Source organism: Kogia breviceps, chromosome 9 (genome assembly GCF_026419965.1).
Source record: "Kogia breviceps isolate mKogBre1 chromosome 9, mKogBre1 haplotype 1, whole genome shotgun sequence".
Taxonomy (NCBI): Eukaryota; Metazoa; Chordata; class Mammalia; order Artiodactyla; family Physeteridae; genus Kogia; species Kogia breviceps.
In genome coordinates, this window is record NC_081318.1 from 54,348,003 (window position 1) to 54,636,360 (window position 288,358).

Here is a 288,358-nt window from a genome sequence, read left to right on the forward strand (position 1 = left end):
ATTTCATTTCACTAGCATTTATTAAGTATCTTTTGTTTTAATTTATTTATTTAATTTTGGCTGTGTTGGGTCTTCATTGCTGTGTGTGGGCTTTCTCTGGTTGTTGCGAGCGGGGGCTACCTTTTGTTGCAGTGCGCAGTCTTCTCATTGTGGTGGCTTCTCTTGTTGTGGAGCACGGGCTCTAGGCACTCAGGCTTTAGTAGTGTGGCACATGGGCTCAGTAGTTGTGGCTCGCAGGCTCTAAAGCGCAGGCTCAGTAGTTGTGGTGCCGGGCTTTGTTGCTCCGCAGCATGTGGGATCTTCCCGGACCAGGGCTTGAACCCGTGTCCCCTGCACTGGCAGGTGGATTCTTAACCACTGTGCCACCAGGGAAGCCCTATTAAGTATCTTTAAACCAGGACTGAACACAATATTCAAGCTATATTCTGTTAGTTCCTGATAGGAACCCTATCTGTCTTACGACTATATTCCTAGTGTCTCGTGCAACATGGTTCTACAGGCACTAACGAGATAGTTTAATGAATGTTGCCTCATTTTTACAGCAAATTATGTTATTTATCATCCCACATCCATGCAGCCATGCCTGCATCCTCCTGCACATGCCCCTCCCCATCACTGTCTCAACTTCTTGCTTTTCCTCCTGGCCAGTGGCCTGGAGCTGCCCTGTGGTCCCAGAGCGGAGCCACTGCTGTTGCTACCACTGCCGCCGCCACTGCCGCCACCATCACCCCTGCCACATTGCTGTACTGAGGAAAAGAAACTGACCTTTGTGCCTGACTGAGCACAAGATCTGTGGAGGCTATGGCTCCCCCTGCAGCTGCCTGGAAGTGCATGGGTGTTAATGTCCTGAGAGTAGGGTTCAGGTAAAATACAGGATACTCAATCAAATTTGAATTGCAGAGAAACAGCAAATAACTTTTATAGTATAATTCTGTTACAAATATTGCATGGGACTTTTTTTTCCCCCTCTAAATCTGGCAACCCTACTTGGAGGGTGAATTTTGACCAAAGAGATGCAGCACAAGAGGGAGCTGGTAGATAAATTCTTCTCCCTTCATCTCCCCGAGATAGACTGTTCCAAAGGGCAGTCATCCATGAAAATATCCTAAAAGACTGAGCAATTAACCACTCTTGTTGAAAAGCTTATGGCAGCTCAGTAACACCTATATTTGTACACCCTCCTCCACTGCCTGCCTCACTTCCATCTTTTCCTCCCTTCTGCTTCCCAGAGATAGTGCCCCCCAATGAACTGGCAGCAGGTGAATGTTTCTTGTTGTTTGTGGCAGGCTCTAGGAAACCTAGGCTAGCATAGTAATTTTGGTAGTGGATTCTTCAACTGGAAAATAAAACATGAAATAAATGATGGTTTGCACAAAGTCAGGCACAGGGTCCTGCAGACTCAAAATCTAGACTGGCTGAGAGTGTTGGGAAAGGGCCTTTAAAGAGGTAATTAAGGTAAAATGGGGTCATAGAGGTGGGCCCTAATCCAACATGACTGGTATCCTTATAAGAAGAGGAGATTAAGACACAGAGGGAAGACCATGTGATGACAAAGGGAGAAGCCAAGGAGAGAGGTCTCAGAATGAAACCAATCTTGGACACCTTGATCTTGGACTTCTAGCTTCCAGACTGTGAGGAAATAACATTTCTGTTACATAAGCCACCCAGTTTGTGGTATTTGTTCCCACAGCCTTCAAAAACTAAAACACGGTTCATGGAATCAAAACAAGTCAAGTTAATTATAGAACTTCACTAATTAATGTCACTGGAATAAGCTTGTCTGATTAGTCCTGCTCCACAATAAAGACACTTCTCTCCTGGGGGTACTTCCCACCATGTAAACACAATAAATAGTTTTTAGTTCTAAAAGCTCAAGAGCATTTTCAGTTCATGGAACTATGAACTGGAAATATGTTATGAAACTGAAGCTTTGATCAGATAAACGTCACTCTTTTTAAATTAATCTTATTTATTACCATTTATTTAGTTGCTCCACTAAACATGAATAGCTCCTGCAGCTACCTATTTCAAAATCACTTGCAGAAAGTGACAGAGTGGCATGGACATATATACACTACCAAACGTAAAATAGATAGCTAGTGGGAAGTAGCCGCATAGCACAGGGAGATCAGCTCAGTGGTTTGTGACCACCTAGAGGGGTGGGGTAGGGAGGGTGGGAGGGAGGGAGATGCAAGAGATATAGGGACATGTATATGTATAACTGATAAACTTTGCTATAAAGCAGAAACTAACACACCATTGTAAAGCAATTATACTCCAATAAAGATGTTAAAAAATAACTTGCAATTTGGATTATTAAAACATTTTTTATATTAGAATGGTTGACTTCAGGTGTGGCTGTTCTTTTGTTTTCTGTTCCAGGTACTTATTATCAAATTTACATTAATTCTGTTAGTAAGAGGTAATTACTTTTGTTTCTTTTTTATGCATTGTTTCTGCAACAATCAACCTCAAAGATTTTTTTTTGCGGTATGCGAGCCTCTCACTGTTGTGGCCTCTGCCGTAGCGGAGCACAGGCTCTGGACGCGCAGGCTCAGCGGCCATGGCTCACGGGCCCAGCCGCTCCATGGCATGTGGGATCTTCCCGGACCGGGGCACGAACCCGTGTCCCCTGCATCGGCAGGCGGATTCTCAACCACTGTGCCACCGGAAAAGCCCCTCAAAGATTTTTTAAAACAGTAAAGTAGATTAAATTCCAGCTTTTATGTATTTCTTCTGTTACATAATTTCCCTACATCCAACCTAGTAAGACTATACTCTAATTACATTTCACATGTGCTATAAAATTTTTCTGTTTAAAACAAATTACTCTGACTCAGAAAGGAATAACATTTGCTTGAACATTAAGGACACCTGGCATTACGTTAGCAACTACCAAATTCATATATAATCTAAAATAGTAATTAGAAACATTTTCAATTCATGCTAATGAATAATTATAATTTTACTAAATATTGCTAATTAGGCAGGGTGCAAACAAGTATCAGGAAAAAAATCAGAAGAAGAATATTATTTCTTAAGATTATATTTATATTAAAATATATTTAGTTTTCTTTGTTACTTTTAGAAGTAAAGTGGTGCACAGGTCAATAAATTACTAAAACTTGTAGTTAATCTTTAAGTCTACAGAAGCTTTTAAGAAATTGTAATTTGTAACTTAACAGAAATGTTAAATTCTGCTGAACTGTTACCAGATTGAAGCATTTCTATTCTCTGTGTATAATTCATCTCTCATACATTTCTCTACTATTAATTTATATTTTTGCTGAAATAATTTACCAATTCAACAGTTAGCCATTTCACCCCTACCTCTTTCTGTGTTCTGGTGTCATCATGTCTCTTGTGCTCGTAACTTATAACCTTCAAAAATCGATATCAAAGAAGGATCAATGAATAATGATTAAACCTAAATCTAATAGCTAATTTAAACAGGTAAAGCTTTTAAAAAGCTTAAGCTTGGTGCATTTAACAAGAAGAAAAACAAATAAATACACTCAACATTATCATCAGTAAGAAAACAAAGGACATGGAAAATTCACAAATGGAATATTTAATAAAAGCCAGTTTTACAGCGACTGCCAAAACAATACTAATGAAAATATACAACACACACCAGAGCAGTGCTTCTCAACTTTTAATGTGTGTACTAATTACCTGGGAATCTTGTTAAAATGGAGATTCTGATTTAGTAGGTCCAGCACAGGGCCAGAACTTCCGTGTTCCTAACAAGTTCCTATGTAATAGCTGTGTAGGTAGTTCAAGGACCTCACTCTGAGTAGCAAGGACTTAGTGTGTACCTTACTCTGGGTAAACTTATGAAATGCTTTAATTTGGTTTCAAATCAAATAAAAATGTAATCCTTGAAATATTTAATGAACATTTATTGAGTACCTAGTATGATCTAGACCAGGAGTTCCCAAAATATGGTTGCCAGAACAGAAGCACCAACATCACTCAGGAACTCATTATACAGCTGACCCATGAACAACGTGGGGGTGGGGTGTCGACCCTGGCTCAGTCAAAAATCCAGGTGTAACATTACAGTTGGCCCTCTGTATCCAAGGTTCCATATCCATGGATTAAACCCACCAGATTGTGTGGGACTGTAGTCTGTATTTATTGAAAAAAATCTATGTATAAGTGGACCCCTGCAGTTCAAACCTGTACTCTTACAGGGTCAACTGTAAATGCAGACCCATGAACCCCACCCGGACTTACTGAAGCAGACTCTGAAGGTGGGACTCAGGAGTCTTTTAATTAGCTTTCCAAATGATTCTGGTGCATGCTAAGTTTTGAGAAACACTACTCTAGACACTACGCTGAGGGCTTGGGATGTAAACCTGGGTATGTGACTCTTCTTGCTTTAAAAATATCTCAGTCTAGTAGGAAGTCTGCTGAGCCAGTAAATACCGGTCAAATATGCGGTCAGTAGAAAACCAGAATGACAGACAAAGTGGCACCTAACATAGCAGAGCATGTAAAGAAGGTTTCCTAGAAAATGTCACAGGAGCTGAGGCTTATAAGGAGTTAGACATCAGAAGACAGTCACATGTACAACATATGCAAAGGTAATACAGGAGGAAGTTTGGCACCTGTGAAAAACTGCAAGTAATTCAGTCAAGATGGCTTGAGTGTGGGGTGTTTGAGGACTTCCATTCTGGTTGCTTTTCACCTGTCAAAAGATAAAACAAAAACCATTAGAGCTGATCAAAATTACAAAGTTAGATCTATTAACTTCCTGGTAAGGGAACCCATTCTATGAAGAATTTCACTGATGGGGAAAAGTCAAAAGTTTTTAAGTGCTAGAAAGGGGGACTTCATGGGAGTAGTGCTAATTAAGGATGGGAAACTCGTGCTCTGGATATGGAACAGAATGAATGTATAGGTGGGTACACAGTTGGTTAAAATAAAACAAAAAGCCTGTTGTTCATTCGTTAGGGGAATGTCTTCAGTCAAGTCCAGTGAGGAGAGTCTGACTTCTCAGGGCCATTGAGATTTATGGACCCTTATCAGCTTCAGTCTACTGTGCTGAATCACAAAAGTCAGTTGATATCTCCTAGGCAAGCTCCACTTTAAGTGGGAAATTTTCCTTGGCAATCCCTCCTCTTTGTCCTTCCTCATCTTGAGATGCCAGATGAGCACACAAAGGATATCAAATAATCAGATTATCAGCTTTTCCACCACCATTTTAGGCTTGGGTACCGTTCTCACAGGATTCCACTGTGTTTATCCAAGTGGTTTCGGTCTCCTCTTGATGTAGTATACTTGGAATGTACAACAGCAATTAAGGTTATGTTAATAATACACTTGACACACTCTTTGCACTTTCTCGGGTTAACAGCAACCTTAGACCTACTGAACCACTTCTAGGTGTAAGGCCTGAGAGGAGCTCTAAAAGTACAAATGAGTAGCTGTAAAGATAAAAAAACAGAAACCAAAAGAATGCTGAAGTCCGAGCTAGGGAGTTTCAAAAAGGGGTGAGTGGTCAACAGTGTAAAATATTACAGACAAGTACACCAAAATGAGGACAAGAAAGTGTCCACAAAATTTTACCACAAGTGTTGGTGACCTCAGCGCAGTTGAGGAAAGCCGAAGAATGAATTGAATTGAGTAAATAGGGATTGGAAATGCTCAGTACTCTTTCAAAGAAACTTGGTTTCTTTGGCTGTGATTCACATCAAGTGCTGCCAAGCCAAATCTAGGTTTTCCATTTCTTTTTATTTGCAGGGCCAGAAATGTCATTCAGATCATCTTGCTTACTATGTGCCGAGTACCACTTTACAAAACTATCATTTCATTCTGTCTTCTCACAGCAATCCTATTGATGAGAAAAGTGAAAAAATTATGAGAAAAATGGGGCTTCCAGGGGTTTACTTGCTCTAGATTCAATAATTTGATTTGAAAGCCTTCTAACATTGTGTACAATGCCTTGGTGGTTATTTAAGTTGTCTGGGAGAGCCACTAAAGTACAGAAGAGGTAAAAGGCTGGGGAATGTAGGTGATACTAGTCACTTCTCTGGGGTGAAATAAACTGCTTCAGCGTCCAACATTATCAGTTCATCATCCATCATTCCTGCATCCCACATCCACCCCTCATCCCTCCACCCGCCCATGCTTGTTTCAAGAAGGCCCAGCGCAAACTACAAAGACTAAGACGCACGTGTCGCCAAGGTAACACTCCACTGTTACAAACCGAGGTCCTCCCCCGCTTTCCTCTGGTACGCAAGCAAACCCAGCCCCTCCAGATTTAGAGGTTCAGATAAGATTCTGGGGTAGTTTGGATCCTCGGGCTTCCGTAGGTGCTGGCGCTTCAGCAGCCTCTGGCCCCGCTCCTAGCAACGCATTGGCTTGTTAACAACCCGCCAGCAAGCAGGCTGCTAGGTGCACTGGTGGGCTGCCTCCACGGGATGCGGATGGCGTCGCGGTGGCCGAGTCCACGGCCGGACCCCCGGGACCTTTCGCGACTCTAGTGGCTCTCAGGCGGCTTTCACTTCTCGGTGGCGGGGCCTCTTGCAGTCTCGCGGCTGCGGGCACAGTGTAGGACAGGAGGACACCCCCCATCCCTCACTCCGCCGCCACAGCCATGTCTACAGAGGAGGCTGCGGCGACGGCCCAGGCCCGTGCACCCGGCAGCGGGATCAAGTCCAGCAGCCCTCGCCAAATCCCGGTAGTCGGGGTGGTGACGGAGGACGAGGAAGCGCAGGTATGGCCAGGTGTCTGTGCTTTGGAGGCCGTGGGGGGCGGGGTTTGAGATCTGGGGGCGGAGATGATGCGTGGGGGCAGCAAGGGAGGAAATGGGCGCCCGATGGGAAACCAGGGGAGCCCGGGGGGAAACCAGGGGAGGCCGGGGAACTGTGGTTCCAAGCTCAAAGGTGATCCCTTTGAGAACTGCGCCGCCTGCGAGGGGAGGTGGCTGTCGTCGACCAACCTGTCTGGGGACTCGTGTCTCGAGGTCCTCCCGGAGCGTCCCAGTAAACTGAATAGGCAAGGTTTGGCGGCTTTTCTTCGAAAAGTGTGACCCCACGAAAGGCCTGAGAGGGAGGGAAACATTCTTAGCGAAAACTTGGATTTGATGACCCCTTTGTTTGTACTGGGCTTTTATATGCAGTTCGCTGTTATCGTGTGATGTTCTTGATATAGGGGTAAATCCTCCTGTGTTTAAATTTGCTGCTACCAAAACCTGCACCTGGAGGGGAGGAAAGTACTATTAAAATTAGAAATTTAGCAACATTTTTAAATGAAATTGGAAGCTGGTTAGGAGTGCGTTGGAGAGAATTGGGATCGAATAGAATTGATTTATTGTGCTTGTGTTTGGTTTTTAGTTTACTCTTTGTCATACAAAACTAGTTCTTTCGAATTTCTGTTGAGAAATTTCACTTCAGAACCCTGGCTTGGATCTCCATTGGTAGCGAGGGTGTTTAGAAACTCCAAGGCGTTTGTTTCATACTAGGGTTCCATTGCTCTTCCCCAGAGATCCATGATCAAGCCCTAAATTAACGTGAATTCTATGGAGGGAATTTGCCCTACCTCCTCACGCTGATGGCGTGGGACTACTATGGGAATTCCTGCTGAGGCTTCACAAGTCTGCGTCAGGAACCTTGTCTCCTGCGTCCACATCCTGGAGGCTTGGAGAGTTCCTTATGAGAGGCTAGTTGACTGGGGACCTCTTCTATGGTGGGAGTAGGGTTGCGCTCTCTGAAGATGGCCAGACATTCAACCCACGGAGAAACACCACTTCTGCATGAGGAGGAGCAGGTGTTAGGGGAATTTACCTAATCGGGTTTGTGGAAGTATTCCAATCCAGGTGCAGATAATTTTGAGGAACAACAGCTGTCCCTTCACTCCCAAGGCTGCAAGGGGGCTCAACAACTACTGCTGTTCTCCCAGGCATGGGGCAAAACTGACAAGTAGGTGAATTTGTTATCTGATGGCTGTCATACTTCCTTTACTTGGTATTAAAAAAGGGGGGGGATGGGGTCTCAAGGATATAGGAGGCAGGCAAGAGTGGGTTAAAAAGAAGAAGAAAAAAGGGGAAATACTTTTAATAGGCTGTTGCCAAAATAGTCCACAATGTATCAAATAATGCAGAACAAGTATACCTGTGTATATGTGTGTTTATTTTCTCCCTTCCCTTTCCCTTTCTTTTCCTCTTTCATTACTGCCTCTTCTTACAGGGCCTAGGTTTCTCCTCCAGGAAGAAATCAGTTTGTATTAATTAAAGTTCCTACCCTGTTAATAACTGCTTCTAGGGATATTAACATTTTTATAGTATTGAAGAAAAGGGCAGTTTCTACCAAAAGAAATGAAATCGAATAAAGACATCTTAGAGCTGGGAGAAATGGTCTCTAAGCCTTCCTGGGTTTTGTTTGTGGTTGTTTTTACAAATGAGGACCCTAAGGCCATGAGAAGTTAACTGAGAGTCACTCAGTTTCTTTACTGGGAGTGGAGTCTAGTGCTCTTTGCCACTTAAAATGATAACCTTTATAGACCTCTGCCTTGGAACTCTAAATGTTTCCAATCTTTTCAAACCTTTCCATATTTACAGCCTCCTCCTCCTCCTACAGTGGCAGTACAGTATATCATAGTAGCTAAAGGTGAGAATGTGGAGTCTACCTCAATCCATTAAGACAGCTTCATCATATGCTTGAGAAATCACAAATTGTTCACCCTTTATCTACTTCCTATTTATTTTAATGTTGTTCCTCTTATTATAAAGAATCAGAAGCCCTTTAGAGCAGTGATTATTCAAAATTTAATGTGCATTTGGAGCACCTGGGGAACTTATTAAACTATATAGATTCTAATTCTGTAGGTCTGGGTGGAGCCCTGGATTCTGCTTCTCTAACAGGTTTTCAGGTGATGTCATTGCTACTGGTTGAAGGACTCCATTTTCCACTCAGAGTAGCAACACTTAGTGTATCCTAGCTGCAGTATGGCATGTACAGTGTGACAGTTTCACAGCAGCTAACTCCTGGAAAGCCATAGGAGATGGTTTTACATGGACTCAGATTATAAAACAAAGTAAACAATAACAACAACAATAAAAATTCCAACCCTCCCCCTGCCAGGTCAGATGATATGGTACCAAATGGGGCTTTAAAAGAACTACTTGCTCTCCTTTCCTGTCACCACAATGCCTCAGTCAATCCTGGATTAATGTCACATCCTTTGGGTCGCACCTCTTCCTCTCTTCCCACTCCGTTCTCCGTAAACACCACTTTACCATCCTCCTTGCTACCTCTGAGTCCCACCTGTTCTTTCAGGCTTCTGCAGTAGCTCCTTATTGCTTCCCTCACTTAATATTGACCAGATCACTCAACTCTCTAAACCTGTTTCCTTTTCTGTAAAACAAGCCTGTACTAGATGAGTGTTCCCCAAACTTGGGTGACTATCACAGTCATCTGGGGAGCTTTTTTTAAAAAAAAAACTGTACATAGCTGGGTCCTTCCCTAGAATTACTTAATCATAATCCTTTAAGTGATTTTTTAGCCTCAGAACCACTGAACTAGGTGGTATCTAAGGTGTCTGCCATCCTCAAAGTGCCTCAGGTCTACTTCTTGTCCTGTTTGCAAGGTTTCTCAATGTATAATCTATACATTATCTGTACCATGTACTCTGCTTAGTGCCACCTCCATGAGGGCAGAAACCTTCTCTGTTGTTTTTTTCTGTAGTGTCCCCTATTATCCCCCAGTAGCACCCAGCACAATACCTGGTACACAGGAGGTTCTGGATTTAAATCTTACCCTACCTTCAGATCCTACCTCTCCACCATAAAGTAACCCCCAATAGGACATACTTCCCATTCATTTTCACTCTCACAGAACTTCTTCTCATAAATGGGTATAGTCCTTGGTCTGAGTCTCATAGTTTCTCACCTAATTATCAGTAGTTTTATGTTTGTTACTATTTCATTTGTCTTGTTTTGTCTCTCCCTCTCCTTAAGTGTAGAACATATACCTTAATACTCGCGTGTCCCTCCCCTCTCAACTCTTGAGTTCAGACTAGAAATTTAAGTCCTCCTTAGTAGCTGATAAAGCCTTCTGTGTTCCAGCCACACTGGCCTCCTAGCATCTCCTCAACCATGCCAGGTGTACCCTGCCTAAGGGCCTCTGCACTTGCTATGCCCACTGCCTGGAAGTTTTCCCCTTCTTATCCATGACTTGTTCCCTTACCTCCTTCAAGACTTTGCTGAAATTTTACCCACTCTGTGAGTCTTTTGCCGACCACTGCTTAAGCATCCTAGCACTTTCTACTCCCGTTTCTCCAGAGCATTGTCTTGCAATACACTATATAACTTATTGTCTCACCCAAAGCATATCAATTCTTTATAAAAGCAGGAGATTTTGTGTGTTTATTCAATACCATATCTTCAGCACTTAGAACAATGACACAGTGGAGGCACACAGTAATATTTGTAGAATAAATATGATTGCAATTAGTTTTTTGTTTTTGTTTTTCACTTGTGTAGTATCATGGCTGAGCTTCCTTGCCCAAATTTGCTTTCCCTCTGAGAACCTGCACAATCTGCTAGTTGATGTCATATCCTGCCACTATCTCTAATACTGCCATGGACTATGTCCTTAAATTGCCTATCCCTGCTTTGGAGTAATTGCTAGAAGTAGCCTCTGTGGTCAGCTGAGAAGTCAGGCAGAGAATGAAGGTGCAAAGAACCAGTGTTTCTGCATCAGACAGCCCTGCTAGCCCATATACTAGCTATGTGACCTTAACAAGTTAGATATCAGGGCCTCAGTTTCAACAACAGGGATAATAATGCTATCTTCATATGGTATATTTGAGGATTAATTAAGATATAAAGTACCAGATACATAAATGGACCACAATAAATGTTAGATCCTTTCCCTATAACTAAGTATCAAAGGAGCAGTATTTTCCCCCTTTGAAATGTTCCTTGGTAAAGTGGGAAAATAAGTTCATTCTATAACTTGATGTAAGTGGAGGTCTAGTTTTCTTCAAAGCAGTTTATTAAGCTTTTGATCTTAAAAGGTTTTGTTAAATGTTTTTACAATTCTCCATAAACATCTTATGATGATAATAACAGCAATTATTTTTGTTTTTACATCTATATGTTCTCTCTTGCTTCTACACCCTGCCTGTGTGATCTCATTTACCCAGACTGTTCCAAGTATTACTTTAAGCCTGTGACTTAGAAATCTCTGCCCCAAATTTAACTCATCTCCAGCCTCAACACAAGCTTCTTCCTCCAGCGTCCCTGTCTCAGCAAATGGTGCCAGCCACTTATGTCATTCCTCAAGCCTGTCCATCCTCCTTACCTTTTCCTTCTCTTTCCCACCAAATCAAATCACTCATTAGGTCCTGCTGATTCTGCCTCCTTGATGCTTTTCATTCCATTCATTGTTGTGTATCCTTATTGCCACTGCCTTAGTCAAGGCTTGAGGTCACAGACTGGCCTCCCACCTCCAGTCTAGATCTTTCCAGTTCAGTCTCTACTCAGCAGACAGAATTATCTTTTTTGTTACATTCCTCTGGTTAAAACCTGTGGGAATCAATGAAGACCACCCAAGTGAGAACGAACAGGGGCTTGCTGTTCAGAGCTTGCTATAGAAAGACAATCTGCCAGCATTGTTCAGAGCTTGCTATAGAAAGACAATCTGCCAGCATTGCTTACATTTAGCAGAGACTCCCAAGCCAGGCAGGGGAGCTTTACAGTGAATAAAAGGGAGGCTTCTGATTTGCTCTGGCTGGAGGTTGTTGCCTTGGGGAAGCTGGAAGTGAGCTAGCTAGAAGCAAGGCAACCTGTGTGATTGATTTGGGAAGCATACTTGTCTTTTTCTGGTTGGCCCTGAGGGACAAATTGGGGTAAAAAAAAAATAGGGAATCTGACAATCATTGACCAGATACTGACTTTTCTGAGCCAATTGCTGCAGAAGTTATGACTTGACTCCCCAGGTTGGTTGCTACAGAGGTTGTAGGACAGAGTTCTGTTGCTAGATGTAGTCTGGCCTTTGTCTGGTTTTATATCCAGTCTCTCAAACCATTCAATAGCTTCTGATTATCATTAGCGTAGTATACAAGGCCCTCTGTAAAATGGGGTTAATAATAGTATCTACCTCATAGAATTCAGTTAGTAAATTCATTTAGTGCTTACAGCTGTACCTAGAAATAGACTTTGTCTAATAAGTTTTAGCTATCACCATTATTGTTATTATTATCATTATTATTATTCATGATTTGACCTCTACTTACCTTATCAGCACCATCTGTAGCTACTGTCCTGTGCACTATCTTCTCCAACCTACTGAATGTCTCACCAGTCCTGTAAATGCCATGTTTTCTCTTGTCTCCGGGCCTTCACATGTGCTACTTCCTTTGCTCCATCTCTCAAATCTTCAGTTCATCTCACAAATCCTACTCAGTCTCACCTCTGCTTGAAGATTACTTCTTTCAGAAGCTGTCCCAGATTCCCATCCCTCCTCCCCATACCATTCTGTCCCCCTCTATATAGTTCCAGAGCACACCTCTCAGCATTCATGAAGCATTTTGTAGCATGTTATCTGTATTACTCGCATCTCACGCCAGATTGACAGGTACCTGAAGTCAGGGCAATGCATTCCCCACATCTAGCACAGTTTCTGAAATGTCGAAGCTGCTTATAACTATTAATAGAAGGAGGAAAAGGCTAAGGGAGGGAGGGAGAGAGGGAGAAATCTTAAAAATATAATATGTGCCATGCAAGTAAAACACAGGGTGACATGAAGTAGTAATGTAAGATAAATTTAGAGATAATACAAGAGAAATCTATGCTTTAATCTTTATACACTCTTTCTTGGAAAAGTTATACCTGGTCATTTGTGGGAAAAAATTCTGAAAATACATACAAGTATTAAAAAAAAAATGTTTGCTCCGACATTTCATTTCAATATCTTTCCCAACCCTCAAAGCCAATATTGCAGAAAATCGGAAAATAAAAACTCACTATATATATTTATTTCTCTGAGAACACAGGAAGAAAAAGGACAACTGAGGTAGTGGCAGATGACACTGTTAAATCCCAAAACCTTAAAAGGCAAAATTCTATTTATCAAAAAATTTTGTAACAGTAAATTTAATAAATTAAACAATTTAATAGTAAGATGTAACAATTTTAATGGTAATCATAATACCAAGGATAAAAAAGTATATAGTAAATCCTTTTTTTTTCTTTTTTTTATACAGCAGGTTCTTTTCAGTCATCAATTTTATACACATCAGAGTATACATGTCAATCCCAATCGCCCAATTCAGCACACCACCATCCCTACCCACCCACAGTTTTCCCCCCTTGGTGTCCATATGTTTGTTCTCTACATCTGTGTCTCAACTTCTGCCCTGCAAACCGGTTTATCTGTACCATTTCTAGGTTCCATATACATGTGTTAATATACAATATTTGTTTTTCTCTTTATGACTTACTTCACTCTGTATGACAGTCTCTAGATCCATCCACGTCTCAACAAATGACTCAACTTCGTTCCTTTTTATGGCTGAGTAATATTCCATTATATATATGTACTACATCATCTTTATCCATTCATCTGTCAATGGGCATTTAGGTTGCTTCCATGACCTGGCTATTGTAAACAGTGACGCAATGAACATTGGGGTGCATGTGTCTTTTTGAATTATGGTTTTCTCTGGGTATATGCCCAGTAGTGGGATTGCTGGATCATATGGTAATTCTATTTTTAGTTTTTTAAGGAATCTCCATACTGTTCTCCATAGTGGCTATATCAATTTACATTCCCACCAACAGTGCAAGAGGGTTCCCTTTTCTCCACACCCTCTCCAGCATTTATTGTTTGTAGATTTTCTGAGGATGCCCATTCTCACTGGTGTGAGGTGATACCTCATTGTAGTTTTGATTTGCATTTCTCTAATAATTAGTGACATTGAGCAGCTTTTCATGTGCTTCTTGGGTATCTGTATGTCTTCTTTGGAGAAATGTCCATTTAGGTCTTCTGCCCATTTTTGGATTGGCTTGTTGTTTTTTTAATATTGAGCTGCATGAGCTGGTTATATATTTTGGAGATTAATCCTTTGTCCGTTGATTTGTTTGAAAATATTTTCTCCCATTCTGAGGGTTGTCTTTTTGTCTTGTTTATGGTTTCCTTTGCTATGCAAAAGCTTTGAAGTTTCATTAGGTCCCATTTGTTTATTTCTGTTTTTATTTCCATTTCTCTACGAGGTGGATCAAAAAAGATCTTGCTATGGTTTATGTCAAAGAGTGTTCTGCCTATGTTTTCCTCTAAGAGTTTTATAGTGTCTGGTCTTACATTTAGGTCTCTAATCCATTTTGAGTTTATTTTTGTGTATGGTGTTAGAGTGTGTTCTAATTTCATTCTTTTACATGTAGCTTTCCAGTTTTCCCAGCACCACTTATTGAAGAGACTGTCTTTTCTCCATTGTATATCTTTGTCTCCTTTGTCATAGATTAGCTGACCATAGGTATATGGGTTTATCTCTGCGCTTTCTATCTTGTTCCATTGATCTATGTTTCTGTTTTTGTGCCACTACCATTTTGTCTTGATTACTGTAGCTTTGTAGTATAGTCTGAAGTCAGGGAGTGTGATTCCTCCAGCTCTGTTTTTTTCCCTCAAGACTGCTTTGGCTATTGGGGTCTTCTGTGTCTCCATACAAATTTTAATATTATTTGTTCTAGTTCCATAAAAAATGCCCTTGGTAATTTGCTAGGGATTGCATTGAATCTGTAGATTGCTTTGGGGAATATAGTCATTTTCACAATATTGATTCTTCCAATCCAAGAGCATGGTATATCTCTCCATCTGTTGGTATCCTCTTTAATTTCTTTCATCAGTGTCTTATAGCTTTCTGCATACAGGTCTTTTGTCTCCCTCTGTAGGTTTATTCTTAGGTATTTTATTCTTTTTGTTGTAATGGTAAATGGGAGTGTTTCCTTAATTTCTCTTTCAGATTTTTCATCATTAGTGTATAGGAATGCAAGAGATTTCTGTGCATTAATTTTGTATCCTGCAACTTTACCAAATACGTTGATTAGCTCCAGTAGTTTTCTGGTGGCATCTTTAGGATTCTCTATGTATAGTATCATGTCATCTGCAAACAGTGACAGTTTTTCTTCTTCTTTTCCAATTTGGTTTCCTTTTATTTTTCTTCTCTGATTGCTGTGGCTAGGACTTCCAAAACTTTGTTGGATAAAAGCGGTGAGAGTGGACATCCTTGTCTCGTTCCTGATCTTAGAGGAAATGCTTTCAGTTTTTCACCATTGAGAATGATGTTTGCTGTGGGTTTGTCATATATGGCCTTTATTATGTTGAGGTACGTTCCCTCTATGCCCACTTTCTGGAGAGTTTTTATCATAAATGGGTGTTGAATTTTGTCCAAAGCTTTATCTGCATCTATTGAGATAATCATATGGTTTTTTTTTCTTCAATTTGTTAATATGGTGTATCACATTGATTGATTTGCCATCCGTGGGCTAAATCCCACTTGATCATGGTGTATGATCCTCTTAATGTGTTGTTGGATTCTGTTTGCTAGTATTTTGTTGAGGATATTTGCATCTATATTCATCAGTGATATTGGTCTGTAATTTTCTGTTTTTGTTGTATCTTTGTCTGGTTTTGGTATCAGGGTGATGGTGGCCTCGTAGAATGAGTTTGGGAGTGTTCCTTCCTCTGCAATTTTTTAGAATTTGAGAAGGAAGGATGTTAGCTCTTCTCCAAATGTTTGACAGAATTCACCTGTGAAGCCATCTGGTCCTGGACTTTTGTTTGTTGGAAGATTTTTAATCACAGTTTCAATTTCATTACTTTTGATTGGTCTGTTCATATTTTCTATTTCTTCCTGGTTCAGTTTTGGAAGGTTTTACCTTTCTAAGAATTTGTCCATTTCTTCCAGGTTGTCCATTTTATTGGCATAGAGTTGCTTGCAGTAGTCTCTTAGGATGCTTTGTATTTCTGCAGTGTCTGTTGTAACTTCTCCTTTTTCATTTCTAATTTTATTGATTTGAGTCCTCTACCTGTTTTTCTTGATGAGTCTGGCTAATGTTTTATCAATTTTGTTTATCTTCTCAAAGAACCAGCTTTTAGTTTTATTGATCTTTGCTATTGTTTTGTTTCTATTTATTTCTGCTCTGATCTTTATGATTCCTTTCCTTCTGCTAACTTTGCGTTTTGTTTGTTCTTCTTTCTCTAGTTCCTTTACGTGTAAGGTTAGATTGTTTAGTTGAGATTTTTCTTGTTTCTTGAGGTAGGCTTGTATAGCTAAAAACATCCCTCTTAGAACTGCTTTTGCTGCATCCCATAGGTATTGGATCGTCGTGTTTTCATTGTCATTTGTCTCTAGGTATTTTTTGATTTCCTCTTTGATTTCTTCAGTGATCTCTTGGTTATTTAGTAACATATTGTTTAGCCTCCATGTGTTTGTGTTTTTTATGTTTTTTCCCTGTAATTCATTTCTAATCTCATAGCGTTGTGGTCAGAAAAGATGCTTGATATGATTTCAATTTTCTTAAATTTATTGAGGCTTGATTTGTGACCCAAGATGTGATCTATCCTCTAGAATGTTCTGTGCGCACTTGAGAAGAAAGTGTAATCTGCTGGTTTTGGATGGAGTGTCCTATAAATATCAATTAAATCTATCTGGTTTATTGTATCATTTAAAGCTTGTGTTTCCTTATTCATTTTCATTTTGGTTATCTGTCCATTGGTGTAAATGAGGTGTTAAAGTCCCCCACTATTACTGTGTTACTGTCGATTTCCTCTTTTATAGCTGTTAGCAGTTGTCTTATGTATTGAGGTGCTCCTATGTTGGGTGCATATATATTTATAATTGTTATATTTTCTTCTCGGATTGATCCCTTGATCATTATGTAGTGTTCTTCCTTGTCTCTTGTAACAATCTTTATTTTGAAGTCCGTTTTATCTGATATGAGTATTGCTACTCCAGCTTTTTAAAAATTTCCATTTGCATGGAATATCTTTTTCCACCCCCTCGCTTTCAGTCTGTGTGTGTCCCTAGGTCTGGAGTGGGTCTATTGTAGATAGCATATATATGGGTCTCGTTTTTTTTTTTTTTGTAGGGTTAATTAATTTTTCACACACACACACACACACACACACACACTGTATTTTATTTTTACAAGAGATAAATAGACTGACACCAAGCACTGTAAATGGATGACCACAACAAAAACAACAGTGACTGCAATTACCAAACACAAAACACACTCATACTATGTCATAATGTTGACATTCAGTCCAGTAATACTCCAGTGTAACAGCTCCTTTACTTTGCAGTGAAAATTGATTTGTATATTTTTTGCCTCTGAGTCCTTGTGGTATTTTTTTTTAATTTATTTAAACAGAAAGTCACAAAAATTATAATCATCATCATCAGTTCATTCAGTCCCATGTAATTAATTTTTTTCATCTTGATCTTTTGTTAGCACTTTTATGAGTTCATCAGTTTTCCATTAGAGTTCTGAAAATACTTATTAATTCAGTTCAGCAGTACAGTCAGTTACCAGAAACCTGTACTTGTCAGTCTTTTCCATGAATTCCTTGAAGATGAAACCCTTTTATAGGAACATATTTGCAAAAGCATCAGAGTACACCCAGAACTGTCTGTAAATGACAAAAGACTTAAAAATGACCACAGTTAAAGATTTGATGAAAGTTCATAATAATTCAATTGACAAGGAAATTTAGTTATTTCTGAGACATACATTTTAAAGTAATAACTAGAATTTTGACTTATAACATTATACTAGAACATATAAGATTTTTAGATATTTCATGTAATGTCTGAAACATTTATATTAACATATTTCCATGCAAATAACCCAATGAAAGTTTAGTATTAGTTGTTTTGTTTGTTTGTTTTTTTATACTGCAGGTTCTTATTAGTCATCAGTTTTATACACATCAGTGTATACATGTCAATCCCAATTGCCCAATTCATCACACCACCATCCCCACCCCACCGCAGTTTTCCCAACTTGGTGTCCATACGTCTGTTCTCTACATCTGTGTCTTAACTTCTGCCCTGCAATGGGTCTTGTTTTTGTATCCATTCAGCAAGCCTGTGTCTTTTGGTTGGAGCATTTAATCCATTCACATTTAAGGTAATTATCGATATGTATGTTCCTATGACCATTTTCTTAATTGTTTTGGGTTTGTTTTTGTAGGTCATTTTCTTCTCTTGTGTTTCCCACTTAGAGAACTTCCTTTAGCATTTGTTGTAGAGCTGGTTTGGTGGTGCTGAATTCTCTTATCTTTTGCTTGTCTGTAAAGCTTTTGATTTCTCCAAGGAATCTGAATGAGATCCTTGCTGGGTAGAGTAATCTTGGTTGTAGGTTCTTCCCTTTCATCACTTTAAGTATATCATGCCACTCCCTTGTGGCTTATAGATTTCCTGCTGAGAAATCAACTGTTAACCTTATGGGAGTTCCCTTGTATGTTATTTGTCGTTTTTCCCTTGCTGCTTTCAATAATTTTTGTGTTTAATTTTTGCCAATTTGATTACTATGTGTCTCAGGCATGTTTCTCCTTGGGTTTATCCTGTGTGGGACTTGCTGAGCTTCCTGGACTTGAGTGGCTATTTCCTTTCCCATGTTAGGGAAATTTTCTACTATAATCTCTTTAAATATTTTCTCGGGTCATTTCTCTCTCTCTTCTCCTTCTGGACCCCAATAATGCGGATGTTGTTGTGTTTAATGTTGTCCCAGAGGTCTCTTAGGCTGTCTTCATTTCTTTTCATTCTTTTTTCTTTATTCTATTCCGCAGCAGTGAATTCCACCATTCTGTCTTCCAGGTCACTTATCCATTCTTCTGCCTCAGTTATTCTGCTATCCTTCTAGTGTAGTTTTCATTTCAGTTATTGTATTGTTTATCTCTGTTTGTTCTTTAATTCTTCTCGGTCTTTGTTAAACATTTCTTGCATCTTCCCATCTTTGCCTCCATTCTTTTTCCAAGGTCCTGGATCATCTTCACTATCATTATTCTGAATTCTTTTTCTGGGATGTTGCCTATCTCCACTTCACTTAGTTGTTTTTCTGGGGTTTTATTTTGTTCCTTCATCTGGTACATAGCTTTCAGCTTTTTCATATTGTCTATCTTTCTGTGAATGTGGTCTTTGTTCCACAGGCTGCAGGATTGTAGTTCTTCTTGCTTCTGCTGTCTGCCCTGTGGTGGATGAGGCTATCTAAGAGGCTTGTGCAAGTTACCTGATGGGGGAGGGACTGGTGGTGGGTACAGCTGACTGTTGCTTTAGTGGGCAGAGCTCAATAAAACTTTAATCCACTTGACTGTTGATGGGTGGGGCTGGGTCCCCTCCCTGTTGGTTGTTTGGCCTGAGGCAACCCAACACTGGAGCCTACCTGGGCTCTCTGGTGGGGCTAATGACAGACTCTGGAGGGCTCACGCCAAGGAGTACTTCCCAGAACTTCTGCTGCCAGTGTCCTTGTCCCCACAGTGAGCCACAGCCACCCCGTGCCTCTGCAGGACACCCTCCAACTCTAGCAGGTAGGTCTGGTTCAGTCTCCCCTGGGATCACTGCTCCTTCTCCTGGGTCCTGACACGCACAAGTGCCCTCCAAGAGTGGAGTCTCTGTTTCCCCCAGTCCTGTTGAAGTCCTGCAGTCAGTTCCCACTAGGCTTCAAAGTCTGATTCTCTAGGAATTCCTCCTCCCATTGCCGGACCCCCAGGTTGGGAAGCCTGACGTGGGGGCTCAGAACCTTCACTCCAGTGGGTGGACTTCTGTGGTATAAGTGTTCTCCAGCCTGTGAGTCATCCACCCAGCAATTATGGGAGTAAATCCTTTTTGATTTTTAATTTTTGAAGTAAATATCATATTGAGTAAATAAACTCACTCAGATACTTATTCTGCAGACTTAATGTTAGAACACTTAACTGAAAATTGTTTTTGAAAGACATTTCTGGAGATCAGACCATGTGAGTTTGTAATTGTGAAAGGAAAGGAAATTCTAGCCCTAAGAGGCAATGGAATAATGACTGTGTAGAAAGGTGACTGTGTAGAAATATGGAACAGTATGTATTATAGATTTAAAAATCAGAATATACAATACTGTTAACACTAAGTGAAATTATGTAAGGTATTTATACATGTAAACAAAATCAGAAAATAAAATAGTAAAATACATATATAAAGCAGAAAATAATAAAAACGTATTTTGATGATAAGACTAAGATTTTTTTCTTTTTGAATATTTTTTATATCATCATTACATCATCTTTTCAAACAGTTATTTTGAAGTAGAAATAAGTGTGAAAGCAGGAGAGATGGGAAGAAGGAAACAAAAGAGACTGGGATAGCTTGACCCATCTAATAGGAGTGAGCAGTATTGATATAGCATTTGAATTAAAGAAAACGCCATGCAGCAAAGCATTAATCCCCAAGATAAATATAGCCAAAACTGCATTTAGAATTTGGACAATTTCTGTACTATCATAAGTACTTAAACTTTGGATAACACCTTCTATTTCCTTCCTCATTTACCTACAAATAATCTATATATGTTACACCCAGTGTTTGGTGCTGGGGATGCCAGAAAACAAAAGTCTTCCCTCAAAGTAAACTTTGGGATAGGGGTTAAGGATGTAAACCATTTTAGAATAAGGTGACAGGAATTGTGATGGATATACATTCAAGGTGCTATGGGATTACTCAGGAGGGATATTCATTGTATCCTTTTTCCTTCCTTGGTGAGGTGACACCTGAACTGTGTCTTGAAGGACCTGCGGAGGTTAACCAAGAAGACGGATAGGATTGTAACAACATAATGAAAACAGAGGAGGGGGTGAAAGGCATTAGTGGAGAGTCATTGAATGATTTAGATGTGTTGTGTTCAGATTTGAGTTTTATTGTTCTGACCAGAGGGTAGAATCGTAAGGGTGCAAGACTAGAGGCGGGGAGAAGAAACAGCAGGAAACCTTCAAAACTGTGTGAGAAATGAGAACTGAATAAATCATTAAGATGGGGTGGGCCGGATACTATAAAACTCTTAGAGGAAAACATAGGCAGAACACTCTTTGACATAAATCACAGCAAGATCTTTCTGAATCCACTGCCTAGAGTAATGAAAATAAAAAGAACACTAAACAATAGGACTTAATTAAACTTAAAAGCTTTTGCACAGCAAAGGAAACGATAAACAAAATGTAAAAACAACCCTTAGAATGGGAGAAAATATTTGCAAACAAAGCAACTGACAAGGGATTAATCTCCAAAATATACAAACAACACATGCAGCTCAATATCAAAAAAACAAACAACCCAATCATAAAGTGGGCAGAAGACCTAAATAGACATTTCTCCAAAGAATACATACAGATGGCCAAAAAACATATGAAAAGATGCTCAACATCACTAATTATTAGAGAAATGCAAATCAAAACTACAATGAGGTATTGCTTCACACCAGTCAGAATGGCCATCATCAAAAAATCTACAAACAATAAATGCTGGAGAGGGTGTGGAGAAAAGGGAACCCTCCTACACTGTTGGTGGGAATGTAAATTGGTACAGCCACTATGGAGGTTCCTTAAAAAATTATAAGTAGAGCTACTATATGATCCAGCAATCCCACTCCTGGGCATATATCTGGAGAAAATCATAATTTGAAAGAATGCATGCAACCTGATGTTCATTGCAGCACTATTTACAATAGCCAGGACATGGAAGCAACCTAAATGTCCATAGACAGAGGAATGGATAAAGAAGATGTGGTACATATATATACAATGGAATATTATTCAGCCATGAAAGGAATGAAATAATGCCATTTGCAGAGACATGGATGGACCTAGAGATGGTCATACAGGGTGAAGTAAGTCAGAAAGAGAAAGACGAATATCATATAATATCACTTATACTGTATGTGGAATCTAGAAAAATGGTGCAGATGAACTTATTTGCAAAGCAGAAATAGAGTCGCAGATGTAGAAAACAAACTTATGGTTACCAAGGGGGGAAGGGGGATGGTAGAATGAATTGGGAGATTGGAATTGACATATATACATGACTATATATAAAATAAATAATTAATGAGAACCTACTGTATAGCACAGGGAACTCTACTCAGTGCTCTGTGGTGACCTAAATGGGAAGGAAATCTAAAAAAGAATGGATATATGTATATGTATAACTGATTCACTTTGTTGTACAGCAGAAACTAACACAACATTGTAAAGCAACTATACTCCAATAAAAATTTTTAAAAAAAGATGGAGTGGGCTCAAGAAATATTTAAGGGGGCTTCCCTGGTGGCGCAGTGGTTGAGAGTCTGCCTGCCGATGCAGGGGACACGGGTTCGTGCCCCGGTCTGGGAGGATCCCACATGCTGCGGAGTGGCTAGGCCCGTGAGCCATGGCCGCTGAGCCTGCGCGTCCGGAGCCTGTGCTCCACAATGGGAGAGGCCACAACAGTGAGAGGCCCGCGTACCACAAAAAAAAAAAAAAAAAAAAAAAAAAAAAAAATATATATATATATATATATATATATATATATATTTAAGATGTAAACTCTGTAGAACTTGGCAGTTCCTGTTTTCTACTACAGGTGATGTAAGCCTGCTGGGAGAGGGGATCCCTGGTTCAGGAAGGCGATTGCCTACCTGTAGTGTAGAAGCTAGTCTTATGTATATCTGCGTAGGCAAACTCAGTGTAATGTGTATGCATGAGATATGTAATATGTATGAATGAGATCGTTTTATTTTCCAAAGCATGGAAGTGCTATTATTCCAGATGCTCTCTTGGGCCTTTCAGGACTAAGAAATTTAAAGACATTAAGATTGTAAGATATGGGGGTGGGAGGTAGATGCAAGAGGGAGGAGATATGGGGATATATGTATATGTATAGCTGGTTCACTTTGTTATAAAGCAGCAACTAACACACCATTGTAAAGCAATTATACTCCAATAAAGATGTTAAAAAATAATAATAATAAAGAAAAATATAATGCAAAAAAAAAAGATTATAAGGTAATACTAGAATTCAAGAGGGTTTGGGGGGGGTTCACTCCAAAATTTATTTACTCCTATAAGTCTCATCTGCTTTTCATTATCCCTTACTATCTTTTTGTCATAAGATATTTTTAAGTTTCTAAGAGATAATGCCATATAAAAATAGTGTGTTTGATGTGATTTGTTTCTCATGACATATGAGTTGTATGTTTTTTAGGGTGTTTTCAAGCCTATGGACCTAAATCGTGTCATCAAACTCCTCGAAGAAACTGGCAAAGTAAGCTTTGAGAGAAAATTTCTCTATTTCACTTAGAAACTGTGATTTCCTTGAAAGGTAACATGTATTCCCCTAAGTATGTCTCATTTCTCTCCTTTTGTTGAAAACATTTCAAATAGTATATGTCTCATCTTGAAGAACTATTTAAATTTAGTTTGAATATATTTAACCTGGTAGGGAGGCTGGAAAAGAATAGATGTGATTACATGGGATGGACAAATCCATGGTGGATATAAACAGAAGAAATCATAAGAGTAAAGAAAGACTGATCTAGCCTCTGTTCATAGCTTATTACCAAGTAGGATATGGGCACAAGGGTAGAAAAAGTGTATCATGATGTAGTACTTAAAAATTTCCTGATAAGAAATCAGGATATGTACATACTCATATCCAGTCATAAGTAATTTATTTGGAGAGAACTCTTATACAGAATGTAATGGAAATAAAGATATAAGACTCAAAATTGAGAGTTTAGGCATTGGGAGAAAGGATAATAAATGCATATGCATACATGTTTATATGACACTCTCCTGATGTTACCTGAGAATTGACTGAATGCCTAAAAAGCCAGTACACACTATAAAATTACTACAGGATGAAGATTGAATACTTTCAGTAAGTGGGAAATGGGCTGACCATGGTATAGCAGATCAAAACAATGTCCTGTGATTAGCAGGTGCAAAAATTTAGTCATTGTTTTAACGTTTTTTAGTCTCTACATTTTTACATAGAAAGAAGAAAAAAACATATTAAGAATAATGAATTTATAAGAATAATTTAGCTTTTGTTGGCTATGATTATTGTGAAAGTTATTTTTAATTGTGAATATATCTGCAGTTTTTAAAAAAGGAAACCCAACTACGTAGAGCTCCTACTAGCTGTTAAATAAGGGTAGGCAAAATATTTATGTATGTGTGTGTGTGTATGTATATATATGTGTGTTCATACATATGTATATATACACAGATATATATATATATATATAATATATATATATGTGCCACAGTTTCTCACAAACAATTTAAGAAGGTTAAAAGAACAGAAGTGATTCAGTCATGAAAATACATCAGTATACAGAGTTTTTCTTTGTTTTGTTTTAATTGGCTGAAGATGTTTAATTTGAGCCATTACATTGGGTATATTTTAAAGGTTAAAAATACAATTTCTGGAGTCAGATTGTCAAATTTGACTTCTTACATCACCATTTATTAGCTGTGTGACTTGGGTAATTACGTAGTGTTTCAGCTTGAGTTTCCTATTCCGAAAAAGAAGGATAATAAAAGTACCTCCTAATAGGGTTATTTTGAAGATTAATGAAATGATATGTATATACCTTGCCTAAATGGTACATGGCATAGAAAAATGCTCAACATACTTCAGTATTGTTAATATTATTTCTGGAAACAATTACTGCTTTTATATTAACCTAGTTTTGATTCACAATTTCTTATTCAAATATAAATGGTAGTTTATTTTTACCTTCACTGTTTTATGAAACATTTTTAATGCTTACATTATAATATAGTAATTTAAGAATTACTTGATAACATGTCTACTTTCTTTTTACACTAAGGAAAATTTTTTAAATCTCAACAGAATTAATAACACAAAAGAACTAAAATAGATAATTTGTTTTAGGATGATTTAGAAGAAAAACAACTTAAGTCTGTCAAGAAAATGGTGCAGTGTTATCAGAATGGACTTGTATCCTTTACTTACATGTGTATGTTTGTTTTGTTTATCCTGAGATGGGAGAAATTTTATTAGAAAACGCATTAGCTTCCTATTGTTGCTGTAACAAATTACCACAAACTTAGTGCCTTAAAACCACATAAATTTTTTGTTTTACAGTTCTGGAGGTCTTACTGGTCTAAAGGCAAGGTGTTGTTGGCAGGGCTGGTTCTTTCTGAAGGCTCTAGAGGAGAATCCATTTCCTTGCCTTTGCCAGCTTCTAGAGGCAGCCTGCATTCCTAGGCTTCCTGGGCCCTTCCTTGAAGTAGCATCACTCTCCCCTCTACTTCTGTCATCATATCTCCTTCTCTGACCCTCTCCTGTCTCTCCTTTCCGTATAAGGACCCTGTGATTACATTGGGCCTACTTGTATAACCTCGGATAACTTTCCCATGTCAAGGCTTTAAACTTAATCACATCTGAAAAGTCCCTTTGCCATGTAAGGATGGTAACAGTCACAAGTTCTAGGGATTAGGACAGGCCATTATTCTGTTTACCACAGAAAATATCTAACATTTTGAGCTTTTTGCAAAAGTATATTTTTATCAGAGAATATAAATTTGAAGAAACAGTATAATGCAATATTAACTGTGCAGATAGTGTCAGTTTCTATAGACTCAGAGAGACAGTTTATGTAGTTAGCAGGGCCAAGTCAAAGTCTTGTTTCTACCAATTTACTTGACTATTTGCATTGTTGATAAACTTCTTAACTTTTCCACCCTTATAAAATAGGGATAACAGCCCCTCATGAGGTCCTAGGAAGACTAGATGAGATAATGTATGAGCAAGTTCTTGATAATCTGTAAAACATTCTATAAATATGTTATCCCCAATGAAGATACCACCCTGATCAGAATATGTAGAAACCAGTGTGTCTCAAAACTATCTGTGATTAAGAACCAGTTTGCTGTTGGGGGTTGTTTCTTTTTTAAAATCCTTTGCATATATATGCTATTGTAAACTGCAATGAAATTGTCACAGGAAACTCACTTTCTGCAGTTATTTTTCCACAGACTGGTAACATACAATTCCAGAACTGGCATGGTCCACAGACCACACTTAACAGTAGTATTGATCTAACTAATCTCTAACAGTTGTCCATTCTGGTCCCAAGAAGACAGCAGTCTCTAATATTAGCTTGTTCCAATATTTCAAAACGTCTTAAGCCTCCGATTCAGGGAAGTGGTGCCTTATAATTTTATCTCTTTTCTCACCTTATTTTAGCCTTGTTTTATATGGATTTGTTCAGTCAGTTACCTGAGGGCTTGTCGATATCAAGCATTGTTTACTGGTAGCCAAGAAAGTCTACTAGCAAGTGATTTCTTATCTTAAACCAATAACTTATCACCTCCATTATTTTTTCTTCTTCAGGCTAGAGAGTTGGTGGCAAATGACTGTTTCTGAATGCCTTTAGTAGGCTAGATTTAGAGGTTATAACCACATAAAGCAAAGATAAGTTAGTGAGGTATCTTGGTCATTTCTCTAGGAAGTTAACAGAGGTTTGTATTTCTAATACATCCAGCTCTCCTATCTTTTTCTAAGAAGCTCCTAGAGACTAGAAGTGATCAAATTCAATCAAGAAGTGCAAGTCACAGCTACCATGTCTCCTTAACTGTATTAAAAAACAAAACAAAAAATGTGAAATTTGTTTATGTACCAACTGGGTTTTTTAAATAGGTAAAATAAAAGATGCTTTCACCTGAAGATCTAGAAAGGGTACATTTTGCTTTCATAAACTAGTCTTAAATAAAATTTTCAACCAATTTAAACCTTAAAAACAAGACCACACATGTGAGTAATGTTAATAAAATAATGCAGAAAAGTAAGGTAGGTTTGGGTTGCTTATTTCCGAGCAATATATGTTTTGTATGTGGGTGGAGATGAAGGATATAATTGAGCCATTAAGTTAGTTTTTTTTTCAAAGTGTTATTACTCATTGCCAATAATAAGTTATTGTTCAACTGAATATGTGGTATAATAGTTGGTAATCAAATTCTAAAGATGTGGTGAGAAGAGAAAAAAGTATTTTGAATAAGAGGTTACTGAGACAAAAATTAAATAATATTCCTTAAAAAAACACGGTTCTGTTTTCCTCTTTAGATTTCAAAATTGGCATAATTAAACCACATTTAACAAAATAGATGGAATTCTATAGACTTTTCTTGACAGAAGTGCCGTAAAGAATATTTTAATAAAAATCTTAATTTTATTTCTTAACTAAAAATATTAAAGCCCCTAAGGGATTTAGCACAGATATTTAAAATTCTGAATCTGTGTGCAGGAAAAATTAAAAAACTGCCCCATTTCATAGAACCTGCATATAATATCCTAAAATTATGTGGGTAAGTTTTTTTAAACTTTGTTTTATATTAGCATGCAGTATTTTCTGTTTTATTTTGTCTTACAAAAATATTATGCATTATGGTATAGCAAAGTGATACAGAACTCAGGACACTTCACTTGATCACTTGATTCCAGCAGCTGGTATCTCAAAGGTAGTACATTTTATTGTAGTCTGAGATTGCTGACCACAAGAGATTAAACTGTAAGTATGTTCAAATGTTTTCTCATAATAAATTGCTCTCAAGTGAATGATAAATGTGAGATAAAACAAAGAAATAATATTTTTAGAGAATCCTTGAGAAAAATTATGGACAATACTTAATAGTTTCTGCCTAGTTTTTTTTCTATCTCTCTAAGAAATTTGACTCTCAAAGACATGAGAGTCAAAATGTTTTATTTGATCTTCCAAATTTGAATAAAGAATGATTTATCACCAAATTATTTTTGGCATATTTTTTTCAAAATGTAAATTAGAGATTAGAATTATAAAATTTATATATTCCATCCTCTGTACTATTTTTTCTTCAACCGTTTGGGGGAACTAGCCACATAGTGGCTAATCAAGATGTATATTAGGGCTTCCCTGGTGCCTCAGTGGTTGAGAGTCCGCCTGCCGATTCAGGGGACACGGGTTCGTGCCCCCGTCCGGGAGGATCCCACATGCCGCGGAGCGGCTGGGCCCGTGAGCCATGGCCGCTGAGCCAGCGCTTCTGGAGCCTGTGCTCTGCGGTGGGGGAGGCCACAGCAGCGAGGGACCTGCGTACCACAGAAAAACAAAAAAAAGAATTGGTTCTCTATGAAAGCTGTGACTGAATGTTTCATTGCATAATATGAGAAATCTTTTGAAATGCACTCCACTCATATTTCATAATTACATCATTTTTTTTTTTTTCCTAATTTCTACTTTCATCGTGCATTTTTCCATACCACACCCTCACTTGATTCTCTTTTCAGGACATTTTTGGGAGAAAACATTGAAAATTAAAAAATAAAATCAAACCCTTCTGTTTTGGCCTCTAAGTAATATGTTTCTCTCAGTGCATCAGAAGTATGATGCTTATTTCTTTTCATAACCTTTTTGGTGGAAAACTCTTCTGATGCTTTATTTTTTAGGTTGTTTCCTTTATTAAAAAAGGAAAAAATTTGAAGACAAGAACAATTCATTTTATAGTTTTTCACTTTAGAGATTCAACAATGAGCTGGATATCAAGTAATTAAGTTATTTATTTCAAATGAAAAATTCTAACAAACACCAGAAATGAACCTCTATGGCATTTATAAAATATTCCTTTTCATAACTTGCCCTTGAAATATCTTTTAATTCCAGTTGACCTATATACATCCACATGTGATAGTTCCAAGTGCTGTTTTTCAACTATTTGGTTAATTTTTCTTGAAAATCATGAATTTAAAGTCCTATATGTAAGATATATTAAATATCTTAAATAGGATACAAAGTTCAAATTTTGAACTTCTGAAATGCTGAAATAGTTTATATTTTTTGTTTAGGAAGTGACTTTTCTCTCTCCTCTGACACTTAGACTAATGACCTAGGTTCGAGTGCCCTATCTTTTATGATTTGTGAATAAATTATTCTCAAATAACTTTGGTTATATTAGCTGTGAAATGTAATTCTAATATAATTAACATTTGTTAAATTCTTTAGTGTCTCAAAAAGTGTACTTGCTATTTCGTGGATGGTTACTGAACCAATTAATAAGGAAAAAGTCACTGACCTTTAAGAACAAATAGACCATTGATCTATTAACTGGAGTTTCAAAAACTTCAGAAAAAGCCCTTGGACAGCCTTTAAGTTATAGGTGAGACTAGATCTGTGATTTGTATCAGATTTTCCAATGTCTTCCTAATTTTAATAGTACAGGTATAATCTAATATTATTTTGCCCTCAGAAAGAAGATTCTTAAGTTTTTTTATTTATGTAGTGTTGCAAGATGGCTTTCTTAACCCTTGCCTTGTATGTCCATCTCTCTTCATTTTTATAAACCTATTTTATTTTGTTTTATTTTATTTTGGTCAACTGGTTATAAACAGAAATATTTTTGGTAGTTGTTAATTCTCCAGGGCTAAGGAAACAGGATATTTATCCTCATTTTAATCTTTAGAAAAGAAATTTTCCTCTACTTTGCAAATGATCCTTCAATTAAGGATTTCATTAAACGTAACTCATATATTCTTCATTCTTATTGAAGCTTGCCATTTTTGAAAATGAAAGTATTGGATGAAATAACATATGCTGAAGATACTGCTAATTCAATTGCACTCCTGGGTGAGTTGAGATGATAGGCCCTACTGACAAGAAGGAAATATCTCTTGCACAAAGTTTCACTAAGGATAATTCTTCTCCAAATCTAGGCTCTTTTCTTGTTGGGAATTAATCACAGTGTGCTTGGTGATGTTTTTTGTATTATTTTCTACTCAGGTGTTTCATGATACCAACAGGATTTTTTGTTCCTTAATTTTAAGGACTAGCAGATACTTCTTTGTACTTATTTGTCTTGATGTTATATATTTAGTTTGATAAAATGTTTGGTAACTTTTTTTTTGTAAATCAGAAGTATGTGTTCCTCTTTTTCAGTAATCACAAAAATATTTTTATCTTTGAACGCTAATCATTGCTTGAGCCTAACTGATTGCTGGAATTGTTAGCAATTCTAACAATTTAGCAAGGGCCAAATTGTTCATTAAATAATTTAAAGTCTTAAATAAAATCATAAAATGGTGGGATATTGGGAGCTTTAGTATAATATACATAATGATGCCTGTGTTTTTGTATATAAAAATATGAAAAATATTATAAGCAGGTTTCATATTTGGGTTATTGCTCAGTTTTCTAGAGAAAGAAAATAATAATTTTTTAGAAATGAGATCAAACACTATAGCTCCTTGAATCAGCCCCTGAGACATAACAGCATGTTCCCAAAACAAATCGCACATTAAATTTATGCTTATTAATTTAGGTCTTTGTACAGGAGAAATAAAAGATACACAAATGGCCTAACAAATTAAAAATAAATATTTACTGAACAGTTTTGTTCCCAGCATTATACTCCATACTAAAGATGATAGAAACTAATACAAGTAAAAGGCATTTAAAAATTTTAACATAGACACTAACACTTTTATGTCTAAATAAATTTCATAATCTTCAACTGTAGATACTTTGGGAGGAATTATTATGGCCTAAAGTGGGTGAAGGTGTCAAGGAAATTAGAATAAACATGGGGAGTTAAGTAAGATGACCTTAAGGAGCAGGAAGACTAGAAACTAATGGGAAACTTTAATTCTGTGAATCTGTCATCAATGGAAATTTGCAGTGAGAAGCCAACCTAGAAGAGGATATGATAGTATTAACAGATAAAAAGTGTAGGTTTGGTTGATAACATTTAAAAAATCTCTGTTGCCCTTATTATTTTAAAATATGCATTTGTATAATAAATACATGGAGCTTTTTTACTGTGTCAGTCTACTCTTTGCTGAATGCCTGCCTACAGAACATATTACTGTCTCATTTGAGGGCAGTATGAATTCTTAGCTTAAAATGAACTACTTTCACTGATTACTTACCATAAGTACTGCTGCTCTGTCCCTCATTTTTTAAATTGCTGGAACCACGTTTAAACTAAAATAATTGTTTGTAGTACAAAGTTTTTTGTTTTTTTTTTTTTTTTTGCGGTACGTGGGCCTCTCACTGTTATGGCCCCTCCCTTCTCGGAGCACAGGCTCTGGACACCCAGGCTCAGCGGCCACGGTTCACGGGCCCAGCCGCTCCGCGGCATGTGGGATCTTCCCGGACCGGGGCACGAACCCGCGTCCCCTGCATCGGCAGGCGGACTCTCAACTACTGCGCCACCAGGGAAGCCCTGTAGTACAAAGTTTTGAACAAAGGCTATTCATTTTTAGTAACTTCCAGTTTCTACTATGTACTAGTAAATTATATTTTTCTTCTAAATGATAGATATTTCCGACTTAAGAGCAGGATTCTGGAAACATATGGAGGAAGTTGGTACTCTGCCTTGAGATTATAAAACAGGAAACTATGAGAGATGATCTAAACCTACAGGAACTAAAAGGGTGGTGAATCAGACGAGAAACCTTAGAATTTCCCATAAACTTGAACGTTTGGATAATTCTGTTGGAAAAGTTTAGTTGTTCCTGTTGCCTAATTTTTTTCAAAACATAGTTTTCAACTTCAAAAGATGGGTCCAAAAAAATTAAGAGAATAATCTTGAACCTATCTTTTTTTTTTAAGTGCTAGCTTTTGCTGATAGATTCTTCTCAAGGTAGGGTGAGCCTTTCCTACGTGCTCCCTCCTCCTGTCTGCTTGTTTCCCCACCCACTGGCTACCCCCAGAGATGAACATTATGCAGAGCCTGATGCAAAACACAGGTCTTCAAGGAACACCTAATTATCTCTTTCCCTCAGATAATCCAAGCAGACCTGCTTCAGTCCTGAAGCTGATATTCCTGACTCCAGTTGTCCTCAGGCTCCCAGAGGACATTCTGGATCATTTCCAGAATCCTACTGATCATTTTCAGATTCTCTTAGGGATCATACTTGCAGGACTTCACCAGAGCACATACAATCCAGTTTGAATTATAGGCTGAAGCCAATTCAGAAGTAGTTTAGATATGACTGAAAAGGAATATTCCCTATCCTCCATCCCCACCCACAATAACCTGAACATAAAACTATTACCTACAGGGCAAAGACTGCCTAGAAACTCACTGTCTTCCAGTCTGTCAATAAACTGAGGGAGCAAAGCTCACTTGGAACTTCTCTAAGCAAAAGATGCATTATTAGAGGCAACAGATTACTGACTAGTTAGGGAGGAAAACTCTCAGCCCTTTTCTCATACTAACGCATTTAATTCTCACAGCAATTTTTAAAGTGGTAACTATTGTTATACCATTTTATAGATGAGAAAACTAAGACACAAGTTTATACAGGTAGTAAGTGGCAGAGCCAGGATTTAATCTTCGACAATCTAGTTCTAGCATTTATGCTGCTAATTACCATTCTTATCTTCCTGGGAAGGAGAGACTGAGTTGATTGAGGGGCCAAGTGTTACAAGGATAGATATTCAGGGTGTTTTGTGCATGCATGCGCACGCACGTGTGTGTGTTTAAAATTACATGATCCAGTTTGAATCTCTGATGATATTTTTAATCATGTTACTAACACTGTATGCTTAAAACTGCAAATAAACTTATGGCACTGTTATTGAATAGCATTCGTTTATCTTTCTGGCAGGTGACTTAATGATAATACCAAGTTCTGAATTGAGGATACAAATTTGTAAGTGTATTATTGACTTTTATCATGCAGAACCACCAAAGAAGCATATTACAGGTAAAGTTTTCAATAGTCTTTCAGTAATAACTTATGTCTTTATAAAACAGAACAGTCTTTCTCATTTCTCTTTGAACTTGGAAAGACAGAGTGGGATCATAAATGCAACACATTGGGCTTCCCTGGTGACGCAGTGGTTAAGAATCCACCTGCCAATACAGGGGACATGGATTCGAGCCCTGATCTGGGAAGATCCCAGATCTAGGCCACAACTACTGAGCCTGCACTCTAGAGCCCGTGAACCACAACTGCTGAAGCCCACACGCCTAAAGCCCATGCTCTGCAACAAGAGAAGCCACCACAATGAGAAGCCCATGCACTGCAACGAAGAGTAACCCCCGCTCGCCACAACTAGAGAAAGCTCGCGTGCAGCAGTGAAGACCCAATGCAGCCAAAAAAAAATTAATTAAATAAATAAATTTTTAAAAATAAATAAATGCAACACATCAAAATAGTTCTTTCGGTAGTCTCAAACTCTTCAGTCATTTTAAACAAAAAAATTTATGTATTTTTTTCAACTTTAGATTTTTACTCTGATGCTAAATATAACAGAATTTTTAAAGTCATACCCAAGTTAGCTTAATTATAATTATTACTATTAATGTTATTTAATACTGTTGATAGTATTATTTATTATTTTCTAACATTTATAATTATTCATAATATCTGTCCCACCCAACTGGATGTCAAATTCCTAATGCTAATAACATTCTCTACCATATTTGGAAAAAGAGTTCTGCATGTTACAGCTAAGAGATCATAATATATAATGATAAAATGAGTCACACTGAAATGGGTGGTATCAAGATAGAGGGCACTTGCAATGTAGAGGATATAATATTACTTAGGACATACTTCCTACCTTCGTAGTTTCTGTAATTCATAATCAATCTAGGAAAGGAGAGAAGATATACATTTTTAAGTTATATGTTCCTTTAGATGGGTGGCAACAAGACTCTGGTAGAAAAGAAAGCTAACTTATGAATAGGGGAAAATGGGAGGACATCTGAAGTAGAGAAATGAGTAAAGAAATTATTAACTGTCAGATTCGAGCTACTGATGAGATAAAGAGGAGGAAGTGTTTGGTAGATAGTAGACATTGGATACTAAAAGCAGAGACCAGAAATACAGGTTTGGAATTCACCCAAATAGAGATGAAAATTGAAACCATCAAGGTGCTTGAGTTTTCCAGGAGATAAAGCATGTAAGCAGCAAGGGACCAAGAACAGCAAAATGGAGAGTGCCCATATTGACATCTGGGGAAAAACAAGACAAAACAAAAAACAATCCAAAGGAACTGGCAATGAAGGAAGATTCAGAGAGGAGGAGGAAAAGCTAAAGACTGCCATGTCTTGTGTGCCAGTGAATGAAATGTTTGATGAAGGAAGTAGTGGTCTCTGTCAAATACTGTAGAGGCTTCTGTAATTGAGGAATGAAAATGCCAACTGATGTGATTTCTGAAAAGTTGTAGTTCATTTTTGGCAGATCTATTTCCATAAAGTGGTCAGGGCAGATACAGGACTAAAGAATGAGAGGATTGTGAGAATAGAGGCAGTGAATGCAGACATATATATTAAAATCAGATGGAGAAGAAAAAGAAGGAAGATGGAGAACAATTCAACTGGTAGCAAAATCAAAGAAGATATTTGGTTTTATTATTTATAATTTTTAGGATAGGGAAAAATGAAGTTTTCCCCTATAGGCAGGGGAATAAGAAGCTAGTACATGGAAAGTTGGAGGGTGAAATTCCCAAAGAAGGCATGAGAGAATGGAATTAAGAGCACAAGCTTAGGGTTAACCTAGGCAATATATACACAGTCTTTTTAAAATAGAAAGAAAGGGAGACAAATGATATATAAGATATGACAGAGGAGTTAAGGTGCAGAGAAGTGAGGTTGATCTTAATTTGACCAGGCTCTAAAAATTGGGAATCTTAGGCAATGCTCTCACTAAGCTGTCACACAGTTGGTTTCAGGTGATGGGGATGGCTGGATAGCTGGGACCACAGCTGAAAAGTCCTCAGTAGACCAGTTTTAAGAGACACAGCCCTGGAAACAGGAATCAGGTCCATGAGCCTTAATATTACTATATCCTTCTGTAGAAATGTAAACTCAATATATAAAGATACAGTAAGTATAAAGTACATTTTGGTTGGTCCATGCATACGACAGGCTATTATGCAAATAAAATCATGATTTGGGAAAATATAGAATGAGAAAAGGCTTACAATAAAATCTTTAGTGGCTGCAGTTGAATGTAAAATTCTGCATATAGTATATTGTTAAAGTTATATGCATACATTAAAAATATCAGTAAGAAATATACCAGATTTACAATAATCTGTAACATAGTAGCTGCTTAACAGATATCTATTGATCAAAAAAAAAAAACCAAAATATACGAGAATGATAAGATTGTTCTCTCTGGATGGTGAAACTATGCAACTTGTGGTTTTCTCTTTATATTTTTTAAATGCCTTAAGTGAGTAGCTAAGGCCTTACCATAGAGAACCCATCACAGGAATGGACAGATCCTGGTCCAGGGCTAAAAATCAAATTCAGAAAGACAAGACAAACTGACAGACATCTCAGAACTATGGCAAAGTTAAAGAATCTAGTTGGTCTCAAAAGTCAAGAAGTCAGGGAGGTAGATAAGTATATCACTAAGAGAGAAAATAGCTGCGTCTCACGTGAGCAGGTACCCTCTGCTGTGTATTTAATCTCTCTAGTTGAGTGTAGTTGGTCAGGTACCTGTGCAGCTGTATCAAAGGAGAGGTGGTGTTTCTCACAGGCACTACAGAAGAAGGAAATTATTATAAGACATGTTGCCAAGAATCAAACTTCCCTAAAATACCATTATATTCACTAGCATTTATCAGAACAGCATTATATTTTCACCTCTTCTTTCATCACCAAATTACGTAATTATGGTCCCTTGAAAGCACTAAAGTAATGTATTGACTTGAATAGTGAAAATATTTAGTATTTGTAATCATGCCATTTTCCTTTATGGAAAGGTATATCTAGAGAAAAGAAATATTGTTCTTTTTTAGAATTTAAGATATGCCTCCAACTCTGCAGTCCTATTTCAAATGCTACACCAGGGATCAGCAAACTATGGACCCCAGGCCAAAATTGGCCCTCTGTAAATAAACTTTTATTAGAACACAGCCATGCCCACTTATTTTTGTATGGTTTATGCCTGTTTTCATGCTATGGTAGCAGAGTTGAGTATTTGAGAGAGAAATCTTATAACCTGCAAAGCCTAAAATACTGATACCTGGCCTTTTATAGAAGTTTGCCAATCCCTGTGCTACACCATTTTAACATACTGTACACCGTTTTAAAGTTTTTGTTGTTGCTGTTGTTTAATGTTTACTCATTCTTTTGTTTAATGTAGATGATTACTATGTGAAATAATTGTACATATTTATTCACTAATTGTTGTTAGGTTACCAGCAGGCTAGTTCATCATATAAGATTAAAATGGCTGAAGTTGGAGGATTGGCAAAAACAATGGTCCAGTCATTGGTGTTGCTTGAAAATCAACTTGTTGAGAAACTTTGGGTACTTAAAACTCTACAACATCTCTCAACTTCTGGTTTGTATATTATTGTACATATTTGAACACTTCATTCTCAAATATTTTTGTTTTTATCTAGTAATGTCAAGACTGTACAGCATAAATAATTTTAAAATTTATTTTCAGAAGTGAATTGTACTTTAATGGTGAAAGCACAAGCAGCCAGTGGAATCTGTGCTCACCTCAATGACCCAGATCCCTCTGGACAGCTTCTATTTCGTTCATCTGAAATACTTTGGAACTTATTGGAAAAATCTTCAAAAGAAGAAATCATACAACAGCTTAGTAACTTGGAATGTTTGCTGTAAGTATATGTGGTTAGATAGGGATTTTTAACCTTAAAACAACAGCCAGTGACATAACTAAAAATTTTTTTTAAATTTATGTTCAGTTAGGCTTTTGATTCATGTAATGGCTATGTTTCAGGACATTTTTTTGTACCATGGTATAAATGCATCTGCACAATAACAAGTCTTTTTTTTTTCTATGTGGAAGGCTTTTAAAGTAGCTTGTTAACAAAACTAAATTATGTCCTTGAGTATGTATAAAGTAAAATTAGATATTTAAAAGAACTATTTCCTTTGTTCATTCAGTAAACCTATTTTTGAGTACTTACTGTCTTCCAGATTCTACAGTAAGCATTAGCAATAAAATGAGTGAGCCTTTAAGTTACTTATTCATATATTCATCAAATAATTATTGTCTGCTCTGTGCCAAGTTCAGTACTAGGCTGTGGAAATACAACTGAAAACAATACAGAAATGGTCTCTGCTTTCATGGCACTTGTATTATATTAAGAGAGAGAGACAACTAAATAGGCAACTAAAAGACAGCATACTAAATGTTATGAAAGAGATTACTGCAAGGTCCTTCATGTTCTCCCGAAGATGGTGGATCAGCACAGTTTTGTTTGCAAGTGACTGAACCCCCAACCCAACTGATTTAAACCGAACAGGAAATTTTATGGGCTCATGTAACTACAAAGTCAAGGATAAAACTGCTTTCATGTGCAGCTGTATTCAAGGCTCAGCAAATATCAGGACTTGGGCCCTCTTCATCCCTCTGCACTATTTTCCACTGTGTTGGCTTTAGTCTCAAGATCCATATGGTAAGACCTACGAAGTCTAGCTTCACATAATCACAACCCCAAACCAAGCAGAAGATAAGACTTGCTATTCCAAAAGCTCAAAGAAAATTCTTCGAATTGGGTCCCTGTTGACCCTTAGTGGTCTGGTGTTGGCCATATGCCCATTTCAGAGTGAGTTACAGTGACAGAAAGAAGGAATGCTCCAACTCGCTTCCTTTTAGTTGAAGGCAGCTTCACAAGACCAAAAGTGGGTAAAGAGCGAATGCCTAAATAAAAATAAGGGTACTGTTATCACAAGAAGGGCAAGCGGCTCCTAGAAGATAAAGCAACAAATGCCCATTGTACAGGGAACCCGACCCAGACTTGGAGAGTTAATCAGCACTTCCTAATAAACCCTAATCTGGTATCTGAATGATAAATGTGACTAAGCAACACAGGAGTTCTGCATGCAGAGAGCATCCTAGACAGGGGAACAGAAGTGAAAGAAGAATTTAGCAAAATCAAAACATTGAAAGAAATTCAATATAGTGAGAGCAAAAAGTACAGGGTAGAATAGTGAGAGATGAAGCTAACAATGTTAGCAGGGACTGTAACATGAAAGGCCTGATAAGCCTTGGTAGGGAGGTAGGACTTTATCCTAAGAACAAAGAAAAGCCTTTAAGTATCAGTAATTTTAAAAAGGAAAATGATGTGATTGAATCTTTATTTTAGAGCAGTCACTTTGACCACCATGTATAGACTGGACCGAGGAATTCTTATCTAGTCCCTCAGTGAACTAGAGGCAGATTTGTAAAGATAGAAAAGATTAGAAATATTTTGAAATGAGTAGTAAAATGTAAAAAGGGAGATTTTGTTGGTAGACACTTAGGTGGTATTTCCATAGAAATATGGCTTTAAAGGTATGGTTTCACTTTTTAGGGCTTTGAAGAAAGTATTTAAAAATCTGTTTACAAGAGGTCTTAGTCATTACGATCGTCAGCTTAGAAATGACATATTAGTGATCACAACAATTATATCTCGAAATCCTGGAGCACCAATGATTGTAAGTATGAATCAAACTGCATTTTAATTCTAGTTGTGGAAGTGGTGGGTGTGTGCAGGGGAGGGAGTCCTGAACTATGTTGTAAGATTTATGCACTTTGTTGTAATGCCAAATTATATTGTAATGTCATTATGGTCACCAGTATACTTGCACTCTGCCAGTTCTTCTTTGCATCCCTTTGGAAGGTTGAGATCCTCCTCATGTATTATAATTTACTCACAAATATAATTTACTCAGCTGGGCATAAGACCTAAATAGACATTTCTCCAAAGAAGACAAACAAATGGCCAATAGGCACATGAAAACATCCTCCTCATTGCTAATTATTAGAGAAATGCAAATCAAAACTACCATGAGGTACCACCTCACACTGGTCAGAATGGCCATCATTAAAAAGTCTACAGAAAAACAGGGATTTCCCTGGTGGTCCAGTGGGTAAGGCTCTGTGCTTCCGATACAGGGGGCCCAGGTTCAATTCCTGGTCAGGGGTTGGGGAACTAGATCCTGCATGCATGCCATGATGAAGAGTTTTCATGCCACAACTAAGAGGTCTGCATGTCACAACTAAAAAGATCCTGCATGCCGCAACTAAAGATCCAGCATGCCCCAGTGAAGACCCCATGTGCTGCAACTAAGACCCAGGGCAGCCAAAATAAATAAATATTTTTTTTTAAAGTCTATAAAAAACAAATGCTGGAGGGGGTGTGGAGAAAAGGGAACCCTCCTACACTGTTGGTGGGAATGTAAACTGGTGCAACCACTATGGAAAACCCTATGGAGGTTCCTCAAAAAACTAAAAATAGAGTTGCCATATGCTCCAGCAATCCCACTTCTGGGCACATATCAGACGAAGCTATAATTTGAAAAGATACATGCACCCCTGTGTTCATAGCAGCACTATTTACAATAGCCAAGACAAAAACAGATGAATGGATAAAGAAGATGTGGTACATACATACAATGGAATACTACTCAGCCATAAAAAAGAATGAAATAATGCCATTTGCAGCAACATGGATGGACCTAGAGATTATCATACTAAGTCACATGGAGAAAGACAAATACCATATGATATCACTTATATGTGGAATCTAAAAATGACACAAGTGAACATATCTATGAAACAGAAACAGACTCACAGATATAGAGAACAGACTTGTGGTTGCCAAGGGGGAGGGGGTGGAGGAGGGAAGGATTGGGAGTTTGGGATTAGCAGATTATTATATTATATATAATTATATATTATATATTATATATAAACTTATATATAGGATGGATAAACAGCAAGGTCCTACTGTACAGCACAGGGAACTATATTCAATATCTTATGATAAACCATAATGGAAAAGAATATGAAAAATAATATATATATGTATAACTGAATCATGTTGCTGTACAGCAGAAATTAACACAACATTGTAAATCAACTAGACTTCAATAAAATTAAAAAAAACAAACCAGTCATGGAATTTATACTGCAAATGGAGAAAACGTCCTACGTAGCTTCCTAGTCAAGGTTGCAATGTGTAGGTGGGCCTATGTTTCTGTAGAAGCCCCTGGTCAGTCAATAAATTCTCATTAGCATCCTTGCAAACATTCAGGTGAATTTCATGAATGTGAGTCAATAGGAATAACATCTTCACATTTTAAAGAAACCATATGGATCTTAAAGTAGTAGGAATATATAGTTGCAAGCTCAAAAGCCCAAGGTTTGTCCCTATAAATTCTCCCTAATGTCCAAGTCCAACTAGGATATCTCTGTCAGGAATGAGTTCCCTCATGCTGAAATGATTTCTGGTCATTCTTCAGGGCTTTTCATGTTAAGTAGGAATTGTTTGTTGTCTCTTGACCAAACCTTTGACATATTTGAGAGTGGTTGGGGTCAGGGTGGGGAGCCAGGGGGTGTTTAAGAAGAAAAGCTGTTGAAAATAACTGTTTTCTTCCCTTCTTTCATCCCTTGAAGGTATAGATAATGAATTACATAAGTTAATTTTAGCAGTACGTTTTGGGTTGTTACCAAATTTTAAACAGTATCTTGTAAAATATTCATAGAATAATATATTTCTTAGAACCTACAGAAGTAAGTTTAATATTAAATAAATTACAAGTTTATCTGGCTATATGCTTTTATTTTCTTGCTTTCATCCCTTATTATTAGTGCTTTATGAACTCAGATGAATGACAAGGAGAGTCTGATTAAAGAACACCTACATAGGGCTTCCCTGGTGGCGCAGCGATTGAGAATCCGCCTGCCGATGCAGGGGACACGGGTTCGTGCCCTGGTCTGGGAAGATCCCACATGCCACGGAGCGGCTGGGCCTGTGAGCCATGGCCGCTGAGCCTGCGCGTCCGGAGCCTGTGCTCCACAACGGGAGAGGCCACAACAGTGAGAGGCCCGCATACCGAAAAAACAAAACAAACACCTACATATTAAGTAAATATGGGCATCTCTAACTCAATTTCCATATAATTAATTCATCCTTCTGTTTATTTTCTGTATTTATATTAGGAGTGCGGCTTTACCAGGGATTTGATATTATTTGCAACCTTTAATGAAGGTAAAAACCATAAAACTTTCAACTGATAATTATCTTAATGAGTCATACATCATTTCAGCTTTTATTTTACTCTTCCTTTTTTTTCCCCCTCACAGTTAAAAGCCAAAATCCTTTGGTAAAAGGTCTTAAGTTTTCTAATTCCTATGAAGATTTTGAGTTGAAGAAATTGCTATTCAATATAATTGTGACCTTTTGTAAAGATTTATCTACTATACAGGTAAAAAGTAATCAATAAAAATTAAAATTGTCTCACTTTGTAGTATAACTTTTTAAAAGCCACAGCTGCAAATCATCATCAGCCCGTATATTTACCATAGAAGGTAACAAACTTGTATTCACTGGAATTTCACTTTTTCAAAATTTCTCTTATCTACTAATGAACAGTGAATTTACCTAAATTTAAACCACAGAAACCAAGGAAAAGCAGGAGAACCATGGAGATTTATTTATATATTTAGAGCTCTTGAATAAGAGAACATAAACTGAAAGAAAATCCATATAGGCCCACCCAGCCTAATAGTCTGTCTTTGACCTTAGTAATGAGGGATGATTTAATGCTGGAGGAAATTGCTCATCTCTATGCTGCCCATCTAAAACTGTATGAACCTGCTTTTTCTCCACACAAATCTAACCTCCTTATGTACATATTTTTATTACCCATGAATTATCTTAATACTTTATATTCTATATAAAGCATGGTGTAATTTGAAGAGCACTGGAAATGAATTTCACTTCTGTCTTATCGCCTACTAGCTGTATGGCCTTGGCAAAGTCACCTAAACTTTCTGAGGCTCAGCTCCTCCTTCTGTTGTGAGACTGAGATAAAGGCTTTGTAAACTATAAAGCAACAGAAAAAAATATACTAATTACTAACAATTCCATTAGTTTAGTTATTACTGCATTAATTGAAATTTCATTTTAGTCTTAAAACTCTTTCAAGTTCCAAGGGAGGATTCATTCTATCAATTTCATTAGTGATAATATAAACGTGGTAATAATATGATGGTTAAGGTTTTAGTCAGGTGGAATCCAGTGCTGTTGCTTTCTAGCAAAATGATCTTGAATACATAGTTTAGCATCTCTAAATTCCAGTTATCTCAACTTCAAAGTGGGGAAAACACCTATCTCGTGGAATTATTATGAGGATTAAAAGAGCTAAAAACAATTTTTTTTGGTAATGCCACTTTGAAGAATATACTAAAAAATGCTCAGAAAAAAACTGTCTTTACAGTTATAACCTTATTATTCATATCAAAAACGTATACTCCATAGAAGTTAAATGTATCTTCCGAAATGTAATATAGAAAATCATTCAATAGAATATGGTTTATTATTATAGTGGAGTATTATATAACTATTAAAGTGACAGATAAAAAGTTAATAAAATTTACACTATAGTTTATAAACCAATTTTATTTGACAACAGAGTCAAATGGCACAAAGACTGATAAGCTTCTTAAAGTACTATGTGAGCAATGGAATCAACTAATTTTTTTTCTGTCAAATGTTTGTTTGCGGCTTAGTAATGGTAGTAATGATAAATATGTGTACTATTATTTGCAGTTCACAGAGTATTTCAAAAAAATTATCCACTTACTACTTACAGCAGTGCTAGAACTAATTGTTATTCTTGTTTTCTCACTTCTAAATCTTGTGTTCTTTCCATGTGGAATAGTAGAAAATTTAGAAAAATTCATAGATATTATTGTGAAAAAATCTTTGTAGAATAATGCCAGATGAAAAGAAAATTGAATAGAATATAGCACATGGTGTGTTACTATCTTGTGAACCATAAATATATATCAATCAGAATCAGCTATAATATTAACTTGATTGTCATATTATAATAGCTTTGCATTTTTGTTTTATTTTTATTGACATCATGGATTCAATACAGTTTTAAAATTCTTGGCATGTAATTAACTATGGCTTGTGATCTGACTGGTATTCACTGGATAGAGTATTTATATAAGTTCTGTTGGCCTATGCTTAAAAATAGCCATAGTATATTATCATAACTTCAGACAAAATTGATTTCTTAAAGTATGTACACAGCTGAGTCTCTGAAATGTTTCCTTTAAGAAACAAAAGTAAGGAAGACAGAAATAGCCACCAGTTTATTTGCTCTAAATTTTCGACTCTTGTGGTTTTATCATAAGCAGGAGGTAAACTACTTATATAAGCAGCATAGATTAAAAAACCTAATAGTTATTTTATATTATTGTCAGCCATAGAGTGCATATTCCAGAAAGGGAGATCAGAGTGAACTGTTGTTATTTGTGAGTTTGGTTTTGGGTTTTTTAATTTTTGGTACTTAACATAGCTTGGAATCTTTAGGAAGAAAGTATTTTGAAATGATCATCAATAACACATCAAATTGGAAATCTTTTATTAAATTTTCTTAGATTAAATAAAATTGTTTTAAATATGTTTCTAACAGTACTTTTTGCCCTTTCTCATAGCTATTAATTGATGGCAAAGTTATTTTGGCTTTGCTTACCTATGTTAAAAAGCCTGAGAAACACAAAATAGTTGAATGGTCTGCAGCACAGTATGAAGAATTACAACTGCATGCAATTGCCACTTTGTCATCAGTGGCTCCTTTTTTAATAGACGAGTACATGTTGTATCAGGGAAATGCTCATGTCCTTGCATTTTTAGAATGGTGTGACAGTGAAGGTAAGTGGCCTTTCAGATTCCTGTCAAAATTCTAATCTACATATTTCAACTGAATGGTGGTGTAGAAAAAGAAATACAGTTAAAAGGAGAACCAACAATGTAGATCTGGCCTTCTGTGATCTTAATGTGTTTAAATGGTGTTTTATAGACCTGGAGTCTATCATACAGAGTGAAGTAAGTCAGAAGGAGAAAAACAAATACCGTATGCTAACACATATATATGTAATCTAAGAAAAAAAAATGTCATGAAGAGATTAGTGGTAGGACTGGAATAAAACACAGACCTACTAGAGAATGGACTTGAGGATATGGGGAGGGGGAAGGGTAAGCTGTGACGAAGTGAGAGAGTGGCATGGACATATATACACTACCAAAAGTAAATTAGATAGCTAATGGGAAGCTGCTGCATAGCACAGGGAGTTCACCTCTGTGCTTTGTGACCACCTAGAGGGGTGGGAGGGAGGGTGACGCAAGAGGGAAGAGATATGGGAACATATGTATATGTATAACTGATTCACTTTGTTGTAAAGGAGAAACTAACACACTATTGTAAAACAGTTATACTCAAATAAAGATGTTAAAAAGAAAAAAGAAAAAAAAGAAAAAAAAATGGTGTTTTAAGGAAAAAAGCCTGAGATTTCATTTATAGTTAGACATTAGTAAATGTTAGCTATAGTTGATGCATACCTTTCAGTAAAATAAATCATTCATATAAACTGATTTAAATTTTTACATTATTAGGCCTATCCAATAATTATACTGTCCTGTAATATTTTAATTAGTCATTCAACAAATATTTATTGAATGCCTACTAGTAACCATATATTGTTTTAGTTACTAACGAAACATTTATGTTCAAAATAAATGAAGTCCATACCTTCATGGAGCTTCAGATCTAGATCTCTAGCCACATGTAGTCTGCCAAGTTAGCAGAGCCCTAATTAGTATGAATATTTCATTTCAATTCTGATAATTCTTAGAAGGGAAATAAAAAATACATTCTTTTTTTAAAAAAATTATAAGTAAGATACTGTATTCTTCTCTGGTAGTAACTTTGCTCTGGAAATAATTTTGTATGGTACATTTTCATTAGATCAAGAATAGCACTCATCCATGAGGAAGAAAAAATTGTAGCTTATTTTTATTCTCTAGTTTTTAATATGCTGAGTTACTAAATTTAGTCATGTTAAATTACTGTGCATTAAGTAAAACAATTTGCCTGTCTCTCCTTTATATTATTTATGTTTACAGAAGTCTATAAGGCAAAAAAAAAAAGGAAATTCTGCCTAACAAGAAGAAGCCTGATAGCTAACAGTTATTGAGTACCTACTATGTGATAGGCCTTAACCCCCTCAGCAGTATTAAACCATTTAGGCCTCACAACAAATCTAGGAGTTATAGGTTCTATTATTAGCCCTGTTGGTCCGTGGGTAGAACTCAGTCAGAGAAGTTAAATAACTTGTTCCTTGCCACATAGTAAGTGATTTAATGCAGGCAGTCTAGTTCCAGAATCCACATTTCTAAACCTATACACACTACTGAGAACAGTATATTGAACTTTTTTTTTTAGCCTTAAACAAAAAGCTACTTCTAAAAGAACCTTTCAAAGAAAACATATTATAACGAAGAAAGAGAGCTTGCCTTGTTATTTATCAAGACTGACCATAAAGCTATAGTAATTAAAATTGTATGGTACTTGACCAGGCATAAACCAGTGGAATGGAATATATGGGAGGTTGGCATCATCAGAGATGATATTGCCAATCAATGAGAGAAGGATGGTGCTCCGGCAGTTGGCCCTCTGTGCGAAAAAATAAAAATTAGATCCTTTCAATTTGTTTAAAAAAGTCAATTGCAAAATGAATTAAAGCCCTAAATGCAAAAAGTTAAACTGTAAAAATCTTAGAAGAAAACATGGGAAATTATCTTTATGATAACAGGGTAGAAGCAGACTTTTTAAATACAGAAGAGCTTAAACTATAAAAAAGATTATTAAAGATTATTAAATGTATTTACTGTAACACAGAAATATCTGTATGACAAAATCTGAATAAGATAACAATCTATAAATTGAGGGAAGACATTGACTCACCACTCTGACTGATAAACGATTAGAATTCAGGTTCATAAAGAATTCCTACATATCGAAAAGAAAATAACTCAGTAGAGAAATAGGCAAACAATAGAGATTGCCAAGAAAATTCTTCAAAATTTTTGGAGAAAATCTCAAATTTTCAAAAAAAATTAAAAGACACTCAACCCCACTGGTAATCAGAGAAATGTAATTGCTCTGCAAATTAAGATAACAATGAACTACCATTTCACATTTAATAGATTGGGAAAAATCTATTTCTTATACATTGTATCCATATAACCACTTTGGGGAACAATTTGGCAACTTTAATAAAATTCTATGTGTGTATATGATTCTGGTGTCACAGGCAAAACACTTCTCAGTGGGAACAAGAGGACATGAACTAGAATGTTCATTGTAGCAATTTGTACTAGTGAATGGATAAACTGTTATTTATAAACTTATGTGGAAAGCAGTTAAAACTGAGTGAGCTAGATCTACTTGTAACAATGTGAATAATTTTAAAAATACAATGTTGAGTAACAGAAACAAGTTACAAAAGATACATACAATAATGATACATTTGAGTAAAATTTAAAAACACATATTTCTGTACTGGAAATAGAAAGAGGAGGGGGATGGAATCATATTTACTTCTCTAAAAAAAAAAACCCTAAATTATGACAAAATTTTAACATCTCTTTAAACTTATATAGATATAAAAGATGTCTAATCTAAATTTCTTGATGTAAAGTAACTATTAATATTTCTCTACAGATTCTTTCTTTAGTCACGGGAACAGTTTTCATGGTACAGGTGGCCGTGGAAACAAGTTTGCCCAGATGCGTTACATTTTAAGACTCTTGAGAGCCATGGTCCACCTTGAGCATGAGACCATAAACAAGGATCTTTGTGAAAAGAGAGCAATTCAGCAACTGATAGGTAAAAACATAACATGTTTGTGTCCTGATGAAAGTAGAATGTTTATAAATTAGAACTTTTGTTTGAAATGTTTTTCTACACATTTATTTTGTCCTATAGCTGACAAACTCCTGAATATTTTCTTGATTTTTGTTTCATACTGTTGCTATAAATTAGTTTGTCTTTACTGAAACATCATGATCACTTATTCTTTAAACATTTATTTACTTAATTCCGATACCGTTTCATTTAGGATTATCTTTATCTTTTTTTTTTTTTTTTTTTTTTAATGGGCTAGTGTTATATTTCACTCTTCTAGGAGTAAGATCACCACTTTTTGGCCAGGCCTTTTGGAGTCATTTTAAAAGAGGATAACATTACATTTTCCAGTGCATTTGACATTACCAGAACACTGGTACGCTGGTGTATACAGAAATGTACATAGGTTTTCTGATGTGAAATATCAGGATATCCTTAATTTTCAACTTAAAGAGTTGACTGTGCTAAGTCACTTTATCTCCAACATACATAACATGCGAGCTCAGTGTAAAATTCAGAACCCCTAAGCAAAAGCTTTCTACCTTTTGTTATTTAAAAAAATAAATAGTTCTCTGGCCCTAATCTTTCCTGACTTTGAGAAGTAAGAGCTATATTTGTCATGTCCATGTTCAGTGACTGCCTCATGAGTAGGTGATATAATTTGCTGGATGTCAATTAATTACAAATGTTTACTCAAAAACTCTTCTACCTGTTCAGTGCCTGCTCTTCCATCATTAGTGGATTGGGGTGTGCCCTCTAATAATAATACTAGTAAGCAAAATGAGGATATTGAAAAGGGGGCTAGGCAAAAACATTCACTTTTTTGATGAGTTTACTGGGGGATGACCAAACCAAAAATGTTTCAAAATTTTATTGTGAATGACATTCCATCAGTGTAAGTGGCTATTTTCAAGTCTTTTAAAAGTTTGATTGGAAGGAGAGCTTTTTTGATTGGAAGGAGAGCAACATGGGAATATTGCTACCTAAGTTGTTGAAGATGCCTTCGAGTGGACATAAGGAGATGATGCAGGAAGAAGTACAGGAATAGAAAACGTACTTAGGGATATCTTCCACCTTTGCTGAAGATTGACCCTGTTAACCACAAGGACAAGAAGAGATGAGGCAAAGCTATGATCAGGCATTTTGGTCATATATTTGCAAAGGCACACATCTTTGCCTCATGAAACTGCATATTTTTAAACAGTTTTGTTTGCTTGGTGAAGTATCAGGTTGTTAAGGGCTTCTTTTAATGACACACCATTAATTATGTACTAGAAATTCTATATATATGGGGCTACTGATTGTTTTGGGAGCCCAAAGAATCCATTTATCACCTTCTGTCTACAGCTTCTAGGAAACCATACAATGAAAATAGCCCTTTTAAAAATAGTTTTTCTAGTTGAAATTTTATAAGAAAGAATTTCAGAACAGTAACTGATCAAAATAAAAACACAATGTTCAATAACTTTACATTCTTTAACTTTTTTCAAATCAGGAATCTTTAAAAATACAATAAGCAAGTATAATGATAAGGAAGAGGCCATTCTTTTGGAAATTCAATCTGATATTTTACTTATTTTATCTGGTCTTTGTGAACATCATATTCCTAGGAAGGTATGTATGCCTGTGAATCAGTTTTGTTCAGATCTCTCAATCACATAACACTATGAAATTTTTCTTAGTAAATGTCCATAAATGTTGGTGTTTTTTAAATCTTATAAAGATTTAATATTCTTTTTTAAGAGTATAATTACAAACAGTAAAGTATATAGATCTTAAGTATTTAGTTTGATAGGTTTTGACAAATGTATATATCCATTTAACCAATATTGTAATTAAAATATAGAATATTTTTTATCTCCCTGTAAAATTCTTTCATGCCGCTTAGCAGCCATGCCCCCACTTGCCTATAGGCAACCACTTTTCTGATTTCTATTCCCATAAATTAGTTCTGCCTATTTTTTAACTTTATATGAATGGAATCACATAATTATTAGTTCTGGTGTCTATCAGCCAGCACCATATTTCTGAAGTATATCCATGTTGTTGCATGTATCAATAATTCATTCCTTTTTATTGCTGAATAGTATTGTATGAATACAACAAAATTTGTTTCTCTATTCCCTTATTGATAAACACTTAGGTTGATTCCATTTGGGACTACTATGTTTAAAGCTTTAATTAACATTCTTGTACTAGTCTTTTTGTGGACATAATGCGTTCATTTCTCTTGGATAAAAACCTAGGAGTGCAACTAATGGATCATAAGATACGTGTATGTTTTGAAGAAACTAGCAAATAGTTTTCCAGAGTGGCTGTACCATTATAAATGATGTTTTGGGTTTGAATTGGGTTCATACCTAAAACTAAAAGTTAGAAAAAGAGCTTAATTCCCTCTGATCTTTTTAATGCCATAGCAAACTCTGAGTCTCAGAGATTAATAACTTAAATAGCAAGACATAGATTTGGAAAGATAAAAATTAAAAATTATGAAGGTTTCAATAGAGTGATTTGAGGGAGAGGCAAAAAGAAAAGTCAACACATACTTAGCTCCAAGCTCTGGTGGAACTTCTTATATTCTATCACCCTGCGCCTGTGTTCTTCTGGAAAATACTCATAGTCTTGCTTACTGGGAACCAGAACTGAATGAGAAGACAATAGGAAAGGTACTTGGTAACAGACAAATATTAATTGGTGATAACATGACATAAATTATTAAAGGTTTTAACTGCTATTTATAAATTTATTTCTCTCTTGGGAACATTGGAAAATCTTCCATGATAGAATTTTAACCCCTTAAATTAGTTGTTGCTATCTAGTACTCATCTGACATGATGTTAGATTACATTCATTACAATGTGGAAGAAAACCATGGGATAAGTCTTATGGTTTATTTTTTTTTTTAAAGAAAGAGAAAGGGAAAAAATATAAAGGGGCATTAAGCTGGCATGTTGATTGATATCCTCTCTAAAATGACTAGCTTTAAAATAATTTGTCTTAAATTCCTGAGAACAAGTGAGTACAAATTTGAAAAAAAAAATTGTATTAAAGTACTATTTTCCTAAAAATGTTGTTGTATTTTTCTGGTAGAAAAAGTTTTAGGGGACAGGATGAAATGGGAAAGGAAAGGATTATTTATTTATTTCAAGATATACTTTTAAATAAATCTCTTAGGAAATTTTTGGAACTGAAGGAGTGGATATAATTCTTCATGTAATGAAAACAGACCCCAAGAAGTTACAGAGTGGATTAGGCTATAATGTACTTCTTTTTAGCACACTGGACAGCATTTGGTGAGTATTACTGTACCCATGTTAGACAGAATTACAGTAAAAGAAAATTACCTCTTTTGGTAGCTACGTATGCCAATTTTCTTCCCTCAAAACTACAGCAGAGAGATAAGCCTTTTTCTTTTCAGTAGTCCAGAAATGACACTATCCTTTGGAAAGTAGTCTTGTCCATCACTCAAATATAAAACCATTCTTGTATCTAAACTTAAATCCTTGTTTTCTGTGATTTGAATGCATTCCATTTTGCCCTGGCCTGGGAAAACACAAGCATCTACTATTACTCATACAATATTCTTATTCTTGAAGACTGCTGAATTCCTCATTCATCTTATCTTAAAAAGTTGAAAACCACTTGATTAGGTATTTCCTAAACAATATTGTTTCCCAAACATTTTAGCATTCCAAAGGGCAAATATATATAAATATATATATATACACATACACATACATATATATATATACACATACATATATATATATATATATATATATATATATATATATATATATATATACTACTTAACATTAATTTATGAAATTTTGTCTTGGGAAAAATTAGTTGAGTTTCCTATATCATTAACACTTAACACATTTCTTCTATTTGGGTGGAATTCATGAGAGCCACACTACAACACATTAGTTTAAAAACAAACTAACAAAAAACTCATGACTGTAGACCAAATGGACCTAAAAGATGTATGTAGAACATTCTACCAATAACAGGAGAAACATTTTTTTCAATCACTGTGATATTGTGATTTATAATTTAAAAATATGTATTTGGTCCATTTCTAGTACAGAGCTCCTAAAACTCTTGTAATTTCTTAATTAATAAGAGCAATGGGAACATCTTTTGTTACAATATTTGGTCTTTTATCCTCAGTTCCTATAATAGTTTCAGAGTAATAAAGATGAAAGTAGTATCTTTTGTTATTCATAACAAGCCGCTTTCAACTACATCTGAGTTTATGTTAATGAGGTGATTTTTGGAAAGCCCCTAGATAACCACAGGATGGGAGCCTGGTTGCCAGGGGAACTAACTATATGGTTAATTAAAGGGTTGTAACTTGCAGCTCCACCCTCAACCTCCAGGGAGGGGAGAGAGGCTGAAAATTGAGTTTAACCATCAATGGCCACTGATTTCATCAATTTCACCTACATAATGAAGCCTCCATAAAAATCCTAAACTATGAGATTGAGAGAGCTTCCAGGTTGGTGAACACTTGGAGGTGCTGAGAGAGGGCATGGAAGCTCCACGCCCCTTCCCCATATACCTTGCCCTGATCATCTCTTCCATCAGGCTGTTCCCAAGTTGGATTTTTTTTTTTTTTTTTTTTTTTTTTTTGGCTGTACGCGGGCCTCTCACTGTTGTGGTCTCTCCCGTTGTGGAGCACAGGCTCTGGACGTGCAGGCTCAGCAGCCAAGGCTCACAGGCCCAGCTGCTCTGCTGCATGTGGGATCTTCCTGGACTGGGGCACGAACCCATGTCCCCCGCATCGGCAGGCGGACTCTCAACCATTGCGCCACCAGGGAAGCCCCCAGATCATTTTATAATAAACTAGTAATCTAGTAAGTAAACTATTTTCCTGAGATCTGTGAGCTACTCTATAGCTGGTTTATCAGAAGCACAGGTGACAACCTGGACTGGAATTTAAGTTTGGGCAAGGAAAGCAGCACAGTCTTGCGGGACTGAACCCTTAACCTGTGAGATCTGATGCTAACTCTAGGTAGATAGTTTCTGAATTGAACTGAATTGTAGGACACCCAGTTAATGTCCACTGAGAATTGAAGAATTGGCTTGTGTAGGAAAAATCTACACATTTGGTGGCCCTAAGTGAAGTATTTAGAGTAGTTTTGAGAGGAGACACAGAGTTTTTTTCTTTTTTTTTTTTTTTGCGGTACGCGGGCCTCTCACCGGTGTGGCCTCCTCTTCCGTTGCGGAGCACAGGCTCTGGAAGCGCAGGCTCAGTGGCCATGGCTCACGGGCCTAGCCGCTCCGCGGCATGTGGGATCTTCCCGGACCGGGGCACGAACCTGCGTCTCCTGCATCGGCAGGTGGATTCTCAACCACTGCGCCACCAGGGAAGCCCTTTTTCTTTTTTTTTACAAACACAAATGGAGCATTCTCTAGGGTAAATCACATGTAAGGGCATAAAACAAGTCTTGACAAATTTAAGACTGAAATCATTCCTTTCTGACCACAACTGAATACAACTAGAAATCAATAACAAAAGGAAACCAGAAAAACTCACAAACGCATGGAAATCAGACAACACACTCTTGAACAACCATTGGGTCAAAGACAAAAATAAAAGGGAAATTAGAAAATTTCTCAAGAAAAACTAAAATGAAAACACAACATACCTAAACTCACGTGATACAGCAAAAGCAGCACTAAGAGGGAAGTTTATAGTGAAAAAACCCTATGTTTAAAAAGAAGAGTCAAACATCCTAACTTTACACCTCAAGGAACTATAAAACAGAACAAACCAAGCCCAAAGTTATCAGAACAAAGGAACTGATAATAATTACAGCAGAAATAAATGAAATAGAGAATAGAAAAACTCAACAAAACCAAGAGTTGCTTCTCTGAAGAGATAACAAAACTTTTTTGAAAATTGACAAAACTTTAGCTAGACTAAGAGAAAAAGAAGACTGAAATAAAAGTATAAATGAAAGAGAAGACATCACAACAGATAACACAGAAATAAAAATCATAAGGGACCATTATAAACAACCATCTGCCAACAAATTGGACAACATAGTAGAAATGGATAAATTCCTAGAAATATACAATGTACTGAGACCGAATCAAGAGGAAATAAAAAGCCTGAACAGGCCAATAACAATAAGGAGATTGAATCAGTAATCAAGAACCTCCCAGCCAAAAAAGCCCACATTGAGAGCTTCACATGTGATTTTTACCAAAAATTTAAAGAAGAATTATTCTGAAAGGTAGGAGAATAGGGAACACTTCCAAACTCATTTTATGAGGCCAGCATCACCATAATACCAAAGCCAGACAAAGACATCATAAAAAAGAATTGGGAGTTCCTTGGTAGTCCAGGGATTAGGACTTGGCACTTTCACTGCCGTAGGCCTGGGTTTGATCCCTGGTCAGGGAACTAAGATCCCGCAAGCCACGCAGTGTGGCCAAAAAAAAGAGACAACTACAGACCAATATCCCTGATGAACATGGAAGCAAAAATCCTCTAGAAAATATTAGTAAACTGAATTCAACAGCACATTAAAAGGATTATACACCATGACCAAGTGGAATTTATCCCTGGAAAGCAAGAATAGTTCAATATATGCATATTAGTCAATGTGATATACCACAAAAGGAGAAAAATCACATGATTATCTTAATGTATACAGAAAAAGCATTTGACAGAATTCAACACCTTTTCATGATAAAAACTCTCAATAAATTAGGTGGAGAAGGAATTTACCTCAACGCAATAAAGGCTGTATATGAAAAGGCCACAGCTAATATCACACTGAATGGTGAAAAGCTGAAAGCTTTTTCTCTAAGATCTGTATAAGGCAAGGATGCCCACTCTCACCATTTCTACTCAATATAGTACTATAAGTCCTACCCAGAGCAGTTAGGCAAGAAAAAATAAATAAATAAAAGGCATCCAAATCAGAAAGAAAAAGGTAAAATTATCTCTGCAGATGACATGATCTTATATGTAAAAAACACTAAAGACTCCACCAAAAAACTGTTAGAACTAATAAATGAATTCAGTAAAGTTGCAGGATACAAAATTAACATATAAAAATCAGTTGCATTTCTATACACCAATAATGAACTACTCCAAAAAAAGGAAATTAGGAAAACAATCACATTTGCAATTTCTAAGAATAAAATATTTAAAAATAAACATAACCAAGGGGTGAAAGACATAGTGGTACAGTCACCGTGGAAAACAGTATGGAGGTTCCTCAGAAAATGAAAGATAGAACTACCATATGATCCAGTAATCTCATTTCTGGGTATATATCCAGAAGAATTGAAATCAGGATCTTGAAGAGATAGCTTCACTTTTATGTTCACTGCAGCATTATTCACAATAGCAAAGATACAGAAACCACCCAAATGTCCATCAACAGATGAATGAATAAAGAAAATGTGGTATATACATACAATGGAGTATTACTCAGCTTTAAAAGAGAAGGAAATCCTACCATTTGCAAGAACATGGATGGACCTAGAAGACATTATGCTAAGTGAAATAAGTCATTCACAGAAGGATATCTTTTATATATAATTTCTCTTATAAAAGGCATCTAAAATAGTCAAAAGTATAGAAGTAGATAACAGTATGTAGACAGTGGAATTATGGAGTGAGGGAGGCATGAGGTGTTATCGTTCACTGGGTATAATGTTATAGTCATACAAGATTAGTAAGTTTCAGAGATCTGCAGTACAACATTGCTCATAGATCTGCTCTATAATATAGCAGCTATAGTTAAGGTAAGGTATTGTGTACTTAAACATTTGTTAAGTGCATGTATCTAGTATGTTCAGTGGTCTTGCTACTAAACAAACAAACAAACAAACAAAAATACCACAAAGGGATACAAGGAAACTTTTAGAGGTGATGAATATTTTTATTACCTGGATTGTGGTGATAGTAACACAAGTATATACATATGTGCAAACTCACCAAAGTATATATAATAATTATATGCAGATTAAAAAATTCCAGTTATACTTCAGTAAACATGGGGTGGGAGGAAACTCTGATGAATATTACTTTCCATAAGATGAAGTAACTAGATTTATCCCCTGCAAATTCTCTGTTTATATAGAGAGCAGGAATACTCAGCTCTCTTCCAGATACACATAGACAATGGGGCTAATCAACTATCTAGTTTCTTTTTCACTGCAGAGAAGAGAGGGATATAATGATAAAATGATAACCTGATCTTAGGTTTCAACAGCAAAGTCTTATTGACCAAAGTGCTGTATTAAGCATAGTAAAAAATTTAGAGATGAATATTAATGAGTACCATCCTTACTGTCTACCAGTACATTGGCATTCAGTGGTTACTGCAGAAAATGACTTGATGTTTTATACCTTTTTTATTTAATACCTCAACAGTTATACTAAGATAAAGATAAATAGTTTTATTTATCTGTCTTTTATTACAGCACAACTCAAATCCCTTTGGCTAAGAGATAAGTAATAAGTCCAATGTTTAATTAGTAACACTGGACATCGTATCTTTTTCCTTAGGAACTTAACTGAGAGGAGTTCTTGTCTATTCATTTGCATCATGAAAGGACTTTAAATTTTATCAAAAACTTTTACTTCTATTGAGATATCATATAGTATTTCTCCTTTATTTTGTTAATGTGGTCCATCACATTGTATTCCTTGAATAAGTCTGACCTGATTACAGTGTATTATTTCTTTTTCTATGTTGTTGGATTCAATTAGCTAATATTTTTAGATTTTTTTTTTGGTACCATGTAATGTGAGTTTAATTTTCCTTTTTATTAATGTTCCATGGATGGTTTTGGTATTTAGTTTGTTTTGACCTCAGGAAACATTTTTTCTAGAAAGAGTTTGTGTAAGATTGTTTTCATATCTTTCTTAAATAATTTGTGGAATTCACTGATTAAGTCATCTGTGCCTGGAGTTCTCTTTGTAGAAAGATTCTGAAGTATAGATTTCATTTCTTTAATATGTGTGTGTCTATTAAGGTTTTCTATTCTTGCATAGGTTCTGATGTCTTTTTCTAGGCACTCATTTATTTAAGTTTTCATATTTACTCTCATAAGGCTGTTTGTAATGTCCTCTTAGGATTTTTAATGTCTGTAGGATACAAAGTGATGCTTTCTTTTCCTTTCTTGGTATTAATCATTTCTGCCTTCTCCCTCTCACTTTTTCCTTGATGGGTTTCACCAGGAGTTGATCAATATTATTAGTCTTTTTAAAGAATCAATTTGTGTGCATTATTATTTCTATTTTATTTTGTTTTATATTTAATTAATTTCTGTGGGTTTTTTTTCTTTCATTCAATTTCACCTTTTCTATTTTGTTTTTCTGGAATTTAATTTTATTTATTTTTTTATACAGCAGTTCTTATTAGTCATCCATTTTATACACATCAGTGTATACATGTCAATTCCAATCTCCCAATTCGTCATACCACCACCCCCACGCCCCTTTCGCTGTCCCCCCTTAATGTTCATATGTTTTTTCTCTACATCTGTGTCTCAATTTCTGTCCTGCAAACTGGTTCATCTGTACCATTTTTCTAGGTTCCACATATATGTGTTAATAAATGATATTTGTTTTTCTTTCTGACTTACTTCACTCTGTATGACAGTCTCTAGATCCATCCACGTCTCTACAAATGACCCAATTTCGTTCCTTTTTATGGCTGAGTAATAGTCCATTGTCTATACGTACAATATCTTCTTTATCCATTCGTCTGTCGACGGGCATTTAGGTTGCTTGCATGACCTGGCTATGGTAAATAGTGCTGCAATGAATATTGGGGTGCATGTGTCTTTATGAATTATGGTTTTCTCTGGGTATATGCCCAGTAGTGGAATTGCTGGGTCATATGGTAATTCTACTTTTAGGTTTTTAAGGAACTTCCATACTGTTCTCCATAGTGGCTGTATCAATTTACATTCCCAGCAACAGTGCAAGAGCGTTCCCTTATCTTCACACCCTCTCCAGCATTTGTTGCATGTAGATTTTCTGATGATGCCCATTCTAACTAGGGTGAGGTGATACCTCATTGTAGTTTTGATTTGCATTTTTCTAATAATTAGTGATGTTGAGCAGCTTTTCATGTGCTTCTTGGGCATCCATATGTCTTCTTTAGAGAAATGTCTATTTAGGTCTTCTGCCCATTTTTGGATTGGGTTGTTTGTTTTTTTAATATTGAGCTGCATGAGCTGTTTATATATTTTGGAGATTAATCCTTTGTCCATTGATTCATTTGGAAATATTTTCTTCCATTTTGAGAGTTGTCTTTTCGTCTTGTTCATGGTTTCCTTTGCTGTGCAAAAGCTTTGAAGTTTCATTAGGTCCCATTTGTTTATTTTTGTTTTTATTTCCATTACTCTAGGAGGTGGATCAAAAAATATCTTGCTGTGATTTCTGTCAAAAAGTGTTCTTCCTATGTTTTCCTCTAAGAGTTTTATAGTGTCCAGTCTTACATTTTAGGTATCAAATCAATTTTGAGTTTATTTTTGTGTATGGTGTTAGGGAGTGTTCTAATTTCATTCTTTTACATGTAGCTTTCCAGTTTTCCCAGCACCACTTATTGAAGAGACTGTCTTTTCTCCATTGTATATCCTTCCCTCCTTCATCATAGATTAGCTGACCATAGGTGTGTGGGTTTATCTCTGGGCTTTGTATCTTGTTCCATTGATCTATGTGTCTGTTTTTGTGCCAGTATCATAGTGTCTTGATTACTATAGCTTTGTAATACAGTCTGAAGTCAGGGAGTCTCATTCCTCCATCTCCGTTGCTTTCCCTCAAGACTGCTTTGGCTATTTAGGGTCTTTTGTGTCTCCATACAAATTTTAAGATTTTTTATTCTAGTTCTCTAAAAACTGCCCTTGGTAATTTGATAGGGATTGCATTGAATCTGTAGATTGCTTTGGGGAGTATAGTCATTTTCACAATATTGATTCTTCCAATCCAAGAACATGGTATATCTCTCCATCTGTTTGTATCCTCTTTAATTTCTTTCATCAGTGTCTTATAGTTTTCTGCATACAGGTCTTTTGTCTCCCGAGGTAGGTTTATTCCTAGGTATTTTATTCTTTTAGTTGCAGTGGTAAATCGGAGTGTTTTCTTAATTTCTCTTTCAGATTTTTCATCATTAGTGTATAGGAATGCAAGACATTTCTCTGCATTAATTTTGTATCCAGCAACTTTACCAAATACATTGACTAGCTCTAGTAGTTTTCTGGTGGCATCTTTAGGAATCTCTATGTATAGTATCTTGTCATCTGCAAACAGTGACAGTTTTACTTCTTCTTTTCCAATTTGGATTCCTTTTCCTTCTCTTTCTTCTCTGATTGCTGTGGTTAGGACTTCCAAAACTATGTTGAATAATAGTGGTGAGAGTGGACATCCTTGTCTCGTTCCTGATCTTAGAGGAAATGCTTTCAGTTTTTCACCATTGAGAATGATGTTTGCTGTGGGTTTGTCATATATGGCCTTTATTGTGTTGAGGTAGGTTCCCTCTATGCCCACTTTCTGGGGAGTTTTTATCATAAATGGGTGTTGAATTTTGTGAAAAAGCTTTTTCTGCATCTATTGAGATGATCATATGGTTTTTATTCTTCAATTTGTTAATATGGTGTATCACATTGATTTGCGTATATTGAAGAATCCTTGCATCCTTGGGATAAATCGCATTTGATCATGGTGTATGATCCTTTTAATGTGTTGTTGGATTCTGTTTGCTAGAATTTTGTTGAGGATTTTTGCATCTATATTCATCAGTGATATTGGTCTGTAATTTTCTTTTTTTGTAGTATCATTGTCTGGTTTTGGTATCAGGGTGATGGTGGCCTCATAGAATGAGTTTGGGAGTGTTCCTTCCTCTGCAATTTTATGGAAGAGTTTGAGAAGGATGGGTGTTAGCTCTTCTCTAAATGTTTGATAGAATTCACCTGTGAAGCCATCTGGTCCTGGACTTTTGTTTGTTGGAAGATTTTTAATCACAGTTTCAATTTCATTACTTTTGATTGGTCTGTTCATATTTTCTATTTCTTCCCGGTTCAGTCTTGGAAGGTTATACCTTTCTAAGAATTTGTCCATTTCTTCCAGGTTGTCCATTTTATTGGCATAGAGTTGCTTGCAGTAGTCTCTTAGGATGCTTTGTATTTCTGCGGTGTCTGTTGTAACTTCTCCTTTTTCATTTCTAATTTTATTGATTTGAGTCCTCTACCTGTTTTTCTTGATGAGTCTGGCTAATGTTTTATCAATTTTGTTTATCTTCTCAAAGAACCAGCTTTTAGTTTTATTGATCTTTGCTATTGTTTTGTTTCTATTTACTTCTGCTCTGATCTTTATGATTCCTTTCCTTCTGCTAACTTTGCGTTTTGTTTGTTCTTCTTTCTGTAGTTCCTTTACGTGTAAGGTTAGATTGTTTAGTTGAGATTTTTCTTGTTTCTTGAGGTAGGCTTGTATAGCTAAAAACATCCCTCTTAGAACTGCTTTTGCTGCATCCCATAGGTTTTGGATCGTCGTGTTTTCATTGTCATTTGTCTCTAGGTATTTTCTGATTTCCTCTTTGATTTCTTCAGTGATCTCTTGGTTATTTAGTAACGTGTTGTTTAGCCTCCATGTGTTTGTGTTTTTTACATTTTTCCCCCTGTAATTGATTTCTAATCATATAGTGTTGTGGTCAGAAAAGATGCCTAATACGATTTCAATTTTCTTAAATTTACTGAGGTGTGATTTGTGACCCAGATGTGATCTCTCCTCTAGAATGTTCTGTGTGCACTTGAGAAGAAAGTGTAATCTGCTGTTTTTGTCTGGAATGTCCTATAAATATCAATTAAATCTATCTGGTCTACTGTGTCATTTAAAGCTTCTGTTCCTTATTTATTTTCATTTTGGATGATCTGTCCATTGGTGTGAGGTGTTAAAATCCCCACTATTATTGTGTTACTGTCGATTTCCTCTTTTATAGCTGTTAGCAGTTGCCTTATGTATTAAGGTGCTCTTGTATTGGGTGCATATATATTTATAATTGTTATATCTTCTTCTTGGATTGATCCCTTGATCATTATCTAGTGTCCTTCCTTGTCTCTTGTAACATTCTTTATTTTAAAGTCCATTTTTTCTGATATGAGTATTGCTACTCCAGCTTTCTTTTGATTTTCGTTTGCATGGAATATCTTTTTCCATCCCCTCACTTTCAGTCTGTATGTGTCCCTAGGTCTGAAGTGGGTCTCTTGTAGACAGCATATATATGGGTCTTGTTTTTGTATCCATTCAGCAAGCTTGTGTCTTTTCATTGGAGCATTTAATCCATTCACGTTTAAGGTAATTATCAATATGTATGTTCCCATTATCATTTTCTTAATCGTTTGGGGTTTTTTTTTGTTTTTTTTTTTTTTTTTCTGTACGCGGGCCTCTCACTGTTGTGGCCTCTCCCGTTGCGGAGCACAGGCTCTGGACGCACAGGCTCAGCAGCCATGGCTCACGGGACCAGCCGCTCCGCGGCATGTGGGATCTTCCTGGAGTGGGGCACGAACCCGTGTCCCCTGCATCAGCAGGACGACTCCCAACCACTGCGCCACCAGGGAAGCCCTCGTTTTGGGTTTTTTTGTTTGTTTGTTTGTTTGTTTTTTGTAGTACGCGGGCCTCTCACTGTCGTGGTCTCTCCCATTGCAGAGCGCCGGCTCTGGACATGCATGCTCAGCGGCCATGGCTCACGGGCCCAGCCGCTCAGTGGCATGTGGGATCTTCCCGGACAGGAGCACGAACCCGTATCCCCTGCATCAGCAGGCTGACTCTCAACCACTGTGCCACCAGGGAAGCCGTGGGTTTGTTTTTGTAGGTCCTTTTCTTCTCTTGTGTTTCCCACTTAGAGAAGTTCCTTTAGCATTTGTTGTAGAGCTGGTTTGGTCATGCTGAATTCTCTTGGCTTTTGCTTGTCTGTAAAGCTTTTGATTTCTCCATCGAATCTGAATGAGAACCTTTCTGGGTAATCATGGTTGTAGGTTTTCCCTTTCATCACTTTAAGTATGTCATGCCACTCCCTTCTGGCTTGTAGAGTGTCTGCTGAGAAATCAGCTGTTAACCTTATGGGAGTTCCCTTGTATGTTATTTGTCATTTTTCCCTTGCTGCTTTCAATAATTTTTTTTTGTCTTTAATATTTGCCAATTTGATTACTATGTGTTTCAACCTGTTTCTCTTTGGGTTTATCCTGTATGGGACTCACTGTGCTTCCTGGACTTGGGTGGCTATTTCCTTTCCCATGTTAGGGAGGTTTTCGACTATAATCTCTTCACATATTTTCTCAGGTCCTTTCTCTCTCTCTCTTCTCCTTATAATGTGAATGTAGTTGCATTTAATGTTGTCCCAGAGGTCTCTTAGGCTGTCTTCATTTCTTTTCATTCTTTTCTCTTTATTTTGTTCTGCAGCAGTGAATTCCACCTTTCTGCCTTCCAGGTCACTTATCTGTTCTTCTGTCTCAGTTATTCTGCTATTGATTCCTTCTAGTGTAGTTTTCATTTCATTTATTGTATTGTTCATCTCTGTTTATTTGTTCTTTAATTCTTCTATGTCTTTGTTAAACATTTCTTGCATCTTCTCGATCTTTGCCTGCATTCTTTTTCCAAGGTCCTGGATCATCTTCACTATCATTATTCTGAATTCTTTTTCTGGAAGATTGCCTATCTCCACTTCATTTAGTTGTTTTTCTGGGGTTTTATCTTGTTCCTTCATCTGGTACATAGCCCTCTGCCTTTTCATCTTGCCTTTCTGTGAATGTGGTTTTTGTTCCACAGGCTGCAGGATTGTAGTTCTTCATGCCTCTACTGTCTGCCCTCTGGTGGATGAGGCTATCTAAGAGGATTGTGCAAGTTTTCTGACGGGAGGGACTGGTGGTGGGTAGAGCTGGCTGTTGCTCTGGTGGGCAGAGCTCAGTAAAACTTTTATCTGCTTGTCTGCTAATGGGTGGGGCTGAGTCCCCTCCCTGTTGGTTGTTTGTCCTGAGGCAGCCCAACACTGGAGCCTACCCAGGCTCTTAGGTGGGGCTAATGGCAGACTCTAGGAGGGCTCACACCAAGGATTACTTCCCAGAACTTCTGCTGCCAGTGTCCTTGTCCTCATGGTGAGACAGAGCCACCCCCGTCTCTGCAGGAGACCCCCCAGCAGTAGCAGGTAGGTCTGGTTCAGTCTCTATGGGGTCACTTCTCCTTCCCCTGGGTTCCGATGTGTACACTACTTTGTGTGTGCCCTCCAAGAATGGAGTCTCTATTTCCCCCAGTTCTGTCAAAGTCCTGCAATCAAATCCTGCTAGCCTTCAAAGTCTGATTCTCTAGGAATTTGTCCTCCCTTTGCCTAATCCCCAGTTTCAGAAGCCTGACGTGAGGCTCAGAACCTTCTATCCTGTGGGTGGACTTCTGTGGTATAAGTGTTCTCCACTTTGTGGGTCACCCACCCAGCAGTTATGGGATTTGATTTTATTGTAAGTGCGCCCCTCCTACCATCTCATTGTGGGTTCTCCTTTGTCTTTGGATGTGGGGTACCTTTTTTGGTGAGCTCTTGTTATTCCAGTGTTCTCGCAAGAGGGAGTGAGAGCACGTCCTTCTACTCTGCCATCTTGAACCAGTCTCAGCCTTTTCTATTTCTTGAGATAGATGCCAGGATCATTGATTTTCAACCCTTCTTCTGTTGTAATATGTCCATCTAAGGCTGTAAATTCTCCTGTAATAATGGTTTTATCTGCAGCTGAGTTTCCATATGTTCTATTTGTATTATCATTATGTTCAAACAATTTTCTAATTTTCAGTGTGATTTTCTTTTCAATCTTTGGGAATTTTAGAAGTATATTATTTAATTTCTGAACAGAGAAGGATGTTCTATTTTTTTCTCTTATTGTAATTGTTATGAATTAAAGAGGCAAAAGGCAGCCCATGATAGGCATCAGAAAGTACTACTTCAAAAGTGGGAACAAAAAAAGTGTATTTCATACCCAGAGGTGGTAAAACCTGGAAGCACCTGAGTGAGAAGGGCCAAGCTGATGGCCTTTTTGCACTGACCCTCACACAACCACCATCACAAAACAGCCAGCAGAAACAGGGTCTCTTTTTTTTTTTGAAGAGGGATCCATGTTAAATAATTATCACATTATTATTGAATGATAGATAGATAGATACCACGTTAAATAGGAAGGGAATACAGTTTGACCCCAGCAGGCTTGCAAGGCTTGGGAGGGCTAGAGAGAGATTAGGCTCTGTTTACCAACACCACCACCAGCACCAGCCTGTTCAGCCCATATCCATCCCCCAACCAGGAAAACAGTGAAAGTAGCCCTGAGATCAACTTCAGTCCCTCACTCCATATGAGCTGCACAGGCCTAAGCAGCAGGCACTTCAGCAGTAATATCATATGCAAAGAAAGGATGTAATTAAAAACAACAAATGTTTCAGGCATGCCAGCACTGTAAAAGATATACAGTAAGTGAATAAAGCTTGAAGAAAAAGTTAATAGAGCAACAGAGGAGACCTTTAAGAATAATTAATATCAGGAAAGCAGGGGAGAATATTGTATCTACAGAAAAGAAATAGGCAGTTATGAAAAATAATTAAACAATATTAGTGTTTAAATAGTTGAAATTAAACTACATTGACAAAGTCTCTTCAAAGTTCAATTTTTTAAGCAAAGAAATTAACTACTTGATTTAAGGAAATGAAAAAATATTCTTTGAAAAGATTTTTTAATAGAAATAAACTCACAAATTGAATTGAACAATAAAGCCTCATTAAATGAATAACTTTCTTTTTACTTAAGGTGCTGCATTTTGGGATGTTACCCCTCAGAGGATTACTTTCTTGAAAAGGAAGGCATTTTTCTCCTTTTGGATTTAATGGCAGTAAGTATGATTATAACAATTGTGAAAAAAAAATTAAGGTCTTTATTAACTCTTTCCAAACTGAGTATCACAGAACACTACTCTGTGATTAAATGTGCCCTCAAATAGTGTTCAAATGTTTGTTTTAAACAAAAATCCCTCCTGGAGTTTCATAGTATGCATTGGCATAGTAGAGTCTGAAAATTCCTCCATTGAAGAAACCAGTTTACTTAGGTCAGTGTTCCCAAACACATGACAGCAGAGAATTTGTTCTGTCTTGTTTTGTTTTTCCCCATAAAACTTTAAAGAAACAGCTAATTTAAAAATCAATAATCATTTATTAATAACTTCTAGCTTCTTGTCTTAGTATTAAAAGGGTCACCTTAGACAAAGGAGTAAAGATCAGCATTTTTAAAAAACTGTGTATAGTTTGTAGGTAATATGAAGAATCTAGTGTGTCATACACTGTTTTACAGAATGAGCAGAAGTGAGCATATTAAGCCTTCAGGAAGGCAGCTGAGAAGAATGGCAAAGATCCTTACAGTAATCCCCTACTAGCCTCAATTCTAAGTGGGTCCATAGTTAAGACAATATGAAAGAAAAAGTATACTCTTGTTTCAGTAAAACTTTGGGAGATATTCTCATGCAGAGTTCTAGCTATGTCACTGCTTATGATTGCCACCATTCTTGATTTTATTAACAGAATAACAAATCTACTTTGACTTAGCAAAGATTGTAAAGTTATCTGTGTCCTTTTAACTCTGAAAGAAAATTAGTTTACACTAGAGATGAGAGTGAACTCATTAGATATAAAACACTACAAACAAAAAACAAGTAAATAATAATGATAATAATAAAAATAACCTACCTTGAATGAGTCTAACCAGAAACCTTTTGAAAGTTCAGAAAATTGAACATAAGACAGAAGGACGTATGTAGTCCTAAATGACATACAGCTCACTGTGTTTCTCTGACTAGCATACAAGTATGCCCAGAGGCACATGGTCAGTGTCAGAGATTCTCAAAGCTACAACATTAATTTGGCCTATCGTCCTGGAATCTAGCTTCTACTTAAGATTTGGAAGTGAGGAATGATATTCTGCATGTACATATTAACTAATTATATTTTATTTTAATATCATATAGAAGACATAAAAGACATTTCTTACTTGTGTCCACTCTCCTTCACCATCAGGGTTTCTTGGATGGAAAGGCATGAAGACTGGTAGGAGAGGCCGTATAACACAGTGGTTGTGAGCACAGGTTGGAATCAGTCTGACTGAGGCCTCTGATAGTTGTTAGCTGTGTAACTTTGAAAAATTATTTAACATCTCTGCCACCAATTTCTTCATCTATAAAACAGAGGTAACATTATCTACCTCATGCATTGGTGGAAGGATTATGTGAGTGAGTATGTGTGTGTGTGTACACATATACATGCATTAGTTAGAATAGTTCCTGACAGATATTTTTGTTGTGTTTTCTATTGTTATGAATGTAATTATTAGATAGCACTTAACATGGATTAAACCAACCAAGTTAACTACAAATTACAAATCTTCTTTAATGAAGTTCCTGTATAAACTTCAACCCTTGACATTTGCCTCTTTCTCCTGAAAGTGAAGTATCGGAGTAAAAAACTCATTTGATTGAGGATTCTGCTTAATACAGTCTGCTAAAATATTTATTCAGTGTGCAACGGTAATTGCTAATAAAGGTTAAATATCATTGAGAGTTTACTATGTGACAGGCAGTTTCATATAACTCATCATAATAACTCTCTAAAGCAGGTAATATTATTACCCTTAATTTAATGAAAGAGGAAAACGATAATGTTTGCAATTCAGACAACAGGTTACATGTTTCCTTTGCTATATTCTATTAGCAGTATACTATAGGAGTTAATTAACCAAAAATATTTCACACAGAAACCATTACTGTGTGGAGGCCATTGCTCTGGTTGGACTTCTCTATACCTAAATTTTGGTTTGCTGAAAACTGTTTGTAGGAAATATGCTTAATAAGATAATTTTTCTTAAGTGCTTAAATACTCTTTTATGGATGCTGAGTTTCAAAATACAAAATTATACCTCATTTTGATTTATTTTCACATGTGACTGCCACTTGGAGTTACCATCAGTTGGTCTCTTAGTAACAATGAGGTTATAGCTAGGATGAGACAACTTTACAAACTTTAATTAAGCTGATAAACTGGAAAGATCCTATAATTACAGAGTCCTATGCATAGCACCATTTACCTTGCTCCACTTAAAATGAACATTTTCACTTATTTTGACAATCTCTCTTTCCTACTAAGCTAAATCAATTACATTTTTGTTCATGACATGTTTATGACTACATCAGGATTATATTGAATCTTTTTCTTTCTATTTTTTAAGAATCCCTAATGTTTGAAAATGGACTCATTACGATGGTATTTATTTTAATAGGAGATGGTCACAAATCATACTTAGAGTCTTAATTTTACAAAGCAGTCATTTAGAAGAAACCTGCTGATTAATACAAATGTTTCTCCTTTCTAAGACAATAATTCAAAATATTAATTGCAACATTTTTATTTTTCTGTTTCCTTGCAAAAGTTGAACCAAAAAAAATTCTGTAACCTGATACTTGGAATAATGGTTGAATTTTGTGATAATCACAAAACTGCGGCTTATGTCAATGCTTGGCGAGGGAAGAAGGATCAGACAGCTGCTAGTCTTTTAATTAAATTGTGGAGAAAGGAAGAAAAAGAACTAGGAGTAAAACGTGATAAACATGGGAAGATCGTTGGTAAGTGTATTTATAATTGTTTATAGAAACAATTAGATCTGTATTTTTAAAAAGCAATCTTAGGAAAGTATGGGGACTTACACCATACTAAGTAAATTAGTAGCAGGTTCATATTTTTATAGAATATTTTCAGGAAATGGTAATTGCTTATATTCTTTAAATTGAAAATATAAAACTTAACAGTACTTCTTAAAGAACTTTCTTTGAGTTACCTGCTTTTGTAAGTATATTCAGTAATATTTCATTTACCAATAAAATTTGGGACATGAGTGCTTGAGAACAATTTTTATTGTATTTTGTACATTTCTGTTGATTCATATTTATACAGTTTACTTTTTATATGAAAGAAGAAACTTTTAAATAAAAATAAATCAAATGTTCATAAATTTAATTACTAGACTCTAAATTAATGAAGTTAATAGTACCAGAATTTATATTTCATTTATCTATTTTATAAGGCTACATTATATTTTCTAAACCTCTTACAATTCTTATTATAGTTTCATCTGTTAGTATTGTTTATTTATTTAATTTAAAAAAATTTTTTAGTATTGTTTATTTTTAAGTGAAAATACTTCCCCTTTAACTTCTGATGATTTCTATCTTCAATCCATTTTTATTGTTTCTAACTTTTGATCTATAACATCATAAAATAGTTTTTATATTTATAGCATAATATATAGAAATCAAAAGCAAATAGGAGATTACATCGTTAAACTGACAGTGTTCAATTTCTGGATCTCAAAATTAGAAAAGATTTTTATGTGAAAGTTTCACTTTTAAAAAAGTAATTTTGTGAAATTTTTATATTTTACATAAATAGTTAAAAATGAAAGCTTTAAGTTTTGCAACAGAATGAGGAAGAAATTATTGATTATTTATGCTTTTAAAGGAGTAACCATGTATCAGGCAGTATTGTACTCTTACAATATTTTTATATATTTTATTATGTCTAGACTAAAATCTTAAAATTAAGTATTAATTTACTACAGTTTTTATCTGTCCTTTCTATATTTTCATGATATCCAATGATTAGATACAAAGAAACCTCTATTTACTAGTTTTCAAGAGGAGCAAAAAATCACACCACTGCCTGCTAACTGCCCAACCATTGCAGTCATGGATGTTGCTGAGAATATCAGAGCAAAAATTTATGCTGTGTTGGGCAAACTAGGTAAGAAGTTACTTGTCATATTCACAAGAGCCTCTCTTTTTTGCTGAGTGTTGTAAATTGATTTCACTTTGGAGTCCATTTTTCATATATGATGAACATAAGTCCCATTATACAGATAAATGCATATTCCATTGTTATCCCAATACGCAGGCTACACCCTTAAGCTCTGGGTTTGGGGCCAGGCATCAGTATTTAAGCTCCCCAGGTAATTCCAGAGTGCAGCCAGGATTAAAGGCAGTTAGTTTTAGATGGTTAGGCTTAAACACTAGAATTCTTAATCACCTGAGGACTTGACCTTGCTTCTCATTAAAGAAAAAGTTCTAACTCTTCAGATTATGAAAGTACAATATCATGGTCTGACCACAGCACAGAAAGTATTCCTCTTCTAATGACTAGATAAAAGGATGACCTGGCAGCTGTTTGTTATAGGAGGGAGCCAGAAGCTCACAGAAGTAACTTTTTCATAAATCAGGATGAAATCAAAAGTAATCATTTGCATTTGTTTTTATGATAAATATATGCCTTTTGGAATCACTTGCTCTGTTAAAGTAAATCTCTCTTTATAAACTTCGTTTAGATTTTGAAAATTTACCTGGCTTATCTGCTGAAGATTTTGTTACCCTCTGTATCATACATAGATACCTTGATTTTAAAGTGAGTACCTTCTTAACCTTGTTATTAAAATCTAATATGGCAAAAAATCAGTTGGGAAAGATCTATTTTTATTTGTGAGCAATCATCCATGTACTGTGCAGTTTTTATTTTTCATTTTACATCTGATACTATTCAAGGAACATACAATTAACTGATTGGGTATTTTCCATGGGATAAGATTTCATCCAACTATTAGTTTATGAAAGAAGATGGAAGTTACTGACATAGAAGCCTAACAGAATCCTTAAAATATAATTTCTTCTCTTTAGAGGGTATTAAGAGCTAGGGTATTAAGAGCTAAAATTGAATGAATTATTACTTATTAAAATAAATGGTTTATACTTTCTTTTTTTTTTTTCGGTACTTGGGCCTCTCACTGTTGTGGCCTCTCCCGTTGCGGAGCACAGGCTCCGGACGTGCAGGCTCAGCGGCCATGGCTCACGGGCCCAGCCGCTCTGTGGCACATGGGATCTTCCCGGACCGGGGCACGAACCCACGTCCCCTGCATCGGCAGGCGGGCTCTCAACCACTGCGCCACCAGGGAAGCCCATTGATTTATACTTATTAAAGGATTATTTTATCATTACATTGTATGATGATCAAATATCAATTAAAGAGTTGCTCACTTTGCTGGTTATATACTTTTTGGTAAATAAATGCCTTTGAAATTTTAGGAAAGTCTTTCCAAGTAAACATTCTCTTCTACTAGTATTAGTACTATGTACTTGAATGCTGTAAATGAATAAACCTCTATAAAAAAGGAAAACAAGGCTGAATTTTATCCGTATTCTGGATGTATGTTTTTTCTCTAAATTTAAACATACTCAAGTGCAGTAATTTCCAGATAACCCAGAATATGAGATGGAGCTACAGCACGATGAAACCAACATGTTAAGAGTTTTAGATTCAAGTATTACCTTAGCTGGAAAGTGAGGGACAAGGCCCTATTTCTCAGGGTGGCTGGGTACTAGAGTCCCAGGAATCCCCGTGTTCACTGTTCTACAAATTCAGCTTGACCTAGCCTTCAAACAGGGCTTTAAGAAGGAAAGCATCTGTACTTCAGGAAGATGAGACTAAAGCAACAACTTGTGCAGCTGTGAAAACAGAGTGTCCGTAAAGGAGAGGGCAGTGATAATAGCAATAAACTACACTTAGGTAGTGGAACCTTACCTGTGAGTACCTATCATTGAAAAACATTAGGTAAATTACTTCTGAATATTCAAATGTAACTGTTGCCCCAAATCATTCTCAATGCACTTAACTTATTCCCAAGGAGTAAGTTAGGAAAAGCTGGTTCAGTTAAGTGTTAACTTTGGTATGATCACCCAAATAAATTTTAGGTTACGTAAAATTATATTATTTATTTTTGGTTAATTTAACTTTTTAAAACTCTTTTAAACTTTGCTATTACAGATTGGAGAAATATGGAATGAAATATATGAAGAAATAAAATTAGAAAAGTTAAGACCAGTCACTACAGACAAAAAAATTTTGGAATCTATTATAACAGCATCAGAAAATATTGGAAAGATGGTTGCTTCTCTGCAAAGTGAGATGATTGAAAGCCAAGCACACCAAGATGTGCAAAACGAACAAAAAGTATATACAAAAGTAAGCCACAGATGCCATTGAGGCACAAGAAAATAATTTCAATGTATAAACTAGTTGAAGTTATCCATAAGTTATATTTGCCTTACTTGTGAATGCTTCAGCACTTAGAGTTACCTTGTAATTTTCTTTTATAGTTACTTTCAGTGTCTTTGTATAGTTTTTAAAGAAAACATGGAGTTAATAGCTTGAAATTCAATTACTATACTCAGTGCTGCTTTATGGCATTATAATTTGATTTCTACAGGCTTACATTTTAAAAGGTAGTCACCTGAGACATTTCCATTTTTTGAAAGGTCAAACAGAATTCCAAAAACGGTGGTCTATTTAAATGTATACACTTAGCAAATTCTGACAAATGGTGTATCTCTGTGACTATATGTATAACCTCATTGAGAAAGTTGGCCCTCGTCCCTCACTATGTGATAGGCCCTTACTAGCATGCCAATCATAGGCACATCGACAAGCTTCTCCTCACCTCAGTGCCAAAACATATACTGTGAGCACTCTACAAATCGGGTCTCTGACTTTAGCTAATCAGAAAAAGCCTGTCAGGAAAATATAAGCCATTTTCCCAAAGCTTTACACAGGTAAGAAACAACACATCAGAAGCTTTTGAGCAAATAGGTTAAGTAACTATTTAAGTGAACTTGTCCACAGATACAAAGATGGTGTAGATTCTCCACTTCTGCTTGGTGATCTTTTATTACTAAAATTAAGTATTTAAAACACTTTAAGGTGATTTCCAAAGTGTTATCTATTGCCTGATCTTTTTACATCTACTATTAAATGTCTACATCTTCAGTCTAGTGGAACTTAGCATCCACCTGTAAATTCTTAGATAACTCCCTGCTAAAAGTTTTGTTTGTGAAGAGTTTTTATTGCAAGGATGCTGCCGTTTAACCCATTCATTTGCTTTTAAGTGGAGTACCCTGTTAGAAGTTCTGCCCCTCATTAGTTCTATTGAATTGGCAGGATTCTGCTGTGTGGACTAGCTATTGCTGATTTGTTGGTTATCGTTGATTTGTTATTATGGCTCTGACCCAGTTTATTTTTTAGCAGTTGTTTAATTAAATACTCTTAGGTTCATAATTTAAACTTTATAGTCTATTACATACCAACCAAGGGCGTGTGTCCTCGGATATTATATATATTTAGTGGAGAGCCTGTTGGGAACCATAGTCTTTGTCCTTTGTCAGTAGTTACCTCCCTAGGCTGCATCACCACAACAAACTCAGCACTCTCACAAAATTGCTGTCTTGCTGAAGGTGTAAATTAGAAGCAGTTTTACCAATATAATCTTGTCTAAACTATTATCAGTGGCAGCAGAAAACTCTTTATTTTCTCCTGTGAATTTGCTCTTGGGTCATTTATGTAGCTTGTTCTGGGTTATACTCTGTCTTCACAAGTGATAATCATGTGAAACAATCAGTCTTGCTGAGAAGGATTATTGTTATTTTCATATTTTGTATTTTTATAGCAACAGTTTTGCATTACGTTTCATGGGAAGCAGTTCAAACCTTGGCCACATAGTGAGGGAAGGAGTTTTTTTTCCATTTTAAGACTTTGGTTTTTTAAGTTGTTAAACTCTAACCCTTTTGCTAGTTGACCTTAAAATTTACGTTGGCAAAAACTAGGTCTTCCTTCAAAATACAAGTATTCAAGCCCTTTGGTATCCTTTCATAGAAACTGGAACTCTTAATTATCTTTCTCATTTCAGGTACAAGCCACACACAAGCAAAGAGAATTGGCTAATAAATCATGGGAAAATTTCTTGGCTAGAACATCAAATGTTAAAACTTTAAAGGTAGGATTTTTAAAATATTACAATATCCACAACCAACAGGCAACTCTGACAGACTTTTTCAGGGATAACTATTCATTCACTTTTTTTCTGTTGATCTTTCTGTGGAATACCAACACTATTGATCCTCATTTGCAATTTAGGGCGTTAACTGAAACTTTGCATTTTTCACAGTTACAGAAGATACCACTCTGAGTTTCATTTGGCTTAGCAGTGGGAGGGAGGGAAGCAAGGATGGTGTTCCTGGTTTGCATAAAAGATATGAGAGTTAGCCAGGAATAAGCAGGAGAAACGTGCTCCTACTTTCCATTCTGAGCCTTCTTATTTACTGATCCTTTCTGTAAGAAGCAGAGTGAAGGACATAAAAAACAACTGTCCATATTACTCTCTCCTTCAAGGATGCTTCCCCTCTGTGACCACCAAAAGAAACATTATATTAAAGCTTAAGTGGGAATTTGGGATAAACACCCCTTTAGGAAAATGTGATAACCTGCTTCAGCAATAAACTAGACACTGATCTAAACAGTTTATAATGCTAATTGTTCACTTGAAATATGTAAGAAGCAGCATAGATTTCCAAAATCTCATTACTTTTTTTTCCAACTTTTCCATTAATACTTGGGATACACTTTTATATAATGTTACAATTCTTCCTCTAGATAAGAAATTGTTAAATGTTATATTAGCCCATGAAAATAGTGGAATCATATTAAAATAGCAAAGCCAAAATTAAGAACAAGCTTATTCAAAGTACCATGTCTCCCCTTTGTCACTAAAAGTTCTTCCCAACTTTAAAATCAGCCCCCTTGGGCTTCCCTGGTGGCGCAGTGGTTGAGAATCCGCCTGCCGATGCAGGGGACACGGGTTCGTGCCCCGGTCCGGGAAGATCCCACATGCCGCGGAGCGGCTGGGCCCATGAGCCATGGCCGCTGAGCCTGCGCGTCCGGAGCCTGTGCCCCGCAACGGGAGAGGCCACAACAGTGAGAGGCCCGCGTATCGCAAAAAAATAAATAAATAAATTTTTTAAAAAATAAATAAAATAAAAATAAAATCAGCCCCCTCCATGCAGATAATTTGTTACCTCAAATTTAGCCTGTTCTAGTGCCTCAACTATTGAGCTTGACTATAACTGCAGCAAATTATATAGTTTGCATTATTCTGAATGCTTGAAACATTTAAGTGTACTGAATTAGTATTTAATTTATGCAAAATAATTTGAAAACATGTATCATCTATTGTAAATTTAGTAGCTTATTCAATTATGCACAAAAAATTGAACCTGATTTCCTTAGGACCTGCTTTATCCCTTGGTTATATCTTACCAGTACCTATGGAAATCTCAGTAACATTTTCAGGTGTTTTCTGCAATGTACAAAGCATATAACTTGTTAATAACGATTTTCTTAGCCTAAATGAGTAAATGCTAGTGCTAACTAATAAAGCATAAAACAGACACAATTAAATATATTTTGTATACTTCATTGTAAGTACCATAGTTAATGCTTTAATAGCAATTAATTTATTTTCTTTCTAATTTAAAAATCTTCAGAAAGCAAAAAGACTTCAAGAGAATGGTATAGAATCCTCTAGATACAGTGAGCGTCCACCAAATGCAATATTTCACCGGACAGATATTAAAGGCCTTAACACAACAGTAAGATTTTTTTTTCTCCATAACTTTTCTTAGTAGATATTAAATTTAATCCCCAAAGAATGTTATTTCTATGGGGTTTTGTCTCATATTTTTTTCTTTTTGCTGTTCAAATATCAAATAGTTAAGGCATATTTATCTCTACCCTTGCCTAGCTCTGGTTTAGACCAGACCCAGCCCTCCAGGATTCCCAAGAAACTGCTATAAACACTAGTCAAAATATATCTCTACATCTCTTTGACAGAAAGTGTGCAGTGCCTCCTTTGCCTGGCAAATAGATCCATGCCATATTCCAGTGTTCCTGGTGTCCTATTCTGGACATAATTTGGCCCTGATTGCAAAGGCTCCAAAGCCCTTATTTTTCCATTAGTCCATGCTGTCTCCTAGTTACTATGTAGATTTTGTGTCTCTTCCAAAGTTAGCTGAAGGATGAATGGGTTCTCTTCTTAGTGAAAAATTTTGTAAATGGACTCGTAAATATTTACTTTTGCTTTTTTTAGGTGCCCTCCGGTGGGGTAGTAACAGTGGAAAGCACTCCTGCCCGATTAGTGGGAGGACCTCTGGCTGATACAGATATTGCTCTTAAAAAACTTCCTATTCGAGGAGGAGCCTTACAGAGAGTAAAAGCAGTGAAAACTGTGAATGAGCCAGAGAAGAGCATTCCCACATAAAATACTCTGGAGACTTTTGGAAATAAATTCTGCTTATAATCTTTTAGTTAAATATCTGTATATATAAATATAAAGCAAATATTTTAGAATAAATATTTTAGTAAAATACTATTAAAATAAAAGCACATATAATATATTTTTATTGAAAATAGCAACACATACTGTGAGAAGAGTTGTCATCAATTTCTTTCTAAAGATTACAGTTCTCTTAACTGAAAATTGTAAAACACGTTGTATCAGTTGACTCTTTCAATTGATGTGAACTACTCCAACTGGTTTAAGCCAAAAAAACAAAACAAAACAAAAACAAAAAACCCAACTTTTACAGGCTCTGGGGCTATCAAATCTAGGACTAATTAAAACTACAGGCATTGTTGGATCTAGGAACTGAAACTCTGTGAGTAGGATCTTCTCCTTCCCTAGCAGCTCCTGAATTATATTCTCCCAGGTTGATATCCAGAAGAAAAGAGTGCATGCCTATCTCTCAACAGTCTCTGCAACTGTCTCTGCATCTTGGGACCTCTGATTGGCCATGTGCCCACTCCTGAACCATTCGTCATGACTTTGGCCAGATATGAGAACTGCCTACACTCAGAGACAGAAGGAAGCCAATCCCATCCAAAGCATATGGATGGAGTAGGGAATCAGGATATTATAAATATATGTTATTATAAGAATATATAAATACTGGGCAGCAAAAACATTTGCAACAAATATGTTGGTCAAAGTAAAATAAGTTCTCTCTCCTATAAAAAGCAAATGTTATTCATAAGCTAAACAATAAAACTAAAATAAACATGTTTTAACTCTTAATATATAAATAAATTCTAATGCTACTTCTCTTCTTTAATGGGGAAGGAAAAGGGGGAATAGGGATAAACTCTTTTGGTGGTGGAGGTATCTTGCCAAATAGGAGGTAGATGCCTTAATGCTAGATGTAGAGCAAAGTGTCTGTGTCCCTGTGTGGCATTATGCGGTTTCCACAGCCTGTCTCCATTTCCGTCAACCCCTTTCTCCACTCAGGAAGCTGCAAAATTGAGTTCATGTCCAGGGCTGGGAGAGACAAGAATCTGTTTTCTCAGAAAGGAAAATATACTGGAGTTTGAGTAGTTTAGACTCTAGGCCCATAGGGTGCACACAGCAGTGTACCGGTTAAATGTGTAACAACCAGCTCTGCAAGGGGAAAAAAGCCCTTATTTGTAGTGTTTGCCCATCCCACTATGACCAATTTCAAGCTACCAACATGGTGCTACTGAATGCAGAGTTGGGAAGACACGCATAGAACCCACTTTCGTTATCAGATAAAAGACGACTCCAGCGCCCCCCTGGGCCTGCCTTCTCTTACTTCCTCTTCCCCCTCCTCCTCCCCCAATTCACATTCCTCCAGGAATTTTTCATTCTTCTGTCTGTGAGGATAGCAGCATCTGCCATGAGAGGAGAAACTGCAATTGTCATTATTGTTCTAATCAGAGTGAGTTACCAGTGGCCTCTCACCCTGGCCCAGCTGCCCATTCTCCTTGTGGCTCACAGGAGTACATAATATGCATCAGCTTATCTGTGAGCTTTGTGCTCTCTTGAATCCCTTTCTCTATTACCACCACCCCCAAGAAGATAGTAGACGGCATAATTTGTTCCTCTTCTTCACAGGCAGCCCTAAGCACAAAGGCTCCATGTAAAGGGGAGTTACTGAGACACAAGAATGGATGGGGGTAGGAACATGCAACAATGAGATGCCCATACAAAAAGCACCAGATACATGTTCAGGTACATCTGAGATACACATAGAATCGAGATGAAGTGTCCATGGCTAAAAGCAATGAATGTTTACTCCATTTTGTAGACTATAAGTTCCTTCCTCAGACTCTAAGCTCCCTAAAGACAAGATAGAAACCATATCTCATTCATTATTTTAACCAACACCTCAGTAAATAAATCATTGAATAAGTGTGATGGTGGCCTTAGCTCCTGGCAACCTTCCCCTCAACTTCTGCAAAGGCAGCAAAGTCCTGAGCTCAAAGGAAAGGTTCAGCCAACAAAATACTATACTGGGAATGCTAAACATGGACATGTTAAAGTAGTTCAAATGTATGTGCTTCACAACAGTGATAGACTTTCTCTAAAATGAGGCATAAATATTATTACATTAATATAACCAGTGGGTAGAAATAGAATTGATATTTCTTGGCTGAACATGATTTTTTGTATGTAGTACAACTTGGTATCTCCAGGTTGTTTAGGACTGACTGCAATCAAAATAATCTGTGAGTTCTGTAGAACTTCTCCCTGCTGTTGTAGACCTTACCCATCAGGAAGAGGAAAGGTAAAATAGGGCAGGTTATTACCTAGCAGCCATTTAACAGAGGAAGAAATGTACACAGATGGAGGGTAGTAAGGTTGCTTAATCCAGACACTTGCACTTGGTAGACAGACAATACCCAAGTTCGCATATTACAATTCCAGCCACCCGGCAGCGAGCCGGTGAAATCAGTCCCTCTGTCTGACAGGGTCACTAATTCTAACATGTCTCCATCTCTTCTCGCATCCTGTGCTCCCACCATACCACTTCTAAGCCCTAGGGGATTGGTGCCTCTCCCATCCAGCCTGGTTGAAAGGTGGACAGTATATTTCCTTCCATGAGTCAACTGATACAAAATTTCAGCTTCCAGACTTCTACTAATAAACTAAATGAAAAGAAAGTCAAGAAAATAAAAACAGAGTTGAGTGAGCACAGATGAAAGTGGCTTCAACACTCTTTGGTAATGAGATTTTTAACACATGAGGGAGGAGTTCATTCCATGATTAGACCCTGTTAGCCAGTGCTTGCTCATATTGGATGAAAACCAGTGAATAATTAGGTGAACAACTTTTGTTCATCTGGTCCTCAGTCTGCCTTCTGGAACACAGGGTACATTTCATATCACAGGAAAAAACTATAGTGTTCACCCTCAGTCTTTCTGGGTCAAATATCCAGTTTATTTAATCATTCCAGACTATGAACCTGGCCAGCCCTTTCTGAAGTGCTACAGTTTGTGATTATTCCTCTACACTGAGACCAAAAGAACCGAACAACAATTTACAGGTGTAACAGGACACATGGAGGGTATAATGAAACTAGTCCCTCTAGTTTTTACACACCTTCTGCCAACATAGCCTGAGCTTACATTAGTTTCATTGGCAACCATGTTTCATAATCGCTTGTATTTATTTTAATTTATGTAGATATTTCCTTTTCAAGGAGATGGAACATAACTCCCCATTCCCTAAAGTGTGGGTAATGCTTAGTGCCTCGCTTCCAAAGAATATAACATAGAAAGAGAAGGGAAAGTAACTTTACAGCCAAGAAACCTGGCAGATACTACCTCAGACAGGGTTAAACGCCATCTGTGTTATGTCATGTTGACAGCATGTACCCTTGATAGGAAGTGCTGAGAACAGTGCTTTACTCCTGTAGTTTTCACCCAAAAAAACCTATAACCCCAGTCTAACCATGAGAAAAACATTAGGCAAACCCAAATTGAGGGACATTCTGCAATACAACTGACCAGCATTGGGAAGTGTCAAGGTCATCAAAAACATCTTCTTAGAGCCTAAGAAGACATGACAACTCATCGTAAGTGGTGTCCTGGATGGGATCCTGGGAAAGAAAAAGGACATTAGGGGAAAAACTAGTGAAATTCAAATAAAATATGAAGTTTAATAAAAAATGTATCAGTATTGGTTCATTAGTTATGACAAACATATGACAAATGTAAGATGTTAACAATAAGAAAAAATGGGTGAGGCATATACCAGAAGTCTTTGCACTAGCCTTGCAACTTTTCTGCAAACTTAAAACTATTCTAAAGTAAAAAGTTTATTTAAAGAAAAAAAAATTATATAGGAAGAGCAGAGGAACTTTAAGCATAGATGCTCATTTTTTATCCATTGTATCACCTCATAAAGAAATATTTGGGGAGCAATATTAGATGTTTTGCTGTCTTTTTTCAGCTTTCAGTGCGCTGGAAAATAACTGGTTATGAGTTAAGCTATATGAGTTCAGCATAAACCCAAAGCTGCGGAACTGACTGAGTCTTTACCATAATACCACTGCAAGAATTGGTGGGTTTGGGGGTTTTTTTTTTTTGGATGATCTGTCTGATCTAGTCTGATGACTCTGAATAGGGCAAAAGAGAAATACATATTGTTCCCCTCTCAACCCTATGTTGGCTACAATTTCTCTTTCTTGGAAAAAAAACATATTTTGACATCATAAAAGTGCTTTTGAATTATATTATTTCCTGCTGCATCTTTGTCCCACAGCAATGACACTCTGGGAGTCAAGGATTGTGTCTGGATTGCTCAGCAGTGTACATCCAAGCTCAATGAATTTTTTTGAATGAATAAGTAAATGATGAAAAAAGAATAAAATTTTCTATATACAAATGACATGATTTGTGCCCCAAACTGGGGGGAGTTAACAGAACATTATATCTAAGTACTATCAAAAAGGTATAAGATGGGGAAAAAAAAAAAAAAAAAAGGTATAAGATGGGGACTTCCCTGGTGGCGCAGTGGTTAAGAATCCACCTGCCAACGCAGGGGACATGGGTTCAAGCCCTGGTCCGGGAAGATCCCACATGCCACGGAGCAACTGAGCCCATGCGCCACAACTACTGAGCCTGCACTCTAGAGCCCTTGTGCCACCACTACTGAAACCCATGCGCCTAGAGCCTGTGCTCTGCAACAAGAGAAGCTACCGCGCTGAGAAGCCCTCGCACTGCAACGAAGAGTAGCTCCGCTTGCTGCAACTAGAGAAAGCACGCATGCGGCAACGAAGACCCAACACAACCAAACATAAATAAATAAATTTATAAAAAAATAAATAAAATAAAAAATAAAATTAACTGCCTTTCTGCTTATTCCTTTTTTAAAATGAGGACTATAAAAATGAGAACATAAAACAAAATTTTAGGCCTTAATGCATAGAAAAATAATATATAGCTTGGTGATGAGATACATATATCAGAAGGCACACAGTACACTATATCAAGATTAAATATTACTTTTTAGGATAATACTGGCATTAGTTTTGGCACAGTTTTAAAGTCAAAATTATGTATAAGATACCTGATAAAACTGGTTACAATTTTACTGCACTGATTTGTTGTATTTAAAAATATGTTGTATTTGCATTTTAAGTGGTTTTTTCTTTTAAAAAAAAAGAGGCTTTACAAAGATGCCTTCTAAATAAAAAATTATTGACAAAATACCCCAAAATATGGAAATGAGAATTCAATAGCCATAAAACAATTACATATCAACAAAAATACAATCTTCATCAATATTAAAGAATTAGAAATAATTTTGATAAATGCTACAGGAAGTATTCGAGCTCATAAATACTGACACAGGGTTAAATTTTCAGGTTGGTGTCATCTTGCTTGAGGTATTTTCTGTGTTCCTTAAATGTAAAACTCATGTTTTGTAAAATCCAGTCCTGTAAGGTTAGAGAGAAAAAATTGTTAACATTTGTTCTAATATGAACTCTTAAGATTCCCTCCCTTTAAACAACCCTATTGAAGAAATTAATTTCAAAAGCCTAAATACATGTTGATGTTTAAAAGTTTTTCAACAAATGTAATATGAATAATTACAGGGCTAAATGGCTTTCTTATGAACTACTCATGGGGAAAAAAAAGATGATAATTTAATGATCTACAAAAATATATCATTCCAAGATCATTTAGAATCTAGTATTTGTACATCAGAGCTCCTGTGGTTTCTAAATAATATAAAATCAGTAAAAATGAAAATCAAAGCTGATCATATTAGGAAAAAATATGGCAAATTTGCTAGCTTGTTAGGTAAACTTTAAAAATCAGAAAGATTAAATATTGAATTTTTAAGAAAACTAAACTGCTATTCTCTTAAGTACACATTTAAATTACCTCCTGTTATCTTCTGTGGAAAATTATACTTGGGGGGCATCACCTCTCTTCTGCCCATTCCATGGGATCTTGAAAGCAAGCAATCTACATACATGTCCCAGAAATCCTGAGCTATGCTTAAGAAGACATTATAATGTCTAGGCCGCTGGGATTTTTGCAGGAACAACATGAAATTCCAGAAAGAATCCACAGTGTGCTCTATCTTGATTTCCTTGAGATCTATCAGTGTCAAAGAGCAAGCATTCCAGCACTGGAGATCAATGTCTTCCATGATCCCTGGGCTGTTGCTGGCAAGCACCCCCTTTTGAAATTCAAAATCTGCATGAATCAGATTTATCAGCATCATGCAGCCCAGCGGCAGGTAGAACCATCTTCTTGTGGCAAAATCCATATTCTATACAGAAAAAAAAAAAAAAAAAAGAAGATATATTTTTAACTTAAAATTATTCAATTACTTGATCTGTTTAAAACTAAAAAATTATAACTACTTATGTATTTGGTTTTGATCAAGCCAAATTTGCCTAGTATGTATTTATTGGTTTTCCTCTAAGTTGCTGACTCTCAGACTTTCCTTCGAAAGGATATAACAACAGCTTTACCAACATTCTGATTCAGGAGCCACTGAAATCCAGCACATGTTTATGAAGTTGTGATAGATTCATTTCATCAAAGACCTTTGGAGCTGAAAGAAACTCTAAAAAGCATGTGTTCCAACCTTCTACTTTTACAGATTAGAAAAATTCTCAGTGATATGATTCAGCAAGTTCTCAGGTCTCCTGTCTCCCTATCCAAGACTCCTACCACAATACATTTCAACCAAGAGGATCAAAATGCAGCCCTTTCTACAGGTAACCATAAAAAAAGGTGTGCGTGGTTTTTTAAAAAGTGACGCTTTCCAATCTATCAAGTGTTGGATGCTCAAGCACCATTTTAGGTTTTAAAGTTACTGATGAAATTTATTCATTGAAAAAATATTTGTTATGCACTGATATCTGGTGGATCCCTGGCTTTTCTCAGGTTGTTCAGGAGCTGGTTAGAGAAGACTAACATACATACACAAAGGAGCACGAAGACAATAAAAGTGATATAAACCAATATGACATGGTGCAGCACCAATAACATTCAGTAAAATCTAGGTGTTTTCTCACGATTCTTTGCACAAGTTTCCCTGAAAACTGATTGTTCAGTATATCAGCCTGAAGCATATAGGTGAAGTCAAGGTCTAAATTCGCTTTGAATGGACCTACCATTCTAGGCTGGCATTGGAAATGTCCCTGACACAACCTTGACAGCCAGGTCGGAGGAGTGGAGCGGCGAGGACAGATCCGGAAGACGGTACTCACCCTCTTCCCCGTAAACTACCGTCCTCCACCCCCCCCCAACACCGCCCCCCCAAAAAGAAGTTAGGTTAAAGAGACAAACCCAACGAAACAAATTTAAACTTAGGTTATTCGGGTCGTTTCACGTTATGGAAAATTGTGCAGGTTTCCCAAACAGAGCTGACAGTGGCCAGTTTATAATACAAAGGACTGAGTGGGACCAGATAATTTTATTCCCCAAGAATTTCAGGTTACCCTCCGGACCAGTGCTCTCCTCCCGGGTCGGGTCACCTGGACGCAGATAGGGAGCCCGTGGGGAATGGTACCTCTCTTAGGCGGCGGAGGCGAACGTCCGGGTGTGATGTCCTGCGTACGCTTCCCTCCCTCGAGGGACGAGGGCGGCTCCTGACTGGAAGGGATAAGAGGTCTCTGAACGGACTCCCACCCCCTGCCCAGCCGAACCCACCCCTGCAGGCTGGTGACAGGCGGAAGCGGTGCTCTGCGACCTGCCGCCAGCGCTCCCCGGGCGCCCTGAACTCGCCCTAGGCAACCGTCTCGGCCGCACCACGCTCGGGAGCCAAGTGGCTCAGGCTCCCGAGCGCTGCGCTGAGGAATCTGCTGCCGCCGCTGGGGGCTCAGAGTCAGCCCTGCAGCCCGAACCAAGCGCCCTTTCTAGAGACTGAGTGAGGGGGCAGAGTGTGTGGCCGCTCTCAAGGCCCCGCCCTCACCTTGCCCACCTCCCCAGTCCCGAGACCCAGGAACAAGGACAGTGTGAAAAAGAGTAAAGTCGCAAGAGTATCTCACTAATGATGATAGATGAAAGATCCTAAACAAATTATTATCAAATCAAATTCAGCAGGATTTAGGAAAATACACATCAGTATCAAGCTGGGATTATCCCAGGGATGCAAAGATCAATTTATGAAAATCAATTAGTGGATTCACCACAAAAACAAATTGAAGAGAGAAACCATTTGATTAAATGCAACACCCATTCAAGATAAAAAGCAATAAAAAACCTCTTAGTAAACTAAGAATAGAAGGGAACTTCCTTAACCTCTTAAATGTTATCCACCAAAACCCTACAGCAAGCATCTTTCTATGGTAAATCTGGTATTCTCTTTTAGAGTCATATACCAAAATGTTCATTGCAGGTCTATTTAGAATAGCCAGAACATGGAAGCAACCTAAGTGTCCATCAACAGATGAATGAATAAAGAAGAAGTGGCACATATATACAATGGAATATTATTACTCAGCCATACAAAGAAACGAAATTGAGTTATTTGTAGTGAGGTGGATGGACCTAGAGTGTCATACACAGTGACGTAAGTCAGAAAGATAAACAATATCTTAGGATATTGAATGACAAGTTACAGCTGACACATTAGGGGAACGGAGATACTTCGTACCAAAGTAAGGTGCCAGACCCAAATTCAGATTTTTAAAGGAAACGTTCATAAAATTCCTGGACCTCTCGGGTCCTCCATCCCCGATGGGCAGGGATAAGAGTGTGCCTGTTCCCTTTCCTCATACTCATTTGGATGTGCCTCCGAGAAGCCTACTGAGAGAATTTACTGTCTTACAGTAAGTGAGTGTGAGTGAGTGAGTGCAGTGGTGAGGCAAAATGACTGTAGTCTTGACTCCTGTCTAGAGAAGTCAAGCAGCCAAGAGATTGGCTCACCAACTGCTTTGATGGTAATGGCAGAGAGTTTCTTTTGTTTGGCCTGCACTCACAAATTTTCCCAGGTGAAGTCTACATAAGGGTTTCCCATGGCCTGGAGGTGGGTAGTATATGAGGAAGAGCTCACCTTGGATTCAGTCCAACAGGGATACAGAAAGGGATCAAGGGGCCTGATCCACAAGGATAAGATCTATGTGGATCCCTGATTTCTGGAGGTAGCAAGGGCAAGGAGAGTCTAAATCTACCACTCAAAATAGAGATCTATCCATTAGGAAAACAGAGGTGAGAGGCTCCAGTGATGGGACTCTTCCAAGTACCCAAAAAAGCACCTATGAGAGAGTCAGCCCTAAATATTTCTCGATCCCAGGACCTCATATCTAGCCCACCAAACAAAGTTCAAGTAAGGATTTTCTTATTATCTTCTTCTTTCTCCCTTTCATGCTCCAACCAAACCTGGAAAGGTCTAAAGCCAAGGTTAGCAAGCTGGCAACTATATCCAGCAATAGCTAAGAGAGGGGAAAAGATGTACCTCTTAAGTTAAATGCAGAGTTTCAATTATTATACAGGAACCTACACTCTAACTTCTGAATCCAGAGTGTTTTGGGCCTTCAAATGTCTTCAAGAATGTTTATTATCTAAGAGTGAGTGGAAATCTTAGAACTCTAATTAAACGGTGGGGGGAAGCTTCCATCATTGAAAAAATTTAAAGAGATAATGGGAAGCAAAAAAACCACACATATATATATGTTTTATTAGGTCTTATGCTTAGGGTTTGTTCGATGTTAAAGTAATTAAAAAAATCATTCACATATAAAGCTTATACCAGCTCTATCCTGTAATGATCCCTAGAGTAAACAACTTATTCTTTACTCTCTCTAGACATAGCCTTATCCTCTCCTTTGTTCAACTACTGCCATGTCTTTCTAACTCATCAGAAACTGTCTTAGCATTCTGTTAGGTCAAGGGATGGCGGGGTGTTGGGGGGCTATGCTTAGTGTAATTGTAAAACATTGTGGGTTCCCCCAGCCTAAGTATTGTCACATACAAGGGTTTGAGCCTAACCTTTCTTACTAAGAAGTATGTAAAAGCATTACACAGAATAAAAAGTTCTATGGATTATATTAGCTTTTGATATCTTCATTTTTTTCTCCTTTGTTAGCATTGAGTTTGGTCAATAAAAATGGGGTATATCCAATATATCTAATATCCTCTCTAATAGATATTTCCAAGTCAAATAAAATACGGTCTGAGAAAAGGACCTAGTGACTGCAATTTTTGTTAAATAGTAAGAACAGAATTAAAGTTCTAGTGAGTTAAAGACTGAATGGGAGATAAGGAAATAGATATAAGAAATTAATACTAAAATATCTGGGAACTCTGCAGTAACCAAATGAAAGATTTAGTGCTGTTGCAAGAACTAGACTGAATGAATAAATAAATTCAAAGGCCAAAAGGAATTATTACCAATTTAATTTTTTAAAAGTATATCTCTTTTAAGTGTCTATGACCCTTAAGAAAGGTTCAAAAACCTGTATATATTTTATACTCTATAAAACTCTTTTTTTAACCTCTTTATTGGAGTATAATTGCTCTACAATGGTGCGTTATCTTCTGCTGTATAACAAAGTGAATCAGCCATACATATACACTTATCCCCATATCCCCTCCCTCTTGTGTCTCCTTCCCACCCTCCCTATCGCATCCCTCTAGGTGGTCACAAAGCACCAAGCTGATCTCCCTGTGCTATGCAGCTACTTCCCACCAACCATCCATTCTATATGTGGTAGTTATACTCTATAAAACTCTTGAACAATATGAGTTCTCAATAAACTTCATTTCCAACCATATCCTCCAATAAGTTATGTGTTCTGCACCATCTCAGAGTATATTCTCTGCCATGAGTCTAAGTAGGCTATATAATGAGTGCAATGTGTACAAATGCTGTTCCATTCCAAAGCTGTAGCTTACCATGTACAGAGTGATAGTCTAACACACATGCCTAGGACAATGATTTACATATTCTTACAATACCTTTATCTAGAAGAGAATATTTTAGCTGATTAATTTATGATGTGGTAGTAATAAAGACAAAATAATACAGGAATAAGCTAATATAAACATTAATTTCCTTATTTTGAATTACTATTCAAATTATCTAAGAATTCTATTTCTCAGTAAGTGGTTACTGCTTTATGAAATATCAGAATAAGTAACAAAGAAAATGGTTTAGGTAAATGAGAACTCAATACACTACCAACTTTCCTGCTGCATGAGTACTCTTGTTTTGGACAAGCAGGAAGCATCATTATCAACGGCCCTTCTGATAATTCCACTGCCATTCTTATACCTGTAGATGATTAAAAGAAAGTATAAAAATAGAGCACTCAGTGACTCATATTATAGCAGAAGCCCCTTAAAACTTTTTTCTTCCTCTAGTACAGATGGTTGACAATGGGGTCTTCAAAACATGATTCAACTATTTCCTAGTATTTCTCTATATATATTTCTAAGAAAATAACCTTTCAGTGATACCCTTCAAATTAAAAACAGGGTGCATTAAAAGCAAAGCAAAATCATGTTCAATAGAAATAAGTTTTTTCCACTCACTATGAATTCAGGTATCAATAATATTAAAATTTGCTTCTTTCATTAACACAACTACTGTGCTTAATTATTCTTACTTAGTTATTCCAGTAACCAAGGCAGTGTTCTAGCACACAGCTGAGTGTGTGGGACAAATTAGGAGCTTGGTCATTGTTACATGAATGAATAAATGAAGAAACTATAAATCCTTAGGAAGAAAGGCAATAAATCCACTTGTTTTTTCTTTACATAGGCCTTGTTTCAAGACAATAATTACATGATCTAAGGCCCTTACTTTGACAATACTACATTTTAACTTAGAGATGAAGAACTTAAGATGGTATATAGCTCTCATTTGTTCAGTCCATTTACTTTTATCATCTAGGAGAACATTTTATCGTAGAGTGTAAGACCCCAATTTATAATGATTCTCAGAGTAACAATATTTTTAACAGTATGAAACTAAAAGAATATTTGACGTTAGTTTTGAGGATTATAAGGCTGTTGAGTGAGAATAACTTTATGCCCCACTTCAGGTAATTCATATGTCATAGGAATTAGCAATCTAGCTATTGTCTTTCCTAAAAAAATAAATTAACTAACAAATATTCAGAGAGTATATATTGAGCCAAAGGACCTGTTAGGAAATATAAAAAAGAGTAAGGTGTAGACATCTCAATAGTTGATGGTAACATATCCCCCTTAAAAATCTTTTCAGGATCAAGGTGGCAATAAGATATAAAGATGGAATGTCCAAGAAAGGAACTTTATAAATGTTCCCATCTGAAACATGGATACAGCAGTCATGCTGAGCCCATGAGGGGATCTTGAATCCAGTGATCTGATTAAATCTGTATGTTTAAAGGGGAAAAAAAAAAATACAACTCCTCTGGAGATCATACGGATAAAGGACTATAGTGAACAAGACCGTTGTGTTGTATTATTTTCTTTGTATATGAAAGCTAGTGAAACCTGCTAAGTTGGGTTATAGAATCAATAAAGTAATTAAAGGTAGACTGAATCTTATAGAAACAATGTCAGCTGCTACCTTCTCTTATACAAAGGATACCAAAAAGCCTCCGCTTCTTTCACATATTCCCCCCATGGAAGGATCTCCCACACTAACGCTTGAATTTTTTTAGTAGAAGCTAGAGCCTTTTATTCATTTCACAATTACAGATAAAAACTAAAAGTAAATGCCCTGAGAATCAACACACTGACTTAAAATCACATCAGCTTGTAAAATGCAGGTATCAAAGCTATGCCTGAGATCCAGTTTTGATAGATACTGTGAGGGGAAAGCAGAAGGGTACTTAGTACCTGTAGTAAGAAGAGGCAATTAAAAGAAAGGGAGTGGGGGATGCAGAAAAGGGAGGTTAAGAACTAAAAAAAACCCAATTATTTCAACGTTCTGTCTTTGGGGTGGCTCCAGAAGAGAAACTGCAGAGAAGAAGCATTTTCTTAGGACGTACTAGTAAATCCAATTTAATGATTACTTCTTGCTAACCTATATCATTATAACAAAAATTACAGATGATGAAGAGTATCAGAAAGTTAATATCACAGCAAATGCTGAGGTAAATTACCTCTTGAGTAACTATATTAATAGAGAGAAGTGGGATGATTATAAAATAGCATTATAAAGTGCTAGATTTCTTAATTATATTTGTTCAATTTATGCTTAAAGTAATAAACTACACTAAAATGTTTATTAGATTAAATGTAATGTGGTATTCAGGATTGAATCCTGGAACAGAAAAAGGTTATTGTTGAAAAACTAGTGAGATCAAATGAAGTCTATAGTTTGGTTAAGAGTATTGTAGCAACATTAATTTCCTAGTTCTGACAAATGGTTATACAAGACGTTAACTTTAGGGCAAGCTGAGTTAAGGGTATATAGGACTCTGGGCTATCTGCAACTTCCTGTAAATTTAAATTATTCCAAAATAAAATGATTATCAGAATGCTTATTATTTTTATTAGAATAATTCTAGTTTACAACTTTTTTTTTTTTTTTTTTTTGCGGTACACAGGCCTCTCACTGTTGTGGCTTCTCTCATTGCGAGGCACAGGCTCTGGACCCACAGGCTCCGCGGCACGTGGGATCCTCCCGGACCGGGGCACGAACCCGTGTCCCCTGCATAGGCAGGCGGACTTTCAATCATTGCGCCACCAGGGAAGCCCTAGTTTATAACATTAAAAAAAATCAAATTGTACATATGCCACTGGCTCATTTGAGACTATCGTGCTTATTATGAAAAATTCTCTAGTGCCTGAGTTTAATGGTTTGCCTATACTTTAATCTTAGCAGCCATGGGGAAGGCATTCTATCCACTCAGTGGCAGAACTAATAATAGTTTCTGTCAGTAATGACTTATGCATCAGGGTCATCTCACCTCCTGTTCATTTTAGCTGAACATTTAAAGGGGACGACTTACATTTCATGTTTCTTTTACTATCTGGTAACCAGAGCTGTAATAAATATTTTAGGCACTGACGGTGTTTTGTTCAAGAAAAATATTACGTTTTCTCATTTGTTTATAGTACCTACTGTTCCTCAGTATTTTGAGATGTTTTTATATCAACTTCCCATTTATTTTTATCTGCTGTTATCATGTTCCCTTGTAAAAGTTTTGACAAGGAAAACAATTTGGGCCTGTGTTCACTAATTTAAAAAATAAACCTTAGAAAATAAATAAACAGATTGGGCTCAACATAATTCTGAGATTGTAAGACCTAGTAAAGATAATAATCCAAATGGCAGCAAATGTTACTAAGATTAAACTAAACACCTACTTAGTAATAACCTTATTTCTTCCTTCCTTCCTTCCTCCCTCTCGGTCTCCCTCCCGCTCCCCGTCTCCCTTTCTTTCTCTTTCTTTCTTTCCCCTGCCTCTTTCTTTCTTTCCCCTGCCGCGTGGCTTGTGGGATCTTAGTTCCCTGACCAGGGGTTGAACCCGGGCCCTCGGCAAAGAAAGCGCCGAGTCCTCGGCAAAGAAAGCGCCGAGTCCTCACCACTGGACCGCCAGGGAATTCCCATCCTAATTTCCTGATTAATTAATCATTACAGGTTAAGTGACAATTATAGTTTTATTGATAGGGGTGGGGTACAGGGATGTTCAGTAGCAGGAAGGGAATCAAGAGTGAAAGGGATAGTTGTTACACCGTGTATTTCCTAACAATCACTGTCATAAGTGAGGGGTAGAAACAGGAGAAGGATTCTCAGTTTCGAGCTCATAAAGATTATCAGGCTGGCAGCGTAGTGCAGGGCCGCCTAGCAGGGCTGTGTACCTCTGCCCACTGCGCGAGGGCAGGGGAAGACGGGGTGGGTGGGGCGGACGGAGACGCAGTCACTCTGCTGGTCCTGCCCAGCTCGAGAAAAGGGAATCTAATTCTCACAAAGGCGCGCTGCAAATGAGAGTTGAATAATGACCCATAGTATCTACCGGACCCCTAGAAGCTACTACCTGACAAACAGTTGCAAGATTCCTTCCCAACAGAACACAGTGAAATTCTTACAGATCTCAGATCCTGACCTTTGGATTCCAAATTTTAAATTCATTGTCTCTTGGAAGATTTTGCTGGATATCACTCAGCTAGTCAACGAATTAACAGCTTTTTTCCCAGTTGAGTTTCTGAGTCTTTTACGAGTTTGCTTTTATTGTCCGTGGGAGGTGTTTTGTTTTGTTTTTCCACTCTGCTTCGCCGAGAGTAAAGATTGAGGTATCTTGTGGTTTCCTTAATTAGCATAAAAACTCCTCCAAGGCAGCAAAGTCTCCAGTGCCATCCTACTCAAAATATTCCTGAGGCACCTACTCCACATCCGACTGCCCCCGGTCACATTGCCTCTCAACATTTTCTCACCGTTTTACCCCGCTTGCTTCTAAACAGACACCGCCTTCCCACTCCCCGTGGGGCACAGCAAAACGCATGCGCACGTTTCCGTGAGCGCGCGCGCCTTACGGCCGCTGAGGCTGTCCTGCGTCAGAGTGAGGATACAAAATAACAGCGGCGGGTGGTGATGACGTTAGAAGAGTGCGCCGCACTTCGGTGCGAACAGCTTCCGCGGGTGTGAATGCTCGCCCATCGCGGGCATGGTGACCTGCAGTCGGGTGTTGCTCAGAAAGGTCCGTGATTGGTGCCCCTCAGCCTGATGTCCGATGCCTGGTGCTTCTAGCCCCACCTGAGGGCTCTGGTTCTCCTTCGCCTCCATCCCTCACCACTGTTTTCTTCCTGGGGGCCTCTTTCCTGCTTCTTTTCTACCATAGTCCTCTCCTTTTCGCCCCTCAAGGAGTCGGGCTTGGCCTGTAAAGGGTGAGGAGGGCGTGTCTAGTCTACCGGGCATGGTTAGGACGGTTGTTTGGAACAGGGTTTGAGATTTTTCAAGGGAATTGTGCGCACGTGGGATGAAGAGCTGGGGTAACTGCCTGCTGTTCATGCAATACGGTGTATGTGAAGTGTAGGTTTGACTTTTTCTTTTGGCTCAAATAGTGTATTTTCCTCCTTTTAAGGAATAATATCCATAACTTGTTTTTACATATTTTTTCACTGAGTGCATTGTTATTAAGAGCTTTCTAAAGGCAACTTTGCATCAGTAAACGAAAATAGGTAACTGACTTGCCTTCTTGCAAGAAACTAGGTCAGCTTTTGTGCAGTGCGGGTTTTAGAATCGTTTCTGTAAAAAATTTACAGTCGCTTTTCAAATTTAAAAACCTCTTTAACATCCTTACTAGAAATGTTTTTTGAAACCTGCTGTCATCAAGTTTGGTCATTACCTTATTACTAAGGACGAGATTGAGATATTACTTTTAAGTTTGAGTTCTAAATCTATGAACCTGATAAATCTAGAGCAGTAAAAAATGTGTCACATATTGAAAGGAACTTTAAAAACAGGAGGTTTCTTTTTGTCGGAGGAAAGGCATGGTTAGTAATACCATGGTTAGTAAAGTTTTACTTTATTCAACCCTCTATTTTCCAGAAAACAGGTGGTCAGAAGAAGAGAGACTTGTGAAAGATAGTACTTGGGCATATAGGATAACTAATCTGTAAGCTAAAAAAGTGAACTACTGCATTTTTTGCTGGATATGTTATTAAATGCTAGTTGTGTAACTTTACTGCCATAACAGTCACTTCCAGTCGATGTTGTTTGCAAGGGGAATCTACCTCTTCACTTAACCTGTGATGCATTTCTGATCTAGCTCTATCCAGCCAAAGCATAAGTTCGTCAGCCTCCAGAGAAAAATACTCTGGTTAGCCCTTAAGTTCACGTTTTGTATATTCCTTCCACTCATACAGTACTCTGTTTCGTGACTATATTTGCCTACTCAAATGAAAAGCTGTGCTTTGAATCTTTGCTGTATAACTATCCACTGCAATCTCAAGTCTAGACAGATTTATCGGAATCAGCAAAGGAGCTTTTGATAAATGTGCTGGCTTACGCTATTCTCATTCCCTCCTCCAGAGTATCAGAATGGTCAGTGGAGTGTATGCATTTTTGAAAAAAGTTCCCAGATGTTTTCGATACTTAAAACTATCCTAAATGATTAAAGATGTGAAGATTATGAATTTAAGAAATTACTTTGTGAGGAATTTTGATAGCCCAGGGGGTTAAGACATAGGATCTTACCTGCACGAAGTTCTTGATTTAGTGAGGGAAACAGAAATAAACCCTAAATACAGTGTATGATTTCTAGAGATCTAATAATAGAGATATAATCCAATTACTGAGAGCCCAGGAAAATCAATGGTAAGTGTTGGTTAAAGGAATTAAGAAAGACATCGGAAAATATGACATTCAGATGGGTTTATGATAGAAAAGAACAAATGACATTGTAAGTAGATGGAGAAGCATGAGCAGAATGCCATGGAGAAGTGACAGTATATTGTGTAGCATAGAGCAAAGAGAGGAAGAGGATATTGGGGGGGGGGGTTGAATGAATGGAAATGAAATGGGAAGGGTAGGTTAAGAGCTTTGAATATAGCACTGAGAATTTTAGACTTTATTTCATAAACGGCAAAAAAACATGAATGGTTTTTGAGTAAGGGAGAAACATGTTGAGAGATCAGATCCATTGTCAGAAAAATCGCTCCGCAGTGAGACAGAGGATGTGTTGAGGAAGGAATGACTAGACATTGAAAGACCAGTTAGGAGCTAATGTAATGATCAAGATACTAGGGTAGTTAATTGTGCCAAAAAAGGAAAGATAGAAGGGCTTGGGGAAGAGAAGCAGGTATAGTCTAAGATCCCCATATGTGGTCTCAGCGAGTAGATAAACTATCGTTTCATTATTTGTGAGAACATTGGAGGAACAGAATTTACCTAGGGAAAAGTTTGGTTTTGTTATATAACATGTATTTAGCTGACTATTATCCTTTCAATACCTAAGAACAAGTTATATATTTGAGGGGTTTCAAATATAAGTTCAATACTGATCTCGTTCTCAGTTGTTTTATACTATTAAGCTCACATCTGGTGGAGATGTCCAACTAACTGGGATAGAGAATATTTCACCTAGGTGATAGTTACTGGTACAAACTGAGATCACCTAGGGGAAAAAGTCTAGATTGAAAAGTGGGCCAGTGTCAGAGACCTTCGGTATTAGAAGGACAACAACTGATAGTGAAAAACAGGGTCTTAAGAGCGTTAATCTAATGGGAAAGTGAGGTCAGACAGGAGGTAAACTAAGAAAAGACAATAAATGTGGTATACGGAAAGCCATTTTTTTTAGGAGTTTTAGTGGCAACAAAGAATTAGAAAGGAGTTCAAAATTGGTAAGCACATGTGGTATACAAATGTCCTCCTTCTCTTTTTAAGTATGGAGACTTCATTGATAACCTGAGACTCTTCACTAGGGGAGGAAGTGGTGGAATGGGCTACCCGCGCTTAGGTGGAGAAGGTGGAAAAGGTGGTGACGTCTGGGTTGTAGCCCATAACAAAATGACTTTAAAACGACTTAAAGATAAATATCCTCAGAAACGGTTTGTGGCTGGAGAAGGAGCAAACAGTCGGTAAGTATTTAACTGAATGGCTTTGTATGAAATTAATTCCCCCCGGAAGAAGAAAAAAAAGTTGAGATAAAAATTTAATTGGTAATTTGAAGTAAATAATATCCTGGATTTGTAACTGAGCAAAAATCTACTATTTTTGTCTCTAGTAAATATAAAAGATAGGTACTATGGAATGTTCTGATGTTTTTAAACTTTTTATCCTTTTCTTCTCCCAGTGTCTGTTTATATTCTTTTATACTTTCTTTGTAGAACCAGAAAATGATCTGAATCCCCACTGTTTTCTTCTAAAATTATCTTTGACAGTCTTTAGGAAACTTTCTAGAATCTTAACTGGCTACTCCACCCCACTGCCACCCATAGTTCTGCCAGCATCTTGTAGGCAGTACTTCAAATTTAGAGCCTGTTTTTTGCTGCATCTCTTGAATGTTTTCCTTTTGCCTCTATTTTGATTTTCTCTCTGTGACAGCAAAATCTTCCCTTTGTTTTTTGTTAATGTTTGCTATTTTCTGTGGAACATATTATGTTGGCCTCAACATATGAGAAGAATTTTTTCTTTCATTGTAAAGAAAACAAAGAAAAAAATTCTTAAAGCTTCCATCAAAATGCAGGCTATGGTTCCTCAGGCCTCTGTCATTCTGTTGTTCCTTATGAGGTGTTGGTATAAAAGTTAAGCTTTCTGTTCCTTTTTTCTTTCCCTTTCCCAAGGAAGTGTTTGGGTATATTTATTTGTCACAATCGTAGAGGATGGAATGTGGCACTTGCTTGGGGGATGAGTGTAAGCAAGGGGTAGAGTCTGGATATAGGCTAAACACCCTGTAACGCAGGGTGAGGAATGACCCCAACAACAACAACAAATTATCCTGCCCCAAATATCCACCAGCATCCTCTGCTGGTAGAGGAATCCTTGGAGAAACCCCTTAAATTTCTTTTGAGCATTTTTGTTTATGAATAGTCTTTACAGGGCAAATTTTGAGAGCCCTATATTAGAATTCAGTAATCAGAGTTGTAAGATCAGAATGTCATTTTATTATTTTGATGTTACAGGTAGAAAATAACTGCAGTTTATATCCTAAAGAAAATTTTTTCATCATTTAATAATTTCTTTTGAAAATTAAGGTTGCTGTAATTCCAACCTTATTTTGTGTTTAGATAAGTGATATGCTAAAGATGGTCTATAACGTTTAAATGTTAAGAAGATTTAAATAGAACAGTTACTGCGATTGTGTGTTGGAATTTTTAGAATGTAGAGGCTTAAATCTAAAGGATTAATAGGAGCCAACTGGATGAAGGGGAGGAGAAAGCATTACAGGAAAGATAACAACATGAACAAAGGCCCAGTGATAGAAGACAAACACCAGTATAAAACACTAAAAGAAGGTCAGTGTGGCTGGAATGCAGAAAACACAGAATGTAGAGGAAGATGAGACTAGAAAGATAGGTACAAGCCAGACCTTCGTCATTTCTGAAATACTGCAGTATTCTCCAAATTGGTCTCCTTCTCCAGTCTCAGTCATCACCTCCAATCCATTCTTTTTCCAATTATGTCTACAGTGCTTTTTCTGTAACACCAATTTATTAATGTCACTTGCATATTTAAAATTCTTCAGTGTTCCCCATCAATCTAAGATAATATTCAAACTCTAACATAGCATATCAGGCTCTTTGTGATCTGGACTGCAGTGTCTTCCACCCCACTTCTGCTATGCTTATGCTAGAAATAACTATTGTTTCACCAAATACCTTGTTCCCTCCTAATCCGGGATGTGTGTGAGTGTTTTTTGTTTTTTGGTTTTTTTTTTTTTTTTTTTTGGTTTGGTTTTCTTTCTCTTTGCCAACACTTTCTTGCCTTGATTATCTGGCAAAATCTTATTCCCCTTCCGAGACTTGTTCTACCCGGAAATAACCACTATTAACCTTTTCATGACTTTTCTAAGACTTTTGTGTGTCTCTACCCAAATGTAATTAAATGTGTCTGTAAAATTGGGGGATACAAAAACAAGAGCACAAAATTTTGCAACTTTCTCTTTTAACTTTTTTTTTTCCATCCCAGAAAATTGTTAAGCATGGCTGCATAGTCTTACAGTATTGGAAATAACGTAAATTATTTTGTCATTCATCTATTTAGGTAATTATTGATTTTTTTTAACTGTTACTGTCACAATGCAGTACACATCTTTGTGTATATAATAGTTTACATGGTTGTTCAATTTCTTTTTTTTTAGGATAAATTCCCAGAAGTGGAATTACTAGTTAGAAGCTTGTACCACTTTATCCTTTCTTGAGCAGTTTAAGAATTACCATATGAGCCTCCTATAATTAAAGTACTCTCATTTCAGGTCATTTTTTAAAAAGCCTTGTTATTCACTGGATTTTCCATTTTTTTTCTAGTTTATTCATGTTGCAATGATCTCTTCCTTTCAAACATACAGTATTTTAGTTCATTATGAGTTAAAATGACTTTTGGTAGTTAGCTTGGTAACTTAAATCATTACTTAATATTATTTTTATTGAGATACAGTAGTCTAAAATGCAAATAAATAAATAGGGATAATTTTATTTTTTCTCCATTATTTGGCCATTTAACATCTGCATTATAAGAATTGGTTGCTAGTCTTCTTTGTATACCATTGTATTTGCTTGAAACATCAACCATGTAATCTAGCAGATTTTCTTTATGTTAATTTAGCTTTATTTTTTTATAGAGTTAGTGCACTGAAAGGCTCCAAAGGAAAAGACTGTGAAATTCCTGTACCCGTGGGTATTTCAATAACTGATGAAAATGGTAAAATTATAGGTAAGTGTATTGTAGATTCTAAGGTTGTGAAAAATGTGCTCATTTTCTAAAATTGAGATCTGTGAGGAATAGCACCTCTTAAGTTTCAGGATTTTTTTTAAACGTTAAGTATTTTAGCTGCTAGTTTATAAAACAGCTTTTAAAAACATAGCAGTTCAGGGCTTCCCTGGTGGCACAGTGGTTGAGAATCCTCCTGCCGATGCAGGGGACATGGGTTCGTGCCCCAGTCCGGGAAGATCCCACATGCCGCGGAGCGGCTAGGCCCGTGAGCCATGGCCACTGAGCCTGTGCGTCTGGAGCCTGTGCTCCGCAACGGGAGAGGCCACAACAGTGAGAGGCCCACGTACCACAAAAAAACAAAAACAAAAACATAGCAGTTCAGAATTAGCTGCTAGATTTAAAATTATTTTAAAGATGTAAGAGTATTTACTCGGTTTTAAAACAAATAACTAGCATTTTTTCAGCCACTTGCAAAAGTGTTTTCTCGGGGTCAGATTTTTAATAGAAACTTGATGCTATTGTTTAGCCCTTTAGATTTCTAAACTGGAATTTCCTGGCATCTGTTTCTGAAAGAAAAATGTCATTAATGATTAGCTCCACTTACTAATCTTTGCTTTAAGTATCTTTATCTCTCTTTTTAAGGAGAACTCAATAAAGAGAAAGACAGAATTTTGGTAGCTGAAGGAGGTCTTGGTGGTAAATTACTTACAAATTTCTTACCATTGAAAGGCCAGAAACGAGTAATTCACCTTGATCTAAAACTTATAGCTGATATAGGCTTAGTGGGGTAAGTATCATTCATATTTTTATTCTTATACTTTCAGAGAGATAGTTCATGAATAGGAAGTAAATATAAATGGTAATTTGGGGCCAGCATTATTTCTAGTTTATGGAATTTTGTGTATTTTTTGTGTACTTTAAGAATATGCTGCTTAGGGACATATATACACTATCAAATGTAAGTTAGATAGCTAGTGGGAAGCTGCTGCATAGCACAGGGAGATCACCTCTGTGCTTTGTGACCACCTAGAGGGGTGGGATAGGGAGGATGGGAGGGAGGGTGACGCAAGAGGGAAGAGATATGGGAACATATGTATATGTATAACTGATTCAGTTTGTTGTAAAGGAAAAACTAACACACTATTGTAAAACAATTATACTCCAATAAAGATGTTAAAAAAATAAAAAATAAATAAAAAAAATAAAAGAATATGCTGCTTAAAAAAAAGAGAATATGCTGCTAATATTGCCAACATAGAGTTTCATAGTCACTATTCATTTGTCAAAGATCATAGCAATTGAACAGGGCAGTGGAAATGTTAGACAATAAATAAACACAGAAAAATCAATCAAATACAAAAGAATGTTACCAAGTATTAAAGAATAAAATTAGAAATCCAAACAAGCCACATTTTAAAAAGTGTATAGAAGGAAATAAAAAGTAGGGGGAAAATGACCAAGATATTCTTACAAGTCTTAATAGAGGTATTGAAGTATCATTAATCAGATGGCTAAAGGCTGGTACAGATGATCTCAACCATCAACTTTACACACTATTGAGCACTAAGCTGGATCTTGCTATGACCATTTCCCTATCCTTCACTCTCTGTTTAGGAGCTGTCCGTTCTCAGTGCTGCAGACCTTCCAGTGTTGTCGTCTTCCACCAGCCTCCATTCTTTCATCAAACAATGCTACTTAGCTGTAGGGTTTGCAGTGCTGGCACATAAATGGAGGGAGATAGATAGCAAGATAGAAAGTAGGTAAAGGAAGGGAAAACTTCAGCTTTGCGTGTGTCCTCTCCCTCTCTGTCTTCCTCTCCTAAGTCCCCCTATAGCATTGCACAATAGTCAGATGGAAGGCCTCAGGAAAAGGGAGGGGAAACTGCTGCTTTACTCCAGCTGCCTGTTCCATGCCTCGCTTTCCCATAGTTTCTTTCTAAGCTCTTTTCATCTTCCTCTTCCTGCATCTCACTTATTCTTTACCACACTCTTCACTCTGAATCCCTCACCTCTTTCCATGCCTGTTTAGGTCTTACCAGCAGTGGCTTGGAGTTCACAGAAGCCTCATTCCTGCTGAAATTGTAACAGAGAAAGATGTGATCCTGGCATTTAAGCTTGCCATTCGCACTTAATATTTTCAATGAAACATAGTTATGAGGGTTATGAGTCATAGGTTCTGTAATACTATATATTTTTAGGAACGTTATGGACTTGATAGGGTTTTGTGGATAAGACTGAGAATCCAGCCATTCACTTTCTCATTTCGTAGGAAAATATGTTTCAGGTTCCATAGAGACACCTTTACAGCCTAAGAAGAACATAGCAAGGCTGAGTAGTGAGTAAAAGTGGGATGGCGACGGGAGACTCAAGTGAGACTGTTTGGGTTAGAATCTCAGATCCTCTGGAGGCTGGCCGGATGGTCTTGGATACTAACATGTATGCTAGTGCTTTTAAATTAGGTAACTATTCTTTAAAAGTTGCTAATGTGAATACCAGTATAAGCAGATGTCCTTTTAGCCGGCTTCAGGAATGAACTGAACATTAGAAGAAAGGTATCATATAACTAATACACTTGTACTGTTTTCAAATCTGGTCTTTGCATAGGTTGGATTTCAGCCTCTAAAATTTTCATTAGGTACTTGTCAATAAAAATCTCAGGTATCTGTCCTTCACCTGGTAGCTTCCTTTTTCTTCTTGTATTTTGATCTCTTTGGAAATAGTTGCTTGCATTTTTCTGTTTAATCATTGTTATGAAAATATGAGGATATTAGAAATAAGCAAGTCCAACTAATGATAATCTGGCAAAAATGATTGCAATTTGCTTTTCAAAAAGTTACAAGAGCCTAAGTGTAACAGGATATAAGAAAATACTGTATTTCCAGGGGAAACGAGTCATTAAGAAATCTCACATAGTTTTTTTCTAAATTTATTATAGAAATATTTTAATGAGAAAAATTGTTAAAAATCTCCATTAAGAACATATACATTTTTATCAAATTCCAAATTAATATTTGTAAAATATTACATCATTATTCCAAATGAAAATTGGGCAGAGTTTTGAAAGATCTTGATTTGAATGAAAACTGTGAAGACAGGGATCATGTCTGTCTTATTGATTGCTTGCTATATTTCTCCTGCCTAGTATATTGCCTGACCCGAGTCAGTGCTGAATAAATATTTATTGGATAATTTTTTTAATTTGAGATATAATTGATATATAACATTATATTAGTTTCAGGTGTACAGTGTAATGATTTGATATTTGTATATGTTGCAGAATGATCACCACCATCAATCTAGTTAACATCTGTCACCATGTATAGTTACAAATGTTTTTCTTGTGATGAGAACTTTTAAGATTTACTCTCCTAGCAACTTTCAAATATGCAATATTGTATTATTAACTGTAATCACCATGCTGTACATTATATCCCCATGACATTTTTTTTACAACTAGATTTTTTTTTGGGGGGGGGTCACACAATGTCACACAATGTGGCTTGTGGGATCTTAGTTCCCCAAACAGGGATTGAACCCAAGCCCTCAGCAGTGGAAGTGCAAAGTCCTAACCACTGTCCTGCCAGGGGATTCCCCACAACTGGATTTTTTTTTTTTTTTTTTTACCTTTTCACTGCCTTTGCCCATTTTGTAACCCCCCCCATTGATACACACACACACACACACACACACACACACACACACATTTTCTGTATGCATTCATCCATTGATGGACACTTAGATTGATTTCACATCTTGGTTATTGTAAATAATGCTGCAGTGAACATGAGGTGCATATATCTTTTTGAGTTTGTGTTTTTGGTTTTTATTTTTTTTGGATAAACATCCAGAAGTGTAATTGCTGGGTCATATGGTAGTTCTATTTTTAATTTTTTGAGGAACCTCATACTGTTTTCCATAGTGGCTGCACCAATTTACATTCCCATTGGTTGAATAAATTTAATGAAAATATCTGAATGAAATTTAGGAAATCATCTCTTAAGTGGCCCCCATTCCTAATACTTTCTTTCATCCATTTTGGACCTTTCTTGAGGGATATTTAGCAATAAAATCAAGGCCTTTAAAATAGGAATATAGTTTAATCTAGTATTTCCTTATCTAGAAATTTACCTCAGGAAAGAAATTAAAGGTATATGTAAAGGTTCACGTCAGCATTTAAAGTTTTTTTTAAAAAAACTTGACAAATAATTAGTGCTCATTTACAGAAAAAAAAAGAGTTGAATGTTAATCGCACCATTTGATGTTAAGGTGACTTAACATTGGTGTATGTCTTTCTAGCTGTATGTGTATTTTTTGCAGAGTTATTTATAACAGTAAAAAATTTGAGACCACTTAAATGCCTAACAATAAGAAATTAGTTAAGTAAATTACACTACACCCTTGAAATGCATTCACCTTATATAATTCAGTTTAAAAGGAGGCCAACCAACTGTGAATAGTCTTTCAGCAAAAAATGGCATCAAAACTGAATCTGATCAAGGCTTCATATCTACCCATTTATAGGAGCATGTTAAATGACATCATGGGCATCAGCAGAAAAATCCAGACTATGGCAAAGAAACTACAGGACAAATGGCCCAGTTTCTTTAAAAATAAAATTGCAAAGGGAAACAACCTGGAGAGGGAACCTGTACCAAAAGAAATTTGAAAGGCACATCAACCAGTTGTAATATGCACACTTTATTTGGGTCTCTATTTAAAGAAACCAACTTTAGAAAAATTATTAAGAATGTATTAATATTTGTTTAAGCTAGGTGATGGCTAAATAGGATTCATTACTTTTCTATTGAAATGTCCATTTAAAATGTTTTTTTTTAAAAATCCACAAAACAATATAAGAAATATTTTGTCAATATTTGGCTAGAGATAGTGAATTGCAGGTATTTTTATTAGTTTCTTTTTGTTTTTCTATGACTTACAACCTGTTTTCTTTTAACATTACTTGATTTACTGTCAATACTGAAACATCTTTAGTGTTCACCATAAATTTATCTTTACCTTTTCTGTAAGTATATTTTGTTCCTCAAGTTTTTCCAGATTATTTTAAATTTATAGTCTACTCTTAATCCCAGCAATATTCAAGAAGTCTGCTTCTTGAAATGTTAGGAATTCAGAGATAAGTATTTATAATGCTGATATTAGTTGTAATGTATAAATTTATTTTCTTGTTTCAGATTCCCAAATGCTGGAAAATCCTCTTTGCTAAGTAAGATTTCTCATGCAAAACCTGCAATTGCAGATTATGCATGTAAGTATAATTTGTTTTGTTTTTTTAACGTATAGAGGTAAATTTTTAAAGACTAATCTTTCTTCGAGTATGAAAAAAATGATAACTGGGGTAGCGTTAGTTTGAAAACTCTTGGCAGACAGAGTACATGTATTTCCCATTAATCTTTGAAACCTTTATAGCTCTCAGCAAAGTTCCTAGTACTGCTTATTAGACACTTTGTTGCATTTATTTGTCTGTTGTATAATCATTATTCAGTTTAGTTAACGATTTTATGAGCACCTACCCTTTATCAAACACTGTGATAAATGCTACGAAGGCAGAGATCAGTTCTTTCATTCATTCAGCAAGTATTTATTTCTAGGAACTATCAATACAATAAGTTCTGGAGTTACAAAGACTGGTAAGAAGAAGTGAATACTTCTTTTGTTTTGATTTTTAATGAACTTACAGACAAGTGGGGGAAGGCACATATCTCACTAATGAATATAAGAGAATATAATATGGTTCTATGAAAGAGTGTGGGTGACTGCTTTAGATTTCTTTGGGGAAGTGTGATGGTGGAGCTGAGATATGAGCAATAAATATGAGTTAATTGGTGACAGACAATGGAGGTGAGAGTCTTTCAGTCAAAGGAAATAGCATATACACAAAGACTTTGTGGTGGCAGGGAGTAGATTTGTTTGTCTAGAGAACATGTAGTAAGGAGAAGAGGGAATCAAGATGAGGCTAGAGATGCAGGTGGAGGCCTGTGATATAGGCCATATAAGCTGTATTTGATCTCTGTGGCTTAAGAGCAGTTGATAGCTTTTTAACAAGGGAAAACAGTGATTAGATTTGCTTTTCAAAAAAGGTCTATTGGTGTATAATGTAGAAAATGGATTGGTGTGGGACATAAATGGATCTGGAAAGAACAGTTAGTAGAACTGGCTATTGCAGTAGCTGGATGAGATATAATGGAAGCTTAGACTAAAAGTAGTGAATAAATATGATAGGATCCTTGCCATCATTAAACAAAATGGCACAAAATGACATTAACATGGAAAATAAAATTAAACCATTCTAAAATTGATAAAGTAGAGTTAATTTTGTACTAACTGCTATAAATCACATGGCCAGTATTTATTGTTACAATACAGGGGATTCTTGAGAAGGAAAGAAGAAAAGCAAAAAGTCCTAGGAAGGAGGCTAAGGCAGGATTGATGAAGCGTGAGGATAACTAAATGAGAAAGGACCATAGAGAGATTTCATCCACAGCCCAAGTGATAGAAACCTAAATTCTGCCCCCACCTTCAGTACCTTTACCATGCTCCTTAAAGTTTGAGACAGGGACTTTGAGGCCCACTAATTAGATTACACCTGTGCTTTCGAAGATTATAAAAATCTATATTTTGTCCTTTTCCAAGTATATTATAAATAGCAAAGATAATTATACCTTTAATTTCAACAAATGAGAACATAATCTGAATTAGGTTGTTCATAGAAACGAAATATTATATATTCTATACATGACGATAAGACAATTTTGAGAGTATAAACCTTTATTCTAGCCTCAATTTATTATTGTTTTTCTTTTAGTTACAACATTAAAGCCTGAACTCGGAAAAATTATGTATAGTGATTTCAAACAGGTGGGTATTTTTAAAATAAGACACTTGGTTAATAATGAAAGTACTTGCCTTAGTGCTTAGATTTTATAATATTTGGCAGTTTCTGTGGTGTTAGGGGGAAAGAGTAGCAGGAGTTTGTTTTTAATAAGTTTTTTTTTAATAAGTGAAACCATGATCAAATCAATTCTGCTGACCACTATCAGAGTAAAAATATTGTATAAGAGCATAATTTCTTGTTCTTCTAAAGTTTGGGTCCAGTTTGTTGTTACAACATTGATTATATCTTAATTGCCTTAATCAGTTTGTCCTCATTGCATATTTTATCAATCCATATTTTACGGCCATATTTGATTATTGATTTTCATTTCCTAAAAACATTTTCTAAAGTTCATGGATGTAATTTTACTCCAACTTACTGTTTAAAAAAATTTTTTTTTAGTTGAATGGGATCCTCGTCTTAACTAGCTATTAAAATTTATTTTCCCTTGCTACGGAAGAACTTTTGAATAATTAGAATAAAAACAAATTAAAAAGGAAAGTAACAAAATTTTAAAGATATGTAATGTATGATCAGCAGGTGCATCCCTTGGTATTTACCCAAATAAACTGAAAACTTACAGTTTTCAGTTTTGAGTCCACTCAAAAGCCCGCACACGGATGTTTGCAGCAGCTTTGTTCATAATTGCCAAAACTTGGAAACAACCAAGATGTCTTTCAGTAGGTGAATGGATAAATAAACTGTGTACATCTCAATAATGGAATGTCATTCAACACTAAAAAGAAATGAGCCATCAAGCCATGAAAGGACACAAAGGAACCTCCAGTGCATATTACTAAGTGAAAGAAGCCAATCTGTAAAAGCTGCATACTGTGTGATTTCAACTATATGTCATTCTGGAAAAAGGGCTTCCCTGGTGGCGCAGTGGTTGAGAATCCGCCTGCCGATGCAGGGGACACGGATTTGTGCCCCGGTCTGGGAAGATCCGACATGCTGCGAAGTGGCTGGGCCCGTGAGCCATGGCCGCCGAGCCTGCGCGTCTGGAGCCTGTGCTCCGCAACGGGAGAGGCCACAACAGTGAGAGGCCCGCGTACAGCAAAAAAAAAAAAAAAAAAAAAAAAGGCAATACTATGGAAATAGCAGAAAGATCAATGGTTGCCGAGGATTAGGAGGAAAGAAAGGTTGAATAGGCAGCACACAGGATTTTTAAGGCAGCGAAACTATTCTGTATGATACTAGATACATGTCATGTAAAGTATGGGCTTAAAGTGATCATGTATCAGTATACTTTCATATAATCCATTGACATAATTCAAAAGACATAGAAGGAGAATATTTATAATAGTGGCATAGCAGTAAAAATTTTTTAAAACTTTGACAATTATATAGAATGTTAAATAAAATTATAAGTGCAGGATAATATGAATTTAGAGAACAATATTTAGAGGAAAAGACAACATTATTGGTAATTTTTAAGGGAAATCAGTAGAAAACCTCTGAAGAGAATTTCAGGACATGAGACCTACATGTACATTGCTTTGTCACATAGCTCCAACTTTTTGTTTGTTTGTTTTGTTTTGTTTTTTGCGGTACGCTGGCCTCTCACTGTTGTGGCTTCTCCCATTGCGGAGCACAGGCTCCAGACACGCAGGCCCAGCGGCCATGGCTCACGGGCCCAGCCGCTCCACGGCATGTGGGATCTTCCCGGACTGGAGCACAAACCCGTGTCCCCTGCATCGGCAGACGGACTCTCAACCACTGCGCCACCAGGGAAGCCCCACATAGCTCCAACTTTAAAACTGAAATTTTTAACCACACAGGCAGGATGTGTAGAGCAGTGTTTCTCATCCCTTACTGTACATCAGAATCATCTGTATAGCTTAAGAACAACAATGATAAATGAAGCATGGGCCCCAGTGATTTGAAACCAAACCGCTTGGGGATAGGGCTTGAGCATCTGTAGTTTAGAAAAGTTTCTTACATAATTATGATGTGCAGTGAGGTTTGAAAACCACAATTGTAGAATAATGGTTAGTAACTCTTATAACCTCCAAAAGGAGTATAGTAACACTATTTCCCTTACTTTTTAAGAGTTGTTAATAGTTCTGGTAGAATATGAACAATAAAGAAACAATGGTACCAAATAACCACTTACGTATAGAATAAAAAACTTAAAACTACGGAGCTATACTAAGTCAATGTCTGCTGAATTAATATCCTTGTATACTTTTAAGAATTTAGAAAATTGAAATTCTTTGAAAAGTTCATACTGAACAATATAATTTATGGAATTCTAAAGAGAATTTATGTGATTAGTAAATGTTAAACTAAGCCATAAAATTCCTAGATTGTTAAAGTAAAAAATGGGACTAATTTCTTATAACAAAGGACTTTGATTATTAATACATTAATTTTGTTTTAAAGGTATATTGGCTTTATAGAGATGCAGTGGTAATCACAAATTAAGAACTGTTTATAATTGAAATATCATGAAAATTGTTGGATGTAATTGTATTTGTGGTTTTCATATTTTTTTAAATTATCATACCATGTAATTTTTTGTTAGATATCAGTAGCTGATATGCTTGTTGTCGGTGTGAAAGATGTGGCTCTTTTACACAGAAACATATATCTATTCTTCTTTGGATCCTTCTCCCGTGTAGCTTATGACACAATGTTGAGTACTCTTCCCTTGGTATTCCGTAGGGTTTTGGTGATTATACCTTTCACCTGTGTTTGTATAGCTCGGTTAAACCCGATTTGCTGATGTATACAACCCTCACACCTTTCCATTGGTGAACCACAAGTCTGTCTATTGAATCTGTGATTGCATTTTTCTGTGGAAATATCTTCAGTGATATCAATTTGTAGGTAACACCTACAAGTGATATCATAGGATATGTGTCTTTTGCTTTCTGACTTACTGCAAGTTCCGTGTTTAACTCTAGCCTCACCTGTGGTGCTGCTAATGCCATTGTTTCATGTTTTTCCTTGGCCAATATTCTATCTGTACATGTCCCAGTTCTTCTTTGTCCAGTCATCTGGTGATGGACTTTTTGGGTGCTTCCGTGTCTTCGCTGTTGTAATACTGCTGCAGTGCAGATTTGCCTGCCCGTGTCTTTCCAATTGTGTCTTCTTAGGTTACAGGTCCAGGAGTGGGCCTGCTGGATCATCTCGTCGCTCAATGTTTACCTTGTAAAGGCACCTCCATTCTGTTCTCATTAGTGGCTCTTACCAGGTTAAGTGCCACTTTAGGTTGAGGGTATGCACTTCTCCACAAGCCCTTCAGCATTTATTGTTTGTAGTTTGTTGCTGATGGTGCCTCTGACTGGTGTGAGCTGATACGTCTTTGTGGTTGGACTTGCATGCCTCTCCTAAACCGTTGAATTTGAGCTTTTAGGGATGTCCTTTTTTTCTTCAAACTGCGTGTACAGCTTACCTCATCAGATTCTTTTCTTGAAATATGTGTCACATTTTGAAATATTTTGGCCAATACCTCTCTCAAGACCTGTTGAGGGCAGGTTTCATTTCGAGCCCCCCACTACTTGTGCATATGAAGTGACCATTAGCACAGGTTTGCAAGCTGCTGTTGCAGGTAACGGTCAGAGGGCGGCAGCATTTCTGCGTCTCCACTCTGGTAACTAGTGAAACAGACCTTCCTGCCAGTGGCGTTCCTCGGTTCTAAATTACAGTGGAATGTGTCGGGAAATCCCCGAAAGCTGATGTCTCCTTACTTACATTTGGTTTTAAAATCGAATTTATATTTTTCAACGGAGTACTATTCCATTGTGTACATGGACCCCTTCTTCTTGGTGCATTGTTCTGTGGATGGACATTTTGGTTTCGTCCAAGCCTTGCCTACGGTACATGTTGCTGCAGTGCAGGATGGCCAGCCTGTGTCTTTTTGATTTTGTGCTACTGAGGGGATAGGCCCATTAGTGGGCCTATCCGATCACATGGTAGCTCAATTTGTACCTTTAAACGCACCTCCATTCGGTTCACACTACTGGCTGTTACCGGGTTACATCCCACGAGCAGCTAGAGGGTACAGATTTCTCTAAAACCCCTTCAGCACTTACTCTTTGTGGACTTTGTTGCTGATGGTCATTCTGACGGCTGTGGGTGAACGTTTCTGTAGACTGGATTGGCATAGCTTTATTCATTCCTGATGTGGAGCATTTTTCCATGCCCTTTTATTTCACACAAGAAAAAGAAAGAAACAGAAGACAAAGTGTGCATAAATTATGCCTCTTGAAATTGTCGTTTTCAAAGGTGCACATCTTTTGAGTTTTTTTCTCGATTTACGACCCAATGATTTGTTTTGAGGGCAGGTGTCCTTTACAGGCCTGCAATTATGTGGAACATCAAGTGACCATCAGCGCCGGGTTAAAAGCTGCTGTTTTGAGAAACGGCCACAAGGCGGCAGCAGTTCTCCTTTACCAATTCAGCTTACTGAGGCAACAGAGCCTCCATGGAAGTCGTGTTCTAGGTTGTAAATTAGAATGGAGTGTGCCAGGAGAAAGCCCCTTAGGTTTGTGTCTCACTACTTCTCGCTGGTTTTTTAATTTAATTTTTCTTTTTTATCACAGCAAGTTTGATTACAATGTTATGCTTGTTGTCGGTGTGAAAGATGTGGCTCTTTTACACAGAAACATATATCTATTCTTCTTTGGATCCTTCTCCCGTGTAGCTTATGACACAATGTTGAGTACTCTTCCCTTGGTATTCCGTAGGTTTTTGGTGATTATACCTTTCACCTGTGTTTTTATAGCTCGGTTAAACCCGATTTGCTGATGTATACAACCCTCACACCTTTCCATTGGTGAACCACAAGTCTGTCTATTGAATCTGTGATTGCGTTTTTCTGTGGAAATATCTTCAGTGATATCAATTTGTAGGTAACACCTACAAGTGATATCATAGCATATGTGTCTTTTGCTTTCTGACTTACTGCAAGTTCTGTGTTTAACTCTAGCCTCACCTGTGGTGCTGCTAATGCCATTGTTTCATGTTTTTCCTTGGCCAATATTCTATCTGTACATGTCCCAATTCTTCTTTGTCCAGTCATCTGGTGATGGACTTTTTGGGTGCTTCCGTGTCTTCGCTGTTGTAATACTGCTGCAGTGCAGATTTGCCTGCCCGTGTCTTTCCAATTGTTTCTTCTTAGGTTACAGGTCCAGGAGTGGGCCTGCTGGATCATCTCGTCGCTCAATGTTTACCTTGTAAAGGCACCTCCATTCTGTTCTCATTAGTGGCTCTTACCAGGTTAAGTGCCACTTTAGGTTGAGGGTATGCACTTCTCCACAAGCCCTTCAGCATTTATTGTTTGTAGTTTTCTTGCTGATGGTTCCTCTGACTGGTGTGAGCTGATACGTCTTTGTGGTTGGACTTGCATGCGTCTCACAAACCCTTGAAGTTGAGCTTTTAGGGATGTCCTTTTTTTCTTCAAACTGCGTGTACAGCTTACCTCATCAGATTCTTTTCTTGAAATATGTGTCACATTTTGAAATATTTTGGCCAATGCCACTCTCAAGACATGTTGAGGGCAGGTTTCATTTCGAGCCCCCCACTACATGTGCATATGAAATGACCATTAGCACAGGTTTGCAAGCTGCTGTTGCAGGTAACGGTCAGAGGGCGGCAGCATTTCTGCGTCTCCACTCTGGTAACTAGTGAAACAGACCTTCCTGCCAGTGGCGTTCCTCGGTTCTAAATTACAGTGGAATGTGTCTGGGGAAATCCCCCAAAGCTGATGTCTCCTTACTTACATTTGGTTTTAAAATCGAATTTATATTTTTCAACGGAGTACTATTCCATTGTGTACATGGACCCCTTCTTCTTGGTGCATTGTTCTGTGGATGGACATTTTGGTTTTGTCCAAGCCTTGCCTACGGTACATGTTGCTGCAGTGCAGGATGGCCAACCTGTGTCTTTTTGATTTTGTGCTACTGAGGGGATAGGCCCATTAGTGGGCCTATCCGATCACATGGTAGCTCAATTTGTACCTTTAAACGCACCTCCATTCGGTTCACACTACTGGCTGTTACCGGGTTACATCCCAAGAGCAGCTGGAGGGTACAGAGTTCTCTAAAACCCCTTCAGCACTTACTCTTTGTAGACTTTGTTGCTGATGGTCATTCTGACGGCTGTGGGTGAACGTTTCTGTAGACTGGATTGGCATGGCTTTATTCATTCCTGATGTGGAGCATTTCTCCATGCCCTTTTATTTCACACAAGAAAAAGAAAGAAAGAAAGAGAAGACAAAGTGTGCATAAAATATGCCTCTTGAAATTGTCGTTTTCAAAGGTGCAACTCTTTTCAGATTTTTCCTCGATTCACGACCCAAGGATTTGTTTTGAGGGCAGGTGCCCTTTACAGGCCTGCAATTATGTGGAACATCAAGTGACCATCAGCGCCCGGTTAAAAGCTGCTGTTTTGAGAAACGGCCACAAGGCGGCAGCAGTTCTCCTTTACCAATTCAGCTTACTGAGGCAACAGAGCCTCCATGGAAGTCGTGTTCTAGGTTGTAAATTAGAAGGAATGTGCCAGGAAAAAGCCCCTTAGGTTTGTGTCTCACTACTTCTTGCTGGTTTTTTAATTTAATTTTTCTTGTTTATCACAGCAAGTTTGATTACAGTGTGTTGCTTGTTGTGGGTGTGAAAGGTGTGTGTCTTTTACACAGAAACATATATCTATTCTTCTTTGGATCCTTCTCCCGTGTAGCTTATGACACAATGTTGAGTACTCTTCCCTTGGTATTCCGTAGGTCTTTGGTGATTATACCTTTCACCTGTGTTTTTATAGCTCGGTTAAACCCGATTTGCTGATGTATACAACCCTCACACCTTTCCATTGGTGAACCACAAGTCTGTCTATTGAATCTGTGATTGCGTTTTTCTGTGGAAATATCTTCAGTGATATCAATTTGTAGGTAACACCTACAAGTGATATCATAGGATATGTGTCTTTTGCTTTCTGACTTACTGCAAGTTCCGTGTTTAACTCTAGCCTCACCTGTGGTGCTGCTAATGCCATTGTTTCATGTTTTTCCTTGGCCAATATTCTATCTGTACATGTCCCAATTCTTCTTTGTCCAGTCATCTGGTGATGGACTTTTTGGGTGCTTCCGTGTCTTCGCTGTTGTAATACTGCTGCAGTGCAGATTTGCCTGCCCGTGTCTTTCCAATTGTGTCTTCTTAGGTTACAGGTCCAGGAGTGGGCCTGCTGGATCATCTCGTCGCTCAATGTTTACCTTGTAAAGGCACCTCCATTCTGTTCTCATTAGTGGCTCTTACCAGGTTTAGTTCCACTTTAGGTTGAGGTTATGCACTTCTCCACAAGCCCTTCAGCATTTATTGTTTGTAGTTTTGTTGCTGATGGTGCCTCTGACTGGTGTGAGCTGATACGTCTTTGTGGTTGGACTTGCATGCGTCTCCTAAACCCTTGAAGTTGAGCTTTTAGGGATGTCCTTTTTTTCTTCAAACTGCGTGTACAGCTTACCTCATCAAATTCTTTTCTTGAAATATGTGTCACATTTTGAAATATTTTGGCCAATGCCACTCTCAAGACATGTTGAGGGCAGGTTTCATTTAGAGCCCTCCACTACTTGTGCATATGAAGTGACCATTAGCACAGGTTTGCAAGCTGCTGTTGCAGGTAACGGTGAGAGGGCGGCAGCATTTCTGCGTCTCCACTCTGGTAACTAGTGAAACAGACCTTCCTGCCAGTGGCGTTCCTCGGTTCTAAATTACAGTGGAATGTGTCTGGGGAAATCCCCCAAAGCTGATGTCTCCTTACTTACATTTGGTTTTAAAATCGAATTTATATTTTTCATCGGAGTACTATTCCATTGTGTACATGGACCCCTTCTTCTTGGTGCATTGTTCTGTGGATGGACATTTTGGTTTCGTCCAAGCCTTGCCTACGGTACATGTTGCTGCCGTGCAGGGTGGCCAGCCTGCGTCTTTTTGATTCTCATCCTCTCAGGTGATAGACCCAGCCGTGGGTATGCTTGATTGAACGGTAGCTCAATGTTTACCCTTTCCAGGCAACTCTATTGTGTTTTCATTAGTGGCTCTTACCGCGTCCCACTTAGAACCGCGGGTACGCATTTCTTTACCAGCCCTTCAGCATTTATTGTTTTCAGAATTTTGCCTGATGGCCATTCTGAGTGGTGTGACCCGATAGGTTTTTGTATCGTGTATTTGCATGTCTTTAATAATTCCTAATGTTCAGCATTTTTCCACGCCTTTTTTTATTCTGTTAAACAAAAACAGAAAAAACTGTAAGTACAATAAACCTCTTGAAATTGTCTTCTTGGAAGGTTGCCCTCTTTTGAATTTTTTGGTTGATTTTCGACCCCAGGATTTTTTTTGCAGAGCAGGTGTCATTGACAAGCCTGCAATGCGTGTGAATATTGAGTGACCATTAGCACTGACTTCAAAGCTGCTGCTGTGGGAAACGGCCACATGGCGTCAGCATTGCTACATTCCCACACCTGGTTTCTAGGGCAGCAGAGCCCTTCTGGAAGTCTTGTTCCCAGGTTGTAAATTAGAATGGAATGTGCCAGGAAAAAACCCCAGAAATTTATGTCACATTACTTCTTGTTCTCTCTTTTAATTCTTTTAATCGGGGTAATGATTAGAATATTGCTTCTCCTAGGTGTACACAATCTGGTTCATTTGTACATTTTATGTATATATATATATATATATATATATATATATATATATATATTCATGTACAGATCCTCTTCCCATGTAAATTATTGCAGAGTGTTCTGGTGACCTCCCTTGCTATATGGTCGGTCTGTTTGATATATGTATTTAATATGTATTTGTAGACATATGGTCAACTTAATCTTAATTTATCCATTCCCCCCACGTTTCATTTTACATAAGCTTAGTTTGTTTTCTATGTCTGTGAGTGTCTTTCTTTGTGAAAATATGTTCATTTGTGTCAATTGTTAAATAACGCCTATAAGTGATGTTATACAATATGTCTTTTGCTTTCCAACTTATCTCATGTTCTGTGATTATCTCTAGGCTCATTATGGTTCCTCAAAGAGCAGTGTTTCATTGTTTTCCATGGCTAATATTCCACTGTGTAGATGGACCAGTTCTTCTTATCCATTCATCTGTTGATGGACATTTTGTTTTCTTCGGTGTCTTGGCTACTGTGAAAATTCGTGTAGTGCAGCTCTTGTGGCCTGTGTCTTTTCGACTCTGGTCTTTTCAAGTGAGAGGCTCAGCTGTGGGCCTGCTGGATGGAATGGTGGCTCAATTTTTATTATAAAGCGCAGCTCCTTTCTGTTCTCATTATTGGCTCTTACCACTTTACATCTTACCAGCAGCTAGAGAGTACAGAGTTCACTACAACCCCTTCAGCATTTATTGTTTGTAGTCTTTTTGCTGTTGGTAGTTGACTTGTGTGAGTTGAAACATTTTTGGAGGTTAGATGAGTCTAATAATTCCTGATGTTGAGCTTCTAACCATTTTCCTTTTTTTTGATAAAGAGTGAGTAAAACTTACCTCTTCATACTATCTCTTTGACACATTTGCGTGCTTTGAATTCTTTTGGACATTGCCTAGCTCAGGACATTTTTTGAGGGTAAGTGTCTTTTACAGCCCTGAGCCCTTGTAGATGTAAGTGACTTTTAGCTGTGGATTTAAAGCCGCTCTTGCGGGATACAGCCACAAGGCGGCAGCATTTCTCCATTTCCAACTCTGGGTTTTGGGGCAACAGAGCCTTCCTGGAAATCGTGTTAGTAGGCTGCAAGTTAGAGTGGAATGTGCCAGGCAAACCCCCAAGAGCTTATATCTCCCTACTTCTTGTGTGTTTTTTAAAATTAAATGGTTATTTATGATCACAGCAAATTTGATAAAAATGTTGTGTGTGTTCTAGGGGTACAGCATCTGGTTCATTATATGTATGTATCGATCTATTCATCTTTGGATCCTTTCCCGTGTAAGTTATTACAGAGTGTTGAGTCGACCTCTCTTGGTATTCCTTAGGTATTTTGTGATTATATATTTCATATGTATCAGTACTTGTCTGTTAACACACATATCCTAATTCATACATTCCTTACAGATGTAAGGAACACCTCATAAAATGAGAATGCTACACATTGTGCTGGCCGTTTCAGGGAGTGGGAAGGGATGGCAAGTGGTAAAATATTATCTTTTCCCTTCATCTTTTGAAATTTCACTTGTTACAAAGAACTTGAATTTTATTTTTTAAAATGTAACAATAGAAATTTAAAAGAGAAAGTATATATATACTGTGTGTTTAATTACATTTCATAGAATTATTATCCCTGAATCATAATTCTGTTAGTACACCAGTATAGAGATTATTTCTTAATATTTAGGTGAGAACCCTTTTCTTCTGTTTCTGAGAAAAATTCTGTAAACTCATTTCCAGTAATGGCACTCTTCCCCCAATCAAAGGTTTAACAAGGGAAATGCAAGCAGAATAATCATGAAAATACAAAGCAATACAACAGTAAGAGAAAATTTCTAACTTCCAATAACAGCTCAATTTAGAAGAGGGTTTTTATCTTCAGAACAAAAGCATGCCTCCTTGACTTGCTAACCAGTCAAAATCTGTGTATTCTACAGAAAATCTGTGATGTTATTCCCATAAAACTACCCTTTACTGATTCTGCCTCCAATAGATTTCCTAAGCACTAGTGTTTTAAAGTACAGGTTACAAACAAAATCCTAATGAGATGTATTTATAATGTGTGTGTTATTTGTCTTATCCTACTGTCTATATTCTTCTCCATTCCTGTAGCTGAAATAATATTACTTTACCTGATAAGTGATATCGGGAGAGTGGGAGAGGTTTAATAAATACCCCAACCCTAAAGCATACCCTAAACCTAACCCTAACCTGTACCCTAAGCCTAACACATACAGTAACTCTAACCCGTAGTCATACCCTAAACTGTACCCTAATCCTAACCCGTGCCCTAACCCTACGCTAATCCTAACCCATATAGTAACACGTATACATACCCCAATCTTTACCCTAATCCTAACCTGTGCCCTAACCCTAACCCAAATCCTTAAACCTAACCCTAAACCGTACCCTAATCCTAACCCATGCCCTAACAGTAACCAGTTCCCTAACCCGTACACTAATCCTAACCCGTAGCCACAGCCTAATCTTTACCCTAATCCTAACCCATGCCCTAACACTAACCCTAACTGACGCTTTCCTAAGTAAGTCCTGACACTGTCCCTAAGTGAGGCCCTGAGGCTGTTCCTAACTAAGGCCCTGAAGTTGTCCCTCACATCAGCCTTGCTGCCATCAATAACTAATGTGCTGACACTATCCTGAGCTAATATCTTGATCCATCTCTTACCATGGTCCTGACACTGTCCCTACTAAAGTCCTGATGCCATCCCAAAGTGTGGCCCCGAGGCTGTCCCTTTGAAGCCCTGTTGCTGTACCTAACTCAGAGCCTGATAATGTCTTTAACTAAGGCCCTGATGCTGATCCTAGCTAAGACCCTGACACTAGGCCTCACTCAGTCCCTGACATTGTCCCTAACTCAGGTCCTGACTCTGTCCCTAACTAAGGCCCTGAAGCTGTCCTTAACTCAGGCCCTGCCACTTTGCTAACTCAGATCCTGGCAATAAATTTAACTAAGACCGTGATGCTGATCCTAACTACAGTCCTGATGCTGGTCCTACATCATGCCCTGACACTCTCCCCAACTCAGGATCTGATGCTGTCTGTAATATCTTTGTGTGTCCCTCCCTAATTCCTTGAGGCTTTCCATAACTATAGACCTGACACTGTTTCTAACTAACTGCCTGACTCTGTACCTAACTGATACTGAATAATCAGCCTCTATGCACCAGTTCTGATTCAAATCTCAAGAACAGTGTTTTGGAAAAATGGAAAAGATTAGTTTTATCACTCTGCCAGCCCATGGAGGACACAGCAGGCTTGTGCCCTCAACAGCTGTGTGTCCCAATGCGGGAGGATATGGTGTTTTATAGCAGTGGTTCAAGGGTGTGGTTGCTCATAAGGATCAGTGTGTATGCAGGGCCTGCACTCCTTTAATCTTGTCTCAGATAGTTTCTGGATGAGCTTCTCTGGAATGAAGAATGCTAACATCTTCCATTTGTTGGGGGTTTTAGTTCTTTAAGGAGCTCAAAGATATTGTTATGTGTATCCCTTGAGGCAGCACCAGGACCCTGTCACAAGGCTGCACTATTGTTTCTTGACTGTTCCTCCCTGTCTCTGCATCTCCTCACTTCCTTGATTAGCAATTGTTCGAATTTGCCCTTTGGAACTCAGGGAAGGTCCTGGAGTCTCTAGTCTATTCCCTACAAAAAAAGTTAGGAGGCACACAGAAAGTCTTCTGTGCCCAGGAGACCACAGAGTCCCTCTCAGTTTCACTCCTCTTCTGGATACTCCTCAATCTTGAGGAGAGCAGATTTTTGACAACAAAAGGAATAATCATTTCAGATGGAGACATTAATCATAAACTTGGCACAGGAACTCGGTTATTAAGGGGACTCGGTTTTAATCCCCACTTCCCTTTTATCTTTCCCCACATCTTTCAGGGAACAGGGTGATGACCACTCTGGCTACTTCCTGCTGAAATGGGGCACAGTCCTGCCTAAATCTAGGGGAATGGATACCAAGTTAGAAATATTTGAGTTCCAAGTCCTGTACCTGAGACTCCCTTGGTCCCCGATTTTGGTGCAACCAATCCAGTTAAAATAGGAGGGGTAACAACTGAACATTTAATAGGAAAAATAGATCTCATCCCCTTAGGAATTCAGCAGAATAAGTCTGAAACCTGGTCTGGAACTGGCACTTCAGAGAGACTTCATAGCCAGTTGTCTAATTCTACCTAAGTAGGTTTTAACTTCTGACGTAGTATTGACATATCCATAACAGGAGCTACTGAACACTACACATATGTCTCATCTTTCTATTAGTATCTGATCTAAAGTCATTGTTTGAAATTTAATAGTTAAGAGAGGAGTCCTTGAAAACATACAGTTGCAGCTACCAGTAGACATTGTTTTCAGAATGGCTAGTGGCATCCTGAGTCTGATGTAGCTCAGAAATTCAATTTCAACAATACAGGAATGTGGGGACTTACCTGGTGGCTCAATGGTTAAGACTTTGCCTTCCAACACAGGGGGTGCCAGTTTGATCCCTGGGCAGGGAGCTAAGATCCCACATGCCTCATGGCCTAAAAACCAAAACATGAAACAAACAATATGGTAACAAATTCAATAGACATAAAAAATGGTCCACATCAAAAAAAAACTTAAAAAGAAAACAGAAAAAGAATACAGGAATGCATCTAAATCACATCGACAAAGGTCACTTAGGTTTATCTTGGATGTCTGAACCATAGTTACTCCTTGACTGTAAAATGCATTCCCCTCCTCAATGCCAAAGCAGATGTACAATTTGTATCCAAAAGGCCACAAAACAGGCCACTTTGGTCAGTAAAATTTAAGTTAAACCATGTACAAGCCAGAGTGACTTCCTCACATCTCAATACATGAAGAGTTTTGTTCCCTTTTGATTCCAAGTCTTTCAATAGAAAGCATTGATGATCAAAATGTCAATTCCTCAGTGCCAGAGTGATTCAGCTGTTTGGCCCAGGTGTAGATCATGTTCCTCATCGCTAGGCCTCCTTTATATCTGCCTAGTTAATCCACTTTGGGGGAATACTGATCAGGTATTGTGAACATGCTCAGAGGTATGTTAATGACAAAATGCTTTATATAAGCCATATATTTTATTATTCATACCCAATTGTCACACAAGCATTGTACATGTGCTTTTAGCAGTAGACCTAAAGCACACAGTGATACATCATGAGTAATTACATTCTGATAACTTCACTAGGTAATTTTCCTTTCCTCTTAAACATCAGGGCAAAATAAAGTCAACCCAGTAACTTTCATAAATATACACTTCGATACAGAGGTGTCATTTATCCAATTGCTCCAAGTCCTAAGTAGCTTGAGGGAAACGACTTCCTTGTGTCTGGAAAACACAGATGAAAGCCAGTAACAAAAAAACAAAAACATTATAACCATATTCACCAGTTCACTCAGTAACCAATCCTTTTAAATTTTTATGAAGCCATCCAATTCTCCATTAAGATTTTTCATTTCTTACCCAGTTTGGATTATGATATGAAATTTATCAGAGACCTGTGCTTGCCAAAACATCCTTCACATAGATCTTCTTGAAGATGGAGCACTTTTGCAAAGTGTTAGAGCACAACAGTAACTATCTATAAATCACATAAAGGCTTAAAAGGTCATGGTTAAACCTTGGATCACACTGTAAATGACAAAAGAAACCATGATTGCTGTTACATAAAACATTTAATAATAACTAGAATTATGACTGATAAAATTTTACCAGGACATACTAGATTTTTAGGAATTCCATGTAATTTAACATACTAATCAAACATTTCTCTCTGAGATGGCTCAAGGGCCTTCTAAAGCATCCCAAAGTTAGCTGGAGATCAAAAGAACTGTTAGGATTGGCCAAACAACGCTTATTCACTGAACCAAAGTAAAGAGATTTCAAACAAAAATACGGATCACAGACACAGGCAAAGGAACTCACCAGCTGTTCACAATCAAAAGCAGCATTCCAGGAAAACTTTGGAGGGAGAAACCAAATGCAGGCTTGCCCTAACCCACTTCCAACAATATCCATCTTAGAAAGTCATGGTCATGCACAACTCTTCCCTCAGTGTTCCCTTTGCACAAATGTTCATCACCTTCTGTATCCATCTTATGTTGTCCCTTATTTTTTTCTGCATTCAGACACAACGAGCTCTAGTACAAAGTGACTTTCTTTTCTCTTTGTACCATCAGCCTGTTACCTAGTTGCTCACCTTCTTTATTACGTAGTTTCATAAATGCTTGAACATATGGAATTTCTTTTGTCTTTCTCCTCCTGTGACAAAATAACTCTAGCTGAAGGATAGTATAGTCATTTAGGCTTCCATTCAAAGACCACCTTTCCTCATTTTTCAAGAATGTATCCATACATTGGCCAGACAAAATTACAATAGAATTTCATTCTTTTCTTACTCTTAGGTTTACAACTATAGGTTGACCAGTCTGCCAGGATTTTGCCCATTGGCTATCAGATGGAACTGAAGAAGAAGCACTTCTTATGTTTGAACCATAGAACACTCACCACACACGGACTAAGAACAAAACAAAACCCTAAACACCAACGGAAGCCTCAAACCAAAGGAACCAGAAACCAAAGAGAAACCAACAACCAAACAGCACAAGACTCAAATCAGCTTCCAATTCTCAACTTAGCCTGTGACCTCTGTCCAAGTGGTTCACCTTCCAAATGAGATTTCCTGGAATGAAAAGTCACCCAAATGGGAACCAAGGTTCCCCCAAATGTACAGGGCTAAAAGGACCTCAGACTGCATGCCAGGGGAGTTACCACATGCTGGCTGAGGTGCTGCAACATCCCAAATGCTATTTTTCTGGTTCCCCAAAATAATCCCTTGGAGTAGGACATTCGGGACAGTCCAGGCAGGAGGAAGAGAGGAACATCCTCAAGGCAAAGACGACCTCGGCAGCTGCTAGGGTGGTCTCTCTTCCACCATTTACTCCTGCCCCAGAGTTCTAACTGCTGGGATGACTGGGGCTCGGCCTTTCCAGGCAAGGGTCCCAGGTGGTTTGGCCTCTAAAGGAATTCTCCAACCCTACACTCTCTCGAAAGAGGCTAGTGTGGAGAAAATCTCAGTGTCCGATCAAGTCAGGGGACCCACAGGGGCCATCCCCAAGTCAGCCCCACATTGGGTACTAAATTTGATGTTGAAAACTCGACCTCTATGCACCAGTGCCAAATCGAATCTCAGAGAGAGGTTTGCAGTAAGTAGGAAAGAATAGCTCTTTACTCCTTTGGCAGCCAAAGGGGGACACAGAAAACTCCTACCCTCAAAAACCGTGTGTCCCAATGCAGGAGGATCTGGTGAGGAGTTTTACAGCAATGGTTTAAGGACACAGGTGATCCTAAGGATTAGTGTGTGTACAAGGCCTTAACTCACTTTAATCTGACCTCAGATGGTCTCTTGAGGAGCTTCTCTGGAATGAAGAAGACTAAAATCTTCTATTTTGTGGGGGTTTAAGTTGCTAAACAGCCCAAAGATACTCTTAACTGTATCCCTTGAGGCAAAACCAGGATCTTGCCCCAAGGCTGCTCTGTTGATTCTAGTCTGTTCCTCCTTGGTCTCTGCATCCCCTCCCTTCCCTGATTAGCAACTGTTCAAATCTGCCCTTTGGAACTCAGGGAAGGTTCTGGAGTCTCTAGCCTAACTAAGGCCCTGACTACACTTAACTCAGACCCTGACATTCTCCCTAACTCAGTCCCTGACACTGTACCTAACAAAGGCTCTGATGCTACTCCTAACTCAGGCCCTGACACTCTCTCTAACTAAGGCCCAGCTGCTGCCAATATCTAAAGTCCTGACATTATCCTGAGCTAATATCCTGACCCACAGAGGCCCTTATGCTGCTCCTAAGTCATGCCCTGACACTTTCCCTAACTCAGGACCTGAAGATAGGCCTCACTTAGGCCCTTTGGCTATACTTTACATAGACGCTGACGCTGTCTGTATATGAAGCGCTAGAAGTGGTCCTGATTTAGGTCCCTGGCACTGGCCCTAAGGCCCTGATGCTCTCAATAATTTCCTGACACTATCCCTGGCATGGAACCTGACTCTGTTCCAAGCTAATGTACTGCATCTTTTCCTACCTGAAGCCCTAATACTCTCCCTAACTAAGGCCCTGACTAATCTTAACTAAGGCTTTGACACTATCTTTCACTAAGGGCCGGAATCTATCCCTAACATTGGACCTGAGGCAATCAATAACTGAAATCCAGACACTATCCTGAGCTAATATCCTGACACATTTCTATCCAAGGTCCTGTCAGTGTCCCAAAGAAAGCCCTGTCGCTGTCCTCAAGTGAAGACCTGAGGCTGTGCCTAACTCAGGCTCTGAAGTTTCCCTAACTGAAGCCTTGATTCTGTGACGTACTCAGGTCCTGCTCATGTCTTTAACTATGACCTGAATGCCGACACAACAAAGGCCCTGATGCTGCTCCTAAGTCATGCCCTGACAGTGTCTGACCATCCACTGGGCCTCACTCAGGCCCTGTCGCTCTCCCTAAGTCAGGCTTGGATGCTGTCCCTACAGGAAGCCCTGACACAGGTGCTAAATAAGGCCCTGATACCCATAGTAACTAAGGTCTTGACAGTATTCCTAGGTAAATTCCTGACGACCCCTAGACTTTACCCTATACTTCCCAGAGCAAAAGTCCTAAATCTTATGCTAACTTAAGCCTTTATGCTGTGTCTAACAAATGTCCATAATTTAATCTGAAGGCCATAACACTGTCCTAAATGGAGACCTAGATGCTCGTCCTAAATGGGGCCCAGACAGTGTCTCTAACTAAGGCCCTGACACTACTCCTAACTCAGTCCCTGACACTGACCCGCAGTAAAGCCTGGATGTTCGTCCTATATCAGGGACTGAGCCTCTCCCTAATTAACGCCCTGATACCGTCAATATTTAAAGTCCTCACACTGTCCTGAGCTAATTTACTAACACATCTCTTAACAAAGTCCTGAAAATGTCCCTAAGTAAGCCGTGACACTGTCCATAAGACAGTGCATAATCATGTCTTTAACGAAGACCATAATGCTGATCCAACAAAGGTACTGCTGCTACTCATGTGTCATGCCCTGACAGTGTCTCCAGATAATGGACTGACACTAGGCTTCACACAGGGCGTGTCACTCGCCCAAAGCCATTTTTACATGAAGCCCTGATATTGCTTCTAAAGGAGGTCCTGATGCTCTCAGTAACTAAGGTCTTGACAACTATCTCTCACTAAGGCCCGGAATCTGTCCCTAACATGGACCCTGCTGCAATCAATAAGTAAAATCCAGACACTATCCTGAGCTCATGTTCTGACGCACTTCTCTCCACGATCCTGACACTGTCCCAGAGAATGCCCTGTTACTGTCCTTAAGTGAATACCGGGGCTCTGCCAAACTCAGGCCCTGAAGCTTTCCCTAACTGAGGCCTGGATTCTGTGACTCACTCAGGCCCTCTTGATGTCTTTCATTATGATGCGAATGCTGACCCAACAAAGGCCCTGCTGCTGCTCCCAGGACACGCCCTGACGGTGCCTCCAGCCAGGGGGCCTGACACTGGGTCTCACTCAGGCCTTGTTGCTGGCCCTCTGTCCGGCCCTGATGCTGGTCCTAAATAAGCCCCTGAGGTTCTCAGTAACTCAGGCCTTGACGCTATCCCTAGGTCATTTGCTGACACGATCCCTAGAGTTTACCCCCACCCTGTACCTAGCTAATATCTTGCCTCTTATGCCAACTGAAGCTCTTATGCTGTGCCGACTTCAGGACCTGAATTGAGTCCCAAGGCCGTGACACTGTCACTAACTAAGGCCTGGATGTTCGTCCTAAGTCAGGGCCTCACACTGTCCCTGACTAGGGCCCTGTTGCCCTCAATATCTAAAGTCCTCACACTCTCCTGAGCTAATTTACCAACCCATCACTTACCAAGGTCCTGAAAATGTCCCTAAGTAAGCCCTGACGCTGTCCCTAAGAGAAGGCCTGATCATGTCTTTAACGAAGACCATAATGCTGATCCAACAAAGGCACTGATGCTGCTCCTGTGTCATGCCCTGAGAGTGGCCCCAGCTAACGGGCAGACGCTGGGCCTCACTCAGGCCGTGTCACTCGCCCCAAGCCAGTCCGTGATGCTGTTTTCATCTGAAGCCCTGACATTGCTTCAAAAAGGAGTCCCTGATGCTCTCAGTAACTAAGGTCTTGACCACTATCTCTCACTAAGGCCCGGAATCTGTCCCTAACATGGGACCTGTTGCAATCCATAACTAAAATCCAGACACTCTCCTGAGCTGATATTCTGACGCACTTCTATCCACAATCCTGACACTGTCCCAAAGAAAGCCCTGTTACTGTCCTTAAGTGAATACCGGAGGCTCTGCCTAACTCAGGCCCTGAAGCTTTCCATAACCGAGGCCTTGATTCTGTGACTCACTCAAGCCCTGCTCATGTCTTTCACTATGACCCGAATGCTGACCCAACAAAGCCTGTGATGCTGCCCCTAAGTCATGCCCTGACAGTGTCTGCAGCTAGGGGGCTGACGCAAGGCCTCACCCAGGCCCTGACGCTCTCCCTATGTCAGGCTCTGACGCTGTCCCTAACAGAAACCTTGACAAAGGTCATAAATTAGGCCCTGATTCTCTATGTAACTGAGGCCTTGACACCAACCCTAGGTCATTTTAACTGACACTAGCCCTAGACCTTAACCTAACCTTGTCCTTAACTAATGTCCAGTTTAGCTAAAGAGATTCTTCTTTAGGATGAAATTCTTGCAACTCGTGAATATTGTTTCCTTAAAAAAATAATTTTTAAACTCTTGTTAACCTTAAAGAAAATGTACTCAACTGCTGTGGAATATTCCTTCACAGCAGCGTGCATGGTTCACTTTTGCATTTGCGTGTGTCGGCTTTCAAGGTGCTAGCAGGAATGGCTCCTCTCATGCTAACTAAATCCCTGATGCTGTCCCTAAATAAGGCCCTGAAATTACTCCCGAGGCTGTGAAACTCTCCCTAACTAAGGCCTGGAGACTTGTCCTAACTCAGGCCCTGACACTACACCGAACTCAGACCCTGAAAAAACTCCTAGCTCCGTCTCTGACACTGTACCTAACAAAGGCCATGATGCTAGTCCTACCTCAGGCCCTGGCACTGTCGCTAACTAAGGCCCAGCTGCCGGCCATATCTAAAGTCCTGATAGTATCCTGAGCTAATATCCTGGACCCAGGTCTTACCAAGGTCCTGAAACTGGCCCAAATTAATCCTTGATGCTGTCCATAAAGGAGGCCCTGAGGCTCTCCTTAACAGAGGCCCTGATAATGTCTTTAATGAAGACCCTAACGTTGATCCCACAGAGGCCTTTATGCTGCTCACAAGTCATGCCCTGACACTTTCCCTAACTCAGATCCTAAAGAGAGGCCTCAATTAGGCACTTGGGCTGTACCTCAGTTAGGCTCTGATGCTGTCCGTATATGAAGCCCTGGCAGTGGTCGTGATTTAGGGCCTGGCTCTGGTCCTAAGCAAGGCCCCGATGCTCTCAATAACTCAGGTTTTAACCCTTTCCCTTGGTCGTTTCCTGACACTATCCCTGGCCCGGAACCTGACTCTGTCCCAAGCTCATGTCCTGCATCTTATCCTAAATGAAACCCTAACACTCTCCGTAACGAAGGCCCTGACTAATCCTACCTAAGGCCTTGACACGACCTCTCGCTAAGGCCCGGAATCTGTCCCTAACTAGGGACCTGGTGCAATCAATAAGTAAATCCAGGCACTATCCTGAGCTGATATTCTGATGCACTTCTATCCAGGATCCTAACACTGTTCCAAAGAAAGCACTGTCATTGTCCTTATGTGAAGACCTGAGGCTCTGTGTAACTCAAGCCTTTAATGTTTGTATAACCGAGGCCTTGATTCTGTGACTCACTCAAGCCCTGCTCATGTCTTTCACTATGACCTGAATGCTGACCCAACAAAGGCTCTGATGCTGCTCCGGAGTCATGTCCTGACAGTGTCTGCAGCTAGGGACCTGATGCAAGGCCTTACTCAGGTCCTGACCTTCTCCCCAAGCCAGGCTCTGATGCTGTCCTTACTGGAAACCCTGACAGTTTAAAAATTAGGCCCTGATTCTCTCAGTAACTAAGGTCTTGATACGATACCTAGGTCATTACCTGACACTAGCCCTAGCCCTTAATCTAACCTTCTCTTTCCCTAATGTCCAATTTAGCTAAAGAGATTTTTTAGGATGAAATTCTTTCATCTTGTGAATATTGTTTTCTTAAAAAAATAATTTTTAACTCTTGGTAAACTTAAGCCAAATGTATTCAACTGTTGTGGAATATTCCTTCATAGCAGCATGCATGGTTCACTTTTGCATTTGCGTTTGTTGGCTTTCAGGGTGCTTGCAGGAATGGCCTCTCTTATGCTAACTAAATCCCTGATGCTGTCCCTAAATAAGGCCCTGAAATTGCTCCAGAGGCTGTGAGCTTGTTCCTAACTAAGGCCTGGAGTCTTGTCCTAACTCAGGCCCTGACACTGTCCCTAACAAAGGCCCTCACACTACAGCTAACTCAGACAATGACAAAACTCCTAGGACCGTTCCTGACACTGTACCTAACAAAGGCCATAATACTATTCCTAACTCAGGCCCTGGCAATGTCTCTAACTAAGGTACAGCTGCTGGCCATATCTAAAGTCCTGATATTATCCTGAGGTAATATCCTGACCCAGGTCTTACCAAAGTCCTGAAACTGGCCCAAAGTAATTCTTGATGCTGCCCATAAATGAGGCCTTGAGGCTCTCCTTAGCAGAGGCCCTGATAATGTCTTTAATGAAGACCCTAACGTTGATCTCACAGAGGCCCTTCTGCTGCTCCTAAGTCATGCTCTGACACTTTCCCTAACTCAGGTCTTAAGGAGAGGCCTCACGTAGGCACTTGGGCTCTACCTTAGTTAGGCTCTGACGCTGTCCCTATATGAAGCCCTGGAACTGGTCGTGATTTAGGCCTTGTTGCTGGTCCTAACTAAGACCGTGATGCTCTCAATAACTAAGGTTTTAACGCTTTCCCCTGGTCATTTCCTGACACTATCCCTGGCCCAGAACCTGACTCTGTCCCAAGCTAATATCCTGCATGTTCTCCTAAATTAAACTCTAATACTCTCCCTAACTAAGCACTGACTAATCCTAACAAAGGCCTTGACACTATCTCTCACTATGACCCAGAATCTTTCCCTAATATGCGCCCTGCTGCAATCAATAACTAAAATCTGAACAGTATCTTGAGCTAATATCCTGACTCATTTCTCACCAAGTTCCTGACTCTGTCTCAAGGAAAGCCCTGTTACTGTCCTTAAGTGAATATCTGAGGCTGTCCCTAACTCAGGCCCTGAAACTTTCCCTAACTGAAGCCTTGACGTTGTGACTAACTCAGGTCCTGATCATGTCTTTCAGTGAGACCATAATGCTGGCCCAGCAAAGGCCCTGATGCTGTTCCTAAGTCATTCCCTGACAGTGTCCCCCGCTGAAGGCCTGTTAATGTACACATTCAAAGACATCCCTACCAAAAGTCCAATGATATTTTCCATAGAAACAGAATGAACCATCTTAGGTTGTGTGTGGAACCACAAAGGACTCAGAAGAGCCAAAGCGACCCTGAGGCAGGAGAACGAGCTAGAGGCATCTTGCTCCCTGACTTCACACTTTGTTATGAAGCTAGTCCCGAAAAAGTGTGGGAGTGGCACAAAAACTGGCACACAGACCAGAGGAACAGAGCAGAGAGCCTAGGAATCAACCTACAGGTATGTGAGCAGTTAATTCACAAGAAAGGAACGAAGAACATTCACCAGGGAAAGGACAGGCCCCTCAATAAACGGTGCTGGGAAAACAAGACGCCACATGCCAAAGAACACACTGAACTGTCTACACCCCACACAAAAGGGGTCAAAAACCCAGTTTTCCACATCAAGCCCTTCCTCTCCTGGGTCCTCTGAAGACAGACACCCACAGCGGTCAGCCATGCATAAGAACCTTCTCCCCACTTTCCCTCACCTTCTCCCTCGGCGGCATTACCTCCCGGCAGGTCCTGAGGAGACCAGGCTCATGTCAGCATGAACTGGACCCCCCAGTGTCCCAGAGCTGAAGCCCCAGCGGGTCCTGAGGAGACCCAGCTTCCGTTAGTGTGGACTTGACCCCGGGTTGTACCGAAGCCCGGCCATCAGCGTGGACTCAGCCCCGTGTGTTCCAGAAGCCAAAGCCCCAACAGGTCCCGAGGAGACAGGGCTCCTCCCAGCATGAACATGAACAGCATGATCTGAACAGACATCCCGCCAAAAAAGATACAGATAGTAAAAGTCATACAGAAACAAGCTCAACATCATATACCATTAGGGAATTACAAATTAAAATCATGAGATACCACAGCACACCTATTACGACTGCTAAGCTCCAAAAATATGACAATACCAATTGCTAGAGGGCGAGGAACAAAAGGAACTCACCCTCATAGCTGGGAGGATGCATGTGCAGCCATTTTGTAAGACAATGACAGTTTTCTCCAAAGCTAAACAAGTCTCACGTTGGGATCCAACAATCATACTTCCAGTATTTAGGCAACTGCTTTGAAAATCTATGTCCAAATGCAAACAAGGATGCAATTATGCATAGCAGCACTTCCATAATGGCTAAAAACTTGAAATCAGGATATCCTTCAAAAGATGAATGCATAAGCAAATTGGGGTACATCCATGTCAAGGCGAGTAGAATATGCCACCCCAAAATATGTCTCTCTGGCATAAGGATTATTGGTCTGTTTTAAAAAAATCAATAGGGCTTCCCTGGTGGCTCAGTGGGTAAGAGTCCACCTGCTGAGTCAGGGGACACAGGTTTGAGCCCTGGTCCGGGAAGATCCCACATGCCACAGAGCAACTAAGCCTGTGCACCACAACTACTGAGCCTGCGCTCTAGAGCCAGAGAGCCACAACTACTGAGCCCGTGTGCCACAACTACTGAAGCCTGCAAGCCTAGAGCCTGTGCTCCGTGACAAGAAAAGCCACCACAATGAGAAGCCCGCGCACCCCTGCTCGCCACACCCAGAGAAAAGCCTGCACGCAGCAACAAAGACCCAATGCAGCCAAAAATAAAATAATACATTTATTTTTTAAAAAATCTCAGAAAACTGAGATTGCCATTTTATGAAGGACATTTACAATGGAGAAATCTCCATTTATAAGAGTATGTCCCTCTTTGCACCGAAAATAGAAGGATGATTACATCTTAAGTAACTCTTTTCAATGGGGAAGTCCTGACTTAAATGTGCAAACAGCCATACGTTTGTTTACTGTGCTTTGCATGATAACCTGCCATAACTGGCCTTCCCCCCTTCCCCAACATCTTTCTTCTGTTTTTAGCTGAAGGTGGTATTGAAGGGGATGGTTTTGGTCATTTCAGGGAGTGACTCAGTTTTCCGTGGTATCCCCCCTGTATTCAGAAGGTATACATGTTATTAAACTTCTGCTTTTCTCCTGGTAATCTGTCTTTTATTACAGGGGCAGGGGGGGCCTCAACCAAGAACCTAGAAAAGTAGAAGGAAAATTGTTTTTCCTCCCATACACATGCAGTGGAATACTACTCAGCAGAAAGGAATGCACCATCCACCTATGGAAAGACATCGATAAATCTTCAGTATATACTGCTAAGTTAAAGAATCCAGTCCGAGCAGGCTGCACACAGTATGACCCCACTGATGACATTCTGGGAAAGGCAAAGCTACATAGATGATAAGCAGATCATGGGGTGGGGGGTTTGAAGTAGTCCATGTGATACTCTAGGATGGATACCTGTCACTATGTGTTTGTCTAAGCCCATAGACATGTGTAGCCCAAGGGGCCAATCATAATCTATTCAAATTTAGTTATTTATGGTGTAAGAGTGTTGCAGGATGGATTACATAATATGACAGAATCTAACTGTATTAGAAATATGTGGAAACAACTCACTGTAGGGGATGGGGTAAAAGCTGCTGACTTAAGTTACCTTTGGAAATGAATGGAATCTGTAGGCTAAAGGAAAAATGGCCCATATATAAACAGTGGGCTTTATTTTACGAAGTTCTTTCCAGGGTGTAGTAGCTAACAATTCTGAAACCTCTGCACATGTAACGTGGAAAGGAGCAATGCATAGATAAATGGCATGTGGTGGGAGCCAGGCTCCTTGCTGTGGGAGTGCGAAGTTACAGGTACGCAAGGGGAGAGCCTCTGCCTTCGTAATCCTGAATCTGGGCTTCCTGGGAGGATGCTGACTGGCCGGGGGGAACACACAGATCTTCACGCTGGGAAGACCCTGCAGACATAGGAACTTCACACCCCATCTTTCCACCCATACCTGCTGGAAACACTCGGCCCTCCATAATCAGTCAACTGCAGCGTTTAAGACATTCTCACCCCTAAGCAGATAAAGGAGCATGAGGGTGTTGCTTACCCCTAAGCTGTCCCAGAATCTAGGTCCTGCGTGGAGCCAGGTTGGGGGCTCCTGGGCCTCTGAATCCAGGCCCTGGGGGTGGAGCCAGGTTGGGGGCTCCTGGGCCTCTGAATCCAGGCCCTGGGAGTGGAGCCAGGTTGGGGGTTCCTGGGCCTCTGATCAGCAGGTGAGAGGAAGGAGGAAGACCAGTCCTGAGGACAGAGGTGCCGTGAAGTCTGTGAGCCCAGGAGCCCCGATGGGACTCATTCCCAGTGAGGACATGGGCGGGGCCTGCAGTGGTTCTGTGTTCCCCCTGGGCCCTTTGATGAAGCCATGGCAGCACTGGGCCCAGACATCTCCTGGCGGTGTCTCAAACTCTGACACAGTGGTTTTACAAAGGAACAAGAGAATGGAGCTGAGCCCCTGATGGCCACTCCTTTCTGGCTCTGAGTTGTTTCCAACAGGACTGCAGTCACCTGCATTAATCTGCTGTGACCCATCTGCCCCCACTTTGCCTTTCCTCTCCCTCCCTGCGATGATTCCAGTGACATTTCCAGCCCGGACCCCTCTCCCAGGCCAGATGCCTCCGTCCAGTCACTGCACACCCATCTCACCTTGGGGGCTAGCAGGCCCCTCAGAGGACTGGGATCCTGCAGCTCCCCACACCCAGAAGCAGCCCCCCCTTCCCAGGATGCTGAGCCCAGGCACCAGGTGTAACCGAGCAGGACCGTGTGGGGCCTTCCCAGGACAGACCCCCTCCCCCACATCCTCTGCTGTAGCTCCTCTCTGAAGTACCTGGATAACAGTATCTGATGCATGTTTCCTCCACCACCAAGTGGAAGAAATTAACTACTTGCTGATCATGAACAGGTAGCCCCAGAGCTTCTGGTGCCTAAGAATTTATAACGTTAACCGCCCGTTACCTCACCATCAATCAGAGAATCGTGCACCAGCTGATCACATACCCTGCGACCCCCCCTCCTTCACTTGGCCTTTAAAATTGCTTTGCTGAAATCCTTCAGGGAGTTCGGGGTTTTAGAGCACAGGCCACCTGGCCTCCTTGTATTGGCACTTTGACAATTAAGGCTGCACCTTCCTCCACCACACCCCGTGTCAGTAGACTGGCTCTGCTGCACTCGGGCGAGCGGACACACGTTCGGTTCGGTAACACTGGGGCCTCCCAGCCTCCCAATTGCCTTGTGCCCCAGTGACTGTCAGCTCCTCCTCCACAGTCTTGTGGCAGCAAAAACAGAAATGAAGTTTCCCTGCCCTGAGAACAAGGGAAACAAGGGGACAGCGAACAGGCTAGAGAAGAAACATAACCTGGCCTGAAAGAGCTCATCACTCCTTGTTTCACTTTGTCACTCATTTGTAGTAACTAGATTTGTACTTTACAAAGCTAACCTCACTCCCTGACACTATGGAATTTACCTTCGGCACCCATCACCCCTAACTGTGTGTGTTACAGCCCCTGCCTCTCACTCCCTAACCTCATTATGTAACGCACTTAGATTCTATACGCCCCTCATAACAAATCACCCCCTAGTTTTTCATTTCAAAAACAAGGTCACCGGCCGATAAACCAGAGGCAAATGGATGCAATTACCAGTCTGCTGGACCCCAATTACCAGGCGACCTGATGCCAGCTATGACTGTTTTGAAATAATGCAAAGGAAAGGAGGAATGCAAGACCTTCACTACTTTGATCCTTATCCTCTACCCCGGACTGCGGGAGCCCCACATATCTTCCCTGATTCTCAAACAGGGGTGCCCAGTTCTTGAGGTGATAGCCAGCTGTGTCTTCCCTGCTGCCTGGCAGAAAAATAAAGCCATCTTTCTCTTCCTCCAAAACCCCCGTCTCCATATTTCTGTTCGGCCTCGGTGCACAGGGAAGCAGATACTTCGACAATAGTCTGTGGCCAGTTCCCACACTAATTCCCCTCTATGCCCACAGCCATGGCCCAAGCCCGATCTTGTGCCTGGTTCCTCCATCAGGCCTGACAAACCTCCCTGCCCCACGGTGCGTATCACATCCCACCCCAACGTGGACTTTCTGAAGCATAAACGAGACTGTGACTCTCTCCCACCTGTAATCCCCCAAAGTTTCCCCACTTTCGCTAGGGTATCTGCTGGGAGAGACATCTGCCAAGACCCTGAGAGTCTCCGGCATCCCCACTAGGCTGCTGGCTCCTGGGTTCCCAGACACTGAGCACCTCAGCAGGCCAGGTGACATGGCAGGAAACCCCAGAACTGCTCACCTCAGGAGGGGGCTGGCACTGCCACTGCCTGATCAGAGAGAGCAGAGAAGGTTTCCCCAGCTGGGATATAAACTCTGCACGAGTGGCCTCTCCTTGAGCCATTACATCACCTCGTATGACTTGAGGGAAGGAAGGACCGAGGCACACTTGGTTCCTAAGGAGGATGGCATAGACTCAGTCATGACCCCCAAATTCACATGCTGAATCCCTAACCCCCAGGACCCCAGGATGTGTCTGTATTTGGAGATGGGATTTTTAAAGAGATGATCAAAGTAAAAATGAGGTCACTAGGGTGGATCCTAATCCAATCGGATTGATGTCCTACAAGAAGAGATTAGGACACAGATAGGCACAGGGGGAGACCCTGTGAGGACCCGGGGAGAAGATGGCTGTCTAAGCACCAAGGAGAGAGGCCTCAGGAGAAGCCAGCGTGCAGACACCTTGATCTCCGACAGCATCCAGGACTGGGAGATAGGCCTGTTATTCAAGCTGCCCAGTCTGTGGTACTTGTTACTGTGGTCCCGAGCAGACTCACAGGGTAACTCAGGGCTCAGACTGGACAGAGCCCACTCTCCACCCCCCTGTACCTGAGTTACAGGAGCCCCAGGCACTGAGGAGGAGGTCCCTGAGGAGGCACAAGGTAGAAGATGCTAGGCATTAACACGACTGCATTCACGTTAAACGTGCCTGAAGTCCATTCACGTGAGATGGTTTTGTCCTGCATGTACATCGGCACCTTCAGTCTGAACCGCAGACCTTTGGCTTCACCACCTCCACTGTGAGCATTAGCTTCACCTGCTGTGGACCGTCTCCTATAGGATTTCCAGAACCACAAAACATCGAAGCTTCACAGAAACCATAATCTGTGCGCTAGTGTCTGGGAGACCCTCACAACAGAGCCGCACAGCTGCCCATCAGAACCCATTTCCCTTTTTCCTGTACAGAGCTACCCTGCATCTCCCAGCCTTCCCACCCCTTACAGCTGGGGCGCAGTGTCTCGTGTTACCAAGGGGAAGGGGTGGAGGTGGTGAGGGCCTTGCCCAGCCTGCATCCTAGGACGGAGGGCACGATGCCCCCGTGGTCACCCCACCCTGCTGGTTGAAGCCCTCACCTGGAAGCAGGGAGGAGAAACAAAGGGGGGGGGCAGAGCCTGGGACCTGACACCCACCTGCCCTGGACTCTCACAGGAAGGGGACAGAGACATCTTGAGCTTCAGCCCAGTTTTGGAAGACACTTTGTTCCAGCAACAAACTTTGCCTTAAAAGCCAAGGTGCTTTACAAACCCCTCCCCAGCTGTCACAGAAAGTCAGGCTTAATCTCATCACACTTTTCTCAAAGCCCAGCTCACGCTGAGACCACCTCTCAGGTGATGGTGCTTCAGAGCAGCCCCTTTAAAATATCCCTGGATTTCAGCTCTCCCAGCCCTGCCTTCAGTTTAAGCGAGAAGTTTCCTTGACAACCTTGACAAACCTGCTCAGTTTCCTTAACAACCAAGCTTCGCAATCTCCCAAACTCTTCTCCTTCAAACATTCCTATTCTAGGCTTGATGAGCCTAAAGTGACAGTGCTGTCATCACGTGCCAGAGTGACTCCTCCAAGCCCGTAGTTACTGGTTACATGATGCTATTGATGATGAAATCCCAGAAGAGCCAGCTTTGCAATATAACCATTTCTGGACTCAGCACTGGGTCCCTTTCCACGGACAGAGTGGAGGGACTGTTTCCATGGGCCCCGTGGTGGAAGAGCTCACCTAATGCAGCCAGGATTTCATCCTTTCCAGGTGATTCCAGGGTCCTCATTCTCCCCAGACCCCCACCCACATGGCTGCTGGCTGCTCTCTGTGCCAGTCTATACGGGACCTTGGTAATCTCCTAAAATGAGGGTTATTTTATACACAGGTGATGGGTTGAATGCTGGCCCCAAAAGATGTGCCCCCCAGAACACAGGAACGGGACCATATCTGGGGAAAGCGTCTTTGTATATGTAGTTAAGGATCTCGAGGTGAGGTCATCTTGGGTTAGGATGGCCCTCAATCCAATTGAGAGAGTCCTTAGGAGACAAAAGAGGAGAAACACAGACAGAGAGGAGGAGCCACGTGAAGGCAGAGGCAGAGACGGGAGGGCTGTAGCCGCAAGCCTGGGGATGCCTGGAGCCCCCCAAAGCTGGAAAAGGCAGGAAGAGCCCTATCCTGGAGCCTCTGGAGGGACTTCCATCCTGCAACACCTGGATCTCAGATGTTTGGTCTCCAGGACTGGGGGAGGATGAATTCCTGTTGTTTTAAACCACCCAGCTTGGGGTCATTTGTTACAGAAGCTACAGAACAGTCACACGGACCCTGCTCTGTAGGATCCTGGAAGTGCGGGTCTCATTAAAGGCCAGCAGAGGCTGGGTTACAGAACCCTTAGAGTTAGCACTGGGCCCCAGAAATTCTAAAGCAGTGCCTGGACACCAGACCGTTGAGGGGTCAGTCGGAAGCCCATCCCTAAGGGTGCCGGCTGCACGCGGCCTCCCCAGGTTTTTATGCCTGTACAAGTTGGGGATAAGTATTTCCATCCCGATTCAGGACCTCTGATATCACCGTTCACGTTGCTAATGAAGAACCCACTAGTTACACAGAGGAAAACCCTATCAGGACACTTGCTCCAGTTGTAAACAATTCTGAAGTTGGTCAGAGGTGGGGAATCATCTCCCATGCAGCCAGCAGCCCCCCCGCAAGGAGCGTCCTCATTACAAAGCTGGGGGACCGTGCCGAGGCGTTCCTGAGTAAACGTGAGCTGACCCCCAGGCCAGCTGCTGCTGAACTGTTCCCACCCTTCCCAGGTAGAACACCTGAATGTGTGCAAGGACTTGGAAACCTAGAGGAAAGGCCGTGGAGCCACACCAGCCACAGCACGCAGGCCGACGTGGGGCCTGCAGGCCAGCCAGGATGGTCCTGGCCCCGGGCGCTCTTCTGGAAGCTTTCCATCTCCCTGCCTGACGTACCCCTCCTGTCCCGGCCCCCACTGCTTTTTTTCTTCCTCACCTCTGCCCGGGGAGAAATTCCAGCGGCAGGTATGGGTGACACATCCTCTTCTTTAGCAGGTGGCAGCCCGGCAACTCCTGCAGAAAGTCCAGCAGAGCCCCACTCACACCGGGCCACCCACAGAGCCCTACTCCCTCCCACCAGCCCAGCCCTGAGACTGCTGACGGGACAGAGAATATGGCATCAGGCAGAGCTGCAGGGGCTCTTGCTGCCTGGAGCGGTGTTTATACTGACCTCAGCTCAGGTACACCTGGGGAGGGCGGGCCGGCTGCGTCAGGCTGCCCAGGCCAGACAATCCTCGCCCCTCAGGGCCTCACAGTTGCAGAAAATGGACCTTGCTGCACCGGTCAGTTCCAAGGAACAGGTGTGGCATCCTGAGGGTCAGGATAGACAAGGGGCTGCAGCCCTGGCTTGTTTTCTAATCATTTTATCTGGCCCATGAGTGGGAGACAACTTCAAGAAGACCCTCTCCTAATGAGAGGAACCCAGGAGTCAGGGAGAAGAGGGGTGGTGGGTGGAGACAGAGGCCTGGTGCCCCGGCTGCAGTGCAAGTCTCTGGAAGACCAGGCGAAGGGAGGCCACACAGAGTAACGCCCAGGGTCACAGACCTGTCGGAGCTGCTGTTTGTTAGTTCAAGTCCTGCTCTGAGGTTCTCTGTGTCAGCTCTGAGTGACAGGTGAGATGGGGGTGCTCTGCAATGAGGGCTATGTGCACGGTTCCTGTGTGCCCAGCCCTGCCGTGGTACCTGCACAGGGGTGTTCCGTATCCAAGGAGGGGCCTGACCACAAGAGCCCCGTGGGCTGCTGGGTAGCTGCACAGGTAAGCTCCATATCCTGGGAGGGGCCTGACCACGAGGGCCCCGTGGGCTGCTGGGTAGCTGCACAGGTGAGCTCCATATCCTGGGAGGGGCCTGACCATGAGAGCCCCGTGGGCTGCTGGGTACCTGCCCAGGTGAGCTCCATATCCTGGGAGGGACCTGACCACGAGAGCCCCGTGGGCTGCTGGGTACCTGCCCAAGTGAGCTGTATATCCTGCAAGGGGCCTGAACATGGGAGCCCCGTGGGCTGCTGGGGAACTGGTAAAGATGTCAGGACAGTCAGTGAAGCCACTGAGGATATACATCCAGTAGTTCCTAATTCCTACACCCTGCTGGTCATTCTACCATCCACCAGGATATGGTATTCTGTATTAGACTTACATGTTGCTTTCTTCTGTATTCCATTAGTCCCAGAGGTCACAGAAATTTTGGCTTGTGATTGGCAGGACTCAACATACAACAAAGACAATACTGCTGGGACCGTCCTGCCCCAAGGGTTCAAAAATTCCCACACCACCTTTGGAGAAACTTAACTAAAACCTCAAAGATCTACCTCTGGAGAAGGGAACCCTCCTTCAATATGCAGACAACATTCTGATCACCAGCCCTACTAAGGAGGCCTCTGAACTACCTAGCCAATAAAGGATAGAAGGTGTCCAAGAAAAAGGCTCAAATATCACAGACTAAGGTGACCTGCCTGGGCTTCATTCTCACAGAAGGTCGGAGAAGCCCATCCCAGGAAAGAGAAGAAGCCATTTGCAGCCTTACCCCTTCTAAAACTAGAAGACAGCTTAAGGGTTCCTGGGGAGGTCGGGGTTTGCTGCATCTGGATCCCTAGCTACAGTCTAATAGTTGGGCCTCTATATGAAACATTGAAAGGAAAAGATGATGATCCGTTCGAATAGAATGCAGAAGCGGTCTTTCAAGAATGGAAAGAGCAGTTAATTCAGACCCTTGCTCTGGACCTCCCTAATTTAGCTAAACCCTTTAACCTTTACATTCCCGGTAGAAGGTGAATCGTCCTTGGAGTATTAGTGCAAAAACTGGGACCACTTGAAATGGAACAATGCAAGAATGCCCTCCAGGTAGGAGAAAGTACGGTCACCAAGGGCTTGGCCCGCCGCCCCATCCGGCCAGGATACTGGGGGTATCTAAAAACCTGGAAATCAGCAGCCCGCAAGGCCAGCTCCCTCCTAAGGGAAAAGGACCGCACGCGGTGAACCTAACCACCCACCATGCCCTGAAGTTGCAGGGGTCGCTCCGTGGGCACACTGACCTCGAGTGAGGAAACCCTCCAACTCCAACCTCCAGAGGGACAACCAGGGGCAACGGGTCCCCATGATGACTCGTGTGACCATCACTTGACGTGGATCTTCTCTCAGAAAACAAGAGCGTGCCCCCAAAGAGCAGACTACTGCTTGCAGGACTTACTGCACCCAGAGCGGAGCTAATAAGCTTGGCGGGGGAACCGTAAATAACGCTGTCACCATAGAAAAGCCTAAAGACAGCGCGGTGACGGTGGCCGATGAGACCGGCTGGACTCCTGGCTACTTGAAAAGGCCGTTGACTCAGTGGCCGTCATGGGTCTGGATCACCACCGGCCCTGGACTGTCTGGGAGTTGAGCAGGCACGGTTCTGACACCTGGTGCTGTTTGTACGTTAATTCAGGGGCCTAACTGAAGAAAGCGCAGACTACTGGTCAGAGCATCTAGGCTGGCAGAAACCATCAGCCTAAGGTGGCCGAACAAATGTGGGCGGGGTACAACCGGCTCCCCCAGCGTCTCTGCGCATCTCTTTCCTGCACCCTTAAAGGTCATTAGAATCTATAACACTTCAAATGCTGGGGCTCAGGCAGAGGAGGAGTGAGGGAGGAGCCCTGGGGACAATCAGCATCACCTGGAGGCTGCTGGGGAGAAGTTCTGCCCCTCCCCCCGGGTATGAGGACTCCCTACTCAGCACGAAGCAGTTACAGAAGCAGGGTCTGCAGCCTCAGCGCCTCAACAATGAGGAATGGGACAAAAGGCAGAGGAGGGGTTTCTCACCAGCAGAGCCCATTAAAAATTCCTGGGAGATCAACATAGAATCTGGGCAATAAAATAAAGTCTAACCTTTATTCCTTTGTGCTTTGTCTAATTTCACTTGCTCCTAGGTTTCCACATGCAGAGGTCCCACAGCCGGCACTTCAGGACCTATTTCCTGGTGCAAAATGGCTGGGCCGACACCTCAGCTCGCGGGGCCCCGTGCAGACTCCGCGACATGGAGCCTGAGCTCCAGCCAACCCGGCCCTCGAGAGCTCCGCCCCTTCCGTCCCGCTGACTCTGCCGGGATCCCTACACAGCAGCCCGGCCCACAGCCCACGGGGGAGCGCACGCTCTCACCTCTCCGTTCCCTGATCAGAATATAAAGCTTCCTTTGCTTCTGAACCAAACTCAGTCTTGTTCTCTTGGCTCCAATGACACGGGGCAGGGGACCCTTGTTGGGGCCCACTCTGCAGGATCAGTGACAGAAATTGAGAACATTGTAACTTCAAAGAACAGATGTGTGAGCCAAACTGTAATTAACCTAGAGCAGTGTATAAGGCTTGGGTAAAATAAGATGTTTCCAACACTTCCATTTGATATTTCCATCACTTTAGTTAAGCAAATTCAGTGAAGGGGTTTGTCTTATTTTTCAGGTCAACATTAGAGAAATGAAGTGATTTCTTTCCAAGGGTGTACATCTAATAATCTTGGCTGAAGCTTCAATATTGTTTTGAACGCCTTTCCATTGAAAATGATACCTCTCTTTCGGCTCCCCCATTTCTGAGAAGCATAAAACCTTATAAGTTTTTATTACCAAAGGGGAAAGGTTCAGGGAGGGATAAATTAACAGTTTGGGATTAACACGTACACACTGCTATGTATAAAATAGATCATCAGCACAGAACTACTGTATAGCACAGGGAACTACACTCAATATTTTGTAATAACCTATAAGTGGAAATAATCTGAAAACGAATAGATATTTTTATTGACATCATCTATCAATGACAGATAAAATGTACCCTAAGGGAGGCCGATGGTCAGCACTTCTGACCCTGAAGACTTCAATCATCTTAAGTTCGGACTCTGCCTACTGCCCAAGGCCCTTAATGAACATACGTGTAGCCGTAGCGTAAAATTCCCCAGTTTGGGGGTCGGGGAGACACTGATTTGGAAACATCCCTGGTGTTCTCTTACCATGCACGGGACGCTTCCTACAACTAAAACATGCCTGTGACACCCAGAAGGTGGTACACCGTTTGGTCGGGAAGAGTTTGGAAAAAGCATCTCATCTCCTCATCTCCTGGTAGTCGGGTTCACCCCTCCAGCGTCTTTCCTAACAATCTCCCCACCTGGGGATGTCAGCACCTTCAACATCCTGCTGCGCACAGTTTGTAATTTGTCCAGAGGATGAAGCGGAAGGATGACAAACAATGAGAGAAAAGTCCTAGGTGTTCGGACAGGCACATGTCACTCTAATTTCCAATCAGGGAGACGAATTGACCAAAGGCTAAGATTGCCCATGGAAAAAGAATACGGCTTGAGGAAACCCCACTGTTTTGTGGCCAGTTCCCAAAAACACAAGTTGAAAAATAGAGCTCACGATCACTAAAATTCACGAAACTGCAGAGTTGAAAATATCTATCATTGAAAAATGTCTTGAGGGAAGTCACCGAAAAGGAATTGTAAGCAAGGGAGAATGGCAGGAAAGGGATTTGAAGAGGTAGAAAGGACTCGCCATGAAAGCACAAAAAAAGGCGCTGAACATCGCCAATGGTGCAGTTAGCCAAAAAGGGCGTATGCTTTTTTCCTGAATATATTCAAGAAAAGGGCATACACCATTTTTAGCCAACCAAACAGGTGGGCATTGCAAATCAATACTACAAAAGGTATCACTTCGCATCAGTCAGAAGAGCCATCCTCATAAAGTGTAAATACCAGAAATGCAGGACAGGGCGAGGAGAGAAGGGAGCCCTGTGAGGCTGATAGTGGAAATGTAAATTGCCAACGGGCACACTGAAGAAGTGTACTGTGTTTACTAAAACATCTAAACAAATGAGCTACAGAGCATAGGGCCCTTGCACTCATGGGCGAATATCTTGGGAAAGACAAAAATCGACAGGACACAGGCACCCCAACGTTTACCGCCTCTCTGTTTAAAAGAGCCTCGACTTGGATAAAACCTAAATATACCTGGAAGGAAAAAATGGATAAAAGAGATGTGGTACGTATGTAGAGTGGAATATAACTCAGCCAGGAAATCAATGAAATAAGGCCAGTTGCATCAACTCAGGAGGAGTTATGTAAGATCATTCTAGGTAACATAAGTCAGAAAGAAAAAGACACATATCATAAGATATAACTTAAAGGTAGAATCAACAATGGCTACACATGAAATAAATTACAAAACAGAAACATAGTCAAATATGTAGAAAACACACATAAGGCTGCTAAAAGGGAAAGGTGGGGAGGGGTGAGGCATTATCCAGGAGGTTGAAATTAGCAAAGATACCGTTCCAAATACCAAATTGATAATAGACAAGGTCTACATGGTACCTCAAAGAACTGCACTCAGCACACTCAAGTCACCAGAAAAAGTTATGTAAGGTAAGGACCTGAAAAAGAATTTATTGATGTCTGTTTCTACGTGAATCAAGTGGATGTAGAACAGCAACAAACAGCATTGAAAATCAGCTGTAACCAATATAATAATAATAAAAAAGACAGTGACAGACATAAAGACCCTTATAACTTTTGCTCAGGGGCTGTGATGCAACATGGATTGAACACATCTAGACACACAGCAGGATGAGACATAAGGCTGGACACTCTTGGGACTGAGAGGATTGGTGAGGTTGAGTGAGCAAATGCAGATCCTTTAAAGTAATACTGCGTACTACCCATTCCTTGGGTCCCAACTCTCCATGTTCAAGGGAATCTTCCTATAGCTAAAAGATGCATGGGAAGCCCAGAGGATGGTACACAGTGTGATCATGAAAGGTTTCTACAAAGCACCTCATTTTTCATCTCCTGGTGCTCGGGTTCACCATTCCAGCCGCTTTACTAACAATCTCCCCACTTGGAGAGTCAGCACCTTTAACCTCCTGTTTCGCACAGTTTGCAATATGTGCGGAGGATGAACGGGAAGAGGGGGAACCAATGAGAGACTAGCTGTAGGTGTTTGGACAGGCACATGTCACTCTAATTTCCCATCACGAAGAAGAATTAACCAAACGCTCAGCCTCACGCCCCGGAACCAGAATAGGGCCTGAAGCGATCCTGTGGTTTTCCGGCCAGCTAACAAAAAAAGCGAGTTGAAACATGGAACTCAGGGGCACTGCAACTCACAAACCTACACAGTTATAAATGACAACTTCCTTCCAAAAATACATTGAGTTAAGGGAACGAAGAGAATTTGAAAGTAAGGCAGAATTGCAGGAAACAGATTTCAAGAGGTAGATCGGACTGGCCCTGACAGCACATGAAAAGCGGCAGAACGTGGACAATGATGCAGTTGGCCAAAAAGGGCGAATGCGTTCTTTCCTGAATATATTCAGGTAAAAACGCATATGTCCTTTTTGGCCAACCAAGCAAGCGGGCAATGCAAATCAGCACTACAAAAAGTCTGACTTCCCTCCGGTCAAAACGGCCATCCGAAAAAAGTGTAAAAACCACAAATGCAGGACAGGCCATGGAGAACAAGGGAACCTTGTTATGCTGACGGGCGGGATGAAAATTGCCGACAGACACTCTGCAAAAGCGTATGGTGTTTCCTAAAACATCTAAAAAACAGAGCTACAGAGCATAGGGCACTTCCACTCATGGGCGTATATCTTGCGAAGACTAAAAATCAACAAGACACAGGCACCCCAAAGCTTAGGCCTGCTCTGTTTACAAGATCCTCGACTTCGGTACACGTTCAATATCCCAGGAAAGAGCAAAATGGATACAGAAGTTGTGGAACTTATGTACAATGGAATATCACTCAGCCATGAAATCAATGTCATAAGGCTAGTAGCAGCATAATGAGTGGCTTTAGGTACAATAATTCGAAGTGAAATAGGGCACACAGAAAAAGAAACATCATGACATATCACTTATAGAGGGAATGTAAACATGGCTACACATGAACTGAACTAAAACAGAACAGAGTCACACAAATAGAAAAAACACTTACGCCTGCTTCAGGGGAAAGGTGATTTGGGGTTATTCATAAAACAAGACTTTGAAATTAGCACAGATACCGTTCCAAAAACAAATATGTAGTAGACAAGACCTACTCCTTGCTCAATGAACGGGACTCAACAGCTCCTATTCATCGCAGAAGAAAAATTCCAGTCCTTGTTTCTCAGGAGCTCTGAGGGCTACCTGTGATGTAAACTTAACTCACCTGGCACAGGGGGGCCATCCCTGGTTTCACATCACCATGATCTCAGGCACAAATCTCCTTGTTTTTCCATTTTGTCTTTAAGTTACTTGTTCAAACAACCGCACAAATATGACAAAGATATAAAATCAGGCATCTTCTGCCCCAGTGCCTACTAATAAATGATTTTCTGCCACTTTAATGATAAAGATAGAACATTTCAACATTCTGCTGCCCTTATTATTTGTCATTTTTGTTGATATTTCTATTGAATACTCTTTCAATATTTTAACAATGGAACATTTATTTAGGCTGTTCCAGACCCAGCCTTTAGTGGTAAAGGTTTTGTTGTTATATTTCTATTATGTTTCCTTTTAAAATCATTATCCTATTTAACTGGATTAACTCAATTCTATAGGCATTTATCTTATGATATTGATGGCATTAATACATAGAGGGCAGTAGTACAAGTTGATTGTACTCGAGAGCCTCTATTAGCACAGTTAAGTATAAATATTATCTATACGTAAACCAAAGTACATGCCAAGTGAGATTCTCCGACTCTTTTTCACTGTCTGCCCCTAAAGCCTGTGAGAAATGGAATATTTCTTGCCATCTCAGTAAACCTGCAAATCCAGAATGCAGGCCCCAGAGAGCTGAGGTGCATATCAAAGGAAGGAATTCGGTGAGCCCAACTCTGGCATCTGCCTATGAAAAGGAAAGCCCTGCATTCCTCACCTTGGGAGAGCTGGTTTTCCTTAGCTGACAATCACCTTTTCACGTCCCCCAACACCTGCGCCAGCCCCCCGCCCTGTCCCCTCCCCCCGGTACTTTAGCTCAGGGAGGAAGGGGCGCAGAGGGGTTCGGCTGAATAAGAGGCCTGCGAGCCTCGGGAGGAACTTTCGGCCGCTTTCCCCGCCGTCGGGAGGAGGGGTGCTGACACTGCGGCCGGACCCTGCGCCTCCCTTGCCCGTGTCCCCTCAGACCGCTCAGGCCGCCCCCTCTCCACGGCCCTAGGCCCCGCGAGCCAGGCCGAGGGCAGGGCCGAGAGGAGGGGCCGAAGTTCCCTGGGACCAGACCCCGGCGCCGCTCGTTCTGCACAGCAGCGGCGGGTGACAGCGAACCCCTGCCCCTCAGAAGCTGCTCTTGCCCTGCCGCCCGGGCACCGGACTCACGTACCCGGCCCGCCGTCCCGAAGTCTGTCGCGGCTTCGGCCGCCGGGGCCCCTCCGCAGCCGGCAGCCTCAGTGAGGCCGCCCTCCCCACGGGCCCCGTGGCAGCTCCGTGACGGCGGAGGGAAGAGAGCCCGAGCGGGGAGTTCCAGCTCTGCGGAAACGCGGGCTCTGTTCTGGGCGCAGCGGGTGGGGCCGCTCTGCCCCGAGGCCTTCCGGGAGGGAGCGGGGCGCCAGGAGAGGAGCCGCCACGAGCGCAGGGCCCTGTCGGGGGTCCTGGAGGGGCGGCCCGGCCTGGGAGCCCCGCCCACTGTGGCCGCAGCGCAGACCTTTTTCCTGGAATCCTACACAAAATGTCGGAAAGATCCACGGTCTACAGTAAATGTTCACAAATGATTGTTGCTGCTGTGCTTACTATCGTATTAAACGTGTGAACTCCATAAAACACTTGAAGTTAAAAGTTAACTATGAATTTTTACCTTGCCTTATTATGTCTCTGCTATTCACAATTGTCGTTAATGAATCAGAGACTGTGGCATCACTAGTTAAAAATGAGCTTGTTAAAAAAATAGAACTCAGGCCCACCGGACCTACTGTATCAGAATCTGCAATTTTACAATCTCCCCAGTGTACTTGTGGACCCATGAATAGCTGAAAGGTACATTTCTATCTCAACATGTCTTTTCTGTCTGAGAAATACACACATTTTATCCAGTTTGATATAAATAAAACACTCAAAAATGCATATGCCTGTGTTGAAACCATCATTTTATCATTTCTTTTCCAGATAAGTATAGTCTCCAGTATACTGGTTTTGTGGATCACATGACATACTCCTTTTTTGTAGTTAGAAATAGAGAAAGTTACTTTGTAAAAAAAAACTATATATATATATATATATATATATATATATATATATATATATATATATATTAGTGGATAATTGAAGACACTGTTCTAAATTAAAACCAGTTCTCTTAATTTGCTGTTTTCTTCTTGGGTCACATTATGAACTCTTCCCGTGGCCACATGCCATGTGTACTTTTAATTTCAGGGATTGCTGACATTCCAGGATGTGCCCATAGATTTCTCTCAAGAGGACTGGGAATGCCTGGACCAAGATCAATGGGAATTGTACAGGGATGTGATGTGAGAAAAGTATAGGAACCATTTTCACTTTCCTTGGGTGAGGGTACCTTCCTTCCAGATTTCCCTATCCACCCACAGGGTTTAGAATCCTTCATTTGTAGAATGTCTCCTGGAATGTTCTGCTTCCTCCAGTAGGGTTTCAGATTGCAACGTTTCAGGAAATATTGGGAGTTTGTGGGTAAAATTTATCTTATTCTTTAAAAATTGCAGCCTCCTTTTTAATATACTTTGTAACTGCTTGGGATGTGTCTATATGAACAGTGTACTATATGCTTCTGTTATAGTCCTTCCAATATTTTATTCTCTTATTTTCTGTAACAATCTTCCATGGATTCTTTGGGCTGAAGGTGTATTAAAATGGCGACTGCGATTCTGGGACTTCCCTGTGATGCAATGGTTAAGAATGCACCTGCCAATTCAGGGGACACGGGTTCAATCCCTGGTTCGGGAAGATCCCACGTGCCACGGAGCAACTAAGCCAGTGTGCCACAACTACTGAGCCTGCGTGCCACAACTACTGAAGCTGGTGTGCCTTGAGCCCGTGCGCCATTTGTTTTGGAGAATAAAACCTCCTCTGAGTGATTACAATTTAGACCAGCTAGTCAAAATTCTTTATCACCTGTTCTTCTAAAACACTGATAAATGGAACAAGTTTTACTAGGGATAACGGTGTAATTGTATTCTGGAGTTCATATCGACAATATGGTTTATGACCTTGATATACTGGATCACGACATTTCAATGGTATAACTGCTATTAATTGTCACTTTGTTCAACGATTAAAGTCTCACGTGATCTGAGTTCAGACTGGAGTCATCCTGGTTGGTTTCTGTCTATTGCAGATTTCTTCCAGTATGAAAGGACAAGAGCAATACGGCTTACTTTACAAAATGTCTTCAAAATAAATGATGATATAATCTACATTCAATTAATTTATACATACCCTACTGTAGAGCAGGGTTTGTCACGGTGGCAGAGCCCGGTAATTATGTAAAACTGAAACTTTTATCTGCACTGGTTCAAATTCTCTTCCTAAGAATATGTTTATAATCAACATTCTTTCACAAATTACCCAATTTAATTCACCATAGTATCCCTCATATTAACTAAATGGAAAATCCTAAGCTATATACAAATCCAGAAAGGGCCAAAAATCATCAGCTCACATGGATTATTACAACCTATTGCTGAGGCATTCAAATTACTTATTAAAGAACCACTATGTCCATCAACATCAGCAATTTATATATTATTGCCCCAATGCTAGCCTTAACCCTGGCTCTCACAACATGAATTCCTCTTCCCATATCTTATCCACTAATTAATATAAACGTAGGCATACTATTTATATTAGCCATATCACACCTAGCCATTTATTCCATCCTCAGTTCTGGATGAGCTTCACATTCAAAATACTCACACACTGGAGCTCTAGGGACAGTAGTATAGACAATCTCATAGGAAGTAATGTAGCAGTTATTCTATTCTCAGTCTTACTGATAAATGGATCATTTACACTTTCAACCGTAATTATTACACAAGAACACCTATGACTAATTTTTTCCTGACCACTACCCAGAATTTGATTATCTCCACAGTAGCAGAAATCCAATGAAGCCTCACTTGATTTAACAGAAGTAGAATCAAAACCTGTAATTGTCAAAATTTATAAGCAACTCAGGCAGCTCAATAACAAAAAAACAAACAATCCAAAAATGGGCAAAAGAACTAGATAGACATTTTTCCAAAGAAGATATACACACACTGCCAACAAACACATGAAAGAATGCTCAACATCATTGATCATTAGAGAAATGCAAATCAAAACTACAATGAGATATCATCTCACACCGGTCAGATTGGCCATCGTCAAAAACTCTAGAAACAATAAATGCTGGAGAGGGTGAGGAGAAAAGGAAACACTCTTGCACTGCTGGTGGGAATGCAAATTGATACAGCCACTATGGAGAACAGTATGGAGGTTCCTTAAAAAGCTACAAATAGAACTACCATATGACCCCACAATCCCACTACTAGGCATATACCCTGAGAAAACCATAATTCAAAAAGAGTCATGTACCAAAATGTTTATTGCAGCTCTATTTACGATAGCCAGGACATGGAAGCAACCTAAATGTCCATCAACAAATGAATGGATAAAGAAGATGTGGCACATATATACAATGGAATATTACTCAGCCATAAAAAGAAATGAAACTGAGTTATTTGTAATGAGGTGGATAGACCTGGAGTCTGTCATACAGAGTGAAGTAAGTCAGAAGGAGAAAAACAAATACCATATGCTAACACATATATATGGAATCTAAGAAAAAAAATGTCATGAAGAGATTAGTGGTAGAACGGGAATAAAACACAGACCTACTAGAGCATGGACTTGAGGATATGGGGAGGGGGAAGGGTAAGCGGTGAGGATGTGAGGGAGTGGCAGGGACATGTACCCACTACCAAATGTAAGTTAGATAGCTGGTGGGAAGCTGCCGCATAGCACAGGGAGTTCACCTCTGTGCTTTGTGACCACCTAGAGGGGTGGGATAGGGAGGGTGGGAGGGAGGGTGATGCAAGAGGGAAGAGATATGGGAACATATGTATATGTATAACTGATTCACTTTGTTGTAAAGGAGAAACTAACACACCATTGTAAAGCAGTTATACTCAAATAAAGATGTTTAAAAAAAACAACCTGTAATTGTCTTCATTGTAGAAAATCTAGCAGGCCCATTCACCCCATGCTTCCTAGAGAATATGTCAATTTCCTTATAATAAACATTTCCACAACAATCCATTTTTAGGAGCATTTGACAATCCCTAGGTGCCAGAATTATATGCACCCTAAGTCATCATTAAGACACATCTAACAATCTCCTTTCTATGAATTTGACCATCATACCCACAATTTTGACATGATCAATGTATGCATCTCTTATAAATTTTTTTTTTACTACTAACATTAGTCCGACGTATATGAGAGTTTTCAATACCTGTCATCATACCAGGCAACCCACCACAAACTTAAGAAATATGTCTGAAAAAAGAGTTACTTTGATAGAGTAAATCATAGAGGTTTCAATGCTCTTATTCCTGGAATTGAACTCTTTCTAAGAATTTTATATTCTCCATGTTACCACATTACACCACATGCTATATACTAAGGTTCTCTAAGTAAGCGTCAGGCCCATACCCCCAAAATGTTGTCGCATATCCTTCCTCTATTAATAAACACTCATTGTTTTTACTCTCATTCTACTGACTATTATCTCAGGAAATATAATTGTATAAGAAGCTCACACTGGTTAATGGTATCCCCATTCTAATAAAAAACACGAACCCATAAGCTACAGAAGCATCCAACAAATATTTCCTAAAACAATCCACCACACCAATACTACTTATAATGGCTATTATCATTAATCTAATACACTCTGGTCAAGGAACACAATGAATATCAAAAATCTTTAATCCAGCAACATCCACCCTCATGACAATCGCCTTTGTCACAAAAGTAGGACTTTCCCCATTTCACTTCTGAGTGCCTGAAGTCACACAAGGCGTCCCATGAACAGCAGCCCTGATGCTATTAATATGATGAAAGTGCAACCCTATCAGTTTTATACCACATGTCACCATCCATCAACCTAAATATACTATTAATCATAGTGATATTATAAATCATAGCTGGAGGCTGAGGGAGATTTAGCCAGACTCATCTGGAAAAAATTACACCCTCCTCATCAATTGCCCATATAGGATGAATAACAGCTATTATAAAGTATATTCCAATTATAACGATCCTAAACATACTAATTTATATCATAACAACACTATCTTCTTATTATTTATGCCCAGATCATGTGCTACAAGAGTATCATTATCACACACATGAGATAAGACAACTCCCATCACAATCCTTTTCCTCACCATTACAGTATCATTAGGACATCACCCATCACTATCAGGGTTTTTACCCAAATGAATAATTATCCAAGAGATAACAAAAATGATAACCTCATTCTACCAACACTAATAGCCATCATAGCAGTCCTCAGCATATATTTCTACTCGCAGCTAACATACTCCACATCACTAACTGTATTCCCTTCCTTAAACAACACAAACACAAAGCAATTTGCACATACAAAGAAATAACCTTCCTATCATTACCAATCATAACACCCAGACGATTACTACACCTAACACCCATTCTGTCAGTGCTGGACTAGGAATTTAGGTTAGTTCAGACCAAGAGCTTTCAAAATCCAAAACAAGTAAAATTTACTTAGTTTCTAAAAATAAGGATTGCAAGACTTCATCCTACATCAATTGAGTGTAAAGCAAACATTGTAATTAAGCCAAATCTTTATGATATTGATGAGTTTTAACCCCAGGAAACTTTAGTTAACAGGCAAATCCTTTAGTCAACTGGCTTCAATCTGCTTCTCCTTCATTTGAGAAAGAAAAAAACAAAAAAGGCAGGAAAATCTCTGGCAGAATTGAAGCTTCTTCTCTGAAATTACAATTCAATTTGTTGATTCACCACAGGATTTGCAAGAAAGAGGGCTCAATCTCTGTCTTCAGATTTACAGTCAAATGCTAATTCAGTCATTTTACCTCTGTTCATACACTGCTGATTATTTTCAACAAATCACAAAGATATCGGCATTTTATAATTACTATTTGGTGCTTGAGCTGGAGTAGCAGGCAGCACCTTAAGAATATTAATCCAGGCTGAGCTATGCTAACCTGGAGCGCTACTTGGAGATGCACAAATCTGTAACGTGGTCATAACAGTCCCTGCACTTGTAATAATTTTCTTTATTGTTGTACCCATTATATTGCAGGGTTTGACAACTCACTTGGGCCACTAATAACTCAGACACCTGAGGTAGCATTTCCCCCAATAAATCAAGTAAACTTTTGACTACTTCCCCCATCCTTCTCACTCCTACTCATATCACCAATAGTAGAAGCTGGTTCTGGTACCAGTGGACCGTGTATTCAGCTCTAGCCTGCAATCTGGCCCACGCAGGAGCCTCTGTTGACCTAACCATTTCCTCCTTGCATTTAGCAGGTGTCTCTTCATTTCTTGTTGCTATTACTTTTATTCCTATAGTCTTTCATACGAAACCAGCAGTCATACCCCAATATCAAACACAATTATTTGTTTAATCTTCCCCAACTATAGCCATATTACTATAATTACCACTCTCAGTCCGAGCAGCCAGAATTGCCATACTGTTAAGAGATAGAAATCTCAACACTACTTTCTTTGACCCTGTAGGAGAAGACCAAATCCTATAAAAACACCTATTTTGATTCTTTGGTCACCCTGAAGTCTGTATTCATGGCCTACCAGGGATTGTTATAAACTCACACATCATTACATACTATTTAGGACAAAAAATGCCTTTCAGCTATTTGGGAATAGTATGAGTCATGTCCACTGGCTTTTTAGGATTTCTCTTGTGGGCCCATCATACATTTACCATAGGGATAGCTGTCCACTCAGGAGCATACTTTGCAAAAGCTACCGTAATTACTTCTATCCCTACAGGAGCAAAAGTATCCATCCAGTTGATTAGCAACTCTTTCTTTAATTTTTCTTTTTTCTTGTTTTATTTTGGCTGTGTTGGGTCTTGGTTGCTGCACATGGGCTTTCTCTGCTTGTGGTGAGTGGCAGCTACTCTTCGTTGCGTTGCACGGTCTTTTCACTGCAGTGGCATCTCTTGTTGCAGAGCACGGGCTCTGGCGCATGGGCTCAGTAGTTGTGGCTCACGGGCTCTAGAGGGCAGGCTCAGTAGTTGTGGTGCAAAGGCTTTTTACTCCGCGGCATGTGGAATCTTCCCATACAGGGGATCGAACCTGATTCCCCTGCATTGGCAGGCCAATTCTTAACCACTGCATCACCAGGGAAGTCCCTGGTTAGCAACTGTTCATGGAGGTAATATTAAATATTATACGACCTCCCACTATATTATGAGTTTTAGGCTTTATTTTCCTTTTTACAGTAGGAGGTTTGACAGGAATCATCTTAGCCAACTGATCCCCAGACATTGTCCTCCAGGATGCATACTATGTAGCAGCACACTTACATGATGTAGTGCCCATGGGAGCAGGTTTCACTATTATAGGAGGCTTCCTACAAGCATTCCCACTATTATCAGCTTATACACTAAACTCAGCAGTAGCAAAAACTCACTTCACAGGTATATTTGTAGTAGTAAATATGATTTCCTGCAGCACTTTCTGGCCTCTCAGGGACGTCACTACGTTAGTCTGAGTACCCTGAGGCACACACCACATGAAAAATTTTGTCTTTAGGCTCATTCATCTCAGTAGCAGCAGTAATGCTAATAATCTTCATACTGTGAAAAACATTTGTGTACAAATGAGAAGTGTCAGCAGTAGAAACTGCTACTCTTAACCTAGAATGATTGCACGAATACCCTGCACCATATTCTGTGTTTCAAGATCCTACCTATGTAAATGTAAAAAAAGGAAGGACTCAAGTCCTTTTCAACCACTTTCAAGCCAACACCATAACAATTATGTCTTTCTCAATAAATGAGATCAAAGTAATAAGTGATGTAAATTTTTCAAAGTTAAATTATAGGCTAAAATACTGTATATCACGAAGGCATATCAATTTCATCTAGGCCCTCAAGATACAACATCACCGATTATGGAAGAACATTTACATTTTCATCATCACACATTAATAGTGACTTTTAAAAGAAGTTCTCTAGTCCTCTATATTATTTCACTAATATTGAAAACTAAACTAACTCATATACATACAATAGATGCACAGGTAGAGAAAATGTGAACAATTTACCAGCCATTATTGTAATCTGAATTGCCCTATCATCATTGTGAATCCTTTACATGATACGTGAAATCAATAACTCTTCCCAAACCATAAAAACTATGGGTCAGTAATGATACTGAAGCTACAAATACACAGATTATGAAGATTTAAATGTTGACTCCTCTGTAATCTCCACATCAGAGCTAAAACCAGGAGAATAATGACTAATAGAAGTCAACAACCGCGGAGTTAGAGATACTCATTGAATATTAGTTTCATCTGAAATTGTTGTACACTCTTGAGCTGTTCCTTCTCAGGCCTAAAAAGGGCTGCTATCCCAGGACGCCTAAATTAAAGAATCTTAATACCAACAGGACCAGGCCTATGTTGTGGACAATGATCAGTAGAGGTCACTTTCCTGAGTTCAAAGACAGGACAGAAGGATATGGCTGAGATATGGGGTGAATCTGGAGCCCATGGGCATGCACTCTCCAAGCTCCAGGATAGGAATGAGACCTCTGGGGTCCCAGGCCACCCCACACCCTCCCAAACAGGATCTTGGCAACATTCTTTGTCAGAGATGAGGCAACCTAACACTTGTCATGCCACGATGTTGTGTCCTATGTGGGCCCCATGCTCTGGGAACCACACCCACACTCTTCAGGTCCATGCTACAGGATCCTTCGTGCCTCAGGAGTACAGACCACACAGCAAGCAGTTCCCTCCCCAACCAGCAGGAGGAGGGGAGGAGGGCAGGGGCACCAGGGGAATCTCACTCAGACAACAACACCCAGGGGTGCCAGCAGGGATAGTGATGATGCAGATGAGGCACAGACCAAGAGATGGGACCAGAGGGTGCAAAAGGCAGCTGGTCAGGTCCTGGCCCAACTGCAACACAGATACCTTTGTCCCTCATACACCCCTTCCTCATATAACCCCTCCTTAAATGCAGATTCTTCAGATGCAAACAGGCAGAGCTTCAGACTGAAAGTCAGCTCTTCTAAAATGACCCATCAGCAAACACTGCAGGATTCTACTCCAGTGTGGACCCTGGAGTTGACAACTCAGGGACTGAAGTGGACATCGGGGCCAGGGCCAGTGTGAGGGGATGGGGAGTGAGACTTTCATGGTTGTGGAATTTTGGTTTTGCAAGATGAAAGTTCTAGGCATGGTGTTGATGGCTCCACGAGAAAGTGAATAGATCGGATGCCACAGAAACGTGCACTTAAAATGGTGACGATGGTAAAGGGTATGTGACATGTGTTTTATTTCACTGAAAATAAATTCATAAAATAATGTCTTTTTAAATGAGATTCCATTTCGACTGCCGTTCGTCACAAATGTCGGAGGCCCAAACACAGTCCCCTACCTTAGGGACCATCACGGTACCCTCACATGACACATGGGAGACCATTCTCAGGGTGGCCTAGTCTGTGCTCACCTGACCTCTGTCCAGGGGGACCCAGGCAGTGGTGACCCCCATAGATTAGACATATGATATGCTATGATATTAATATGACACCACCAAACGTTGTCACTCACCAGAACAGCAACCCACTCAAACATGCATGACCTCATATGAATGTGACAAGGTTAAGGGAAGAAAAGGAACCACCGGTTAATCAGGGCAACACCCTTAATGCAGAGGTTGGAAATCTCAAAGGGGTAAAGACACACTGCAGGTAAAGAACACATATGCGGTCTCCTCATACATGTGATCCTGACCCATGCAGATGTGGTGAGACCCACAGAGTCCGCACACCCTATACCTGGGGTTACACATCCACACTCATCACGGTGACCCCACCTCCCCAGACCCTGCACCTAAAGTAACGCACTCTCTCTCAACACATGACCCCACCTCCCCAGACCCTGCACCTAAAGTCACACGTTCTCTTGCAACAGGTGACCCCTCGTACTCAGACCTCTCCACCTGGGTCACATGTCCACAGTCCCAGGGTGAGCTGCCCTCCCCAGACTCCCCCAACTGGGGTCACACGTGCACATTCTCCAGGGTGACCTCACCTCCCCAGACCCTGCACCTGGGGTCACACATCCCCTTGGTCAGGGCACCGTGGCTCTGCTCTTTGCTCCCTAATGTGGAAACAAGCTGGATTCCTTGGACCTCCTGGGATGGGAAAAAGTGTAGGGTGGGTCTCCTCTCCCCACACTTGTCCCAGAGAAGTCCTCCTCTTTTCACTTTGGTTCTGTGTGATTTTACCTCTTTTTAAAGCTTTCATGCTAGAGTTGAACACATTACTTGGTTCTGGCAGGCGCAGTCCTTTCTTGTCTCCCTTACTTATTGAGAAAACTCACAGGACAGCAGGGCTGAAAGCCGAGAGGCAGCTCTGGACGCCGCTGAGTAGGGACAGCAGACTGGAAGGAGAGTTCAGCAGCAGTCTCAGTTGTTGCCCATCAGCCTTTTGCCCGATCTGCGTGCCCTGCAATCAATTCACCAGCTAAACCTGCCTCCCTACGCACAATGCACATGCTGGTAAATTGGAATTATTGTCAGGTAGCCCTCCTGAGGATTCTCCACGAGCCCCAGGGAAGGTGAACCTTGCAGGAATAAAGACTAAGGCCCAGACTCTAGCACTGACACTTGGGAGGACCAGGTCACCACACTCAGAAGAGAGGCTGTTACCTAGACAAGCCCACCTCAGCTCCAGAACACAGGCATCTAAGCACTGACGTTCAGATGCAGTCACGGAGCTTCCCAGTACTGAGGCCAGGCGGGGTTTCTACCCAGGTCCCCATACTCCTAGCGTACACAGAACATGGTCTGTTCTAAATCTTCTTATTATAGACAACACATGGTCAGCTCTAAAGATAAACTGTAGATAGGACATGGAGAGGTCTAAATTTATCGTGTAGACAGAACTTGATCATGTTTAAACTAGCTCAGGGCTGATCTCATAGGAGGTACAGATCACACATATGAGTCTCTCATCTTTGGACACCCACATCAGGAAACTGAACAATATCATTGTCATTAAACATTTCAACAGGCAAAATGGAAATGTTACCAGTGTCTCTGGCCACTTTATGGTCAGGATCCACGTGTGATCCAAGATCTTCTTAGAGTGCAGCCCAGTCTGCTGCCAGGCCAGACAAGAAGTGGCCTGATTCCAGCCTCCCAGGCTTCCAGAAGGAGGAGGCCACACTGGAAGCCCAGGCAGGACAGTAGTTCAGGGTCTGGGCTGGGAGATCCGGTCTGTCCATTCCACTGGCCGATTCCGGGCGGGGCGCTCAGGGCAGCTGAGAGCCTGCACTCATGTCCTGCTTCCCTGCAGCATGTGTGTGTGCATGTGTGTGTGCGTGTGTGTGCGTGTGTGTGTGTGTGTGTGTGTGTGTGTGTGTGTGTAGAGGAGACAGTGGCTGACCGCTCCCATGTCTCCCATCCCAGGCACCGCGCTATCTTCGAGGGGAGACATGGGGAGAGATAGGGGCACAGAAGCCATTGAAGAGGAGTACCCACTGTGGAGCTCCTTGCACACTGGCTCGCTCCACCCGGGGACCGGCCTACCCATCGTGGGTCGCATGCCACCCCCCACCCCCAAAGGCAGGGCGCCTGCTCTTTCAACAGCACAGCGTCTCACATGAAGGAGACTCAGTGGGGACTGTCACCCACTCCTCCACTCCTGATGTTCATTTTGGGGAGAATGAACACCCTTGACTGGGCGATGGGACCCTGTGAGGAAAGAGGTGGTGGCCCCATCCAGGTCGGGGTGAGCCTGAGAGATGGGAACACAGGAGCCAAGTGCAGGGCCTGGAGGCCAGGCCAACAGGATGAGCACCTCCAGCCTTGGTCTGGCTCTCCAACTGTGACATTGTAGCGTTAAGGGACCTGGGGCAGGTGACTGAATGTAATGGGGTCTAAACTGGACCCTGAATGGGGCTTAAAGAACGTGTGAAGGATGTTACTGAGACAGTGACAGTCATTGGAAGACAGACCCTGTGTCAGGACATCCTTCTCCATCCATCTAACTCCCTGAGATCTCTGCACTTTATGTGGCTATGCAGGATTGTTAGAGCAGGTGCGTGCAGACATATCTGGGGCACAATTCAGTCTGCAACCAACTTGCAAGTGGTTCCAGAAAACACACAGGTGTGCACACAGGTAGACACAGCACACACACAAACATATGCACGTGCACAGCACAAATATATTCACACACTAGCATATGAACACACATGCACGCATATGCCTATGCATACACTAACGTGTGCAAGTGCACATACCTATGCACATGCACAGCATATGTATGCAAACAGGCACATGCACACACGTAGAACACACACATGGAATAAAGTGAGTTCTTAAAGCATTAATTCCTGAAAGCAAGTGAAGCTGACATATATTTTTCCTTTTTTCTTAGCTTTGATGTTTTTCACAATAAAAACTTTAAGAAAAGAGTTAATGGCAAATGACTTTTTTTTTTGGACAGGTGCTGCAGACTCCTCAGAGGCAATGACCCAGGACTGAGGCCCCCGAGCGTCCTTCTGAGTGTCGTGGCCCCGGTGCCCCTCTCACAGGAGTTGCTGTCAGACTTGATGGTTGAAGCAGCCATGGCATCGAGATTTCACTGGTAGAAACTATTCCTTTTTTTCCCTGGGAGAAACAGGGCTCCTTCTACTTTGTTGGGGAGACTCCCTTTTTACTAAACAAAAATGATAAGCTGAAAGTACATATTAAGGATTAGGTTATATACATGTAAAGAATAATCATAAAGATCAAGAAACAGAACATGATGAGTGGACACCCAGGAGTGCCTTTCCCTCGTCACAGCCTCCTCCCCACCATGAGGTAGCTGTTCTCCTGATTTTGTGCCAGTGACTTGTCCTCAGAGTTTTCACCCAGAGATGCATCTCTGCACAACGCAGCCCAGCTTTGCCTAGTTCCAAGTTGGTAAGTGCGTGTACCATGCATGCTGCTTTATTGCTCTTGATGGCTCAGCATTGTGTCCATGGGATCCTTTCATCTTGTGAATAGCGGTTTTTTTTTTTTTGTGATACGCGGGCCTCTCACTGTTGTGGCCTCTCCTGTTGCGGAGCACAGGCTCCGGATGCGCAGGCTCAGCGGCCATGGCTCACGGACCCAGCCGCTCGGCGGCATGTGGGATCTTCCCGGACCGGGGCACGAACCCGTGTCCCCTGCATCGGCAGGCGGATTCTCAACCACTGCGCCACCAGGGAAGCCCAATAGCGTTTTTTTAAAAATATAATTTTTATAGTTTTACGAACTTCAAACAAAATGTACTCCATTGCTGTGGAATATTCCTTCATAGGAGCGTGCATGGTTCATTTCTGCATCTGCTTGTGATGGCCTTCAGGTTCCTTCAGGTTTGGCTCGTGTGTCTGCGGAGCCCATGTCCGTGTGTCCTGGTGCAGGGCCGTTGGGTTTGTGTTCAGCTGGGAGGAGCCCTGCGGGTCTGTGTGCAGGGACTTCACTCTCTGAGGCCCGATTGTTTCAGAAGTGGTTGCATCCCCCCGCTGCGTACCAGGCTTTCCATTGCCCCACAGCCTGCTGATATTTGATACTATGTCTTTCACGTCTGCCATTTTGGTAGGTGTCTGCACAGTATTTTTCTTTTGCTTTTAATCCCTCGGTGGTTAGTGAAGTTGTGCATCTAGTGGTATTCATGGACTATTTCCTGTTGGTTTTAAAAAGTTTTAAAACTTGTGGTCCAAAACACATAACATAAAATTTAGTATCTTAACCATTTTTAAGTGCACATTTCAGGGTGAAGAAGTAATTGGCACTGTTGTGCAAATCTGACCGTCATCGTCCTCCAGAACTTTCTCATCTTGCAACATTGAAACAGTCCCCATTAAACACTCACTCCCCATTCTCCCTCCCTCAGCCCCTGGCACTCAACATCCTACATTCTGTCTCTATGTTCCTGACTGCTCTAAGGGCCTTGTGTGAATGGATCCAGCACTGTGTGTTGTTTTGTGTCTAGCTTACATCACTGAGCATAATGCCCTCAAGGCTCATCCCTGCTGAAGGCTGTGTCAGAATTGCCTTCCTTTTTAGGCTGAATAACATTCTCTTGTATTGATGGACCGTGTTTTTCTTCTCCATTCATCCATTAGTGGACACATGTAATATCTACATTCATTTCTCATGTCATAATAATTGTGGAATAACGTCAGAAAGTCCTTTGAATCTAAAGTCATTTGCCATCAACTTTTTTCTTAAACTTTTTATTGTGAAAAACATCAAAGCTAAGAAAAAGGGAAAATACATGTCAGCTTCACTTGTGTTCAGGAATTAATTCTTTACGGATTCACTTTTTTCCCTCTGTTTGTGCTACGTGTGTGCATGTGCCTGTTTGCCTACATATGCTGTGCATGTCCATAGGTATGTACACTTGCACACGTTAGTGTCTGTATGGGTATATGCGTGCATGTGTGTTCATATGCTAGTGTGTGAATATATTTGTGCTGTGCACATGCATATGTTTATGTGGGTGCTGTGCCTGCCTCTGTGCACAACTGTGTGTTTTCTGAAACCATTTGCAAGTTGGTTGCAGACTGAATTGTGCTCCAAGATATGTCTGCACACATCTGCTCTAACGTTCCTGCTTTTCCACGTAAAGATCAGAGATCTCAGGGATTTAAATGGATGGAGCAGGATGTCGTGACACAGGATCTGTCTTCCAATGACTGTCACTGTCTCAGTAACATCCTTCACACATTCTTTAAACCCCATTCAGGGTCCATCTTAGGCCCCCATTACATTCAGTCACCTGCCCCGGGTCCCCTATAAGCTACAAAGTCACAGTTGGAGAGCCCGGCCAGGGCTGGGGGTGCCCCTCCTGTTGGCCTGGCCTCCAGGCCCTGCACGTGGCTCCTGTGTTCCCATGTGTCAGCCAGGCCCCGACTTGGATGGGGCGCCACATCTTTCATCACAGGGTCCCATCGCCCAGTTAAGGGGGTTCGTTCTCCTCAAACTCAGTATCAGGAGTACAGGGGGGGGTGACAGTCCCCACTGAGGCTACTTCATGTGAGACCCTGTGCTGTTGAAAAGGCAGGCACCCTGCCCTCGGGGGTGGAGGCTGAGGGGTGACATTCGGCCCACGAAGGCTCTCGGGTCCCCGAGTGGGGTGTGCCAGTGTGCAATTGTTTCCGCAGTGGGTTCTCCTCTCCAATGGCTTCTGTGCCCCTACCTCTCCCCATGTCTCCCTTCGAAGACAGCGTGGTGCCCGGGATGGGAACCATGGGAGCCGTCAGCCACCGCCCCCTCTACACACACACACACACACGCACACGCTTCAGGGAGGCAGGATCTGAGTGCAGGGCTCTCAGCGGCCCTGAGCGCCCCGGCCGGAATCGGCCAGTGGAATGGACAGACCAGATCTCCCGGCCTGCACCATGCAGAACTGTCCTGCCTGGGTCTCCTGTGCGGCCGTCTCCTTCTGGAAGCCTGGGAGGCTGGAATCAGGCCACTTCTTGTCTGGCCTGGCAGCAGACTGGGCTGCACTCTGAGAAGTTCTTAGATCACACGTGGATCCTGACCATCAGGTGGCCAGAGACACTGGTAACATTTCTGTTTTGCCTGTTGAAATGTTTAATGACAACGATATTGTTCAGTTCCCTGATGTGGGTGTCCAAAGATGAGAGACCCATATGTATGATCTGTACCTCCTATGAGATCAGCCCTAAGCTAGTTTAAACATGATCAAGTTCTGTCTACAGGGTAAATTTAGACCTCTCCATGTCCTATCTACTGTGTATGTTTGGAGCTGACCATGTGTTGCCTATAATAAGAAGATTTAGACCTGACCATGTTCTGTGTACGCTAGGAGTATGGGGACCTGGGTAGAAACCCCACCTGGCCTCAGTACTGGGAAGCTCCGTGACTGCATCTGAACGTCAGTGCTTAGATGCCTGTGTTCTGGAGCTGAGGTGGGCTTGTCTAGGTAACAGCCTCTCTTCTGAGTGTGGTGACCTGGTCCTCCCAAGGGTCAGTGCTATGGTCGGGGCCTTAGTATTTATTCCTGCAAGGTTCACCTTCCTTGGGGCCCGTGGAGAATCCTCAGGAGGGCTACCTGTCGATTATTCCAATTTACCAGCACGTGCATTGTGCGTAGGGAGGCAGGTTTAGCTGGTGAATTGATTGCAGGGCACGCAGATCAGGCAAAAGGCCGATGGGCAACAGCTGAGACTGCTGCTGAACTCTCCTTGCAGTCTCCCATCCCTACTCAGCAGCGTCCAGAGCTGCCTCTCGGCTTTCAGCCCTGCTGTCCTGTGAGTTTTCTCAACAAGTAAGGGAGACAAGAAAGGACTGCACCTGCCAGAACCAAGTAATGTGTTCAACTCTAGCATGAAAGCTTTAAAAAGAGGTAAAATCACACAGAACCAAAGTGAAAAGAGGAGGACTTCTCTGGGACAAGTGTGGGGAGAGGAGACGCACCTTACACTTTTTCCCATTCCAGGAGGTCCCAGGAACCCAGCTTGTTTCCACATTAGGGAAGCAAGCAGCAGAACTATGGTGTCCTGACCAAGGGGACGTGTGACCCCAGGTGCAGGGTCTGGGGAGGTGAGGTCACCCTGGAGAATGTGCACGTGTGACCCCAGTTGGGGGAGTCTGGGGAGGGCAGCTCACCCTGGGACTGTGGACATGTGACCCAGGTGCGGGGGTCTGGCGAGGAGGGGTCACCTGTTGCAAGAGAACGTGTGACTTTAGGTGCAGGGTCTGGGGAGGTGGGGTCACCGTGGTGAGTGTAGATGTGTGACCCAGGTATAGGGCGCGGGGACTGTGTGGGTCTCACCACACCTGCATGCGTCAGGATCACATGTATGGGGAGACCCCTATGTGCTCTTTGCCTGCAGTGTGTCTATTCCCTTTTGAGATTTCCAACCTCTGCATTAAGGGTGTTGCCCTGATCAACCGGTGGATCCTTTTCTTCCCTTAATCTTGTCACATTTATATGAGGTCATGTATGTTTGAGTGGGTTGCTGCTCTTTGTTCTGGTGAGTGACAACGTTTGGTGGTGTCATATTAATATCATAGCATATCATATGTCTAATCTATGGGGGTCACCACTGCCTGGTTCCCCCTGGACAGAGGTCAGGTGAGCACAGACTAGGCCACCCTGAGAATGGTCTCCCATGTGTCATGTGAGGGTACCGTGATGGTCCCTAAGGTAGGGGACTGTGTTTGGGCCTCCGACATTTGTGATGAACGGCAGTCGAAATGGAATCTCATTTAAAAAGACATTATTTTATGAATTTATTTTCAGTGAAATAAAACACATGTCACATACCCTTTACCATCGTCACCATTTTAAGTGCACGTTTCTGTGGCATCCGATCTATTCACTTTCTCGTGGAGCCATCACCACCATGCCTAGAACTTTCACCTTGCAAAACCAAAATTCCACAACCATGAAAGTCTCACTCCCCATCCCCTCACACTGGCCCTGGCCCCGATGTCCACTTCAGTCCCTGAGTTGTCAACTCCAGGGTCCCCACTGGAGTAGAATCCTGCAGTGTTTGCTGATGGGTCATTTTAGAAGAGCTGACTTTCAGTCTGAAGCTCTGCCTGTTTGCATCTGAAGAATCTGCATTTAAGGAGGGGGTATATGAGGAAGGGGTGTATGAGGGACAAAGGTATCTGTGTTGCAGTTGGGCCAGGACCTGACCAGCTGCCTTTTGCGCCCTCTGGTCCCATCTCTTGGTCTGTGCCTCATCTGCGTCATCACTGTCCCAGCTGGCACCCCTGAGTGTTGTTGTCTGAGTCAGATTCCCCTGGTGCCCCTGCCCTCCTCCCCTCCTCCTGCTGGTTGGGGAGGGAACTGCTTGCTGTGTGGTCTGTACTCCTGAGGCACGAAGGATCCTGTAGCATGGACCTGAAGAGTGTGGGTGTGGTTCCCAGAGCATGGGGCCCACATAGGTCACAATATCGTGGCATGACAAGTGTTAGGTTGCCTCATCTCTGACAAAGAATGTTGCCAAGATCCTGTTTGGGAGGGTGTGGGGTGGCCTGGGACCCCAGAGGCCTCATTCCTATCCTGGAGCTTGGAGAGTGCATGCCCATGGGCTCCAGATTCACCCCATATCTCAGCCATATCCTTCTGTCCTGTCTTTGAACTCCGGAAAGTGACCTCTACTGATCATTGTCCACAACATAGGCCTGGTCCTGTTGGTATTAAAATTCTTTAATTTAGGCGTCCTGGGATAGCAGCCCTTTTTAGGCCTGAGAAGGAACAGCTCAAGAGTGTACAACAATTTCAGATGAAACTAATATTCAGTGAGTATCTCTAACTCCGCGGTTGTTGACTTCTATTAGTCATTATTCTCCTGGTTTTAGCTCTGATGTGGGGATTACAGAGGAGTCAACATTTAAATCTTCATAATCTGTGTATTTGTAGCTTCAGTATCATTACTGACCCATAGTTTTTATGGTTTGGGAAGAGTTATTGATTTCACGTATCATGTAAAGGATTCACAATGATGATAGGGCAATTCAGATTACAATAATGGCTGGTAAATTGTTCACATTTTCTCTACCTGTGCATCTATTGTATGTATATGAGTTAGTTTAGTTTTCAATATTAGTGAAATAATATAGAGGACTAGAGAACTTCTTTTAAAAGTCACTATTAATGTGTGATGATGAAAATGTAAATGTTCTTCCATAATCGGTGATGTTGTATCTTGAGGGCCTAGATGAAATTGATATGCCTTCGTGATATACAGTATTTTAGCCTATAATTTAACTTTGAAAAATTTACATCACTTATTACTTTTATCTCATTTATTGAGAAAGACATAATTGTTATGGTGTTGGCTTGAAAGTGGTTGAAAAGGACTTGAGACCTTCCTTATTTTACATTTACTTAGGTAGGATCTTAAAACATAGGATATGGTGGAGGACATTTGTGTAACCATTCTAGGTTAGGTAGGAGTAGCAGTTTCCAGGGCTAAGACTTCTTGTTTAGACGCAAATGCTTTTCAAAGTGTGAAGATTATTATTAGCATTACTGCTGCTACTGAGATGAATGAGCCTAAAGACAAAATTTTTCATGTGGTGTGTGCCTCAGGGTACTCAGACTAACGTAGTGACGTCCCTGAGAGGCCAAGGAAGTGCTGTGGGAAGTCATATTTACTACTACAGATATACTTGTGAAGTGAATTTTTGCTCATATTGAGTTAACTGTGTAACGTGAGAATAGTGGGGTTCAGTGTAGGAAGCCTCTTATAATAGTGAAGGCTGCTCCCATGGGCACTACGTCATGTAAGTGTGCTGCTACATAGTATGTATCCTGGAGGACAGTGTCCGGGAATGAGTTGGCTAAGATGATTACTGTCAAACCTCTTACTGTAAAAAGAAATACTAAAGCCTAAAACTCATAATATAGTGGGAGGTCATATAATATTACCTCTGTGAACAGTTGCTAACCAGGGACTTCCCTGATGGTGCAGTGGTTAAGAATTCGCCTGCCAATTCAGTGGACACAGGTTCGAGCCCTCGTCTGGGAAGATTCCACATGCCGTGGAGCAAAAGGCCCAAACTCCACAACTACTGAGCCTGCCCTCTAGAGCCTGCAAGGCCCAACTACTGAAGCCCATGTGCCTAGAGGCCGTGCTCTGCAACAAGAGAAGCCATTGCAATGAAAAAGGCCCTGCACTACAATGAAGAGTAGCTGCCACTCACTGCAACCAGAGAAAGCCCACTCCTGTAGGGATAGCTTTTGCAAAATATGCTCCTGAGTGGACAGCTATCCCTATGGTAAATATGTGATGGGCCCACAAGAGAAATCCTAAAAAGTCAGTGGGCATGACTCATACTATTCCCAAATAGTTGAAAGGTACTTTTTGTCCTAAATAGTATGTAATGATATGTGAGTTTATAACAAACCCTGGTAGGCCATGAATAGAGATTTCAGGGTGACCAAGAAATCAAAATAGGTGTTGATATAGGATTCAGTCTCTTCCTTCAATGTCACGAAAGCAGTGTTGAGATTTCTGTCTCTTAACAGTATGGCAGTTCTGGCTGCTCGGACTGAGAGTGGTAATTATAGTAATATGGCTATAGTTGGGGAAGATTAAACACATAATGGTGTTTGGTATTGGGATATGACTGCTCGTTTTGTATGAAAGACAATAGTTATAAAAATAATAGCACCAAGTAGTGAAGAGACGCCTACTAAATGTAATGAGGAAATGCTTATGTCGACAGAGGCTCCTGCGTGGGCCAGATTGCAGGCTAGAGCTGAATACACGGTCCACTGGTACCAGAACCAGCTTCTAATATTGGTGACATGAGTAGGGGTAAGAATGATGGGGGAAGTAGTCAAAAGTTTACATGATTTATTCGGGGAAATGGTACCTCAGGTGTCTGAGTTATTAGCGGCCCAAGTGAGTTTTCAAACCCTGCAATACAATGGGTACAACAATAAAGAAAATTATTACAAGTGCAGAGACTGTTATGACCACCTTATAGATGTGGGCATCTCCAAGTAGCACTCCAGGTTAGCATAGCTCGTCCTGGATTAATATACACAAGGTGCTGCCTGCTACTCCAGCTCAAGCACCAAATATAAAATCGATATCTTTGTGATTGGTTGAAAATAATCAGCAGTGTATGAACAGAGGTAAAGTGACTGAGCTAGCATTCGACTGAAACTCTAAAGACAGAGATTGAGCCCTCTTTCTCGCAACCCCTGTGGTGAATCAACAAATCGAATTGTAACTTCAGAGAAGCAGCTTCAATTCTGCCAGTGATTTTCCTGCCTTTTTTCCCCTTTATTTCTTTCTCAAATGAAGGAGAAGTAGACTGAAGTCAGTTGACTAGAGGATTTGCCTGTTAGCTAAAGTTTCCTGGGGTTAAAACTCATCAATCTCGTAAAGATTTGGCTTAATTACAATGCGTGCTTTACATTCCATTGATGTAGGATGAAGTCCTGCAATCCCTATTTTTAGGAATTAAGTAAATTTTATTTGTTTAGGGTTTTTTTTTTTTTTTTTAACATCTTTATTGGAGTATAATTGTTTTACAATAGTGTGTTAGTTTTCCCTTTACAACAAACTAAATCAGTTATACATACACACATGCTCCCACATCTCCTCCCTCTTGCATCACCCTCTCTCCCACCCTCCCTATCCCACCCCCCCAGGCGGTCACAAAGCACAGAGGTGATCTCCCTGTGCTATGCAGCAGCTTCCCACCAGCTATCTAATTTACATTTGATAGTGTATATATGTCCCTGCCACTCCCCCACTTCGTCACAGCCCACCCCTCCCCCTCCCCATATCCTCAAGTCCATGCTCGAGTAAGTCTGTGTTTTCTTCCCGTCCTACCACTAACCTCTTCATGACATTTTTTTCCCTTAGAGTCCATATATATGTGTTAGCATACGGTATTTGTTTTTCTCCTTCTGACTTACTTCACTCTGTATGACAGACTCCAGGTCCATCCACCTCATTATAAATAACTCAGTTTCATTTCTTTTTATGGCTGAGTAATATTCCATTGTATATATGTGCCACATCTTCTTTATCCATTCATCTGTTGATGGACACTTAGGTTGCTTCCATGTCCTGGCTATTGTAAATAGAGCTGCAATGAACATTTTGGTACATGAGTCTTTCTGAATTATAGTTTTCTCAGGGTATATTCCCAGTAGTGGGATTGCTGGGTCGTATGGTAGTTCTATTTGTAGTTTTTTAAGGAACCTCCATACTGTTCTCCATAGCGGCTGTATCAATTTACATTCCCACCAGCAGTGCAAGAGGGTTCCTTTTTCTCCACACCCTCTCCAGCATTTATTGTTTCTAGAGTTTTTGATGATGGCCAATCTGACCGGTGTGAGATGATATCTCATTGTAGTTTTGATTTGCATTTCTCTAATGATTAATGAGGTTGAGCATTCTTTCATGTGTTTGTTAGCAATCTGTATATCTTCTTTGGAGAAATGTCTATTTAGTTCTTCTGCCCATTTTTGGATTGGGTTGTTTGTTTTTTTGTTATTGAGCTGCATGAGTTGCTTATAAATTTTGGAAATTAAACCTTTGTCAGTTGCTTCATTTGCAAATATTTTCTCCCATTCTGAGGGTTGTCTTTTGGTCTTGTTTACGGTATCCTTTGCTGTGCAAAAGCTTTTAAGTTTCATTAGGTCCCATTTGTTTATTTGTGTTTTTATTTCCATTTCTCTAGGAGATGGGTCAAAAAGGATCTTGCTGTGATTTATGTCGTATAGTGTTCTGCCTATGTTTTCCTCTAAGAGTTTGATAGTGTCTGGCCTTACATTTAGGTCTTTAACCCATTTTGAGTTTATTTTTGTGTGTGGTGTTAGGGATTGTTCTAATTTCATACTTTTACATGTAGCTGTCCAGTTTTCCCAGCACCACTTATTGAAGAGGCTGTCTTTTCTCCACTGTATATCCTTCCCTCCTTTATCAAAGATAAGGTGACCATATGTGTGTGGGTTTATCTCTGGGCTCTCTATCCTGTTCCATTGATCTATATTTCTGTTTTTGTGCCAGTACCATATTGTCTTGATTACTGTAGCCTTGTAGTAGAGTCTGAAGTCAGGGAGCCTAATTCCTCCAGCTCCATTTCTCGTTCTCAAGATTGCTTTGGCTATTCGGGGTCTTTTGTGTTTCCATACAAATTGTGAAATTTTTTGTTCTAGTTCTGTAAAAAATGCCAGTGGTAATTTGATAGGGATTGCATTGAATCGGTAGATTGCTTTGGGTAGTATAGTCATTTTCACAATGTTGATTCTTCCAATCCAAGAACATGGTATATTTCTCCACCTATTTGTATCATCTTTAATTTCTTTCATCAGTGTCTTATAGTTTTCTGCATACAAGTCTTTTGTCTCCTTAGGTAGGTTTATTCCTAGATATTTTATTCTTTTTGTTGCAATGGTAAATGGGAGCGTTTTCTTAATTTCACTCTCAGATTTTTCATCATTAGTGTATAAGAATGCCAGAGATTTCTGTGCATTAATTTTGTATCCTGCAACTTTACCAAATTCATTGATTAGCTCTAGTAGTTTTCTGGTAGCATCCTTAGGATTCTCTATGTATAGTATCATGTCATCTGCAAACAGTGACAGCTTTACTTCTTCTTTTCCTATTTGGATTCCTTTTATTTCTTTTTCTTCTCTGATTGCTGTGGCTAGAACTTCCAAAACTATGTTGAATAAGAGTGGTGAGAGTGGGCAACCTTGTCTTGTTCCTGATCTTAGTGGAAATGGTTGCAGTTTTTCACCATTGAGAACGATGCTAGCTGTGGGTTTGTCATATATGGCCTTTATTATGTTGAGGAAAGTTCCCTCTATGCCCACTTTCTGCAAGGTTTTTATCATAAATGAGTGTTGAATTTTGTCAAAAGCTTTCTCTGCATCTATTGAGATGATCATATGGTTTTTCTCCTTCAGTTTGTTGATATGGTGTATCACATTGATTGATTTGCGTATATTGAAGAATCCTTGCATTCCTGGGATAAACCCCACTTGATCATGGTGTATGATCTTTTTAATGTGCTGTTGGATTCTGTTTGCTAATATTTTGTTGAGGATTTTTGCATCTATGTTCATCAGTGATATTGGCCTGTAGTTTTCTTTCTTTGTGACGTCTTTGTCTGGTTTTGGTATCAGGGTGATGTTGGCCTCATAGAATGAGTTTGGGAGTGTTCCTCCCTCTGCTATCTGTTGGAAGAGTTTGAGAAGGATAGGTGTTAGCTCTTCTCTAAATGTTTGATAGAATTCGCCTGTGAAGCCATCTGGTCCAGGACTTTTGTTTGCTGGAAGATTTTTAATCACAGTTTCAATTTCAGTGCTTGTGATTGGTCTGTTCATATTTTCTATTTCTTCCTGGTTCAGTCTCGGCAGGTTGTGCATTTCTAAGAATTTGTCCATTTCTTCCAGGTTGTCCATTTTATTGGCATACAGTTGCTTGTAGTAATCTCTAATAATCTTTTGTATTTCTGCAGTGTCAGTTGTTATATCTCCGTTTTCATTTCTAATTCTATTGATTTGAGTCTTCTCCCTTTTATTCTTGATGAGTCTGGCTAATGGTTTATCAATTTTATTTATCTTCTCAAAGAACCAGCTTTTAGTTTTATTGATCTTTGCTATTGTTTCCTTCACTTCTTTTTCATTTATTTCTGATCTGATCTTTATGATTTCTTTCCTTCTGCTAAATTTGGGGGTTTTTTGTTCTTCTTTCTCTAATTGCTTTAAGTGCAAAGTTAGGTTGTTTATTCGAGATGTTTCCTGTTTCTTAAGGTATGATTGTATTGCTATAAACTTGCCTCTTAGAACTGCTTTTGCTGTATCCCATAGGTTTTGGGTCGTTGTGTCTCCATTGTCATTTGTTTCTAAGTATTTTTTGATTTCCTCTTTGATTTCTTCAGTGATCACTTCGTTATTAAGTAGTGTATTGTTTAGCCTCCATGTGTTTGTATTTTTTACAGATCTTTTCCTATAATTGATATTTAGTCTCATAGCGTTGTGGTCGGAAAAGATACTTGATACGATTTCAATTTTCTTAAATTTGCCAAGGCTAGATTTGTGACCCAATATATATATGATCAATCCTGGAGAATGTTCCATGAGCACTTGAGAAAAATGTGTATTCTGTTGTTTTTGGATGGAATGTCCTATAAATATCAATTAAGTCCATCTTGTGTAATGTATCATTTAAAGCTTGTGTTTCCTTATTTATTTTCATTTTGGATGATCTGTCCATTGGTGAAAGTGGGGTGTTAAAGTCCCCCATTATAATTGTGTTGCTGTCGATTTCCCCTTTTAAGGCTGTTAGTATTTGCCTTAGGTATTGAGGTGCTCCTATGTTGGGTGCATAAATATTTACAATTGTTATATCTTCTTCATGGATCGATCCCTTGATCATTATGTAGTGTCCTTCTTTGTCTCTTGTAATAGTCTTTATTTTAAAGTCTATTTTGTCTGATATGAGAATTTGTTTAGGGTTTTGAAAGCTCTTGGTCAGAACTAACCTAAATTCCTAGTCCAGCACTGGTAGAATGGGTGTTATGTGTAGTAATTGTCTGGGTTTTATGATTGGTAATGATAGGAAGGTTATTTCTTTGTATGTGCAAATTGCTTTGTGTTTGTGTTGTTTAAGGAAGGGAATACAGTTAGTGATGTGGAGTATGTTAGCTGCGAGTAGAAATATATGCTGAGGACTGCTATGATGGCTATTAATGTTGGTAGAATGATGTTGTCATTTTTGTTATCTCTTGGATAAGTATTCATTTGTGTAAAAACCCTGATAGTGATGGGCGATGTCCTAATGATACTATATGGGTGAGGAGAAGAATTGTGATGAGAGGTGTTTTACCTGATCTGTGTGATAATGATACTCTTGTAGTACATGATCTTTGCATAAATAAGAAGAAGATAGTGTTGTTATGACATAAATTAGTATGTTTAGGATTGTTATAATCTGAGTATACATTATAATAGCTGTTATTCATCCTATATGGGCAATTGGTGAGGAGAGTGTAATTTTTTCAGGTGAGTATGGTTAAGTCTGCCTCAGCCTCCAGCTACGACTTATAATATCACTATGATTAATAGTATTTTTAGGTTGATGGATGGTGACATGTGATATAAAACTGATAAGGTTGCAATTTTATCATGTTGTTAGCATCAGGTCTGCTGTTCATGGGACACCTTGTGTGACTTCAGGCACTCAGAAGTGAAATGGGGAAAGTCCTACTTTTGTGACAAAGGCCATTGTCATGAGGGTGGATGCTGCTGGATTAAAGATTATTGTTATTCATTGTGTTCCTTGACCAGAGTATATTAGATTAATGATAATAGCCGTTATAAGTAGTATTGATGTGGTGGATTGTTTTAGGAAATATTTGTTGGATGCTTCTGTAGCTTATGGGTTCGTGTTTTTTATTAGAATGGGGATACCATTAACCAGTGTGAGCTTCTTATACAATTATATTTCCTGAGATAATGGTCAGTAGAATGAGAGTAAAGACAATGAGTGTTTATTAGTACAGGAAGGATATATGACAACATTTTGGGGGTATGGGCCTGAAGCTTACTTAGAGAACCTTAGTATATAGCATGTGGTGTAATGTGGTAGCATGGAGAATGTAAAATTCTTAGGAAGAATTCAATTCCAGGAATAAGAGCATTGAAACCTCTATGATTTACTCTATCAAAGTAACTCTTTTGTCAGATATATTTCTTAAGTTTGTGGTGGGTTGCTTGGTACGATGACAGGTAGTGAAACTTCCATATACATTGGGCTAATGTTAGTAGTAAAAAAATTTATAAGAGATGTACACATTGATCATGTCAAAATTGTGGGTAGGATGTTTAAATTCATAGAAAGGAGATTGTTAGATGTGTTTTAATGATGACTTGGGCTGTATATAATTCTGGCACCTAGGGATAGTTGAATGCTCCTAAAAATGGATTGTTGTGGAAATGTTTATTATAAGGAAATTGACATATTCTCTAGGAAGGACGGGGTGAATGGGCCTGCTAGATTTTCGACATTGAAGACAATTACAGGTTTTGATTCTAATTCTGTTAAATCAAGTGAGGCTTCATTGGATCTTTGCTACAGCGGAGATAATCAAATTCTGGGTAGTGGTCAGGAGAAAATTAGTCATAGGTGTTCTTGTGTAATAATTATGGTTGAAAGTGTAAATGATCCATTTATCAGTAAGACTGAGAATAGAATAACTGCTACATTACTTCCTATGAGATTGTCTATACTACTGTCCCTAGAGCTCCAGTGTGTGAGTATTTTGAATGTGAAGCTCATCCAGAACTGATGGAATAAATGGCTAGGTGTGATATGGCTAATATAAATAATATGCCTACGTTTATATTAATTAGTGGATAAGATATGGGAAGAGGAATTCATGTTGTGAGAGCCAGGGTTAAGGCTAGCATTGGGGCAATAATATATAAATTGCTGATGTTGATGGACATAGTGGTTCTTTAATAAATAATTTGAATGCCTCAACAATGGGTTGTAATAATTCATGGGGGCTGATGATTGTTGACCCTTTCTGGATTTGTATATAGCTTAGGATTTTCCATTTAGTTAATATGAGGAATGCTATGGTGAATTAAATTGGGTAATTTGTGAAAAACTGTTGATTATAAACATATTCTTAGGAAGAGGACTTGAACCAGTACAGATAAAGGTTTCAGTTTTACATAATTACCGGGCTCTGCCACTGTAACAAACCCTTTTCTACAGTAGGGTATGTATAAATTAATTGAATGTAGATTATATCATCATTTAGTTTCAAGACATTTTGTACAGTAAGCTGTATTGCTCTTGTCCTTTCAAACTGGAAGAAATCTGCAATAGACAGAAACCAACCAGGATAACTCCAGTCTGAACTCAGATCACGTGAGATATTAATTGTTGAACAAATAGACAATTAATAGCATTTATACCATTGAAATGTTATGATCCAGCATCAAGGTCGTAAACCATATTGCCTATATGAACTCCAGAATACAATTAGACTGTTATCCTTAGTAAAACCTGTTCCGTTTATCAGTGTTTGAGAAGAACAGGTGATAAAGAATTTTGCCTAGCTGGTCTAAATTGTAATCACTCAGAGGTGGTTTTATTCTCCAAAAATAAATGGCGCACGGGCTCAAGGCACACCAGCTTCAGTAGTTGTGGTGCACAGGCTCACTAGTTGTGGCTCACTGGCTTAATTGCTCCATGGCACGTGGGATCTTCCCGGACCAGGGATCGAACCCGTGTTCCCTGAATTGGCAGGTGAATTCTTAACCACTTCATCACCAGGGAAGTCCCAGAATCGCAGCCTCCCTTTTAATATACCTTAAGCGCAAAGAATCCATGGAAAATTGTTACAGAAAATAAGAGAATAAAATATTGGAAGGAGTATAACAGAAGCATGTAGTACACAGTTCATATAGACACATTCCAAGCAGTTACAAAGTATATTAAAAAGGAGGCTGCAATTTTCAAAGAATAAGATAAATTATACCCACAAACTCCCAATCTTTCCTGGAACGTTGCAATCTGAAACCCTATTGTAGGAAGCAGAACATTCCAGGAGACATTCTGCAAATGAAGGACTCTAAACCCTGTGGGTGGATAAGGAATTCTGGAAGGAAGGTATCCTCACCCAAGGAGAGCAGGTTCCTATACTTTTCTCATATCGCATCCCTGTACAATTCCCATTGATCTTGGTCCAGGCATTCCCAGTCCTCTTGAGAGAAATCTATGGGCACATCCTGGAATGTCAGCAGTCCCTGAAATTAAAAATACACATGACATGTGGCCACGGATGAGTTCATAATGTGACTCAAGAAGAAAACAGCAAATTAAGAGAACTGGTATTAATTTAGAAGAGTGTCTTCAATTATCCACTAATATCTATCTATCTATCTATCTATCTATTTATATATTTTTACAAAGTAACTTTCTCTAATTCTAAGTACAAAAAAGAGTATGACATGTGATCCACAAAAGCAGTATAGAGACTATACTTATCTGGAAAAGAAATGATAAAATGATGGTTTCAACACAGGCATATGAATTTTTGAGTGTTTTATTTATATCAAACTGGATAAAATGTGTGTATTTCTGACAGAAAAGACATGTCGAGGTAGAAATGAACCTTTCAACTATTCATGGGTCCACAAGTACACTGGAGAGATTGTAAAATAGCAGATTCTGATTCAGTAGGTCCGGTGGGCCTGAGTTCTATTTTTTTAACAAGCTCATTTTTAACTAGTGGTGCCACAGTCTCTGATTCATTAACGACAATTGTGAATAGCAGAGACATAATAAGGAAAGGTAAAAATTCATAGTTAACTTTTAACTTCATGTTTTATGGAGTTCAAACGTTTAATACGATAGTAAGCACAGCAGCAACAATCATTTGTGAACATTTACTGTAGACCGTGGATCTTTCCGACATTTTGTGTAGGATTCCAGGAAAAAGGTCTGCGCTGCGGCCACAGTGGGCGGGGCTCCCAGGCCGGGCCGCCCCTCCAGGACCCCCGACGGGACCCTGAGCTCCTGGCAGCTCCTCCCCCGGCGCCCCCTCCCTCCCGGAAGGCCTCGGGGCAGAGCGGCCCCACCCGCTGCGCCCAGAACGGAGCCCGCGTTTCCGCAGAGCTGGAACTCCCCGCTCGGGGTCTCTTCCCTCCGCCGTCACGGAGCTGCCACGGGGCCCGTGGGGAGGGCGGCCTCACTGAGGCTGCCGGCTGCGGAGGGGCCCCGGCGGCCGAAGCCGCGACAGACTTCGGGACGGCGGGCCGGGTACGTGAGTCCGGTGCCCGGGCCGCAGGGCAAGAGCAGCTTCTGAGGGGCAGGGGTTCGCTGTCACCCGCCGCTGCTGTGCAGAACGAGCGGCGCCGGGGTCTGGTCCCAGGGAACTTCGGCCCCTCCTCTCGGCCCTGCCCTCGGCCTGGCTCGCAGGGCCTAGGGCCGTGGAGAGGGGGCGGCCTGAGGGGTCTGAGGGGACACAGGCAAGGGAGGCGCAGGGTCCGGCCGCAGCGTCAGCACCCCTCCTCCCGACGGCGGGGAAAGCGGCCGAAAGTTCCTCCCGAGGCTCGCAGGCCTCTTATTCAGCCGAGCCCCTCTGCGCCCCTTCCTCCCTGAGCTAAAGTACCGGGGGGAGGGGACAGGAGGGGGGGCTGGCGCAGGTGTTGGGGGACGTGAAAAGGTGATTGTCAGCTAAGGAAAACCAGCTCTCCCAAGGTGAGGAATGCAGGGCTTTCCTTTTCATAGGCAGATGCCAGAGTTGGGCTCACCGAATTCCTTCCTTTGATATGCACCTCAGCTCTCTGGGGCCTGCATTCTGGATTTGCATATCCTGAGTGCCTCAGGACCTGTTAGCTCACATTGCAGGCCTGCAGGTGCTGATGGCTGTGACATCTTTTGTTTACTGAGATGGCAAGAAATATTCCATTTCTCACAGGCTTTAGGGGCAGACAGTGAAAAAGAGTCGGAGAATCTCACTTGGCATGTACTTTGGTTTACGTATAGATAATATTTATACTTAACTGTGCTAATAGAGGCTCTCGAGTACAATCAACTTGTACTACTGCCCTCTATGTATTAATGTCGTCAATATCATAAGATAAATGCCTATAGAATTGAGTTAATCCAGTTAAATAGGATAATGATTTTAAAAGGAAACATAATAGAAATATAACAACAAAACCTTTACCACTAAAGGCTGGGTCTGGAACAGCCTAAATAAATGTTCCATTGTTAAAATATTGAAAGAGTATTCAATAGAAATATCAACAAAAATGACAAATAATAAGGGCAGCAGAATGTTGAAATGTTCTATCTTTATCATTAAAGTGGCAGAAAATCATTTATTAGTAGGCACTGGGGCAGAAGATGCCTGATTTTATATCTTTGTCATATTTGTGCAGTTGTTTGAACAAGTAACTGAAAGACAAAATGGAAAAACAAGGAGATTTGTGCCTGAGATCATGGTGATGTGAAACCAGGGATGGCCCCCTTGTGCCAGGTGAGTTAAGTTTACATCACAGGTAGCCCTCAGAGCTCCTGAGAAACAAGGACTGGAATTTTTCTGCTGGGTGCCCCTTAGGTTCTGTGACTTGATTGATTGTGAGTCATGTTTCATCACAGGAAGAGGGTGGGAATAGAGTGATTTGGGGAGCAGCTGACAACATTTATCACAGCTCATGGCCTGAATGAATTTTAAGGAAAGAGGAAAACAAATGATTCTTATGGAATCAGAGAATGTGAGGGCTGGACAATCCCAGGAAATGAGGAACACCCATCCCATTTTCCAGATGAGAAAGCAGAGCCCTAGCAAGGTTAAATCCCTAAGCCAAGTTGCACCCTTCTCTCCTCCCCACTACATGGTTCATGTAAGCAGGACTCTTCCTGTCTTGATCACTGCTGAACCCCAAAAAGGGCCACGCCTCTAGCAGCTGCTCCAAAAATTTTGATTGCCTGTATGAACAATGCTATTTCTTTCTTTCTCATTCTTATTCAGGATTGTGCCAAGTACTCCCCAGGTTGCAATGTAATTCGATAAATGTAAATATGAATTGAGTTTTGTTGTGATGAGGACTTAGGCTTTGAAGGTAACAGACGTGGTTCAGATCCTGGTTCTGCCACTCAATAGCTGTTTGGCTTTGGGAAAATTACTAAACCTCTCTGAGATTATTTCCTCCTTTGTAAAAGTGGAGATAAAACTATCTGAGCCAGCAGAGTACCTGCATGAGACATGTGCACTAAATATTGGTCTTTCTCACTCTCCCATACCATCTCTCTGTTCTTCCCAGAGAAGTTGTACAGAAGGATATAGTACTTAAAAAATATATTTATTTATTTATTTATTTATTTATTTTTTGCTGCTTTGGGTCTTTGTTGTTATGCGTGGGCTTTCTCTAGTTGCAACAAGCGGGGGCTACTCTTTGTTGCAGTGCGCGGGCTTCTCATTGCAGTGGCTTCTCTTGCTGCGCTTGTTGTGGAGCATCGGCTCTAGGCGTGTGGGCCTCAGTAGTTGTGGCCTCCAGGCTCAGTAGTTGTGGCGCATGGGCTTAGCTGCTCCGCAGCCTGTGGGATCTTCCCTGACCAGGGCTCGAACCCATGTCCCCTGCCTTGGCAGGCAGATTCTTAACCACTGTGCCACCAGGGGAGTCCGATACAGTACTTTATAGAGAGGGGATTTAATTTAATTCAGATAGTGTCCATTTTTCTTGTAGAAAAGATTATTCCACTGTAGAAACTTTAATACACAATACCACTACAAATGCAGTATTCTATGGGTTAGATATTATCAGTAAATTTTATAAGGAATTGGGCAAATGCCAAAGCACTAGCCACTGTTGAGTAAGAGGATTCAAATCTGGGGTGCCCCCACCCCAATTTCAAGAGCAGCGTGTGTTTTTCAAATCCATGTTTCATCTGGTCTTTGTTTCTCATCCATCCCCTGGGTTTGCCTTTTTCAAGAAGGCTCAGATCCTCCGCTTTCACAGCCTCGCGGCTTGCTGTGCCCCAGCTCCCGTCCTGGAACCTCTGCATGCCTGGGTGTGCCTGCTCTCCCTGTGCATCACCAGCTTTGCCAGGGAGCTGCTGCGTCCTGTACTGCTTGCTGTACCTCAGGGTACCTAGACCCTTCTGGTACATGAAGTACACCCTCATACCATGTGTGTACGCCCATCCCCTTACCTTATATCCTGCCTCTAAGCCAGGCTTGGGGATTAGTACAGTGTGCATTCAGCTATGTTAGGTGCTGGGATCAAAGTGAAGTTCCCAACTTTTGAAGTTGCAGGCTTGAGGGGCACACAGTGATTTAAAGTCGCGTCACCTGACTTAAAGGCGGGGGGCTGCTTGATTTAAAGCCAGGGCAGCTGACTTAAAGCCTGCGTCCCTCAGCTGCAGGATGAGACCAAATTTGGCGGTGCACGGGTTCGCTCCAAGCCAGCACTGCTGTTCAGGAAGAGCTTCCAGTAGCGCCTTAGTGCAGGGGGACTTGGTCCGTTGTCTTGCCCCTGCCCTCAGAGGGAGGCCACCTGCTCTTCTGGAGGAGAATCAGGGAGGGGGAAGTGCAGAGTCCCGGCTGAAGTTGCGGCACCCCTTGTCTGATGGCAGGGAAAGGGGGGAGGGGCTTTGTGGTGTCCTGGGGCTGGACTCACCAGGTCGACTCAGCCTCTCAACCTCCTAACCTCACCCTACACACCGCACAAGAGTTTCCAATAATATGTAATTGTGCTTTAGGTTCTCGGTCTTCAAACTCATACCCAGGCTCCCAGGTCCATTGATCAGCCAATTCCTCTGTGCTCTTCCTTCTATTAGATACAGTCCCAGAGGGAGCGGCCGGGGGATGGGACTGGAGGGACCCCGGCAGCACTGGCCTCAGCTGAGTGCATAGATCCGGGACCTGTGCTCTCACACATGTGCGAGGACCCTTAAGGCGGAATCGAGGGGGCCAGTTAGAGGCAGTCCTTTCTGCCTCAAGTGAGTATGGATCACCGTCGGGTGGGGAGCCCGCTGAGCCCTGAGAAGTACTGTTAGGAGGATGTGTTCCTCCCCCGGCTTCAAGGACATGGTTGGGCTTCACGGCTCCAGTTCCCCTCCAGGCTTCCAGGTCCGACTGCACCCCAGCGGCCTTGCAGAGCTGCCTTCCTGTCCCAGAACATGCCAGGCTCCAGGAAGAATCCAGACTGCAGAGATGGTGCCTGAGCGCTCCAGCTTAAGAAGTGCTGTCCCTGGGGACCCAACAGTGGAGGCAGGAAGGGTGAAGGGAGTAGGGGGGTGGGGTAGGGAGGGGTGGCTGCCCTGGGAGACGTTGAGAGAGAAATATCGTCCCCCACACCCCCTGCCCCCTGCAACTGACCCACTGATGCCATAGGATCTCAGGGCCCTTTAGTCAGAGATGCCTCTGCTTCTTTACTCCTGTGTTCAAAACTATGCAAAACCAACTCTTCATCCTCTTGCTGCCTTGCCAGGACTTTTAAAGCACTGTTCTTTTGAAGCACTCGTTCCCTAAACTGCAGTTTGGAGCTGCCCCAGCTATTTAAAAGTGTTTTCCTTAAACCGAGACTAAATCCTACTCTTTTGGAAAAACGACCTTCACTTCAGAGGAGATCGTCTTTTCTGCCCATTCCTTCCTTCTACTGCCCTCTTAAAAACCCCTGTGCTTAAAGAGCTTGGTGATTTATTTTTTGCTTGATGTCAAAAAGAAACCTTCCCCATGCACCCCAAAAATCTTTCCTGGAACATAGGTGTTTCAAAACCATGACAGTGTTTTGCAGTTAGTATACACTCGGTAGACTGCCTAGCAATCCCTCCAAGAGGCAGAGGTGAGCAACACCTTTACTTATTTGATTGGATGCCCTTCAAATTGAGGAAGGTCCCATTCTTATGACCCAGCAGATAAGACAGAGCCCTGGATGGCTGTGGCTGTGATTAGATAACTTCTGGTGATTTTATTTCCCTTACTGAGCTGCTGCTTCTAGGTTAAATTCATTTTGTTACCTGTCCATTTTTAAAGAAAGACTGACAAAGTCACTGTAATAGGTCAGGAGTTTGAGCTCAGGGTTGGTCAAAGGTACTCACAGGGAGGAAGGTGGATAAAAATAGGTGGGTAAAATAGGAGGGTTGGCAAGTACAGCCAGGACACCTGTGTTCACCTTGCATACTAATAAAGGCCAGAATCTCCTCATTTATCTCTGGTGGGAAGTTCTGATGGTTCACAGGATCAAACTCAAATCATATTTAAACTAGGGGATATTCCTGAGCATAAAAGGAAGTATCCATCCCTAGCAGGAGTTGCTGCAGAGGAATAAAGATGTAGGGAACAGACTTGAGGACACAGGGAGGGGGAAGGGTAAGCTGGGATGAAGTGAGAGAGTGGCATGGACATACATACACTAGCAAACGTGAAGTAGATAGCTAGTGGGAAGCAGCTGCATATAGAACAGGAAGATCAGCTCAGTGCTTTGTGACCACCTAGAGGGGTGGGATAGGGAGGGTGGGAGGGAGATGCAAGAGAGCACGGATATGGCAATATATGTATACGAATAGCTGACTCACTTTGTTATACAGAAGAAGCTAACACAACATGGTAAAGCAATTGTACTCCAATAAGGATGTTAACAACAGCAACAAAAAAAACCCCCAAAACTAAGTCAATCAAGCCAACGGAGACATTGTACATTCTTACAGTTCAAGAAATCCACAAGAGAATCCTTTATTCTGTATTTAATGAATGGTCCATTCAAAAAGAAAAAACACTTTCTAAATGTTGTTTTTCCATTTATTGTTCAGAATGTCATTTTTCACCACTGCATTTCTTACTATTCAAAGCCAAGTCACCTGAGTTACAGGGAAGCAGCTGATTGATTTAAAGTTGGGTCATGTGATTTGAAAACCAGTGGCAGTTGATTGATTTAAATCTCAGTCATATGACATGAGGAGAGGGTGCTAAAAACTGCTTTTTCATCTCTGGCTCAGAATATCATATTTACCTTGGTTTTTCTTATGATTTAGAAAACATGAGCTGTCTCTCCTTGGAATCATCAGGAGAAAAATATAGTATTTCAGGTTCATTCTTGAAACCAACTTCTCACTGTTAAGGTGTATTGACTAAAAGATCTTCCTTCTTCAAGAGATTCCATACCTCTGTAAGACACTTCATTGTAATTGGTGAAAAAAGAAGAAGGAAAACAGGCCAGCAGCTGCAGGAGGCCAAGGCGGACCCCAGGACTAGGGAAGAAGGAGGGGGAAAGGCTGAGAGTTGCCATTAGAGCAGACAACCTTCAGAGTGCGCTGAAGCACCGGCAGAGCCCACCTGTCACTTCCAGTTCGGCACTCCAGGGTCAGATTTGGGCTTGGAGATGGGGTTGCTGTTACCTCAAGGAGGTGATCAGAGAGGAGGAGTTGATTACCAGTCTCCTCTGACTCTCTGGCCAAAATTGCCTGGCTTCACAGGGGGGACGGAGTTTTGCTTTCAGCAACTGATGGGGCACTTCCAGGCTGGTCGGGTTGCCAGTGGCCCGACAGCCTGACAGGCTGACTGCGGTGTGGCCGCCCTTTGTTTCTCCAGAATGTGTACATCAGGAGGTGCATGGTTGTGGGAGCCCATTCACCCCCCCACTGCAAGGGGGATGGCACCTTCCCTGGCTGTACCCCATGATCACCAGGTACTTGAAGTGAATGCAAGTTTTTTGACTTCAAGGAAAAGCTCACATAACTGCTTCTGCCTCATCATGTGTGGGATTTACTATAATGGAAGGACATTATAATGAACAGGTAGAAAAAAACTCACCTGTTGTTCTCCATGTAGGAGTTTATTTTGCATGAATCCCTCCTACATGAGTAGATAGCAGAGGTTTATTTTTGTTCCCGTGTGTGTAGTTGTGGCAGAGGATGTAGGTATGGTGATTTGAAGACCTCAAAGAAATATTCTCAGAACTCTCAAGACTTCTCTTGATTGGAACCGAAAGAGACCTGGAAAAGGAGGAAAAGAAAAGGAGGAGGGAGAACGAATGGCTGTTTCTCAGTAAATTCACCTTCCTGGTTGATTGTTCTGTCTTCTCCTTTCTTTTAACTTCTATGTATGTCTAATGGAATAATGCAGAAAGGCTGATTTTATGCTTTAAAAGATTTTACATCACAGAGAAACTAAAAGTGGCTAACAGAACTTATTCAAATCAATTTTACATGGAGACTTTGATATTAAATTTGTATACTAAAATGGGTTAATCCAAATTTTCTCTTTCTTTTAGAGTGAATATTTGTAACATATTTTTGTAGATAATAATTTACCCTAGGGCTTCCCTGGTGGCACAGTGGTTGAGAGTCTGCCTGCCGATGCAGGGGACACGGGTTCGTGCCCCGGTCCGGGAGGATCCCACATGCCGCGGAGCGGCTGGGCCCGTGAGCCATGGCCGCTGAGCCTGCGCGTCCGGAGCCTGTGCTCCGCAATGGGAGAGGCCACAACAGTGAGAGGCCCGCGTACCGCAAAAAAAAAAAAAAAAAAAAATTACCCTAGATATACAAAATTGTGAGAATGGGTACCATTTTCACCACTTAAATGATTTCTTTTAAATAAATAGATTGTGCACTTCAAATGCCAATGTTGTGTCTTACATGTTGTTTTTTAATTCCTTGATTTTCAAAACTTGTGTTTATTTAATTGATTTCTATCTAATAATCTGTGTCTCCCTTTTATTGTTTCTTACTTTATATTTTATTGATCTATAGTTAATATACATTATTATATTAGTTTCAGAGGTACAACATAGTGATTCATAAAAGTTTAGGTTCTTCTCCATTTATACTTATTATAAAAGAGTGGCTATATTCCCCATGGTATACAGTACATCACTGTAGATTATTGATTTTATACCTAGTGATTATACCTCAAAATCTCCTACCATCATTTTGCTCTTCCACCCTATCTCTCCCTGCTGGTAACCACTAGTCTGTTCTTTAATCTGTGAGTCTGTTTTTTCTTGTTGTTGTTGTTGTATTCAATTTTTTAGATGCCACGTGTAAGTGATAACCTACCATGCTTGTTTTCTCTGCGGCTTATTTTACTAAGCATAATACCCTCCAAGTCCATCCATGTTCCTGCAAATGGCAAAATTTCATTTTATGCTGAAGTCATCATAAAAAAATCTTTTTTATCCCCTAACCTGTTGATGAACACTTAGTTTGACTCTATATCTTGGCTATGGCAAATAACACTGTTATGAATATTGGTGTGCAGTTATTTTTTTGAAATAGTGTTTTTGTTTTCTTCTGATATACCCAAGAGTGAAATTGTTGGATATTATGGTAGTTCTTTTTTTAGTTTTTTGTGGAACCTCCATTCTGCTTTCCACAGTAGCTGCACTACTTCACCTTCACATCAAGAGTGTACATGTGTTTCCCTTTCTCCACATCCTCACTAACCTTTGTTATTTGTGATCTTTTTGATGACAGCCATTTTGACAAGACTGAGGTGATATATCTCATAGTTTTGATTTGCATTTTACTGCCGATTAGCTATGTTTAGCATCTTTGTGAGTTCTGTCTGTCTATCTGTATCTTTTCCTTGGAAAAATGTCTATTTAGGTCTTCTCATTTAAAAAAAAAAGATGTTGGGTATTTTTTTGATATTGAGTTGTATGTGCTGTTTCTGTAGTTTAGATATGAACTCTTGCTTGGTCATCTTTTTGATGTTAATGTCTTATCATGTGCAAATATTGTCACTACTTCAGCAGGTTGTCTTTTCATTTTGTCTTTGGTTTCCTTTGCTATGCAAAATCTTTTAAGTTTAGTGCAGTCCCATTTGTTTATTTTTGCTTTTGTTTCATTTGTCTTAGTAGACTGAACCTAAAACTGTTGCTATCATTTATGTTCAAGAATGTTCTATATTTTCCTCTAGGGGTTTTATGGTCTCTGGTCCTACATTTAGGTCTTTATTCAGTTTTGCATTTATTTTATATATGGTGTTCTAAAATAATCTAATTTTATTCTTTTCCATGTAGCTGACCAGTTTTCCCAGTACCACTTATTGAAGAGACAGTTTTTTCTCCATATTGCCTGCTTCATCATAAATCAACTAAATATAAGTGTGTGGGCTTATTTCTGGGATATCTATTCTATTCCAGTGATCTTTGTATCTGTTTTTGCTCCGGTACGATTCTCTTTGATTACTGTCGCTTTGCAGTCTAATCTGAAGTCAAGGTGCGTGATGCCTCCAGCTCTGTTCTTTCTCAAGATTGTTTGGCTATTTGGAGTCTTTGTGTTTCTATAAATATTTTAAAATTACTTTTTCAAGTTCTGTGAAAATGCTTTGGTATTCTTATAGGGATTGCATTAAATCTGTAGGTTGTCTTTGGTAGTAAGTTCATTTTAACAGTATTAATTCTTCCATCCACGCACATGCTATATTTTCCCATCTTTTTCTGTTGCCTTCAACTTCTTTCACTAATGACTGATAGATTTCTGAGTACATGTCTTTTACTGCTTAGGTGTGTTTGTTCCTAGGTATCTTATTCTTTTTGGTGTGATTGCATATGGTATTGTTTTCTTAATTTTTTTCTTTCTGACAGCTTTGAGTTTTGTTTTGTTCTTTTTCTAATTCCTTCAGGTGTAATGTTAGGTTGTTTATTTGATATTTTTCTTGTTTCCTAACAATAAGTTTGTATCACTATAACTTCTCCCTGTGAACTGCATTGGCTGTGTCCCATAGATTTTGGATCATTGTGTGTTCATTTTCATTTGTCTTGGGTATTTTTAGAATCTCTCTTTAATTTCTTCAGTGTTCCTTTCTTCTCCTTTTATTCCCTTCATCTGTGATGTGAGGACTATCTTTAATATTATGTTTGGATTTCTTTCAGTTTTTTTTTGTGTGTGTGTATGTGTGTGTGTGTGATTATTTAAGTTGCTGAGCTCTTAATTTCACATGGACACTAACAACCCTGCATTGTTACTCTGCTCCACCACAGTTACTGAATTGGACCTTATATTTTACATCTACTTGTTTTGTGTGTCTCTTACCTTCTTATTGTGAATATAGATGATTTTATTAGTATTTTCTTTCATCCTTCCTATTAGCTGTGTTCATGGTTGATTTACTACCTTTGTTGAATATATGCCTTATCCAGTGAGGTTTTTCCTTTAGTAAGTTTCCGTTCCTAATTTTTATGTTTCAATCGTGGCCTTTTCTTTTTCATTTAGAAAAGCTCCTTTAAGATTTCTCATCCAGCTGGTTTGACGCTGTGAGCTATTTTAGTTTTGCTTCTCTGTAAATCTTTAGATCTCACCACCAAATCTGAAGGAGAGCCTTGCTGGGTAGAGTATTTTTGGTTATAAGCTTTTCCCTTTCATGACTTTAAATATACCATGCCACTCCCTTCTGGCATGCAGAGGTTAATCTGAAAAGTCAGCTGATAACTTTATGCAAGTTCCCATGTTTGTAACTTGTTGCATTCCCTTTGCTCCTTTTAATAGTGTCTTTTAATCTTTATTTTTTGGCCATTTTATTTACAATGAGTCTTGGTGTGGTCCTCTTTGGGTTGATCCTGTTTTGGCCTTAATGTGTTTACTGGACTTGGATGTCTGTTTTCTTTTTTTCTTTCCCAGGTTATGGAACTTTTCAGCTCTTATGTCTTCAGGTATGTTCTACATTGCTTTCTCTTACCTTTTTGCTTCTGGGACCAGTATAATGCAAACATTAGTACACTTGATGTTGTTTCACACGTCTGTTCAACTTTCCTCATTTCATTTTAATCTATTGTTTTACCATTCATCCTCAGTGATTGCCAGTACTCTGTCCTTCAGTTTTCTGATTCATTCCTCTGTATCATTTAGTCTACAGTAGTTTCCTTTTAGTGTATTTTTCATTTATTTTTCAGTTATTGTATTCCTAATCTCTGTTTTGTTGTTCTTTAATGGTCTAATTCTTTAAAAAAATTTTAACTTCTTGCTCTGGTTGTCCATTCTTCTCCTGAGTTCTTTGATCATCTTTACAGTCATTACCTTGAACTCTTTGTTGAGGAGATTGGCTATCTCCACTTCACTTAGACCTTCTTCTGAGTTCTTATCTTGTTCCTTCATTTGGATCATGTTTCTGTATCACCTCATTTTTCTTAACTTGCTGTTTTTATTGCTCTGTATGTAGTAGGTTTGTTACATTTCCTGACCTTGGAGAAGTGGCTTTTTGTAGGAGAGGTCCTATGTGTCCCAGCAACCCACTGTCCCCTGGTCACTAGAACTATATGTTCTAGGTGTACCCCCTATGTGGGCTGCTTGGGCTCTTCTGTGTGGATGGTCTGGTAGGCTTGACTGTCCCCAGAGTGCTTGTTTGCCAGACTCTGCCTTGTATGGAGGCTGTCTGTGCTGCTTGGTGAGGCTAAATCATAAGGCAGCTCGCTGAAAAGCTCTGGGAGAACCAAATCTAGTGCTGGTTCACTTGTGGGTAGAATTGCAGTCCAGGTGATACCAGGGCTAGTGCCCAGTCACTGGTCCTGGGGCTATGCTGGCTACTGGGAGGAAGACACAGGTCCTGAGTTCTGGCTGCAGGCCCCAGGAGTCACAGAGTTGGTGTTGGATCACTGTCCCTGACACAGCTCTCTGCAGGGTCTGGGGTATCCCTAATCTTGTGTTGGCATTCTGATGGGCAGGGTCAGGACCCAGCTGAGCCCATGGCTGCTTCTGGCCTGCAAGGGAGTGTTTTGGTCACACAGGCTTCTGGGCTGTGGTATTCCTGGAGCCGGTGTGTGCCTGTTGGTGTATGAGGCTGATCCCACTGCTAGTGCAGGTTTGCCATTGTGTAGGTCCAAGCTCCATCCAGTCCCTGTGCAGTAATCACCTGGCAACGGTGAGGCTGATTCCAAGGCCAGAGGAGGCTCACTTTTCAGAGGGGTCAGGGACTCTGGGGCTGGTGCCTGTCCACTGAGGTGTGGAGGTGTGGAGGCTGGTCCTGGGGCGTTTGGTGGCTGGGCCCATGTCCAGGGGCAGCTGTGCACTGACGGTCTGAAGGCATCCTTTTCGCTGGTGGATGTGTCTATGCCCCTGCTCAGTTAGTTGCTTGGCCTGCAGCCCCCTAGTGCTTGTGTGTATAGTGTGGTGGAAATGGGTGGGGCTAGGTCTTGAGGCTAAAATGATAGAGGGAGGGTTCTGAAATTTTGCTTGCTGGTACCAGTGGCCACGAGGTAGAAGGAGCTCCCCCAGATGGCTGCTGCCAGTGTCCATGTCCCTGAGGCTGTGCTGTAATTACCTCTTGCGTCTCTGGGAGACTCTCCAAGATCAGGAGGTAGGTGTAACCCAGGATCCTTTCAAATGACTGCTTCTGTTCTGATTCTCGGATCATGTGAGATTTTGTGAACATCTTTTAAGAGTGGAATCTCTATTTCCCACAACCCTCTGGCTCTCTGGAAAATAAGCACTACTGTTGTTCAAAGCCCAACTTTCTAGGAACTCTTCTTCCCAGCACAGGATCCCTGGGCTTGGGAGCCTGGTGTTGGGTTCATACCCCTTGCTCCCTGGGAGCCCCTCAGAAACTGTAATAATTCTCCCAAGTGTGGGCCACCCCCCCTGGTGGTGTGGGTCATGACGCTATTGAGATGTTGCCCATCCTTCCTGCCTTGCCGAGGGGCCTCCTTATGTCTTTAGCTATAAAAGAGCTTTCATGGGGGGTCCCGCCTTTTTCATCAGTTGCTGTTCTGTAAACAGTTGTGACTTTGGTGTGCACATGAGAGGCATCGAGCTCTGGGTCTCTGAACACTGTCATCTTGGACAATCTCTCCACTTCATTCTTAAATCATATTGTTTATTTTTTCTTAGTATCTTGTTTGATTAGCACAGTTTGAAATTTATTATCACTCATGTTTACTTCACCTGTTTTAAAAAATTGAATAGTGCATTCATTCATTTTGAAATGAAGGTAGTGACCTGTGAATTTCCATACCTGAAAAATGAAGGATATGACAAAAGCCTTTTCTACCTGTGTTACCCTCAAACTCTGCACCCCAGCCCAGCCTGGGGATTAACCTCTTGCACCCATGCTCACCTTCTGTTTTTGGAACCTAAACCATCATTGCATCTGCATGTGTGTTGACAATGTGAACATTGGTCTTTCCAGTTTTTTGTGTTTTGTTTTTTGGTTTAAGGAACAGTCCTACTATGAATGTACATTTACTGGTCTGCTGAAGTTCATATATAAACCTGTCAAACACATTACCAGAATTGGAATTGCTTGTATATACACTTTGCTAAATTTTAGAGACAATGTTAGAACAGAAGTAAATTGTATTTCAAATCCCACAATATTCTCACACCATGAAAACCCTTCCCCTTTTAATATATTTGTGTGTAGTTTATCTTTATACCCATACTATATTTCACAGAGATGGGTAAGTGTTATGTTTCTTGCCAGCACATTTACCGTATTGTTCAAAGTGAGACGTTTAGTGGTTTTAGCATGATCATATTTCCATGGACTGGCAAATACAAGATCTTCTCTCACACTGTCTTTTACTCCCTGCTGTTTTATATTGCCCTCCTAATTCTCAGTCCTGGTCTTTATGTTCTTCATCAACCTGGATAGGTTATACTATTTTCTCCTTTATTCAAGACCAATAGAATAGAATAGAACACCTAGAAACAAACCCTGATATATGGCCAAATGATTTTTGACAAGTTGCCAAGACTTTTCAAAGTAGAAAGGATAGTATTTTCAACAAATGGTGCTGAGAAGTCTTGTTGTCAACGTGCAAAATAAGGAAGATGGACCCTTACCTAATATCATATGCAAAAATTAATGAAAACATATCAAGAAACTAAATATAAGACCTTATAAACTAAAAAGTCTTAGAAGAAGACACAAGACAAGGGCTTCATGACATTGGATTTGGCAGTGTGTTCCTCAGTATGAAATGAAGGAACAACAAAGGTACAGCTAACAAAAAAATAAACAATTTGTAGTACATAATTAAAAAATAATGTGTATGAAAGAAATGTAAACAGAATAAAATGACAACCCACAGATGGGAGAAAATATTTGAAGGCCATCTATCTGACAAGAGATTTCTCTTCAGAATATACCAAGAACTTCTACAACTCAACTAAAAGCAAACACCCTGATTCAAAAATGGATAAAAGACTTGAATAGATGGTTCTTCAAAAAGATGTACAAATGACTAAGCACTTGAATAGATGCTCCATATTACTAAATGCGTGTTTATATATTTGTGTGCATGCATACACACACAAGCACACACACACATACACAAGCAGAAAACAAGTATTGGTGAGGAAGTGAGGGAGTAGGAAGCATTGTGCTATGTCAGTAGGAATGTAGAATGATACAGGTGTTTTGCAAAAGAGGGTGGCAGTTTTTCAGATATTGAAAAATAGAATTACTACATGATCCAGGAATCTTACTCTGAGGTATAACCAAAGGAATTGAAATCAGGGTCTTAAATATTTGTACTCCAGTGTTTAGAGCAGTAATAATCAGAGTAGCTAAAATATGAAAGCAAAGTAAGTGTTCATCCACTAGTTCCTGGATAAGCAAAGTGTGGTATACCCATATAATACAATATTATTCAGTGTTAAGATGGAAAAGATCAAGAATGTGCTACAACATGGATGAATTTTGAGGAAATTTAGTTTCCCAGAATGCCATTTTTATGACTTTTACTGAGTCATAACAATACAACTACTTATTTCAATTATACGGGATACTTAGTGCAGTCAAAACCATAGAATCTGGGAGGGTAATGATGCTTTTCATGTGTTTATGGAACAAAAAGGAAAGTTATGTTTAAAGGATATAGAGTTACAGTTTTCAAACGTAGAAAAGAATTAGAAAGATAAATGGCGATGTTGATCGCCCAATAATATGAAGGTATTTAATATTACTGAACGGTGCACTTTATAATAATTAACATGTTATATTTTATGTTATTTGATTTTACCAACATACAAAACTGGGAAAGAATGTAATATGAGGAAAGGGAGTGGACCTGGGATAGAGCAGAGAGTAAGCAGATGGGTGAGTCATTGCATATGTTGAAGAAGAGCTGAGAGTCTTCATTACTCTGAGGGTGTATTAAATAGATATCTGTGGGTGTACTGCTGTCTCCCATGGGTTATCTTAAAGAGTCTTTAATAAAGTCCATAAGGCTCGCTGTGTTTTTTTAAAAAACTGGACAACCTAGGAGACAATTAGAGGGTGGTACTTAAGTCTATGTCTAGGTTGACCGATTTTGCAGGGAACACGAACCTGAGAACAGTGGAGGTCCTGAGAGTGTAAGTACATGGAAATTAGAAAAAAATAATAATAAAGGGAATTAGGAAAACTTTGGACTTCGAAGGTCATGTATTAATGAGTCAGACCTGAGGTTTCTAAGGAGTGATATACACAGTTGCTATTTGGATTACTTGTTGATAAAGATCAGTGGAAAAACTAGAGTCGTTTCCAAGTGTAGGTAAGATATACTGAGAGGATGGAGGTGGAAAGTAGGGAGGCCCAGAGAAAAGTGGGAAGGTCATATTGGGCTAAGGTGGTGGTAATATCCAGCAGAACAGATGGTAGGGGAGAGTATGGATTCATCTTTCTTCTTTCGGTTCCCCACCTCATCCTTAATAATTCTTTGGGAATATTTCATTGCTCTGTGATGCAGGTACAGAATTCGAGTGAGGAGACGACACCCTCAGTGTCCAGCTGTCTGAGTCGTCAGTGTGCTTCAAATAATGGAGAACTATTTCTTCTTTATGAGAAGAGTTAGTACCTCGTAGCTAAGCTTAGGCTGGAGCTTATGCAATATTGATTCCATACTGTTGGCATAGAGGTTCCTCCTCCTCTTTTCTTGACCATTATGAAATGAATCTATATTTCTCAATATTTGGGTATATCAGATAAATACATTAAGTAAAGGAATGTTATATATTGCTCCCTGCATAGTTTGCTCTTTCTTGTTTCTCCTTTACCTTTACTAAATTATCACAGGGAGAGACCTTGAAATGTTCTAATCAGGAGATATTAGAACATCGTATTTCTAGAGAGGTTTGTTGGACAGAGCAGGGGTCCCAGTGAAAATCAAAACTTCCATTTCTACGTGGAAGTCCTGTGTAGAGTAGAGAGCTCCAGGAAATATCCTGGAATATTCCAATGTCCCTGCAGGAGATCATTAAGAGAGGCAGGATGTGGTACCAGATCAGGGTACTATGACATGTTTGTCCGTCATCTGATGTGAGATTCTCAGAGCCAATCCCATATGGTAGGGCTGGCTGCAGAGTGATGTAGAACCTGTTAAAACCTTTGATTCCATGTTAAAGATGAAGCTCTGATTTTGGGGAGAAGTTTCTTACCTGACTGAATGTCACCCTTCTGTGGGGATGAGATTCTGTGCTTTTCTTCTCTTGATGACCACTGACTGAAAATCATTAGAGGATCATGTCTAGAAAGCATTCTTTATTTAATTTCTTAAAGAAGAAAACATTTTTATCCACTTTCAAATTGAGGATCAAGGGGAATGACATCAGTGAAAATGTCAGAGTAGGGAGCTCTGGTTTGTGTCCATCGCCAGAAACACTGACATACGTGGTCAAACCTGTCAGAATGATCTTTTCAACACGTGTAAGTTTTCTTTTCTTTTCGCCCTGTAGATTTATCTTTTATTGACACTTAGTTTACTACAGGATGTGGAGAATAAACAGGGAAGGTGAAACTGTATTTCCTGATGAGAGAATCAGTAAGTCACATTAGCTGTTCTGAGCTATGTCTTACTCACCGTGACTGTAATTAAAACAAACAAACAAAACACTTTTTTTTTGGTAAGTAAGTTCTGACATTTCCTCGTTAAAGACAGGGTAACAGATACAGACTTAGATCTACCAGAAATGAGCAAACTTTTGATTGTACCTGTGCTGAATATATGAGCATGACCTGCTATAAATCTTCATTATACTTATTGCCACAACTGACAAATCCCCTTTTTTCCACTCCTGATATGTTGCACGTAAGGAATGCCTAGGTCACTAACCCCAACTGGTCACAGGTAAACTCTGCCACATGGATTACTGCATGTTTTCCTGCCAGAAGACTACACATTCTCGAGTATCATGCCTGCAGAGTATTTGGACTCTTCTTTTTTCTGGATAATTTTATGAGAAATATATAAATTGTATTTGCATGTTCTTCATGTTTTTATGTATCCATTCTCGTTCAAGTCTTAAGTGCAGATTTTAAAATGATTTCCAAGAGGGTGGTAAAAAAGACAGCTAAGTATATGCTCCAAAATTAGCGATAAAGCATAATACAATTGTAAATGCATTAATGTGTGATTAATATGCATATATTTATGTAAATGGAATCTTAGTAATGCTTTGTGGAGAGCTTCAGAATCTAAGTATTACAAAAAAGAAGGAGTTCTTCAAGCTCTCAGGGAATTCTAGAGAAGTCTTTGTGTCTAGAAATATCAATCTGAAATAATGCATATTTTCAGAAATAAACTAGGCATAAAATTGTAGGAAAAAACTTCATGAAATGAAAGACCATGTGATGGCGATAAAAGAAAAATAATATTCTCAGAGAATAATGAACAGTGTGGAGTTCAGCAGAAGGTTAATACAGATTCAGAGAGTAAAGCTTTGGAGACCCTAATTATGAGTTCCTCATATTTCATCTTTGGAGAAAGAGTAGTCAGCCATTTGAAATATGATGTTATAAGAAGACGATAAAATACTTAAATACTTTCATTTAGATATGATCACTTAGAACCAGAATAAGTGAAAGAGATCAAAAAATTATGCTTTTGTTGATTTTTAAAGACCTCAGGTGAGTGCTGTTAATTTAAAAATACATGATGTCTTTCACCGCAAAGTAAAGAAACTGTTACAGTGGAGGATTACAGCACTGAATGTCAATATTACGACATAGTATGAGTGTGTTTTGTAATTGCAATCATTGATACTTTGGTTGTGGTCATCCATTTACAATGCTTGGGTTAAGTAGCACACCTTTTTGTCCATTATTCTCTTCCCTGAGATAGGAAAGGTGTACCGAAGTCCAGGTTTTTGTAAAGAGAAAAGCCTTACCCATTGGGGTGCCTGAGTCTGGTTGATTTTTAGTTTTCCAAAGATATAGGCCCATGTGTGGAGGTGCCCTATGCTCCATGCTTCTGTTCTGTACGTGTTTTAGGAAAGAGCTGTTCACTGAGGAAGGATTAGGTGGTGTCTACTATATATTTGCTCCTCGGACCGGTATCTGTGCTCATTTCCAAGTCGTGTTTTATGCATCACGCCAGCTCACCTTTCCGCTTAAGCAGGCCTAAGTGTGTTTTCGAAAAGCGTGAGTCTGTTCTCTTTTGTCATTCGGGTCGTGGGTAGCGATTTTTACATTCCCTCTCTAAGTGATATCCCAAGTTTCTTTTTCTGTGGGACAGATTTCACTTAGCATCATCGTACCTCAATCCACTCATTATGCTGGAACCAGCCTTATGACATGGATTCCATGGCTGAGGGATATTCCATCGTACCTAAGTAGCACAAATTCTTGGTCCATTTCTCTCTTCCCCGGCTTATGAAGGGTGTCCCGAAGTCGAGGTTGTTGTAAAGAGAGAAGCCCTAAACTTTGGGGTGCCTGCGTCTGGTTGATTTTTAGTTTTCCCAAGATATAGGCCCACGTGTGGAGGTGCCCTATGCTCTGTGGTTCTGTGGTGTACGTGTTTTAGGAACGAGCATACGCTTCTCCAGAGTGGCTGTTGGCATTTTGCGTCCCTCCCGGCAACTGAACAAGGCTCCCTTATCTCCTTGGCCTGTCCTGCCTTTCTGGGTTTTTGACATTTTCCGGATGGCTCTTTTGCCCGGGGGGGGGGGGAGTGAGATTTCTTTGTAGTGCCGATTTGCTCTCCCCGGGTGCTGGGTTGGCCAAAAAGGGCGTATGCGTTTTTTCCTGAATATATTCAGGAAAAAACGCATACGCCCTTTTTGGCCCACTGCATCATTGTCCACGTTCTGCCGCTTTTCCTGTGCTGGGAAGGCCATTCCCATCTACCTCCTGAACTCCGTTTCGTGCAATTCTGCCTTGCGTTCAAATCCCCTTCGTGGCCTTACCTCAGTATGTTTTTGGACGAGTGTTATCATTTAGAGCTCGGCAGGTTTGTGAAGTGCAGTGCCCCAGAGCTCCGTTTGGCAGCTCGCTTTGGTGTGAGCTGGCCGCAATAGCGCAAGATTGCTTCAGGCCCTGTTGTGCTTCCGGCGAGGCAGGCCGAGCCTTTGGTGAATTCCTCTTCGTGATGGGAAATTAGAGTGACATGGGCCTGTCCGAACACCGCCAGCTGGTCTCTCATTGGTTGCCCCTCTTCCAGTTCATCCTTCGGACCACTTGCAGAGACTACGAAAGAGGAGTGTCAAGACGCTGATCCTGCAAGTGGGCGAATTGTTAGTCAAGCGGCTGGAATGGCGGACGCTAGCACCCGGAGGTGAAAAATGAGGTGCGCTTTCGAAAGCTTTCCCGATCACACGGTGTACCATCCCCTGGGATTCCCATGAGTGGTTTGGCTGTAGGAAAGTTGCCTTGAACCTGGAGAGGTGGGACCCATGGAATGGGTAGCACGCAGTATAACTCTAGAGGCTCTGCCTTTGCTCCTCCAACCTCAGCAATCCTCTCAGCCTGAGGAGTATCCAGCCTTATGTCTTATGCCGCTGTGGGTGTAGATGTGGTCAATCCTGGTTGCATCACAGCCCCTGAACGCATTTTGGCAGAATTTCCCTCCCTCTCGCCGTGCTTCTTTCTTCTGTGTTTTGGAAATGTATTTTTAGAATGGGCTTTAGCTGATTTTCAGTGCTGTGTTGATGCCGCTTGACACACACTTGATTCACTTACAGAGAGATATCAATACTTAGGTTTTCAGATGCTGACGAGTCTGATATATTCTTCTGTGATGAGTAGGAGCTGTTGAGTCCTGTTCACTGAGCAAGGAGTAGGTGGTGTCTATTATATATTTGCTTTTCCGACCGGTATCTGTGCTCATTTCCAAGTCGTGTTTTATGCATCACGCCACCTCACCTTTCCGTTTAAGCAGGCCTAAGTGTGTTTTCGAAAAGCGTGAGTCTGTTCTCTTTTGTCATTCGGGTCGTGGGTAGCGATTTTTACATTCCCTCTCTAAGTGATATCCCAAGTTTCTTTTTCTGTGGGACAGATTTCACTTAGCATCATCGTACCTCAATCGACTCATTATGCTGGAAGCAGCCTTATGACATGGATTCCATGGCTGAGGGATATTCCATCATACCTAAGTAGCACAAATTCTTCTTCCATTTCTCTCTTCCCCGGCATATGAAGGGTGTCCCGAAGTCGAGGTTGTTGTAAAGAGAGAAGCCCTAAACTTTGGGGTGCCTGCGTCTGGTTGATTTTTAGTTTTCCCAAGATATAGGCCCACGTGTGGAGGTGCCCTATGCTCTGTGGTTCTGTTCTGTACGTGTTTTAGGAACGAGCATACGCTTCTCCAGAGTGGCTGTTGGCATTTTGCGTCCCTCCCGGCAACTGAACAAGGCTCCCTTATCTCCTTGGCCTGTCCTGCCTTTCTGGTTTTTTGACATTTTCCGGATGGCTCTTTTGCCCGGGGGGGGAGTGAGATTTCTTTGTAGGGCCCACCTTCTCTCCCCGGGTGCTTGGTTGGCCAAAAAGGGCGTATGCGTTTTTTCCTGAATATATTCAGGAAAAAACGCATACGCCCTTTTTGGCCAACTGCATCATTGTCCACGTTCTGCCGCTTTTCCTGTGCTGGGAAGGCCATTCCCATCTACCTCGTGAACTCCGTTTCGTGCAATTCTGCCTTGCGTTCAAATCCCCTTCGTGGCCTTACCTCAGTATGTTTTTGGACGAGTGTTATCATTTAGAGCTCGGCAGGTTTGTGAAGTGCAGTGCCCCAGAGCTCCGTTTGGCAGCTCGCTTTGGTGTGAGCTGGCCGCAATAGCGCAAGATTGCTTCAGGCCCTGTTGTGCTTCCGGCGAGGCAGGCCGAGCCTTTGGTGAATTCCTCTTCGTGATGGGAAATTAGAGTGACATGGGCCTGTCCGAACACCGCCAGCTGGTCTCTCATTGGTTGCCCCTCTTCCAGTTCATCCTTCGGACCACTTGCAGAGACTACGAAAGAGGAGTGTCAAGACGCTGATCCTGCAAGTGGGCGAATTGTTAGTCAAGCGGCTGGGATGGCGGACGCTAGCACCCGGAGGTGAAAAATGAGGTGCGCTTTCGAAAGCTTTCCCGATCACACGGTGTACCATCCCCTGGGATTCCCATGAGTGGTTTGGCTGTAGGAAAGTTGCCTTGAACCTGGAGAGGTGGGACCCATGGAATGGGTAGCACGCAGTATAACTCTAGAGGCTCTGCCTCTGCTCCTCCAACCTCAGCAACCCTCTCAGCCTGAGGAGTATCCAGCCTTATGTCTTATGCCGCTGTGGGTGTAGATGTGGTCAATCCTGGTTGCATCACAGCCCCTGAACGCATTTTGGCAGAATTTCCCTCCCTCTCGCCGTGCTTCTTTCTTCTGTGTTTTGGAAATGTATTTTTAGAATGGGCTTTAGCTGATTTTCAGTGCTGTGTTGATGCCGCTTGACACACACTTGATTCACTTACAGAGAGATATCAATACTTAGGTTTTCAGATGCTGACGAGTCTGATATATTCTTCTGTGATGAGTAGGAGCTGTTGAGTCCTGTTCACTGAGCAAGGAGTAGGTGGTGTCTATTATATATTTGCTTTTCCGACCGGTATCTGTGCTCATTTCCAAGTCGTGTTTTATGCATCACGCCACCTCACCTTTCCGTTTAAGCAGGCCTAAGTGTGTTTTCGAAAAGCGTAAGTCTGTTCTCTTTTGTCATTCGGGTCGTGGGTAGCGATTTTTACATTCCCTCTCTAAGTGATATCCCAAGTTTCTTTTTCTGTGGGACAGATTTCACTTAGCATCATCGTACCTCAATCCACTCATTATGCTGGAACCAGCCTTATGACATGGATTCCATGGCTGAGGGATATTCCATCGTACCTAAGTAGCACAAATTCTTGGTCCATTTCTCTCTTCCCCGGCATATGAAGGGTGTCCCGAAGTCGAGGTTGTTGTAAAGAGAGAAGCCCTAAACTTTGGGGTGCCTGCGTCTGGTTGATTTTTAGTTTTCCCAAGATATAGGCCCACGTGTGGAGGTGCCCTATGCTCTGTGGTTCTGTTCTGTACGTGTTTTAGGAACGAGCATACGCTTCTCCAGAGTGGCTGTTGGCATTTTGCGTCCCTCCCGGCAACTGAACAAGGCTCCCTTATCTCCTTGGCCTGTCCTGCCTTTCTGGTTTTTTGACATTTTCCGGATGGCTCTTTTGCCCGGGGGGGGAGTGAGATTTCTTTGTAGTGCCGATTTGCTCTCCCCGGGTGCTGGGTTGGCCAAAAAGGGCGTATGCGTTTTTTCCTGAATATATTCAGGAAAAAACGCATACGCCCTTTTTGGCCCACTGCATCATTGTCCACGTTCTGCCGCTTTTCCTGTGCTGGGAAGGCCATTCCCATCTACCTCCTGAACTCCGTTTCGTGCAATTCTGCCTTGCGTTCAAATCCCCTTCGTGGCCTTACCTCAGTATGTTTTTGGACGAGTGTTATCATTTAGAGCTCGGCAGGTTTGTGAAGTGCAGTGCCCCAGAGCTCCGTTTGGCAGCTCGCTTTGGTGTGAGCTGGCCGCAATAGCGCAAGATTGCTTCAGGCCCTGTTGTGCTTCCGGCGAGGCAGGCCGAGCCTTTGGTGAATTCCTCTTCGTGATGGGAAATTAGAGTGACATGGGCCTGTCCGAACACCGCCAGCTGGTCTCTCATTGGTTGCCCCTCTTCCAGTTCATCCTTCGGACCACTTGCAGAGACTACGAAAGAGGAGTGTCAAGACGCTGATCCTGCAAGTGGGCGAATTGTTAGTCAAGCGGCTGGGATGGCGGACGCTAGCACCCGGAGGTGAAAAATGAGGTGCGCTTTCGAAAGCTTTCCCGATCACACGGTGTACCTTCCCCTGGCATTCCCATGAGTGGTTTGGCTGTAGGAAAGTTGCCTTGAACCTGGAGAGGTGGGACCCATGGAATGGGTAGCACGCAGTATAACTCTAGAGGCTCTGCCTCTGCTCCTCCAACCTCAGCAACCCTCTCAGCCTGAGGAGTATCCAGCCTTATGTCTTATGCCGCTGTGGGTGTAGATGTGGTCAATCCTGGTTGCATCACAGCCCCTGAACGCATTTTGGCAGAATTTCCCTCCCTCTCGCCGTGCTTCTTTCTTCTGTGTTTTGGAAATGTATTTTTAGAATGGGCTTTAGCTGATTTTCAGTGCTGTGTTGATGCCGCTTGACACACACTTGATTCACTTACAGAGAGATATCAATACTTAGGTTTTCAGATGCTGACGAGTCTGATATATTCTTCTGTGATGAGTAGGAGCTGTTGAGTCCTGTTCACTGAGCAAGGAGTAGGTGGTGTCTATTATATATTTGCTTTTCCGACCGGTATCTGTGCTCATTTCCAAGTCGTGTTTTATGCATCACGCCACCTCACCTTTCCGCTTAAGCAGGCCTAAGTGTGTTTTCGAAAAGCGTGAGTCTGTTCTCTTTTGTCATTCGGGTCGTGGGTAGCGATTTTTACATTCCCTCTCTAAGTGATATCCCAAGTTTCTTTTTCTGTGGGACAGATTTCACTTAGCATCATCGTACCTCAATCCACTCATTATGCTGGAACCAGCCTTATGACATGGATTCCATGGCTGAGGGATATTCCATCGTACCTAAGTAGCACAAATTCTTGGTCCATTTCTCTCTTCCCCGGCATATGAAGGGTGTCCCGAAGTCGAGGTTGTTGTAAAGAGAGAAGCCCTAAACTTTGGGGTGCCTGCGTCTGGTTGATTTTTAGTTTTCCCAAGATATAGGCCCACGTGTGGAGGTGCCGTATGCTCTGTGGTTCTGTTCTGTACGTGTTTTAGGAACGAGCATACGCTTCTCCAGAGTGGCTGTTGGCATTTTGCGTCCCTCCCGGCAACTGAACAAGGCTCCCTTATCTCCTTGGCCTGTCCTGCCTTTCTGGTTTTTTGACATTTTCCGGATGGCTCTTTTGCCCGGGGGGAGGGGGAGTGACATTTCTTTGTAGTGCCGATTTGCTCTCCCCGGGTGCTGGGTTGGCCAAAAAGGGCGTATGCGTTTTTTCCTGAATATATTCAGGAAAAAACGCATACGCCCTTTTTGGCCCACTGCATCATTGTCCACGTTCTGCCGCTTTTCCTGTGCTGGGAAGGCCATTCCCATCTACCTCCTGAACTCCGTTTCGTGCAATTCTGCCTTGCGTTCAAATCCCCTTCGTGGCCTTACCTCAGTATGTTTTTGGACGAGTGTTATCATTTAGAGCTCGGCAGGTTTGTGAAGTGCAGTGCCCCAGAGCTCCGTTTGGCAGCTCGCTTTGGTGTGAGCTGGCCGCAATAGCGCAAGATTGCTTCAGGCCCTGTTGTGCTTCCGGCGAGGCAGGCCGAGCCTTTGGTGAATTCCTCTTCGTGATGGGAAATTAGAGTGACATGGGCCTGTCCGAACACCGCCAGCTGGTCTCTCATTGGTTGCCCCTCTTCCAGTTCATCCTTCGGACCACTTGCAGAGACTACGAAAGAGGAGTGTCAAGACGCTGATCCTGCAAGTGGGCGAATTGTTAGTCAAGCGGCTGGAATGGCGGACGCTAGCACCCGGAGGTGAAAAATGAGGTGCGCTTTCGAAAGCTTTCCCGATCACACGGTGTACCATCCCCTGGGATTCCCATGAGTGGTTTGGCTGTAGGAAAGTTGCCTTGAACCTGGAGAGGTGGGACCCATGGAATGGGTAGCACGCAGTATAACTCTAGAGGCTCTGCCTTTGCTCCTCCAACCTCAGCAACCCTCTCAGCCTGAGGAGTATCCAGCCTTATGTCCTATGCCGCTGTGGGTGTAGATGTGGTCAATCCTGGTTGCATCACAGCCCCTGAACGCATTTTGGCAGAATTTCCCTCCCTCTCGCCGTGCTTCTTTCTTCTGTGTTTTGGAAATGTATTTTTAGAATGGGCTTTAGCTGATTTTCAGTGCTGTGTTGATGCCGCTTGACACACACTTGATTCACTTACAGAGAGATATCAATACTTAGGTTTTCAGATGCTGACGAGTCTGATATATTCTTCTGTGATGAGTAGGAGCTGTTGAGTCCTGTTCACTGAGCAAGGAGTAGGTGGTGTCTATTATATATTTGCTTTTCCGACCGGTATCTGTGCTCATTTCCAAGTCGTGTTTTATGCATCACGCCACCTCACCTTTCCGCTTAAGCAGGCCTAAGTGTGTTTTCGAAAATCGTGAGTCTGTTCTCTTTTGTCATTCGGGTCGTGGGTAGCGATTTTTACATTCCCTCTCTAAGTGATATCCCAAGTTTCTTTTTCTGTGGGACAGATTTCACTTAGCATCATCGTACCTCAATCCACTCATTATGCTGGAACCAGCCTTATGACATGGATTCCATGGCTGAGGGATATTCCCTCGTACCTAAGTAGCACAAATTCTTGGTCCATTTCTCTCTTCCCTGGCATATGAAGGGTGTCCCGAAGTCGAGGTTGTTGTAAAGAGAGAAGCCCTAAACTTTGGGGTGCCTGCGTCTGGTTGATTTTTAGTTTTCCCAAGATATAGGCCCACGTGTGGAGGTGCCCTATGCTCTGTGGTTCTGTTCTGTACGTGTTTTAGGAACGAGCATACGCTTCTCCAGAGTGGCTGTTGGCATTTTGCGTCCCTCCCGGCAACTGAACAAGGCTCCCTTATCTCCTTGGCCTTTCCTGCCTTTCTGGTTTTTTGACATTTTCCGGATGGCTCTTTTGCCCGGGGGAGGGGGGAGTGAGATTTCTTTGTAGTGCCGATTTGCTCTCCCCGGGTGCTGGGTTGGCCAAAAAGGGCGTATGCGTTTTTTCCTGAATATATTCAGGAAAAAACGCATACGCCCTTTTTGGCCCACTGCATCATTGTCCACGTTCTGCCGCTTTTCCTGTGCTGGGAAGGCCATTCCCATCTACCTCGTGAACTCCGTTTCGTGCAATTCTGCCTTGCGTTCAAATCCCCTTCGTGGCCTTACCTCAGTATGTTTTTGGACGAGTGTTATCATTTAGAGCTCGGCAGGTTTGTGAAGTGCAGTGCCCCAGAGCTCCGTTTGGCAGCTCGCTTTGGTGTGAGCTGGCCGCAATAGCGCAAGATTGCTTCAGGCCCTGTTGTGCTTCCGGCGAGGCAGGCCGAGCCTTTGGTGAATTCCTCTTCGTGATGGGAAATTAGAGTGACATGGGCCTGTCCGAACACCGCCAGCTGGTCTCTCATTGGTTGCCCCTCTTCCAGTTCATCCTTCGGACCACTTGCAGAGACTACGAAAGAGGAGTGTCAAGACGCTGATCCTGCAAGTGGGCGAATTGTTAGTCAAGCGGCTGGGATGGCGGACGCTAGCACCCGGAGGTGAAAAATGAGGTGCGCTTTCGAAAGCTTTCCCGATCACACGGTGTACCATCCCCTGGGATTCCCATGAGTGGTTTGGCTGTAGGAAAGTTGCCTTGAACCTGGAGAGGTGGGACCCATGGAATGGGTAGCACGCAGTATAACTCTAGAGGCTCTGCCTCTGCTCCTCCAACCTCAGCAACCCTCTCAGCCTGAGGAGTATCCAGCCTTATGTCTTATGCCGCTGTGGGTGTAGATGTGGTCAATCCTGGTTGCATCACAGCCCCTGAACGCATTTTGGCAGAATTTCCCTCCCTCTCGCCGTGCTTCTTTCTTCTGTGTTTTGGAAATGTAGTTTTAGAATGGGCTTTAGCTGATTTTCAGTGCTGTGTTGATGCCGCTTGACACACACTTGATTCACTTACAGAGAGATATCAATACTTAGGTTTTCAGATGCTGACGAGTCTGATATATTCTTCTGTGATGAGTAGGAGCTGTTGAGTCCTGTTCACTGAGCAAGGAGTAGCTGGTGTCTATTATATATTTGCTTTTCCGACCGGTATCTGTGTTCATTTCCAAGTCGTGTTTTATGCATCACGCCACCTCACCTTTCCGTTTAAGCAGGCCTAAGTGTGTTTTCGAAAAGCGTGAGTCTGTTCTCTTTTGTCATTCGGGTCGTGGGTAGCGATTTTTACATTCCCTCTCTAAGTGATATCCCAAGTTTCTTTTTCTGTGGGACAGATTTCACTTAGCATCATCGTACCTCAATCCACTCATTATGCTGGAACCAGCCTTATGACATGGATTCCATGGCTGAGGGATATTCCATCGTACCTAAGTAGCACAAATTCTTGGTCCATTTCTCTCTTCCCCGGCATATGAAGGGTGTCCCGAAGTCGAGGTTGTTGTAAAGAGAGAAGCCCTAAACTTTGGGGTGCCTGCGTCTGGTTGATTTTTAGTTTTCCCAAGATATAGGCCCACGTGTGGAGGTGCCCTATGCTCTGTGGTTCTGTTCTGTACGTGTTTTAGGAACGAGCATACGCTTCTCCAGAGTGGCTGTTGGCATTTTGCGTCCCTCCCGGCAACTGAACAAGGCTCCCTTATCTCCTTGGCCTGTCCTGCCTTTCTGGTTTTTAGACATTTTCCGGATGGCTCTTTTGCCCGGGGGGGGAGTGAGATTTCTTTGTAGTGCCGATTTGCTATCCCTGGGTGCTGGGTTGGCCAAAAAGGGCGTATGCGTTTTTTCCTGAATATATTCAGGAAAAAACGCTTACGCCCTTTTTGGCCAACTGCATCATTGTCCACGTTCTGCCGCTTTTCCTGTGCTGGGAAGGCCATTCCCATCTACCTCGTGAACTCCGTTTCGTGCAATTCTGCCTTGCGTTCAAATCCCCTTCGTGGCCTTACCTCAGTATGTTTTTGGACGAGTGTTATCATTTAGAGCTCGGCAGGTTTGTGAAGTGCAGTGCCCCAGAGCTCCGTTTGGCAGCTCGCTTTGGTGTGAGCTGGCCGCAATAGCGCAAGATTGCTTCAGGCCCTGTTGTGCTTCCGGCGAGGCAGGCCGAGCCTTTGGTGAATTCCTCTTCGTGATGGGAAATTAGAGTGACATGGGCCTGTCCGAACACCGCCAGCTGGTCTCTCATTGGTTGCCCCTCTTCCAGTTCATCCTTCGGACCACTTGCAGAGACTACGAAAGAGGAGTGTCAAGACGCTGATCCTGCAAGTGGGGAAATTGTTAGTCAAGCGGCTGGGATGGCGGACGCTAGCACCCGGAGGTGAAAAATGAGGTGCGCTTTCGAAACCTTTCCCGATCACACGGTGTACCATCCCCTGGGATTCCCATGAGTGGTTTGGCTGTAGGAAAGTTGCCTTGAACCTGGAGAGGTGGGACCCATGGAATGGGTAGCACGCAGTATAACTCTAGAGGCTCTGCCTTTGCTCCTCCAACCTCAGCAACCCTCTCAGCCTGAGGAGTATCCAGCCGTATGTCTTATGCCGCTGTGGGTGTAGATGTGGTCAATCCTGGTTGCATCACAGCCCCTGAACGCATTTTGGCAGAATTTCCCTCCCGCTCGCCGTGCTTCTTTCTTCTGTGTTTTGGAAATGTATTTTTAGAATGGGCTTTAGCTGATTTTCAGTGCTGTGTTGATGCCGCTTGACACACACTTGATTCACTTACAGAGAGATATCAATACTTAGGTTTTCAGATGCTGACGAGTCTGATATATTCTTCTGTGATGAGTAGGAGCTGTTGAGTCCTGTTCACTGAGCAAGGAGTAGGTGGTGTCTATTATATATTTGCTTTTCCGACCGGTATCTGTGCTCATTGCCAATTCGTGTTTTATGCATCACACCACCTCACGTTTCCGCTTAAGCAGGCCTAAGTGTGTTTTCGAAAAGCGTGAGTCTCTTCTCTTTTGTCATTCGGGTCGTGGGTAGCGATTTTTACATTCCCTCTCTAAGTGATATCCCAAGTTTCTTTTTCTGTGGGACAGATTTCACTTAGCATCATCGTACCTCAATCCACTCATTATGCTGGAACCAGCCTTATGACATGGATTCCATGGCTGAGGGATATTCCATCGTACCTAAGTAGCACAAATTCTTGGTCCATTTCTCTCTTCCCCGGCATATGAAGGGTGTCCCGAAGTCGAGGTTGTTGTAAAGAGAGAAGCCCTAAACTTTGGGGTGCCTGCGTCTGGTTGATTTTTAGTTTTCCCACGATATAGGCCCACGTGTGGAGGTGCCCTATGCTCTGTGGTTCTGTTCTGTACGTGTTTTAGGAACGAGCATACGCTTCTCCAGAGTGGCTGTTGGCACTTTGCGTCCCGCCCGGCAACTGAACAAGGCTCCCTTATCTCCTTGGCCTGTCCTACCTTTCTGGTTTTTTGACATTTTCCGGATGGCTCTTTTGCCCGGGGGGGGAGTGAGATTTCTTTGTAGTGCCGATTTGCTCTCCCCGGGTGCTGGGTTGGCCAAAAAGGGCGTATGCGTTTTTTCCTGAATATATTCAGGAAAAAACGCATACGCCCTTTTTGGCCAACTGCATCATTGTCCACGTTCTGCCGCTTTTCCTGTGCTGGGAAGGCCATTCCCATCTACCTCCTGAACTCCGTTTCGTGCAATTCTGCCTTGCGTTCAAATCCCCTTCGTGGCCTTACCTCAGTATGTTTTTGGACGAGTGTTATCATTTAGAGCTCGGCAGGTTTGTGAAGTGCAGTGCCCCAGAGCTCCGTTTGGCAGCTCGCTTTGGTGTGAGCTGGCCGCAATAGCGCAAGATTGCTTCAGGCCCTGTTGTGCTTCCGGCGAGGCAGGCCGAGCCTTTGGTGAATTCCTCTTCGTGATGGGAAATTAGAGTGACATGGGCCTGTCCGAACACCGCCAGCTGGTCTCTCATTGGTTGCCCCTCTTCCAGGTCATCCTTCGGACCACTTGCAGAGACTACGAAAGAGGAGTGTCAAGACGCTGATCCTGCAAGTGGGGAAATTGTTAGTCAAGCGGCTGGGATGGCGGACGCTAGCACCCGGAGGTGAAAAATGAGGTGCGCTTTCGAAAGCTTTCCCGATCACACGGTGTACCATCCCCTGGGATTCCCATGAGTGGTTTGGCTGTAGGAAAGTTGCCTTGAACCTGGAGAGGTGGGACCCATGGAATGGGTAGCACGCAGTATAACTCTAGAGGCTCTGCCTCTGCTCCTCCAACCTCAGCAACCCTCTCAGCCTGAGGAGTATCCAGCCGTATGTCTTATGCCGCTGTGGGTGTAGATGTGGTCAATCCTGGTTGCATCACAGCCCCTGAACGCATTTTGGCAGAATTTCCCTCCCTCTGGCCGTGCTTCTTTCTTCTGTGTTTTGGAAATGTATTTTTAGAATGGGCTTTAGCTGATTTTCAGTGCTGTGTTGATGCCGCTTGACACACACTTGATTCACTTACAGAGAGATATCAATACTTAGGTTTTCAGATGCTGACGAGTCTGATATATTCTTCTGTGATGAGTAGGAGCTGTTGAGTCCTGTTCACTGAGCAAGGAGTAGGTGGTGTCTATTATATATTTGCTTTTCCGACCGGTATCTGTGCTCATTGCCAATTCGTGTTTTATGCATCACGACACCTCACCTTTCCGCTTAAGCAGGCCTAAGTGTGTTTTCAAAAAGCGTGAGTCTGTTCTCTTTTGTCATTCGGGTCGTGGGTAGCGATTTTTACATTCCCTCTCTAAGTGATATCCCAAGTTTCTTTTTCTGTGGGACAGATTTCACTTAGCATCATCGTACCTCAATCCACTCATTATGCTGGAACCAGCCTTATGACATGGATTCCATGGCTGAGGGATATTCCATCGTACCTAAGTAGCACAAATTCTTGGTCCATTTCTCTCTTCCCCGGCATATGAAGGGTGTCCCGAAGTCGAGGTTGTTGTAAAGAGAGAAGCCCTAAACTTTGGGGTGCCTGCGTCTGGTTGATTTTTAGTTTTCCCAAGATATAGGCCCACGTGTGGAGGTGCCCTATGCTCTGTGGTTCTGTTCTGTACGTGTTTTAGGAACGAGCATACGCTTCTCCAGAGTGGCTGTTGGCATTTTGCGTCCCTCCCGGCAACTGAACAAGGCTCCCTTATCTCCTTGGCCTGTCCTGCCTTTCTGTTTTTTTGACATTTTCCGGATGGCTCTTTTGCCCGGGGGGGGGGGGGGGGGAGTGAGATTTCTTTGTAGTGCCGATTTGCTCTCCCCGGGTGCTGGGTTGGCCAAAAAGGGCGTATGCGTTTTTTCCTGAATATATTCAGGAAAAAACGCATACGCCCTTTTTGGCCAACTGCATCATTGTCCACGTTCTGCCGCTTTTCCTGTGCTGGGAAGGCCATTCCCATCTACCTCCTGAACTCCGTTTCGTGCAATTCTGCCTTGCGTTCAAATCCCCTTCGTGGCCTTACCTCAGTATGTTTTTGGACGAGTGTTATCATTTAGAGCTCGGCAGGTTTGTGAAGTGCAGTGCCCCAGAGCTCCGTTTGGCAGCTCGCTTTGGTGTGAGCTGGCCGCAATAGCGCAAGATTGCTTCAGGCCCTGTTGTGCTTCCGGCGAGGCAGGCCGAGCCTTTGGTGAATTCCTCTTCGTGATGGGAAATTAGAGTGACATGGGCCTGTCCGAACACCGCCAGCTGGTCTCTCATTGGTTGCCCCTCTTCCAGGTCATCCTTCGGACCACTTGCAGAGACTACGAAAGAGGAGTGTCAAGACGCTGATCCTGCAGGTGGGCGAATTGTTAGTCAAGCGGCTGGGATGGCGGACGCTAGCACCCGGAGGTGAAAAATGAGGTGCGCTTTCGAAAGCTTTCCCGATCACACGGTGTACCTTCCCCTGGGATTCCCATGAGTGGTTTGGCTGTAGGAAAGTTGCCTTGAACCTGGAGAGGTGGGACCCATGGAATGGGTAGCACGCAGTATAACTCTAGAGGCTCTGCCTCTGCTCCTCCAACCTCAGCAACCCTCTCAGCCTGAGGAGTATCCAGCCTTATGTCTTATGCCGCTGTGGGTGTAGATGTGGTCAATCCTGGTTGCATCACAGCCCCTGAACGCATTTTGGCAGAATTTCCCTCCCTCTCGCCGTGCTTCTTTCTTCTGTGTTTTGGAAATGTATTTTTAGAATGGGCTTTAGCTGATTTTCAGTGCTGTGTTGATGCCGCTTGACACACACTTGATTCACTTACAGAGAGATATCAATACTTAGGTTTTCAGATGCTGACGAGTCTGATATATTCTTCTGTGATGAGTAGGAGCTGTTGAGTCCTGTTCACTGAGCAAGGAGTAGGTGGTGTCTATTATATATTTGCTTTTCCGACCGGTATCTGTGTTCATTTCCAAGTCGTGTTTTATGCATCACGCCACCTCACCTTTCCGCTTAAGCAGGCCTAAGTGTGTTTTCAAAAAGCGTGAGTCTGTTCTCTTTTGTCATTCGGGTCGTGGGTAGCGATTTTTACATTCCCTCTCTAAGTGATATCCCAAGTTTCTTTTTCTGTGGGACAGATTTCACTTAGCATCATCGTACCTCAATCCACTCATTATGCTGGAACCAGCCTTATGACATGGATTCCATGGCTGAGGGATATTCCATCGTACCTAAGTAGCACAAATTCTTGGTCCATTTCTCTCTTCCCCGGCATATGAAGGGTGTCCCGAAGTCGAGGTTGTTGTAAAGAGAGAAGCCCTAAACTTTGGGGTGCCTGCGTCTGGTTGATTTTTAGTTTTCCCAAGATATAGGCCCACGTGTGGAGGTGCCCTATGCTCTGTGGTTCTGTTCTGTACGTGTTTTAGGAACGAGCATACGCTTCTCCAGAGTGGCTGTTGGCATTTTGCGTCCCTCCCGGCAACTGAACAAGGCTCCCTTATCTCCTTGGCCTGTCCTGCCTTTCTGGTTTTTTGACATTTTCCGGATGGCTCTTTTGCCCGGGGGGGGGGGGGGGAGTGAGATTTCTTTGTAGTGCCGATTTGCTCTCCCCGGGTGCTGGGTTGGCCAAAAAGGGCGTATGCGTTTTTTCCTGAATATATTCAGGAAAAAACGCATACGCCCTTTTTGGCCAACTGCATCATTGTCCACGTTCTGCCGCTTTTCCTGTGCTGGGAAGGCCATTCCCATCTACCTCCTGAACTCCGTTTCGTGCAATTCTGCCTTGCGTTCAAATCCCCTTCGTGGCCTTACCTCAGTATGTTTTTGGACGAGTGTTATCATTTAGAGCTCGGCAGGTTTGTGAAGTGCAGTGCCCCAGAGCTCCGTTTGGCAGCTCGCTTTGGTGTGAGCTGGCCGCAATAGCGCAAGATTGCTTCAGGCCCTGTTGTGCTTCCGGCGAGGCAGGCCGAGCCTTTGGTGAATTCCTCTTCGTGATGGGAAATTAGAGTGACATGGGCCTGTCCGAACACCGCCAGCTGGTCTCTCATTGGTTGCCCCTCTTCCAGTTCATCCTTCGGACCACTTGCAGAGACTACGAAAGAGGAGTGTCAAGACGCTGATCCTGCAGGTGGGCGAATTGTTAGTCAAGCGGCTGGGATGGCGGACGCTAGCACCCGGAGGTGAAAAATGAGGTGCGCTTTCGAAAGCTTTCCCGATCACACGGTGTACCTTCCCCTGGGATTCCCATGAGTGGTTTGGCTGTAGGAAAGTTGCCTTGAACCTGGAGAGGTGGGACCCATGGAATGGGTAGCACGCAGTATAACTCTAGAGGCTCTGCCTCTGCTCCTCCAACCTCAGCAACCCTCTCAGCCTGAGGAGTATCCAGCCTTATGTCTTATGCCGCTGTGGGTGTAGATGTGGTCAATCCTGGTTGCATCACAGCCCCTGAACGCATTTTGGCAGAATTTCCCTCCCTCTCGCCGTGCTTCTTTCTTCTGTGTTTTGGAAATGTATTTTTAGAATGGGCTTTAGCTGATTTTCAGTGCTGTGTTGATGCCGCTTGACACACACTTGATTCACTTACAGAGAGATATCAATACTTAGGTTTTCAGATGCTGACGAGTCTGATATATTCTTCTGTGATGAGTAGGAGCTGTTGAGTCCTGTTCACTGAGCAAGGAGTAGGTGGTGTCTATTATATATTTGCTTTTCCGACCGGTATCTGTGCTCATTTCCAAGTCGTGTTTTATGCATCACGCCACCTCACCTTTCCGCTTAAGCAGGCCTAAGTGTGTTTTCGAAAAGCGTGAGTCTGTTCTCTTTTGTCATTCGGGTCGTGGGTAGCGATTTTTACATTCCCTCTCTAAGTGATATCCCAAGTTTCTTTTTCTGTGGGACAGATTTCACTTAGCATCATCGTACCTCAATCCACTCATTATGCTGGAACCAGCCTTATGACATGGATTCCATGGCTGAGGGATATTCCATCGTACCTAAGTAGCACAAATTCTTGGTCCATTTCTCTCTTCCCCGGCATATGAAGGGTGTCCCGAAGTCGAGGTTGTTGTAAAGAGAGAAGCCCTAAACTTTGGGGTGCCTGCGTCTGGTTGATTTTTAGTTTTCCCAAGATATAGGCCCACGTGTGGAGGTGCCGTATGCTCTGTGGTTCTGTTCTGTACGTGTTTTAGGAACGAGCATACGCTTCTCCAGAGTGGCTGTTGGCATTTTGCGTCCCTCCCGGCAACTGAACAAGGCTCCCTTATCTCCTTGGCCTGTCCTGCCTTTCTGGTTTTTTGACATTTTCCGGATGGCTCTTTTGCCCGGGGGGAGGGGGAGTGAGATTTCTTTGTAGTGCCGATTTGCTCTCCCCGGGTGCTGGGTTGGCCAAAAAGGGCGTATGCGTTTTTTCCTGAATATATTCAGGAAAAAACGCATACGCCCTTTTTGGCCCACTGCATCATTGTCCACGTTCTGCCGCTTTTCCTGTGCTGGGAAGGCCATTCCCATCTACCTCCTGAACTCCGTTTCGTGCAATTCTGCCTTGCGTTCAAATCCCCTTCGTGGCCTTACCTCAGTATGTTTTTGGACGAGTGTTATCATTTAGAGCTCGGCAGGTTTGTGAAGTGCAGTGCCCCAGAGCTCCGTTTGGCAGCTCGCTTTGGTGTGAGCTGGCCGCAATAGCGCAAGATTGCTTCAGGCCCTGTTGTGCTTCCGGCGAGGCAGGCCGAGCCTTTGGTGAATTCCTCTTCGTGATGGGAAATTAGAGTGACATGGGCCTGTCCGAACACCGCCAGCTGGTCTCTCATTGGTTGCCCCTCTTCCAGTTCATCCTTCGGACCACTTGCAGAGACTACGAAAGAGGAGTGTCAAGACGCTGATCCTGCAAGTGGGCGAATTGTTAGTCAAGCGGCTGGAATGGCGGACGCTAGCACCCGGAGGTGAAAAATGAGGTGCGCTTTCGAAAGCTTTCCCGATCACACGGTGTACCATCCCCTGGGATTCCCATGAGTGGTTTGGCTGTAGGAAAGTTGCCTTGAACCTGGAGAGGTGGGACCCATGGAATGGGTAGCACGCAGTATAACTCTAGAGGCTCTGCCTTTGCTCCTCCAACCTCAGCAACCCTCTCAGCCTGAGGAGTATCCAGCCTTATGTCCTATGCCGCTGTGGGTGTAGATGTGGTCAATCCTGGTTGCATCACAGCCCCTGAACGCATTTTGGCAGAATTTCCCTCCCTCTCGCCGTGCTTCTTTCTTCTGTGTTTTGGAAATGTATTTTTAGAATGGGCTTTAGCTGATTTTCAGTGCTGTGTTGATGCCGCTTGACACACACTTGATTCACTTACAGAGAGATATCAATACTTAGGTTTTCAGATGCTGACGAGTCTGATATATTCTTCTGTGATGAGTAGGAGCTGTTGAGTCCTGTTCACTGAGCAAGGAGTAGGTGGTGTCTATTATATATTTGCTTTTCCGACCGGTATCTGTGCTCATTTCCAAGTCGTGTTTTATGCATCACGCCACCTCACCTTTCCGCTTAAGCAGGCCTAAGTGTGTTTTCGAAAATCGTGAGTCTGTTCTCTTTTGTCATTCGGGTCGTGGGTAGCGATTTTTACATTCCCTCTCTAAGTGATATCCCAAGTTTCTTTTTCTGTGGGACAGATTTCACTTAGCATCATCGTACCTCAATCCACTCATTATGCTGGAACCAGCCTTATGACATGGATTCCATGGCTGAGGGATATTCCCTCGTACCTAAGTAGCACAAATTCTTGGTCCATTTCTCTCTTCCCTGGCATATGAAGGGTGTCCCGAAGTCGAGGTTGTTGTAAAGAGAGAAGCCCTAAACTTTGGGGTGCCTGCGTCTGGTTGATTTTTAGTTTTCCCAAGATATAGGCCCACGTGTGGAGGTGCCCTATGCTCTGTGGTTCTGTTCTGTACGTGTTTTAGGAACGAGCATACGCTTCTCCAGAGTGGCTGTTGGCATTTTGCGTCCCTCCCGGCAACTGAACAAGGCTCCCTTATCTCCTTGGCCTTTCCTGCCTTTCTGGTTTTTTGACATTTTCCGGATGGCTCTTTTGCCCGGGGGAGGGGGGAGTGAGATTTCTTTGTAGTGCCGATTTGCTCTCCCCGGGTGCTGGGTTGGCCAAAAAGGGCGTATGCGTTTTTTCCTGAATATATTCAGGAAAAAACGCATACGCCCTTTTTGGCCCACTGCATCATTGTCCACGTTCTGCCGCTTTTCCTGTGCTGGGAAGGCCATTCCCATCTACCTCGTGAACTCCGTTTCGTGCAATTCTGCCTTGCGTTCAAATCCCCTTCGTGGCCTTACCTCAGTATGTTTTTGGACGAGTGTTATCATTTAGAGCTCGGCAGGTTTGTGAAGTGCAGTGCCCCAGAGCTCCGTTTGGCAGCTCGCTTTGGTGTGAGCTGGCCGCAATAGCGCAAGATTGCTTCAGGCCCTGTTGTGCTTCCGGCGAGGCAGGCCGAGCCTTTGGTGAATTCCTCTTCGTGATGGGAAATTAGAGTGACATGGGCCTGTCCGAACACCGCCAGCTGGTCTCTCATTGGTTGCCCCTCTTCCAGTTCATCCTTCGGACCACTTGCAGAGACTACGAAAGAGGAGTGTCAAGACGCTGATCCTGCAAGTGGGCGAATTGTTAGTCAAGCGGCTGGGATGGCGGACGCTAGCACCCGGAGGTGAAAAATGAGGTGCGCTTTCGAAAGCTTTCCCGATCACACGGTGTACCATCCCCTGGGATTCCCATGAGTGGTTTGGCTGTAGGAAAGTTGCCTTGAACCTGGAGAGGTGGGACCCATGGAATGGGTAGCACGCAGTATAACTCTAGAGGCTCTGCCTCTGCTCCTCCAACCTCAGCAACCCTCTCAGCCTGAGGAGTATCCAGCCTTATGTCTTATGCCGCTGTGGGTGTAGATGTGGTCAATCCTGGTTGCATCACAGCCCCTGAACGCATTTTGGCAGAATTTCCCTCCCTCTCGCCGTGCTTCTTTCTTCTGTGTTTTGGAAATGTAGTTTTAGAATGGGCTTTAGCTGATTTTCAGTGCTGTGTTGATGCCGCTTGACACACACTTGATTCACTTACAGAGAGATATCAATACTTAGGTTTTCAGATGCTGACGAGTCTGATATATTCTTCTGTGATGAGTAGGAGCTGTTGAGTCCTGTTCACTGAGCAAGGAGTAGCTGGTGTCTATTATATATTTGCTTTTCCGACCGGTATCTGTGTTCATTTCCAAGTCGTGTTTTATGCATCACGCCACCTCACCTTTCCGTTTAAGCAGGCCTAAGTGTGTTTTCGAAAAGCGTGAGTCTGTTCTCTTTTGTCATTCGGGTCGTGGGTAGCGATTTTTACATTCCCTCTCTAAGTGATATCCCAAGTTTCTTTTTCTGTGGGACAGATTTCACTTAGCATCATCGTACCTCAATCCACTCATTATGCTGGAACCAGCCTTATGACATGGATTCCATGGCTGAGGGATATTCCATCGTACCTAAGTAGCACAAATTCTTGGTCCATTTCTCTCTTCCCCGGCATATGAAGGGTGTCCCGAAGTCGAGGTTGTTGTAAAGAGAGAAGCCCTAAACTTTGGGGTGCCTGCGTCTGGTTGATTTTTAGTTTTCCCAAGATATAGGCCCACGTGTGGAGGTGCCCTATGCTCTGTGGTTCTGTTCTGTACGTGTTTTAGGAACGAGCATACGCTTCTCCAGAGTGGCTGTTGGCATTTTGCGTCCCTCCCGGCAACTGAACAAGGCTCCCTTATCTCCTTGGCCTGTCCTGCCTTTCTGGTTTTTAGACATTTTCCGGATGGCTCTTTTGCCCGGGGGGGGAGTGAGATTTCTTTGTAGTGCCGATTTGCTATCCCTGGGTGCTGGGTTGGCCAAAAAGGGCGTATGCGTTTTTTCCTGAATATATTCAGGAAAAAACGCTTACGCCCTTTTTGGCCAACTGCATCATTGTCCACGTTCTGCCGCTTTTCCTGTGCTGGGAAGGCCATTCCCATCTACCTCGTGAACTCCGTTTCGTGCAATTCTGCCTTGCGTTCAAATCCCCTTCGTGGCCTTACCTCAGTATGTTTTTGGACGAGTGTTATCATTTAGAGCTCGGCAGGTTTGTGAAGTGCAGTGCCCCAGAGCTCCGTTTGGCAGCTCGCTTTGGTGTGAGCTGGCCGCAATAGCGCAAGATTGCTTCAGGCCCTGTTGTGCTTCCGGCGAGGCAGGCCGAGCCTTTGGTGAATTCCTCTTCGTGATGGGAAATTAGAGTGACATGGGCCTGTCCGAACACCGCCAGCTGGTCTCTCATTGGTTGCCCCTCTTCCAGTTCATCCTTCGGACCACTTGCAGAGACTACGAAAGAGGAGTGTCAAGACGCTGATCCTGCAAGTGGGGAAATTGTTAGTCAAGCGGCTGGGATGGCGGACGCTAGCACCCGGAGGTGAAAAATGAGGTGCGCTTTCGAAACCTTTCCCGATCACACGGTGTACCATCCCCTGGGATTCCCATGAGTGGTTTGGCTGTAGGAAAGTTGCCTTGAACCTGGAGAGGTGGGACCCATGGAATGGGTAGCACGCAGTATAACTCTAGAGGCTCTGCCTTTGCTCCTCCAACCTCAGCAACCCTCTCAGCCTGAGGAGTATCCAGCCGTATGTCTTATGCCGCTGTGGGTGTAGATGTGGTCAATCCTGGTTGCATCACAGCCCCTGAACGCATTTTGGCAGAATTTCCCTCCCGCTCGCCGTGCTTCTTTCTTCTGTGTTTTGGAAATGTATTTTTAGAATGGGCTTTAGCTGATTTTCAGTGCTGTGTTGATGCCGCTTGACACACACTTGATTCACTTACAGAGAGATATCAATACTTAGGTTTTCAGATGCTGACGAGTCTGATATATTCTTCTGTGATGAGTAGGAGCTGTTGAGTCCTGTTCACTGAGCAAGGAGTAGGTGGTGTCTATTATATATTTGCTTTTCCGACCGGTATCTGTGCTCATTGCCAATTCGTGTTTTATGCATCACACCACCTCACGTTTCCGCTTAAGCAGGCCTAAGTGTGTTTTCGAAAAGCGTGAGTCTCTTCTCTTTTGTCATTCGGGTCGTGGGTAGCGATTTTTACATTCCCTCTCTAAGTGATATCCCAAGTTTCTTTTTCTGTGGGACAGATTTCACTTAGCATCATCGTACCTCAATCCACTCATTATGCTGGAACCAGCCTTATGACATGGATTCCATGGCTGAGGGATATTCCATCGTACCTAAGTAGCACAAATTCTTGGTCCATTTCTCTCTTCCCCGGCATATGAAGGGTGTCCCGAAGTCGAGGTTGTTGTAAAGAGAGAAGCCCTAAACTTTGGGGTGCCTGCGTCTGGTTGATTTTTAGTTTTCCCACGATATAGGCCCACGTGTGGAGGTGCCCTATGCTCTGTGGTTCTGTTCTGTACGTGTTTTAGGAACGAGCATACGCTTCTCCAGAGTGGCTGTTGGCACTTTGCGTCCCGCCCGGCAACTGAACAAGGCTCCCTTATCTCCTTGGCCTGTCCTACCTTTCTGGTTTTTTGACATTTTCCGGATGGCTCTTTTGCCCGGGGGGGGAGTGAGATTTCTTTGTAGTGCCGATTTGCTCTCCCCGGGTGCTGGGTTGGCCAAAAAGGGCGTATGCGTTTTTTCCTGAATATATTCAGGAAAAAACGCATACGCCCTTTTTGGCCAACTGCATCATTGTCCACGTTCTGCCGCTTTTCCTGTGCTGGGAAGGCCATTCCCATCTACCTCCTGAACTCCGTTTCGTGCAATTCTGCCTTGCGTTCAAATCCCCTTCGTGGCCTTACCTCAGTATGTTTTTGGACGAGTGTTATCATTTAGAGCTCGGCAGGTTTGTGAAGTGCAGTGCCCCAGAGCTCCGTTTGGCAGCTCGCTTTGGTGTGAGCTGGCCGCAATAGCGCAAGATTGCTTCAGGCCCTGTTGTGCTTCCGGCGAGGCAGGCCGAGCCTTTGGTGAATTCCTCTTCGTGATGGGAAATTAGAGTGACATGGGCCTGTCCGAACACCGCCAGCTGGTCTCTCATTGGTTGCCCCTCTTCCAGGTCATCCTTCGGACCACTTGCAGAGACTACGAAAGAGGAGTGTCAAGACGCTGATCCTGCAAGTGGGGAAATTGTTAGTCAAGCGGCTGGGATGGCGGACGCTAGCACCCGGAGGTGAAAAATGAGGTGCGCTTTCGAAAGCTTTCCCGATCACACGGTGTACCATCCCCTGGGATTCCCATGAGTGGTTTGGCTGTAGGAAAGTTGCCTTGAACCTGGAGAGGTGGGACCCATGGAATGGGTAGCACGCAGTATAACTCTAGAGGCTCTGCCTCTGCTCCTCCAACCTCAGCAACCCTCTCAGCCTGAGGAGTATCCAGCCGTATGTCTTATGCCGCTGTGGGTGTAGATGTGGTCAATCCTGGTTGCATCACAGCCCCTGAACGCATTTTGGCAGAATTTCCCTCCCTCTGGCCGTGCTTCTTTCTTCTGTGTTTTGGAAATGTATTTTTAGAATGGGCTTTAGCTGATTTTCAGTGCTGTGTTGATGCCGCTTGACACACACTTGATTCACTTACAGAGAGATATCAATACTTAGGTTTTCAGATGCTGACGAGTCTGATATATTCTTCTGTGATGAGTAGGAGCTGTTGAGTCCTGTTCACTGAGCAAGGAGTAGGTGGTGTCTATTATATATTTGCTTTTCCGACCGGTATCTGTGCTCATTGCCAATTCGTGTTTTATGCATCACGACACCTCACCTTTCCGCTTAAGCAGGCCTAAGTGTGTTTTCAAAAAGCGTGAGTCTGTTCTCTTTTGTCATTCGGGTCGTGGGTAGCGATTTTTACATTCCCTCTCTAAGTGATATCCCAAGTTTCTTTTTCTGTGGGACAGATTTCACTTAGCATCATCGTACCTCAATCCACTCATTATGCTGGAACCAGCCTTATGACATGGATTCCATGGCTGAGGGATATTCCATCGTACCTAAGTAGCACAAATTCTTGGTCCATTTCTCTCTTCCCCGGCATATGAAGGGTGTCCCGAAGTCGAGGTTGTTGTAAAGAGAGAAGCCCTAAACTTTGGGGTGCCTGCGTCTGGTTGATTTTTAGTTTTCCCAAGATATAGGCCCACGTGTGGAGGTGCCCTATGCTCTGTGGTTCTGTTCTGTACGTGTTTTAGGAACGAGCATACGCTTCTCCAGAGTGGCTGTTGGCATTTTGCGTCCCTCCCGGCAACTGAACAAGGCTCCCTTATCTCCTTGGCCTGTCCTGCCTTTCTGTTTTTTTGACATTTTCCGGATGGCTCTTTTGCCCGGGGGGGGGGGGGGGAGTGAGATTTCTTTGTAGTGCCGATTTGCTCTCCCCGGGTGCTGGGTTGGCCAAAAAGGGCGTATGCGTTTTTTCCTGAATATATTCAGGAAAAAACGCATACGCCCTTTTTGGCCAACTGCATCATTGTCCACGTTCTGCCGCTTTTCCTGTGCTGGGAAGGCCATTCCCATCTACCTCCTGAACTCCGTTTCGTGCAATTCTGCCTTGCGTTCAAATCCCCTTCGTGGCCTTACCTCAGTATGTTTTTGGACGAGTGTTATCATTTAGAGCTCGGCAGGTTTGTGAAGTGCAGTGCCCCAGAGCTCCGTTTGGCAGCTCGCTTTGGTGTGAGCTGGCCGCAATAGCGCAAGATTGCTTCAGGCCCTGTTGTGCTTCCGGCGAGGCAGGCCGAGCCTTTGGTGAATTCCTCTTCGTGATGGGAAATTAGAGTGACATGGGCCTGTCCGAACACCGCCAGCTGGTCTCTCATTGGTTGCCCCTCTTCCAGGTCATCCTTCGGACCACTTGCAGAGACTACGAAAGAGGAGTGTCAAGACGCTGATCCTGCAGGTGGGCGAATTGTTAGTCAAGCGGCTGGGATGGCGGACGCTAGCACCCGGAGGTGAAAAATGAGGTGCGCTTTCGAAAGCTTTCCCGATCACACGGTGTACCTTCCCCTGGGATTCCCATGAGTGGTTTGGCTGTAGGAAAGTTGCCTTGAACCTGGAGAGGTGGGACCCATGGAATGGGTAGCACGCAGTATAACTCTAGAGGCTCTGCCTCTGCTCCTCCAACCTCAGCAACCCTCTCAGCCTGAGGAGTATCCAGCCTTATGTCTTATGCCGCTGTGGGTGTAGATGTGGTCAATCCTGGTTGCATCACAGCCCCTGAACGCATTTTGGCAGAATTTCCCTCCCTCTCGCCGTGCTTCTTTCTTCTGTGTTTTGGAAATGTATTTTTAGAATGGGCTTTAGCTGATTTTCAGTGCTGTGTTGATGCCGCTTGACACACACTTGATTCACTTACAGAGAGATATCAATACTTAGGTTTTCAGATGCTGACGAGTCTGATATATTCTTCTGTGATGAGTAGGAGCTGTTGAGTCCTGTTCACTGAGCAAGGAGTAGGTGGTGTCTATTATATATTTGCTTTTCCGACCGGTATCTGTGTTCATTTCCAAGTCGTGTTTTATGCATCACGCCACCTCACCTTTCCGCTTAAGCAGGCCTAAGTGTGTTTTCAAAAAGCGTGAGTCTGTTCTCTTTTGTCATTCGGGTCGTGGGTAGCGATTTTTACATTCCCTCTCTAAGTGATATCCCAAGTTTCTTTTTCTGTGGGACAGATTTCACTTAGCATCATCGTACCTCAATCCACTCATTATGCTGGAACCAGCCTTATGACATGGATTCCATGGCTGAGGGATATTCCATCGTACCTAAGTAGCACAAATTCTTGGTCCATTTCTCTCTTCCCCGGCATATGAAGGGTGTCCCGAAGTCGAGGTTGTTGTAAAGAGAGAAGCCCTAAACTTTGGGGTGCCTGCGTCTGGTTGATTTTTAGTTTTCCCAAGATATAGGCCCACGTGTGGAGGTGCCCTATGCTCTGTGGTTCTGTTCTGTACGTGTTTTAGGAACGAGCATACGCTTCTCCAGAGTGGCTGTTGGCATTTTGCGTCCCTCCCGGCAACTGAACAAGGCTCCCTTATCTCCTTGGCCTGTCCTGCCTTTCTGGTTTTTTGACATTTTCCGGATGGCTCTTTTGCCCGGGGGGGGGGGGGGGAGTGAGATTTCTTTGTAGTGCCGATTTGCTCTCCCCGGGTGCTGGGTTGGCCAAAAAGGGCGTATGCGTTTTTTCCTGAATATATTCAGGAAAAAACGCATACGCCCTTTTTGGCCAACTGCATCATTGTCCACGTTCTGCCGCTTTTCCTGTGCTGGGAAGGCCATTCCCATCTACCTCCTGAACTCCGTTTCGTGCAATTCTGCCTTGCGTTCAAATCCCCTTCGTGGCCTTACCTCAGTATGTTTTTGGACGAGTGTTATCATTTAGAGCTCGGCAGGTTTGTGAAGTGCAGTGCCCCAGAGCTCCGTTTGGCAGCTCGCTTTGGTGTGAGCTGGCCGCAATAGCGCAAGATTGCTTCAGGCCCTGTTGTGCTTCCGGCGAGGCAGGCCGAGCCTTTGGTGAATTCCTCTTCGTGATGGGAAATTAGAGTGACATGGGCCTGTCCGAACACCGCCAGCTGGTCTCTCATTGGTTGCCCCTCTTCCAGTTCATCCTTCGGACCACTTGCAGAGACTACGAAAGAGGAGTGTCAAGACGCTGATCCTGCAGGTGGGCGAATTGTTAGTCAAGCGGCTGGGATGGCGGACGCTAGCACCCGGAGGTGAAAAATGAGGTGCGCTTTCGAAAGCTTTCCCGATCACACGGTGTACCTTCCCCTGGGATTCCCATGAGTGGTTTGGCTGTAGGAAAGTTGCCTTGAACCTGGAGAGGTGGGACCCATGGAATGGGTAGCACGCAGTATAACTCTAGAGGCTCTGCCTCTGCTCCTCCAACCTCAGCAACCCTCTCAGCCTGAGGAGTATCCAGCCTTATGTCTTATGCCGCTGTGGGTGTAGATGTGGTCAATCCTGGTTGCATCACAGCCCCTGAACGCATTTTGGCAGAATTTCCCTCCCTCTCGCCGTGCTTCTTTCTTCTGTGTTTTGGAAATGTATTTTTAGAATGGGCTTTAGCTGATTTTCAGTGCTGTGTTGATGCCGCTTGACACACACTTGATTCACTTACAGAGAGATATCAATACTTAGGTTTTCAGATGCTGACGAGTCTGATATATTCTTCTGTGATGAGTAGGAGCTGTTGAGTCCTGTTCACTGAGCAAGGAGTAGGTGGTGTCTATTATATATTTGCTTTTCCGACCGGTATCTGTGTTCATTTCCAAGTCGTGTTTTATGCATCACGCCACCTCACCTTTCCGTTTAAGCAGGCCTAAGTGTGTTTTCGAAAAGCGTGAGTCTGTTCTCTTTTGTCATTCGGGTCGTGGGTAGCGATTTTTACATTCCCTCTCTAAGTGATATCCCAAGTTTCTTTTTCTGTGGGACAGATTTCACTTAGCATCATCGTACCTCAATCCACTCATTATGCTGGAACCAGCCTTATGACATGGATTCCATGGCTGAGGGATATTCCATCGTACCTAAGTAGCACAAATTCTTGGTGCATTTCTCTCTTCCCCGGCATATGAAGGGTGTCCCGAAGTCGAGGTTGTTGTAAAGAGAGAAGCCCTAAACTTTGGGGTGCCTGCGTCTGGTTGATTTTTAGTTTTCCCAAGATATAGGCCCACGTGTGGAGGTGCCGTATGCTCTGTGGTTCTGTTCTGTACGTGTTTTAGGAACGAGCATACGCTTCTCCAGAGTGGCTGTTGGCATTTTGCGTCCCTCCCGGCAACTGAACAAGGCTCCCTTATCTCCTTGGCCTGTCCTGCCTTTCTGTTTTTTTGACATTTTCCGGATGGCTCTTTTGCCCGGGGGGGGGGGGGGAGTGAGATTTCTTTGTAGTGCCGATTTGCTCTCCCCGGGTGCTGGGTTGGCCAAAAAGGGCGTATGCGTTTTTTCCTGAATATATTCAGGAAAAAACGCATACGCCCTTTTTGGCCAACTGCATCATTGTCCACGTTCTGCCGCTTTTCCTGTGCTGGGAAGGCCATTCCCATCTACCTCCTGAACTCCGTTTCGTGCAATTCTGCCTTGCGTTCAAATCCCCTTCGTGGCCTTACCTCAGTATGTTTTTGGACGAGTGTTATCATTTAGAGCTCGGCAGGTTTGTGAAGTGCAGTGCCCCAGAGCTCCGTTTGGCAGCTCGCTTTGGTGTGAGCTGGCCGCAATAGCGCAAGATTGCTTCAGGCCCTGTTGTGCTTCCGGCGAGGCAGGCCGAGCCTTTGGTGAATTCCTCTTCGTGATGGGAAATTAGAGTGACATGGGCCTGTCCGAACACCGCCAGCTGGTCTCTCATTGGTTGCCCCTCTTCCAGGTCATCCTTCGGACCACTTGCAGAGACTACGAAAGAGGAGTGTCAAGACGCTGATCCTGCAGGTGGGCGAATTGTTAGTCAAGCGGCTGGGATGGCGGACGCTAGCACCCGGAGGTGAAAAATGAGGTGCGCTTTCGAAAGCTTTCCCGATCACACGGTGTACCATCCCCTGGGATTCCCATGAGTGGTTTGGCTGTAGGAAAGTTGCCTTGAACCTGGAGAGGTGGGACCCATGGAATGGGTAGCACGCAGTATAACTCTAGAGGCTCTGCCTCTGCTCCTCCAACCTCAGCAACCCTCTCAGCCTGAGGAGTATCCAGCCTTATGTCTTATGCCGCTGTGGGTGTAGATGTGGTCAATCCTGGTTGCATCACAGCCCCTGAACGCATTTTGGCAGAATTTCCCTCCCTCTCGCCGTGCTTCTTTCTTCTGTGTTTTGGAAATGTATTTTTAGAATGGGCTTTAGCTGATTTTCAGTGCTGTGTTGATGCCGCTTGACACACACTTGATTCACTTACAGAGAGATATCAATACTTAGGTTTTCAGATGCTGACGAGTCTGATATATTCTTCTGTGATGAGTAGGAGCTGTTGAGTCCTGTTCACTGAGCAAGGAGTAGGTGGTGTCTATTATATATTTGCTTTTCCGACCGGTATCTGTGTTCATTTCCAAGTCATGTTTTATGCATCACGCCACCTCACCTTTCCGCTTAAGCAGGCCTAAGTGTGTTTTCAAAAAGCGTGAGTCTGTTCTCTTTTGTCATTCGGGTCGTGGGTAGCGATTTTTACATTCCCTCTCTAAGTGATATCCCAAGTTTCTTTTTCTGTGGGACAGATTTCACTTAGCATCATCGTACCTCAATCCACTCATTATGCTGGAACCAGCCTTATGACATGGATTCCATGGCTGAGGGATATTCCATCGTACCTAAGTAGCACAAATTCTTGGTCCATTTCTCTCTTCCCCGGCATATGAAGGGTGTCCCGAAGTCGAGGTTGTTGTAAAGAGAGAAGCCCTAAACTTTGGGGTGCCTGCGTCTGGTTGATTTTTAGTTTTCCCAAGATATAGGCCCACGTGTGGAGGTGCCGTATGCTCTGTGGTTCTGTTCTGTACGTGTTTTAGGAACGAGCATACGCTTCTCCAGAGTGGCTGTTGGCATTTTGCGTCCCTCCCGGCAACTGAACAAGGCTCCCTTATCTCCTTGGCCTGTCCTGCCTTTCTGTTTTTTTGACATTTTCCGGATGGCTCTTTTGCCCGGGGGGGGGGGGGGAGTGAGATTTCTTTGTAGTGCCGATTTGCTCTCCCCGGGTGCTGGGTTGGCCAAAAAGGGTGTATGCGTTTTTTCCTGAATATATTCAGGAAAAAACGCATACGCCCTTTTTGGCCAACTGCATCATTGTCCACGTTCTGCCGCTTTTCCTGTGCTGGGAAGGCCATTCCCATCTACCTCCTGAACTCCGTTTCGTGCAATTCTGCCTTGCGTTCAAATCCCCTTCGTGGCCTTACCTCAGTATGTTTTTGGACGAGTGTTATCATTTAGAGCTCGGCAGGTTTGTGAAGTGCAGTGCCCCAGAGCTCCGTTTGGCAGCTCGCTTTGGTGTGAGCTGGCCGCAATAGCGCAAGATTGCTTCAGGCCCTGTTGTGCTTCCGGCGAGGCAGGCCGAGCCTTTGGTGAATTCCTCTTCGTGATGGGAAATTAGAGTGACATGGGCCTGTCCGAACACCGCCAGCTGGTCTCTCATTGGTTGCCCCTCTTCCAGTTCATCCTTCGGACCACTTGCAGAGACTACGAAAGAGGAGTGTCAAGACGCTGATCCTGCAGGTGGGCGAATTGTTAGTCAAGCGGTTGGGATGGCGGACGCTAGCACCCGGAGGTGAAAAATGAGGTGCGCTTTCGAAAGCTTTCCCGATCACACGGTGTACCTTCCCCTGGGATTCCCATGAGTGGTTTGGCTGTAGGAAAGTTGCCTTGAACCTGGAGAGGTGGGACCCATGGAATGGGTAGCACGCAGTATAACTCTAGAGGCTCTGCGTCTGCTCCTCCAACCTCAGCAACCCTCTCAGCCTGAGGAGTATCCAGCCTTATGTCTTATGCCGCTGTGGGTGTAGATGTGGTCAATCCTGGTTGCATCACAGCCCCTGAACGCATTTTGGCAGAATTTCCCTCCCTCTCGCCGTGCTTCTTTCTTCTGTGTTTTGGAAATGTATTTTTAGAATGGGCTTTAGCTGATTTTCAGTGCTGTGTTGATGCCGCTTGACACACACTTGATTCACTTACAGAGAGATATCAATACTTAGGTTTTCAGATGCTGACGAGTCTGATATATTCTTCTGTGATGAGTAGGAGCTGTTGAGTCCTGTTCACTGAGCAAGGAGTAGGTGGTGTCTATTATATATTTGCTTTTCCGACCGGTATCTGTGTTCATTTCCAAGTCGTGTTTTATGCATCACGCCACCTCACCTTTCCGTTTAAGCAGGCCTAAGTGTGTTTTCGAAAAGCGTGAGTCTGTTCTCTTTTGTCATTCGGGTCGTGGGTAGCGATTTTTACATTCCCTCTCTAAGTGATATCCCAAGTTTCTTTTTCTGTGGGACAGATTTCACTTAGCATCATCGTACCTCAATCCACTCATTATGCTGGAACCAGCCTTATGACATGGATTCCATGGCTGAGGGATATTCCATCGTACCTAAGTAGCACAAATTCTTGGTCCATTTCTCTCTTCCCCGGCATATGAAGGGTGTCCCGAAGTCGAGGTTGTTGTAAAGAGAGAAGCCCTAAACTTTGGGGTGCCTGCGTCTGGTTGATTTTTAGTTTTCCCAAGATATAGGCCCACGTGTGGAGGTGCCGTATGCTCTGTGGTTCTGTTCTGTACGTGTTTTAGGAACGAGCATACGCTTCTCCAGAGTGGCTGTTGGCATTTTGCGTCCCTCCCGGCAACTGAACAAGGCTCCCTTATCTCCTTGGCCTGTCCTGCCTTTCTGTTTTTTTGACATTTTCCGGAAGACTCTTTTGCCCGGGGGGGGGGAGTGAGATTTCTTTGTAGTGCCGATTTGCTCTCCCCGGGTGCTGGGTTGGCCAAAAAGGGCGTATGCGTTTTTTCCTGAATATATTCAGGAAAAAACGCATACGCCCTTTTTGGCCCACTGCATCATTGTCCACGTTCTGCCGCTTTTCCTGTGCTGGGAAGGCCATTCCCATCTACCTCCTGAACTCCGTTTCGTGCAATTCTGCCTTGCGTTCAAATCCCCTTCGTGGCCTTACCTCAGTATGTTTTTGGACGAGTGTTATCATTTAGAGCTCGGCAGGTTTGTGAAGTGCAGTGCCCCAGAGCTCCGTTTGGCAGCTCGCTTTGGTGTGAGCTGGCCGCAATAGCGCAAGATTGCTTCAGGCCCTGTTGTGCTTCCGGCGAGGCAGGCCGAGCCTTTGGTGAATTCCTCTTCGTGATGGGAAATTAGAGTGACATGGGCCTGTCCGAACACCGCCAGCTGGTCTCTCATTGGTTGCCCCTCTTCCAGTTCATCCTTCGGACCACTTGCAGAGACTACGAAAGAGGAGTGTCAAGACGCTGATCCTGCAAGTGGGCGAATTGTTAGTCAAGCGGCTGGGATGGCGGACGCTAGCACCCGGAGGTGAAGAATGAGGTGCACTTTCGAAAGCTTTCCCGATCACACGGTGTACCATCCCCTGGGATTCCCATGAGTGGTTTGGCTGTAGGAAAGTTGCCTTGAACCTGGAGAGGTGGGACCCATGGAATGGGTAGCACGCAGTATAACTCTAGAGGCTCTGCCTCTGCTCCTCCAACCTCAGCAACCCTCTCAGCCTGAGGAGTATCCAGCCTTATGTCTTATGCCGCTGTGTGTGTAGATGTGGTCAATCCTGGTTGCATCACAGCCCCTGAACGCATTTTGGCAGAATTTCCCTCCCTCTCGCCGTGCTTCTTTCTTCTGTGTTTTGGAAATGTATTTTTAGAATGGGCTTTAGCTGATTTTCAGTGCTGTGTTGATGCCGCTTGACACACACTTGATTCACTTACAGAGAGATATCAATACTTAGGTTTTCAGATGCTGACGAGTCTGATATATTCTTCTGTGATGAGTAGGAGCTGTTGAGTCCTGTTCACTGAGCAAGGAGTAGGTGGTGTCTATTATATATTTGCTTTTCCGACCGGTATCTGTGCTCATTTCCAATTCGTGTTTTATGCATCACACCACCTCACCTTTCCGCTTAAGCAGGCCTAAGTGTGTTTTCGAAAAGCGTGAGTCTGTTCTCTTTTGTCATTCGGGTCGTGGGTAGCGATTTTTACATTCCCTCTCTAAGTGATATCCCAAGTTTCTTTTTCTGTGGGACAGATTTCACTTAGCATCATCGTACCTCAATCCACTCATTATGCTGGAACCAGCCTTATGACATGGATTCCATGGCTGAGGGATATTCCATCGTACCTAAGTAGCACAAATTCTTGGTCCATTTCTCTCTTCCCCGGCATATGAAGGGTGTCCCGAAGTCGAGGTTGTTGTAAAGAGAGAAGCCCTAAACTTTGGGGTGCCTGCGTCTGGTTGATTTTTAGTTTTCCCAAGATATAGGCCCACGTGTGGAGGTGCCGTATGCTCTGTGGTTCTGTTCTGTACGTGTTTTAGGAACGAGCATACGCTTCTCCAGAGTGGCTGTTGGCATTTTGCGTCCCTCCCGGCAACTGAACAAGGCTCCCTTATCTCCTTGGCCTGTCCTGCCTTTCTGGTTTTTTGACATTTTCCGGATGGCTCTTTTGCCCGGGGGGGGGGGGAGTGAGATTTCTTTGTAGTGCCGATTTGCTCTCCCCGGGTGCTGGGTTGGCCAAAAAGGGCGTATGCGTTTTTTCCTGAATATATTCAGGAAAAAACGCATACGCCCTTTTTGGCCCACTGCATCATTGTCCACGTTCTGCCGCTTTTCCTGTGCTGGGAAGGCCATTCCCATCTACCTCCTGAACTCCGTTTCGTGCAATTCTGCCTTGCGTTCAAATCCCCTTCGTGGCCTTACCTCAGTATGTTTTTGGACGAGTGTTATCATTTAGAGCTCGGCAGGTTTGTGAAGTGCAGTGCCCCAGAGCTCCGTTTGGCAGCTCGCTTTGGTGTGAGCTGGCCGCAATAGCGCAAGATTGCTTCAGGCCCTGTTGTGCTTCCGGCGAGGCAGGCCGAGCCTTTGGTGAATTCCTCTTCGTGATGGGAAATTAGAGTGACATGGGCCTGTCCGAACACCGCCAGCTGGTCTCTCATTGGTTGCCCCTCTTCCAGTTCATCCTTCGGACCACTTGCAGAGACTACGAAAGAGGAGTGTCAAGACGCTGATCCTGCAAGTGGGCGAATTGTTAGTCAAGCGGCTGGGATGGCGGACGCTAGCACCCGGAGGTGAAGAATGAGGTGCACTTTCGAAAGCTTTCCCGATCACACGGTGTACCATCCCCTGGGATTCCCATGAGTGGTTTGGCTGTAGGAAAGTTGCCTTGAACCTGGAGAGGTGGGACCCATGGAATGGGTAGCACGCAGTATAACTCTAGAGGCTCTGCCTCTGCTCCTCCAACCTCAGCAACCCTCTCAGCCTGAGGAGTATCCAGCCTTATGTCTTATGCCGCTGTGTGTGTAGATGTGGTCAATCCTGGTTGCATCACAGCCCCTGAACGCATTTTGGCAGAATTTCCCTCCCTCTCGCCGTGCTTCTTTCTTCTGTGTTTTGGAAATGTATTTTTAGAATGGGCTTTAGCTGATTTTCAGTGCTGTGTTGATGCCGCTTGACACACACTTGATTCACTTACAGAGAGATATCAATACTTAGGTTTTCAGATGCTGACGAGTCTGATATATTCTTCTGTGATGAGTAGGAGCTGTTGAGTCCTGTTCACTGAGCAAGGAGTAGGTGGTGTCTATTATATATTTGCTTTTCCGACCGGTATCTGTGCTCATTTCCAATTCGTGTTTTATGCATCACACCACCTCACCTTTCCGCTTAAGCAGGCCTAAGTGTGTTTTCGAAAAGCGTGAGTCTGTTCTCTTTTGTCATTCGGGTCGTGGGTAGCGATTTTTACATTCCCTCTCTAAGTGATATCCCAAGTTTCTTTTTCTGTGGGACAGATTTCACTTAGCATCATCGTACCTCAATCCACTCATTATGCTGGAACCAGCCTTATGACATGGATTCCATGGCTGAGGGATATTCCATCGTACCTAAGTAGCACAAATTCTTGGTCCATTTCTCTCTTCCCCGGCATATGAAGGGTGTCCCGAAGTCGAGGTTGTTGTAAAGAGAGAAGCCCTAAACTTTGGGGTGCCTGCGTCTGGTTGATTTTTAGTTTTCCCAAGATATAGGCCCACGTGTGGAGGTGCCGTATGCTCTGTGGTTCTGTTCTGTACGTGTTTTAGGAACGAGCATACGCTTCTCCAGAGTGGCTGTTGGCATTTTGCGTCCCTCCCGGCAACTGAACAAGGCTCCCTTATCTCCTTGGCCTGTCCTGCCTTTCTGGTTTTTTGACATTTTCCGGATGGCTCTTTTGCCCGGGGGGGGGGGGAGTGAGATTTCTTTGTAGTGCCGATTTGCTCTCCCCGGGTGCTGGGTTGGCCAAAAAGGGCGTATGCGTTTTTTCCTGAATATATTCAGGAAAAAACGCATACGCCCTTTTTGGCCCACTGCATCATTGTCCACGTTCTGCCGCTTTTCCTGTGCTGGGAAGGCCATTCCCATCTACCTCCTGAACTCCGTTTCGTGCAATTCTGCCTTGCGTTCAAATCCCCTTCGTGGCCTTACCTCAGTATGTTTTTGGACGAGTGTTATCATTTAGAGCTCGGCAGGTTTGTGAAGTGCAGTGCCCCAGAGCTCCGTTTGGCAGCTCGCTTTGGTGTGAGCTGGCCGCAATAGCGCAAGATTGCTTCAGGCCCTGTTGTGCTTCCGGCGAGGCAGGCCGAGCCTTTGGTGAATTCCTCTTCGTGATGGGAAATTAGAGTGACATGGGCCTGTCCGAACACCGCCAGCTGGTCTCTCATTGGTTGCCCCTCTTCCAGTTCATCCTTCGGACCACTTGCAGAGACTACGAAAGAGGAGTGTCAAGACGCTGATCCTGCAAGTGGGCGAATTGTTAGTCAAGCGGCTGGGATGGCGGACGCTAGCACCCGGAGGTGAAAAATGAGGTGCGCTTTCGAAAGCTTTCCCGATCACACGGTGTACCTTCCCCTGGGATTCCCATGAGTGGTTTGGCTGTAGGAAAGTTGCCTTGAACCTGGAGAGGTGGGACCCATGGAATGGGTAGCACGCAGTATAACTCTAGAGGCTCTGCCTCTGCTCCTCCAACCTCAGCAACCCTCTCAGCCTGAGGAGTATCCAGCCTTATGTCTTATGCCGCTGTGGGTGTAGATGTGGTCAATCCTGGTTGCATCACAGCCCCTGAACGCATTTTGGCAGAATTTCCCTCCCTCTCGCCGTGCTTCTTTCTTCTGTGTTTTGGAAATGTATTTTTAGAATGGGCTTTAGCTGATTTTCAGTGCTGTGTTGATGCCGCTTGACACACACTTGATTCACTTACAGAGAGATATCAATACTTAGGTTTTCAGATGCTGACGAGTCTGATATATTCTTCTGTGATGAGTAGGAGCTGTTGAGTCCTGTTCACTGAGCAAGGAGTAGGTGGTGTCTATTATATATTTGCTTTTCCGACCGGTATCTGTGCTCATTTCCAAGTCGTGTTTTATGCATCACGCCACCTCACCTTTCCGTTTAAGCAGGCCTAAGTGTGTTTTCGAAAAGCGTGAGTCTGTTCTCTTTTGTCATTCGGGTCGTGGGTAGCGATTTTTACATTCCCTCTCTAAGTGATATCCCAAGTTTCTTTTTCTGTGGGACAGATTTCACTTAGCATCATCGTACCTCAATCCACTCATTATGCTGGAACCAGCCTTATGACATGGATTCCATGGCTGAGGGATATTCCATCGTACCTAAGTAGCACAAATTCTTGGTCCATTTCTCTCTTCCCCGGCATATGAAGGGTGTCCCGAAGTCGAGGTTGTTGTAAAGAGAGAAGCCCTAAACTTTGGGGTGCCTGCGTCTGGTTGATTTTTAGTTTTCCCAAGATATAGGCCCACGTGTGGAGGTGCCGTATGCTCTGTGGTTCTGTTCTGTACGTGTTTTAGGAACGAGCATACGCTTCTCCAGAGTGGCTGTTGGCATTTTGCGTCCCTCCCGGCAACTGAACAAGGCTCCCTTATCTCCTTGGCCTGTCCTGCCTTTCTGTTTTTTTGACATTTTCCGGATGGCTCTTTTGCCCGGGGGGGGGGGGGAGTGAGATTTCTTTGTAGTGCCGATTTGCTCTCCCCGGGTGCTGGGTTGGCCAAAAAGGGCGTATGCGTTTTTTCCTGAATATATTCAGGAAAAAACGCATACGCCCTTTTTGGCCCACTGCATCATTGTCCACGTTCTGCCGCTTTTCCTGTGCTGGGAAGGCCATTCCCATCTACCTCCTGAACTCCGTTTCGTGCAATTCTACCTTGCGTTCAAATCCCCTTCGTGGCCTTACCTCAGTATGTTTTTGGACGAGTGTTATCATTTAGAGCTCGGCAGGTTTGTGAAGTGCAGTGCCCCAGAGCTCCGTTTGGCAGCTCGCTTTGGTGTGAGCTGGCCGCAATAGCGCAAGATTGCTTCAGGCCCTGTTGTGCTTCCGGCGAGGCAGGCCGAGCCTTTGGTGAATTCCTCTTCGTGATGGGAAATTAGAGTGACATGGGCCTGTCCGAACACCGCCAGCTGGTCTCTCATTGGTTGCCCCTCTTCCAGTTCATCCTTCGGACCACTTGCAGAGACTACGAAAGAGGAGTGTCAAGACGCTGATCCTGCAAGTGGGCGAATTGTTAGTCAAGCGGCTGGAATGGCGGACGCTAGCACCCGGAGGTGAAAAATGAGGTGCGCTTTCGAAAGCTTTCCCGATCACACGGTGTACCATCCCCTGGGATTCCCATGAGTGGTTTGGCTGTAGGAAAGTTGCCTTGAACCTGGAGAGGTGGGACCCATGGAATGGGTAGCACGCAGTATAACTCTAGAGGCTCTGCCTTTGCTCCTCCAACCTCAGCAACCCTCTCAGCCTGAGGAGTATCCAGCCTTATGTCCTATGCCGCTGTGGGTGTAGATGTGGTCAATCCTGGTTGCATCACAGCCCCTGAACGCATTTTGGCAGAATTTCCCTCCCTCTCGCCGTGCTTCTTTCTTCTGTGTTTTGGAAATGTATTTTTAGAATGGGCTTTAGCTGATTTTCAGTGCTGTGTTGATGCCGCTTGACACACACTTGATTCACTTACAGAGAGATATCAATACTTAGGTTTTCAGATGCTGACGAGTCTGATATATTCTTCTGTGATGAGTAGGAGCTGTTGAGTCCTGTTCACTGAGCAAGGAGTAGGTGGTGTCTATTATATATTTGCTTTTCCGACCGGTATCTGTGCTCATTTCCAAGTCGTGTTTTATGCATCACGCCACCTCACCTTTCCGCTTAAGCAGGCCTAAGTGTGTTTTCGAAAAGCGTGAGTCTGTTCTCTTTTGTCATTCGGGTCGTGGGTAGCGATTTTTACATTCCCTCTCTAAGTGATATCCCAAGTTTCTTTTTCTGTGGGACAGATTTCACTTAGCATCATCGTACCTCAATCCACTCATTATGCTGGAACCAGCCTTATGACATGGATTCCATGGCTGAGGGATATTCCCTCGTACCTAAGTAGCACAAATTCTTGGTCCATTTCTCTCTTCCCTGGCATATGAAGGGTGTCCCGAAGTCGAGGTTGTTGTAAAGAGAGAAGCCCTAAACTTTGGGGTGCCTGCGTCTGGTTGATTTTTAGTTTTCCCAAGATATAGGCCCACGTGTGGAGGTGCCCTATGCTCTGTGGTTCTGTTCTGTACGTGTTTTAGGAACGAGCATACGCTTCTCCAGAGTGGCTGTTGGCATTTTGCGTCCCTCCCGGCAACTGAACAAGGCTCCCTTATCTCCTTGGCCTTTCCTGCCTTTCTGGTTTTTTGACATTTTCCGGATGGCTCTTTTGCCCGGGGGGGGAGTGAGATTTCTTTGTAGTGCCGATTTGCTCTCCCCGGGTGCTGGGTTGGCCAAAAAGGGCGTATGCGTTTTTTCCTGAATATATTCAGGAAAAAACGCATACGCCCTTTTTGGCCCACTGCATCATTGTCCACGTTCTGCCGCTTTTCCTGTGCTGGGAAGGCCATTCCCATCTACCTCCTGAACTCCGTTTCGTGCAATTCTGCCTTGCGTTCAAATCCCCTTCGTGGCCTTACCTCAGTATGTTTTTGGACGAGTGTTATCATTTAGAGCTCGGCAGGTTTGTGAAGTGCAGTGCCCCAGAGCTCCGTTTGGCAGCTCGCTTTGGTGTGAGCTGGCCGCAATAGCGCAAGATTGCTTCAGGCCCTGTTGTGCTTCCGGCGAGGCAGGCCGAGCCTTTGGTGAATTCCTCTTCGTGATGGGAAATTAGAGTGACATGGGCCTGTCCGAACACCGCCAGCTGGTCTCTCATTGGTTGCCCCTCTTCCAGTTCATCCTTCGGACCACTTGCAGAGACTACGAAAGAGGAGTGTCAAGACGCTGATCCTGCAAGTGGGCGAATTGTTAGTCAAGCGGCTGGGATGGCGGACGCTAGCACCCGGAGGTGAAAAATGAGGTGCGCTTTCGAAAGCTTTCCCGATCACACGGTGTACCATCCCCTGGGATTCCCATGAGTGGTTTGGCTGTAGGAAAGTTGCCTTGAACCTGGAGAGGTGGGACCCATGGAATGGGTAGCACGCAGTATAACTCTAGAGGCTCTGCCTCTGCTCCTCCAACCTCAGCAACCCTCTCAGCCTGAGGAGTATCCAGCCGTATGTCTTATGCCGCTGTGGGTGTAGATGTGGTCAATCCTGGTTGCATCACAGCCCCTGAACGCATTTTGGCAGAATTTCCCTCCCTCTCGCCGTGCTTCTTTCTTCTGTGTTTTGGAAATGTATTTTTAGAATGGGCTTTAGCTGATTTTCAGTGCTGTGTTGATGCCGCTTGACACACACTTGATTCACTTACAGAGAGATATCAATACTTAGGTTTTCAGATGCTGACGAGTCTGATATATTCTTCTGTGATGAGTAGGAGCTGTTGAGTCCTGTTCACTGAGCAAGGAGTAGGTGGTGTCTATTATATATTTGCTTTTCCGACCGGTATCTGTGTTCATTTCCAAGTCGTGTTTTATGCATCACGCCACCTCACCTTTCCGTTTAAGCAGGCCTAAGTGTGTTTTCGAAAAGCGTGAGTCTGTTCTCTTTTGTCATTCGGGTCGTGGGTAGCGATTTTTACATTCCCTCTCTAAGTGATATCCCAAGTTTCTTTTTCTGTGGGACAGATTTCACTTAGCATCATCGTACCTCAATCCACTCATTATGCTGGAACCAGCCTTATGACATGGATTCCATGGCTGAGGGATATTCCATCGTACCTAAGTAGCACAAATTCTTGGTCCATTTCTCTCTTCCCCGGCATATGAAGGGTGTCCCGAAGTCGAGGTTGTTGTAAAGAGAGAAGCCCTAAACTTTGGGGTGCCTGCGTCTGGTTGATTTTTAGTTTTCCCACGATATAGGCCCACGTGTGGAGGTGCCCTATGCTCTGTGGTTCTGTTCTGTACGTGTTTTAGGAACGAGCATACGCTTCTCCAGAGTGGCTGTTGGCACTTTGCGTCCCGCCCGGCAACTGAACAAGGCTCCCTTATCTCCTTGGCCTGTCCTACCTTTCTGGTTTTTTGACATTTTCCGGATGGCTCTTTTGCCCGGGGGGGGAGTGAGATTTCTTTGTAGTGCCGATTTGCTCTCCCCGGGTGCTGGGTTGGCCAAAAAGGGCGTATGCGTTTTTTCCTGAATATATTCAGGAAAAAACGCATACGCCCTTTTTGGCCAACTGCATCATTGTCCACGTTCTGCCGCTTTTCCTGTGCTGGGAAGGCCATTCCCATCTACCTCCTGAACTCCGTTTCGTGCAATTCTGCCTTGCGTTCAAATCCCCTTCGTGGCCTTACCTCAGTATGTTTTTGGACGAGTGTTATCATTTAGAGCTCGGCAGGTTTGTGAAGTGCAGTGCCCCAGAGCTCCGTTTGGCAGCTCGCTTTGGTGTGAGCTGGCCGCAATAGCGCAAGATTGCTTCAGGCCCTGTTGTGCTTCCGGCGAGGCAGGCCGAGCCTTTGGTGAATTCCTCTTCGTGATGGGAAATTAGAGTGACATGGGCCTGTCCGAACACCGCCAGCTGGTCTCTCATTGGTTGCCCCTCTTCCAGGTCATCCTTCGGACCACTTGCAGAGACTACGAAAGAGGAGTGTCAAGACGCTGATCCTGCAAGTGGGGAAATTGTTAGTCAAGCGGCTGGGATGGCGGACGCTAGCACCCGGAGGTGAAAAATGAGGTGCGCTTTCGAAAGCTTTCCCGATCACACGGTGTACCATCCCCTGGGATTCCCATGAGTGGTTTGGCTGTAGGAAAGTTGCCTTGAACCTGGAGAGGTGGGACCCATGGAATGGGTAGCACGCAGTATAACTCTAGAGGCTCTGCCTCTGCTCCTCCAACCTCAGCAACCCTCTCAGCCTGAGGAGTATCCAGCCGTATGTCTTATGCCGCTGTGGGTGTAGATGTGGTCAATCCTGGTTGCATCACAGCCCCTGAACGCATTTTGGCAGAATTTCCCTCCCTCTGGCCGTGCTTCTTTCTTCTGTGTTTTGGAAATGTATTTTTAGAATGGGCTTTAGCTGATTTTCAGTGCTGTGTTGATGCCGCTTGACACACACTTGATTCACTTACAGAGAGATATAAATACTTAGGTTTTCAGATGCTGACGAGTCTGATATATTCTTCTGTGATGAGTAGGAGCTGTTGAGTCCTGTTCACTGAGCAAGGAGTAGGTGGTGTCTATTATATATTTGCTTTTCCGACCGGTATCTGTGCTCATTGCCAATTCGTGTTTTATGCATCACGCCACCTCACCTTTCCGCTTAAGCAGGCCTAAGTGTGTTTTCAAAAAGCGTGAGTCTGTTCTCTTTTGTCATTCGGGTCGTGGGTAGCGATTTTTACATTCCCTCTCTAAGTGATATCCCAAGTTTCTTTTTCTGTGGGACAGATTTCACTTAGCATCATCGTACCTCAATCCACTCATTATGCTGGAACCAGCCTTATGACATGGATTCCATGGCTGAGGGATATTCCATCGTACCTAAGTAGCACAAATTCTTGGTCCATTTCTCTCTTCCCCGGCATATGAAGGGTGTCCCGAAGTCGAGGTTGTTGTAAAGAGAGAAGCCCTAAACTTTGGGGTGCCTGCATCTGGTTGATTTTTAGTTTTCCCAAGATATAGGCCCACGTGTGGAGGTGCCCTATGCTCTGTGGTTCTGTTCTGTACGTGTTTTAGGAACGAGCATACGCTTCTCCAGAGTGGCTGTTGGCATTTTGCGTCCCTCCCGGCAACTGAACAAGGCTCCCTTATCTCCTTGGCCTGTCCTGCCTTTCTGTTTTTTTGACATTTTCCGGATGGCTCTTTTGCCCGGGGGGGGGGGGGGGAGTGAGATTTCTTTGTAGTGCCGATTTGCTCTCCCCGGGTGCTGGGTTGGCCAAAAAGGGCGTATGCGTTTTTTCCTGAATATATTCAGGAAAAAACGCATACGCCCTTTTTGGCCCACTGCATCATTGTCCACGTTCTGCCGCTTTTCCTGTGCTGGGAAGGCCATTCCCATCTACCTCCTGAACTCCGTTTCGTGCAATTCTGCCTTGCGTTCAAATCCCCTTCGTGGCCTTACCTCAGTATGTTTTTGGACGAGTGTTATCATTTAGAGCTCGGCAGGTTTGTGAAGTGCAGTGCCCCAGAGCTCCGTTTGGCAGCTCGCTTTGGTGTGAGCTGGCCGCAATAGCGCAAGATTGCTTCAGGCCCTGTTGTGCTTCCGGCGAGGCAGGCCGAGCCTTTGGTGAATTCCTCTTCGTGATGGGAAATTAGAGTGACATGGGCCTGTCCGAACACCGCCAGCTGGTCTCTCATTGGTTGCCCCTCTTCCAGTTCATCCTTCGGACCACTTGCAGAGACTACGAAAGAGGAGTGTCAAGACGCTGATCCTGCAAGTGGTCGAATTGTTAGTCAAGCGGCTGGGATGGCGGACGCTAGCACCCGGAGGTGAAAAATGAGGTGCGCTTTCGAAAGCTTTCCCGATCACACGGTGTACCATCCCCTGGGATTCCCATGAGTGGTTTGGCTGTAGGAAAGTTGCCTTGAACCTGGAGAGGTGGGACCCATGGAATGGGTAGCACGCAGTATAACTCTAGAGGCTCTGCCTCTGCTCCTCCAACCTCAGCAACCCTCTCAGCCTGAGGAGTATCCAGCCTTATGTCTTATGCCGCTGTGGGTGTAGATGTGGTCAATCCTGGTTGCATCACAGCCCCTGAACGCATTTTGGCAGAATTTCCCTCCCTCTCGCCGTGCTTCTTTCTTCTGTGTTTTGGAAATGTAGTTTTAGAATGGGCTTTAGCTGATTTTCAGTGCTGTGTTGATGCCGCTTGACACACACTTGATTCACTTACAGAGAGATATCAATACTTAGGTTTTCAGATGCTGACGAGTCTGATATATTCTTCTGTGATGAGTAGGAGCTGTTGAGTCCTGTTCACTGAGCAAGGAGTAGCTGGTGTCTATTATATATTTGCTTTTCCGACCGGTATCTGTGTTCATTTCCAAGTCGTGTTTTATGCATCACACCACCTCACCTTTCCGTTTAAGCAGGCCTAAGTGTGTTTTCGAAAAGCGTGAGTCTGTTCTCTTTTGTCATTCGGGTCGTGGGTAGCGATTTTTACATTCCCTCTCTAAGTGATATCCCAAGTTTCTTTTTCTGTGGGACAGATTTCACTTAGCATCATCGTACCTCAATCCACTCATTATGCTGGAACCAGCCTTATGACATGGATTCCATGGCTGAGGGATATTCCATCGTACCTAAGTAGCACAAATTCTTGGTCCATTTCTCTCTTCCCCGGCATATGAAGGGTGTCCCGAAGTCGAGGTTGTTGTAAAGAGAGAAGCCCTAAACTTTGGGGTGCCTGCGTCTGGTTGATTTTTAGTTTTCCCAAGATATAGGCCCACGTGTGGAGGTGCCCTATGCTCTGTGGTTCTGTTCTGTACGTGTTTTAGGAACGAGCATACGCTTCTCCAGAGTGGCTGTTGGCACTTTGCGTCCCGCCCGGCAACTGAACAAGGCTCCCTTATCTCCTTGGCCTGTCCTACCTTTCTGGTTTTTTGACATTTTCCGGATGGCTCTTTTGCCCGGGGGGGGGAGTGAGATTTCTTTGTAGTGCCGATTTGCTCTCCCCGGGTGCTGGGTTGGCCAAAAAGGGCGTATGCGTTTTTTCCTGAATATATTCAGGAAAAAACGCATACGCCCTTTTTGGCCCACTGCATCATTGTCCACGTTCTGCCGCTTTTCCTGTGCTGGGAAGGCCATTCCCATCTACCTCGTGAACTCCGTTTCGTGCAATTCTGCCTTGCGTTCAAATCCCCTTCGTGGCCTTACCTCAGTATGTTTTTGGACGAGTGTTATCATTTAGAGCTCGGCAGGTTTGTGAAGTGCAGTGCCCCAGAGCTCCGTTTGGCAGCTCGCTTTGGTGTGAGCTGGCCGCAATAGCGCAAGATTGCTTCAGGCCCTGTTGTGCTTCCGGCGAGGCAGGCCGAGCCTTTGGTGAATTCCTCTTCGTGATGGGAAATTAGAGTGACATGGGCCTGTCCGAACACCGCCAGCTGGTCTCTCATTGGTTGCCCCTCTTCCAGGTCATCCTTCGGACCACTTGCAGAGACTACGAAAGAGGAGTGTCAAGACGCTGATCCTGCAAGTGGGGAAATTGTTAGTCAAGCGGCTGGGATGGCGGACGCTAGCACCCGGAGGTGAAAAATGAGGTGCGCTTTCGAAAGCTTTCCCGATCACACGGTGTACCATCCCCTGGGATTCCCATGAGTGGTTTGGCTGTAGGAAAGTTGCCTTGAACCTGGAGAGGTGGGACCCATGGAATGGGTAGCACGCAGTATAACTCTAGAGGCTCTGCCTCTGCTCCTCCAACCTCAGCAACCCTCTCAGCCTGAGGAGTATCCAGCCGTATGTCTTATGCCGCTGTGGGTGTAGATGTGGTCAATCCTGGTTGCATCACAGCCCCTGAACGCATTTTGGCAGAATTTCCCTCCCTCTCGCCGTGCTTCTTTCTTCTGTGTTTTGGAAATGTATTTTTAGAATGGGCTTTAGCTGATTTTCAGTGCTGTGTTGATGCCGCTTGACACACACTTGATTCACTTACAGAGAGATATCAATACTTAGGTTTTCAGATGCTGACGAGTCTGATATATTCTTCTGTGATGAGTAGGAGCTGTTGAGTCCTGTTCACTGAGCAAGGAGTAGGTGGTGTCTATTATATATTTGCTTTTCCGACCGGTATCTGTGCTCATTGCCAATTCGTGTTTTATGCATCACGCCACCTCACCTTTCCGCTTAAGCAGGCCTAAGTGTGTTTTCAAAAAGCGTGAGTCTGTTCTCTTTTGTCATTCGGGTCGTGGGTAGCGATTTTTACATTCCCTCTCTAAGTGATATCCCAAGTTTCTTTTTCTGTGGGACAGATTTCACTTAGCATCATCGTACCTCAATCCACTCATTATGCTGGAACCAGCCTTATGACATGGATTCCATGGCTGAGGGATATTCCATCGTACCTAAGTAGCACAAATTCTTGGTCCATTTCTCTCTTCCCCGGCATATGAAGGGTGTCCCGAAGTCGAGGTTGTTGTAAAGAGAGAAGCCCTAAACTTTGGGGTGCCTGCGTCTGGTTGATTTTTAGTTTTCCCAAGATATAGGCCCACGTGTGGAGGTGCCGTTTGCTCTGTGGTTCTGTTCTGTACGTGTTTTCGGAACGAGCATACGCTTCTCCAGAGTGGCTGTTGGCATTTTGCGTCCCTCCCGGCAACTGAACAAGGCTCCCTTATCTCCTTGGCCTGTCCTGCCTTTCTGTTTTTTTGACATTTTCCGGATGGCTCTTTTGCCCGGGGGGGGGGGGGGGGAGTGAGATTTCTTTGTAGTGCCGATTTGCTCTCCCCGGGTGCTGGGTTGGCCAAAAAGGGCGTATGCGTTTTTTCCTGAATATATTCAGGAAAAAACGCATACGCCCTTTTTGGCCAACTGCATCATTGTCCACGTTCTGCCGCTTTTCCTGTGCTGGGAAGGCCATTCCCATCTACCTCCTGAACTCCGTTTCGTGCAATTCTGCCTTGCGTTCAAATCCCCTTCGTGGCCTTACCTCAGTATGTTTTTGGACGAGTGTTATCATTTAGAGCTCGGCAGGTTTGTGAAGTGCAGTGCCCCAGAGCTCCGTTTGGCAGCTCGCTTTGGTGTGAGCTGGCCGCAATAGCGCAAGATTGCTTCAGGCCCTGTTGTGCTTCCGGCGAGGCAGGCCGAGCCTTTGGTGAATTCCTCTTCGTGATGGGAAATTAGAGTGACATGGGCCTGTCCGAACACCGCCAGCTGGTCTCTCATTGGTTGCCCCTCTTCCAGTTCATCCTTCGGACCACTTGCAGAGACTACGAAAGAGGAGTGTCAAGACGCTGATCCTGCAAGTGGGGAAATTGTTAGTCAAGCGGCTGGGATGGCGGACGCTAGCACCCGGAGGTGAAAAATGAGGTGCGCTTTCGAAACCTTTCCCGATCACACGGTGTACCATCCCCTGGGATTCCCATGAGTGGTTTGGCTGTAGGAAAGTTGCCTTGAACCTGGAGAGGTGGGACCCATGGAATGGGTAGCACGCAGTATAACTCTAGAGGCTCTGCCTTTGCTCCTCCAACCTCAGCAACCCTCTCAGCCTGAGGAGTATCCAGCCGTATGTCTTATGCCGCTGTGGGTGTAGATGTGGTCAATCCTGGTTGCATCACAGCCCCTGAACGCATTTTGGCAGAATTTCCCTCCCTCTCGCCGTGCTTCTTTCTTCTGTGTTTTGGAAATGTATTTTTAGAATGGGCTTTAGCTGATTTTCAGTGCTGTGTTGATGCCGCTTGACACACACTTGATTCACTTACAGAGAGATATCAATACTTAGGTTTTCAGATGCTGACGAGTCTGATATATTCTTCTGTGATGAGTAGGAGCTGTTGAGTCCTGTTCACTGAGCAAGGAGTAGGTGGTGTCTATTATATATTTGCTTTTCCGACCGGTATCTGTGCTCATTGCCAATTCGTGTTTTATGCATCACACCACCTCACCTTTCCGCTTAAGCAGGCCTAAGTGTGTTTTCGAAAAGCGTGAGTCTCTTCTCTTTTGTCATTCGGGTCGTGGGTAGCGATTTTTACATTCCCTCTCTAAGTGATATCCCAAGTTTCTTTTTCTGTGGGACAGATTTCACTTAGCATCATCGTACCTCAATCCACTCATTATGCTGGAACCAGCCTTATGACATGGATTCCATGGCTGAGGGATATTCCATCGTACCTAAGTAGCACAAATTCTTGGTCCATTTCTCTCTTCCCCGGCATATGAAGGGTGTCCCGAAGTCGAGGTTGTTGTAAAGAGAGAAGCCCTAAACTTTGGGGTGCCTGCGTCTGGTTGATTTTTAGTTTTCCCACGATATAGGCCCACGTGTGGAGGTGCCCTATGCTCTGTGGTTCTGTTCTGTACGTGTTTTAGGAACGAGCATACGCTTCTCCAGAGTGGCTGTTGGCACTTTGCGTCCCGCCCGGCAACTGAACAAGGCTCCCTTATCTCCTTGGCCTGTCCTACCTTTCTGGTTTTTTGACATTTTCCGGATGGCTCTTTTGCCCGGGGGGGGGAGTGAGATTTCTTTGTAGTGCCGATTTGCTCTCCCCGGGTGCTGGGTTGGCCAAAAAGGGCGTATGCGTTTTTTCCTGAATATATTCAGGAAAAAACGCATACGCCCTTTTTGGCCCACTGCATCATTGTCCACGTTCTGCCGCTTTTCCTGTGCTGGGAAGGCCATTCCCATCTACCTCGTGAACTCCGTTTCGTGCAATTCTGCCTTGCGTTCAAATCCCCTTCGTGGCCTTACCTCAGTATGTTTTTGGACGAGTGTTATCATTTAGAGCTCGGCAGGTTTGTGAAGTGCAGTGCCCCAGAGCTCCGTTTGGCAGCTCGCTTTGGTGTGAGCTGGCCGCAATAGCGCAAGATTGCTTCAGGCCCTGTTGTGCTTCCGGCGAGGCAGGCCGAGCCTTTGGTGAATTCCTCTTCGTGATGGGAAATTAGAGTGACATGGGCCTGTCCGAACACCGCCAGCTGGTCTCTCATTGGTTGCCCCTCTTCCAGGTCATCCTTCGGACCACTTGCAGAGACTACGAAAGAGGAGTGTCAAGACGCTGATCCTGCAAGTGGGGAAATTGTTAGTCAAGCGGCTGGGATGGCGGACGCTAGCACCCGGAGGTGAAAAATGAGGTGCGCTTTCGAAAGCTTTCCCGATCACACGGTGTACCATCCCCTGGGATTCCCATGAGTGGTTTGGCTGTAGGAAAGTTGCCTTGAACCTGGAGAGGTGGGACCCATGGAATGGGTAGCACGCAGTATAACTCTAGAGGCTCTGCCTCTGCTCCTCCAACCTCAGCAACCCTCTCAGCCTGAGGAGTATCCAGCCGTATGTCTTATGCCGCTGTGGGTGTAGATGTGGTCAATCCTGGTTGCATCACAGCCCCTGAACGCATTTTGGCAGAATTTCCCTCCCTCTCGCCGTGCTTCTTTCTTCTGTGTTTTGGAAATGTATTTTTAGAATGGGCTTTAGCTGATTTTCAGTGCTGTGTTGATGCCGCTTGACACACACTTGATTCACTTACAGAGAGATATCAATACTTAGGTTTTCAGATGCTGACGAGTCTGATATATTCTTCTGTGATGAGTAGGAGCTGTTGAGTCCTGTTCACTGAGCAAGGAGTAGGTGGTGTCTATTATATATTTGCTTTTCCGACCGGTATCTGTGCTCATTGCCAATTCGTGTTTTATGCATCACGCCACCTCACCTTTCCGCTTAAGCAGGCCTAAGTGTGTTTTCAAAAAGCGTGAGTCTGTTCTCTTTTGTCATTCGGGTCGTGGGTAGCGATTTTTACATTCCCTCTCTAAGTGATATCCCAAGTTTCTTTTTCTGTGGGACAGATTTCACTTAGCATCATCGTACCTCAATCCACTCATTATGCTGGAACCAGCCTTATGACATGGATTCCATGGCTGAGGGATATTCCATCGTACCTAAGTAGCACAAATTCTTGGTCCATTTCTCTCTTCCCCGGCATATGAAGGGTGTCCCGAAGTCGAGGTTGTTGTAAAGAGAGAAGCCCTAAACTTTGGGGTGCCTGCGTCTGGTTGATTTTTAGTTTTCCCAAGATATAGGCCCACGTGTGGAGGTGCCGTTTGCTCTGTGGTTCTGTTCTGTACGTGTTTTCGGAACGAGCATACGCTTCTCCAGAGTGGCTGTTGGCATTTTGCGTCCCTCCCGGCAACTGAACAAGGCTCCCTTATCTCCTTGGCCTGTCCTGCCTTTCTGTTTTTTTGACATTTTCCGGATGGCTCTTTTGCCCGGGGGGGGGGGGGGGGAGTGAGATTTCTTTGTAGTGCCGATTTGCTCTCCCCGGGTGCTGGGTTGGCCAAAAAGGGCGTATGCGTTTTTTCCTGAATATATTCAGGAAAAAACGCATACGCCCTTTTTGGCCAACTGCATCATTGTCCACGTTCTGCCGCTTTTCCTGTGCTGGGAAGGCCATTCCCATCTACCTCCTGAACTCCGTTTCGTGCAATTCTGCCTTGCGTTCAAATCCCCTTCGTGGCCTTACCTCAGTATGTTTTTGGACGAGTGTTATCATTTAGAGCTCGGCAGGTTTGTGAAGTGCAGTGCCCCAGAGCTCCGTTTGGCAGCTCGCTTTGGTGTGAGCTGGCCGCAATAGCGCAAGATTGCTTCAGGCCCTGTTGTGCTTCCGGCGAGGCAGGCCGAGCCTTTGGTGAATTCCTCTTCGTGATGGGAAATTAGAGTGACATGGGCCTGTCCGAACACCGCCAGCTGGTCTCTCATTGGTTGCCCCTCTTCCAGTTCATCCTTCGGACCACTTGCAGAGACTACGAAAGAGGAGTGTCAAGACGCTGATCCTGCAAGTGGGGAAATTGTTAGTCAAGCGGCTGGGATGGCGGACGCTAGCACCCGGAGGTGAAAAATGAGGTGCGCTTTCGAAACCTTTCCCGATCACACGGTGTACCATCCCCTGGGATTCCCATGAGTGGTTTGGCTGTAGGAAAGTTGCCTTGAACCTGGAGAGGTGGGACCCATGGAATGGGTAGCACGCAGTATAACTCTAGAGGCTCTGCCTTTGCTCCTCCAACCTCAGCAACCCTCTCAGCCTGAGGAGTATCCAGCCGTATGTCTTATGCCGCTGTGGGTGTAGATGTGGTCAATCCTGGTTGCATCACAGCCCCTGAACGCATTTTGGCAGAATTTCCCTCCCTCTCGCCGTGCTTCTTTCTTCTGTGTTTTGGAAATGTATTTTTAGAATGGGCTTTAGCTGATTTTCAGTGCTGTGTTGATGCCGCTTGACACACACTTGATTCACTTACAGAGAGATATCAATACTTAGGTTTTCAGATGCTGACGAGTCTGATATATTCTTCTGTGATGAGTAGGAGCTGTTGAGTCCTGTTCACTGAGCAAGGAGTAGGTGGTGTCTATTATATATTTGCTTTTCCGACCGGTATCTGTGCTCATTGCCAATTCGTGTTTTATGCATCACACCACCTCACCTTTCCGCTTAAGCAGGCCTAAGTGTGTTTTCGAAAAGCGTGAGTCTCTTCTCTTTTGTCATTCGGGTCGTGGGTAGCGATTTTTACATTCCCTCTCTAAGTGATATCCCAAGTTTCTTTTTCTGTGGGACAGATTTCACTTAGCATCATCGTACCTCAATCCACTCATTATGCTGGAACCAGCCTTATGACATGGATTCCATGGCTGAGGGATATTCCATCGTACCTAAGTAGCACAAATTCTTGGTCCATTTCTCTCTTCCCCGGCATATGAAGGGTGTCCCGAAGTCGAGGTTGTTGTAAAGAGAGAAGCCCTAAACTTTGGGGTGCCTGCGTCTGGTTGATTTTTAGTTTTCCCACGATATAGGCCCACGTGTGGAGGTGCCCTATGCTCTGTGGTTCTGTTCTGTACGTGTTTTAGGAACGAGCATACGCTTCTCCAGAGTGGCTGTTGGCACTTTGCGTCCCGCCCGGCAACTGAACAAGGCTCCCTTATCTCCTTGGCCTGTCCTACCTTTCTGGTTTTTTGACATTTTCCGGATGGCTCTTTTGCCCGGGGGGGGGAGTGAGATTTCTTTGTAGTGCCGATTTGCTCTCCCCGGGTGCTGGGTTGGCCAAAAAGGGCGTATGCGTTTTTTCCTGAATATATTCAGGAAAAAACGCATACGCCCTTTTTGGCCCACTGCATCATTGTCCACGTTCTGCCGCTTTTCCTGTGCTGGGAAGGCCATTCCCATCTACCTCGTGAACTCCGTTTCGTGCAATTCTGCCTTGCGTTCAAATCCCCTTCGTGGCCTTACCTCAGTATGTTTTTGGACGAGTGTTATCATTTAGAGCTCGGCAGGTTTGTGAAGTGCAGTGCCCCAGAGCTCCGTTTGGCAGCTCGCTTTGGTGTGAGCTGGCCGCAATAGCGCAAGATTGCTTCAGGCCCTGTTGTGCTTCCGGCGAGGCAGGCCGAGCCTTTGGTGAATTCCTCTTCGTGATGGGAAATTAGAGTGACATGGGCCTGTCCGAACACCGCCAGCTGGTCTCTCATTGGTTGCCCCTCTTCCAGGTCATCCTTCGGACCACTTGCAGAGACTACGAAAGAGGAGTGTCAAGACGCTGATCCTGCAAGTGGGGAAATTGTTAGTCAAGCGGCTGGGATGGCGGACGCTAGCACCCGGAGGTGAAAAATGAGGTGCGCTTTCGAAAGCTTTCCCGATCACACGGTGTACCATCCCCTGGGATTCCCATGAGTGGTTTGGCTGTAGGAAAGTTGCCTTGAACCTGGAGAGGTGGGACCCATGGAATGGGTAGCACGCAGTATAACTCTAGAGGCTCTGCCTCTGCTCCTCCAACCTCAGCAACCCTCTCAGCCTGAGGAGTATCCAGCCGTATGTCTTATGCCGCTGTGGGTGTAGATGTGGTCAATCCTGGTTGCATCACAGCCCCTGAACGCATTTTGGCAGAATTTCCCTCCCTCTGGCCGTGCTTCTTTCTTCTGTGTTTTGGAAATGTATTTTTAGAATGGGCTTTAGCTGATTTTCAGTGCTGTGTTGATGCCGCTTGACACACACTTGATTCACTTACAGAGAGATATCAATACTTAGGTTTTCAGATGCTGACGAGTCTGATATATTCTTCTGTGATGAGTAGGAGCTGTTGAGTCCTGTTCACTGAGCAAGGAGTAGGTGGTGTCTATTATATATTTGCTTTTCCGACCGGTATCTGTGCTCATTGCCAATTCGTGTTTTATGCATCACGCCACCTCACCTTTCCGTTTAAGCAGGCCTAAGTGTGTTTTCAAAAAGCGTGAGTCTGTTCTCTTTTGTCATTCGGGTCGTGGGTAGCGATTTTTACATTCCCTCTCTAAGTGATATCCCAAGTTTCTTTTTCTGTGGGACAGATTTCACTTAGCATCATCGTACCTCAATCCACTCATTATGCTGGAACCAGCCTTATGACATGGATTCCATGGCTGAGGGATATTCCATCGTACCTAAGTAGCACAAATTCTTGGTCCATTTCTCTCTTCCCCGGCATATGAAGGGTGTCCCGAAGTCGAGGTTGTTGTAAAGAGAGAAGCCCTAAACTTTGGGGTGCCTGCGTCTGGTTGATTTTTAGTTTTCCCAAGATATAGGCCCACGTGTGGAGGTGCCGTATGCTCTGTGGTTCTGTTCTGTACGTGTTTTAGGAACGAGCATACGCTTCTCCAGAGTGGCTGTTGGCATTTTGCGTCCCTCCCGGCAACTGAACAAGGCTCCCTTATCTCCTTGGCCTGTCCTGCCTTTCTGTTTTTTTGACATTTTCCGGATGGCTCTTTTGCCCGGGGGGGGGGGGGGAGTGAGATTTCTTTGTAGTGCCGATTTGCTCTCCCCGGGTGCTGGGTTGGCCAAAAAGGGCGTATGCGTTTTTTCCTGAATATATTCAGGAAAAAACGCATACGCCCTTTTTGGCCAACTGCATCATTGTCCACGTTCTGCCGCTTTTCCTGTGCTGGGAAGGCCATTCCCATCTACCTCCTGAACTCCGTTTCGTGCAATTCTGCCTTGCGTTCAAATCCCCTTCGTGGCCTTACCTCAGTATGTTTTTGGACGAGTGTTATCATTTAGAGCTCGGCAGGTTTGTGAAGTGCAGTGCCCCAGAGCTCCGTTTGGCAGCTCGCTTTGGTGTGAGCTGGCCGCAATAGCGCAAGATTGCTTCAGGCCCTGTTGTGCTTCCGGCGAGGCAGGCCGAGCCTTTGGTGAATTCCTCTTCGTGATGGGAAATTAGAGTGACATGGGCCTGTCCGAACACCGCCAGCTGGTCTCTCATTGGTTGCCCCTCTTCCAGTTCATCCTTCGGACCACTTGCAGAGACTACGAAAGAGGAGTGTCAAGACGCTGATCCTGCAAGTGGGGAAATTGTTAGTCAAGCGGCTGGGATGGCGGACGCTAGCACCCGGAGGTGAAAAATGAGGTGCGCTTTCGAAAGCTTTCCCGATCACACGGTGTACCATCCCCTGGGATTCCCATGAGTGGTTTGGCTGTAGGAAAGTTGCCTTGAACCTGGAGAGGTGGGACCCATGGAATGGGTAGCACGCAGTATAACTCTAGAGGCTCTGCCTTTGCTCCTCCAACCTCAGCAACCCTCTCAGCCTGAGGAGTATCCAGCCGTATGTCTTATGCCGCTGTGGGTGTAGATGTGGTCAATCCTGGTTGCATCACAGCCCCTGAACGCATTTTGGCAGAATTTCCCTCCCTCTCGCCGTGCTTCTTTCTTCTGTGTTTTGGAAATGTATTTTTAGAATGGGCTTTAGCTGATTTTCAGTGCTGTGTTGATGCCGCTTGACACACACTTGATTCACTTACAGAGAGATATCAATACTTAGGTTTTCAGATGCTGACGAGTCTGATATATTCTTCTGTGATGAGTAGGAGCTGTTGAGTCCTGTTCACTGAGCAAGGAGTAGGTGGTGTCTATTATATATTTGCTTTTCCGACCGGTATCTGTGCTCATTGCCAATTCGTGTTTTATGCATCACACCACCTCACCTTTCCGCTTAAGCAGGCCTAAGTGTGTTTTCGAAAAGCGTGAGTCTCTTCTCTTTTGTCATTCGGGTCGTGGGTAGCGATTTTTACATTCCCTCTCTAAGTGATATCCCAAGTTTCTTTTTCTGTGGGACAGATTTCACTTAGCATCATCGTACCTCAATCCACTCATTATGCTGGAACCAGCCTTATGACATGGATTCCATGGCTGAGGGATATTCCATCGTACCTAAGTAGCACAAATTCTTGGTCCATTTCTCTCTTCCCCGGCATATGAAGGGTGTCCCGAAGTCGAGGTTGTTGTAAAGAGAGAAGCCCTAAACTTTGGGGTGCCTGCGTCTGGTTGATTTTTAGTTTTCCCACGATATAGGCCCACGTGTGGAGGTGCCCTATGCTCTGTGGTTCTGTTCTGTACGTGTTTTAGGAACGAGCATACGCTTCTCCAGAGTGGCTGTTGGCACTTTGCGTCCCGCCCGGCAACTGAACAAGGCTCCCTTATCTCCTTGGCCTGTCCTACCTTTCTGGTTTTTTGACATTTTCCGGATGGCTCTTTTGCCCGGGGGGGGAGTGAGATTTCTTTGTAGTGCCGATTTGCTCTCCCCGGGTGCTGGGTTGGCCAAAAAGGGCGTATGCGTTTTTTCCTGAATATATTCAGGAAAAAACGCATACGCCCTTTTTGGCCAACTGCATCATTGTCCACGTTCTGCCGCTTTTCCTGTGCTGGGAAGGCCATTCCCATCTACCTCCTGAACTCCGTTTCGTGCAATTCTGCCTTGCGTTCAAATCCCCTTCGTGGCCTTACCTCAGTATGTTTTTGGACGAGTGTTATCATTTAGAGCTCGGCAGGTTTGTGAAGTGCAGTGCCCCAGAGCTCCGTTTGGCAGCTCGCTTTGGTGTGAGCTGGCCGCAATAGCGCAAGATTGCTTCAGGCCCTGTTGTGCTTCCGGCGAGGCAGGCCGAGCCTTTGGTGAATTCCTCTTCGTGATGGGAAATTAGAGTGACATGGGCCTGTCCGAACACCGCCAGCTGGTCTCTCATTGGTTGCCCCTCTTCCAGGTCATCCTTCGGACCACTTGCAGAGACTACGAAAGAGGAGTGTCAAGACGCTGATCCTGCAAGTGGGGAAATTGTTAGTCAAGCGGCTGGGATGGCGGACGCTAGCACCCGGAGGTGAAAAATGAGGTGCGCTTTCGAAAGCTTTCCCGATCACACGGTGTACCATCCCCTGGGATTCCCATGAGTGGTTTGGCTGTAGGAAAGTTGCCTTGAACCTGGAGAGGTGGGACCCATGGAATGGGTAGCACGCAGTATAACTCTAGAGGCTCTGCCTCTGCTCCTCCAACCTCAGCAACCCTCTCAGCCTGAGGAGTATCCAGCCGTATGTCTTATGCCGCTGTGGGTGTAGATGTGGTCAATCCTGGTTGCATCACAGCCCCTGAACGCATTTTGGCAGAATTTCCCTCCCTCTGGCCGTGCTTCTTTCTTCTGTGTTTTGGAAATGTATTTTTAGAATGGGCTTTAGCTGATTTTCAGTGCTGTGTTGATGCCGCTTGACACACACTTGATTCACTTACAGAGAGATATCAATACTTAGGTTTTCAGATGCTGACGAGTCTGATATATTCTTCTGTGATGAGTAGGAGCTGTTGAGTCCTGTTCACTGAGCAAGGAGTAGGTGGTGTCTATTATATATTTGCTTTTCCGACCGGTATCTGTGCTCATTGCCAATTCGTGTTTTATGCATCACGCCACCTCACCTTTCCGCTTAAGCAGGCCTAAGTGTGTTTTCAAAAAGCGTGAGTCTGTTCTCTTTTGTCATTCGGGTCGTGGGTAGCGATTTTTACATTCCCTCTCTAAGTGATATCCCAAGTTTCTTTTTCTGTGGGACAGATTTCACTTAGCATCATCGTACCTCAATCCACTCATTATGCTGGAACCAGCCTTATGACATGGATTCCATGGCTGAGGGATATTCCATCGTACCTAAGTAGCACAAATTCTTGGTCCATTTCTCTCTTCCCCGGCATATGAAGGGTGTCCCGAAGTCGAGGTTGTTGTAAAGAGAGAAGCCCTAAACTTTGGGGTGCCTGCGTCTGGTTGATTTTTAGTTTTCCCAAGATATAGGCCCACGTGTGGAGGTGCCATATGCTCTGTGGTTCTGTTCTGTACGTGTTTTAGGAACGAGCATACGCTTCTCCAGAGTGGCTGTTGGCATTTTGCGTCCCTCCCGGCAACTGAACAAGGCTCCCTTATCTCCTTGGCCTGTCCTGCCTTTCTGTTTTTTTGACATTTTCCGGATGGCTCTTTTGCCCGGGGGGGGGGGGGGAGTGAGATTTCTTTGTAGTGCCGATTTGCTCTCCCCGGGTGCTGGGTTGGCCAAAAAGGGCTTATGCGTTTTTTCCTGAATATATTCAGGAAAAAACGCATACGCCCTTTTTGGCCAACTGCATCATTGTCCACGTTCTGCCGCTTTTCCTGTGCTGGGAAGGCCATTCCCATCTACCTCCTGAACTCCGTTTCGTGCAATTCTGCCTTGCGTTCAAATCCCCTTCGTGGCCTTACCTCAGTATGTTTTTGGACGAGTGTTATCATTTAGAGCTCGGCAGGTTTGTGAAGTGCAGTGCCCCAGAGCTCCGTTTGGCAGCTCGCTTTGGTGTGAGCTGGCCGCAATAGCGCAAGATTGCTTCAGGCCCTGTTGTGCTTCCGGCGAGGCAGGCCGAGCCTTTGGTGAATTCCTCTTCGTGATGGGAAATTAGAGTGACATGGGCCTGTCCGAACACCGCCAGCTGGTCTCTCATTGGTTGCCCCTCTTCCAGGTCATCCTTCGGACCACTTGCAGAGACTACGAAAGAGGAGTGTCAAGACGCTGATCCTGCAGGTGGGCGAATTGTTAGTCAAGCGGCTGGGATGGCGGACGCTAGCACCCGGAGGTGAAAAATGAGGTGCGCTTTCGAAAGCTTTCCCGATCACACGGTGTACCTTCCCCTGGGATTCCCATGAGTGGTTTGGCTGTAGGAAAGTTGCCTTGAACCTGGAGAGGTGGGACCCATGGAATGGGTAGCACGCAGTATAACTCTAGAGGCTCTGCCTCTGCTCCTCCAACCTCAGCAACCCTCTCAGCCTGAGGAGTATCCAGCCTTATGTCTTATGCCGCTGTGGGTGTAGATGTGGTCAATCCTGGTTGCATCACAGCCCCTGAACGCATTTTGGCAGAATTTCCCTCCCTCTCGCCGTGCTTCTTTCTTCTGTGTTTTGGAAATGTATTTTTAGAATGGGCTTTAGCTGATTTTCAGTGCTGTGTTGATGCCGCTTGACACACACTTGATTCACTTACAGAGAGATATCAATACTTAGGTTTTCAGATGCTGACGAGTCTGATATATTCTTCTGTGATGAGTAGGAGCTGTTGAGTCCTGTTCACTGAGCAAGGAGTAGGTGGTGTCTATTATATATTTGCTTTTCCGACCGGTATCTGTGTTCATTTCCAAGTCGTGTTTTATGCATCACGCCACCTCACCTTTCCGTTTAAGCAGGCCTAAGTGTGTTTTCGAAAAGCGTGAGTCTGTTCTCTTTTGTCATTCGGGTCGTGGGTAGCGATTTTTACATTCCCTCTCTAAGTGATATCCCAAGTTTCTTTTTCTGTGGGACAGATTTCACTTAGCATCATCGTACCTCAATCCACTCATTATGCTGGAACCAGCCTTATGACATGGATTCCATGGCTGAGGGATATTCCATCGTACCTAAGTAGCACAAATTCTTGGTCCATTTCTCTCTTCCCCGGCATATGAAGGGTGTCCCGAAGTCGAGGTTGTTGTAAAGAGAGAAGCCCTAAACTTTGGGGTGCCTGCGTCTGGTTGATTTTTAGTTTTCCCAAGATATAGGCCCACGTGTGGAGGTGCCCTATGCTCTGTGGTTCTGTTCTGTACGTGTTTTAGGAACGAGCATACGCTTCTCCAGAGTGGCTGTTGGCATTTTGCGTCCCTCCCGGCAACTGAACAAGGCTCCCTTATCTCCTTGGCCTGTCCTGCCTTTCTGTTTTTTTGACATTTTCCGGAAGACTCTTTTGCCCGGGGGGGGGGGGAGTGAGATTTCTTTGTAGTGCCGATTTGCTCTCCCCGGGTGCTGGGTTGGCCAAAAAGGGCGTATGCGTTTTTTCCTGAATATATTCAGGAAAAAACGCATACGCCCTTTTTGGCCAACTGCATCATTGTCCACGTTCTGCCGCTTTTCCTGTGCTGGGAAGGCCATTCCCATCTACCTCGTGAACTCCGTTTCGTGCAATTCTGCCTTGCGTTCAAATCCCCTTCGTGGCCTTACCTCAGTATGTTTTTGGACGAGTGTTATCATTTAGAGCTCGGCAGGTTTGTGAAGTGCAGTGCCCCAGAGCTCCGTTTGGCAGCTCGCTTTGGTGTGAGCTGGCCGCAATAGCGCAAGATTGCTTCAGGCCCTGTTGTGCTTCCGGCGAGGCAGGCCGAGCCTTTGGTGAATTCCTCTTCGTGATGGGAAATTAGAGTGACATGGGCCTGTCCGAACACCGCCAGCTGGTCTCTCATTGGTTGCCCCTCTTCCAGTTCATCCTTCGGACCACTTGCAGAGACTACGAAAGAGGAGTGTCAAGACGCTGATCCTGCAAGTGGGCGAATTGTTAGTCAAGCGGCTGGGATGGCGGACGCTAGCACCCGGAGGTGAAGAATGAGGTGCACTTTCGAAAGCTTTCCCGATCACACGGTGTACCATCCCCTGGGATTCCCATGAGTGGTTTGGCTGTAGGAAAGTTGCCTTGAACCTGGAGAGGTGGGACCCATGGAATGGGTAGCACGCAGTATAACTCTAGAGGCTCTGCCTCTGCTCCTCCAACCTCAGCAACCCTCTCAGCCTGAGGAGTATCCAGCCGTATGTCTTATGCCGCTGTGGGTGTAGATGTGGTCAATCCTGGTTGCATCACAGCCCCTGAACGCATTTTGGCAGAATTTCCCTCCCTCTCGCCGTGCTTCTTTCTTCTGTGTTTTGGAAATGTATTTTTAGAATGGGCTTTAGCTGATTTTCAGTGCTGTGTTGATGCCGCTTGACACACACTTGATTCACTTACAGAGAGATATCAATACTTAGGTTTTCAGATGCTGACGAGTCTGATATATTCTTCTGTGATGAGTAGGAGCTGTTGAGTCCTGTTCACTGAGCAAGGAGTAGGTGGTGTCTATTATATATTTGCTTTTCCGACCGGTATCTGTGCTCATTTCCAAGTCGTGTTTTATGCATCACGCCACCTCACCTTTCCGCTTAAGCAGGCCTAAGTGTGTTTTCGAAAAGCGTGAGTCTGTTCTCTTTTGTCATTCGGGTCGTGGGTAGCGATTTTTACATTCCCTCTCTAAGTGATATCCCAAGTTTCTTTTTCTGTGGGACAGATTTCACTTAGCATCATCGTACCTCAATCCACTCATTATGCTGGAACCAGCCTTATGACATGGATTCCATGGCTGAGGGATATTCCATCGTACCTAAGTAGCACAAATTCTTGGTCCATTTCTCTCTTCCCCGGCATATGAAGGGTGTCCCGAAGTCGAGGTTGTTGTAAAGAGAGAAGCCCTAAACTTTGGGGTGCCTGCGTCTGGTTGATTTTTAGTTTTCCCACGATATAGGCCCACGTGTGGAGGTGCCCTATGCTCTGTGGTTCTGTTCTGTACGTGTTTTTTTCGGAACGAGCATACGCTTCTCCAGAGTGGCTGTTGGCATTTTGCGTCCCTCCCGGCAACTGAACAAGGCTCCCTTATCTCCTTGGCCTGTCCTACCTTTCTGGTTTTTTGACATTTTCCGGATGGCTCTTTTGCCCGGGGGGGGAGTGAGATTTCTTTGTAGTGCCGATTTGCTCTCCCCGGGTGCTGGGTTGGCCAAAAAGGGCGTATGCGTTTTTTCCTGAATATATTCAGGAAAAAACGCATACGCCCTTTTTGGCCCACTGCATCATTGTCCACGTTCTGCCGCTTTTCCTGTGCTGGGAAGGCCATTCCCATCTACCTCCTGAACTCCGTTTCGTGCAATTCTGCCTTGCGTTCAAATCCCCTTCGTGGCCTTACCTCAGTATGTTTTTGGACGAGTGTTATCATTTAGAGCTCGGCAGGTTTGTGAAGTGCAGTGCCCCAGAGCTCCGTTTGGCAGCTCGCTTTGGTGTGAGCTGGCCGCAATAGCGCAAGATTGCTTCAGGCCCTGTTGTGCTTCCGGCGAGGCAGGCCGAGCCTTTGGTGAATTCCTCTTCGTGATGGGAAATTAGAGTGACATGGGCCTGTCCGAACACCGCCAGCTGGTCTCTCATTGGTTGCCCCTCTTCCAGTTCATCCTTCGGACCACTTGCAGAGACTACGAAAGAGGAGTGTCAAGACGCTGATCCTGCAAGTGGGCGAATTGTTAGTCAAGCGGCTGGGATGGCGGACGCTAGCACCCGGAGGTGAAAAATGAGGTGCGCTTTCGAAAGCTTTCCCGATCACACGGTGTACCTTCCCCTGGGATTCCCATGAGTGGTTTGGCTGTAGGAAAGTTGCCTTGAACCTGGAGAGGTGGGACCCATGGAATGGGTAGCACGCAGTATAACTCTAGAGGCTCTGCCTCTGCTCCTCCAACCTCAGCAACCCTCTCAGCCTGAGGAGTATCCAGCCGTATGTCTTATGCCGCTGTGGGTGTAGATGTGGTCAATCCTGGTTGCATCACAGCCCCTGAACGCATTTTGGCAGAATTTCCCTCCCTCTCGCCGTGCTTCTTTCTTCTGTGTTTTGGAAATGTATTTTTAGAATGGGCTTTAGCTGATTTTCAGTGCTGTGTTGATGCCGCTTGACACACACTTGATTCACTTACAGAGAGATATCAATACTTAGGTTTTCAGATGCTGACGAGTCTGATATATTCTTCTGTGATGAGTAGGAGCTGTTGAGTCCTGTTCACTGAGCAAGGAGTAGGTGGTGTCTATTATATATTTGCTTTTCCGACCGGTATCTGTGCTCATTTCCAAGTCGTGTTTTATGCATCACGCCACCTCACCTTTCCGCTTAAGCAGGCCTAAGTGTGTTTTCGAAAAGCGTGAGTCTGTTCTCTTTTGTCATTCGGGTCGTGGGTAGCGATTTTTACATTCCCTCTCTAAGTGATATCCCAAGTTTCTTTTTCTGTGGGACAGATTTCACTTAGCATCATCGTACCTCAATCCACTCATTATGCTGGAACCAGCCTTATGACATGGATTCCATGGCTGAGGGATATTCCATCGTACCTAAGTAGCACAAATTCTTGGTCCATTTCTCTCTTCCCCGGCATATGAAGGGTGTCCCGAAGTCGAGGTTGTTGTAAAGAGAGAAGCCCTAAACTTTGGGGTGCCTGCGTCTGGTTGATTTTTAGTTTTCCCACGATATAGGCCCACGTGTGGAGGTGCCCTATGCTCTGTGGTTCTGTTCTGTACGTGTTTTTTTCGGAACGAGCATACGCTTCTCCAGAGTGGCTGTTGGCATTTTGCGTCCCTCCCGGCAACTGAACAAGGCTCCCTTATCTCCTTGGCCTGTCCTACCTTTCTGGTTTTTTGACATTTTCCGGATGGCTCTTTTGCCCGGGGGGGGAGTGAGATTTCTTTGTAGTGCCGATTTGCTCTCCCCGGGTGCTGGGTTGGCCAAAAAGGGCGTATGCGTTTTTTCCTGAATATATTCAGGAAAAAACGCATACGCCCTTTTTGGCCCACTGCATCATTGTCCACGTTCTGCCGCTTTTCCTGTGCTGGGAAGGCCATTCCCATCTACCTCCTGAACTCCGTTTCGTGCAATTCTGCCTTGCGTTCAAATCCCCTTCGTGGCCTTACCTCAGTATGTTTTTGGACGAGTGTTATCATTTAGAGCTCGGCAGGTTTGTGAAGTGCAGTGCCCCAGAGCTCCGTTTGGCAGCTCGCTTTGGTGTGAGCTGGCCGCAATAGCGCAAGATTGCTTCAGGCCCTGTTGTGCTTCCGGCGAGGCAGGCCGAGCCTTTGGTGAATTCCTCTTCGTGATGGGAAATTAGAGTGACATGGGCCTGTCCGAACACCGCCAGCTGGTCTCTCATTGGTTGCCCCTCTTCCAGTTCATCCTTCGGACCACTTGCAGAGACTACGAAAGAGGAGTGTCAAGACGCTGATCCTGCAAGTGGGCGAATTGTTAGTCAAGCGGCTGGGATGGCGGACGCTAGCACCCGGAGGTGAAAAATGAGGTGCGCTTTCGAAAGCTTTCCCGATCACACGGTGTACCTTCCCCTGGGATTCCCATGAGTGGTTTGGCTGTAGGAAAGTTGCCTTGAACCTGGAGAGGTGGGACCCATGGAATGGGTAGCACGCAGTATAACTCTAGAGGCTCTGCCTCTGCTCCTCCAACCTCAGCAACCCTCTCAGCCTGAGGAGTATCCAGCCTTATGTCTTATGCCGCTGTGGGTGTAGATGTGGTCAATCCTGGTTGCATCACAGCCCCTGAACGCATTTTGGCAGAATTTCCCTCCCTCTCGCCGTGCTTCTTTCTTCTGTGTTTTGGAAATGTATTTTTAGAATGGGCTTTAGCTGATTTTCAGTGCTGTGTTGATGCCGCTTGACACACACTTGATTCACTTACAGAGAGATATCAATACTTACGTTTTCAGATGCTGACGAGTCTGATATATTCTTCTGTGATGAGTAGGAGCTGTTGAGTCCTGTTCACTGAGCAAGGAGTAGGTGGTGTCTATTATATATTTGCTTTTCCGACCGGTATCTGTGCTCATTTCCAAGTCGTGTTTTATGCATCACGCCACCTCACCTTTCCGTTTAAGCAGGCCTAAGTGTGTTTTCGAAAAGCGTGAGTCTGTTCTCTTTTGTCATTCGGGTCGTGGGTAGCGATTTTTACATTCCCTCTCTAAGTGATATCCCAAGTTTCTTTTTCTGTGGGACAGATTTCACTTAGCATCATCGTACCTCAATCCACTCATTATGCTGGAACCAGCCTTATGACATGGATTCCATGGCTGAGGGATATTCCATCGTACCTAAGTAGCACAAATTCTTGGTCCATTTCTCTCTTCCCCGGCATATGAAGGGTGTCCCGAAGTCGAGGTTGTTGTAAAGAGAGAAGCCCTAAACTTTGGGGTGCCTGCGTCTGGTTGATTTTTAGTTTTCCCAAGATATAGGCCCACGTGTGGAGGTGCCGTATGCTCTGTGGTTCTGTTCTGTACGTGTTTTAGGAACGAGCATACGCTTCTCCAGAGTGGCTGTTGGCATTTTGCGTCCCTCCCGGCAACTGAACAAGGCTCCCTTATCTCCTTGGCCTGTCCTGCCTTTCTGGTTTTTTGACATTTTCCGGATGGCTCTTTTGCCCGGGGGCGGGGGGAGTGAGATTTCTTTGTAGTGCCGATTTGCTCTCCCCGGGTGCTGGGTTGGCCAAAAAGGGCGTATGCGTTTTTTCCTGAATATATTCAGGAAAAAACGCATACGCCCTTTTTGGCCCACTGCATCATTGTCCACGTTCTGCCGCTTTTCCTGTGCTGGGAAGGCCATTCCCATCTACCTCGTGAACTCCGTTTCGTGCAATTCTGCCTTGCGTTCAAATCCCCTTCGTGGCCTTACCTCAGTATGTTTTTGGACGAGTGTTATCATTTAGAGCTCGGCAGGTTTGTGAAGTGCAGTGCCCCAGAGCTCCGTTTGGCAGCTCGCTTTGGTGTGAGCTGGCCGTAATAGCGCAAGATTGCTTCAGGCCCTGTTGTGCTTCCGGCGAGGCAGGCCGAGCCTTTGGTGAATTCCTCTTCGTGATGGGAAATTAGAGTGACATGGGCCTGTCCGAACACCGCCAGCTGGTCTCTCATTGGTTGCCCCTCTTCCAGGTCATCCTTCGGACCACTTGCAGAGACTACGAAAGAGGAGTGTCAAGACGCTGATCCTGCAAGTGGGGAAATTGTTAGTCAAGCGGCTGGGATGGCGGACGCTAGCACCCGGAGGTGAAAAATGAGGTGCGCTTTCGAAAGCTTTCCCGATCACACGGTGTACCATCCCCTGGGATTCCCATGAGTGGTTTGGCTGTAGGAAAGTTGCCTTGAACCTGGAGAGGTGGGACCCATGGAATGGGTAGCACGCAGTATAACTCTAGAGGCTCTGCCTCTGCTCCTCCAACCTCAGCAACCCTCTCAGCCTGAGGAGTATCCAGCCTTATGTCTTATGCCGCTGTGGGTGTAGATGTGGTCAATCCTGGTTGCATCACAGCCCCTGAACGCATTTTGGCAGAATTTCCCTCCCTCTGGCCGTGCTTCTTTCTTCTGTGTTTTGGAAATGTATTTTTAGAATGGGCTTTAGCTGATTTTCAGTGCTGTGTTGATGCCGCTTGACACACACTTGATTCACTTACAGAGAGATATCAATACTTAGGTTTGCAGATGCTGACGAGTCTGATATATTCTTCTGTGATGAGTAGGAGCTGTTGAGTCCTGTTCACTGAGCAAGGAGTAGGTGGTGTCTATTATATATTTGCTTTTCCGACCGGTATCTGTGCTCATTGCCAATTCGTGTTTTATGCATCACGCCACCTCACCTTTCCGCTTAAGCAGGCCTAAGTGTGTTTTCAAAAAGCGTGAGTCTGTTCTCTTTTGTCATTCGGGTCGTGGGTAGCGATTTTTACATTCCCTCTCTAAGTGATATCCCAAGTTTCTTTTTCTGTGGGACAGATTTCACTTAGCATCATCGTACCTCAATCCACTCATTATGCTGGAACCAGCCTTATGACATGGATTCCATGGCTGAGGGATATTCCATCGTACCTAAGTAGCACAAATTCTTGGTCCATTTCTCTCTTCCCCGGCATATGAAGGGTGTCCCGAAGTCGAGGTTGTTGTAAAGAGAGAAGCCCTAAACTTTGGGGTGCCTGCGTCTGGTTGATTTTTAGTTTTCCCAAGATATAGGCCCACGTGTGGAGGTGCCCTATGCTCTGTGGTTCTGTTCTGTACGTGTTTTAGGAACGAGCATACGCTTCTCCAGAGTGGCTGTTGGCATTTTGCGTCCCTCCCGGCAACTGAACAAGGCTCCCTTATCTCCTTGGCCTGTCCTGCCTTTCTGTTTTTTTGACATTTTCCGGATGGCTCTTTTGCCCGGGGGGGGGGGGGGAGTGAGATTTCTTTGTAGTGCCGATTTGCTCTCCCCGGGTGCTGGGTTGGCCAAAAAGGGCGTATGCGTTTTTTCCTGAATATATTCAGGAAAAAACGCATACGCCATTTTTGGCCAACTGCATCATTGTCCACGTTCTGCCGCTTTTCCTGTGCTGGGAAGGCCATTCCCATCTACCTCCTGAACTCCGTTTCGTGCAATTCTGCCTTGCGTTCAAATCCCCTTCGTGGCCTTACCTCAGTATGTTTTTGGACGAGTGTTATCATTTAGAGCTCGGCAGGTTTGTGAAGTGCAGTGCCCCAGAGCTCCGTTTGGCAGCTCGCTTTGGTGTGAGCTGGCCGCAATAGCGCAAGATTGCTTCAGGCCCTGTTGTGCTTCCGGCGAGGCAGGCCGAGCCTTTGGTGAATTCCTCTTCGTGATGGGAAATTAGAGTGACATGGGCCTGTCCGAACACCGCCAGCTGGTCTCTCATTGGTTGCCCCTCTTCCAGTTCATCCTTCGGACCACTTGCAGAGACTACGAAAGAGGAGTGTCAAGACCCTGATCCTGCAAGTGGGGAAATTGTTAGTCAAGCGGCTGGGATGGCGGACGCTAGCACCCGGAGGTGAAAAATGAGGTGCGCTTTCGAAACCTTTCCCGATCACACGGTGTACCATCCCCTGGGATTCCCATGAGTGGTTTGGCTGTAGGAAAGTTGCCTTGAACCTGGAGAGGTGGGACCCATGGAATGGGTAGCACGCAGTATAACTCTAGAGGCTCTGCCTTTGCTCCTCCAACCTCAGCAACCCTCTCAGCCTGAGGAGTATCCAGCCGTATGTCTTATGCCGCTGTGGGTGTAGATGTGGTCAATCCTGGTTGCATCACAGCCCCTGAACGCATTTTGGCAGAATTTCCCTCCCTCTCGCCGTGCTTCTTTCTTCTGTGTTTTGGAAATGTATTTTTAGAATGGGCTTTAGCTGATTTTCAGTGCTGTGTTGATGCCGCTTGACACACACTTGATTCACTTACAGAGAGATATCAATACTTAGGTTTTCAGATGCTGACGAGTCTGATATATTCTTCTGTGATGAGTAGGAGCTGTTGAGTCCTGTTCACTGAGCAAGGAGTAGGTGGTGTCTATTATATATTTGCTTTTCCGACCGGTATCTGTGCTCATTGCCAATTCGTGTTTTATGCATCACACCACCTCACCTTTCCGCTTAAGCAGGCCTAAGTGTGTTTTCGAAAAGCGTGAGTCTGTTCTCTTTTGTCATTCGGGTCGTGGGTAGCGATTTTTACATTCCCTCTCTAAGTGATATCCCAAGTTTCTTTTTCTGTGGGACAGATTTCACTTAGCATCATCGTACCTCAATCCACTCATTATGCTGGAACCAGCCTTATGACATGGATTCCATGGCTGAGGGATATTCCATCGTACCTAAGTAGCACAAATTCTTGGTCCATTTCTCTCTTCCCCGGCATATGAAGGGTGTCCCGAAGTCGAGGTTGTTGTAAAGAGAGAAGCCCTAAACTTTGGGGTGCCTGCGTCTGGTTGATTTTTAGTTTTCCCACGATATAGGCCCACGTGTGGAGGTGCCCTATGCTCTGTGGTTCTGTTCTGTACGTGTTTTAGGAACGAGCATACGCTTCTCCAGAGTGGCTGTTGGCACTTTGCGTCCCGCCCGGCAACTGAACAAGGCTCCCTTATCTCCTTGGCCTGTCCTACCTTTCTGGTTTTTTGACATTTTCCGGATGGCTCTTTTGCCCGGGGGGGGAGTGAGATTTCTTTGTAGTGCCGATTTGCTCTCCCCGGGTGCTGGGTTGGCCAAAAAGGGCGTATGCGTTTTTTCCTGAATATATTCAGGAAAAAACGCATACGCCCTTTTTGGCCAACTGCATCATTGTCCACGTTCTGCCGCTTTTCCTGTGCTGGGAAGGCCATTCCCATCTACCTCGTGAACTCCGTTTCGTGCAATTCTGCCTTGCGTTCAAATCCCCTTCGTGGCCTTACCTCAGTATGTTTTTGGACGAGTGTTATCATTTAGAGCTCGGCAGGTTTGTGAAGTGCAGTGCCCCAGAGCTCCGTTTGGCAGCTCGCTTTGGTGTGAGCTGGCCGCAATAGCGCAAGATTGCTTCAGGCCCTGTTGTGCTTCCGGCGAGGCAGGCCGAGCCTTTGGTGAATTCCTCTTCGTGATGGGAAATTAGAGTGACATGGGCCTGTCCGAACACCGCCAGCTGGTCTCTCATTGGTTGCCCCTCTTCCAGGTCATCCTTCGGACCACTTGCAGAGACTACGAAAGAGGAGTGTCAAGACGCTGATCCTGCAAGTGGGGAAATTGTTAGTCAAGCGGCTGGGATGGCGGACGCTAGCACCCGGAGGTGAAAAATGAGGTGCGCTTTCGAAAGCTTTCCCGATCACACGGTGTACCATCCCCTGGGATTCCCATGAGTGGTTTGGCTGTAGGAAAGTTGCCTTGAACCTGGAGAGGTGGGACCCATGGAATGGGTAGCACGCAGTATAACTCTAGAGGCTCTGCCTCTGCTCCTCCAACCTCAGCAACCCTCTCAGCCTGAGGAGTATCCAGCCGTATGTCTTATGCCGCTGTGGGTGTAGATGTGGTCAATCCTGGTTGCATCACAGCCCCTGAACGCATTTTGGCAGAATTTCCCTCCCTCTGGCCGTGCTTCTTTCTTCTGTGTTTTGGAAATGTATTTTTAGAATGGGCTTTAGCTGATTTTCAGTGCTGTGTTGATGCCGCTTGACACACACTTGATTCACTTACAGAGAGATATCAATACTTAGGTTTTCAGATGCTGACGAGTCTGATATATTCTTCTGTGATGAGTAGGAGCTGTTGAGTCCTGTTCACTGAGCAAGGAGTAGGTGGTGTCTATTATATATTTGCTTTTCCGACCGGTATCTGTGCTCATTGCCAATTCGTGTTTTATGCATCACGCCACCTCACCTTTCCGCTTAAGCAGGCCTAAGTGTGTTTTCAAAAAGCGTGAGTCTGTTCTCTTTTGTCATTCGGGTCGTGGGTAGCGATTTTTACATTCCCTCTCTAAGTGATATCCCAAGTTTCTTTTTCTGTGGGACAGATTTCACTTAGCATCATCGTACCTCAATCCACTCATTATGCTGGAACCAGCCTTATGACATGGATTCCATGGCTGAGGGATATTCCATCGTACCTAAGTAGCACAAATTCTTGGTCCATTTCTCTCTTCCCCGGCATATGAAGGGTGTCCCGAAGTCGAGGTTGTTGTAAAGAGAGAAGCCCTAAACTTTGGGGTGCCTGCGTCTGGTTGATTTTTAGTTTTCCCAAGATATAGGCCCACGTGTGGAGGTGCCGTATGCTCTGTGGTTCTGTTCTGTACGTGTTTTAGGAACGAGCATACGCTTCTCCAGAGTGGCTGTTGGCATTTTGCGTCCCTCCCGGCAACTGAACAAGGCTCCCTTATCTCCTTGGCCTGTCCTGCCTTTCTGTTTTTTTGACATTTTCCGGATGGCTCTTTTGCCCGGGGGGGGGGGAGGGAGTGAGATTTCTTTGTAGTGCCGATTTGCTCTCCCCGGGTGCTGGGTTGGCCAAAAAGGGCGTTTGCGTTTTTTCCTGAATATATTCAGGAAAAAACGCATACGCCCTTTTTGGCCAACTGCATCATTGTCCACGTTCTGCCGCTTTTCCTGTGCTGGGAAGGCCATTCCCATCTACCTCCTGAACTCCGTTTCGTGCAATTCTGCCTTGCGTTCAAATCCCCTTCGTGGCCTTACCTCAGTATGTTTTTGGACGAGTGTTATCATTTAGAGCTCGGCAGGTTTGTGAAGTGCAGTGCCCCAGAGCTCCGTTTGGCAGCTCGCTTTGGTGTGAGCTGGCCGCAATAGCGCAAGATTGCTTCAGGCCCTGTTGTGCTTCCGGCGAGGCAGGCCGAGCCTTTGGTGAATTCCTCTTCGTGATGGGAAATTAGAGTGACATGGGCCTGTCCGAACACCGCCAGCTGGTCTCTCATTGGTTGCCCCTCTTCCAGGTCATCCTTCGGACCACTTGCAGAGACTACGAAAGAGGAGTGTCAAGACGCTGATCCTGCAGGTGGGCGAATTGTTAGTCAAGCGGCTGGGATGGCGGACGCTAGCACCCGGAGGTGAAAAATGAGGTGCGCTTTCGAAAGCTTTCCCGATCACACGGTGTACCTTCCCCTGGGATTCCCATGAGTGGTTTGGCTGTAGGAAAGTTGCCTTGAACCTGGAGAGGTGGGACCCATGGAATGGGTAGCACGCAGTATAACTCTAGAGGCTCTGCCTCTGCTCCTCCAACCTCAGCAACCCTCTCAGCCTGAGGAGTATCCAGCCTTATGTCTTATGCCGCTGTGGGTGTAGATGTGGTCAATCCTGGTTGCATCACAGCCCCTGAACGCATTTTGGCAGAATTTCCCTCCCTCTCGCCGTGCTTCTTTCTTCTGTGTTTTGGAAATGTATTTTTAGAATGGGCTTTAGCTGATTTTCAGTGCTGTGTTGATGCCGCTTGACACACACTTGATTCACTTACAGAGAGATATCAATACTTAGGTTTTCAGATGCTGACGAGTCTGATATATTCTTCTGTGATGAGTAGGAGCTGTTGAGTCCTGTTCACTGAGCAAGGAGTAGGTGGTGTCTATTATATATTTGCTTTTCCGACCGGTATCTGTGCTCATTGCCAATTCGTGTTTTATGCATCACACCACCTCACCTTTCCGCTTAAGCAGGCCTAAGTGTGTTTTCGAAAAGCGTGAGTCTGTTCTCTTTTGTCATTCGGGTCGTGGGTAGCGATTTTTACATTCCCTCTCTAAGTGATATCCCAAGTTTCTTTTTCTGTGGGACAGATTTCACTTAGCATCATCGTACCTCAATCCACTCATTATGCTGGAACCAGCCTTATGACATGGATTCCATGGCTGAGGGATATTCCATCGTACCTAAGTAGCACAAATTCTTGGTCCATTTCTCTCTTCCCCGGCATATGAAGGGTGTCCCGAAGTCGAGGTTGTTGTAAAGAGAGAAGCCCTAAACTTTGGGGTGCCTGCGTCTGGTTGATTTTTAGTTTTCCCACGATATAGGCCCACGTGTGGAGGTGCCCTATGCTCTGTGGTTCTGTTCTGTACGTGTTTTAGGAACGAGCATACGCTTCTCCAGAGTGGCTGTTGGCACTTTGCGTCCCGCCCGGCAACTGAACAAGGCTCCCTTATCTCCTTGGCCTGTCCTACCTTTCTGGTTTTTTGACATTTTCCGGATGGCTCTTTTGCCCGGGGGGGGAGTGAGATTTCTTTGTAGTGCCGATTTGCTCTCCCCGGGTGCTGGGTTGGCCAAAAAGGGCGTATGCGTTTTTTCCTGAATATATTCAGGAAAAAACGCATACGCCCTTTTTGGCCAACTGCATCATTGTCCACGTTCTGCCGCTTTTCCTGTGCTGGGAAGGCCATTCCCATCTACCTCGTGAACTCCGTTTCGTGCAATTCTGCCTTGCGTTCAAATCCCCTTCGTGGCCTTACCTCAGTATGTTTTTGGACGAGTGTTATCATTTAGAGCTCGGCAGGTTTGTGAAGTGCAGTGCCCCAGAGCTCCGTTTGGCAGCTCGCTTTGGTGTGAGCTGGCCGCAATAGCGCAAGATTGCTTCAGGCCCTGTTGTGCTTCCGGCGAGGCAGGCCGAGCCTTTGGTGAATTCCTCTTCGTGATGGGAAATTAGAGTGACATGGGCCTGTCCGAACACCGCCAGCTGGTCTCTCATTGGTTGCCCCTCTTCCAGGTCATCCTTCGGACCACTTGCAGAGACTACGAAAGAGGAGTGTCAAGACGCTGATCCTGCAAGTGGGGAAATTGTTAGTCAAGCGGCTGGGATGGCGGACGCTAGCACCCGGAGGTGAAAAATGAGGTGCGCTTTCGAAAGCTTTCCCGATCACACGGTGTACCATCCCCTGGGATTCCCATGAGTGGTTTGGCTGTAGGAAAGTTGCCTTGAACCTGGAGAGGTGGGACCCATGGAATGGGTAGCACGCAGTATAACTCTAGAGGCTCTGCCTCTGCTCCTCCAACCTCAGCAACCCTCTCAGCCTGAGGAGTATCCAGCCGTATGTCTTATGCCGCTGTGGGTGTAGATGTGGTCAATCCTGGTTGCATCACAGCCCCTGAACGCATTTTGGCAGAATTTCCCTCCCTCTGGCCGTGCTTCTTTCTTCTGTGTTTTGGAAATGTATTTTTAGAATGGGCTTTAGCTGATTTTCAGTGCTGTGTTGATGCCGCTTGACACACACTTGATTCACTTACAGAGAGATATCAATACTTAGGTTTTCAGATGCTGACGAGTCTGATATATTCTTCTGTGATGAGTAGGAGCTGTTGAGTCCTGTTCACTGAGCAAGGAGTAGGTGGTGTCTATTATATATTTGCTTTTCCGACCGGTATCTGTGCTCATTGCCAATTCGTGTTTTATGCATCACGCCACCTCACCTTTCCGCTTAAGCAGGCCTAAGTGTGTTTTCAAAAAGCGTGAGTCTGTTCTCTTTTGTCATTCGGGTCGTGGGTAGCGATTTTTACATTCCCTCTCTAAGTGATATCCCAAGTTTCTTTTTCTGTGGGACAGATTTCACTTAGCATCATCGTACCTCAATCCACTCATTATGCTGGAACCAGCCTTATGACATGGATTCCATGGCTGAGGGATATTCCATCGTACCTAAGTAGCACAAATTCTTGGTCCATTTCTCTCTTCCCCGGCATATGAAGGGTGTCCCGAAGTCGAGGTTGTTGTAAAGAGAGAAGCCCTAAACTTTGGGGTGCCTGCGTCTGGTTGATTTTTAGTTTTCCCAAGATATAGGCCCACGTGTGGAGGTGCCGTATGCTCTGTGGTTCTGTTCTGTACGTGTTTTAGGAACGAGCATACGCTTCTCCAGAGTGGCTGTTGGCATTTTGCGTCCCTCCCGGCAACTGAACAAGGCTCCCTTATCTCCTTGGCCTGTCCTGCCTTTCTGTTTTTTTGACATTTTCCGGATGGCTCTTTTGCCCGGGGGGGGGGGGAGGGAGTGAGATTTCTTTGTAGTGCCGATTTGCTCTCCCCGGGTGCTGGGTTGGCCAAAAAGGGCGTATGCGTTTTTTCCTGAATATATTCAGGAAAAAACGCATACGCCCTTTTTGGCCAACTGCATCATTGTCCACGTTCTGCCGCTTTTCCTGTGCTGGGAAGGCCATTCTCATCTACCTCCTGAACTCCGTTTCGTGCAATTCTGCCTTGCGTTCAAATCCCCTTCGTGGCCTTACCTCAGTATGTTTTTGGACGAGTGTTATCATTTAGAGCTCGGCAGGTTTGTGAAGTGCAGTGCCCCAGAGCTCCGTTTGGCAGCTCGCTTTGGTGTGAGCTGGCCGCAATAGCGCAAGATTGCTTCAGGCCCTGTTGTGCTTCCGGCGAGGCAGGCCGAGCCTTTGGTGAATTCCTCTTCGTGATGGGAAATTAGAGTGACATGGGCCTGTCCGAACACCGCCAGCTGGTCTCTCATTGGTTGCCCCTCTTCCAGGTCATCCTTCGGACCACTTGCAGAGACTACGAAAGAGGAGTGTCAAGACGCTGATCCTGCAGGTGGGCGAATTGTTAGTCAAGCGGCTGGGATGGCGGACGCTAGCACCCGGAGGTGAAAAATGAGGTGCGCTTTCGAAAGCTTTCCCGATCACACGGTGTACCTTCCCCTGGGATTCCCATGAGTGGTTTGGCTGTAGGAAAGTTGCCTTGAACCTGGAGGGGTGGGACCCATGGAATGGGTAGCACGCAGTATAACTCTAGAGGCTCTGCCTCTGCTCCTCCAACCTCAGCAACCCTCTCAGCCTGAGGAGTATCCAGCCTTATGTCTTATGCCGCTGTTGGTGTAGATGTGGTCAATCCTGGTTGCATCACAGCCCCTGAACGCATTTTGGCAGAATTTCCCTCCCTCTCGCCGTGCTTCTTTCTTCTGTGTTTTGGAAATGTATTTTTAGAATGGGCTTTAGCTGATTTTCAGTGCTGTGTTGATGCCGCTTGACACACACTTGATTCACTTACAGAGAGATATCAATACTTAGGTTTTCAGATGCTGACGAGTCTGATATATTCTTCTGTGATGAGTAGGAGCTGTTGAGTCCTGTTCACTGAGCAAGGAGTAGGTGGTGTCTATTATATATTTGCTTTTCCGACCGGTATCTGTGTTCATTTCCAAGTCGTGTTTTATGCATCACGCCACCTCACCTTTCCGCTTAAGCAGGCCTAAGTGTGTTTTCAAAAAGCGTGAGTCTGTTCTCTTTTGTCATTCGGGTCGTGGGTAGCGATTTTTACATTCCCTCTCTAAGTGATATCCCAAGTTTCTTTTTCTGTGGGACAGATTTCACTTAGCATCATCGTACCTCAATCCACTCATTATGCTGGAACCAGCCTTATGACATGGATTCCATGGCTGAGGGATATTCCATCGTACCTAAGTAGCACAAATTCTTGGTCCATTTCTCTCTTCCCCGGCATATGAAGGGTGTCCCGAAGTCGAGGTTGTTGTAAAGAGAGAAGCCCTAAACTTTGGGGTGCCTGCGTCTGGTTGATTTTTAGTTTTCCCAAGATATAGGCCCACGTGTGGAGGTGCCCTATGCTCTGTGGTTCTGTTCTGTACGTGTTTTAGGAACGAGCATACGCTTCTCCAGAGTGGCTGTTGGCATTTTGCGTCCCTCCCGGCAACTGAACAAGGCTCCCTTATCTCCTTGGCCTGTCCTGCCTTTCTGTTTTTTTGACATTTTCCGGATGGCTCTTTTGCCCGGGGAGGGTGGGGGGAGTGAGATTTCTTTGTAGTGCCGATTTGCTCTCCCCGGGTGCTGGGTTGGCCAAAAAGGGCGTATGCGTTTTTTCCTGAATATATTCAGGAAAAAACGCATACGCCCTTTTTGGCCAACTGCATCATTGTCCACGTTCTGCCGCTTTTCCTGTGCTGGGAAGGCCATTCCCATCTACCTCCTGAACTCCGTTTCGTGCAATTCTGCCTTGCGTTCAAATCCCCTTCGTGGCCTTACCTCAGTATGTTTTTGGACGAGTGTTATCATTTAGAGCTCGGCAGGTTTGTGAAGTGCAGTGCCCCAGAGCTCCGTTTGGCAGCTCGCTTTGGTGTGAGCTGGCCGCAATAGCGCAAGATTGCTTCAGGCCCTGTTGTGCTTCCGGCGAGGCAGGCCGAGCCTTTGGTGAATTCCTCTTCGTGATGGGAAATTAGAGTGACATGGGCCTGTCCGAACACCGCCAGCTGGTCTCTCATTGGTTGCCCCTCTTCCAGTTCATCCTTCGGACCACTTGCAGAGACTACGAAAGAGGAGTGTCAAGACGCTGATCCTGCAGGTGGGCGAATTGTTAGTCAAGCGGCTGGGATGGCGGACGCTAGCACCCGGAGGTGAAAAATGAGGTGCGCTTTCGAAAGCTTTCCCGATCACACGGTGTACCTTCCCCTGGGATTCCCATGAGTGGTTTGGCTGTAGGAAAGTTGCCTTGAACCTGGAGAGGTGGGACCCATGGAATGGGTAGCACGCAGTATAACTCTAGAGGCTCTGCCTCTGCTCCTCCAACCTCAGCAACCCTCTCAGCCTGAGGAGTATCCAGCCTTATGTCTTATGCCGCTGTGGGTGTAGATGTGGTCAATCCTGGTTGCATCACAGCCCCTGAACGCATTTTGGCAGAATTTCCCTCCCTCTCGCCGTGCTTCTTTCTTCTGTGTTTTGGAAATGTATTTTTAGAATGGGCTTTAGCTGATTTTCAGTGCTGTGTTGATGCCGCTTGACACACACTTGATTCACTTACAGAGAGATATCAATACTTAGGTTTTCAGATGCTGACGAGTCTGATATATTCTTCTGTGATGAGTAGGAGCTGTTGAGTCCTGTTCACTGAGCAAGGAGTAGGTGGTGTCTATTATATATTTGCTTTTCCGACCGGTATCTGTGTTCATTTCCAAGTCGTGTTTTATGCATCACGCCACCTCACCTTTCCGTTTAAGCAGGCCTAAGTGTGTTTTCGAAAAGCGTGAGTCTGTTCTCTTTTGTCATTCGGGTCGTGGGTAGCGATTTTTACATTCCCTCTCTAAGTGATATCCCAAGTTTCTTTTTCTGTGGGACAGATTTCACTTAGCATCATCGTACCTCAATCCACTCATTATGCTGGAACCAGCCTTATGACATGGATTCCATGGCTGAGGGATATTCCATCGTACCTAAGTAGCACAAATTCTTGGTCCATTTCTCTCTTCCCCGGCATATGAAGGGTGTCCCGAAGTCGAGGTTGTTGTAAAGAGAGAAGCCCTAAACTTTGGGGTGCCTGCGTCTGGTTGATTTTTAGTTTTCCCAAGATATAGGCCCACGTGTGGAGGTGCCGTATGCTCTGTGGTTCTGTTCTGTACGTGTTTTAGGAACGAGCATACGCTTCTCCAGAGTGGCTGTTGGCATTTTGCGTCCCTCCCGGCAACTGAACAAGGCTCCCTTATCTCCTTGGCCTGTCCTGCCTTTCTGTTTTTTTGACATTTTCCGGAAGACTCTTTTGCCCGGGGGGGGGGAGTGAGATTTCTTTGTAGTGCCGATTTGCTCTCCCCGGGTGCTGGGTTGGCCAAAAAGGGCGTATGCGTTTTTTCCTGAATATATTCAGGAAAAAACGCATACGCCCTTTTTGGCCAACTGCATCATTGTCCACGTTCTGCCGCTTTTCCTGTGCTGGGAAGGCCATTCCCATCTACCTCCTGAACTCCGTTTCGTGCAATTCTGCCTTGCGTTCAAATCCCCTTCGTGGCCTTACCTCAGTATGTTTTTGGACGAGTGTTATCATTTAGAGCTCGGCAGGTTTGTGAAGTGCAGTGCCCCAGAGCTCCGTTTGGCAGCTCGCTTTGGTGTGAGCTGGCCGCAATAGCGCAAGATTGCTTCAGGCCCTGTTGTGCTTCCGGCGAGGCAGGCCGAGCCTTTGGTGAATTCCTCTTCTTGATGGGAAATTAGAGTGACATGGGCCTGTCCGAACACCGCCAGCTGGTCTCTCATTGGTTGCCCCTCTTCCAGTTCATCCTTCGGACCACTTGCAGAGACTACGAAAGAGGAGTGTCAAGACGCTGATCCTGCAAGTGGGCGAATTGTTAGTCAAGCGGCTGGGATGGCGGACGCTAGCACCCGGAGGTGAAGAATGAGGTGCACTTTCGAAAGCTTTCCCGATCACACGGTGTACCATCCCCTGGGATTCCCATGAGTGGTTTGGCTGTAGGAAAGTTGCCTTGAACCTGGAGAGGTGGGACCCATGGAATGGGTAGCACGCAGTATAACTCTAGAGGCTCTGCCTCTGCTCCTCCAACCTCAGCAACCCTCTCAGCCTGAGGAGTATCCAGCCGTATGTCTTATGCCGCTGTGGGTGTAGATGTGGTCAATCCTGGTTGCATCACAGCCCCTGAACGCATTTTGGCAGAATTTCCCTCCCTCTCGCCGTGCTTCTTTCTTCTGTGTTTTGGAAATGTATTTTTAGAATGGGCTTTAGCTGATTTTCAGTGCTGTGTTGATGCCGCTTGACACACACTTGATTCACTTACAGAGAGATATCAATACTTAGGTTTTCAGATGCTGACGAGTCTGATATATTCTTCTGTGATGAGTAGGAGCTGTTGAGTCCTGTTCACTGAGCAAGGAGTAGGTGGTGTCTATTATATATTTGCTTTTCCGACCGGTATCTGTGCTCATTTCCAAGTCGTGTTTTATGCATCACGCCACCTCACCTTTCCGCTTAAGCAGGCCTAAGTGTGTTTTCGAAAAGCGTGAGTCTGTTCTCTTTTGTCATTCGGGTCGTGGGTAGCGATTTTTACATTCCCTCTCTAAGTGATATCCCAAGTTTCTTTTTCTGTGGGACAGATTTCACTTAGCATCATCGTACCTCAATCCACTCATTATGCTGGAACCAGCCTTATGACATGGATTCCATGGCTGAGGGATATTCCATCGTACCTAAGTAGCACAAATTCTTGGTCCATTTCTCTCTTCCCCGGCATATGAAGGGTGTCCCGAAGTCGAGGTTGTTGTAAAGAGAGAAGCCCTAAACTTTGGGGTGCCTGCGTCTGGTTGATTTTTAGTTTTCCCACGATATAGGCCCACGTGTGGAGGTGCCCTATGCTCTGTGGTTCTGTTCTGTACGTGTTTTTTTCGGAACGAGCATACGCTTCTCCAGAGTGGCTGTTGGCATTTTGCGTCCCTCCCGGCAACTGAACAAGGCTCCCTTATCTCCTTGGCCTGTCCTACCTTTCTGGTTTTTTGACATTTTCCGGATGGCTCTTTTGCCCGGGGGGGGAGTGAGATTTCTTTGTAGTGCCAATTTGCTCTCCCCGGGTGCTGGGTTGGCCAAAAAGGGCGTATGCGTTTTTTCCTGAATATATTCAGGAAAAAACGCATACGCCCTTTTTGGCCAACTGCATCATTGTCCACGTTCTGCCGCTTTTCCTGTGCTGGGAAGGCCATTCCCATCTACCTCGTGAACTCCGTTTCGTGCAATTCTGCCTTGCGTTCAAATCCCCTTCGTGGCCTTACCTCAGTATGTTTTTGGACGAGTGTTATCATTTAGAGCTCGGCAGGTTTGTGAAGTGCAGTGCCCCAGAGCTCCGTTTGGCAGCTCGCTTTGGTGTGAGCTGGCCGCAATAGCGCAAGATTGCTTCAGGCCCTGTTGTGCTTCCGGCGAGGCAGGCCGAGCCTTTGGTGAATTCCTCTTCGTGATGGGAAATTAGAGTGACATGGGCCTGTCCGAACACCGCCAGCTGGTCTCTCATTGGTTGCCCCTCTTCCAGGTCATCCTTCGGACCACTTGCAGAGACTACGAAAGAGGAGTGTCAAGACGCTGATCCTGCAAGTGGGCGAATTGTTAGTCAAGCGGCTGGGATGGCGGACGCTAGCACCCGGAGGTGAAAAATGAGGTGCGCTTTCGAAAGCTTTCCCGATCACACGGTGTACCATCCCCTGGGATTCCCATGAGTGGTTTGGCTGTAGGAAAGTTGCCTTGAACCTGGAGAGGTGGGACCCATGGAATGGGTAGCACGCAGTATAACTCTAGAGGCTCTGCCTCTGCTCCTCCAACCTCAGCAACCCTCTCAGCCTGAGGAGTATCCAGCCTTATGTCTTATGCCGCTGTGGGTGTAGATGTGGTCAATCCTGGTTGCATCACAGCCCCTGAACGCATTTTGGCAGAATTTCCCTCCCTCTCGCCGTGCTTCTTTCTTCTGTGTTTTGGAAATGTATTTTTAGAATGGGCTTTAGCTGATTTTCAGTGCTGTGTTGATGCCGCTTGACACACACTTGATTCACTTACAGAGAGATATCAATACTTAGGTTTTCAGATGCTGACGAGTCTGATATATTCTTCTGTGATGAGTAGGAGCTGTTGAGTCCTGTTCACTGAGCAAGGAGTAGGTGGTGTCTATTATATATTTGCTTTTCCGACCGGTATCTGTGCTCATTTCCAAGTCGTGTTTTATGCATCACGCCACCTCACCTTTCCGCTTAAGCAGGCCTAAGTGTGTTTTCGAAAAGCGTGAGTCTGTTCTCTTTTGTCATTCGGGTCGTGGGTAGCGATTTTTACATTCCCTCTCTAAGTGATATCCCAAGTTTCTTTTTCTGTGGGACAGATTTCACTTAGCATCATCGTACCTCAATCCACTCATTATGCTGGAACCAGCCTTATGACATGGATTCCATGGCTGAGGGATATTCCATCGTACCTAAGTAGCACAAATTCTTGGTCCATTTCTCTCTTCCCCGGCATATGAAGGGTGTCCCGAAGTCGAGGTTGTTGTAAAGAGAGAAGCCCTAAACTTTGGGGTGCCTGCGTCTGGTTGATTTTTAGTTTTCCCAAGATATAGGCCCACGTGTGGAGGTGCCGTATGCTCTGTGGTTCTGTTCTGTACGTGTTTTAGGAACGAGCATACGCTTCTCCAGAGTGGCTGTTGGCATTTTGCGTCCCTCCCGGCAACTGAACAAGGCTCCCTTATCTCCTTGGCCTGTCCTGCCTTTCTGTTTTTTTGACATTTTCCGGAAGACTCTTTTGCCCGGGGGGGGGGGAGTGAGATTTCTTTGTAGTGCCGATTTGCTCTCCCCGGGTGCTGGGTTGGCCAAAAAGGGCGTATGCGTTTTTTCCTGAATATATTCAGGAAAAAACGCATACGCCCTTTTTGGCCAACTGCATCATTGTCCACGTTCTGCCGCTTTTCCTGTGCTGGGAAGGCCATTCCCATCTACCTCGTGAACTCCGTTTCGTGCAATTCTGCCTTGCGTTCAAATCCCCTTCGTGGCCTTACCTCAGTATGTTTTTGGACGAGTGTTATCATTTAGAGCTCGGCAGGTTTGTGAAGTGCAGTGCCCCAGAGCTCCGTTTGGCAGCTCGCTTTGGTGTGAGCTGGCCGCAATAGCGCAAGATTGCTTCAGGCCCTGTTGTGCTTCCGGCGAGGCAGGCCGAGCCTTTGGTGAATTCCTCTTCTTGATGGGAAATTAGAGTGACATGGGCCTGTCCGAACACCGCCAGCTGGTCTCTCATTGGTTGCCCCTCTTCCAGTTCATCCTTCGGACCACTTGCAGAGACTACGAAAGAGGAGTGTCAAGACGCTGATCCTGCAAGTGGGCGAATTGTTAGTCAAGCGGCTGGGATGGCGGACGCTAGCACCCGGAGGTGAAGAATGAGGTGCACTTTCGAAAGCTTTCCCGATCACACGGTGTACCATCCCCTGGGATTCCCATGAGTGGTTTGGCTGTAGGAAAGTTGCCTTGAACCTGGAGAGGTGGGACCCATGGAATGGGTAGCACGCAGTATAACTCTAGAGGCTCTGCCTCTGCTCCTCCAACCTCAGCAACCCTCTCAGCCTGAGGAGTATCCAGCCGTATGTCTTATGCCGCTGTGGGTGTAGATGTGGTCAATCCTGGTTGCATCACAGCCCCTGAACGCATTTTGGCAGAATTTCCCTCCCTCTCGCCGTGCTTCTTTCTTCTGTGTTTTGGAAATGTATTTTTAGAATGGGCTTTAGCTGATTTTCAGTGCTGTGTTGATGCCGCTTGACACACACTTGATTCACTTACAGAGAGATATCAATACTTAGGTTTTCAGATGCTGACGAGTCTGATATATTCTTCTGTGATGAGTAGGAGCTGTTGAGTCCTGTTCACTGAGCAAGGAGTAGGTGGTGTCTATTATATATTTGCTTTTCCGACCGGTATCTGTGCTCATTTCCAAGTCGTGTTTTATGCATCACGCCACCTCACCTTTCCGCTTAAGCAGGCCTAAGTGTGTTTTCGAAAAGCGTGAGTCTGTTCTCTTTTGTCATTCGGGTCGTGGGTAGCGATTTTTACATTCCCTCTCTAAGTGATATCCCAAGTTTCTTTTTCTGTGGGACAGATTTCACTTAGCATCATCGTACCTCAATCCACTCATTATGCTGGAACCAGCCTTATGACATGGATTCCATGGCTGAGGGATATTCCATCGTACCTAAGTAGCACAAATTCTTGGTCCATTTCTCTCTTCCCCGGCATATGAAGGGTGTCCCGAAGTCGAGATTGTTGTAAAGAGAGAAGCCCTAAACTTTGGGGTGCCTGCGTCTGGTTGATTTTTAGTTTTCCCACGATATAGGCCCACGTGTGGAGGTGCCCTATGCTCTGTGGTTCTGTTCTGTACGTGTTTTTTTCGGAACGAGCATACGCTTCTCCAGAGTGGCTGTTGGCATTTTGCGTCCCTCCCGGCAACTGAACAAGGCTCCCTTATCTCCTTGGCCTGTCCTACCTTTCTGGTTTTTTGACATTTTCCGGATGGCTCTTTTGCCCGGGGGGGGAGTGAGATTTCTTTGTAGTGCCAATTTGCTCTCCCCGGGTGCTGGGTTGGCCAAAAAGGGCGTATGCGTTTTTTCCTGAATATATTCAGGAAAAAACGCATACGCCCTTTTTGGCCAACTGCATCATTGTCCACGTTCTGCCGCTTTTCCTGTGCTGGGAAGGCCATTCCCATCTACCTCGTGAACTCCGTTTCGTGCAATTCTGCCTTGCGTTCAAATCCCCTTCGTGGCCTTACCTCAGTATGTTTTTGGACGAGTGTTATCATTTAGAGCTCGGCAGGTTTGTGAAGTGCAGTGCCCCAGAGCTCCGTTTGGCAGCTCGCTTTGGTGTGAGCTGGCCGCAATAGCGCAAGATTGCTTCAGGCCCTGTTGTGCTTCCGGCGAGGCAGGCCGAGCCTTTGGTGAATTCCTCTTCGTGATGGGAAATTAGAGTGACATGGGCCTGTCCGAACACCGCCAGCTGGTCTCTCATTGGTTGCCCCTCTTCCAGGTCATCCTTCGGACCACTTGCAGAGACTACGAAAGAGGAGTGTCAAGACGCTGATCCTGCAAGTGGGCGAATTGTTAGTCAAGCGGCTGGGATGGCGGACGCTAGCACCCGGAGGTGAAAAATGAGGTGCGCTTTCGAAAGCTTTCCCGATCACACGGTGTACCATCCCCTGGGATTCCCATGAGTGGTTTGGCTGTAGGAAAGTTGCCTTGAACCTGGAGAGGTGGGACCCATGGAATGGGTAGCACGCAGTATAACTCTAGAGGCTCTGCCTCTGCTCCTCCAACCTCAGCAACCCTCTCAGCCTGAGGAGTATCCAGCCTTATGTCTTATGCCGCTGTGGGTGTAGATGTGGTCAATCCTGGTTGCATCACAGCCCCTGAACGCATTTTGGCAGAATTTCCCTCCCTCTCGCCGTGCTTCTTTCTTCTGTGTTTTGGAAATGTATTTTTAGAATGGGCTTTAGCTGATTTTCAGTGCTGTGTTGATGCCGCTTGACACACACTTGATTCACTTACAGAGAGATATCAATACTTAGGTTTTCAGATGCTGACGAGTCTGATATATTCTTCTGTGATGAGTAGGAGCTGTTGAGTCCTGTTCACTGAGCAAGGAGTAGGTGGTGTCTATTATATATTTGCTTTTCCGACCGGTATCTGTGCTCATTTCCAAGTCGTGTTTTATGCATCACGCCACCTCACCTTTCCGCTTAAGCAGGCCTAAGTGTGTTTTCGAAAATCGTGAGTCTGTTCTCTTTTGTCATTCGGGTCGTGGGTAGCGATTTTTACATTCCCTCTCTAAGTGATATCCCAAGTTTCTTTTTCTGTGGGACAGATTTCACTTAGCATCATCGTACCTCAATCCACTCATTATGCTGGAACCAGCCTTATGACATGGATTCCATGGCTGAGGGATATTCCATCGTACCTAAGTAGCACAAATTCTTGGTCCATTTCTCTCTTCCCCGGCATATGAAGGGTGTCCCGAAGTCGAGGTTGTTGTAAAGAGAGAAGCCCTAAACTTTGGGGTGCCTGCGTCTGGTTGATTTTTAGTTTTCCCAAGATATAGGCCCACGTGTGGAGGTGCCCTATGCTCTGTGGTTCTGTTCTGTACGTGTTTTAGGAACGAGCATACGCTTCTCCAGAGTGGCTGTTGGCATTTTGCGTCCCTCCCGGCAACTGAACAAGGCTCCCTTATCTCCTTGGCCTGTCCTACCTTTCTGGTTTTTTGACATTTTCCGGATGGCTCTTTTGCCCGGGGGGGCAGTGAGATTTCTTTGTAGTGCCGATTTGCTCTCCCCGGGTGCTGGGTTGGCCAAAAAGGGCGTATGCGTTTTTTCCTGAATATATTCAGGAAAAAACGCATACGCCCTTTTTGGCCAACTGCATCATTGTCCACGTTCTGCCGCTTTTCCTGTGCTGGGAAGGCCATTCCCATCTACCTCCTGAACTCCGTTTCGTGCAATTCTGCCTTGCGTTCAAATCCCCTTCGTGGCCTTACCTCAGTATGTTTTTGGACGAGTGTTATCATTTAGAGCTCGGCAGGTTTGTGAAGTGCAGTGCCCCAGAGCTCCGTTTGGCAGCTCGCTTTGGTGTGAGCTGGCCGCAATAGCGCAAGATTGCTTCAGGCCCTGTTGTGCTTCCGGCGAGGCAGGCCGAGCCTTTGGTGAATTCCTCTTCGTGATGGGAAATTAGAGTGACATGGGCCTGTCCGAACACCGCCAGCTGGTCTCTCATTGGTTGCCCCTCTTCCAGTTCATCCTTCGGACCACTTGCAGAGACTACGAAAGAGGAGTGTCAAGACGCTGATCCTGCAAGTGGGGAAATTGTTAGTCAAGCGGCTGGGATGGCGGACGCTAGCACCCGGAGGTGAAAAATGAGGTGCGCTTTCGAAACCTTTCCCGATCACACGGTGTACCATCCCCTGGGATTCCCATGAGTGGTTTGGCTGTAGGAAAGTTGCCTTGAACCTGGAGAGGTGGGACCCATGGAATGGGTAGCACGCAGTATAACTCTAGAGGCTCTGCCTTTGCTCCTCCAACCTCAGCAACCCTCTCAGCCTGAGGAGTATCCAGCCGTATGTCTTATGCCGCTGTGGGTGTAGATGTGGTCAATCCTGGTTGCATCACAGCCCCTGAACGCATTTTGGCAGAATTTCCCTCCCTCTCGCCGTGCTTCTTTCTTCTGTGTTTTGGAAATGTATTTTTAGAATGGGCTTTAGCTGATTTTCAGTGCTGTGTTGATGCCGCTTGACACACACTTGATTCACTTACAGAGAGATATCAATACTTAGGTTTTCAGATGCTGACGAGTCTGATATATTCTTCTGTGATGAGTAGGAGCTGTTGAGTCCTGTTCACTGAGCAAGGAGTAGGTGGTGTCTATTATATATTTGCTTTTCCGACCGGTATCTGTGCTCATTTCCAATTCGTGTTTTATGCATCACACCACCTCACCTTTCCGCTTAAGCAGGCCTAAGTGTGTTTTCGAAAAGCGTGAGTCTGTTCTCTTTTGTCATTCGGGTCGTGGGTAGCGATTTTTACATTCCCTCTCTAAGTGATATCCCAAGTTTCTTTTTCTGTGGGACAGATTTCACTTAGCATCATCGTACCTCAATCCACTCATTATGCTGGAACCAGCCTTATGACATGGATTCCATGGCTGAGGGATATTCCATCGTACCTAAGTAGCACAAATTCTTGGTCCATTTCTCTCTTCCCCGGCATATGAAGGGTGTCCCGAAGTCGAGGTTGTTGTAAAGAGAGAAGCCCTAAACTTTGGGGTGCCTGCGTCTGGTTGATTTTTAGTTTTCCCACGATATAGGCCCACGTGTGGAGGTGCCCTATGCTCTGTGGTTCTGTTCTGTACGTGTTTTAGGAACGAGCATACGCTTCTCCAGAGTGGCTGTTGGCATTTTGCGTCCCTCCCGGCAACTGAACAAGGCTCCCTTATCTCCTTGGCCTGTCCTGCCTTTCTGGTTTTTTGACATTTTCCGGATGGCTCTTTTGCCCGGGGGGGGGGGGAGTGAGATTTCTTCGTAGTGCCGATTTGCTCTCCCCGGGTGCTGGGTTGGCCAAAAAGGGCGTATGCGTTTTTTCCTGAATATATTCAGGAAAAAACGCATACGCCCTTTTTGGCCAACTGCATCATTGTCCACGTTCTGCCGCTTTTCCTGTGCTGGGAAGGCCATTCCCATCTACCTCCTGAACTCCGTTTCGTGCAATTCTGCCTTGCGTTCAAATCCCCTTCGTGGCCTTACCTCAGTATGTTTTTGGACGAGTGTTATCATTTAGAGCTCGGCAGGTTTGTGAAGTGCAGTGCCCCAGAGCTCCGTTTGGCAGCTCGCTTTGGTGTGAGCTGGCCGCAATAGCGCAAGATTGCTTCAGGCCCTGTTGTGCTTCCGGCGAGGCAGGCCGAGCCTTTGGTGAATTCCTCTTCGTGATGGGAAATTAGAGTGACATGGGCCTGTCCGAACACCGCCAGCTGGTCTCTCATTGGTTGCCCCTCTTCCAGTTCATCCTTCGGACCACTTGCAGAGACTACGAAAGAGGAGTGTCAAGACGCTGATCCTGCAAGTGGGCGAATTGTTAGTCAAGCGGCTGGAATGGCGGACGCTAGCACCCGGAGGTGAAAAATGAGGTGCGCTTTCGAAAGCTTTCCCGATCACACGGTGTACCATCCCCTGGGATTCCCATGAGTGGTTTGGCTGTAGGAAAGTTGCCTTGAACCTGGAGAGGTGGGACCCATGGAATGGGTAGCACGCAGTATAACTCTAGAGGCTCTGCCTCTGCTCCTCCAACCTCAGCAACCCTCTCAGCCTGAGGAGTATCCAGCCTTATGTCTTATGCCGCTGTGGGTGTAGATGTGGTCAATCCTGGTTGCATCACAGCCCCTGAACGCATTTTGGCAGAATTTCCCTCCCTCTCGCCGTGCTTCTTTCTTCTGTGTTTTGGAAATGTATTTTTAGAATGGGCTTTAGCTGATTTTCAGTGCTGTGTTGATGCCGCTTGACACACACTTGATTCACTTACAGAGAGATATCAATACTTAGGTTTTCAGATGCTGACGAGTCTGATATATTCTTCTGTGATGAGTAGGAGCTGTTGAGTCCTGTTCACTGAGCAAGGAGTAGGTGGTGTCTATTATATATTTGCTTTTCCGACCGGTATCTGTGTTCATTTCCAAGTCGTGTTTTATGCATCACGCCACCTCACCTTTCCGCTTAAGCAGGCCTAAGTGTGTTTTCGAAAAGCGTGAGTCTGTTCTCTTTTGTCATTCGGGTCGTGGGTAGCGATTTTTACATTCCCTCTCTAAGTGATATCCCAAGTTTCTTTTTCTGTGGGACAGATTTCACTTAGCATCATCGTACCTCAATCCACTCATTATGCTGGAACCAGCCTTATGACATGGATTCCATGGCTGAGGGATATTCCATCGTACCTAAGTAGCACAAATTCTTGGTCCATTTCTCTCTTCCCCGGCATATGAAGGGTGTCCCGAAGTCGAGGTTGTTGTAAAGAGAGAAGCCCTAAACTTTGGGGTGCCTGCGTCTGGTTGATTTTTAGTTTTCCCAAGATATAGGCCCACGTGTGGAGATGCCGTATGCTCTGTGGTTCTGTTCTGTACGTGTTTTAGGAACGAGCATACGCTTCTCCAGAGTGGCTGTTGGCATTTTGCGTCCCTCCCGGCAACTGAACAAGGCTCCCTTATCTCCTTGGCCTGTCCTGCCTTTCTGGTTTTTTGACATTTTCCGGATGGCTCTTTTGCCCGGGGGGGGGGGGAGTGAGATTTCTTTGTAGTGCCGATTTGCTCTCCCCGGGTGCTGGGTTGGCCAAAAAGGGCGTATGCGTTTTTTCCTGAATATATTCAGGAAAAAACGCATACGCCCTTTTTGGCCAACTGCATCATTGTCCACGTTCTGCCGCTTTTCCTGTGCTGGGAAGGCCATTCCCATCTACCTCCTGAACTCCGTTTCGTGCAATTCTGCCTTGCGTTCAAATCCCCTTCGTGGCCTTACCTCAGTATGTTTTTGGACGAGTGTTATCATTTAGAGCTCGGCAGGTTTGTGAAGTGCAGTGCCCCAGAGCTCCGTTTGGCAGCTCGCTTTGGTGTGAGCTGGCCGCAATAGCGCAAGATTGCTTCAGGCCCTGTTGTGCTTCCGGCGAGGCAGGCCGAGCCTTTGGTGAATTCCTCTTCGTGATGGGAAATTAGAGTGACATGGGCCTGTCCGAACACCGCCAGCTGGTCTCTCATTGGTTGCCCCTCTTCCAGGTCATCCTTCGGACCACCTGCAGAGACTACGAAAGAGGAGTGTCAAGACGCTGATCCTGCAAGTGGGCGAATTGTTAGTCAAGCGGCTGGAATGGCGGACGCTAGCACCCGGAGGTGAAAAATGAGGTGCGCTTTCGAAAGCTTTCCCGATCACACGGTGTACCATCCCCTGGGATTCCCATGAGTGGTTTGGCTGTAGGAAAGTTGCCTTGAACCTGGAGAGGTGGGACCCATGGAATGGGTAGCACGCAGTATAACTCTAGAGGCTCTGCCTCTGCTCCTCCAACCTCAGCAACCCTCTCAGCCTGAGGAGTATCCAGCCGTATGTCTTATGCCGCTGTGGGTGTAGATGTGGTCAATCCTGGTTGCATCACAGCCCCTGAACGCATTTTGGCAGAATTTCCCTCCCTCTCGCCGTGCTTCTTTCTTCTGTGTTTTGGAAATGTATTTTTAGAATGGGCTTTAGCTGATTTTCAGTGCTGTGTTGATGCCGCTTGACACACACTTGATTCACTTACAGAGAGATATCAATACTTAGGTTTTCAGATGCTGACGAGTCTGATATATTCTTCTGTGATGAGTAGGAGCTGTTGAGTCCTGTTCACTGAGCAAGGAGTAGATGGTGTCTATTATATATTTGCTTTTCCGACCGGTATCTGTGCTCATTTCCAAGTCGTGTTTTATGCATCACGCCACCTCACCTTTCCGCTTAAGCAGGCCTAAGTGTGTTTTCGAAAAGCGTGAGTCTGTTCTCTTTTGTCATTCGGGTCGTGGGTAGCGATTTTTACATTCCCTCTCTAAGTGATATCCCAAGTTTCTTTTTCTGTGGGACAGATTTCACTTAGCATCATCGTACCTCAATCCACTCATTATGCTGGAACCAGCCTTATGACATGGATTCCATGGCTGAGGGATATTCCATCGTACCTAAGTAGCACAAATTCTTTTTCCATTTCTCTCTTCCCCGGCAGATGAAGGGTGTCCCGAAGTCGAGGTTGTTGTAAAGAGAGAAGCCCTAAACTTTGGGGTGCCTGCGTCTGGTTGATTTTTAGTTTTCCCACGATATAGGCCCACGTGTGGAGGTGCCCTATGCTCTGTGGTTCTGTTCTGTACGTGTTTTAGGAACGAGCATACGCTTCTCCAGAGTGGCTGTTGGCATTTTGCGTCCCTCCCGGCAACTGAACAAGGCTCCCTTATCTCCTTGGCCTGTCCTGCCTTTCTGGTTTTTTGACATTTTCCGGATGGCTCTTTTGCCCGGCGGGTGGGGAGTGAGATTTCTTTGTAGTGCCGATCTGCTCTCCCCGGGTGCTGGGTTGGCCAAAAAGGGCGTATGCGTTTTTTCCTGAATATATTCAGGAAAAAACGCATACGCCCTTTTTGGCCAACTGCATCATTGTCCACGTTCTGCCGCTTTTCCTGTGCTGGGAAGGCCATTCCCATCTACCTCCTGAACTCCGTTTCGTGCAATTCTGCCTTGCGTTCAAATCCCCTTCGTGGCCTTACCTCAGTATGTTTTTGGACGAGTGTTATCATTTAGAGCTCGGCAGGTTTGTGAAGTGCAGTGCCCCAGAGCTCCGTTTGGCAGCTCGCTTTGGTGTGAGCTGGCCGCAATAGCGCAAGATTGCTTCAGGCCCTGTTGTGCTTCCGGCGAGGCAGGCCGAGCCTTTGGTGAATTCCTCTTCGTGATGGGAAATTAGAGTGACATGGGCCTGTCTGAACACCGCCAGCTGGTCTCTCATTGGTTGCCCCTCTTCCAGTTCATCCTTCGGACCACTTGCAGAGACTACGAAAGAGGAGTGTCAAGACGCTGATCCTGCAAGTGGGGAAATTGTTAGTCAAGCGGCTGGGATGGCGGACGCTAGCACCCGGTGGTGAAAAATGAGGTGCGCTTTCGAAAGCTTTCCCGATCACACGGTGTACCATCCCCTGGGATTCCCATGAGTGGTTTGGCTGTAGGAAAGTTGCCTTGAACCTGGAGAGGTGGGACCCATGGAATGGGTAGCACGCAGTATAACTCTAGAGGCTCTGCCTTTGCTCCTCCAACCTCAGCAACCCTCTCAGCCTGAGGAGTATCCAGCCGTATGTCTTATGCCGCTGTGGGTGTAGATGTGGTCAATCCTGGTTGCATCACAGCCCCTGAACGCATTTTGGCAGAATTTCCCTCCCTCTCGCCGTGCTTCTTTCTTCTGTGTTTTGGAAATGTATTTTTAGAATGGGCTTTAGCTGATTTTCAGTGCTGTGTTGATGCCGCTTGACACACACTTGATTCACTTACAGAGAGATATCAAAACTTAGGTTTTCAGATGCTGACGAGTCTGATATATTCTTCTGTGATGAGTAGGAGCTGTTGAGTCCTGTTCACTGAGCAAGGAGTAGCTGGTGTCTATTATATATTTGCTTTTCCGACCGGTATCTGTTCTCATTGCCAATTCGTGTTTTATGCATCACGCCACCTCACCTTTCCGCTTAAGCAGGCCTAAGTGTGTTTTCGAAAAGCGTGAGTCTGTTCTCTTTTGTCATTCGGGTCGTGGGTAGCGATTTTTACATTCCCTCTCTAAGTGATATCCCAAGTTTCTTTTTCTGTGGGACAGATTTCACTTAGCATCATCGTACCTCAATCCACTCATTATGCTGGAACCAGCCTTATGACATGGATTCCATGGCTGAGGGATATTCCATCGTACCTAAGTAGCACAAATTCTTGGTCCATTTCTCTCTTCCCCGGCATATGAAGGGTGTCCCGAAGTCGAGGTTGTTGTAAAGAGAGAAGCCCTAAACTTTGGGGTGCCTGCGTCTGGTTGATTTTTAGTTTTCCCACGATATAGGCCCACGTGTGGAGGTGCCCTATGCTCTGTGGTTCTGTTCTGTACGTGTTTTAGGATCGAGCATACGCTTCTCCAGAGTGGCTGTTGGCATTTTGCGTCCCTCCCGGCAACTGAACAAGGCTCCCTTATCTCCTTGGCCTTTCCTGCCTTTCTGGTTTTTTGACATTTTCCGGATGGCTCTTTTGCCCGGGGGGGGAGTGAGATTTCTTTGTAGGGCCCACTTTCTCTCCCCGGGTGCTGGGTTGGCCAAAAAGGGCGTATGCGTTTTTTCCTGAATATATTCAGGAAAAAACGCATACGCCCTTTTTGGCCAACTGCATCATTGTCCACGTTCTGCCGCTTTTCCTGTGCTGGGAAGGCCATTCCCATCTACCTCGTGAACTCCGTTTCGTGCAATTCTGCCTTGCGTTCAAATCCCCTTCGTGGCCTTACCTCAGTATGTTTTTGGACGAGTGTTATCATTTAGAGCTCGGCAGGTTTGTGAAGTGCAGTGCCCCAGAGCTCCGTTTGGCAGCTCGCTTTGGTGTGAGCTGGCCGCAATAGCGCAAGATTGCTTCAGGCCCTGTTGTGCTTCCGGCGAGGCAGGCCGAGCCTTTGGTGAATTCCTCTTCGTGATGGGAAATTAGAGTGACATGGGCCTGTCCGAACACCGCCAGCTGGTCTCTCATTGGTTGCCCCTCTTCCAGTTCATCCTTCGGACCACTTGCAGAGACTACGAAAGAGGAGTGTCAAGACGCTGATCCTGCAAGTGGGCGAATTGTTAGTCAAGCGGCTGGGATGGCGGACGCTAGCACCCGGAGGTGAAAAATGAGGTGCGCTTTCGAAAGCTTTCCCGATCACACGGTGTACCATCCCCTGGGATTCCCATGAGTGGTTTGGCTGTAGGAAAGTTGCCTTGAACCTGGAGAGGTGGGACCCATGGAATGGGTAGCACGCAGTATAACTCTAGAGGCTCTGCCTCTGCTCCTCCAACCTCAGCAACCCTCTCAGCCTGAGGAGTATCCAGCCGTATGTCTTATGCCGCTGTGGGTGTAGATGTGGTCAATCCTGGTTGCATCACAGCCCCTGAACGCATTTTGGCAGAATTTCCCTCCCTCTCGCCGTGCTTCTTTCTTCTGTGTTTTGGAAATGTATTTTTAGAATGGGCTTTAGCTGATTTTCAGTGCTGTGTTGATGCCGCTTGACACACACTTGATTCACTTACAGAGAGATATCAATACTTAGGTTTTCAGATGCTGACGAGTCTGATATATTCTTCTGTGATGAGTAGGAGCTGTTGAGTCCTGTTCACTGAGCAAGGAGTAGATGGTGTCTATTATATATTTGCTTTTCCGACCGGTATCTGTGCTCATTTCCAAGTCGTGTTTTATGCATCACGCCACCTCACCTTTCCGCTTAAGCAGGCCTAAGTGTGTTTTCGAAAAGCGTGAGTCTGTTCTCTTTTGTCATTCGGGTCGTGGGTAGCGATTTTTACATTCCCTCTCTAAGTGATATCCCAAGTTTCTTTTTCTGTGGGACAGATTTCACTTAGCATCATCGTACCTCAATCCACTCATTATGCTGGAACCAGCCTTATGACATGGATTCCATGGCTGAGGGATATTCCATCGTACCTAAGTAGCACAAATTCTTTTTCCATTTCTCTCTTCCCCGGCAGATGAAGGGTGTCCCGAAGTCGAGGTTGTTGTAAAGAGAGAAGACCTAAACTTTGGGGTGCCTGCGTCTGGTTGATTTTTAGTTTTCCCACGATATAGGCCCACGTGTGGAGGTGCCCTATGCTCTGTGGTTCTGTTCTGTACGTGTTTTAGGAACGAGCATACGCTTCTCCAGAGTGGCTGTTGGCATTTTGCGTCCCTCCCGGCAACTGAACAAGGCTCCCTTATCTCCTTGACCTGTCCTGCCTTTCTGGTTTTTTGACATTTTCCGGATGGCTCTTTTGCCCGGCGGGTGGGGAGTGAGATTTCTTTGTAGTGCCGATCTGCTCTCCCCGGGTGCTGGGTTGGCCAAAAAGGGCGTATGCGTTTTTTCCTGAATATATTCAGGAAAAAACGCATACGCCCTTTTTGGCCAACTGCATCATTGTCCACGTTCTGCCGCTTTTCCTGTGCTGGGAAGGCCATTCCCATCTACCTCCTGAACTCCGTTTCGTGCAATTCTGCCTTGCGTTCAAATCCCCTTCGTGGCCTTACCTCAGTATGTTTTTGGACGAGTGTTATCATTTAGAGCTCGGCAGGTTTGTGAAGTGCAGTGCCCCAGAGCTCCGTTTGGCAGCTCGCTTTGGTGTGAGCTGGCCGCAATAGCGCAAGATTGCTTCAGGCCCTGTTGTGCTTCCGGCGAGGCAGGCCGAGCCTTTGGTGAATTCCTCTTCGTGATGGGAAATTAGAGTGACATGGGCCTGTCTGAACACCGCCAGCTGGTCTCTCATTGGTTGCCCCTCTTCCAGTTCATCCTTCGGACCACTTGCAGAGACTACGAAAGAGGAGTGTCAAGACGCTGATCCTGCAAGTGGGGAAATTGTTAGTCAAGCGGCTGGGATGGCGGACGCTAGCACCCGGTGGTGAAAAATGAGGTGCGCTTTCGAAAGCTTTCCCGATCACACGGTGTACCATCCCCTGGGATTCCCATGAGTGGTTTGGCTGTAGGAAAGTTGCCTTGAACCTGGAGAGGTGGGACCCATGGAATGGGTAGCACGCAGTATAACTCTAGAGGCTCTGCCTTTGCTCCTCCAACCTCAGCAACCCTCTCAGCCTGAGGAGTATCCAGCCGTATGTCTTATGCCGCTGTGGGTGTAGATGTGGTCAATCCTGGTTGCATCACAGCCCCTGAACGCATTTTGGCAGAATTTCCCTCCCTCTCGCCGTGCTTCTTTCTTCTGTGTTTTGGAAATGTATTTTTAGAATGGGCTTTAGCTGATTTTCAGTGCTGTGTTGATGCCGCTTGACACACACTTGATTCACTTACAGAGAGATATCAAAACTTAGGTTTTCAGATGCTGACGAGTCTGATATATTCTTCTGTGATGAGTAGGAGCTGTTGAGTCCTGTTCACTGAGCAAGGAGTAGCTGGTGTCTATTATATATTTGCTTTTCCGACCGGTATCTGTTCTCATTGCCAATTCGTGTTTTATGCATCACGCCACCTCACCTTTCCGCTTAAGCAGGCCTAAGTGTGTTTTCGAAAAGCGTGAGTCTGTTCTCTTTTGTCATTCGGGTCGTGGGTAGCGATTTTTACATTCCCTCTCTAAGTGATATCCCAAGTTTCTTTTTCTGTGGGACAGATTTCACTTAGCATCATCGTACCTCAATCCACTCATTATGCTGGAACCAGCCTTATGACATGGATTCCATGGCTGAGGGATATTCCATCGTACCTAAGTAGCACAAATTCTTGGTCCATTTCTCTCTTCCCCGGCATATGAAGGGTGTCCCGAAGTCGAGGTTGTTGTAAAGAGAGAAGCCCTAAACTTTGGGGTGCCTGCGTCTGGTTGATTTTTAGTTTTCCCACGATATAGGCCCACGTGTGGAGGTGCCCTATGCTCTGTGGTTCTGTTCTGTACGTGTTTTAGGATCGAGCATACGCTTCTCCAGAGTGGCTGTTGGCATTTTGCGTCCCTCCCGGCAACTGAACAAGGCTCCCTTATCTCCTTGGCCTTTCCTGCCTTTCTGGTTTTTTGACATTTTCCGGATGGCTCTTTTGCCCGGGGGGGGGGTGAGATTTCTTTGTAGGGCCCACTTTCTCTCCCCGGGTGCTGGGTTGGCCAAAAAGGGCGTATGCGTTTTTTCCTGAATATATTCAGGAAAAAACGCATACGCCCTTTTTGGCCAACTGCATCATTGTCCACGTTCTGCCGCTTTTCCTGTGCTGGGAAGGCCATTCCCATCTACCTCGTGAACTCCGTTTCGTGCAATTCTGCCTTGCGTTCAAATCCCCTTCGTGGCCTTACCTCAGTATGTTTTTGGACGAGTGTTATCATTTAGAGCTCGGCAGGTTTGTGAAGTGCAGTGCCCCAGAGCTCCGTTTGGCAGCTCGCTTTGGTGTGAGCTGGCCGCAATAGCGCAAGATTGCTTCAGGCCCTGTTGTGCTTCCGGCGAGGCAGGCCGAGCCTTTGGTGAATTCCTCTTCGTGATGGGAAATTAGAGTGACATGGGCCTGTCCGAACACCGCCAGCTGGTCTCTCATTGGTTGCCCCTCTTCCAGTTCATCCTTCGGACCACTTGCAGAGACTACGAAAGAGGAGTGTCAAGACGCTGATCCTGCAAGTGGGCGAATTGTTAGTCAAGCGGCTGGGATGGCGGACGCTAGCACCCGGAGGTGAAAAATGAGGTGCGCTTTCGAAAGCTTTCCCGATCACACGGTGTACCATCCCCTGGGATTCCCATGAGTGGTTTGGCTGTAGGAAAGTTGCCTTGAACCTGGAGAGGTGGGACCCATGGAATGGGTAGCACGCAGTATAACTCTAGAGGCTCTGCCTCTGCTCCTCCAACCTCAGCAACCCTCTCAGCCTGAGGAGTATCCAGCCGTATGTCTTATGCCGCTGTGGGTGTAGATGTGGTCAATCCTGGTTGCATCACAGCCCCTGAACGCATTTTGGCAGAATTTCCCTCCCTCTCGCCGTGCTTCTTTCTTCTGTGTTTTGGAAATGTATTTTTAGAATGGGCTTTAGCTGATTTTCAGTGCTGTGTTGATGCCGCTTGACACACACTTGATTCACTTACAGAGAGATATCAATACTTAGGTTTTCAGATGCTGACGAGTCTGATATATTCTTCTGTGATGAGTAGGAGCTGTTGAGTCCTGTTCACTGAGCAAGGAGTAGATGGTGTCTATTATATATTTGCTTTTCCGACCGGTATCTGTGCTCATTTCCAAGTCGTGTTTTATGCATCACGCCACCTCACCTTTCCGCTTAAGCAGGCCTAAGTGTGTTTTCGAAAAGCGTGAGTCTGTTCTCTTTTGTCATTCGGGTCGTGGGTAGCGATTTTTACATTCCCTCTCTAAGTGATATCCCAAGTTTCTTTTTCTGTGGGACAGATTTCACTTAGCATCATCGTACCTCAATCCACTCATTATGCTGGAACCAGCCTTATGACATGGATTCCATGGCTGAGGGATATTCCATCGTACCTAAGTAGCACAAATTCTTTTTCCATTTCTCTCTTCCCCGGCAGATGAAGGGTGTCCCGAAGTCGAGGTTGTTGTAAAGAGAGAAGACCTAAACTTTGGGGTGCCTGCGTCTGGTTTAGTTTTCCCACGATATAGGCCCACGTGTGGAGGTGCCCTATGCTCTGTGGTTCTGTTCTGTACGTGTTTTAGGAACGAGCATACGCTTCTCCAGAGTGGCTGTTGGCATTTTGCGTCCCTCCCGGCAACTGAACAAGGCTCCCTTATCTCCTTGGCCTGTCCTGCCTTTCTGGTTTTTTGACATTTTCCGGATGGCTCTTTTGCCCGGCGGGTGGGGAGTGAGATTTCTTTGTAGTGCCGATCTGCTCTCCCCGGGTGCTGGGTTGGCCAAAAAGGGCGTATGCGTTTTTTCCTGAATATATTCAGGAAAAAACGCATACGCCCTTTTTGGCCAACTGCATCATTGTCCACGTTCTGCCGCTTTTCCTGTGCTGGGAAGGCCATTCCCATCTACCTCCTGAACTCCGTTTCGTGCAATTCTGCCTTGCGTTCAAATCCCCTTCGTGGCCTTACCTCAGTATGTTTTTGGACGAGTGTTATCATTTAGAGCTCGGCAGGTTTGTGAAGTGCAGTGCCCCAGAGCTCCGTTTGGCAGCTCGCTTTGGTGTGAGCTGGCCGCAATAGCGCAAGATTGCTTCAGGCCCTGTTGTGCTTCCGGCGAGGCAGGCCGAGCCTTTGGTGAATTCCTCTTCGTGATGGGAAATTAGAGTGACATGGGCCTGTCTGAACACCGCCAGCTGGTCTCTCATTGGTTGCCCCTCTTCCAGTTCATCCTTCGGACCACTTGCAGAGACTACGAAAGAGGAGTGTCAAGACGCTGATCCTGCAAGTGGGGAAATTGTTAGTCAAGCGGCTGGGATGGCGGACGCTAGCACCCGGTGGTGAAAAATGAGGTGCGCTTTCGAAAGCTTTCCCGATCACACGGTGTACCATCCCCTGGGATTCCCATGAGTGGTTTGGCTGTAGGAAAGTTGCCTTGAACCTGGAGAGGTGGGACCCATGGAATGGGTAGCACGCAGTATAACTCTAGAGGCTCTGCCTTTGCTCCTCCAACCTCAGCAACCCTCTCAGCCTGAGGAGTATCCAGCCGTATGTCTTATGCCGCTGTGGGTGTAGATGTGGTCAATCCTGGTTGCATCACAGCCCCTGAACGCATTTTGGCAGAATTTCCCTCCCTCTCGCCGTGCTTCTTTCTTCTGTGTTTTGGAAATGTATTTTTAGAATGGGCTTTAGCTGATTTTCAGTGCTGTGTTGATGCCGCTTGACACACACTTGATTCACTTACAGAGAGATATCAAAACTTAGGTTTTCAGATGCTGACGAGTCTGATATATTCTTCTGTGATGAGTAGGAGCTGTTGAGTCCTGTTCACTGAGCAAGGAGTAGCTGGTGTCTATTATATATTTGCTTTTCCGACCGGTATCTGTTCTCATTGCCAATTCGTGTTTTATGCATCACGCCACCTCACCTTTCCGCTTAAGCAGGCCTAAGTGTGTTTTCGAAAAGCGTGAGTCTGTTCTCTTTTGTCATTCGGGTCGTGGGTAGCGATTTTTACATTCCCTCTCTAAGTGATATCCCAAGTTTCTTTTTCTGTGGGACAGATTTCACTTAGCATCATCGTACCTCAATCCACTCATTATGCTGGAACCAGCCTTATGACATGGATTCCATGGCTGAGGGATATTCCATCGTACCTAAGTAGCACAAATTCTTGGTCCATTTCTCTCTTCCCCGGCATATGAAGGGTGTCCCGAAGTCGAGGTTGTTGTAAAGAGAGAAGCCCTAAACTTTGGGGTGCCTGCGTCTGGTTGATTTTTAGTTTTCCCACGATATAGGCCCACGTGTGGAGGTGCCCTATGCTCTGTGGTTCTGTTCTGTACGTGTTTTAGGATCGAGCATACGCTTCTCCAGAGTGGCTGTTGGCATTTTGCGTCCCTCCCGGCAACTGAACAAGGCTCCCTTATCTCCTTGGCCTTTCCTGCCTTTCTGGTTTTTTGACATTTTCCGGATGGCTCTTTTGCCCGGGGGGGGAGTGAGATTTCTTTGTAGGACCCACTTTCTCTCCCCGGGTGCTGGGTTGGCCAAAAAGGGCGTATGCGTTTTTTCCTGAATATATTCAGGAAAAAACGCATACGCCCTTTTTGGCCAACTGCATCATTGTCCACGTTCTGCCGCTTTTCCTGTGCTGGGAAGGCCATTCCCATCTACCTCGTGAACTCCGTTTCGTGCAATTCTGCCTTGCGTTCAAATCCCCTTCGTGGCCTTACCTCAGTATGTTTTTGGACGAGTGTTATCATTTAGAGCTCGGCAGGTTTGTGAAGTGCAGTGCCCCAGAGCTCCGTTTGGCAGCTCGCTTTGGTGTGAGCTGGCCGCAATAGCGCAAGATTGCTTCAGGCCCTGTTGTGCTTCCGGCGAGGCAGGCCGAGCCTTTGGTGAATTCCTCTTCGTGATGGGAAATTAGAGTGACATGGGCCTGTCCGAACACCGCCAGCTGGTCTCTCATTGGTTGCCCCTCTTCCAGTTCATCCTTCGGACCACTTGCAGAGACTACGAAAGAGGAGTGTCAAGACGCTGATCCTGCAAGTGGGCGAATTGTTAGTCAAGCGGCTGGGATGGCGGACGCTAGCACCCGGAGGTGAAAAATGAGGTGCGCTTTCGAAAGCTTTCCCGATCACACGGTGTACCATCCCCTGGGATTCCCATGAGTGGTTTGGCTGTAGGAAAGTTGCCTTGAACCTGGAGAGGTGGGACCCATGGAATGGGTAGCACGCAGTATAACTCTAGAGGCTCTGCCTCTGCTCCTCCAACCTCAGCAACCCTCTCAGCCTGAGGAGTATCCAGCCTTATGTCTTATGCCGCTGTGGGTGTAGATGTGGTCAATCCTGGTTGCATCACAGCCCCTGAACGCATTTTGGCAGAATTTCCCTCCCTCTCGCCGTGCTTCTTTCTTCTGTGTTTTGGAAATGTATTTTTAGAATGGGCTTTAGCTGATTTTCAGTGCTGTGTTGATGCCGCTTGACACACACTTGATTCACTTACAGAGAGATATCAATACTTAGGTTTTCAGATGCTGACGAGTCTGATATATTCTTCTGTGATGAGTAGGAGCTGTTGAGTCCTGTTCACTGAGCAAGGAGTAGGTGGTGTCTATTATATATTTGCTTTTCCGACCGTTATCTGTGTTCATTTCCAAGTCGTGTTTTATGCATCACGCCACCTCACCTTTCCGTTTAAGCAGGCCTAAGTGTGTTTTCGAAAAGCGTGAGTCTGTTCTCTTTTGTCATTCGGGTCGTGGGTAGCGATTTTTACATTCCCTCTCTAAGTGATATCCCAAGTTTCTTTTTCTGTGGGACAGATTTCACTTAGCATCATCGTACCTCAATCCACTCATTATGCTGGAACCAGCCTTATGACATGGATTCCATGGCTGAGGAATATTCCCTCGTACCTAAGTAGCACAAATTCTTGGTCCATTTCTCTCTTCCCCGGCATATGAAGGGTGTCCCGAAGTCGAGGTTGTTGTAAAGAGAGAAGCCCTAAACTTTGGGGTGCCTGCGTCTGGTTGATTTTTAGTTTTCCCAAGATATAGGCCCACGTGTGGAGGTGCCCTATGCTCTGTGGTTCTGTTCTGTACGTGTTTTAGGAACGAGCATACGCTTCTCCAGAGTGGCTGTTGGCATTTTGCGTCCCTCCCGGCAACTGAACAAGGCTCCCTTATCTCCTTGGCCTGTCCTGCCTTTCTGGTTTTTTGACATTTTCCGGATGGCTCTTTTGCCCGGGGGGGGAGTGAGATTTCTTTGTAGTGCCGATCTGCTCTCCCCGGGTGCTGGGTTGGCCAAAAAGGGCGTATGCGTTTTTTCCTGAATATATTCAGGAAAAAACGCATACGCCCTTTTTGGCCAACTGCATCATTGTCCACGTTCTGCCGCTTTTCCTGTGCTGGGAAGGCCATTCCCATCTACCTCCTGAACTCCGTTTCGTGCAATTCTGCCTTGCGTTCAAATCCCCTTCGTGGCCTTACCTCAGTATGTTTTTGGACGAGTGTTATCATTTAGAGCTCGGCAGGTTTGTGAAGTGCAGTGCCCCAGAGCTCCGTTTGGCAGCTCGCTTTGGTGTGAGCTGGCCGCAATAGCGCAAGATTGCTTCAGGCCCTGTTGTGCTTCCGGCGAGGCAGGCCGAGCCTTTGGTGAATTCCTCTTCGTGATGGGAAATTAGAGTGACATGGGCCTGTCCGAACACCGCCAGCTGGTCTCTCATTGGTTGCCCCTCTTCCAGGTCATCCTTCGGACCACTTGCAGAGACTACGAAAGAGGAGTGTCAAGACGCTGATCCTGCAAGTGGGCGAATTGTTAGTCAAGCGGCTGGGATGGCGGACGCTAGCACCCGGAGGTGAAAAATGAGGTGCGCTTTCGAAAGCTTTCCCGATCACACGGTGTACCATCCCCTGGGATTCCCATGAGTGGTTTGGCTGTAGGAAAGTTGCCTTGAACCTGGAGAGGTGGGACCCATGGAATGGGTAGCACGCAGTATAACTCTAGAGGCTCTGCCTTTGCTCCTCCAACCTCAGCAATCCTCTCAGCCTGAGGAGTATCCAGCCGTATGTCTTATGCCGCTGTGGGTGTAGATGTGGTCAATCCTGGTTGCATCACAGCCCCTGAACGCATTTTGGCAGAATTTCCCTCCCTCTCGCCGTGCTTCTTTCTTCTGTGTTTTGGAAATGTAGTTTTAGAATGGGCTTTAGCTGATTTTCAGTGCTGTGTTGATGCCGCTTGACACACACTTGATTCACTTACAGAGAGATATCAATACTTAGGTTTTCAGATGCTGACGAGTCTGATATATTCTTCTGTGATGAGTAGGAGCTGTTGAGTCCTGTTCACTGAGCAAGGAGTAGGTGGTGTCTATTATATATTTGCTTTTCCGACCGGTATCTGTGCTCATTTCCAAGTCGTGTTTTATGCATCACGCCACCTCACCTTTCCGCTTAAGCAGGCCTAAGTGTGTTTTCGAAAAGCGTGAGTCTGTTCTCTTTTGTCATTCGGGTCGTGGGTAGCGATTTTTACATTCCCTCTCTAAGTGATATCCCAAGTTTCTTTTTCTGTGGGACAGATTTCACTTAGCATCATCGTACCTCAATCCACTCATTATGCTGGAACCAGCCTTATGACATGGATTCCATGGCTGAGGGATATTCCCTCGTACCTAAGTAGCACAAATTCTTGGTCCATTTCTCTCTTCCCCGGCATATGAAGGGTGTCCCGAAGTCGAGGTTGTTGTAAAGAGAGAAGCCCTAAACTTTGGGGTGCCTGCGTCTGGTTGATTTTTAGTTTTCCCAAGATATAGGCCCACGTGTGGAGGTGCCCTATGCTCTGTGGTTCTGTTCTGTACGTGTTTTAGGAACGAGCATACGCTTCTCCAGAGTGGCTGTTGGCATTTTGCGTCCCTCCCGGCAACTGAACAAGGCTCCCTTATCTCCTTGGCCTGTCCTGCCTTTCTGGTTTTTACACATTTTCCGGATGGCTCTTTTGCCCGGGGGGGGAGTGAGATTTCTTTGTAGTGCCGATTTGCTCTCCCCGGGTGCTGGGTTGGCCAAAAAGGGCGTATGCGTTTTTTCCTGAATATATTCAGGAAAAAACGCATACGCCCTTTTTGGCCAACTGCATCATTGTCCACGTTCTGCCGCTTTTCCTGTGCTGGGAAGGCCATTCCCATCTACCTCCTGAACTCCGTTTCGTGCAATTCTGCCTTGCGTTCAAATCCCCTTCGTGGCCTTACCTCAGTATGTTTTTGGACGAGTGTTATCATTTAGAGCTCGGCAGGTTTGTGAAGTGCAGTGCCCCAGAGCTCCGTTTGGCAGCTCGCTTTGGTGTGAGCTGGCCGCAATAGCGCAAGATTGCTTCAGGCCCTGTTGTGCTTCCGGCGAGGCAGGCCGAGCCTTTGGTGAATTCCTCTTCGTGATGGGAAATTAGAGTGACATGGGCCTGTCTGAACACCGCCAGCTGGTCTCTCATTGGTTGCCCCTCTTCCAGTTCATCCTTCGGACCACTTGCAGAGACTACGAAAGAGGAGTGTCAAGACGCTGATCCTGCAAGTGGGGAAATTGTTAGTCAAGCGGCTGGGATGGCGGACGCTAGCACCCGGAGGTGAAAAATGAGGTGCGCTTTCGAAAGCTTTCCCTATCACACGGTGTACCATCCCCTGGGATTCCCATGAGTGGTTTGGCTGTAGGAAAGTTGCCTTGAACCTGGAGAGGTGGGACCCATGGAATGGGTAGCACGCAGTATAACTCTAGAGGCTCTGCCTTTGCTCCTCCAACCTCAGCAACCCTCTCAGCCTGAGGAGTATCCAGCCGTATGTCTTATGCCGCTGTGGGTGTAGATGTGGTCAATCCTGGTTGCATCACAGCCCCTGAACGCATTTTGTCAGAATTTCCCTCCCTCTCGCCGTGCTTCTTTCTTCTGTGTTTTGGAAATGTATTTTTAGAATGGGCTTTAGCTGATTTTCAGTGCTGTGTTGATGCCGCTTGACACACACTTGATTCACTTACAGAGAGATATCAAAACTTAGGTTTTCAGATGCTGACGAGTCTGATATATTCTTCTGTGATGAGTAGGAGCTGTTGAGTCCTGTTCACTGAGCAAGGAGTAGGTGGTGTCTTTTATATATTTGCTTTTCCGACCGGTATCTGTGCTCATTGCCAATTCGTGTTTTATGCATCACACCACCTCACCTTTCCGCTTAAGCAGGCCTAAGTGTGTTTTCGAAAAGCATGAGTCTGTTCTCTTTTGTCATTCGGGTCGTGGGTAGCGATTTTTACATTC

At 43.4% G+C, this 288,358-nt stretch overlaps 2 protein-coding genes and 2 long non-coding RNA genes across 6 annotated transcripts; 2 read left to right on the forward strand and 2 right to left on the reverse strand.

Moving 5' to 3' along the window:
• The first annotated feature begins 6,386 nt into the window (after positions 1-6,386).
• CFAP69 (cilia and flagella associated protein 69) lies at positions 6,387-76,877 on the forward strand. 2 transcript variants are annotated; one of them, XM_059075013.2, is made up of 23 exons: positions 6,387-6,724; positions 23,218-23,277; positions 24,916-24,981; positions 27,241-27,350; positions 29,562-29,638; positions 32,623-32,721; positions 36,172-36,321; positions 36,430-36,607; positions 38,309-38,432; positions 40,942-40,990; positions 41,086-41,207; positions 43,453-43,669; positions 46,521-46,685; positions 48,199-48,317; positions 49,878-49,996; positions 63,512-63,593; positions 66,173-66,365; positions 67,402-67,539; positions 68,117-68,193; positions 69,607-69,804; positions 71,522-71,608; positions 73,155-73,259; positions 73,757-76,877. In XM_059075013.2, exons 1-23 carry the CDS (start codon positions 6,605-6,607, stop codon positions 73,925-73,927), a joined length of 2,826 nt encoding a protein of 941 aa, XP_058930996.1. In that variant the 5' UTR covers positions 6,387-6,604; the 3' UTR covers positions 73,928-76,877. The 2 variants fall into 2 exon arrangements, with proteins under 2 accessions (XP_058930996.1, XP_066898578.1); XM_067042477.1 differs by lacking the exons at positions 6,387-6,724; positions 23,218-23,277; positions 24,916-24,981; ... (2 more) ...; positions 73,155-73,259; positions 73,757-76,877 and having other exon boundaries at positions 29,568-29,638.
• LOC136794854 (uncharacterized) lies at positions 47,724-50,198 on the reverse strand. The gene is made up of 3 exons (XR_010842216.1): positions 50,048-50,198; positions 49,250-49,345; positions 47,724-47,795 (listed from the first exon to the last, which is right to left on the reverse strand). It is a non-coding gene; the product is annotated as an uncharacterized lncRNA (long non-coding RNA).
• Positions 76,878-79,825: 2,948 nt separating the features above from the next.
• On the reverse strand, positions 79,826-141,167 carry FAM237B (family with sequence similarity 237 member B). Of its 2 annotated transcripts, XM_067042483.1 has the most exons (7): positions 140,891-141,167; positions 115,227-115,319; positions 108,204-108,314; positions 106,174-106,284; positions 85,112-85,204; positions 81,500-81,582; positions 79,826-80,248 (listed from the first exon to the last, which is right to left on the reverse strand). In XM_067042483.1, exons 5-7 carry the CDS (start codon positions 85,194-85,196, stop codon positions 79,826-79,828), a joined length of 591 nt encoding a protein of 196 aa, XP_066898584.1. In that variant the 5' UTR covers positions 85,197-85,204; positions 106,174-106,284; positions 108,204-108,314; positions 115,227-115,319; positions 140,891-141,167. The 2 variants fall into 2 exon arrangements, 1 of the variants encoding a protein (XP_066898584.1); XR_010842212.1 differs by lacking the exons at positions 79,826-80,248; positions 106,174-106,284; positions 108,204-108,314.
• On the forward strand, positions 88,851-126,301 carry LOC131762415 (uncharacterized). Its single transcript, XR_010842213.1, has 7 exons — positions 88,851-89,567; positions 92,255-92,448; positions 95,151-95,242; positions 95,885-96,029; positions 100,434-100,507; positions 102,065-102,117; positions 117,205-126,301. It is a non-coding gene; the product is annotated as an uncharacterized lncRNA (long non-coding RNA).
• Positions 141,168-288,358: the final 147,191 nt, after the last annotated feature.

Excerpts from the sequence above, each read along its gene's own strand:
- FAM237B (XM_067042483.1), bottom strand. The coding sequence starts at position 85,196 with ATGGCAGTGGAATTATCAGAAGGGCCGTTGATAATGATGCTTCCTGCT. Across the intron at positions 81,583-85,111 it reads CTCATGCAGCAGGAAAGTTG|TCAGGAGCCGCCCTCGTCCC; the intron begins GTAGTGTATTGA and ends TATCCCTTCCAG. Across the intron at positions 80,249-81,499 it reads GCCTCCGCCGCCTAAGAGAG|AATATGGATTTTGCCACAAG; the intron begins GTACCATTCCCC and ends TTTTCTGTATAG.
- CFAP69 (XM_059075013.2), top strand. The coding sequence starts at position 6,605 with ATGTCTACAGAGGAGGCTGCGGCGACGGCCCAGGCCCGTGCACCCGGC. Across the intron at positions 23,278-24,915 it reads TCCTCGAAGAAACTGGCAAA|GATGATTTAGAAGAAAAACA; the intron begins GTAAGCTTTGAG and ends AATTTGTTTTAG. Across the intron at positions 41,208-43,452 it reads AAGATTTATCTACTATACAG|CTATTAATTGATGGCAAAGT; the intron begins GTAAAAAGTAAT and ends CCTTTCTCATAG.